Below are 288,358 nucleotides of genomic sequence, written 5' to 3'. Positions count from 1 at the left end.
AACATGAAACTTTGAAAAATGCACAAAAGTGCTTTTTTCAAAGTTTTAGCAAATTAGCATGAAGTCCAACTTCATGGTAACTTGCTCCCCCTATTAGCGAATTCGCTTTTTTTTTTTACTTTCATGCATTGCATTTAAGGAATCTCAATTTGGGATTCCTTAAATGCAATCGCAATTTAAGGAATCTCAATTTAGAGATTCCTTAAATTGCGATTTTTGCATTTGGGATGATGCATCCCAAATGCAAAAATACCGGGAGCAAAGGGACAGATTCTGAGAATCTGCCCCTTTGCTCCCGGTATTTACTTTGATGCATCTGCCAGAATGGGTAAAACTCTTTGATACATCAGGACATTTGTTCTGAAAATGAGTAGCTAAAACATGTCAATGATCCAATGTGAGAAACAAATGTCACTGCGGCTTTGGTCTTTCAAGAGATTTAAATGCGCTAACTAGTCCCTGATCACAATCCTGCGCTCTAGTGATCTTAACCCACCAGTGTTTCTGTTTGTGATTGATGGTAGCACAATTATACCATTTAATATGTAGTCTATTTGTGTAAAGGCCTTTTGCCAGATATTTCTTTTTTTCCCAAATTGGTTTATTCAGTTTTCTGTCAAAAGAAATACAGATAAAAATGCAGGAGAAAACATTTAGGTACAGACATTCTCATTTAGCAATGTGTGGCAGGTGTGAAACCGAGGCGGGCAGGACCCATGGTGCACTCCAGAGACGATGAGGAAATATATTGCTCATACATATATACCACAAATATACAGGGTACATGTGTGCATTCAGTGGGTAGAACCATCCACAGACATGAGTCCGAATTAACGTCTACTCAGAGGCCAAATTGCCAGATATTACTTAGAGCAACTTGTTCAAGTTGCTAGTTTCCGTGTTTCAATTTTTTCCAAATTCCAGAAAAACAGATAATATTTTCTTCTTTTGAAAAGCTAATGAGCGTATTGGATTTTTGTGGATGGTAGAAAACAAATCCATCTTAGCTACACAATTTTAGCCAACAATTGAAGCGTTGAACTCTAGCATGAGAAATTCTTAAACTGCATTCTTTCAATCTTAGTTTTCCCTAAAGTCTGGGGTTTGCTTGTTGACGATGACCGAAAGGGGGTGTCGCATGTAAATATTTGCCTGATGGTTATACTTAAATAGGGGCCAGCATCAGAATTTGATGTTTTTTGCAACCGCGTCATCCAAGATTTTAAGTTTTTTCAAATGGATTATATCCTATGACCTCCACCATTCACTGCACAGAGGTGGAAAGGTAACTTTGCCCAAACTAGTAGCAGATAAACCACCAGATTTTGAGGTTCCAATCAGATGAAATGATTGTCAGTCATTCCTTTGTGAAAGATTGTTATAAAAAGGGTGGCAGGCTTTGATGTAAACCCCAGTATAGTGACCTTAATGCTCTTGGTACCCCTGCCAGATATGAGGGCAAAAAGAAAGTGCCCCCACGGAGTCGCGCGAGTGCGTCGACCAAGATGGCCGCTTCCACCGGAGCTCCGTAAGTTCCCCGGCCCAATTAGCCGGTTAACGACGAATTTTATGTCAGGAATCTCCTAATTTTTGCGGCGCTTGCATTTCCTGCTCATTTCCTACCTTATGCTTCATTTTTCGTCAAATTCTCTGTGTGGAAGTGCTTCTACTGGCTCCTTGGTTCCTCCCCCTGACTTTGCCTCAGCTTCTGCCGGCTTGCTCTGCAAAGGGGGCAGAGTGTTCACGAAGAGAGGGCCTGGCTTGGGCCTGGCCACTCCCATGACCTAGTGTAGCTGCTGCACCAGTCCTTTTGAAGAGTTCTTGGGGACTTTTACGCCCTTTTTCCCTCATATTTATTAAATTTTGAGGTGTTTCTTCATATTTACATTTCTTTGAAGTAAAAGGTTATTTTTTCACCTCAAAATGGATAATAAAAATGTGGCTGCTAATAAAAAAAAAAGCAGATATCGCCTCCTCCTTCAACGTCTAAGGTTGTTCAATCTTCTGAACCTTCACTTGCTTTAATTTTGGAGGAAATTCAGGCGTTGCGCCTGAATACAGATACTATTGCGACTGAAGTTACAAATGTTCGCAAAGATATGGCTTCTATGTCCATGAAAGTGTCTGATAATACTTTCAAAATTCAGGACAATAAGACTAAGTTAGACGCTTTTACACCTTTGGTGAATCAAATAGCACCAATGCATACTCAATTGCTGGAATTGGAAAACCGTAATAGACAATACAATCTCCGTATTTTCAATCTGCCTGAAGAGGTTGAGGGATCTGATTGTCACTTATATCTAGAGTCATTGCTACCTGGCCTCCTAAATATCAAATTTCCTGAAAAATTTGAAGTGGATAAGGCTCACAAAATTCCCTCGCGCAGGAATCTCCGCCACACTAAGCCCAGACAAATGATTTTTAAGGTTTTGCGACACCATCATTTGGTCCTTATCAGGAGAGCAGCAAGAGACATTCCCTCACTCTTAGTGAATGGCTGTAAAATCTTATCCATCAAGATTTTGCTAAGGAAACGGTTGCTATTCGCAAGGAATTTTCCTCTTATCGTCCACAACTGAGAAGCCTTGGTTTTAAATGTGGTCTATTTGATCCTTCTACGATGAGAGTTTTGAAAGACACCTTCTCTAAATCTTTTCATCGTCCCGAAGATTTAAGGCTTTTTCTGGAACAACAAGCTTCACCGTCAATGGACACTCATGCTCCTGTTACTTGAATGCTTATAGTCTGATTTATCCTCGCATTTAATTATCTCTATCTTCTTGGGCTCCAGCGGTTTTATGGACATGCTTGAGGAACAGGTGTGTGTCTCTATGTTCTTATTTATGTGTCTGTTACTTGTTTGTCCTTTTCCCCTCCCTTTGTGTTTCTTCCTATTGTGTTTTTCCTTTTCTTGCTCTCTACATAGAGTTGCTCTTTTTCCATGGCTGTTTCTCATTTGTTCTTCGTTTCAATCTTTTTCCATCCTCCTCCTTCTAATTCCTAATGGCTAATACTCATAATGTTAAAGTTGTTTCACTTAATGTTAAGGGTCTACGACATCCAGTAGAACGCACTAAAATCCTGGACTACTTGGGTGCATGCAAAGCTGACATTTGTTTTCTCCAAGAGACGCATGTTGGCGACAAAATCTTACAATATATGAGTAAAAAGTGGGTTGATACCATTGTTTCCTCTCCTGCGCTGGGAAAAAAAATGGTTTTGCCATTTTCTTTGCAAAAAGGTTACATTGTTAGATTCTTAGTAAGTTCACTGACACAGAAGGCAGATATGTAGTGGTTAAGGTTAAAATTCATGACTCAACCTTCTTCCTGCTTAATGTCTATGGACCTACGGCTGTTGACCCTGCGTTTTGGTCTACTATAACAACTGAAGTTCTGAAGTTAGGGCAAGCTCCTTTGATTGTTGGGGGGATTTTAATGTGATTATTGATCCATTGTTAGATAGACTTTCCACTACAAAATTCCGGCCTCCTAAAGTTTTTCATGCATTTAAATCTTTCCTTCGTACAACCAAATTGGCTGATATTTGGAGGCTTCACTTTCCTTCTGAGAAATGGTTTTCCTTTTTCTCTAATCCCCATAATTCTCACTCAAGAATTGATTATTTTTTGCTTTCGCCTTCACTACTGCAATCAGCCACTAATCCTGTTATAGGTAATATTGATGTTTCGGACCATGCATTAATTTCCTTTGTTTTAAACATTTCCTCTACTTTTGCCAAACAAAACAGGTGGCGTATGAACTCGAACATTGTACCTAATGATAAGCATAAACCTAAACTTTTGCAAGCTATTCAAGACTACTTTTTGTTTAATCCTGAAGGTTCAACTTCGATAGGCAATAGATGGGATGCATTTAAGGCCTACATTAGAGGTTCCACAATTTCTATTATGGCCCATGAGAATAAAAAATTTAATTCTAATGTTAAACTCTTGGAAACACAAATTGCTAAATATGAACGTTTATTTATATCTTCTAATGACCCTCAAGATAAATTTAAACTACAAAAGCTTTATTATGAATTTAATGCTATACTTAGTACTAGAGCAGGAATCCAACTCGCAAAATCCAATGCTAAATTTCGCTTTAACACCAATAGGTCTGGGAAACTCCTTGCAAACTACTTGCGGATCAAAAGGGATAAGACTCAAATAACTTCAATACGTGGTTCTCGTGGCCAAGTTGCTATTTCCCATAATGATATTGTCCAAGAATTTTAAAATTTTTACTCTACCCTATATAGTAAGCCATCTAAGATCCCTGTGATGATTCTTTAATTGATTCCTTTTTAAATAAGTGTAATTTGCCTCACATCTCTCCCTCATATAGAATAGGTTTAGATTCTCCAATTACATGTGATGAAATTTTACTTGCTATTAAATCACTTCCTAAGATTAAATCCCCAGGTCCGGATGGGATTCCAGCTGAGTTTTATAAAGAGTTTCATTATCACCTTTTGCCCCATTTAAGTGCGCTTTTTTCACATTTTGGTTTCTCTGGTACTATTTCGGGCTCTTTTACAGATGCTCTAATCATTGTTCTGCCCAAGGCTGATAAGGATCCTACGCTGGTTTCTAATTATCGTCCCATTTCCCTAATAAACCAGGACTGTAAGCTTTATGCTAAAATACCTGCCACTAGATTAGCTCCTGTCCTTCATTCCATCATTCATCCAGATCAATCTGGTTTTATGAAAAATAGATACTCTGCTAATAATACTAGAACACTTTTACACGTTATTGAACAGAGCTCTCATCTTACTTCCCCTGCAGGAGTGATGGCTTTGGATGCAGAAAAAGCTTTTGATAAAATTAATTGGCAATTTTTATTTAAAACTTTATTATCTTTTAACTTGGTGCCCATTTTATTCATATGATTTCTGCTTTATATTTTTCCCCTTCTGCTCGTTTGTTTATTAATGGTCAACTTTCTACTCAATTTCCTCTCTTTAGAGGTACCAGGCAGGGTTGCCCCCTTTCCCCATTATAATTTTTATTAGGAATTGAGCCTTTTCTTAATTATATCCGCTGCTGTGACAATATTCAGGGTATTGCGATAAATGATGTCACTGTCAAAACTTTAGCTTATGCAGATGATGTTTTATTGTTTATTAGTAATCCTCTTTCCTCTGTTCCCTCCCTATTAGATATTATTGCAAAGTACTCTATAGTTTCAGGTTACAAATTAAATGTAAATAAGACTGAATTTTTTCCTTTAAATGCTTTTTGTACATCGGACATGCTGCCTAACACAGATATTCTTTGGCAAAACATTAAGCTTAAGTACTTAGGTATCCTATTTGCCTCCTCGTTGCCTGCTACATTAAAATTAAATAGTGATTTTATACTTGATTATGTTAAAAGCAAAACATCCAAGTGGTCTCACCTTCATCTCACCTGGTGGGGGAGAATGGAAGCTGTAAAAATGAATATTGCACCAAAAATCTTTTACTCCTTGGCTATGATTCCCACTCAATTTCCTCTCAAATTCTATAAAGATGTTGATAAACTGTTATCTAAATTCCTTTGGTCCAACAAAGCCCCTCGTATTGCTTACAAGAAATTAAAACTCCCTAAGTCCCAGGCGGGATTTGCTATTCCAGACTTTCACCTTTACCATAAAGCTTTTATCCTAAAACAAAGCTCTTTATGGTTTACAAATGCACATGTGGTCAAACCTCCAATTTGGTTTGATATAGAATCCTCAATTATACGTCAATTTTCATTACTCTCCTTGATGTCAATGTCTTCTGCATCCAAGGTTGTTCATCTGTCATCTATAATTAAATCCTCTAGATTAATAATTAACGATTTGGACTCTAATTTTGATTTACCTTTACTCTCTACAGTCCACCTGTCTTTATGGCATAGTGCTTTACTCAAACTAAACAGAAACATTAACTTCTGGTCCTCGTGGATCTCAAAAGGAATTTTATATCTTAAAGATGTATTTTGTGGAAATGCCTTTATTCCTTTTGAGCAACTACAATTAAAATTTGATATCCCGGCTTCTGATTTCTTAAAATATCAATCTTTATGTAATTCAATTTTGGACTCTTTTCCCAATGGTATTCCCTCTTCCACCACTAATGACTCATTAATTTACCTTACGGCTGTTACGTCATCCTCCAAAGCTGTCTCTGTTTTTTATAAAAAACTTATCATCTCCCAAGGCTCTAATGTTGGTGCAATCGCATCTTTTTAGAATAATGAGATTTCCATTTCCCTATCAGATGACTTATGGTCCTCAATATGGCTCCACAGTATCTCTGGTTGGCTTTCGGTGTCCCTTTATCAGACTAATGCTTATATTTTATTTAATGCTCTTTGGACCCCATTACGATTGAGTCGTGCGAAATTGTTACCATCTGATGTTTGTTGGCGCTGCAATTCAAGCTCTGGGTCACTTCGTCATATGTTATTTGATTGCCCAGTTATTATGAAATTTTGGTTGGATGTTTGGAATGTCATTTTGAAAATTTTACCTTTACATGATGATATCTCTTATGCTATGTTAATATGCAAATCGGTTGTCCTTTCTCACCCTCTTTGTGAGTCAGAGGCAAAGTTATTTAATTTTTTAATTACAGCTGCTTTAAAGTCTTTTACATTTTGTTGGAAAGACGCTTCCTCTCTTTCAGTTCATGCTTGGTGGTCGTGGATTACCTTTACAAGAAGAGGTGCTCAGCTGTCTCTTAAAGGGGTTATTCACAATTCACAGTCATTTCAATCTTTTTGGTCTCCTATTGATTTGTATGTTATGAAATTATATGAATATGTATTTTCTTAGGTATCTTAGTGCTTCATTTATCCTTATGTACCATCTTTTTTGTATTCAATTTAATTGTAACTCTATATTATATGATTTTCTGTTTATATGATATATTGTACTCTCCTGCCCCTCCCTCCCTTTTCTACCCCTTCCCTTCCTATTCATTTTTGGCTTACTACATTTCGTATTCTGCAATTAATCTTTTACGCATGTAATATTTATTCTTTTTGTGATGTACTTGTTTATTTCTTTTGTCTGAACAAATTTCAATAAAATCATTTTGAACTTAAAAAGAAAGTGCCTCCACAATCGGGGTTCCGATACAGTTCCCGCTTATACTTGCCAGTTGGGATTGGCTTTGACAGATTTACTGCCAGAGTTTTCGCAGCCCTTGGGCTTCTCCGACAATTAATTTAATAACTTTCATGAAGAAGCCACTACAGCCATGACAGAGCAGTCTGTGCATCACAAATTTTTCTGTATGTTTCAGGCAGAGGATGCAAATACATCAGCGTAGCCAACACAAATTCTAAATAATGCCCTTGGTCAACAATGAGGCTTTTCCAAACGTACCATAAAACGTTTTAACATTTATTTTGGTGGCTTACAAAGAGACACCTTTCACCAGCAGACAGTGTTCCACAACCACAGAGTGAAATACAGAAGAAACTAGAGTGATTGAGATAATTGTAGCAGCAGATTGTTATCAATAAGCCAAAGCTGTCTGGAACTGCCCAAATGTAGCCCTCTGGAGGCTCAAGTACTGCTAAGTGCTAACCCCACTGTTAGAAATGGGGGTCTCTAGTTGGCAGTGGCTAGCCACAGTCCAAGTCAGGAGCTACACCCTTTAATAACCCCTGCTCAACCCTGTGGTAATGTAGCGCGAGCAGCTAGGCTTATCTCAGAGGCAGTGTGTAAAGCATTTATGATCATACACAGTAACACAGTGAAGGCTACTACAAAGGGACTCCACACAAGTAGTTATAAAGAATAAGTATCTTTATATATAGACTTAACACAAGACCAATAACGGTAAAAAGCCACAATACTGAAAGAGAGGGGTACTCTTGAAAAGCTGGAAAAAGAGTTCAAAGTGTTCAAATAGGGGTTCAGTTCAAAGCAGGGGTCTCTGCGACCCTTTTACTTACAAAGTACCTGGATTTCGTAGCAAAACAAGCAAAATGTCGCCAACGAGCTGTAGTGATGAGTTTCCTCACGCTAGGCCAGCGATGCTTTGAAACCTTGCTGCAAGGGAGGATGATGCGTCGGTCTGCGGGACAAAGCAACAGACTTCTTCACGCTAGGTCAGCGATGAGTTAAATCCTTGCCGCAGGGGAGGATGATGTGCTGATCCTGTTGCGTGTGCGATCTTGTTGTGATGAGAGAAAATGGCGCCCCGCGAGGGAGCGAGGATCCGGGTGCGATGTGAGGAAAATGGCGGTCGCACGGCGCCTGCTCTGCGATGTCGTGATGCGATGATCTCGATGCGATGATCCGGGATTCGCGAGCCTTCAAAAATCCCGCAAACATGCGATGCGATGATCTCTGGGGTTAGCAAGCACTTTGTGGCCCGCAAGCGTGCGATGCAATGATCTTTGCTTTTGCGAGCGCTCGGCGGCAGCAGCGCAATGATTTTTCTTAAGTTCTTCAGCTGCGGCAGCTCGCAAACGGGCGCTAGCGACGATTTCAGCACTCTTTTCTCTGTAGTAAACAGAGCCCTTGGAACTCCCAGGGGCCTCACCTGCAGATAGAAATCCTCGCTGGGTGGAATCAGGAGGCTGGTGCCTGTGACTCCAGCAGGAGGCTAGCTCTCTTCTAGTCCTTGGGTGATTGCTTAGCAAGATAAGTCTCTCAAAAGTCCTTTTCCCTCTTCTTCCAAGTCCAAGGGGAACTACTGCAGGCCAATCCAAGAAATAGAACACAAGCACAAGGACAGTCCTCTCCTGCAGATTCCTTCAGTGAAACGGACAGAGGTTCTTCTTGACATCCAGGAGCAATACAAAAATTAGGGGTTTGGGCACAGATATTTATACCTCAAAAGTCTTTGTTCTCAAAAGTCTCTAGTCACTGAACCCAGCCAGAACCAGTTCTGCTCAGGCCTGGAGCACTTTGTTTACCAGGCTGCATCCTTCCTTTCAGAAAGAGGGGGTCTGCCATCAGAAGCACAGTAGGAGATGGAGCCAGCATTCACCTTGCCAGACACAGCCCTATTCAGGTCAAGGAGCTACCCCTCCCCAGTACTCAATGCAGATCTCTCCATTCAAACCAGGTCTGACTCAGCCTGCCTTGCCCCTCTAAACCGAGACAGCCAATACACATAACAGCAGAGCACACTGGAAGGCTTAGAAAAGAAAATACCTACTTTCTAAAAGTGGTATTTTCAAACACAGAATGTTAAAACCAACTTCACTAAAAGATGTATTTTATCATTCTGAGTTCAGGTATACTAAACTCGAATTTCTACCATGTTCCCTGAGTCAGATAGGACTATAAGATGTAATAGCCAGTCTGCCCATTCTAGCCTATGGAGAACAGGTAGCCTTGCAGCAGTGAAACCCAAAATGGAGGATGATTCACTACCAGGACATGCTACACATATCAAGCCATGTCCTACCTTACACACACAATGCATCTACCATAGGGGTACTGACATGATGATAAGGGAAGGTTCAGGGGCTGGCAAATGTGGGCATTTGACAGCCAAGATGGCAGTTCTGGACTGCACGTAGACACTGCAGTGGCAGGTCTGAGGATCACTTTACAAGCTGCTTCTGTGAGTGGCGCAAACCAGCGCTGCAGGCCCACCAGCAGCATTTGGGTTACCAGTCCCGGGCACACACAGGCCAAACTACTAGGGACTAACAGGTAAATCAAATAAGCCAATCAGGAAGATACCAATTCACAGTCATATTTACACAGGGAACATTCGCAGTGTGGCGCTGAATGGCAGCGGTACAGCACCCAGAGCATCTAATACCAGCAAAAAACAGCCAACAGCGAAAAATGGAAGGGAGACCCACGCCAATGGTGCCAGGTCTAACACTTGTCTCCCCCAGCTGAAATGTGGGGAGAACTACCCATCCCCTTGCGGGCTCTCTTCACTAAGGCGGAAAAATCTGGACAGACCATCAGCCTTGGCGTGTTCAGTACCAGGGTGGTGTTCCACCGTGAAATCCATACCCTGTAGGGAAATGGACCACCTCAACAAATTGGGAGTCTCACCCCTCATCTGCATAATCCATCTGAGGGCCCTGTGGTCTGTCTGAACCCGAAAGTGAGTCCCAAACAGGTATGGTCTCAGATTCTTCAGGGCCCAGACCACAGCAAATGCCTCACGCTCAATTGCACTCCACCTCTGTTCCTAGGGAAGCAACCTCCTACTGATGAAGGCTACAGGTTGGTCTACTCCCTCCTCACTGATCATTGATCTGTGACAGAACAGCCCCTACCCAATGCTCTGAAGCGTCTGTCTGGACAAGAAAATCCTTAGCAAATTTGGGCGCCTGGAGCGCTGTACACATGGCAGTCTTGAGGGCATCAAAAGCTTTCTGACAGGTGTCAGTCCAATTCACAATCTTTGGCTGCTTCTTGGAAGTCAGCTCAGTCAAGGGGGCAACAATGTTGCAATATCCCTTGACAAACCTCCTGTAATAAACCGTGAGACCTAGGAAGGCTCTTACCTGGGTCTGGGTCCTGGAGGGCTCCCATGCCAGGATGGTTTCAATCTTAGGCTGTAGGGGTGCCACCTGGCCACTCCCAATCTGGTGTCCCAAATACACCACAGAACCCTGCCCAATCTGGCACTTACTGGCCTTAATTGAGAGGCCTGCTCTATGCAGCGCCATCAACACTTCCCAGAGGTGGCGCAAGTGGTCCTCCCAGGAGGAACTAAACACTGCAATGTCATCCAGGTAGGCGGCACTGAAATCCTCCAGCCCAGCCAACACCTGGCTGACCAACTTCTGAAAGGTGGCATGGCCATTCTTCATTCCAAAGGGCATCCCACGGAACTGGTAGTGCCCATCTGGTGTGGAGAATGCTGACCTCCCCTTGGCCCCATCAGTTAAGGCGATCTGCCAGTTCCCAAACGTTAAATCAAGCGTGCTGAGGTACCAGACAGCCCCCAACTGATCTATCAGCTCATCAGCTCTGGGGATGGGGTGCGCGTCGGTCTTCGTGACTGAATTGAGACCTCGTAGTCCACACAGAACCTGAATTCAAAGTTGGCACCAGGAGCTGCAGCTTTTGGTACCAAGACCACGGGGCTGGACCATGGGCTGCTAGACGACTTAATCACCCCTAGGGCAAACATTTTGTAGACCACCTCCTTAATGTAGGCCCTTACCCAGTCAGTCACTCTGTAAGCCTTGTACTTGACAGGAGGACTGTCTCCGGTGTCTACATCATGGACGCACCACTCAGTGACACCAGGCACCAGGGAAAACAAGTCAGAAAATTGCCCCAACAGCTTGTGACAATCTCTCTGCTGCTCAGGGGTTAGTGTGGTGGAGAGGACCACACCCTCCACTGACCCATCCTTCTCTCCGGCACAAAGGAGGTCAGGAAGAGGCTCACTCTCCTCTTCCATTCCAGCATCTGTGGCAAGAAGCATGCCCACTTCAGACCTCGCAAAGTGGGGCTTCAGGCTGTTCACATGCAGGACCCGCAAGGGGTTCCTGGAAGACGGAAAGTCCACTAAGTAGGTAACTGGACTTTTGCGCTCCACCACCTCAAAGGGACCATTCCACTTATCTTGGAGCGCACCAGGCTCCACTGGTGCCAGTATCCAAACCTTCTGACCAGGTTGAAACTAGACCAGAGTGGTGTTCTGGTCGTGCCAGCGTTTCATTTCCTCCTGGCCGGCTTCCAGATTTGCCTCAGCAATCTTTCTAAAATGCTGAGTCTGGTTCCTGGAGGCCAAGATGTAGTTGAATACATCTTGAGGAGGTTTCCTGGGAGATTGCTCCCAGTCTTCTTTGACCAGACTCAGAGGCCCTCTTACCGGATGGCCAGAGAGCAGTTCAAAGGGACTGAACCCTAAAGACTTCTGTGGCACCTTACGGTAGGCAAACAACAAGCATGGCAAGAGGACGTCCCACTTACACCTCAGGGGCTCCTCTAGGCCCATAATCATGCCCTTCAAGGCCTGGTGGAACCTTTCAACCAGACAATTTCCTTGGGGGTGGTAAGGAGTGTTGAACTTATAAGTTACGACACACTCCTTCCACAGAGACTTCATGTACTGGGAGATGAAATTGGTCCCCCTGTTAGACACCACCTCTCTGGGGAACCCAAGCGGGAGAAAATCCCCATCATTGCACGTCCCACCACGGGGGCCGTCACCGCCCTGAGTGGGATGGCTTCAGGGTACTGGGTGGTATGGTCCACCAGGACCAGGATAAACCTGTTGCCCATGGCTGTCCTGGGATCCAGAGGCCCCACAATGTCAATGCCTACTCGCTCGAATGGGGTGCTAACAACTGGAAAGGGCTGGAGTGGGGCCTTGATCTCTCCCCCCCACTCTTTCCACTTGCCTGGCAAGTCTCACATGTCCTGCAATGAGTGTCTGAACTCTTGCGCATCTGGGGCCAATAAAAGTGGGTGACCAGCCTTTCAAACGTCTTGGTCTGCCCCAGATGTACTGCCAATGGAATATCACGAGCCAACCCCTGTAGGAAGGCTCTGAAGCATGTGGGCACCACCAGCACACGGGCTGACCCCAGCTCAGCAGCCTTAGGCTCGCTATACAGGAGACCGTTCTCCCAATAAATCAGATGTGAACCAGACTGGTCACCTGCTGCCCCCTGCCCCTTCTCTCTAAGGCAGGGATCTGGGCCATACTCTCAGGTCCCAGATCCTTCTCAACACCCTCCTAGTGGGAGCTTTCCTCTCCACCGTAGCCCACGGGGAGTTCTCTAAATCATTGCCCAACAGACAGTCTACAGGCATGGCGGGCCTCACAGCTACCTGAAGAGTTCCTAAGACTACCCCCCCCCCCCCACTCAAAGGGAACCTGAGCCACCTCACTTTGGCTCTCTGTGTTGTGTGCTGACACTACAGGGTAGAATGCATGAGGGACAACCTGCTCTTTGGACACCAACCGGGAGCTGACAGCAGTTACACTGGCAAAACACACAAGATGATAGATGGAATGTTGCACAATGGCAAAACATTCATCCCCAGTCACAGATCTGGGTTTAATCCATCGATATTTTGCTCACCAAGCCACTCCAGTTCAGGCATGGCAATATGCAAATCAGTCTTGACCCTGTGCCTCATGGGAACAGTCCAGCCCGAACTGCCAAGCCATGTCTTTCCTGGACCGGAATCAAGCATCCTAGCATTGGTTTCTGGCTATCATCCGTCTACAGCCAGGATAGCTTGACTCCAGTGGCTTAGTGAGCAAGGGACCCACGTCTGGGCATACCCTACCCACATAGGGTGAACAGCAAAATACACAAGATGATGGACGGAATGTTGCACAATGGCAAAACATTCCCCCCCAGTCACAGATCTGGGTTTAATCCATCGTTATTTTGCTCACCAAGCCACCCCAGTTCAGACATGGCCATATGCAAATCTGTCTTGACCCTGTACCTCATGGGAACAGTCCAGCCTGAACTGCCAGCCCATGTCTTTCCTGGACCGAAATCATGCATCCTAGGACCTGTTTCTGGCCAGGATAGCTTGACTCCAACGGCTTAGTGAGCAAGGGACCCACGTCTGGGCATACCCTTCCCACATAGGGTGAACAGCAAAACACACAAGATGATGGACGGAATGTTGCACAATGGCAAAACATTCACCCCCAGTCACAGATCTGGGTTTAATCCATCGTTATTTTGCTCACCAAGCCACCCCAGTTCAGGCATGCCATATGCAAATCAGTCTTGACCCTGTGCCTCATGGGAACAGTCCAGCCCGAACTGCAAAGCCATGTCTTTCCTGGACCGGAATCTGGCTATCAGCCATCTTCAGCAACATTAGCTTGACTCCAGTGGCTTAGTGAGCAAGGGACTCACTTCTGGGCATACCCTTCCCACATAGGGTGAACAGCAAAACACACAAGATTATGGACCGCTCCTGTGTCCCTCAGAGCCTCCACTCTATGGCCATTAATTTTCACCCACTGCCTGTACTTTTTAGTGTTTTCAGACAGTGGAGGTTTAGGGACCATATCAAAGTCTCCTAATGAAACAAGGGTTAATTATACGGGATCCCACCCTTCTGGGGCGTCCATCTGTTACTCTTCCAGGGCTACACTAGCAAGCTGGCGGGGTGGTGCACTGGTTTGTGCAGGGTGGTTCCTCAGGGGATACTGGGGATCAAAATACCGGTGGCCCACTTGACCACACTTTAAACAAGTAAGGGGCCCTCTCTGAACAGGCCTACCTGTCGGGGGCACTGACCTCTGCTCTTGGGGAGGCTGGGATACCACTGCTTGGTTTCCTTGGGAATTACTTTGGGGCCCTCTTGGAACCTCCCTTGGTGTACCCCTGTCCCCCCCACTTCTCTGCTGTAGACCCTGCCCACCTCTGACGAAGTCTCCCATCGGACCCTTGCGAACCCGGGTGCTCACCCAGCCGTCCGCCTCCTCAGGAAGCTTTCTAGGGTTAGTTAGATTGCAATCTATCAGGTGCGAATATATGATCAATTCCCGCATTATTTTTCTCTGCTGGGAATCACAACGCGTCGTTATCACGACCGCGTTGTGATTCCGCATACCAATACTCCGTAAGTCGTAAGAACGACTTGCGGAGGGGGGGCGCTGGAAGTTGGAATAGTATAATTTACTATTCCAACTCCAGTCTGTGTGGACACTAGGGAAGGTGTTGGATTTTAAATCCAACACCCCCCCTCCGCAAGTCGTTGTTCCGACTTGCGGAGTAATGGTATGCGGAATCACAACGCGGTCCTGATAACGACCACGTTGTGATTCCCCGCGGAGATAACGTTTCGTTGTAAACGTTGTTTACCATCAGGTGCTGGCGCAGCTCAGGAAAACAGTTACTAGATAAATGCTTCTAGTCAATCAAATCATACAGTTGCTCAAAAGTTTCTACTTTGGTACCTTTTACCCAGCACTTCATTGCTCTGCAAAAAAAAAAGACACATATTCAACCCACGTGGTACCCTTTAACTTCTTGCAGGTCCTAAACCTCTGCCTATACATCTCAGAGGTCAAACCATAGCTGGTCATCAAAGCTTCCTTCATGTGGGCATAAACCATTCTACTTTCCTGGGGCAGGTCCAACAAGGTATCCCTCCCCTCACAAACAAAGAACCCCCACAACCCTGCTCCCCAATCCTTCTCAGGGACCCAGTGGGACACCATGGCTAATTTGTATGCTTCAAACCACTGTCCAATATCTTCACCTTTGTGGAAATCCTTAATAACTTCTTTGGGTATATACACTCTACTCTCAGTATGCACTACAGGTATGCTGCCACCAGAGGGGGAGATCTCTACACTCTTTGCCTTAAACTTCAACTCCCTCAATACTCTCTCATGTTAAAATTTCATTTTCATTATTTCAACCTCTAACTTCTCTCTAGGTCCCTCTGACCCTCCATCTTGAGTTTAGCCATCTACATATTATGCCGCCTATCTCTCTCCCTGTTCTCCATCTCTTCTGGAGACAGGCCCCTTGAGGACACACTAGTGCCTAGGCTGGAAAGTGCTTTACTACCTACCAAATCTACTACTTCCACCTGCTGCTCTCATGTATTCTCTCCCTCCTCCCCAGGCTCTCCCACATTCTTAAGGGCACCCCTGGCTTCTAGCCGGGCCTTCAGTGTTTTGTAAAACTTCTCCCTCTTAGTGAGGCCTGTGATAGGGACTGTGAATTTTTTGCAAAAATACTTGAGCTGCTTGGCATTGTAGGTATCTAATTTCTCTTCTTCCCAGGAGAGGTCCCTGAGGCATTGGATCTGGGCATGCCCATTGTAGAAATAACTAGCAATATCAATCAAAAATAGAATCAAAAACCTCCAAGATATCTGTGGTTGCGTTATGGTCTGCACTCACTAGTAGTGTACACTATAATTACTGTATGCGATCACAAATGCAAGTCCAGAACCTCACCACTGACCGCCAATGTTAGAAATGGGGATCTCTAGTTGGCAGTGGCTGGCCACAGTCCAAGTAGGGACCCTTCTTCCTTAGTCAGAGTAAGGGGGCTACACCCTTTGATAACCCCTGCTCAACCCTGTGGTAACGTAGCACGAGTAGCTAGGCTTATCTCAGAGGCAGTGTGTAAAGCATTTATGATCATACACAGTAACACAGTGAAGGATAGTACAAAGGGACTCCACACAAGTAGTTATAAAAAATAGGTATCTTTATATATAGACTTAACACAAGACCAATAACCGTTAAAAGCCACAATACTGAAAAAGGGGGGTACTCTTGAAAAGCTGGAAAAAGAGTTCAAAGTGTTCAAATAGGGGTTCAGTTCAAAGCTGGGGTCTCTGCGACCCTTTTACTTACAAGGTACCTGGATTTCGTAGCAAAACAAGCAAAATGTCACAAACGAGCTGTAGAGATGATTTTCCCCACGCTAGGTCAGCGATGCGTTGAATCCTTGCCGCAAGTGAGGATGATGTGCTGATCCTGTTGCGTGTGCGATCTTGTTGCGATGAAAGAAAATGGTGCCCTACGAGGGAGCGATGATCTGGGTGCGATGCGAGGAAAATGGCGGTTGCACGGCGCCCGCTCTGCGATGTCGTGATGCGATGATCTCGATGCGATGATCCGGAGTTAGCGAGCCTTCTAAAAGCCCACAAATGTGTGATGAGATGATCTGTGGGGTTAGCGAGCACTATGTGGCCCGGAAGCGTGCGATGCGATGATCTTTGGTTTGCGAGCGCTCGGCGGCAGCAGCGCAATGATTTTTCTTAAACTCTTCAGCTGCGGTGGCTCACAAACGGGCATTAGCGACGATTTCAGCACTCTTTTCTCTGTAGTAGAACTAGAGGCCCTGGAACTCACAGGGGCCTCACCTGCAAATAGAAATCCTCGCCGGGAGGAATCAGAATGCTGGTGGGGGAGTCAGATGTGCCTGTGAATCCAGCAGGAGGCTAGCTCTCTTCTAGTCCTTGGGTGATTGCTTAGCAAAATAACATTCTCTCAAAAGTCCTTTTCCCTCTTCTTCCAAGTCCAAGGGGAACTACTGCAGGCCAATCCAAGAAATAGCACACAAGCACAAGGACAGTCCTCTCCTACAGATTAATTCAGTGAAACGGACAGAGGTTCTTCTTAACATCCAGGAGCAATACAAAAATTAGGGGTTTGGGCACAGATATTTATACCCCAAATGTCTTTGTTCTCACAAGTCTCTAGTCACTGAACCCAGCCAGAACCAGTTCTGCTCAGGCCTGGATCACTTTGTTTACCAGGCTGCATCCTTCCTTTCAGAAAGAGGGGGTCTGCCATCAGACACACAGTAGGAGGTGGAGCCAGCATTCACCTTGCCAGGCACAGCCCTATTCAGGCCAAGGAGCTAGCCCTCCCCAGTACTCAATGCAGATCTCTATTCAACCCAGGTCTGACTCAGCCTGCCTTGCCCCTCTAAACCCGGACAGCCAATACACATAACTGCAGAGCACACTGGAAGGCATAGGCAAGAAAATACCTACTTTCTAAAAGTGGTATTTTCAAACACAAAATGTTAAAACGAACTTCACTAAAAGATGTATTTTATCATTCTGAGTTCAGGCATACTAAACTCGAATTTCTACCATGTTCCCTGAGTCAGATAGGACTATAAGATGTAATAGCCAGTCCACCCATTCTAGCCTATGGAGAACAGGTAGCCTTGCAGCAGTGAAAAACAAAATGGAGGGTGATTCACTACCAGGACATGCTACACATATAAAGCCATGTCCTACCTTACACGCACAATGTACCTACCGTAGGGGTGACTGACATGATGCAAAGAGAAGGTTCAGGGGCTGGGAAGTTTGGGCACTTCACAGCCAAGATGGCAGTTCTGGACTGTACGCAGACACTGCAGTGGCAGGTATGAGGAACACTTTACAAGCTGCTTCTGTGGGTGGCACAAATCAGCTCTGCAGGCCCATCAGCATTTGGGTTACCAGCCCTGGACACACACAGGCCACACTACTAGGGACTAACAGGTAAACCAAAGAAGCCAATCAGGGAGATACCAATTCATAGTCATATTTACACAGGGAGCATTTGCGCTGTGCCACTGAATGGCAGTGGCACAGTGCCCAGAGCATATAATACCAGAAATAAAAGAGGAGACAACAGTGATAAATGGAAGGGAGACCCACGCCAATGGTGCCAGGTCTAACACCCACATATCCCACTCACACTCTATTTACTGTGGGAGACATGGACACACGATTTAGGACACTTAGATGACCAATACTGGCGGGAAGTCTTGAGTTACCCTAGATACTCCCAGATTGCTGCCTAATAGAAACTCATACAACTTATGTACCGTCATAGCACTTACCTTACTGGAGAAGCTGTGTCTAATGGGAGTGATCACTTCCCCACATTGCCTTCATTGTTCCAAACAACATGGGGGCTTCATACACACGCCTTGGAATTGCCCAGTCTTTGAGCCATACTGGAAGGCAGTGCTGGCCTGACTTAGGCGGGTCTTCGAGTGGCCCCTTTCCCAGGATCCCAAACTCATCCTTCTGCACATCATAGACAACACAGAGGTTAAATAATATAAAAGATCCCTCCTGTGGCTGGGGATAGTGATAGCACAATGCAACATTACCAGACATTTGATGGTCACAAATGTTTCATCCCTGGTAGAATGAAAGGAGGGATTTGATTAATGCATTGCCCTAGAACAACTGGTCTACGCAGGTTGTCTAAAAAATACAAAAAGATATCTGGAGATTCGGCCAGTTATAGGGGGTTACCACTCACTTTGTCTACCACCAAGCCTCAACATTTGACACACAATGCGCAGACTTACGATACCTAAAGGAGAAGCCCAAAATTAAGGATCCGGGAGATGCAGAGTCTTGGGGGGGGGGGGCGATATACACACCCAAGGGATGGAGATATGGGTAGAGGGCTCTGCAAAGATCTTTTCAACCTTCTTTTGTAACTAATATGATGCCTGGGAATGGGAAGTGATGTTACAGTGTCGGCTTCTCCATATAGTGTGTTATTTATGTATGGAAAATCAATAAAACATTTTTTAAAAGAAGAAGCCAAAGCTCCTCCAATATATCACTATTTGTTGGATTAGGTAAGAGCTTGATGTGTTAAAGGCAATATTGCAGAGCATTCTCTGTACACAAACAGCAACTGCTTTGTGTTCCAACCTGAAAGAGTGTTTTTCCCACTGTAAGTTAATCCCTCATGCATGCTACTGGAGGAAGAAACCTTCCTAAGAGCCGATAATACTAGATGAGGCTTGAATGCTCCTGTGGGCTGGTGTGGCTGACAGTGGCTCAAGCCAGTGCCTGAAGTTGTCTGTTCCAAAGAAGCCCATGTTGAAGGAGGTTGAACCAAAGCTCCAGGGAGTATATGTATAGAATACGTTTGTCATGAATGGCACAGGAGCCCTTATATCCTGAAGCATGTGGGCTTACAGTGTGTGGTTCAGGCGCATGGAAGGAAAATTTCATATCTGTTCTTTCTAGGTTCCTTTCGGTGAAGGAAAGACTGGAGTTTATCTTGTAGTGCCATCACTTTCTGGACTGAAAGTGCGCCCATCCAGGTGATACACTGGCTATGTGCTGGCAATGAGCCATGACTCCCAGCAGGCCATGACCTTTAGTGTGTTCTAGAGAGACAGCAGCCATATTGGATTATGAGGTATAACTTCCCTTTGTAGTTCTCAATGTCCTGTACTAGGCTTTTGTGATAGTGTTGCTACAACCAAGGACTCGCTACATGGATCTTAGATTTTACTTGCCAAGGCCTTTACTTCCTAAAGCATTGTTTTGATAGACATTGGGAATACAGAGAGGTATCTTGAAAATTGTGCTGTTGGTTGAAATAAACATCTGAAAGAAACACGTTAGTATTAGATTCCTTACCTTAGAATATCCCCAGGCGTCAGACTGGATCCGGAAATTTTTGCGTAGCAATACCCCTGCGCGTCGTTAGGCGTTGTCTCTGGCTCCGCATCCGTCGTCGGCGTCGTCTGCTCTGGAATGACGTCGTCGGAGTACTTAGACGCCGCCCATGCGCGCTGACGTCAGTTCTTCTTTTTTCCGCGCCAGCTAGCGCAGATCCGGAGAAGCTCTACCCCTTAGTCACTTTTTGACTAAAACTTTTTTGATCATTTTTGATCTTCTTCAAGTCGTTTTCGACTCTTCAGGTGCCGGTAGGGATGCCCGGGTTCAAACCCTGCTCGAAGTGTAGTCGACGGATGTCAAATACCTACCCCCATCGCCGGTGTCTGCAATGCCTAGGCCTCGACCACGACGACCGTTCCTGTTCCGACTGTCGAGCTCTGACGTCGAAGGCTAGGCGGGAGCGGTCCCGCAAGCGGCTCGAGCTCCGGCAGTCGGCCCCGCGCCATTCGAGGTCCCGGTCCCATGGGAGGTCGAGGGATCGGTCGCGGGGACGGAGCCCTCGCAGCTCCGGAAGTCGGCATCGGTCTTCTGGTTCCTCCTCAGGTAAGAGGCATGAGAGGTCGGAGCGGCGTCATCGCTCCTCCGACCGCCCCCGACGCTCGCCCGACGCGGCCGGGGTTTTGGGTGGCACCACCCACGCGGCTCTGCAGAAGTCGCTAGCGCCGCATCCTTCCCCACACCTTCGGGTCCCTGAGCAGGATGCGACGCCGGAGGAGATCGAGCGGTACCTCATGGCCATGAGGTCGCTCTCTTCTCCACTGGACCAGACGGCACCTTCGGGCCCAGTGGGTCCGGCTCCGGGGCCTAGCGGGTCGCGTTCTTCGGCACCGACGCCGCAGGCGGCTTCAGCCCCGGCGCCGCCGGCAACTTCGGTCCCGGCGCCGCAGGCCCCGGACGGATCCGGCTCCGGATCCGGGTCGACGCCGGTCGACCTTACGACCTCACCGGCGCCGCCCCCAAGGGTGTCACCACCGGCGCCGACTTCGGTTAACGCCGGCCCCAGCCCTTCTATCGATCCCGTTCAGCCGTCGACACGGCCCTGTTGGGCGCCGTACGAGACAGCTTTGGGTACATTCTACTTTAACGAACGGGCCCCGATTGTTGATCCTGGCTACCAGGCATTGGGTGACGATGAGAACTGGGAGGGGTCTGAGGACCCTCTGACACGGGAGTGTCAGGACCAAGCGGACTGGACAGAGGAGCTTGGGGAGGCCAGCGGCCTGTATCTCTCTCCAGACACTGGTTTTGTCTCCCCTCCAACCGTGGCTACGGAGGAGGGGGCAGCCTATAGCGTAGTACTGATGCGGGCGGCTAAGGCCTTAAACCTTACGCTCCACTCAGCGGCCGTGAGAACTAATCTCCTCACCGAGGTCCTCAAACCGCAGTCAAGCTCGGTCGAGCCTCTGCTGCAGTTCAATGAGGCCTTATGTGGCGTTCTGCTGGGCACCTGGTCCAAGCCCGCCTCAGGACAGCTTGTAGACAGGAACGTGGCCAGACGCTACCGCCCGGCTCCGGGTGACCCAAGCTTCCTGTCGACCCACCCAACCCCCGAGAGCCTGGTTATCCAGGCCTCTAACTCCCAGACCGCGTTCCCGTCGGCCCCCCCCCCGACATGGAATCCTAGAGGTTTGAACAATTTGGCAAGAAGGTGTTCTCGTCCCTCAGTCTGGGACTGCGGTCAGTCAACACTGCATGCCCCTTGGGCCGCTACACCCACACCCTGTGGGACACGGTTGCGGACGTGCTGCCACAATGTCCGGAGGAGGTCAGGACTAAACTCGCCCAAGCCCTAGTGGAGGATCGAGATGCGACACAGTACAAAATCCGGTGCAGACTGGATACCACCGATACGCTAGGCAGAGCGATGGCCACGACAGTGGCGGTCAGACGCCACGCCTGGCTACGGTGCGCCAATTTTTCGGCCGATGTCCAGGCTACTCTTCTGGACATGCCGTTTGATGGCCGTCGCCAGTTTGGCGACCAGGCAGACCACGTGCTTGAGCGCTTTAAGGACTCCAGGGCTACGGCCAAGTCCTTGGGCCTCTCGTCCCCGCGCCAGCAAATGGGTGCCTTTCGCTCCTTTCGTGGCCAAGGAAGGGGCGCCCCCACATGGACCGTCAGCCACACACCGCAACAGAATCTTCAGCGCGGTGGCGGTCGTGGGAACCGCCGGGGAGGCGGTCGGGGTCCAAGGCGAGGCCAGTCCGCACCCGCTCCTGCAGCATCCGCCTCAAAACCTTCCTAGTCCGAGTTTTCAGGCCCATGTGATGCCAGTGGGGGGCAGGGTCAGCCATCACCTCTTCCACTGGCGCACAGTCACATCGGACAGGTGGGTGCTGCAAAATCGTCCGAAGGGGCTACTCCCTCCCCTTCGAGGCGACCCCTCCAGCCATGCCACCGCAGTACCACCGCGTGTCGGGGGACCACTTGCAACTTCTGCAGGAGGAAGTTACGGCCCTCTTGGCCAAGGGGGCCATCGAGCACGTTCCTGGGCCAGAAGTAGGGTGTGGTTGATACTCCCACTACTTTCTGGTACCCAAGAAGGGCAAAGGGGGCCTACGCCCTATCTTGGACCTACGGAGCGTCAACGGCTTCCTCCGGAAGGAGAAGTTCAAGATGTTGACTTTAGCTCAAGTCTTGGCTGCCCTAGACCCGCAAGACTGGATGGTGGCATTGGACTTGCAGGACGCCTACTTTCACACCCCGTCCTGCCGGCCCACCGACGTTACCTGCGGTTCACAGTAGGCCTCGAGCACTTTCAATTCACTGTGCTCCCCTTTGGCCTTACCAGCGCCCCACGGGTGTTCACGAAAGTGATGACGGTGGTCGCAGATCATCTGCGCAGGTTAGGGGTTTCAGTCTTCCCCTACCTCGACGACTTGTTGTTGAAGGCGGGCTCACCCCAAACAGTCGTCAACCACCTCCAGATTACGGCGGATCTCCTGCACCTGCTGGGGTTTTCCATCAATGTCCCGAAATCACACCTGTGCCCCTCCCAAAAGCTCCTCTTCATCGGAGCTGTTCTGGACTCGGCGCAGTTTCGGGTTTATCCTCCCGAGCAGCAAGTGCGAAATATTCAGGCTTTGATTCCGATCTTTCAGCCGTTATCCCGGGTTTCGGTCAGGTTGACGCTGCGGCTCCTGGGGCTGATGGCTTCCTGCATCCTTCTGGTGCATCACGCCCGGTGGCGGATGCGGGCTCTGCAGTGGGACCTGAAGTTTCAGTGGGCCCAGCATCAGGGCAACCTGTCCGACCATGTCCTGATCTCGGAGGGCGCTGCGAGACAGCTGCAGTGGTGGCTCACGGACCGCGATTGGGTCAACGGCAGATGCCTCTCCCTTCCCCAACCGGAGCATGTGGTAGTGACGGACGCGTCCCTCCAGACCTGTCCAGTCTCCACCTCCATGCTTGGAGATTGAGCGGCGGCAGTTGAGGCCATTTGACTTGCCTCCTGAAGTCTGTAATGTTATTCTGGCAGCCAGGTGTCCCTCCACAAAGTCGGTATACGCCTGCCGGTGGAACAAATTTGTGGCATGGTGCACAGCAAAGGCTGTGGATCCCCTTTCTGCCCCTCTTTCTGAAGTTCTTCTCTCTTCCTTCTTTCTCTTGCCCAGCAGGGCTCTGCTCTGGGCACTATCAAGGGCTACCTTTCTGCCCTTTCGGCCTTCCTAAGGCTGCCTGATCAACCTTCTTTGTTCAAGTCCCCTATAGTAACTCGTTTTCTGAAGGGCATCACGCACATGTTTCCACCTGTTCCTTTTGTGATGCCTCTGGGACTTGAACCTGGTTCTTACTTTCCTGATGTGCGCTCCCTTTGAGCCACTTCACTCTTGTCCTCTCCGTCTTCTCACCTTGAAGACTGCTTTCCTGGTTGCCATCACCTCTGCCAGGAGAGTGAGTGAGCTCCAGGCTCTATCTTGCAAACCCCCTTTCCTGTCTGCATCCGGACAAAGTGGTGCTGCGTACAAAACCATCTTTCCTGCCCAAGGTAGTCTCTGCTTTCCACATCGGGCAGTCCATCACCTTGCCCTCCTTCTTCCCGCCTCCGCATCCCTCAAAGGATGAAGAGCGGCTCCATCGTCTGGACCCAAAACATGCGCTTTCATTCTATGTGGATCGCACATGCCAGTTCCGGGTGGATGACCAACTCTTTGTTGGTTACGTGGGTGCGAAGAAGGGACGGGCGGTGCATAAACGGACCATCTCTCGGTGGGTCGTCTTATGCATCAAGGCGTGCTACTCCTTGGCTAGAAAGGAGCCTCCAGTTGGGCTGAGGGCCCATTCCACTCGGGCCACGGCGGCTACTACTGCCCTGGGTCGGGGAGTCCCCCTGCAGGACATTTGCCAGGGGCTACGTGGGCCTCGCTGCACACCTTTGCGAGGCACTACTGCCTGGACAGTCAGGCCCGGAGGGATGGCTTCTTTGGCCGTTCCGTCCTCCAGGACCTCCTGGTGTGAGTATTGGTTCGCAGACTCACCACCGGGGTTGGTATTGCTGGGGTATCTATTCTAAGGTAAGGAATCTAATACTAAGGTGTTTCTTTCAGATGAACAAGTTACTTACCTTCGGTAACGATATATCTGTAAGAAACAGTAGTTAGTATTAGATTCCTTACCGCCCCACCCATCCTCCCCGTTCTGCGAACTGATACCTAGGGTTAAGGTTATCCCCCTTTCAGGGCCCTAGTTTCTTGGCACCAGTGGTGGTTCTAGCATATCTCTGCGTATCTGGCACGGAAAAGCTGTGGCTAAGAACTGACGTCAGCGCGCATGGGTGGCGTCTAAGTACTCTGACGACGTCATTCCGGCGCAGACAACGCCGACGACGGACGCGGAGCCAGAGACGACGCCTAACAACGCGCAGGGGTATTGCTACGCAAAAATTTCCGGATCCAGTCTGACGCCGGCGGATATTCTAAGGTAAGGAATCTAATACTAACTACTGTTTCTTACAGATATATCGTTACCGAAGGTAAGTAACTTGTTCATTTAACTGTTTTCTTGAACATTTACCTGAACTCTTAAGACTGGATTGTATATTCTACTAAGGTTATCCTGTGAAAAAACAAGAAGGGTTATTAGAGTGGACTATTTTGTGTATGTATAAATGGATGTCATCTACGTGTAAGGCATGCACATACAACTCCTAAGAGTGGAGAACAACAGGATGGTAACAGTGTTGGTTATTTTGCAGCTCTCCAGATGTCACTCATGTTCCACAGGAGAGTGTGTAGTGATGAAGCTTGAGGTTGTTACTTAATAAACACCTGCTATTCAGTGCCAAGGTGGTCCCAGGGACTTACAACTACAAGTGTTATGTTATTATTCAAACCATATGGAGAAGGGCTAATCTGCATTCAGTGGCGGCTGCCGCAAAATTGAAGTGGGGAATACGGGGGGAGGGGGAGGGGGGGGGGGGGGGGAGGACGGGACCTTAGTAGCAAAAGTCGAACAAAATACATTTCTTTTTTCTTTTTTAATTTCTTTTTATTAAACAAAATCAACAAAGAAACACATGAGGTGACTTATTCATAGATTTTCCGAGTTTCTCAATGACATTCCATACAGTCAATATATAATACAGTTATGATAGTTGGTGGATCAAGGGGACTTGTGCGCCTCCGCTTCCTCCTGACATGCCAGTGCGGCACAGACATCTCCCCTGTAGTGATTCCAAGCCTCCCAGAACTTACCCCACTTCCCTGGACATCCCCTGGCAGAATAGACTGACCGCTCCCAAAAAAATACACCAGTCTAAATCCTCCCTCCATTTCTCAATCCGGGGCGGCTGGATAGCTCCCCACAGATGGGCGATATTACGCTTCGCTATCATGAATGCAAATGTTGCCCTTTGCTTTTTGTATGGGTTCAGGTCCGTGGGTTCCCAGATATTCATAATAAATCTGCCGGCCTCTGGCTGCAGTTCTATCCCCAGGACCACCCGCAACATGCAGTGTACCTCTCCCCAAAACGCTTGTATACTACGACAGTGCCACAGTATATGTGTGAACGTCCCCAGTTCCCCACATGCACTCTTGCATTCTCCGCTCTCCAAGCGGCCCATACGGACTAGGCAGTGCCCCGTGACATTTGACCTGTGTAGTATCTTGAGTTGCACCAGTCTAAGCCTCATATGGATTGCCACTACCCGCGGGGAGGAAATTGCCTCCTGCCAGTCCTCGTCATCTAGCTCCAAACCATCTTCATTCCAGTGGCGTCTTATTATAACTAACGGGTCTTCCATATTATGTTTGAGTTTCGTATGTATCAGAGACAGGTTTTTCTCGGGAAGATGCCCATACAACCCTCTGTCTTCAAGTGGGGAAGCATCCTGGAATGTCGTGCCCCTGGGAATGTGTGTGAGCAACGCATATTGGATCTGGAGGTAACGGAAGTACTCCCAGTCGTTCAATTGATACTGCATTTTGAGGGAATCGAATGTGTGTTCAGGTTGATAGTTTAACGGAGCTTCGGGTCTAGTGTGACATAAATGCTGAGGTACCTGAATCCCACGGGGTAATTTGTATTGGGCAAGTGTCCGGAATGACTGGCGGGTCGCCCCTAAGAACATAGAGCACCGATTTGGACCAATTCATTGCGAAGCCTAATTACCTCCCAAAAATCGCCAACACATCCGAACAACAAATTAGGGATCCTCACGGGTTTGTAAGGTAAAGCAGAACATCATCTGCGTGTAATGAGATCTTTTCCTCCCACTCCCTTGTCCATCGCATTCCATGTATTGAGCGGTCCTGTCGGACCCAAGCCGCCTACGGCTCCAAGGCCAGGGCAAAAAGGAGTGGGGACAGGGGACATCCCTGTCTGGTGCCCCTGCCCAGATGGAAGTCAGGGGATCTGCGGTTGTTCACTACAACCTGGGGCATCAGAGCAGAATATAGTAGGCGTACCCAACTCGTGAATTCCGGGCCGAGACCCAGTTTGTCCAGCACTGCAAAAAGATAGGGCCACTCGACTCTGTCAAATGCCATAGTGGCGTCCAGTGACATTAACGCCGCCGGCTCCTGAATTGTCTGGGTCATACCAAGAACCCCGTGCAGCCGAAGTAGATTGAAGGCCGTATTTTGATGTGGCAAAAAGCCAGACTGATCCAAGTGTATCAAGGTAGTAATGACTTTGGCCAACCTCGTTGCCAGCAGCTTTGCCAGGACCTTGGGCACCGCGTTTAGCAATGAGATGGGCCTATAGGACGAGCAACAAGTCTTAGGCTTGCCTTCTTTGTGGATGACTACAATATTGGCCACTCGCTGGTCACATGGAAGTTGTTCCTTGTCCTTGCTTTTTTCAAACATTGTGTGAATAAACTGAGTAATTCTATTGGATCTCAATTTGTAAAGCTCTATGGGAATGCCGTTCAGCCCCGAGGCCTTCCCGGAATGCACTCCTCTGATGGCTTGTGCAACCTCATCATCCGTGAGCGGGGATTCCAGATAGTCACGGTTGTCCCCCGATAGCATGGGCAATTGAATATCCTTAATCATCTCCGTGTCCGCTTCAGTATCCACGCCTATCGAATTATACACCCGACGATAGTCTGCAAGCGCGTCGGCGATGGCTTGCAGGTCTACAATAGTACTGGAGTCGTCCCCCTGTAACTCTGGCACCAGCCTCGACCCCACTCCCTCCTTTCGAGCTATGTAATCAGCTTTCCCACCTTGTAGCCATGCTCATATATTCTGCTCTGAACCTCTCTGTTCTGCTCTCTTGCTCTATCTCTGCCGAGGCCACCGAACTCATCTTGCCGTAGTTTTAGACGGTGAAGACCCTCAGGGGATACCGCTTGAGATACCTCCCTTTCTAGTTTTATCACTTCCTCTACTGCTTTTTCCAAGTCAGCCTGTCGTTCCTTCTTTTTATCTGCAATCAGAGATACCGCCTCCCCTCGAATGACAGTTTTATATGCTTCCTACAAGGTCTGCACCGAGTCTTCCGTTCCCTGATTTTCTTGAAAGTACCTGTCCGTGGGCTTCACAATATTTTTCTTCGTGGTAGGGTTGATAGGGGCTATCCTGCCTCCACTGACTTGATCAAATTCCATTCAGAGCCAAACTGGAGAGTGATACGAGATGCCCCTACCCAGATGTCGTACTTCCCGGAGGGCGTCCGCCTGCGTGGCCGGGACCAGTACATAATCTATCCTGAACAGGCTATGGTGTGCGCAGGATACGTGTGTATACTGCACGCTGCCTGGGTTACACGCCCGCCAGCCATCTACTAACCCCGTAGTCTCCAAATAGTCAGGGGACACCTCTGCCCCTGTCGCAGCATCTGGGCCGGATGTCGTACTCATTCTCCCTCCTCTGCTGTGTTAAAGTCGCCTCCCAACACCAGGAGTCCCAAGGGCAAGGTCAGGAAAATAGACCCCAGATCGTGAAAGGTATTTGACTATAAGCCAGGTGGGACATAAATGGAAGCAAAGGTAGCTGTCTTCCCTTCCCAATGACCCAACATACCAATATATCTACCCCTCTGGTCGGACCATGTGGCCTGAATGGTCAGGGGAAATGTGTTTTTTACCAATATGCCGACCCCCCCTCGACCCTGTAGTGAACCCTGCATGCGCCACCAGCTTGTAACCCCCTTCATGACGGGCCATGCATCTATTTCCAATGAGATGTCTCTCCTGCAAGAGCACAACATCTGGTGAGTGTCTTCTAATAAACTGGTTAAACACCCCCCTCTTTATTCTGTCACCTAATCCGTTCACGTTCCAGCTAAGCACACTTATCCCGATCCCCGTCTATAGTTCGACATTAAGCTGGTATAGAAGTGTTGCTAGCACACCACTGTCTCCTGATGTTGTAAAAAAACAAACAAATAATCTCACAAACAATGTGACCATAGAAACGATGATCGCAGCCAACTCCAACCCTCCCCCCGCTCCCCTGCTCATGGCGTTTGCCCATCCTCAACTGGCAGAGTGCCTATCGCCCCACACACCTAATCTACTGCTTAACTAAAGATAGAAAAAGGAGGAGGGCCAGTGCTCCATCTCCCCCCTCAACCCGAATCAAAATGGTCACTCAGAAGCCAACTTCGCCCAGTCAGTCGTGGCTTTCACCGTGGCTGGACGGGCCCTCGATCGAGGGTCAAGTCCCCAATACCTGACAATGCACATTAGTCCCGCTCACGTTTCTGCTCCTGCAATGCGTCCCTGTCATGATCTCTGTATGTGCGATTCTTAACCATTCCAAGGAAGTTCACCGTTCATAGGGTCTGAAGGAACAAACGACTGAGCTGACCAGATGGCAACCCGAAAATTGAGCCGCCGGGTACATGTATTTCGTATACATAGGTCGCAGTTCTGAGGTATAAGCTCTGACAATGTACATCAGTCCCAAGTGCTGCGCTACCGCTCTCATTCCTGTTCCTGTGATGCTCCGCCCCTCTCACGTTCTCCCGTGCCACCAGGGAGACGAGTGTCAATCCAGTCCGAAGCCAACTCCGGATTATCGAAAAACCAGGTTTTCCCTTCGACCTCCACCCTCAAATGTGCCAGAAACATCATAGCATCTGTCACTCCATTGTCTCTAAGTTTTTTCTTAACTGCAAGGAAATTCCGGCGCTGTTTCTGGACCATCTGCGTAAAGTCAGGGAAGAAAGAGATTGTATTCTCATACCGCAGCTGGGGACCTAGGGGCGGGCCGCCTGCAAGATGGCGTCCCTATCTCAGAATTTCAACACCCTGGCGATCATTGGACGGGGGGGCGCACCCGGCCTGGGGTGCCCTCCCGGGACCCTATGGGCCCGCTCGATGGTGGAGAAGTTACTCAGTCCCTTGGGCTTGAGGTGTGTGAGGATAAGGTCCTCAACAAACAAGTCTCGTGCAGGGCCTTCAGATCTCTCAGGCCCCCCCAAGATACGTACATTGTTGCGCCGGCTGTGTCCTTCGTATTCATCCAGTTTGTGCTCGGTCAGGTCGCGAGAGGTTTTGAGCTCCTGCATTTCCTGCTGGAGCAGCGCCACATAATCGGTCAGGCTGACGGTCTTGATGCCCAGTGATTTAATCTTCTCATTAACTTTGGTGAGGTCTGCACGGATGAGATTGACCTCAATGGTGACCGTGTTCAGCTTATTCTCAAGAGACTCCATTTTCTGTCCCAGTGACTACTTGACCTCGTCTATCGCTGGTCTGTAGCGGACGAGCTAGTGGAGATGCACCTGTGCGCCTGTGAGAGGTGCGGAGACCTGTAAGAATTGTGGCAGCCTGCTCAGCAAACCACAGAAGAAAATCGTTTTTGATCTCTACTGATGCAGTATAAAATCCAGAAACACATGTGTCTAGAGATGACAGCATTAATCTGCACCAACTTTAGTTGAACACTCCAGCAAAATTACAAGTAAGCACGCACTGCAAACTGCATTTACCATAATGCTAAGGGGCGAACTGTGCTGGGAGGTCAGCAGTGTGCTCCCACCCCTTCCTGTTTCAATAGGTTGGACAGGTAGACAATACCCAAGGGATCCCCTTCAGATTCAAGACTTACTCAGTTGCATGAGGGTGACTCCTTGGGCTCTTCGCCTGAACTGACGCTGCATGACGTCATCTCTAGAAACACATGTGTCTAGAGATTAACAGCACTAACCTGCACCAACTTTGGTGAAACACTCTGCAAAACTTCAAGTAAGCATGTAAATTGAACTGCATTTACCAGAATGCAAAGGGGTGAACTGTGCTGGGAGGTGAAGCAGTGTGCTCCCATTCCCCTTCTGTCCAACTTATTGGTCTATACCTGTCTCACCCCTTTAGATGTCCTCAACTGGTACTTGTGTACCTCCGGCTTGGTCGCCATCTGAAAGTCCCCAGCTGGGTCACACCCGCAACGCCTCCAAGGGGAGATGTACTGTACTGGCTCTTAGCTGGGTTGTTCGTGGCGGGACCTCCGTGCCGCCACCGCCACTCAGCCAGAGGCTTATGGGGCAGGTCTAGGATGAAGGCGTTCTGGGCTCCCCACGGCGCTGCAGGTGCTTGGATTACTCCCGATACCACCCGATCTCCCAAGTAAGATGTTCCTGGGCTGGGGCCCCTGCCACTGTCACTGATTCACCTCCTCTCTGCACTTCAAGTCAGCTCTGCCGAACGCCCGATTCCAGGGGAAGCCCCCAGGGGAGTTGCACTCAATCCATGACTCCCTGGTCCTCCAATCTCACAGGGGGCCAAGCAGCTACTCACATTCAAGCGGCCGGTCTCTCGGGCATCAAAGCCTGCCCTCCAGGGCGCACAGCGAACCCTCTTTCCAATGTCACAGGAGGAAGGGTGGGCCCACAGTTATAACAGGCAACCCTCTCACACCCCACCACCCCTATCAGGATATCGTCGTGGAGCCTCTGCAGACCCGCCTCTTCACCAGCCGCTTCGAGGGTCACCCGCAAGGGGAGGGCCCCTCCTCGATGCTCCACCGTTGTCCCCTCCGCCGCCGATGCAAATACAGAAGCGCCCCGAGAGCCCCTGGTATGGGCGGGACCGGCCATAGGCTGCCGATGTATGGACCGTATCTCCGGCCCCCTGTGCCACAGAGGGGTCGGAGCTGTTGTCAGGGAGACTGCTGTTTTTTTTTGCCTTCAAGCGGTGTGTCCCAGTGCCCCACCTCCGCCGAGGTCTTCTGCAGCCGCCCTCGGAGAGTTCCGGAGGACGGGGCGGGCCCGTGACTTCCGGTCCGCGACCCCGGTGTTGTGGACTTGCGTCTTGGCCGCCGCACGCACTCAGGTCCCAGGCCTCAATCATCCCACCCAAGGCCGCAGGATGTTGTGCCGTATCTCCGGCCCCCAGTGTCACAGAGGGGCCGGAGACGCCGTTGAGGGCACTGCTGTCATTCCTCCATCGAGTGGTGTGCTTAAGTGCCAGAATATTTCACAGGATCATAGGGCTGGGAAACGGCCACCCCGGAGCCGAGGACTTACACGGCCATCTTGGACAAGGCGTGTGAATAAAATCCATGTAGTATAAAGTTATGAACTAATAGGATTTTAGAGAATAATTTTTTCATATAATTTTGCAGATTCAAAGCTATATTAGTCAGTTGCAGGATGCATCATGTTCATGGCACTGATTCCAGAAGAGAGCCCATGTAGAAATAAACTCACACTGTATTTTAACTGGCAGAATGAACTTTTAGTTAAGACTGTTCTGTATGTAACTGTACTACATGTTTTCTTTTATGTTATTAAAGTGCCCAGAAAACCAGTGAAGCATAATATTTTTCACTTGTCTGGGGATGAGACACGTTTACACGTATCCTGAAAAGTCCTGGCTCCGGTGACAGTGCGCTGTATATGTTTTAGCTATCCTGTTAATTAGACACATCTCTGTATGGGTCACTTTCTGGCTGCCACTGAGATTGTTGCTCTCTCATGCCTTGCCTGTATAGCAAAATTCAAGTGGGGAGTGGGGGAGGACAGGATGAGGGAAATAAGTATGATAAAAAGAAAAAACTTACTTGTCCGACACTGCTGGCTGCCTCGGTGCTCCTCTTCTCTCCTGATGGTGTCCAAGGAGTCCCTGAGACATCAGCACAGACTCCCTAGCCAATCCTAGTGCGGCTCTCAGTAGCATGAGAGCAATGCCGGGATTGGTCTGAGCGGCTTGGTTTGCCCCTCAGACAGTGCCTGGGGGTTTGTGCTGGTTGTGCAACACAGCTGGGTTGGAGAAACCTAAGTGTGCATGACAGTTTGTACGCTATAGGAAGGTGCACCAAGAATAAGTCCACATCCAATGTAATTCTCAAATTGTCTTCTTTATTATCATCATTCAAAATAAACATTACAATCCAGTCTTTGTATATTACATTTGTTGTTTGTTGAATTGAAGTTTTTTTCTTGTGCCAGTCTATGTAATTGAAATTGGAATTAAATTTCCCCTTTTATTCATGTTTCAACTGGTGGATCATTCCATGAGTTAATTGTCTATATCTTATTTGCTTGCTATATGTTGCGTTGTGTGGTGTTTTATGTCATTTTTGTTTTTTTATTTTATTGATTTCAGCCCTGATGAAGTTCCAAGAGTGTAAGGAACGAAACGCTTTGGCTGGATTTTAATGTTTAAATTAAATGATAATGAAGGAGACAATTTGAAAATTACATTGAATGTGGACTTATTCCTGAGGCACTTTTATATAGCGTACAAGTTTGGGATCTGGATCACAGTGGCATGAAACGGCTGCAAGTGCAGGAATAATTGTGCACGGGCACCTTTTACCTTTGTGATTGGAGGTTGAGGTGCAGACAACATGGTCTGTCTCTAAGGCTTTCCTCTTGTTTTTGCGCATGGCGGTTTGGCTGTCTTAAGACGGCCAGGCCAAACCGTCATGCACACTTAGGTTGTGCACACCGTCTCCCCTGCTGGCTGTGCCTGTGATGACAGCCCAGCCCAGCCCAGAGCAGGCTGGCTCCAGAGGGAAACAGGAAAAATAAAATAGTAATAAAACAAAGTTATTATTATCTTATGTTTCCCCTTTCCTTCAGCTGGCTCTCACCAGGTGGGGCGACGCTCCTCCGCCATAGCGGAGCAGCCGCCACTGTGCAAATGTATTTTTGAGATACTGGTTCTTGCATGTTTAGTTTTCATGAATTGCCAGTTTCATATTGAAGTACAAAGAGTTCGTTATACAGAGATATTGATAAGGTGTATCCATTCACAATGAGTTATGCTTAGCACTCTTAATGACAAGTTACTTACGATGTCACATTGTCCTTTAGAGATCCACTACATCCGCAGACCTACCTGACTAATAGAAGTGACAAGGCTGGGTGGTGGATTGTTGTGTTTTCTCGCATATCCCATTACCCTTTCCAGGCTTCTACCATTTGTCCTTATATCTCTGTTCATGCGCTCAGTGGTTGGGATGGTAAGAGAAGGAAAAGTGCATTTCTTTCACTCTGTCCTGCACACAAGGTCAGTGTAACTTGACACATTACAAACCAAAATGAAACTTTTTTATTGCAATTTCCCTTTTCATTGCACCTGGTACTCCGTTGCCCCCGATGACTAGGGTAAAAAGTGGGCACAAAGGAGTGAGAATGGACACCAAGGTAGCAAATTTAAAGCCACGCCAAACACTATTTGAGATTAATTCATTGTGATTTTACTGTTTTTCTGTTTGCAAGCTCGGCATCTGTTATGATTTTTCTTTTTTACTACCAAGTTATCTAATGCCAGTGGTAAGGATATGGTGTACCCTTGGCATCAAATTTGCGAACAAGCTCTGAAGAAGATGCCATGGCTCTCTACAAAAATGAGCCTTGTAAAATATGTTTTAAAAAAATGTAAACATTTCTCTATTGGTATTTTAGGGTGAGTGAGTAGTTTCTTTGCTATAAAATGAGAAGGGCCTCACTCGTACGGTATGCACTTTACCTCTCATGTCCCCTTGCTGTGCTAGGACTATTACTAACATTCAACACATAACTGGATTCCGCTGTATTTGATGGCACCCTTTAATCCGAGATTCATGAACACCTCTTTTCCCGGTTATTTCAATGGCATTTACATTATGTGATTGACTGACTAGAGGTCATGGTATCTTGCTGATGGGATTGGTGATATTGCTGAGGATAATGTTTCCCCTGCATCCCTTGAGAGGCATCACATCATAGAGGCAGAAATTGTTGGAGAACAGGATGTTCCCGCAGGGCCAGTTACAGTTGAGAGAGGGCAAGAGATTATGGATGAGGTTCTCACATTGCTACACTTGAGTCCTGAGAGTATCTCAGTACTCTGGCTGTGAGACCTAGTACCATGCTATACTGAAGCAAGTATGCTGGACTGGCCGCCTGAAGCTGTGCAGTAACAGAGCGGACGTCAGAGGGATGGATGTAGCTTCACAGGCCTAGGTATGATGACCGGTCAGTAAATGCTCCTCTTAAAGAGATATTTATGTTACAATTTAGCGACTTTCAGACCCCCACATGATAAATATGGCCACTACAAACTTGCAGCAGGGGAGGGACACGTTAGGCGGCAGGGAAAACTAAATTATGCAGTAAGATAAGGCAAAGTATGTGGCCTGTTGCAGCACATTTTGTGACTTTATTGCTGCATTGTTTTTCACTTTTTTCATAAGTTAATAAGTTAACACTGGGCAAAAGTACCTCTGATTAGTATGAGTTTAACACCTTATTGCAGTTCTGGATTACCAAATAGGCAAAGTAGGCACTGGCCTATGGGCCCATCTTCTTTTAGGTTTCCCGTGACAATGGATCAAAATAATATTGATTTGATCTTGAAAAGCTTTCTTAAATATTGTTTCCAAAAGATAGAAAAAAAAATGATTCTAGGACATAAATATATCTATGCAGTACTCAATGGAGTACCCGTAGCTATTTGAAGAGCATAGAACTGTGCTGAAATTATTTTACATTACTCTAACCAATGTCAAATAACTTTTACACTGAATAAACCTTGAATGCATTTGAAATGTACATTTGATTTAATGAATTATGAACATTCATAGACACTAACAAAAACTTCTCAATGAAGCTACAATGATAAATAACAATTACACTTAGATGAAAGTGTAAATAGTACTGAAATATATTTAAACATGCATTGCCAAAGGCAATAGGGCTTGTTTTAGGGAGCTATTGGTGGGGCCAGTGCTTTCTGGTGATGCATTAGAGCATCAGTTAAAAGTATAAACAGAAACAAAAGTGTCATGACGCTTGCATAGTACATACGCCTCATGACGGCCACATAATTTAGTAAGAACACACGTGTAATTAGGAAATCAACACATGCTTCACCAAGCTAACCGCTAATGACGCAGGTTCCCTGAAGGATTGGAGCACTTTACATCAGCGCAACTACATTACACCAGGTCAGACTTTATTTATTTCGTTATAGGCAGGGGGAGATTAAATGATATGCCCAGGATCACAGGATGTTGAGCAGGCACTGCTGCATCTATGTATGTGGTTTAAATGTAGTGTGGGCTGTGATGTAATAAAGAAGGGTTGGAATGTGGGCTCCTGTTCATGTGAACGGGGTCTGTTGGTGGCTGCCGGTTTCTGGTCTGATTTCCTACATCTTATCAAATAAAGCTCTTCCATCAATCAACATCTTGGTGCTTTGTCTTCTTGAGGGAGGACTTTTTTGTGGCGACGATCAATGGGGTGTAAAAAATCTCCTGCTGCCAGCCCGATTCACATGACGTGCTGATCGAGGGGGTTTACAGCGTCGAAGGGCACAGGGCGTGTTCTTGTTGGCGGTCACAGTACTCTCTTGGGTGACCCTGCATCAATAGATCCGGCGAGGTGTAGACATTTTGGTAGTGAGTAGCAGACCATTACATTTTAATGGAGGCTCTGTCGCTGCCAATGCTTGTCTGCTATTGATAAGTGGGTGTTATGTTGGAGCGTTAATGCAGCTGCTACTTGTTTGTTCCCAACTTCAACTGTGGGCGGTCGAGTGTGTGTCATTACCGGATCGTATTTATTGATCTGCACCCCGTGGCTTGCGCTATCAGCAGCGCTGACGTGGGTCGCGGCTTCCTCAAGCGGTACGGTGTTAAGCGGAACGCAGCCTCCCAGTTGGTTGCGCAAAGCGCTTAGGGAAGCAAGCTGCAAAGCGGCGAATGTTCAGCAGGTTGTGATGAAACGTTTATGTGGGGCAACGCACCGAATGTTTAATTAGCACCCTAACCTGCTATAGTGGAAGGTGAGAAGAAGTCTGTGGGGAGCACAAGCTGTCTTCAGTCTGTTGTTTGTGTTGGTTTAACAATAAAGAGGCAACAAGCGTGCGCCTCTCGCTTAATAAGGAAGAGAGAGGAAATCGAGATGGTGCATGTTGCGCGCCTCACGCTTAATGAGGAAGAGAGTGAAAAGCCAGATGGCGCCTGTACCTGTAACCGTGCGCATAACCGCACGCTTTAAGCCACACAAAAAGCGTGTGGTCGGATTTATGAAGCCCACTTACTAAAAGTCTCGCCAGTGCAGCGCATGCGCTGGCTCAGGCGAGACCTAATGATGAGTCACCTTTACAAAGGGCAGATCACTGCTTGGCAACACGTGTGGCAGCAGTTCTAATAACTTTTGATCCGTTTAGGCTAGAAACAAATTTTTTGTTACTAAAATCAACACATTTACACAGCAGATGATAGATAGTGTCGCAAATATGGCAATTCCATAATTATGTAGAAAACTCCCCGCCACAGAATCACATCATTCCAGTGGCCATGATCATAATGAAGTCCTTACTCCTATCTGGTTTATTTCCATCTATTAGACTCAACGACCTGTCTTTAAGAACTGGATCATTGTTTCCTGCTGTTTCCTTCCCAAAATAAAATGTACCATTGTACATCTCCTATACTTTACCTGCCTCCTGCGGGACCAGTAACTTTTGTACCAAGAACCGTCCTTTCTTTTCTGAAAAACCATGACTCGATCCCTTTAACTTTCTCCCTAATATTCTGTCAGCTGCAGTTACCAAATTTCTTGCATCCCATGTTGAAAATCAACTTTGCTTTTTCCTGGAATTCAACAATATTTCAGAGGATGCACAATTTTTAGTTTTCAACTTAGTAGAAGCACAGAAACTGCTATTCTTGAAGCACTAACTGATATGGGCATGGCTGGGGATGACGACACAGTCAATGACTGATCTCGACAGAACTTTCAGCAGCATTGGTCCTGTCCACCATACTTTTTCATTAACTTCAGAAAGCTGGAATTGGAGGAATTGTGACCAAATGCTTCCCTTCCGTTCTTTTGGGTAGAGCCCAAAAGATAACCAGAGACAATTTCTTGTCCATGCTTAAATATTTAGGATGCTGTGTGCAGCAGGGTGCGGCACTATCTCCATATTTAGATAATATAAATGTGCCAGATTCCTGCCCCCTATCATTCAGTCCCACTGGCACGGACTATAGATTTATTCTGATGATGTTCAGATATCATTCAGGCCCCATGACCAGCATGAAAAGGATGGATTTCTTTTGTGTTAGCTTCTAGGAAGTCAGGGAGTAGATGCGGCATCCCTAGCTGAAGTTAACCAAAGACCAAACAGAAATTATTCAAAGACCCTTCACCTTGAAACTCCTCATTATGGTCTATGCCTTAAGGCAGTTAATCTGGTCCCAGATTTACAAACCTTTTGCTTTGGGGTGCCTCACTTTTTTGAAGCAGACCTGACTCCAAATCCTTTTTGGTATTTACAAAGCCAAGTGATTATTAATTTGTGCGGCTTTGTAAGGAAAAGAAATGCAAGGCAGTGCATTACGCTGCCTTGCATGACTTTTTGAGTCCGGTAGGCATTCAACGGGTGGTGCATTGGCGTTCCCTTGCATCCAAGCATGGATTTTGATGCAAGTCTATATTTGCAAAGACATATAGACATAGATTGCACCAGAATGGTGCGCCTACCTGACAGTGGCGTAACGAGGAGAAATATTTGTATTTCTTCTCTGTATTTCCTATGTGCATGGATGCAGCAGCCTGCAGCACAGGTACAAACAAGAAAAAGCCTCAAAGGATAGATTTTGTGGTGGTACATACTCCTTCCTGCTCAAAAACTATTCCCACCATAACTCACTAGGCAACAGAAAGTGTGCCAGTGCAAGCAAAGCGCAGAACTGCGCCATTTATGTGAAGACGTTACCTATTTCTGCTCTCTTCCTTTCACACAGTGCAGCACAGCAACTTTATTTTCTGCTCTACATTGTATGAATTCTTTGTAAATATGCTCCACGCTGAAAAGCCTGACATTATATTTCGATGCCTCCTTACAGTTGGACCACAAAATAGCTGCTGTGATCTCCAGCTGTTCCTTCATTTTTTTTAAAATATGTTTTATTGAAACATTTAACATGCAGTTACTGTATCGTGAGCATAATACAAGCAGGAAACAGAAGGATGATCAGTTCATACTTAATTTGTGAGAGCTGTTACATCAGCCGAAGTCCGGTAAAGTCAATCATCAGCAAGTGGTGTGATCGGCTGTGATGGGGGTAATCCCAGTGTTGCCATCAAATAACAGTCTCTCATCACACACCATCATATGCTGCGTCATCTATCTCGCCAGAGCGTCTGGCACGCCCATTCGTGCAGGGGGCGCCCCCGAGCGGAGCTCCCCGAGGTGCCCCCAGCCCTCCATTCGGTGCTACAATGCGCCATTTTTCCAAGGAGCCTACCTCACCGGTTAGAGATGTCAGTGTGTTCTGTGCCATCGTGTTGGCGCCTTTGTAAGCTTCCCGGTCGTGAACTCGGTGTGATGGAGGGCTGCGGCCCGGGACGCTGCATGGCGTGTGTTCTTGTACGTGTTCAGCTGTTGCTAGTGTGCTGCACAGTCAACTGGGGGGGCGACTATCTGCAGAACTGACTTCCGGATCAAGGGGGGAAATAACATTGAAATTAGGGGATAAAGGGAACCTGAGTTCCAAAGGGGGAAGGGGGTGCTGCGTTGCGGTTCCTATTGTCTAAGCCCCATGTCCAGGTGTCGTGTGTACGTGAAGTGAAGATGCGGTACACATGTGAGTCGGTGTGTGCGGATGAGTCGCGGGGGCCGCTGGCTGCGAGATGGTGTTGTTTGGAGTGTGTCGGCCGCCCGGTCAGCTCCAGCTGTTCCTTCATGATGCAAAAAGTTCATCCCACTCTCCATCTCCTAAAGATAAATTGGTGCTCTTTGGCGTATTGACACAGAGAAGTTCCAGATTAGATTACTTCAATGCATCATATTTTGGGATTATTTGATGACTCCAGGCTATCCAAAATGAGGTGGCTGACTTCATTCCCTTGGCTATTTAACTTTGCCATGTCATCCCTCTTCTGAGGTTCGTTGGATTCTGTTGTATCTTGAGTCTTCCTGCTGCTCAGCTGGTTGTGAATGTCAGTTGGGTGAGGGCTGAGCAGCAGGACAGCTGCTCCTGATGGGGTTATCATTTCTATCTTTTAACTTAACAACTTAACTTAATAAAGTAACCTGAATAATCTAACATGAAGTATCCATCTTCTTTCTGATTACATCAGATTCCTATTCAAGCTTGCCATACCTTTAAGATACTGCTCCGAATGGTATTTGTCAAGGTCTTAGACCTCAGATTCCTCGTAGATAAATGTGATCTTCCCCTTACAATCTATTAACCATAGCTCATCCTCTCGCTGTCAGAAGACCCCTCCACCACCAGAGCCAACTTCCACATATGTATAATGAACAACACTGACTGGATGAAGGGCAACTGTCTCAAGTTCAAAACGGACATCTTTAGGAACAACACCTCGCCATGGAAGGACAAATGGTGGCCTTCTGAACTCAGCCCATCCTCTGCCCCACTGACCACATTGCAACCTTAGCAACGTCTTAGACAGCAAACTATCCATGAACAATAAGGTAAATGCAGTCTCATCCATTTGCTTCCACACCCGACGCATGATCCACATTATATTCAGATGGCTCCCTGTTCACACCATATAGACTGTCATGCAGGCCCATGCTACCAGCAATCTGGACTATGGGAACACACTCTACGTAGGAATCACTGCACTCTACAGACAATACAAAACTCAGTGGCAAGACTCATCCTTGTCCTAAACAGAAAGACCCACAGCACACCCCACCTCAAGAAGCTAAAATGGCTCCCGATCTAGAAGAGATGCCAGTTCAGTATGTTGACCCAAACATGCAAAACCCTGCACAATGAAGGACCTGCATAGATCAACAAATGTATGACCTTCCACCAACCGACCAGACACCTACAATCAGACTCCCTCTTCCTTTGCAGACACTCTCCGATCTGCAGAGCCAACAGCAGAGGACGAGTTTTCTTATACTCTGTGGCTAAAGCTTGGAACAACCTTCCCCTGCACCTCAGGACTGCCTCATTGGTCCCGACAATTTAGGAAAGGACTCAAGGCCTGGCTGTCCCCATGAACAGATCATCATGCATCAGTTAGCACACCGGTGCCTTGAGACCCTCATGGGTAATTTGCCACACTTTATAAGTGATAGGATTGATCCTCAGATGTAGAAAAGCTCATCAAGGTGCCTGAGGATTTACTATTCTAGCATGAAAGTTACGGAACGAAATTCCCGCTCATCTCAGAACCACTCGACCACAAATATATGTTTAATTTAAAAACCTTAATTTTCAACTAATTTTTTGTCTAATTTGTATATCTTTCCTTCATTTCCTATTTGGTTGAAGTAAGTGCCGATAGGCCCTTGGATTATAGCGCACTCTACAAATTCTGCAAATATCTTTGGAGTATAAATAAAGTCAGAGCATGGATGGGAGTTATGGTTGTGTAGTTCAAAATAATTTATGAATGTCAGTACATTTTGAATCGCAATCAGTTGTTTTAAAAAGGTTTAAAGTTTATTGTGTTCCAAAATACTAGACTAACGATAAATTAATGGTGTGCAAGCTGAGTCCAAACATGTTCTCTTATGGATTGCAATCGTAAATTGTCTTAGACTGAAGTCTTTTTAGGGGAATTTTTGTTTCAAAATGTTACTTTTTTAATCTGAGTAAAGAATCATAACATTCCTCTAACAAAGTTTTTCAGTGAAATTTATTTGTTGTTGTTATGCTACACTTTTAATTTTAGTTGAAGTAAAAGAATGCTACACATTGCCTTCTGCTGTACAGAACAGACTTTGGTTACGGGGCTTGGCCTTAATTTGGCCATGTATGTCACGCAGCTGTGCACAGCCTTTGACCAGTACCGCTATCCAAAATTCCAAATATGTTTGCTATTTTTTTTTAACTATCTGATTTTCACAAAGTCATTGTAACATCAAATTCCTAAAACTTTATTAATATGCACTTATTTGTGGAGCACATAAATGTGAGTACACAGAACATACTTGTAATGTTCTCAATGTTTAAGATACAGTAATTGACAATCAAGGAACACCACTTATAGAAGCGCCTTGTCTAGAAAATGTTGTGTTGGTGGTGTCCATGGGCTTGCATGAGGTGTGTGGGTATAAAGGAGTTTGAGGTTTCCCCTGAAATAATGTCGTGGTTGGATGTGCTGGAAGGGACAAGATCATCATCCACACTTTGTAGGGGGAGATGTAGCTTCACACCCTACTACAGTAATTGAGCTGAAAGCAGTAGAGGTGGATGAGCCAGGCTAAGTCTAAATACATTCAGGGTGTGTGATTTACAATCATCTCATGTATTTGACTTATTCTAATATTGCTCCATCTCTAAATAGAAAGTAGCACACATATAGGGTACAGATGACAACTGACCTGCCTCTTAATTCCTTAATGACATTCTCTAAGGGCCTATCACTCAATCAATCTGGACACTTATAAAGGGCGCTACATACCTGTGAAGGTCTCAAGGCGCTCGGAGGGGGGGGGGGGTGGGGTGGTAAGGGGGGTGCTACTACTGATCGATTAGCCAGGTCTTGAGGAGTCTTCTGAAGGCCAGTAGGTCTTGGGTCTGCCGTAGGTTGGTGGGGAGGGTGTTCCAGGTCTTGGCGGCAAGGTGGGAGAAGGATCTGCCGCCGGTGGTCATTCTTCGGATGCGAGGAACTGTGGCGAGGGCGATTTCGGCAGAGCGGAGATGGTGAGTTGGGGTGTAAAAGCTGAACCGTCTGTTGAGGTATGCTGGGTCGTGTTGTGGAGAGATGTGCGTGCGTGGATGAGGAGCTTGAAGGTTATCCTCTTGTTGACGGGGAGCCAGTGCAGGTTTCTCAGGTGGGGTGTGATGTGGCTGTGGCGGAGGATGTTGAGGATCAGACCTGCCGATGCGTTCTGGATGCGTTGCTGTCGTCTCAGGAGTTTGGCCGATGTTCCTGCGTAGAGGGTTTTTCCGTAGTCCAATCTGCTGGTGACGAGGGCATGGGTGACTGTTCTTCTAGTTTCAATGGGGATCCATTTGAAGATCCTGCGGAGCATTCGGAGAGTGTTGAAGCAGGATGAAGAGACAGCGTTGACCTGCTTAGTAATGGAGACGGTGGAGTAGAGGATGACCCCTAGGTTGCATGCGTAGTTGGTGGGTGTCGGGGCTGTTCCCAGTGTGGTCGGCCACCAGGAGTCGTCGCAGGCCGAAGGGGTTGGGCCGAAGAAGCGGACTTCCGTTTTGTCCGAGTTCAACTTCAGTCAGCTGTTCCACATCCATTCGGCGACGGCCTTCATTCCTTCATGGAGGTTGGTTTTGACGGTGTGAGGGTCTTTGGTGAGGGAGAGGATCAGCTGGGTGTCGTCGGCGTAGGACATGATGTTGAGGTCGTGCTGTCGGGCGACGTGGGCGAGGGGTGCCATGTAGATGTTGAACAACGTCGGGCTGAGGGATGAGCCCTGGGTTATGCCGTAGATGATCTCTGTGGCATTGGAGCAGAAGGGGAGGCGGATGCTCTGAGTTCTGCCGGAGAGGAAGGATGTGGTCTAGTCTAGACCCTTCTCTTGGATCCTGGCGTTGTGTAGGCGTGTTTGCAGTGTGAGCTGGCAAACTGTGTAGAAGGCGGCTGACAGGTCCAGGAGGATGAGGGCCGCTGTTTCTCCGTTGTCAAGCAGGGTCCTGATGTCATCGGTGGTGGCAATGAGGGCGGTTTCTGTGCTGTGATTGCTGCGGAACCCGGACTGGGACGGGTCCAGGATGCTGTTCTCCTCGAGGTAGCGGGTCATTTGTTCGTTGATGATTTTCTCGGTGACCTTCACCGGGAATGGAAGCATGGAGATGGGTCGGAAGTTCTTGAGGTCCTTGGGGTCCACCTTGGGTTTCTTGAGTAAGGCGTTGATCTCGGCATGCTTCCAGCTGTCCGGGAAGGTTGCTGTCTCGAAGGAGATGTTGATTATTTTCCGGAGATGAGGTGCGATGGCTGTGCAGGTTTTGTTGCATTTGTGGCACGAGCATGGGTCTAATGGTGATCCGGAGAGGATGGTGTTCATGATCTCGCTGGTGTATTCGTCATTGGTGTTGATCCGGGAGAGCAGGCAGTTGGTGCGGGTGGTGGTCGTGGGAGCGGTAGGTGTCGTGGGTCGCGGCGTTGAAGCTGTCGTGGATGTCAGCGATCTTGCAGTGGAAAAAGGTTGCCAGTGAGTTGCATAGGTCTTGCGAAGGCGGGATGTCGTTGTTGTTGGAGCTGGGGTTGGCCTAGGAGCAAGAATGCTTCCAAGTTCATGTTTAAAAACGATCCCTTTGTTTCAATAATCTGATGTGCTAAGGACAACACTTCCTTCTGCATATTAACCCCTTAACTGCTGCCGACGGCCAACGGTCGTCACAAGCACTACCTCCCCAGTGCTGCGCACGACCGTTGGCCGTCGAGCCAGCATTCGTTCTTCGAACGTTCAGCACTGGGCGCTGAACGTTCGAAGCTCTGATGAGGTTAAAGAAATAGACGTATTTTTAATTTTAAAAAGACTTTACATATATTTACATGATGTTTGTTGCACGATTTACATGCCAACTATTTTCATGGCTTGGATCGTGCACGGGCTCTTAGAGCCAGAGCTGACCCTTACTTCCACTCTGGCTCGATGCTCTCTACTAATTTATTGACTTGCCCAACACTATAAGGCAGCAGCATGAATTTCTATTAGAACACCACAAACATATGATCAGTGTGTGGAAAGTTACAACATCTACCAGGGAGACCTCATCTGCTGGTACTGACGAAATGCGTGTGAGTTGGGAGACCTACCCATCCACTTCTAGGTACAAAATGGCCTGTATCATGTATCCCACAATGCTTTGCCATTTGGGGATTTGATCATGAACTATAATGCATTCAGATCATCAAAATATTGTGCATTGCGAGAGGATCACCATTTTTCACACACAAGTACTCAGAGCTCTTTTAAAAGGGAGACACATCATAGGCTGGATCATCAAAGGTTCTTCTAGGACAGAGGTCTTCAGTCTGTGGGGCACAACCCCCAAGGGGGCGTGGAGTACTGGGAAGGGGGTTGCACATTTCCAGGCCTCACATCTGTCTGGAATCTAAAACATGGAAATAGGAAAAATACAACAGTCCAGGACGCCTCAATGCTTCAGGCAAAGTTAATTGAGTCTCTTGTGCTGTGAAAGGAAAAGGCTGGGCAGACTGGTAAAACAAACCTTCCTGCCAGGGTGCCTGCTTGCCTGAATGAAATGCAAATATGTGAGGTAATCTGCAAATGTAAAGGGTGCTTGAGAACGGTTCTGGCTTTAATTGATCGAATCACTCCAAGCATTTTGATGGCAAAGATTTGTTTGTTTTTTAGTGGTAGGGGGAAGTGTTAACAACTGGGCTGTGAAGTGCATGATTTTAATCATAGTTGCATTTACATAGCGCTTAGCACCCCTGAGGAGGTGTTGAAGGGACAGTTATGCAAAAAAAACATTCCATTACTTATGGTCTGGTATTAAAAATATCTCCATTTTCACCCAGGTATCTGGATCCACATATGTCATTCACTGTTTGGATGACTTCCTGTTCGAGGGTCCGGCTGATTCTGACCACTGTGCCAAGTCCCTGGTGACATTTGAGGGAATGATGTCTGAGTTTGGAGTGCCCTGGATCAGGAGAAAACTGCTGGGCCAGCATCGCCATTGACTTTTTATTAGGGATTGAGATTGATTCCCTGAAGGGGGAATGTAGAGTGCCAGCAGAGAAGGTTCAGGCTTGCAGGGCCTCTCTTGAATTTTATGTCAGACCTGGGAGAGAAGCACCAGAGGACGCGCCTGTCAGCAGACTAAAAGCAGGACTTGAGGATCTGGTTGTCTTTCCTCTCAGGTTTCAATGGTTCCAGGGCTTGACCTGCTCCTCTGTGATCCAGTCATGATTTTGGTTTGTTCACAGACGCAGCAGGCAGCATCGGTTGTGGGTCTATTTTGGGCAACAGATGGTGTGCGCAGGCCTGGCCGCAGGCTTGGTATTGAGTCTGGTTTGGTAAAAAAACATCACTTTTTTAGAGCTGTTCCCAATTTTAGTAGCGTTGCATATTTGGGCTGACCAGTTTCACAATCAATCAGTCACATTTTGGTCCGAAAACATGGCTGTTGTGGAAAGTATTAATTGTCAGCATGCAAAGTGCAAGAGGGTGCTCATGTTGTTAAAGGAACTAATCTTGATTTGTTTAAGGAATAACATTTTGTTTAAAGCAAGGCATGTCCCGGCAGTTTTGAATAAATCTGCTGATGCATTATCTCGTCTTAAGCTGCAGGAATTCCGCGAAAGCATCAACAGGCAGAGGCGGAACCCACACACTTCCCAGCACACCTCTGGAGCCTTGGAACTCAACTATCCCTGAGCTAATTGCAGCCAGCCTGGACCCTAAGACTTTGGGAGCTTACAAAAGGGCTATGTGTCTTTATATGGCTTACAGCACGTGCAATCCTTAGAGGCCCTTCTTTTGTTTAGATAACTGGTTGGGTTTTGGAGAACACATGAGAGTTCAGGGGGGCTCTGCATCCTCGGCTAGGCGCCATTTAGAAGGGGTTGCTTTCTTTGCCAAATGGGGGGGGGGGGGAGACATGGATCCTTCACTATCCTTCATGGTTAGTCAAGCATTGAGGGGATGGTAAAGGTTGGACAAGACAAGACAAGAGGTACCCTATAGATGATGACAAATTGGAGAGGATCTTGGGGGTCTAGGACAGGGCGTGTGAGAAGGGGTATGAGGTAACCTTGTTTACAGTTTGCTCAGCCTTTTTATGGGGCCTTCAGGGTTTCAGAAATTGTGGCAAGGTCCAAACAGGACATCCACAGAGGCATTTTACTCGGGAAACATCCTAAACAACAAAGTACAAACAACGGTTTACCTTAACAAACGAAGTTTTAACAACGAAGATTTACATTCCACGAAGTCCTGAACCACGAAGTCCTGAACCACGACTTTTCAATGAAGTCCTTTACAACGAAGAATCCTACTTCCGAGAAGTATGTGAAGTCCGTCACTTCTCTCCGCCCCCCTACCCCTCATCTACACTTTGATTGGGCAATGTTGGAGTGTTACGTCACTCATCTCCGCCCAAAGCTACTCACGCCCGACTTTTAGTCAAAAGGAAGTAATCTCTGTGTTTAAAGACCCTGACATGAAAAGGAAGAATGGACACTGTAGTAACACACAGACAGTTGCGTTTAAGAGTTAACAGCCCTCCAGCAATGTGCAATTACTACTCGTATAAGACTGACTCATTCGCTCTTTGCAGCTGGCCTGTTTACCCGAAAAGACAGCAAAGGCAAGTAACCTTTATTGCTCCCTGAAGTGTGAGAAATCCACAGTAAAGGGACAGAAATGTTTACTTCAAACGAACTCCCGTCTTCACTTTTAAACCTTGCAAAAACTTGCTCTAAAACCATCAGGCAGAGGTGATTAAAAGACTCTGCATGAGGAAATCCGTCTTGAAGAATTTTGGGCTGTCACCTTTGAAGTTTTCGGACTGAAGGGCAGAAGCAGTGACCCCTGACTTTGCGGTTTAAATCAACAGCCGGCTCAGCTTTAACACGTTGTCAACAAGGATGAAATAAGCAGAGGTGTCACAAATCCCATGTTCAGGCCTGCAGCTGAGAATGATTTGGAGTTCGTGAGGTTTAAAAAAATATGACTACATATTAAAATTTACGAAGAATAAATTATCAAAGAAATGGGTAATGAGCAATTAAAAAATATTTTGTGAAAGTATCGTGTCATATTTAGCCTGTCTCTTTTCTATCTGTGGGTTTTCATTGTCACCCACATGATGTCACCACTAGAACCTTTGGTGACATCATGGAGTGTTGATGGCTTAGCCTGGTCTCAACTGGCAGTTGGCACCAGGCAGGCTGAGTGACAAGGAGGTCACTCCTGGTGGGTCTCTCTTTTATCTTATCATCTTAAAGACTTGACCTGAAATCTATCTTGAATAAAACAACCTAAGTTATACCCGGCTCCAGACTTCTATTTACAACATTTTGTTATTACAATACTGCCATCTATTGGCCAGTCACAAGGTGATTCTTTTTGTGGTTTAGAAAGTCGTTGAAAAAAAAAGTTGTGGTTTAGGATAGCTCGTTGAAAAGCTTCCGTGGTTCAGGAAGACGTGGTTTAGGTAGTAGTTGTTTAGACATATAACCATTTTACTCAGTAGTATTTCTTGATTGGGAGACGCCCTGGTGGTCACCATTCCACGCTTAAAAACAGACCAATGTGGAAGAGGGGAATCAGGTAATTTTGAGGGGAGCTGGCAGTTTCTTGGGGTGTCAAGTTAAGGCGACATATTCATATGTGCAGAAGCGTCCAAAGGTGGCGTCCGCTTCCTTATTAGTACATGCTTTCGGTGTTCCTTTGACAATATACAAGTTTGCCCATATTATGCAGAAAGCCCTCTCGGCAGCAAGCATTCTGGGTACCTTCAGCATACATTCCTTTAGAATAGGGGCAGCAACATCTGCAGTGGGAGCAGGGTTTAGCATAGAAGTGGTGAAGAGGATTGACAGGTGGAAATCCGATTGCTATAAGGGCTAAGTGCGGCTAACTATGTTATAAGACACAGGGGTTATTATTAGACCATTTCAGTGACGTCAATCTTTTCTCATGTCCAATATTCCCATAGGGCACATGACTAACGCCAGTGTGTGGATCGTCGGTCATTCCTTCGTTCGCCATGCAAGTTTGACTTTCAGTCAGGGTCTTTTGTGCAAACGGGCAGAGGACGCTGGTCTTCAATTCCATTGGGTTGGTGGGAGCGGTCTTCGTCTAGAGGGCCTACGCAGACTTATCAAAGAGGTTTCAACACGCGGGCTTCTGCCACCGGCATTCTTCATCCTTTTCATCAGCGGCAACAAATTGGCGATGGGGGGGAGAAGGACCCTGTTTGAGGCCCTACTGGTCGAGATTGCATGGTTGGCTAGGAGATTCTCAAATGCTATCATAGCATGCTTCCATATAATTCCAAGGAGGGTCCGCAAAGGGCTTGAATGATTCAGTTAGACATTTGAACAGTAGACTGAAACGATTACTGAACACAGCACGGCTAAATACAATTTCACATGGTTGCCTTCAGGGGGAGGTGTGTTTTCACAAAGACGGGGCCCATTTATCTGCCCATGATAACAAACTTTTTTATTGAAAATACAGCATTTCTCACACCAGTAGGGGGGCGTCATAGTTGGTCGGGAAACCAACTGCTCCTGTGGCAGTTAAGTAGTCATGTTTTGACCACAAAATGGGTTGTCAACGTGCAACGGACTGGGAACCAAAACCGGCCCTAGCAAAGTGCTCGGCCGGCCCCCCTCCCGAAGAGGGGGGGGGTGGAGGGGGGTGTGGCTGAACTCGTTGCCAGGGCCGGTTTTTAGCCGATTTAGTTACAGGGCCGATTTTGCAGCTATGCTGCAATTACGGCCCTGTAACTAAAACGGCCCCATGGGCCCCAAACCGGCCCTCACCCATGCGGCGCACCGGGGGATTGCCCGGTGCCCGCAACGGCCAGTCCAGGGCACCACAAATCCGAGCGGATTCAAGATATGGCTGATTTTGAATTACCCGGGGCAAGGGTTACACAGTCATTGATAAAGGGCGGGAGGCATCTGCTACCTTGGCCCTAGAGGGTACTTTGTGATACACCCTGTGGGAGTGGGGGGGTACGGGGGGGTTGGTGATGATGGCAGCACCAGGGAACCAAGGTATAGCCCGGTTTCCCAGCCTCATCCCCCTGATTCGGTGCCAGGGGGTGTGCCTTTATTGGGTTGCTCTGGCATGGATGGTTCTTTTAGGGGTCAGATGTTGAGTTGGTCCTGACTCTCTCACCTTGGGTGAGTGGAAGATGCGCCTTGTAAACAATTCCCTGAGGAGCCGTCAGGTGGTGAAACATGACTCCTAATGGAGTGTGAGAATATTATATTCTTTTTGCTGTATATGTATATCGAAATGTTATGCAATATCAAGACAACTGTTGAATTTCTGTTTAACCTTGTGTTTATGAAGTATAATAAATACGGCCAGAGAATGCTGACATTTCTCTAACACAAGTACTGTTGTCTGGCTGGTTTTCAATGGAAGGATAGGTGTATGCTGGGGGGGTGGCAGTGTCTGTTTCCTTTACACTACACTGGTCTCATCACGGTCCCTCACCTGTGATGCTGCTCTAGATTTACAAAACCATGCAAACTTGGGGCAGTGCTAAAACCATACGCCTCCCGACAGCAGGCGTAATGAGGAGAAATGTTTTCATTTCTCCTTGTTTTTTCCTCTATCCATGTGTGCTGCATTCTGCAGCTAACATAGAAAGAGGAAACCCCCTCTCTGGATTGTTTTTGTGCTGGAAGGTGCCAATCTCCTGCACACAAAAAATCCTGCCTACATTGGCGCTAGGTAGCAATTTGTGTGCCAACTCAGTGGGAAAGGACAGAAATGCACCATATTTCTTAAATAAGGTGCATTCCTGCCCTTTAAAATCAGCGTAAGACAGCGCAGCAAGAAGACTTGCGGTGCTGCCCTACTACAATTCCTCATAAATGAGGCCTTTTGTTTTTACAGAGAGTAGTGTGCGCATGGGACATGCGGGTACATCCCAAGGAGGCACACCTGGGTGGTTCAAAAACAATGATTCCACTGTAGGATTGATTATTTTATTTTCATTCAAATTCTAACAGAACGTCAGCACCGCCAACCGCGAGACGCATGTTTTTCCGCATGAACGCTCCTTGAAAAAGGGCGTTTCAGCCCGAAATGCATCGGACCTACATGCTTGAAATGAATTTTGGATTACAAATCTAATGTCATTGATATGAATACAATATCATCAACTACTAAAAATATAATTTGAATGAAAATAAAATAATCAATCCTACAGTGGAATCATTGTTTTTGAACCACCCAGGTGTGCCTCCTTGGGATGTACCCGCATGTCCCATGCGCACACTACTCTCTGTGATTTTGATTGGCGTTTCGACGGAAACGCATCCAAGAAGTGCACCCCACTGAGAAAATTCCTTTCTTGAACAATTTTCTAATCTACAGCTGTGCACCCTCCACATCTTACTTTCGCCTTTTGTTTTTAACTACACCTTTGACCATGCCCGCTGACCTTTGGTTTGATGAACACTGTTTAATTTTATTTCTCCACTCTAAAAATGTTTTGCTATGGGAATTGGGGGTGTTTATGATTGTCGTTAGTTGTCAATAATGATGAGTACCAAGTTCTAGAAATGGTTGTCAGGAGGGGGGGTCCTTGCACCTAAAACGTTTTGACAGGGGGGTTTCGGCATCAAAAAGTTTGAAGACCTCTGTTGTAGTAGATCAATGGCGCCTCTGTTTCCAGACTGTGCTCTTGTTTGCGGGTTCCTCATTAGGATTCCAAGCAGAGCCGTGTGTTCAAGGAACAGGATTGCTGATCTGTTGAGAAGTAAACATCTGATGACTAGAAGCAGATGAAAGTGATCTCCACTGTACTTGTGAAAAAGTGTTGACTGCCTTAGTTGACATTATAGGCTAGTATAGCAACGAAGCAGTGACACCGCCTTTGAGGCGCAAACGACGGTGCACCAGCCTTGTGACTTGACCAGTTGCATGACTTGACTGTCACATATCTGTTAATTAGTGAATCTTTAATCACATGACTCACCTGTTCCCTATACGCTTCTATTGGTACATCATTTACCTACTCTGTACAGTCAACGTGACTGCCACATATCAATTTACAATAGTATCGGATGAACCCTATTTGACAATCTGCATGACTTATCACACATCCTTATCGATGATTGGATCTCCTTGACTGTTACCATTCATTACTCATTTGTAACAAATCCATTTTTGATCAAACCTGTATTTGACCTATCACAGGACTAAACTCTGAAGTATCCATTTATAGCTGGTGCTTCTGTAAGATATGATCTAATTGGATCACTAGGCTTTGGTTCATATGGCACAATACTCTCTGTTCCTATGTAGAGGAGGAGTTTGCAATCTGCCGGTTTGTCAAGGAAGGGTGGAATGCTTACTCTCTTCACTACTATGGAAAATGAGGGATTTTAAGAAGCAAAGTAGGTGAGGTATAGGACACAAGGTGAGAAAAATGATCTGCTTTAAAATCCGAAACTTGTGGCTGACACCTTTCATCTTTCTGAAGGAGATGAAATGAAGCAAACACAAGGAGATGATGGACGGAGCGCTGAAACTTTTCAGACACTCACTCCCAGTCACAGATCTGGGTTGAATCCACCATCATTCTTTAGCTCACTTCGCCACCCCAGTTCAGACACAGCTATATGCAAACCAGTCTTGACCCTTGATGAGATGAAATGAAGACCAGTTACAAGCAAGTTTTTGATTGATTCCTTACTGGATTTGCGTGCCGGGGTCTTATAGAGATAGCATGACCCTTGCAATAATGATGTCATCTCTCATCTCATAATTATTAACCCCTTGCATGCTGATGACGGAGCGGTTCCGTCATCAGCTACGGGTGAGCTGTGCTGATGACGGAACCGTTCTGTCATGACTCCGCCCGCGCAAGGCGGAGTCAGCATGGGCGGGGAATTCCCGCCGCACGCAAGGGGTTAATAGACTGTACGGATACTCACATCACCTTGTGTGCCAAAGGACAATTCACCACACAAAAAAACACACAACTATACAAGTATTCATCCTCGCCCCAAGCACATGCATCTATCTGCCACCATGAACAAGCACGCACCAATGAATCCGTTATTGACAATTATGGAATTTCGCTTTTCAATGGACGGGTTAAAGGAAAAATTCGCCAATTTGTTTTTAATTTTCATGAAAAAAATCATTTTATGTAAACAGAAGTATTAGAAAATATGCACACACTTATTATTGAAAACGTAGGGGTCCATGGGCATCACTGGTATGCTGCAGACATCCATCTTTTACTGGGTATGGTGGAGATGAAGAACTGGAATTTTAGGGACAAGGAAGAGCAGTGGTGGCCTTACATTATGACCTTATAAGGATCTGTTCGTGGAAATGATTAATTATTAAAAATGGGTGTTTGTCGATTAATATTTGCCTACCCACATATTCTGCTTTTGTCTTGCTTCTGTTGTAAAATTCATTGAGAGATGCCTGCTGAGCTACAGCATTTGATGATGGCGAGAATGATGAGCGCCCTTTAGGGTGGTAGCTGATTCAGTGGTGAGGCGGCACTTTTATCATGGAAGCAGGTGTGAGATCGATTTTTCGTTAGTCCCTGCCTCAGTGAGCGGTGTGAGAGTGGGCACCATGACACAGAACGTCTGAGGAATCTGTACACTCGTGGCTTCCCGGCCTGGTGTCTGAAGACAGCTTCTCTGCTAAGGCGGAGGAGCATCGCCCCACTGCTCTAGGTGCAAAAACGAAAAATAAAATGATAATAACACAATGTTATTATCATAATTTTTTTTCGCACTGGCTCAGTTCAGTCGCATTTTAGGGGTGGTGTGGGGTGGGGCTGGGCTGTCTTTAAAGCCAGCCGGGGGAGGAGTGGTGGGCACTTTTTAAGTGCACGTTGTTTTGGTCGGCCGAACAGTCATGCACATTTAGCATTTTTCCACCCTGCTGTATTGCACAGCCTGGGTGGAGAATATAAACAGACTCCCACTCCGAACCAGGGTGCTCAGACCAATCACGACGCTGCTTTCATGCTGGTGACAGCAGTGTTATGATTGGCTAGGGTAGTCTTCGAGCCTGTGTGCTTCCTGCTTAGTCAACAGAAAAAGAACGGAGGAGGGGTCAAATAAAAAAAATTCTATTCGCCCCCCGCAACCGGGCCACTGTCCCCCCAATACTATTCATTAGCCACCCTTTTCTGAAGGTTCTGTCTCTGGCGCCTTGAGACCCTCGCGGGTGAGTAGTGCGCTCTACAAATGTTTGATTGGGTCCAACTGCTCCTGGTCACACAGGGACTCTCAGCAAGGAATTGTGTCTGTTCTCCGTAGACATGCTAACAATGGATGGGCGGAGGCCACGCAGGGTTGCCCCATGAGGCCCTCTTGTCTCTCTTCAGGTGACCAGGTCTCCACTCCTTCACAGTCTAGAAAATTCTAGTCAGTCATATGTTGTGGTGCACAGGAAGCAAATTAGACAATAGCAGCTGATGCCAATCATATCTGTATGTCTGTTACATTCCCACTGCTTCCATCATCCTTCTGCCTGGAGGGTGATACAATGTCCACTTCCTACAAGGCTTCTAAACCGTGGCTTGCCTCATGCTCGGCTGAACAGTGCACCTGCTGCAGTGACGCAGCAATCTATAAGCACGCACATGCATATATACCTATAGAGAAGGAGGGCCTTCACTCTCTCCTCTCGAATCATGGCCAGGCCCTCTAGCAGAGTCCTGTGGATCAATCACTAAAGGAATGAGACACAGGACATGAAAGCATTAGCTGTTGGTGCATGGATGGATAGAAAGCGTGGCCTACTGCTCAAACCGTGTCACAGCACGCGTAACTGTGCATGAGTGACCGTGCATTCCTATACATAACATCTTTGGACCGGGCTTTATCATGGAGTTTAAACTAAAGTAGAGTGTCTAGAGGTGCAGGGTTCTGCACTTGGGATGTAAACCCTCCCATCAACTAAAGCTCAAGTTCTGGAGTCCACACAAAACAGCTGATGTGCAACCTTCACTAGTGATACTATACAGCCAGCCACAGTTTATGCCCTGAGAGATGGAGTGAGAAAGAAGCGACTATTATATGACTAGCAAGAGTACATGCAATAGATTTCCATCCAGGTACGAGAGGAAGCAACGAGTAAGAATGAGCTTTATGCAGCCAACCATGGTGCTTGCACTGAGGAATCTATCTCGGAGCAGCGGAGAGCTATCCATAGAAATGGGTAATTATACAACTAGCCATGGTACGTACCCCGGGGAGTCCATCCAGCAATGGGCGACCACCCAGGAGTAGCAGAGAGCTATTTATGGAAATAGGTATATATACCTAAAGCCATGGTCCTTGCTCTGGGAAGTCCACCCAGGAGTGGCAGAGAGCTATACACAGAAATGGGTAAATATTCAGCCAGCCATGGTACATGCCCTGGTGAGTCCTTCCAAGAGTGGGAGCAAGCACCCAATAGGGATAGCCACTGTACAACCAGCCATGGTGCATGCTCTGTTTCTTTTTGGATGATCACCCCCAAAGTTTTTGACTGATGCTAATTGTTTTTTGACTCTGCGAGTGCACTGAGTCCGGCTAACCAGAACTCAGCGCCGGTGTTCTAACCTTTTACAAAGTGTATATTGAATTGGCTACCCGTAATTGGCATAAACTGATTTACTTATAAGTCCTTAGTATATGGTACCAAGGATTCCCAGGGCATGTAAGACTGAGGGGCATATTATCTAGGAAGTGGAGGTGAGAGGCGTTATCCTCCTTGGCTTCACTCCTCCCATCGCCACTTCAGAAGCACCAGGCTGCACCATATTACCAAGGGTATGGTGCAGCCTGGCGTTTCCCCATGCAATGGTGCTAAGTCTCATGACTTAACGCCAACGCAGGCACCCTTTCAGCAGAGTGGAAGGGTGTCTGCAAGCAGGGAGGTTTGTTTATGTACAGGAAGGTGTCCCTTCCTGTACATTAACACACCTAAAATGCCATTTTGCAGCACACATGTAAGTTACAAAATGGCATTTTAAATGTGTGCTGCACAAGGCAGCACACATGGAAAAATCAAAAAAGACCACCTTAAGACCAGGATTTTCCTGGTCTTAAGTTTGGCACTGCCACCTATTATCACCTCTCTTGATATTAGGTGGCAGCGTCAAAGTGAATGGGTGCTGCGACGGAACGCCCACCGCAACACCCACTACACGCCCCTTTCACGCTAATTTTAGAGTGAAAGGGGCCCTATTACCAAGGCAGCGTTAAGCCACTTTACATGGCTTTTAGCCACGTTATGTGGTTTAATGCTGCCTTGGTAATAGGGCGCTTAGCCTATCGCCACCACAACGTCACAAAAAGTGATGTTTTGGTGGCGATAGGGGCTTGGTAATATGCCCCTGAATGTTCCCCGAGGGCTGCAGCACTGGATGTGCCACCCTGCGTTACAAAGTACACAATGTCTCCTAGCTTTCCACTGCATCCTGGAGGAGCAATTTTAAACTGCTAGTTCGACTTTGTCATTTAAACAAATGGTAAAGCCCCTACTTCCCTTAAAAATATATGTACATCTCCCCTAAGTAAGGCCTAGGGAGCCCTAAAGCAGGGAACTATATATTATTATGTGGCACATATGCTTTTAATTTGTCCTGACAGCAACAGTTCCAAATTGTCGTTTTGCTGTGGAAAATTTAGTACTCTTATTGGCTAACACAGAGTTACCGGCTGATACCTCTGCCTGACTAACATTTGAATGGATCAAAGAAATTGAGGAAGATAAGAGGAATTTCCCATAGGTGGGCTCGTCCCCTAGTTACATATTGTATTTAAAAAAAACTCCTACTCCTTGGTGTGTGTTAAACCTACAGTCAAAAAAAGTGCAAGACATATTTTTGTATAACCACCCCCCCACCAGGGTTACCCCTTGGTGGCATGCTTAATCATAGGGTTCTTCCCGTTCTGCAGGAACAGGCATGCTGCTACGAGTGAGATACATAGGTAACATGAAAGTAATTAGGAATTGGAGGGTTTTTATTGTGAATTAAAAAAGATATGCTGGGTAGGAAAGCTATGCGTTATTCCGTCCCGGAAGAATCTCTTCCATGTATGTGTGTATGTATATATATATATATATATATATATATGTCAATAATTTATAATACAATCAAATTCTCACAGGGGTTAAGCCAAGAGCAGGGTTGGAGTAGTTTATAGAAATGGGCATTATACAAACAGCCACTGTATATGCTCAGGAAGGTCCATCAATGAGCTGGAGAGGCTCAAACCTGAGGAATGGACATCATACAGTATGTCCACAGATGTCTCAAGTATATAACAAGCCAACGTATAAGCTACGAGGACTGTCAGAGGAGCAACCTTTGGAAATTACCATTATAGACCGAGGCCTTAGGAGTCAGCATTGTACAACTATCCAGGGCGGAGGCTCTCAGAGGTCTTTCGGGAATGGAAGATGAACAGCAATTATTCAACCAGACTCAATGTGCACATGAGAAACCTCCCAGGAGTTGCAAGTGACACGCAACATGCAATGCAAATGTCATGGTTATGCTACATAGCAATTATGATGCCTCTGTGTTATACTGTGCATTGTACTATTGTTTTTTTGTTGGCACCATGATGTGTGTCTGCAGGGAGTCATTTTGTGTCACTTTATACAATGCAGTAGATCATAGATGATGAATATACATCAAAGAGAGTGTTATGATGGCGTTTGCTGGTGCTCTTTATATTTATCTGCTCAATGCCAGGTAAAGCAGTTCTCACTTGCAAGAGGCAAGAATTTGATGAGCTAATTTCTGTAGCACCACTGAAGTACATGCTGCATCAGAAGACCTGCTGCTGGAGGTCTTATTTGCTGTCCAACTACGCTATGTGTGTACGTTTGCCCTAGTCAGCTGAACTAGCGACAACAATAATAGTAAGCATAAACATCTCAGTAAACTTGATGTGAACAGCCCCCAATCTCTCAGATTCTAGACCTGGATTTAGAAACTTTAGGTGTCCAGTTCCAGAATAATACAAACAGAGGTATTTTCTATTTGCTGCGTGCTGAGTGTGCATTGTTTTTCATTTCTCCTGTTTCTAGATGTTTGTTTCCCTCTATATTCCCTGTAGCTCCAGTAGCCAGCATTCATTGGAGCACAGAGAACAACCAAAGCACAGGGAGAAAGAGTGAAATATGTCCTACTATAAAACCTTACGTTTTGACGCTTTGGCCGCCCCGTTGCACCAGTGATGGCAAATGTCTGAAGAACCCTAACATTTCGATGCTTACTCCAAAGATTTGCTGCCCATAAGCCTAACGCTGGTAACAAACTTACAACAAACTTTCCTAGCACTGATATATGCAGCAACCGATGCTAAAACTTCCAATCTTGTGAAAAGTTCTGCAACCTCAAAAGTCTGCCAGCTCAACCTCGGCTGTCCCCTCCTATACGGCCAGAAGGTCCCAGGAACTCATCCAGGGTTGGAGGTTGCCGCAAAATTTGAGACACTGCCTCTGCCTGTTCCATTGAACAATACAGTTTAGAGTTCTTGCAAGGCCCATTGTGCTTGGGTATCGCTTTGTGTTTGGGATTGTGGCCTGGAATGGTTTCAGAGCCCAAAGAATTGTTGGGTCTTGCAAAAACAAAACTCCTTAGCTGTGTGGCTCACCATTTCTTGGCTATTTCTGCCTCGTATAGATCTTCTGTACTCTTCATATGATTGAACCCATGCATTGTGTTCTCGTTGTAGAGTAGACTGACACCATGCACTTGTGTCTCTGAGCAGAACTGGGAAGCTCGTAGTCATGCTGTGTGATGATTCTGGTGATTTGCCTACTGGCAGCATTCCCCTATGACTAGAGAGCACATAGGCATTTACGTCTCTCATTTCCAAAACCCCATGTTCTCTGCTCCAGAAGGACTTCGATTAGCTTAGTCGCTTGCCCCACTGCCTTCGGTCATCGTGAGCCACCAGAACTGTGGAACTGGTTCCCCTTAATAAAGCAGTGTGTGTTACATACCGACTTGCATTCTTCACTGCACTGCTCTCCCTTGACAAAGATGGGGCTGACCACGCCCGCAATTCTTGCAGTGACCGGCTGTTCTTTAGGGTTCCCACCAGCATGGAGTGGATCCTGAGTGGCAGCTTCAAGTGCTTTTTCTAATCTGACACTTATTGTGTGAGTAAAACTTTATGTGAAATAGTTCAGAATAGTTAGGAAGGGGCTTGTGTCTGCCTATCTTGTCATTTAGGGGTCTGCAATAAATCCAGGTGCGCCCAATCTGGATTCTGAGTCCAGTGCAAATTGCACATTGACCTAGATTTTTTCCCCCATGCACATACATCCCTGTAGATCTTGTCTGGAGGGATTGATGTGGAAAAAGAAGGATGGAATGTTGGAAAAGCTTGGCTATTTGCCATTCTGGGCCAGTCTGGGGACTGGATCAACAGTTTTGCATTTGCTGAGATTCATTTTTGTTCTAGCGCTGAACATTTAACTGGTCATCAAGCATACTCACAACGTTGTGTCTCTCACTGGTGGAACTTACCATCAGATCTTTTGACTCAGTCATGGCTTTTTCGGCTGAATGATCCATCCTGAATGGCAGGCATTTGCACAGTGTATTAATCGATTATGGATTCATGCACCAATACGGCTCTAACCCAGTGTAGTATCACCATGCTGCGTAAAGACCATGCCCATGTATCTGTTGTTCATGTGGATGTGAGGTGCAGAAGAGGGGCAGTGGTATGTAATATGGATTCCAGTTTCTATTTTGAACATGGACACACACAGGACTTCTACACCCAAAGACTGCATCAGATGTGATGGTGAATTGCAGCAGGCAGGCTGTCGAGGGGCTGAGAAGGGACATAGCTAGGATACGTCTTTCATCAGCATCTATGGCATCTTCTAAAAAACGAGAATATAAAGCACATTTTATTTGCAAAGTGGCAACTGAGCATGTTCTGCAGTCCCTGGGCCTTAATCATTGATAGAAAGATGGCCGTGAAGTACATGGTGAACTGGAATTCTAGTTCCATATGTTGCCCCTTCACACATATCCAAGGTCAATGGGCACACCAACGAAGGTCACAAACAGATACACCCACACACAAGACGTCTACAGATGTGGTCGAACAAGAGGCTCGAGCTGCCCAAATACATGAGCAGAAAATGGCGAGAAAAACAGTGGAGGTCACATCGTCCCTCCTCAACTCCCTTACAGGGACATGGAGTCTCATGAAAGAGGGTGGCTTCAGCCTCTGCAGCCTGTCTTCCTCTTGCCCCATACCCCCAAAACCGTTCACCTCATTCCATCTTCTTTTCTAGGCAGCAGTGGGGCCCCCTGGTCGAGAGGGCTGGGATCAGTTTTTAGGGGATGACTTTTTTTCCCATCGCCTAGGTGGAGGAAAGAAGACAAAAGAAAGAGTTGGAGACAATTCTTCGAAGAGGTTTATACTGCCGTCACACGTCAAGGCGTACAATTCAACGGTCTTGTTCGCATCAATATCCATTCAGACAGGGGTTATGTACACGTAAGAATGCCTTCAGTCCCTCAGGGTGGGCGAGGGTATTCTCGGATAGGGGCAAATCAAGAGCTCAGGGCTACTCTACATGTAAATCAAGTTCACAGATGCACACAGTGGTTGGTTCAAATCAGTGAGGCTGTTGAATATTCCAATCCAATCACCGCAGACCTCCCTCAGGTCCTTTATCCCAAAGAGAAGCAGGGCACTGGGAGGCAGGTGGGGGTAGAAATAGGGTGAAGGAGGAGATGCTTCAAAAGCATCTATAGCATGACTTTCATAGGCATCCGTAGCATGACTCCTGAATGTCCTGTGCCTGGTCTCCCCACTTTGTAACTATGGTGCTAAGAACCCTGTTTGAGAACCCTGATGGAGAAGCTGAAAGCACATGAATGAACAAACCTGACCTACACATGAAACCCAAGTGGAGATGTCTGGAAAGGTTATAAGGATAGAAGAGCCACCACCAGTGTTACCCCGGTTTTTAAGTTATTTAGTTGGTAGTAGCCAATGTGCTAGGGAAACATGGGGAAAGGACTAGCAATGGTCTAAGTTTAAGGTGTGTCTTCTTTAGTTTATGGTTTTCAAACATGTACTTGAGTTCACCCAGTAGGATTTGGAGTTATCATATGTTTCTTTGACATTATGGGCAATGTCTATCTGAAGTTAAATCTAAAACATCTATAGGGTTTGGAACACTGGGACTGACACTAGGACATTTTTTTACAGTCATGAAGTCCTTGTCTACGGATGCACCCGGTCTACGTATGCTATATGTACACAGGTTTCCAGCTTGGGCCCTGCCCTTTCTCTATGTGATCAACTAGAAGTGTTCATGGAAAGATCCATTTGGCCCAGTTGTAACAAGGGTGTTGCAAAGGTATGCATTTAGCATACATCAATACAGGCATGCTAAGATATTCCCTCCTGTCCTCTTCCACGTGCCCACTGGGAAAGACAAACAAGTCTCTGATGTACAGGACGAGGGCTGCAACCAACCATATTAAACCAACAGTAACACATAAGAAGCAGTCGCCTAGGGCATTTAAAATTTATCGTCCCACACCCATTCTCCTCCCAGCCTACAGGGACAAACCCTGGGACCGAAGGCACTTGGAGAGGAGGCAAAGGAAAGTAGACTGAGCAACAAAAGAAATCACCTAGGGAATATCTCTGAACAAAGACATCACATAGAAAGTCACATGGAGGAGCTGTTGAGCAAGAAACGTGTCTCCAGGGCATATAAAAAGAGTTCATTTGGCAGTACAGTGAAATGTATAGAAAAGAAGGCGTATGAGAATTAACACACTCCCTCCCCACCCCCACCCCACCCACTAAACATCTGTACACTGCGCGTTGACATCGTGTGGCAACAATCTGTTCATTGTTCCCTCTTAGTCTACCCTTCCTATCCCGTCCCACCACTGTCCCCAGGCTTCTCTTCTCCGTTTCGAGGACGCTTCTGTCCTAATGACTTCAGTCAGATGATCTGTGTTATCGGGGAAGGCAGTGGGAGAACCGACTGTTGTGCTTTGCTACACTGCAGTTTGCACTTTTAGGAATGACTTGAATTCTCTTGGCACCTTTACACCCACAGAAAACACAGCAGGATAGTAGGCAAGCAATGGATGGACGCCTGCAGTGCTGCCTCTGTTGGGGAGGAGGAACCAGAAGTGTTGTGATGTTTTCCCTCCCAAGTCACAAAATCTTACAACCACACCTCTCCCTATCCCCAAATGTCTTCATCTTCGTAAGCAACAATGAATCATGTCTTTGAAAGATTATCTCAGTTGAATATTGGCACTATACCAACTGCATTCGCCTATCGCAAATGTCTTGAGAGCATTGGTGGAAAGGGCTTGTTACCTCGTTCTAGCCATGTAGTGGAAGATGAGCAGTTTGTCTGGTTTGTTGAGCTGTGCTTAGATGGCAACGGTGACTTGACTTCAGTCTCAAGGCCCTTGGGGTAAAGTGGTATTTTTCAAGCCATTGTCTCCTCCCAGGTGATTTCTCCAGAAGGTGTGTTCAGTTAGTTTTCTAGCTGTAAATAAGAAGTACCTTCTGCCTTACAACAATGCCCAGCTTTTCAAGACACACTCAATCGAGAACTTTCCCCCGCTTAGCAGCAAGTCTGTAGTGTGCCATTAACTTGCAGCTAAAAATGGCTACAATATGGTTTCTGTCTTCTTGTTGGCATTGATGGTGTCTCTAGCCTGGGGCGTAGAATGGACCATTATCATTGTCTCTGCTCTACTACTACACTTGTATTTGATTGCATGTGTATTTGGGTGCGTACTGCACCGATAAGCCAGACAGACCTCACATTCTGTGTCTCGTGCCCTCTTTGGAACGTGTAACCATCCACTTTTCATTGAAGTTACACACGCAATGTCCAGCTCAATAGGTTTAAGGTCAGAGGCTGGCCATGAGAAGGCTATAGGGATAAAAAACCTGATCCTTATTAGTAAAAAGACAACATACTACTGATCCAGGCTCTGAAAGGAAATGGACTGTTCGGCTGCACTGGAGGACAGACCATGGACATCTGATCTGGCCTCATGTGGAATTAGTAAGCCGAAGACAAACAAAAATGGTAGACTGACTGCGTGGATGCTCCTCCAGGAATGCAATGTCATTGCTCCTTTCATTGAACATTTGCAGATCGATCTAAGGGAGAAAAGAGGGAATGCGAAGGATACAAGCATATGAATGACAGACCATTACCATCCTCTATAAGGAGCAATGGCAGCAGGGAGTGCTTTTTGCATGCAAAGGGGCTGCTAGTCTCTTCACAAAGTCTCTGTTTTGAGCACACATAGCCAAGCTGATATATTCTACTCACTGTGTCACTATGATACATCTATATCTCTTTACATAAATCAAGTGTGTGTGAATGTTTGCATAAGCAAACCTTCTCAAAACAGTGGGACCCAGTTCAGATTTCAGGACTCAACTTCTGGTCAATTGCAGGAGAACCTCTGGCTGATCTAACATTTAGTTTCACATTCAGGACCAGATATCTCAATCTCCTCTTGGTCCACATCTGTGACTTTAGTTTGCCTATCACGGATTAGTCTTTAAGGCAAGTTCTGTTATTATTGAAAATTGCTACAAATGTCAAAGGTATAATGCTGCCCTGGATACTGCTTAGAAGGGGGGAACACAGGTCACATGGTATTAAGAAGGAAGTAAGAGAGCAGTGAGAATGAGGAGAGTGGAAAACTGACAGTGTCTTCCATATGGATAGTAAATAGGAAAAGGTGTGGATTTTCTTAAGGCCTAACAGATCACAGACAACATCACTTTTGGCATGTAAGAGGGCCACAGAGACTCCGGCAAACAAATCCTGGAGGTCCTTGCGGCGTAAGAGTTAGACATGTTGAGGCAGTACCAGAGTACTTGTTTACTTTCCTTTATCAAAAAAACTGAATTACATATTTATTGGAAACATGTGCCACTCCCTTCATGCCATAATTGCTTGTCCTTTCTTTCTGGCCCAGAAAGGAGGCTGTTTTTCCTCTATGGGGGATATGACCCTATTTAGTGACACTGAGCACAGCTCTTGTCAATAGTGGAAGGGAGATGCACGAAGAGGCTATTTTGTGTTGAAGACCATCAAGGGTCGCTCTTCACGCTTCTGCCATGGGCTCTTCCTGTCCCCACTCTGGTCATCGCCCCCCTCCGACTGGTCGTTCATATCCTCATCTGGGCTGGTCATGGAGTCTCGACGGAGTTCACTGTTGCTGCTCCGAGAGCTGTCCCCTCTGCTCCGACCTCTTCTGGGGATGGTGGCCCGATGATCTGGATTCTCATCCAGCAGAGGCGTCAGGGAGTTGTCCTCGGGAGAACAGATGGCTGTCCTGCTTTCACTGCTGCTCTGCTCTGTGTCGTCAGTGAAGACCAGCTTGGAGTAGGCCATGTTCTGTGCAGTTGGCCTCTCACGCTCTTCCTTGATCCTCTTCACTGGTTTGGCCTCGTTGACGTCCACTCCAGAATCCTGACTGGTATCAGTTCGGCGGTTCCTAGCGCTGGTTTGAAGGTCAATGTAGGAGTGCCTGACTTGAGAGTTGGAGCGTCCATCCAAGGATACAAACCATGCTCTTGACTGAGGTTTCACCCCAAGTTCCAGCAGTTTCTTTTCAGTCAAAGCCTGAATTTCCCCATTCAGCTGTGCCATTGTTGACTCATTCAACATAACTGGGATAGTGACAGAACCACTGACGGAGGAGGGGTGAGTGCTCCACCCTTTGCCCTCTGGATCATCTGAAGACTGATTGGACTGCTGCATTTGCTGATAATGGTGATGTTGCTGCTGAAGTAACTGCTGACGTTGCTGCTGGTCTTGAGGCCCAAACTGATGCTGCATAGGCATCCCAGGCTGGAGAGGCATGCCTTCATGTTCCTGCTGATTTTCTGCCATGGACTGCTCAGAAGCCATTCGCATGTAATGTGCAGGTATAACTAATGTCGGCATTACATTTCTGTACATGTTTTCCTTCATATGGTCAATAGAGCCACAGAAAATCAGCTGACCCGCTTGGTTTAAGGAGGTAGGGCGTGCCAGGTGGTCAACGGACTGAGACATCATGTAGTCAGGTGGCTTGCCATCCACTTTGTGCCCCATGTAGTGCTCAAACGGAGGTGGCAGAGGTGGTGGCGAGGGTGTGTCGCGGGCATACCCTTTGTTCTCATTCCTGCCATTCCTCCTTTGTGTCTCCGTGCTCTTGTCCTCCATGCGTCCATGGGACACCATGGAGCTGTAGCTGCGCTTGTAGTCCTCCAACTCGGGCGGCTCAAGAGCACCTGGGACATCCATTGACCGTGCTGCCTTCAAGGCAAAGCTCTCCACTTGCCTTGGGTACTCATCGTTGGATCCAGTCCGGTGGCTCATGGTGTCGTTGGAGGCTTTGCTGGTGTGCCTGAGCTTCTGGCATGGCGTCTGCTTGAAGAACTCCTCACGGGAGCTCTCAAACTCTCGTGATGTGGAGAAGGCTGATTTCATGATGGGAGTGTGCATGTCCGTGTCACAATTCGACGATGTCTCGATGTGGCTGTTGCTGATGAGGTTTATCTGGGACATCGACGTTGCTTGGTCTCTCTTGGAGCCATCTAAGTTGGATGTCATCTGAAGCTTTCTGTGTTGCTGCCGGGGCTTTAGGCACCGCCTCCTGAAAAGGAAACAAAGATCTTGTTTAACTTTCAGAGCCATATGTCCTGTCTTGTTTTTCAGACATTCTTGCTTCCTCACTTTCATCTTTCCCCTCCAGAATTGCATATTCATCTTTGCTGACCAACATTTACAGGCAATGAAGTGCTGAAACAGTGCTTGAAAAGGCAGGCCTCCAAGCCTTTATTTACTAAACTTGAGGTTGTTAAGATGACCTCTTAAAGATGGGTGCGGTTTGAGCCAAAGATGGGGTGGGTAAGACTTTTAGGAATCTTCCTCTGTGTTATAATCATTTGGGTCTGCATAGGCAGAGGCAGTAAGTATTCTGGGATCTCATGTACCTCGTGGGTTGATAGTGGGGACCGATCTTTGCAGACAAAGGGGGTCTTTTTATGAAAACACCTTATGCCTTGAATCGCATAATTTGTACCGGAAATCAGTGAAGGCTCTTCGAAGAAAAGGAAAACAGCTAGTTTTTTTCTAGATTCAAGCACAATCGAGTGGTTGGATTCTAGATTCTTTGTAATCTAACCTATCGTTTGCTAGGCTAGGTAATGCAATAGCCCCTCACTAAAGGACTGAAGGCCTCCCTTCATTGTTTGCGGGGACACCTGCCACCTGCCAATTCTGCAGAAAACTACTTACAATTTTTAGAGATTCCTGTCTACCTGTTGTGGTTCTCTATGCCTTGATTGCATCCTCTAAACCAGGAGTTTGTTTCAGAAAAGTAAGAAAGCAATGGCTCAGATGTGCAAGGGAGTTTTAACCCTATCCGCGAGTGCCACTGCTTGTTTTCCTTACCTTAGAGTGCTATCCAGTGGTCGGGCTGACCATCAGTATGAGCTAGCAGTTCAAGACTTTGAGCCGACTATGAATGCACTAGTGAAAACACAGTGGTTTCCCTAACTCTAAATGAGGTGGTGGATTGGTAACCTTGGCAGGATGGCAGCTCCAATAAACTCTAAATAGTCTAGTTTTAGTTTAGTGTTAAGAGTTTGTTGTCTGGTCAATTAAAACATTTACAATTTCTCATAAAAGAAAAGTTATAGCAGCAAAGTCAGTGATTTAAGACCAATTAAAAAATAAGATTTCATACAAAACATCTGTGCATTATGCTAACATCAATAATGGAATTATCAAAGATTGTTGTCCAATACAGTACATTGATAAGAGGTTTCAGCATATTGACGGACTTTCAAATGATTTGCTAATACTGTTCTTTTTCGGTTGCTGGGAATTTTTAGGAAGGAAAAGAAAATCAAGAAGACTTAAAATTTGATGAAACGAGTACTCAGTTCTCACTGGAGGGATAAGTGTGCAATTGGCAGTTGCTTTATGGACAGCTGCAGCAGTAAATTGCTGTTGACTGTTTGCTGGAGCTTATGTCATCCGGGTGAGGGGTAACCTAAGTATATGTTGCTTGCTGTGAGGTGTCACTGGAATGTCTTTTTATTGCAATGATGAAGTGTTCAACAACAGAATTTCTCCCCTACCACTTCTCCAAATTGCACAAAGCGGCACGCTAGCAGAATGTCTCCAACTCCGAGGCACGCCATCACAGCTTGCCAGCAGGTTCTTATCCCAATCCTTACAAAGATTGGCTTCAGTACTAATTGACGTCGTTCTTCTTGTAGTTCTCCGCCGATGCATACAAGGTGAAACACACTTTCATTGGTTCCCTCACATAAATGGCAAGTTGACTGGCCCTTGAATAAACTCTAAATAGGGCGCAATGACTCTTGTCGGTTTGATGAGATGGTGACTTTGCAGAACAGGTTGAACTTTTCTTTACATGGACAATTGGTGGTTTGTGTTTTTGGCCACTGAATTAATCTTTGAAATGAAGAACATTTTAGTACCAAAAGTAAGTCCTATGATTTTTCTTTTTTAGTTTTCTTTTTGGGCTTGCACTGGTATGGAAAGCAATTTCACAGGAGTGATTGAGTTGCTATTTAGTTCACTCCCTATGATAAGAACCTCTTTCTCTCTCTATAAATTCAAATATGAATTATTTTGAAAACGTAATATTTTGTATCCTCTCTACCTGACACTTTTCTGGTTCTAACACCCCCTGTACTTCCATCTCTCTCCTTCCTTGCTTCCCACCAGAACGGTGTCTTGTTCATTAATGGTGGTGAAGCATCGTCCCACCACCCCTCTTGCCAACTAGGTCTATGTGTATGCATGTGTATTCTGGAAGGAGCGCCAATTGTTGGTTGGGCAGGAGTCTTCATTTAGCCAAGTTTCCGTCATGAGAAGAACATCTAATGGATCCTCCTTGATCAGGTTGTAGATGTCTAAGGCATTCTTAAAGAGCGGATATATTATTGACTTGCCTTATGTGTCCTTTGGGTGTTCAGCTGCTCCCTCTTATCTTTGACTTTAAGGTTTAAAGGGTGGATCTGCATGTTACAGGGGCATCAGCAGACTAGATCTTTGACATCTATGAGCCCAGGGCTGTTGCACAGCTTATCTAAGGCTCTCAGCTTGAGTAAATCTGTCTGGGTGAATGTGATAAGGGAACTAACCTCTGTATTGCTACCAGCATAGTGGCTGGCGCTGGCTGCGGATGGGCACAGACTGGCTTGCCTTAGGTTTTACTTTAGCACGCCAATAGCGCACCCGCTGCACGCATCTGCTGAGCATCCGTGCTATAGCCATCTTTTTGTCGTAGTTTATTGAACATCTGAACAACTAGAGTGCTGTCGTATAGGATGGCGCCTCCGTGAGCAGTGCCCCACTTCTAAGTCCGACTTCACCACGCTGCAGAGCGCATGTTTTGGTGCAGGTCGGGGTGCTTGGAGAGCATAGGATGCGCTTGCAATGAATTTGCTTTAGGTGGTGGATCCTGCTACAACGCTTCAGTACTTAAATTATGAGCAGAACTGTAATAACTAAAAACAAAGAGACGCAGTGATTGGTTGTATATTCTAAAAACAAAGCAATGCAGTATTTGGCATATTCTAAAAATAAAGCGATGTATTGATTTGGCATATTCTAAAAATATAGCAACGGAGTGATTTGCCATACAAATCCAAATCCAATTCTACAGTTTCACAGTTTTAAGTTTGACAAATTAAATTCAATTCAGTTTCACAGTTTTTTTAAATTTGAGTCAGTACTTTAAGAAAAGCTTTTATTTTTCTAATGTGCTTGTTGTGCATCTGTGTGTGTTTTATAGTGGGTTCTTAAGTAGGTGAATGCAAGAATGAGTCACTTGGTTGATGAATGAATGCATGAGTGTAAAGATGAATGCTACATGCTTTTTATGATGAACCTGTTGAGTGCCTAAACTCACCATTGACTGAAGAGGTACTTTCAGGTATAAGTCAAGCATAGTGGCATTGCAAATGCTTGTTTTTATGACTTTTTATGCCCTGATCACATCATGTTTGCCTCACCGCGGGATTCCAAATTAGTCCAAACGCTTTTAACTGTGATTAGAACTGTAAAAAACCTATACTTTGTGCTTATATAAATAAATGAATTCACTAAAACTAAACCATAAAGGCATTCAGGAGACGAAATCCATGATGGGTGAAATAGGCAGCTGCAGACTTTACCACTATGTTATGTAAAATCAAACTGTACGGAATTACTGAAGTATTTCAGGGCAAATGCACTCAAAACGTGAGCACACAGGGCAGGTTACTGAAAGGGAAAGCACATGGGAAAATAAAGATGAGGCATAGAGTTCGAGATCCTAGGGTACAGAAACTGAGGACACAGAAGGGTGGCTCTTGAAAATGGATTAGGGGCAAGAGGTCACTTAGAGGGAAGGCATACACTGCAGAGGTCATTGTAAGTGAAGGTACAGAGGAAAGAGGTCACTGAGAGGGAGATGACAGTGCAGAGGTCACAGACTGTAAATTAAGAGGTCACCAAAAGTATATAGGGCAAAGTGAGCATTGAAAGCAGGAAAGTGGACACTGAAAGTGTATACAGGAAAGGAGTTACTGAGTACAGAAGTCCCTAAAAGGATAATGGAAAGCGGTCACTGAAAGGGAGGGAATAGAGTGCTGAGATAATTGAGAGAATGCAGATAGACACCTGGGTCACTAAAAGGGATTGCAAAGAGGTCATAGGCAAAATAAACCAATCAATCAATCATTTGTAAAATGCACTTCATACTCGCGAGGGTCTCAAGGCGCCGGGGGTTGGGGCGCTACTGATCGAACAGCCAGGTCTTGAGTACCCTCCTGAAGGTCAGCAGGTCTTGGGGCTGTCGTAGGCTCAATGTTAGGGTGTTACATGTCTTGGCGGCGAGGTGGGAGAAGGATCTCCCACTGGTGGTTGTTTTTCGGATGCGCGGGACAGTGGCGAGTGAGAGGTCGGCGGAGCGTAGCGGGCGGTTGGGGATGTAGCCGTCTGTTGAGGTAGGCTGGGCCTGTATTGTGGAGTGCCTTGTGTGTGTGGGTGAGGAGCTTGAAGGATATCCTCTTGTTGACGGGGAGCCAGTGCAGGTTTCTCAGGTGGGGGGTGATGTGGCCGTGGCGTGGTACGTTGAGGATCAGTTCTGCAGAGGCGTTTTGGATGCGTTGTAATCATTTGATGGGCTTGGTCGGGGCTCCTGCATAGAGGGCGTTTCCATAGTCGAGTCTGCTGCTAATGAGGGCCTGGGTGACTGTCTTTCTTGTATCTGTCGGGATCCATCTGTATATCTAGCGGAGCATGCAGAGGGTGTTGAAGCAGGAGGAGGAGACGGCGTTGACTTGCTTGGTCATTGAGAGCGTTGAGTCGAGGATGATTCCCAGGTTGCGTGCGTGGTCGGTGGGTGTTGGGGCTGCCCCCAGTGCCGTCAGCCACCAGGAGTCGTCCCAGCCTGAAGGGTTGGAGCCGAGGATGAGGACCTCCACATTGTCTGAGTTCAGCTTCAGATGGGTGGTCTTCATCCAGTCGGCGACGGCCTTCATTCCTTCATGGAGGTTGGCTTTGGCGGTGATGGGATCCTTGATGAGGGAGAGGATCAGTTGAGTGTCATCCGTGTAGGAGATTATGTTGAGGTCGTGCTGTCGGGCTTCGTGTTCGAGCGGGCCATGTAAATGTTGAACAGCGGCGGACTGAGGGAGGATCCCTGGGGTACGCCGCAGATGATCTCAGAGGCTTTGGAACGGAAACGGGGGAGGCGGACGCTCTGGGTTCTGCCAGAGAGGAAGGAGGTGGTCCAATCCAGAGCCTTGTCTCAGATCCCTGTGGCGTGGAGGCGTGCACGTAGTGAGCGGTGGCAGACGGTGTCGAAGGCGGCAGAGAGGTCTAGGAGGATGAGTGCTGCGGTCTGGCCGTTGTCCAGCAGGGTCCTGATGTAATCGGTGGCGGCGATGAGGGCAGTCTCGGTGCTGTGGTTGCTGCGGAACCCTGACTGGGAAGGATCCAGGATTCTGTTTTCTTCGAGGTATCGGGTTAGCTGTCTGTTGACGGTTTTCTCGATGACCTTGGCCGGGAAGGGGAGCAGAGAGATGGGCCGGAAGTTCATGAGGTCTCTTGGGTCTGCCTTAGGTTTTTTGAGTAGGGCGTTGATCTCAACGTGTTTCCAGATCTCTGGGAAGGTCGCGGTCTCGAGGGAGAGATTGATGACGTTGCGCAGGTGGGGTGCGATGGAGCTGCTTGCTTTGCTGAAGACGTGGTGCGGGAATGGGTCTGACGGAGAGCCGGAGTGGATTGTGCGCATGGTCTTGATGGTGTCATTGATGCTCACGCTGGCCCAGGCTAGCAAGGGGTCGTGGTCGATGGTTTGCGGAGGGTCTGTTGTGTTGCTGTCTGTTGGGGCTGTCTGGGTATTAAAGCTGTTGTGGATGTCTGCTATCTTGCGGTGGAAGAAGGTGGGGAGGGAGTCGCACAGGGCTTGCGACGGCGGGATGTCGTTGGTGCTGGAGCTGGGGTTGGAGAGTTGCTTCACGATGTTGAAGAGCTCCTTGCTATTGTGTGCGTTGTTGTCGAGGCGGACTTTGAAGGAGGTCCTCTTAGCCGCCCTGATGAGGTGGTGGTGGTTACGGATGGCGTCCTTGTGTGCTGCGTGGCTGTCTGGAGTTTGCTCACTGTGCCATTTCTTCTCTAGTTTCCAGCAGGCTTGCTTGGAGGCTAGGAGTTCTGGGGTGACCTAGCTGGCCCTCCTGCTGGTGTCTTTGTGGGGGGTTTCTTCAGCGGGGCGAGGGTGTTTGCGCAGTACTCGATCCCGCGTCTGAAGCTGTGGGCAGCATCGTCGGTGTTGGAGGGTTCGGTGGGGGGGCTGAGAGCGAGGTTTGCGTGTAGTTGGTGTTCGGTGATTTTCCTCCAGCAGCGGCAGGGTATCTGTTGGGTGCGGTGGTGTGTGGTGGGCTTTCGGAAGGCGAAGTGGATGCAGCGGTGGTCGGTCCAAAGGAGTTCGGTGGTGCGGCTGACAGAGGCGTGCGGGCTTGAGGAGAAGATGGGGTCGAGCGTGTTGCCGGCGGAGTGGGTGGGCGTTGTGACGAGTTGCTTCAGTCCGTGTTTGGCGAGGTTATCGATCATAGTTGTGGAGTTGTTGTTCTCAAGGTAAAAGTTCAGGTCTCCGAGGAGGATGTAGTCGGTGGAGGTTAGGGCGTGCATGCTGATCAAGTCGGCGATCGATCCGGGGGTCGGTAAACGAGGGTGCCTCTGAGGGTGGAGTTAGGGTCTGTGTGGATCTGGAAATGCATGTGTTCGGTGGTGCTGAGCGCGTCATCGGTGCTAGTCGAGACCCTGATGCTGTTCTTGTGGACAATGGTGATTCCTTCTCAAACTCCGTTGGTGCAGTCTCTGCGGGTGATCTTGTAGCAGTCTGGGATGGCTATGGCGATGTCTGGTACGGAGGAGTCGTTAAACCAGGTCTCTGTCAGGAAGGCGACATCCGGGGATGTTGTGTCGAGCAGGTCCCAGAGCTTGACAACATGCTTGCGTGCAGAGTGGGTGTTCAGTAGTATGCATCGGAGGTGGTTGGGGTCTTTCTTGGCAGGTGGCTCGTCGGCTCTGAGGCTGGTGTAGCTGTAGTTCCGGCAGGTGAAGGTGCTGTGTGTGCGTTTCGGGGTGGCCTTGAAGCAGGTGTGGCTCCGTCCCGAGTTAAGAGCGTGCAGAGTGCTGGCGTCGTAGTGGCGGCGGTCGTCGTGGCGGGTGCGGGGGCCAGGGTTCTGGTGCTGGGCGCGGTCCAGGGGTGGACGGGTGCAGACGGGCTTGCCTTAGGCGCGCTTCGGCGTGGCCACACAGCGGCCGGCATATATGGGGAGGTGGGAGGGAGGAGCAGCTGGGAGGCGGGGGCAGCGAATGGGCATTGGGCCATCGGGGGGGGGGGGTGGGCCGCAGGGGATGCAGCGGTGAGGGACAACGAAGGTAACAGAAGGAAAAAGGGGCACAAAATCGAGGGAAAAACGAGTAGCACAGAAGGCAAAAGGGCACAAAAGCAAGTGAAACAGAAGGTAAAAGGGGCACAGAAACGAGGGAAAAACGAGTGGCACAGAGGACAGAAGGGCGCAGAAAAACCAGCGGAACAGAGGGCACAAAAAACGAGTGGAACAGAAGGCAAAAGGGGCACAGAAACTAGGGAAAAACGAGTGGCACAGAGGGCAGAAGGGCGCAGAAAAACAAATGGAATAGAGGGCAGAAGGGCACAAAAAACTAGTGGAACAGAAGGCAAAAGGGGCACAAAAACAAGGGCACAACGAGGGGCACAGAGGGAAGAAGGGCACAAAAAAACAAGTGGAACAGAGGGCAGAAAGGCACAAAAAACGAGTGGAACAGAAGGCAAAAGTATCACAAAAACAAGGGGAAAACGAGTGGCACTGAAGGCAAAAGGGCAAAAAAACGAGTGGAACAGAAGACAAAAGGGGCATAAAAACGAGGGAAAAAATGAGTGACACAGAAGGCAGACGGGCACAAAAAACGAGTGGAACAGAGAGCAGAAGAGCACAAAAAACGAGTGGAACAGAAGGCAAAAGGGGCACAAAAACAAGGGAAATACGAGTGGCGCAGACAGGCACAAAAACGAGTGGAACAGAAGACAAAGGGGCACAAAAACGAGGGAAAAACGAGTGGCACAGAAGGCAAAAGGGCACAGAAATACCGGAAAATGAGCGTCACAGAGGCAAAATACAGAACACAGAAATACAGGGGCAGCTAAGAACAGAAGGCGGAACAGGCAGAAAGCACAGGGACAGCGAGGGGAACAGAGGGAAGAAAAAGGGGCACGGACCATGTACAGGCAGCGGGGGAAGACAGACAACAGCACTCACAGACACAACAATGAAAATACAGGCAATACAATAAAAGCAATAAAGCGGAGAATGAACAAACCTACCTACGGCCTACCACTGGCCACCAGGGATGAGGTGCAGGTGGTAGCCTGCGGGTGGTGGATGGCCTCGAACTTCCTCAGCAGCGGCAGTTGGGGAAAGGACGCACAGCCGGTGCTGTGCAGAGGGCGAGCGACATACCCAGTGGGGTCATGCCATGTATGACACCAGTAGCAGTCCAGGCTTTATAGTCAAGAGTACATTGCATCTGGGAGGTGTAGTTTCTTTTTGTAATACTTTATGAGCTCAAAAATGTCAGCATATAAAACTCTGTTGGCTGAAAGCCAGGACTGAATCAAGGTGTTAAACATGCCCACAGGCCTTTATGCATCTACTAAGAAGAGGTTCAAATCGGTTGGGGCGGGGAGGGGGGATAGAAGGTAGTGGTGACTGACAGGGACGGCGTAGTGGCAGAGGTCATGGAAAGTGAGGGTGTAGAGTGACAATATTACACAAAGTCAAGAGGCACATTTATTTGCATCACATGCCGGAGCTGGGGAGACTCACCTGCAGTAGTAGATGAGGAGGCAGAGCAGGATGAGCACCAGCATCGCCAGAGCCCCCAAGATGGTGAGGAGGAAGATGGTGTGGTAGGCTGTGAAGTCCTTCATCCCCGGTCCAATGCCCAGGAACCCTGGAAAGGATTGCAAGAGCAACACTCAGTGACTGGTGCATATATATATATATATATATATATAGACACACACATATATATATATAATATAATACCGAGGTACTTAGATGTGAAGAGAATAGTAAATCCTTACCATATTTTGTCCCTCAATATTTTGGTAATGATATTGTGCTCGTCGGTATGTGGGATTTGATATTCCCTACTACAATCAGCAAGAAGCGCTTAAGGTACTCCTTTAGTGACTGGACTGAAGGCAGATGGAAAATGTTACTTACCCTTTAAGCATCAGTTCGTAGCATGTAGGGCTGTAGGTTCACATGCTCTGGATCCTCTTGCCGGATAGGATAGGATAGGATAGGATATGTACTTGTAGAACGCTCGATTGCCATGGCGTCTTGGAGCTAGTGTATGTGAAAGGGAGTACAGCCTGCATTACCAGGGGGACTAGGTGGAGGTAAACAGCCATGTTTTCAAATCCTTCCTAAAGAGCTGTCGATTGGATTGAAATCTCATGGCCACTTGCATTTTGTTCCACAGCTTTGCTGCACAGTTTGATAAAGTCCTGCCACCCCATCTTAACCGCCTAATTTTAGGAGTCTGGATAAGGCCCAAATTTGCAGACCTAAGAGCTCGAGAAGGGGTGTTAGTTAGGAACATTTTTTGGATGTCCGAGGCCAACCTAGTGTTGGCCACGGATGTTTTCAAGTTTTTTTTTCTCAAAGAAATCTTTCAAGTCACAAGATATAATGACTCCATCCTTAGCTGGAAGCACATGGGAAACAACTTCATTTTAGATTTTTTTTTGCACAGTGGAGTGAATCCGAGTTGGTGTTGCCGGGACAACACCAACTCGCATTCACTACACTCCGTTGTCTCGCTACCTCGAGATTTACTCTTGCACCGCGCCGATCTTCATTTAGATCGCCGCCCCGCCCGCCCTTCGCGCCGGATCCTTGTATCGGCCCGCATTGAAGCTCCCGAGCATCTTCGAGATCTGGTTCCCGGGCTGACAGAATCGCTCGCTCCCGGACCCGCTACTCCCTGCTAGCAGATCTGGCACTGCAACCTACCCAAGTCCTGATGATGATCCTGAATTCAAAAGGGGATCGAAACGCCGTCGACTGCCCAGTACGAACATAGGCGCTTCTGACAGAATGGTTCCTGAAATAACACCTGCATAATTGTACCAAAGTCACCATTTCAAATAAGAACGGAACCACATTTTGTCATCTAGTCACTGTATATATTATTCACCCTTCACTTTGCGCCGCCGCCGCTGATTATTGTCACTTGTTGCTACCGTGCCTTCAATCACCTGCAATGAGCACCAAGTACAATTTGGGTTTTTTCTAATTTGATTTTAAGTTTGTTCCTTGCAGTGCTATAATAACTGCATAATTATCCCACCCTTTTTCCTTTTTGTATTCCTATAATAAATATGATGCCACAAGCACATATGAAAAAACTGAATTGAGTCTCCTTCTCTCCCCTTGATCATGTTTTATACATATCTTGACCAATTGTCCTTTTAAATTATACCAGTAGGGATACCATATGTTTCTTTCTCTACTTTAGACCAGGCATGTTTTACCAGCTGAAGTTCCCAAATGCAAGTTGGTTTGAAGAATTCAAACTGCCTGTTTGCGGATGTGACAATATTTCAATTTGTGATACTTTGCACGTTATTTTAGTTTGACCCAGATGTAATACTCTCCGCTGCAATTACGCAAGGCCCCTCTGGCTGTCTATGAATTTCAGACAGGGGAGACCTGCACACTTATTCTTACAGCTTTTATCAACCCCTAAAATATTTTTTTATGTGGCCTGGTTTTTATCAGGAGTGTTGAGTTTGTGTTAAGTAGACTCCTGTTTATTGGTGGTCCATTGGCACACTGCATATAACCACATCTGCTATACCGTACTCTCTGGTGAAGCTCCTTTATTAACACGTGTATTCAGACATTTTGCTAGGGGATGCCTTTTTGCATATGTACTCAATGCATTTTGTTCCTGAAAGAGGTTTCTTTCTTATGAAATGCACCTTGTGTATATATACCCGACAAGCTGCTAATAATTATGCTGTACCTCTTAATGAAGAGATTTTATTCTTTGTATTTTGAACTGTTTACTGGCTGCATATGTGTATGATTTCTATTCAAAAATCGAATAAAGTGTATATGATGGTGAGGAGGGCGTACCCACTCCGGATTTCATCCAGAGCTCTCCGGCTGCAGTTAGTAATGTGCTGAGGGGGCCCTCGGAGCTCAGGGCCCCCCCCGCAGCTCGCCCCCCCCCCTCACCGCGGGGGCCTGTGTTACGCCCCTGGACTAGTTGCCGGATTTACTGGAGTAGGTGGGAGCAGAGGAAGTGAATATGAGAAAGGTACGGAAGGACGAGCAGCTGGCAGATGACTTGATCTCTTAGGGAGCTATGATACAGGCTCCACCCTCCGAGTACCAGATCCCCATGAGGGACTCGCCAGACAATAATAGAACACTTGAGGAAAGCAGAAGTTAGTGTGCTTATGTGGTTTGTAGACCTAATACCTGATATAAGTGGGAGCTTGATGGAGTGTGTCTGCTCTAGGAAGAAATGAAAGATAACGTAGGTAGATCTTGGACTACACTGACTAGACTGGCGGAAGGAAGCAGAGAGGGTGAGAGGCTTTAGGTTCAAGGAATTGTTGTTTTGTTTCTAACTCAGTCTGCACTAAGCGGTCACTGTTTATCTAAATTGGTGTGTTATACTGCACTGAACTTCATGTTACTATAAATGTAATCCTAAGACTGCACTACTGTATGAAAGGTGACCTGCATGTCTGCAGGAATCAGCGACAGTCTCTGCAGTCACTATATATTCCGATATGCCATACTTGATATTGTATTGGAAGAGATGCCAATAAAAACAAATTTAAAACATTGAAAAACAGTATGAAACCCATGGGTGATCCAGGAAAGCTATATATGTCTGAAAAGTACACAAAATTCCAAATTCAGCAGTGGGTCATTTGTGTAGATCCCTTATGGTTGAAATAAAAAAATATTGAAAATGAGTCGAGAAAAACAGCCATTTGTGATATTGTTTTTTTCTGTAACTTTTTGTCACAATATCAGATTTTAAAAGCAAAGTCCCATTAGTTTGCTAGATCCTTTTGGTTGTGGAGAGATATAGGGTTTGCAGGGTCTCCAAAAACCCAAAGTACCTAGAGTGAACAACTGAGCTGCACCGTACAGTGGTTTTTTATTGTGTACTGAGAATAGACAAATTTATATGGTGAAATATGTAGAGTGAAAATTAGGTATAAGTGAACGTATGTATTTATGAAATGGGCCCAAGGCATGGCGTTTAGGAGCAGTGGTTATTTGTACATCTCTGAAATTGTGGGTACCCGTACAAGTATATGATTTAGAGGGTATCTTTCTTACACACAGGTTTACATTTGGAAGGCACCCATGCAGTGAAATCCAATTGGTAATACCAAATATTCTACTATTCCATGCTACCACATTTCTTCTGATAAAAATGGTACCTCACTTGTGTGGGTAAGCTTAGTGTATGCAACAGGAAATAGCCCAAAACGCAACATGGATACATCACAGTTTTCACTCAAAACTGACACTTTTCTGCACATGTGGGTAGCTGTGGATTTTGGGCCCCAACTCATGCAACACCTAGGGAAACCTAGCTAACCTGCACATGTTTTACATTTAGACAACTAGGGGATTCTAGGGTGGTGTGCCTTGCGTGGATCCCATGAGGTATTTTACCCACAATGCAATGCAACGCAAACCTCATACTCTGCCTGAAATCACTAATTTTCCTTACATTTCTGTTATGGAAAGTTCAGAAATCCACAAGAATCCACAAAATTTCTACTACCCGGCATTGCCCCATTTGTGCTTATAAAAATGCTGTGCCACTTTTGTGGCTGGGCTTAGTGCAAGCGACAAAACGGATCAATGGGAACCCTTGTGTGGGGACTCCCACTGTCCTTGGTTTGATCCTTTGCCCTATTACTGATCTCTCCATGTAGCACTTTAGGCCTCTTGTGTCAAGGCCTCTCAGCCAACCCACAAAGGTGAGGTGCCAATTTTATTAGGAGACTTGGGGTAATCCTGTGCGGTAGGAAATTGGTGGCTCCCTGTACATTCCAGAAGTTTTCCTCACAGTGAGGAAAATGTGTGTTTTAGTCAAAGTTTCAGGTTTGCGGGCATTGTGGGTAAGAAATGGTATGGGATGCTTGTGAAATACACCATCCTGGACTCGCCTGGATGTCTAGTTTTTAGAGCTGGTTGGGTCTGGTATCTTTTTCCAGATGGCAGTCTCCCCAAGCCCAAAAAGTGTTCTGTTCACCATTGCAACTGGGGCGATATTAGGAGTTAACCACACTTTCCTAGCCCATATGAAGCAAATTTCCTCTCACTTGCTATTGGGATAAGATGCTTTAGTCTGCAGTGGAGCAGAAAGACTGTTGAGGTTTTAAGGTGGAGCCTGATGTTAGCATGGGCAAGACCCACCCCATTATTTTATTAATAGTATATATTCCTGCCATGTAGTGGGCTTTAATTACCCCATCAGCCCCCGGGGTGGTAGAAAGATTGTTGTCCCATTTACTTGGGGGGTGGGCATGGCCATGCCCAAGCTTGGCAGCCCCCATCCCTATATTTTTAAAACCTTCCTGGCGTTGAGTGGGCTTTTTGAACCCCTGGGAGGCAGTAATTACCACTATCTGCCCCCTCCTCCCCCAAGGAGGGTAGAAAGACTAAAATATACAAATTGCCACAGGTAAGCACAAGCCTTTGCCCAAGGGGCCGCTCCCTCTGTCCCCGGTGTCTAGTGTATGGATCCCTGCTTGGGGATCACTCTCCTGTGGCGATGCTCAAGCAGGTATCCACTGCGTAGAGGTACCATTGGAAAAGGGATATTCCCCACTTTCCTACAATAACCTCCCCCATGATGATCAGTGCTCAGGGGAAGAGATATGGCCCCAAGCACTGATTCAGTGAAAGTAAAATGAGCCCAACGATTAGTTTTACTTTCGCGTTTATTGCAATGACATCTGCTCGCCCTGCCCGCTGATCCTCATTGCAGTAAAAAATAAAAATGAGTCTGCTCGGGAAGCACTTCCCGGCAGTCTGAGGTAAATTTCAATTTTAACATTAATCGCACAGCTTATGTCCTTCAACACCTTAATTAATTTGGGTTCCTTAAAACCATCTCAGATATACACGAGGCGGATACTATTCTTACTAGGCTGCCAAGCTCTGGAACACCATTCCCTAAAAGCTCAGAGGTATATCAAACCATCTGTGCTTCTGGAAAAATCTGAAAACCTGGCTAGTTCCCTAATTTACTTATTTGTTTCCTATGCATTAGGATTCCCTCTTTTAGGGACTCCTTTAGTTTTACAAATATAAGTCTCTCATTTAAAATACTACTGCAGACATTCAATACATTCTTCAAGGGCCAATTGAGCACCATGTCCTTTTCGATGGCCACACACAAAGGAAAATAACATAGTAGCTTGGTGGTGCGTACATCTGACAAAGTGCAACCACAACCATATTTACTAAGGTCTAGCTCCTGAGGAGCAAAAATCGATGACATGCAGTTACACTTTGACATTTTTAAACCGAGAGCGAATTGGCAAACATGGAAACACAAAATGACTGAGAATAAATGCATTGGTTAGAATCTGGCTACAGATAGCTTTAGCTACCTTTTGGCAAGCTAATGAAATTCATTCTCGCGACCCACAGCATATCGCGGATGTGTACGTTGTTCACTTGACCGTATAATGTCATAAGAAAAATGGCTAAAATTTGGGATACACAGAATAATGGAGCCACAAGAGTGTTGCAGACATTTTATGCTGCTGCCCTGTCTTTGCAACAAAACAGGTGGCTCCAGGTATAACCATTATTATACAGATTAGGCCTCAATGCTTGCAGGCATACTGTTTAATGAAGAATTCTATTTTCTGTGTTCTTGCTAGAAAGCATGTTGAATATATTGACAGGTCTATCGCAGTGATCGTGAAGGGAGTAGGGTGCATGGGATTTGTAGCACTACAGGGTGCAAAACAACTGTTATGGGTAAGTAACGTTTTCCACTCGCAGCTTGTGTACCTGCAGCTCACATTTAATGCATAGATTGAAAAGCAGTAACCAAATCCCTAAGCTTGTGAGCAGCTGTGGAAGACCATTGTACAAAGTTTTGTGTACTGTTTGCCCAAAAATTGCTTCTGGACGGTTGTGAATGTTCACACAGTAGTGCTTTAAATGTAATGGAAAATGTCTGCTGCGGAATCTTGCTTTGAACACCACTCTGCATGTGAATGTGGTATTGGTATGGTATGCAATCTGTATTTGGCTTCGGCACAATGAAGATGAATGCGTTTAACAATCCATCTTGCTAGATCTGCTTTTGAGGTGGGGTTGCAATAAGTGGCTGAGCAAAACTAACAAATAGCTGTTTGATTTTCTTAATGGACAGAGTCCAGTCAACATAGTACATGATGGGCCGCCAGACACACAGGCCCAGGTTTATCGTAGGATTGCATCTCCCTTGCGTCATGTAGGTTGTCGCGAGGGCCACATAATCCTTATGGTAGATTTAACAAGCCATGCAAGGCCTCGTTCTGTGGCACTGTGTTACTTAGTAAATCTCGAGAAACGCAAGGCACCGCATGCCACTGCCTTGCGTTACTCTGCGCCGGGAAGGTGTTACATGGGCAGAGAGTTCATTTTACAAAGCATCCACCCATTCTTTCTAGCACATTCCCCGATTTACCCAGACTGGTAAACCTGGGAATGCGTCAAACTGGTACGCCTTCCCAACAAAGGCGCAACAAGGAGAAATATTGTTTTGAGGCTATGGGGGCACCAATGGTGCCCCCCTGTTGTTTCCTGCACCCCGTGGCAGGCACCTTGAGGTGTCTGCCACGGGGTGCAGGGATGAACTGCACCTCTTCTCTTTACAATGAGAGCATGCATTCTGGTCGGAATGCATGCTCCCATTGTAAAGAACAGGAGTGCGACCGAACAGTGTTTGGTCGCATCCTAATTGCTGGGGTGGGACTGCAGATAGGAGGTCGGCCGGTCCCAGTACCGAATCGATGTCGGACGGACTCAAGTCCGTCCCACATCGAAATCAACCCCTTAGAAAGAGAAACAAGCTTTTGCAAAGTAATAGGACTCACATTTACGCCCAACCTATTGCATGATAAATGGTAGGCATCACGGACAATGGGAGGGAGGGCGGGGGAAGAAGGCACGGACAACGGGAGGGAGGGCGGACGGGGGAGAATGCACGGACAACGGGAGGGAGGTCTGGGGGGGGGGGAGAAGGCACGACAATTGGAGGGAGAGGGAGTAAAGAAGGCACCAAAGCATGGTGTGCCTCATTAAAGAAAATAGTGCTCACAGTCTAAATAGCACGTACCATGTAACAACTGAAGTTAAGGGGCCAGTCGCCATGGGAGGTGACAAATGAAGAGGAGGCTGGTCTTAAGGAGGGACTAACAAGATTATCGATGAATCAGAAGCCAGCATTTAGGAAGGACAATGGCGCTTGCTAATGTTAAGTATCGGTGGAGAGTGGGTGGGGCTTCTATTCCCTACTCCTCTACAATAAGTCTTGCAGAGCAGCGCATGTGCACTGGCTCTAGGCTCGACCTAAAAAGCCTATGAGGATTATTTTGTGCAGGAAAAAGTGCTGTACTGCACAAAAATAATCTGTCCTGTAACAAGGGCACCCTTGGACCATAGCGCAAGGGTGCCTGCGTTGGCATTAAGCAGCACATAGTGTACGAGAGCAGTGAGAGAGCAGGAACACGCCATATCTTTGTATATATGACGCATTCGAGCCCTCTTCATTTGACCCAGTGCAGCACAGCAAGTTGTCTTGCTGCGTTGCAATGCGTCAAATAATGATAAATCAGAGTTTTGTGCTAGTGATTGAGGGTGTGGGGAAAAGGAAGATAGTGAAACTATTTTCGGCAGATAATGAGGGTGAGTGCATGGCACTGTGCTGTCCTTGTATACCTGTATAGAGGGTTCATCAACTGACAAAGCTTGAAGTCCAGTAACTTCTTTTAGAGGCTACAAGAAAATCTAGCTTCAGAAAGTGCCGCATACATGAATGTAGAAGCTCGAAGGGTGTCCAAAGAGCTTAGTGAGTACAAAGTTGAGGTCTCAAAAAGGAACAGGGGGTGGTCATGGAAAGATGCCCATTTTAAAACTATCTGCGATGGACTGAATGAACGAAATTCTAACAATAGACTGGTGTCTCTATTTTGATGGTAGAAAGCACTTATTGCTAAATGAACCTGTGTAGATGTGTGGGCTAATTCTTCTTTTTGCAGGTATACCAGATAACTTACAATGTCCAAGAGCTAAACTGAACTGTTGTAATGTAATGGGCATTTCTAAAGCGCTATGTTTCTCCAAGGAGTGTCCTGGAGCTCTGCACCTCCAGTGAAACATAGATGAGAGAAGTAAAACTGTTAGGGGATCATTATAAAGACTGGAATACTACATGGCAAAACATTTCCATTTTGCTTCATAACCTGTGAGTGGTGGGCTTTCCAGCTTCTTTCAGAAACTAGAGAGAATCTTCAGGAAGATGTAAATAACTAAATTCCAAGACCTCCATTGCTAGATTGAGTGTCTTGAGGATGGGAATGCCGGAACTTCCCTTCGTGTTGACCGAGTAAGTCTGGACAAAATTGCAGGTTTTCGTGGAAGGGTACAAAAATCTCTAACAGTAGGGTGTATCAAGGTTGACATGCCCACATCGGAGCAATGAGAATTAGCTTCATTAATGCCTGATTCCTTTCCCCCACTTCAAAATAAATCAGTGGTGGTGCGAGAAAAGAATAAGCAAAGTTGGAAGTATATGTTTAGAATGTTAGATAAGATCTCCCATTCATGGGTTTCCTGGTGTGTATTGCTCAGCATGTCAGCTAAGTTCTTGTCCATCCCTGGAACATGTTCTGCCAATAAGTGCACCCAATGCCAAATTGTTTGCACTAGCTTGGAAAGTTGTGGACAAAATGTCCCTACTTCTTTGTAGATAGTACATAATGGTCATGTTCATACAAATCAGGACCACACTGTTGTAATGTGTCATTGAAGTCACAAAGTGATACCTGCACTGCCTTCAGCTCCAGCTCATTGATGTGGTGGAATGGTTCCTGTACCGTGAGGGTACGCATAAGGGCACCTCAACCTGTTATGGATGCATCTGTGGTCATGGTCACTTTTGGCTGTGGATACAGAAATGATCTAGTGCATAATAAGTTTCCTTTGTTCAACCATCTTATTGTGTCCTGAACACTGGACTCCATCAACACAAAGAGCATTTGCTTGTGCCACTGTCTGGCTAGGCACTCTAGACACTCTTGCAGAGGACGCATGTATAACCTTACCTTCCAAACTAATGCTATGTTATGTTATATTGATTTGTATAGCACACTAATCACGTAAGAGAGTATCCAGGTGCTTGGGCAGGTGTGGAGGTGTGTGGTCCCCAAGGTGCCTATACTAAGAGCCAGGAGACTCTGATGTGTTGAGGGAGGCCATTCCATGTCTTGGGTGCAAAGTAGGAGAATGAGAGACCTACAGTTTTGCTTTTCTAGATTAAGGTAATGTGTGCGAGTGAGAGTAAGGCACAGCATAGGTGTCTGGAGGGTTGGTGAAAGTGTTTGCAGCTGTTAAGGTATTCTGGTCCTGTGTTTTGTAGAGCTTTGTATGTGTGCGTGAGAAGTATGAATTGACTGCAATTGTGAATGGGGAACAAGTAAAGCTTCTTGAGGTGCTGTGTGATGTGGGTGGAGCATGGGAGGTCGAGTATGAGTATTGCAGTGGTGTTCTGGACGGTCTGGAGCCTGTGTAGGAGATGCCTAAAGATTCTGGTGTAGAGAGTGTTGCCGTAGTCCAGCCTGCTGATGATGAGTGCTTATGTGATGGTCCGTCTGGTGTTCTGTGGCAATAATTTGATAAAAGCAATGCGTGTTGCCATCATTCTAGATAGTTTCATTAAATTTTCACTGTCAGAAGATATGACTAGCAATGGGAAAGAAGTCTCAGAATTACCCCCTCTCTTAGCTGTAGTTGGCTTTCCATATGATATCCCCCAAAAAACGGTGGTTTTTGTGACTCAAATGCAATTTGGTTTGCCAGTTATTGTGAATCCTAAATATTGCAGAAGGAGAATAACCTGTTGACTGTGGGCAAGGCGCTGTGCCTTACTTGTCCCCTTCTACAGCCAATTGAACAGCCAGGGAAAAACATGAATGTGGATGTGACGTAAGTGTCCTGCTACTACTGGAAGACATTTTGGGAATATTTGTGGGATTGTAGTTAACCCAGACCGTAGAACTTTGACCTGGTAAAATGTTCCAGTTTACATTAACCTAAAGTTCTGGTGATATGCTTAATGTACTGGGATGTGAGGGTAAACGTCAGAAGTTGAGTGTCTTCATATAGTCTCTCTGAGTTAGTGGGATGACTTCTTTAAGCGGTTCAAGGTGATGTAGCTGTTTGGCACACTGCAGTCCAATTTTGAGCTGGTCCTTTTTGGGCTGCTGTTCTGGCTCTATCTCTTTAGCGGATTTTTGTAGAAGTGCCTGAACCTCTTCCAGCAAGACTTAGGGACTCATTATGATGTCGGTCGGAGAGGCTCCGAATGGCATTCGGATTTTCCTAATCCAAGTCGGACTCGGAAACATTTCCAACTGACCAATTATGATAGGCGGTAACTGTTCGGCCTTGCCGACTCGGTTCCGACCAGCATTCGGAGAAACCGAGTCGGACGGAGCCGAATCGTACAGGTCTATGGACCACGTTTTCGACCGACGTATTACCATGTCGGATTCCGACAGCCTTTTGGAATCGGATTGTCCGAAACAAACAGCTGTCAGAAACTGACTTTGGAGGCCGTAGCAGTCCCCCCCTTCTCATGGAGGCCTCCAGTTGGGGCTGGGGGTACTCATGGGACCCCTCTTCACAACCATGCACAGTGTGGCAGATACCATGGGGTGCCCGCCACAGGGTGCATGGTTTTCCGCAACCACCCCTTTCTTCATTTGGAGCCTCTGTTGTTGGTCGGTACACAGGCTCCCATTGAAGTCAATTGAAGTCTGTCCGAACACTGTTCGAAACCATCGTAATCAGTCGGTTGGACTCACCGAATCTGAGTCGGTCGGAAATTATTCTGGCAGGGAGTCAATCGGAATGCTTTCTGACCAACATCGTAATGAGGCCCTTAGTGTTCATTATTGATCTCCTGAGGCAAAGGCAGAAGATTTGGAGGGATGGTATGCAACTCCAAGCAATAGCTGTGGATGATTGTGAATAACACCCACTGGCCTGATGTTATTCCCTCCCACATTGAGAGGTATAAACCCAGCCTCCCCCCAACAGATGTTGGGTGGTCAGTAAAATACAAGGGTGAACAGCCATGACAACGCGGGGATTACCCCGCACTGCCATTACAACGCAGGAATTACAACGAAAGTCTTGGATAGGGAATAGTTTAATTTTCTATCCAACTCCTTCCCTACTGTCAACGTGGGTTGGAGTTGGAATAGGAAATTAAACTATTCCACTATCCAGCGCCCTCCAGCGAAAGTCGCTGTAACGACTTTCGTTGTAATTCCTGCGTTGTAATGGCACGCGTGGTAATACCACGCGTTGTCATGACATACAACCCATTACAAGGAACATTATTGTTTAGTGGGTGAGAAGCCTCTTCCTCGTAAACTTCTGGTTCTGGTCTGAAGCAGTTGTTTCCATGAAACACTCATCATGCATACTGTCTTTGTTTGGCTTGATCCTGGGTTTATTGAAAGAAATGTGCTTGGTAATGTGGTCTAGGTCCACTGGTGCCTACTATGGATGTAGATGAGTTTGTACTTTGCAGAACCCTTCTCTTTGTGGCTGGTGATTTAAAACACCCATCTGTGTGGCCGTATCTGTGTATTTTTGTCTCTATCATCAAACTGAGAGCTGAAAGATTTTGTCCAGCAAATGGTAGACCAATCAATTTTTTCTTGACTTCATGGCGTAAATCAGAAATGCTCTGTCATCTCAACAGAACACATTTGATAGCCTGTCTTGAGCCATGTCTGCTGTACCCAACATGCACTAAGGGGCTGATTACAATGTTGGGCGGAAAGCAACCTCCAGACAGTCGGTATCTCCTCAACCATGTCGGAACCCCTCCAACCAACTCGGTCAGTTTACAATCTGACCAACAGATTACGATGGTCGCAGTCTGAAGGGAAACCGCACGGTCATTCGCGGTTCCAATTGGCTTTCGCAGAATTCGTGTCGGTCAGAACTGCATCGTACACCTCTGTGAACAGATTTTCTGACCACGTGATTATGATGCCAATTTCCAACAGCCTTTCCGAGGCAGCCTGTCCGACACGGAAAGGCTGTCGGAAAGTGACTTCATCCTGAGGCCTCCGGTTGGGGGCCGAGGGGGCACCTAAGGGACCTAACCTGCCTGCGACAGGGTGCAGGTTTTTCCGCGCCCCCCCTTTTCCCCATAGAGTGGAACACAGGCTCCCATAGGTGACAGTGGGAATCAGGCCGAACGGTGTTCGGTCGCATCGTAATCGGCCAGGCGGAACCACCGACTGTGAGTCGGTCCCGAATCCGAGACGGTGCCCAGCATCGTAGTCGGTCCCTACATGTTAACAATGGAAATAAGTCTTCCTCTCTTCTGTTACTTCTTTGGCCCTTTGCCTAAATGCATCATAGTTGTGGTCAAGCTCTTACCCCTGGCTTCTGTTATACCTGGCAAGCAGTCCCATGGAGTTGGCAATAAGGCCACTTTGTTGCTGTCCCAATGCCACTTGCTTCACTGCTGCACCAATCCTTTTACTTTCTTTGTCAGGGGATGGGGTCCCCATACCCTGCATCATTTTGGAGGAGCATGTCCCCATATGTCTTCTGATGCTAGTTTGAACTTCTTTTCAATCCATAGTGTCAAGAGTTAAAGCTTGAGCCAGGTCTTTGGAGTTTTCTATGGAGCATTTTAAGATACTTTTAACAATGGTAAATACTGAGTGCTCCTCTCAGTTTTAAATTAGGACTCCGTGAGTTAGGCTTTCTTTTTAACATGTAGCGGACCCTTGTGAGGTGCCATTGCCCTTATGATGATTGCATGTTAGGTTTAAGTTTCGTTCAGTGCCTTTACTAGCTAGGACTCTAGCACTCTGTCTTATATATCATAGGACTTATAATCATGCCACACATCATCCTGTTGTTCAGTGTGTTCTAGCAATTGCTATATATGAGGCTGGCCTACATAAAGATCCTAATCTGATTGTGAGTGTACTGAATATGGTTGTGACTGCTGTAGTAATGGGCTGGTGTGGCGTCAGATATTTACCTTTTAGGGAGTGAAAAAAAATTAAATTCTTCAAAAAATGCTTCCTTTTTTGGAGAAGCTTGTGTGTCTTAAGGCGGTCAAAAAACAACTTAGTCCATTTTTAGATCAGCATTTACTGTGCTTTGCCTCTTGTGGAATGGGACTCTAGACATGCTTGACCTCGAAGTCCATTTCAGTTATGAAGCGCGGTTGGCATCTTCTTGGCCTAGTATAGCTAACCTTGACCTCAAACATCCTCCCAGCATCAAAGGTGTTTATCAGGACTCAGTGACTTTCGAGAACAGAAGATGAAGCTGACTGTTGAGTTATTTCACTGCACTTCAGGCAAGGCATGGCACTCTCAGGGATTATCTCTCTGTGGATTCAAGACGTCCTTCAAGGTGGATCCCCAAAGGGATTTCCTTGGGTTTGTGCTGTTATATCCTATTAAGGCCGGAGGTGTTGTGACCATTACGCCAGGTCAATCTCTGAGACTCAAAGTGTGACCTTTGTTTTGGTTGAGAGCTTCGATGGGGTCCCAGGAGAATCAGCTTCACAGGAGTTGGAGTCCCCGGGTGATATACAAATAGGACTCCTCTCCCTTTGTTCCTCTGAAGTACCGGATGTATCCTTTCCCTACAGTTGTTGGACTCAAAGCCCTTGACATCCATGCCTACTGCTCCAGATTGAGGACTAGGTAACATAGGTAGAATCCTGGTGCTGCATTTCGGATTGTAGTGCACCCATCCCCTGCTGGTCCTGATTAGTTTTCTTTAACAAAAACATGTTAAATGCCAGCATATTATATATATGTTATGTTAACTGAGTTCGCAAAACTGCACGTTCACCAATAGCTTTGGTGCTAAAGGACTGTGGGTAAATAGCCCAGAACCGCCTAAAGACCGGGCCAAGCAAGCGGCCTCTGCCAGGAGCAGTCCGTGACTTCACGGGGTTTGCTGTCATTGAACGAGCATTCCGGGGCCCCGCTGAGTCTCGCGATTAGGGCCGGACGTAGGGGCCTCGAGGAGATCCAGGACACCCCCCGAACCAGGTTCACCACTCAAACAACGAAAGCACCCCTTTTGCACAGCATTATAGCTCATATTAAAGAACATTGTTCCCCACAGTGGTACTCACCCGGAGTGGTATGCTGAGAGCTGTAGTCCAGGACTCAAGACTACTGCAGAGACGTTCAATACCTAAGTGGGGACAGCTGAACTCCCACCAATGAGAGGGCTGCAGGAGTCTCAAAGGAGGTGTGGGTGTTGGTGTTACCTTTTGTGTCATCAGCGGCATCTGATGAAGGCTAATGAGCCGAAATACATTATGCCGGAGGTGTTTGAGGCGCTGGAGATGTTCAATAAAAGGATTTCCTTTCCCCGCTGTGTCCTCTGCTTGCTTTGATGGAGCGATCAATAGTGTAATATATTATATATATATATATATATACATATATATATATATATATATATATATATATATATATATATATATATATATATATATATATGGAAAAACCTCCGTTCTCCTGCCACAATCACCTCTGACCTGATCGCGCTGGAAACAGACACGGACCACACTTGGATGCTGGTTAGTTTCGTTTATTCAGCTGTCGCCATAACGTTTCGGCTGAAAAGCCTTGATCACATGACAGCGTAACCTTTTTTTTTGGCATATTTAAAGTGCACAGTGCTCATTAGTGATTGGTTCATTTGAAATTTTACATACATTGGGTAAACACAATTGATGGACTTACACATCACCTTAGTACGATATATACACGTATTTACAATGAATGTTTATAGTTATTTACTGTCCATTCTCTTTTAATATTGGGATGAATCCCTGAATATTTTTGAACAATTTCGGGTTAAATCCCATTATGTAAATAAAAGAATATTTACCACATTCATAAGATGTTGCCACACTTTTTGCAATTGTGGGTTAAATCCCCATGTCGGTATTTTTTCCATTACTGTGTTAAGAATTATTTTCAACACTACATTTGATATTTTATTTTTCCTTGCATTATCTGTGTTCTTTCCCATACCCATTAAAAAGTGATCCTGTGCAAAAAAGTGTTTAAAAACTATGTAGACTAGGGCTATACCATTTGACTTTAACTAATTGTTTCATTATTATCATTTGTAGAGCCAACCTTATTTCCTCCTATATTGTACATCCCACTACAATTATATTTGAGTTTATCTTTTTGTCATTAATGTTCCCAGTTACATCACTCTTAGTAATCATTTGCTTCAGGTTGCTAACTTCAATACTATGTATCAGTAAATATGGTCCATCCACTTCTTACTCAAGTATCACATGTGCTTAGTTACATTAGTGACTATGATAGTTGCCCAACTGATTCTGTGTAAAATTCATTATTTACAATTGATATCCTAATCACCTATATACAACTATATATACATACATACAGGTATACACAATTATTCAAAAATATACATCTATATATTGCTCATTTCTAATTCATATATATACATCCTATTTACACAATTATGTTGTTGACACTCATTTATTTCTCTCGCTTGGGCATTTTCATCATTCATAGTCCCTAATTATGCAAACATGTGTACAGATCCTCAGTCAAATTCAGACCTACAGGCTGTTTACTATTGAGCTTGAGTATGTAGTTGGTTTCCATTTTACGTAATTTGTTTTCCCTATTGCCTCCCCTCCTGCTCGCACTTACAGCATCCACTACCCAGTATTTTAGATCCTTGTTGTTGCTTTGGTGTTGACTTTTAAAATGCCTCGCCACGGGATAGGTGTTATCTTGCGTGGTTATCGCCCTTAAATGCTGCAATATCCTTTTATGCACGGGAAGCTTCGTGCTTCCCACATATTGCCGTTTGCAGGGGCATTCAAGGACGTAAACGGCATAGTCCGTTTTACAAGTCAGGACTTTAGTGATGCGATGCTCTTGGTCACTAAATCCGTCCTTGTACATTTTTTTGTTCACACCATGAACACATGCTTTGCAGGTTTTACACCTGAAAAAGCCTTGATTGTTCTGATACCAGGAACTACTGTCAATAATTTCTGGGCACGTTACCACCAATCTTTGTCTCATGTTGGGAGCTTTACTGAAGGTTAGGGAGGCTTTCTTAGGGAGATCTTGACCTATTAGAGGATCACTGCTGACTATTGGCCAATTTTTGTTGATAATTTTTCGTACTTCTTGATGTTGATTGCAGTACCCCACTATTATGCGGAATGGTTCTGCCTGTTTGTCGTGGTCAGGGTTGGTTACGGGTTCATTGTTTGATGCCTCAGCTGAGGTCTCTCTAATACCTAATAAATCCTTGCGGTCCTTGACCAAGGATTTTCTAATTGCCTGTTGTATGACCCCTTTGCTGTACCCTCGCTCCATGAACCGCTTGGCACATTCATCTTGTGCTTTTAGCAATTCATTGGGTTCACTACACAGCCTGCGTATCCTTAGCATCTCACCATACGGAATGCTCCGTATTAGATGGGCCGGGTGAGTGCTGCTGGCGTGTAGAATCGTATTCCCTGCTGTTGTTTTGCGGAATAACCTGCTTGCTAGTTTATTCTCACAGGTATAAATTTCTATATCCAAGAAAGGGATCTTGGTCTGGCTCATTGTGAAGGTAAAGTTAATGTTTAACTCATTCTCATTTAGTTTTTCAATGAATCTTTCCGCATCCCCCTGTGGCCCTCTCCACACTACAAACAGATCGTCTATAAAACGATACCATGATACAATGTTTTCCTTCATTTCTTTTTCAAAGTTGTTTTTGAGGACCAGTTCTTCCCAAGCCCCCATGTGTAAACATGCCACGCTCGGTGAAAAACTGGCCCCCATTGCCACCCCCTGGCATTGTCGGTACAATAGATTGTTGAATATGAAGACATTGTGTTCTAGGCAATAAGTCAACATAATTAACAACATTTCAGTGTGTTCTTTACAATCTTCAGGTCTTCTAGATAGATAGTATTTGACCGCATTTATACAGTCTAGATGTTTAATACTTGTATACAAGGAACTTACGTCTAGTGCCAACAGCCAGTCTCCCGGTTGCCAGTCAATATTGCACATTTTGCCAAGAAAATCACTTGAGTCCCGGATATATGAATCCAAGCTTTTCACAAAGGTTTGTAGAAACTGATCTATATATACCGATGTATTTTCAAGCAGACCCCCCATTGCATTGATAATGGGTCTCCCCGGGGGTTCTTCTCGGTCTTTGTGCACTTTTGGAATGAAGTAAATACATGGCATCACTGGATGGTCCACCTTTAAATACATGTATTCAGCTTCGGATATGAGTTTCCTCCTTTTCCATTTTGACAACCAGCCATGGTACTCAATCTGCCATCCTTTAATTGTTGCCATGTTCACTCTCTCATAATGTTCTCGATTATTGAGTTGCATAAGTGCTTCTTTTTCATACATTTCCTTGGTGAGCAGGACTACGTTGCCTCCCTTGTCACTTGGCCGAACTACTATGTTTTTGTCCTTGCTTAGTTTTGTTATTAGCTTTTCATAGTCCTTGGTTTGTTCGTTATTTTTGTAGCGTTCCTTGCTTATGCGCTTCTGCAATTCCTTGAGGTCATTAGTCACATTTTCATGGAAGATATCTATTCCATCTCGTGGTAGTATCGGGCAAAACGTAGATGGGGGTTTCAGCTTAGTTAACCCCATTTCCCCCTCTTTCTGCTTGCTTCTTGTTCCACCAAAGATATCTGGCATAGGCGGTTGCATTTCTTCGCCCTCATTATTCCATAATTCCTCCATCTCCTGTGTGAGGGTGCCTTGTTCATCATCCTGGATGTTCTCTCCTTTCCTTTGCCTTTGCTTATGGTATTTTTTGAGTTTTAGTTTTCTCACCGCCTTATATATGTCTGTTCGTGTTTTGGCATAATCAAGGTTAGATCTGGGGGCAAACGACAGTCCAAGCTGTAGGATTTTTTCCTCCTTTTGTGTTAAATCCATTTTAGTTAGATTAATTACCGTGTTATTTTGTGGGATTATTGTTTCTTGTCCCATTTCCCCCGGCCTCTCCACGTGGTTTGATTTGATTTGCCTCCGCTGCCTTGCCCTCCTCCTCTTCCTCGAGATGTAGTTCTTCCTCCTTCGCTGTAATTTTTTCGCGTCCCAGGTCTTAATGATTGCAGTCTGTTTTGGCATAAAAAAACAATTTCTTCACCAGGGGAGGGTCTTTTTTGTTGTGTTTCCCCATTTGCCTCTCTTTGTTCTGACTCCGATCCGCTCCCACCCTCAGAGCTGAAATCTGACATTGTTGAGTCAGTCTGGTCTTTTCGTGTTTTTGCTTGAGGTGCCCTGGGTTGTTTGTTTGCCTGACTTTTGCCTGCTGACGCATTGCGTAAAGAGTCATATCGTTTCGAAAATGTGAAAATTTGTCCTAGTTCGTAGTCCCTACGATCTCTTTGGAACTTGTAGGTTTTGCGGTCTATTATTTTCTCCTCCTCTTTTTTCAACCTGGTTTTCATTTCTTTTAGTAATTTCTCTTTTTCATCTTCCGGACCCATTCCCTCCAATTCCTCGTAAATGCTTGATATTTCCTCTAATAATCGAGCTCTGTCGATATCAGCATACTTTATTAGGACTAGGACCTGCTGTCTTGATGCTTCTAGGTTTATCTCGGCCCACTCCTTCATTAGGTCCGGGTTCGGATTTTCGTAACTGGGAGCTGTTAGGATGCGTAAGCCACGCGGTATCCTCCTAACTTCAATGTAGCTTTGTAGGGATTTTGACTCCCACCATTTGCTCTGTTCCTGACGGGATTTCTTTTCAAGTGTTTTTATTTTATCAGTCAGGGATATATTTTTGGAGCTGCTGGCCGCCTGTTCTTGTGTCTCGGTAGCCGGTTTTGCCAATTGCTTGTCCGAGAACATTGTACTTGCCCTTGCTTCCCGCTCTCTTACGCTGTCGGCAGACATTTTATTGCGCTGATAATACTATATGCGGGCGTCACGTTACTCTGTGGCTATTTGAATTTCCCACCACAGGTAACCCCGCGCATCCGTACCTTCCTCCCACCGGTACCTTGATTGTTTTTGTCGCGTAGTCCTCTGTCCTTGCTCCTGAACTCGTGCACTTTCTCCCTGTGCCGCTTCCGGGAGGACTGGACTTGCGTCTCCAATCTTCGTACTCCAGGGGGGTCCGACGCTAATCTCCTTTACCAGAAGCCACAAACAGAGTCCGAGAGAAACCTCAGACCGGATATCACTTCGCGTCGACCAGTCAGCTTTTCCCTCTCAAGCCGACTTTCTGAAGGGGTCCGTGTTGAGCCGTGCGATATCGTAACGGCTGCACATATGGAAAAACCTCCGTTCTCCTGCCACAATCACCTCTGACCTGATCGCGCTGGAAACAGACACGGACCACACTTGGATGCTGGTTAGTTTCGTTTATTCAGCTGTCGCCATAACGTTTCGGCTGAAAAGCCTTGATCACATGACAGCGTAACCTTGTTTTTTTGGCATATTTAAAGTGCACAGTGCTCATTAGTGATTGGTTCATTTGAAATTTTACATACATTGGGTAAACACAATTGATGGACTTACACATCACCTTAGTACGATATATACACGTATTTACAATGAATGTTTATAGTTATTTACTGTCCATTCTGTTTTCATATATATATGTAAATATATATATTTATATTTATGTATATGTATATATATTTATATATATATATATATATATATATACATTTATTTTTCAATGAATATATGTATCTATTCACTGAAATAAACTAAGATTAAAAGGACGTTATACTTAAGTGAAAATGTCAGTTAAAAGATGCCCTATTAAAAGAACAAAACCACTGAAATTCATGAGTTATAGTTATCTCAAGTAACTTTAACTCATACACTAAACTAAATATAACTTGCGGCCTCGCCATTCACAGTGTTGTCATCAATGGTGTCAATGCAGTGACGTTATCAATAATGTCATTTGACGTGTCTTGCGGGATGTAATATGAGGGGTAATTAACAGTGCATGGTGAGTCACCCAACTATATAACATCCCTTTAACCTTTCTAACCCTTGTTTTTTTCAGGGAATTTCTACATTTTTTTTAATACAAAGTAAGATATTATTACCATACCTAACTATAACATCACATTAACCTTTGTTTTTTCCCAGTGAATTTTTAGCATTCCTTTAAAGTAAATTACCATACGGAATGACAACCCCACAACGCGAGTAGTCAAAGGTCGTGCACGATGTAGTGTAAGCTGCAGGGCCTGCATCCAATCCCAGGTGGGCAAGCAGCTACACACAATGAATGGCCTTTGCCTTTGCCTGTGCTTGACATAGTGTTGGCATCAGTGCCTGGTCTGTGCTCAGGCCGTGGGCCCAACTCCCTGCTGGTGCCCATACCCCGTGTTGCACACAAGCTATGCACAGCAAGGGTTTTGGAGTAGGGTGGGTTTCAGCACAGCTTTCTTTTGCTCCAATTCTGTGTTTTCCTGCCCGCAAGAAAACACAGAGTGGGAGTACATAACAATTCCCCGCCTGCCATCTGACGGGCAGGGAAACAACGGTGTCCTGGGGTTGGGGTTCCCAGGACCCTACAACGGAGCCCGCCCTGGAGGGTAGAGTTTGCGGGTCCATAGAATGGCTCAGGGATGAGGGGGATTACGTTGCGCCCCGGTGTGTCCCCAGTGCCTGATTAAGGTACCCTGAAACTTTCCAGAAAGGAGCAGATGTGGTTAAGACTTTTTATTGTAAAGCTTTGTAAAGATTTGTCAGACTGTGCCAAAGTAATTAGCAAAACTAAAAAATGTTTTACCTATGGAAACGTGGGCCTAACTAGACGTCTGCCAGTGGGTAAAACACACACACACAGATACATATATATAATATATAATATATATATCATATATATATATAATATATATATATATATATATATATATATATATACACATACAAATATATATATATAGAGAGATAGATGTGTGTGCATGTGTGTAATATAATTGTAGATACAGGCATTTATTTACAAAGATCAAGTACTTTTATCTTCACATCACATCTTCTCTTCTCTGAGACTCTGCTTTTCTGTCCATCTAATTTCCTTGCTGTCTTTGACAGGTTAGGTGAGCTGCTGAGCTGTTGATTTCATATTCTAATCGCAGAGTGATGAGGGCCCGAGGGAGCTTTCTGCTCAGACATTCAGGCTCCTCGTTCTCTGGGGCTCTCTCTGCACAGCTGCAGCCCAGTGGGAGCTTTGCAAGCAGACAATGAGACTGCTCTGTCTGGAGGGAGCTTCGTATGCAGAGACAGTGTTGCATCAAGAGGGAGCCATGTATGCAGAGACTGAGATTGGGCAGTATGTGAAGAGGGCCTTTTGATAGGGCACTTAAATGGAGTGCCACCTTTAGGGGGGTGCGAACTGTGTCACTGCACTGGGCACCAAACTTTTGGGTGAGGCATTTGTGCTCTTTCAGAAATGGCGGGTGTTATCCGTCTTTTTTTTCGATCACGTCGAATATCCCTGAAAGGGAAGATGGACAACAGCATGCACAACGGTCGAAGATGGCTACAAAAAGGGGGGTTTGGGGGGCAGCCGAGCCGCGAGGTCTGCCCCCCGGGCAGATTTGGGAGAGGGAAGGGGGGAGAACAAGCGAGCGGCCATTTTGCCGCATTGGGCTGGCTGGGGATAGCCCAAAACCAGCCCAAAAGGAGCCCGGCAGCAAAAAGTATAAATAGTGTTCCCGAGGGGTCCCAGCCACCATTTTAGATACTGAGACCTGGTGGCTGGGAACGTGTTAGTCAGGAGCTTTTTGTCGTTCTCGTTAAGTTTATTGCTGGCTGTTAATTTTTCGGCAGCTTGCGCTAGTTTTAAGGCGAGTTTTCGATGCACTACCCGGCTGGGCGAGGGGTCCGGCGCGGCGTGCCTTCGCGGTGTGGCGGCGGCGGTCATCGCCTGCGCGCCGCCACGGGAGTTTGCCGTTTGCCAGGTGGGTGTCACAGGGCTGCGCGGATGTCACGAGCGCAGCCCTGTTTGTGACAGGCGGTGCGGGGAACACAATGATGCAGGGAGGGCGGACGAGGCGCGCTGCCAGCGGCGCCTCGCAGTATTTAGGAGGGAAATTGGCGGGGAGGGCGGCGTATGGGTTAAGATACAAAGGACATGTGGGAATTATTGTTTTGATAGACTTGAAATGACCACGCATGGCGTCATGCATAGTACTTCACAGACGCTGCCGGCTGAGGCGCGTGTGTCCAGGATTAAAGCAGGAATAGTCGATCTGTGAGGAGAGAGATAACGTTTTTGGGTGAGAAACAATTATGTTTACTCTGCGCCACTTCTAGCTGGAGTGCTCAGGTGCATTTTGTATTTCTCGTTAGAGACACCACATCACTGTATGAAACCATTAAACAGGCGATTGTTCCCCCTGTCGCCATTAACTAATGAAGGTGAATATAGATACGCGTGACTCAGACATTCATTACAGTCACTTCATTGGATTTGTACATGCATCTCTTTTACAAATAAAACGTCAGCATTTGTTTTCCTTGAATTAAACAAAATGAGTAACCATGAAGATATTTTCTTGAAGCGTTGTAATATGTGACTTTCCTATATTTTATGCCAGAAATGGAAAGTCTAGAGGAAAGCATGCATGGTGTGCCTGCATTTTCCGCGTTTGTGCCGTTTACTACGTATTTATCAATCACTGTAAGGAAAAGGAGGTGTTGCGACTAGAGGGAGGGGGAGGGGCGTCTCCTTTAATGACAGTCCCATCTCAGTTTATAGCAGCAGAAGCACTCTTTCCTTTACCTGCCTCCTGGGGGACCGGGGGTAAAGGGGGTTAATAGGGAGGGGGTACGAGGGGGTTGGGGAGAAAAAGGCGGGCGGTGAGGGGGGGCACGCGGTTCAGGGTCCCAGTACACCAGCAGTACCTTTTCTTTGGCAGGGGTGCGGCCGGCGTGGGGCTCCAGACTTGGTATGGCTTGGGGCGGCCCAGCGGCACCAAGGAGAAGGGAGGGCTGTGCTTCCTGCAGCAGGCCCGGAGTGCGCGAGGGTCTCGACGCGGCTGGTTACGAAGGCCCCAGGCGGGCTCGCCAGTCCCCCCACCCACAGGGCCCCCAGCGGCTTGGGGAGTAGGAAGGCCCCAGGCGGGCTCGGCAGTCCTTCACACCCACAGGGCCCTCTGCGGCTTGGGGATCGTCAGCAGCCATGGAGCAACAGCAAATTGCGTTTACCAATCAAATCAGCGGGGGACATGGTGAAGGCTTCGCCTCTTTTATAAGACAATGCAGGTGACATCTACAATGGTGCAATGCTCGCGTGCAAGCGTTACATGCCGTGGGGGCCAAGGATATTCAATTCTTTGCCATGTGCTTTTCCTTACACATGATTACAATGCAGATGACATTGGGGGCTACAATTGTGAAATGCTCGCGTGCCAGCTTTACATGCCTTGAGGCCAAGGATATTCATTTCATTGTCACGTGCTTTTCCTTATACACGCTCTAGCACACTTGTACTGTATATAGCATAGGAGTTTGTCGTTGCCACATCAGGCTTTCTGGGAACCTCAACGTATTCGGCCAGTAGGGTAAGATGGATGGGCAACCTGCGACAATCAGTCTACCGGAAGGTTTGGGGGGGTCCTTACGCGGGCATCAAGGGTAAGCCTAAGCGCTCTTAGATAGAACGAGGTGGTGGTGTTAGCTGAGACAATATTTTGTATAGTTGTGGGAATACTGGAGGAGGCCTGTGGTCATGCAAAGCTATGGGCGGATGTTGACTTACATTGGACAGGAGGTTGTGGTATATTTCTTTTCCGACCAATTAGTTCCAATATATACGAGAATAAGCTATAGCGAGATTTACAAATGAAGGACGCGGCGTTATGGTTAAGTGTTCCTTTTTCGACAGGCGGCATGTTGTATCTGTTCCTTTAATTACTTTCCTATTCTTTCATGACATGTATAATGCTCATTCCGTTCCGTTATACGACAGCATCGCTCTTTCTAGCCTCTTCTTGTGGGTTTTCTTATCCTGATTTAATACTGAAATAAATCCTTTTAATACAACTCCTGCCTTTATGTTGTCTTGTTTACAACACGGCATTAAGGGACAGAAAAGGGGCTTTTTGGGGATCATGAGTACCCCTGAGTGGGTAGCAGTGGGTAGGTTTGTATACCGAGGTTGTGGCTCGCAAGGTCGGGCAGGAGTGTGTTTAATCGCCGGTGCGAGGTTTGGTCATGCAGCCACATACGAGATCTCCTTTGCGGGGGGGGGGATAGAGACATTAGAAGGGGTAAAAGGCAACACTAATTCTATGCCTTTAAGGTGGTCCAAAGTTGTCGCAGAGAAGTTGAGGATATTGGGGCTATTAGCCACGTGTCCGTTTTGTTAGAGGCAAAGTCAGACATGGGACTCCATAACATTATGGCCAACACGTTTGCCGGTCAGTTGGGTCACGTGATCGCAGGAGCGACCATAGCGTAGCTGCACCGCACTAGCGAAGCACTCGACTGTTGTAGTGAGTTTCGTGTGAGGAGGCTGATTTAGGCAACTATGCGTTGGTAAGTTTCTACCGTGGCTTGGGGTTTTGGTTGGGTTGTACAGCGCTATGTGCGGAACTCGGTCATTACTTAAGTTTGTCGCGTTATGTTCCCTTTCGGGGTTGCCCGGGCAAAGTACAGGGGATGTAAGTACAGTTGGATTCGTTCATGGGGGCGCTAAGGTCTCATAACACGATAGATTATCAGTACTGTTGAGACATTTGTTCAATTTTAGTTTCTGCTCAAAGAGAGGCAGAAGGTAAGATATACAGAATGGAGCATGGTTACACAGCAGTAGGAGGTGACGTAACTGGCATGTGGTTGCGGTGACGGACTTTGGTTCCTTTTTAGGAGCAGACGTTTAGGTCTTAGTTGCCGGTCGTGTTGGTGAGTAATGAAGAGCAAACATGGATGTTAGAGGAGTGTGCATTTCGCCTAGTAGTATGGTGCGGCACCACGGATTGGACAGCCGTATGGGACCTGGGTTACGTTTCACTCCACGAATCTGTGATGGTGTAGTGGTGTTCGGACACGGGGACTATTGGGGAGTGGCAGAGGTGCAGGGACATTATGAATCTGCGCTTGGGGGCATTCCGTGTGGGGTGGGCAGACAATACATATACATGTTCTTAGGAGATGGGTCGTAAGTATGTTGTTTTTGGGACATGTGTGATTTTAGAGTCTTGGTGCAACACTTGTCCTGGTGAAGGTATCGGGGATAAGGGTGTGTGAGATCAAACGTCGACGCTATGACACTCTTCCAGGTATAAGACTACTGAGCATGGTATTGGGATTAGGTATATAAGGGAGGAATAAGGTTATATGGCGAATGTGCACATATTGACCGTATAGTGTGGAGAAAAGGGTCAAACAGCACCGCACATGGCAACCTGAGTAGCTTGGATATTTGAGTCGCCAGACATGCATGAAATATGGCGCAACATTGGTGATGTACGTAAGGTATGCTCTTAGGTAGCTTATGGACACTGCAGCATTTTGATTTGATAATAATCCCTGGAGCGTTATGGAATGTTGTTCACTATGGTGACACAGTTGAAGGTAAAAAAAAAAAAAAAAAAAATATATAACTTTAAAATAATTCCCTAAGGACCACTTTGTATTATGGTCTTTGACTAGGCCCAGTTCCTGGGGAATATTGTTTTGCCAAATGTAGGTTCCTTAGGTAGGTGGACACAGCATTGCCGATGGGCTGCGCGAGGTCCTGCGCGGGGTTGAAGGTTCGTAGGTTCCAGCAATGGTTTTATGGAACGAACGGGTCACTGGGGAGTTTCAGCCCTACCTGGATGACTCTTTTTCGTGGCGGGGCCCCGGACTCCACGAACTGCCAGGTGGGCTGGACAGGTTTCAGGAGATCACGGAGGTCCTTGGGGTGCCATGGGCACCGGATAAGGCAGTGGGGCCACGCACGGCGCTGTCACCTTGTGTAAGGAGCTGGTCTCGTGGTTGCTGGAGGCACGGTTGCCGGCAAGCGAGCAGCGACGGATGTTGAGGCGGCTCGAGGAGATGGAGCCAAACCACAAAGTGCCAGTGTGGGGAAATTCAGAAAGACAAGTGGGGCCAGGCACGGCGCTGTCAATTTTGGGACTGAGCTGGGCTTGGTGTTGCTGGACACACGTTTGCCGGCGGACAAGCAGCAGCGGATGTGGAGGCTGTTAGGGGTGAGGGAAGCAAGGAACAAGGTGCCAGTGTGGGAATTTCAAATGACAAGTGGGGCCAGGCACGGCGCTGTCAAATTTAGATTTGAGTGGTCTCGGTGCTTACTGGAGGTGATGGAGGCAAGGCTCAAAGTGCCAGTGTGGAATGTAAAAAGACAGTGGGGGCGGCATGGCACTGTCAAATTTGGGTATGGAGCTGGGTTGGTGTTGCTGGAGACACGGTTGCTGGCAGACAAGCGGCGGCGGATGTTGAGGCGTCTCGAAGGGATGGAGGCAAGGCACGAGGTGCCAATGTTGGAACGTCAAAAGACAGTGGGGCCAGGCACGGCGCTGTCAATTCTGGGTATTGAGCTGGTATTGGTGTTTACGGGAAGCACGGTTTCCGGCAGGCAAGCAGCGGCAGGTGTTGAGGCGGCTCGAGGTGATTGAGGCATGGCACAAAGTGCCAGTGTTGGAAATCCAAAGACAGTGGGGCCGGCATGGCGCGGTCAAGATTTGGGTTGGTTGGACAGGGGTTTTGATGGAGGCAGGGTTGCCGGCAGACAAGCAGCAGCGGATATCGGGGCTTCTAGAGTTTCTAGTGGCATAGCACATGGGGGTAGTGTCGGAAATTCATGTGCTGGGGGGACACCGCGGTTTTTGCGGGCAGGTTGGTACGTGTCGGGGAGGTTAGCGAGGTGGAAGCATTAGGCAAGGGAGGGGGGCTGATAGCAGTGGTAGGGCACGTGCCGGTTTCGGAGTTGTGCGGCGTCTGAAGCGTATGGACGGTGGTGCGGCCGGGGGGACTTTACGCGTCGGTGGCGAGGATCCGCAGGGGTATCGGCGTTATGGGCGCAGCGGAGTTCTTTTGAACGCGCAAGGGGACGTTGAAGGGGCATAGTTGTTGACAATGGTTGCTCGTGCAGGTCGGGAATGGTTTCTTAGCCCGGGATGTGTTGATTTGGTTGGAGGAGCTTTCGTTTGTAAAGAAGGCCAAGTGGCAAACACGGGATAGCTTATTTGGTGGTCAGCTGAGTCCCAATAATGAATGGTTTCGGGTTGCATGGGTCAGGGAGGCCCGCTTATTGGGGGGTGCGCTTTGAGTTGGGGGGCAAGCGGTTGGCGTCTCAATTTCTGCGGCAAAAATGGGGGGGGGGGGGGGTGGGGGGCAGGAAAAGGGGGAGGCGGTGTAAGCACCTAACCTCCGCCTTTCCCTGGGTGGCGGAGTTGTTTTTGATGTTGGCCAAGTTGGGCTGGATTTCGGTACTTTCTCGTGAAGTTTGGGGAGTTGGGAAACGGGAGCGGGGAAAGCGTAACCAGTTTGGGAGTTGACATTAGAGGGTAGTTAGTTACAGTTGCAAGAAGGCAAATAGGACTGTAGGTCTTGGGAGGTTTTGGAGTTAGGAGGTAGGGGATAAAACTGGATAGTATTATGATGTAATTGAGTTATATGTTTGTATATTGCAGGGTGGGGGATTTTATCATGTGGGGATCGTAGGGGTGGGGGGAGTAAAACAAAAAGGGGTCAGGTAACTCGATGTTTAGAGAGGTTTCAGTTTTGTAAGGCAGTTTGCCAGTTTAATAAATGTGATGTGCACCTGTTTCAATAAAGCGGCCTTTTACACACACAAAATGGTAGTCGGTGTGCTTGCCCCCCTTCTTCCCTCCCAAGGGGGGTTTGGGGGGCAGCCGAGCCGCGAGGTCTGCCCCCCGGGCAGATTTGGGAGAGGGAAGGGGGGAGAACAAGCGAGCGGCCATTTTGCCGCATTGGGCTGGCTGGGGATAGCCCAAAACCAGCCCAAAAGGAGCATGGCAGCAAAAAGTATAAATAGTGTTCCCGAGGGGTCCCAGCCACCATTTTAGATACTGAGACCTGGTGGCTGGGAACGTGTTAGTCAGGAGCTTTTTGTCCCCGCCCACCCTCCCTAAGTTTTTGGCTTGGGCTTTTGGTTGTCCTGGGAGGGTTTTAGGACAGGAAGGGTTTTTGTGTCAGGTGGCTGGGTTGGGACAGGTGCACAGGGGGTGGTTATATGTAAGCTGTCGCTTGGAACAGGTGCTGGCGGAGTTGTTTTTGATGTTGGCCAAGTTGGGCTGGATTTCGGTACTTTCTCGTGAAGTTTGGGGAGTTGGGAAACGGGAGCGGGGAAAGCGTAACCAGTTTGGGAGTTGACATTAGAGGGTAGTTAGTTACAGTTGCAAGAAGGCAAATAGGACTGTAGGTCTTGGGAGGTTTTGGAGTTAGGAGGTAGGGGATAAAACTGGATAGTATTATGATGTAATTGAGTTATATGTTTGTATATTGCAGGGTGGGGGATTTTATCATGTGGGGATCGTAGGGGTGGGGGGAGTAAAACAAAAAGGGGTCAGGTAACTCGATGTTTAGAGAGGTTTCAGTTTTGTAAGGCAGTTTGCCAGTTTAATAAATGTGATGTGCACCTGTTTCAATAAAGCGGCCTTTTACACACACAAAATGGTAGTCGGTGTGCTTGCCCCCCTTCTTCCCTCCCAATAGATGGTGATATGACAGCAGTGGTGTAGCTGGGGGGAGGGGCGGGCGGGCTGGCCCTGGCGGCACAAGTTTTGGGGGCGGAGGCCAGCCTCCCGCCCCTTCTCCCCTCGCTCTTACCCACGGCCGATGCGGCCGCAAGAATTGGCAGCACCCCCTCAACCCACCCCACCCTGCAAAAATATCCAGCACCATCCCACCCCACTCTTCCATCAGGACGCCACGGGCGGGCGGCAAACGCAGGGGCCGCCATGGGCAGCCTAAGACCTAGCTACAACACTGTATGACAGAGATCGTTTTAGGTTAGCAGGTGGCCAGCAAGCCATATCTTATGTGAGTATGCATTGCCAGGAGGGTCTTGTGCTGCTTTTACATCGTTCACGCTCCTTCCTTCCTGCACAGACCTCCTTCAAGCCGAGGAAGCCAGCTCCATGCTCGATACAGTTTCCGTTCCGTGCCACTGGGCTTTGGACCACAGGTGAGTAATCTAAAAAAGGAATAGCATGGAGCCAACAGTGGCTGAGGCGCAACACTCACTGTTACGGATAAATCATGGCCTAACCACAGGGGGACCAGATTTTGAGAACGAAAAACAAGGACACGCCAGAAATAAAAGTTAGGACTAAAGCCTTGTAAATATTTGTGTGTGTGTATAATGTGTGTTTGAGTTTGTGCATATATATATATATTTACAAGGCTACATGTACTTGCAGGCAAGTGCGGCCGCCATAAACAAAGAGGGGTGGTGTCACTCTGGGGGTGGGGGTGTTAGAAATACATTATTTCAAACAAATTAAAAATAACGTACCTTTTACCGCCGGCCGCCTACAGTGTTGCGTCACGTTTGTCGCCTCTCTTCTTCCTGGGTCTCAGCAGCCCCTGGGACCCAGACTCCCATCCAATTCCTGTGCTGCAAAGCAGCGCAGGGATTGGTCTGAGCAGGCAGAAAAGATGCCCTTCTCACACCAGGGTGTCTGTGGGGTTTCTCCAGCCTGGCCAATGCAGCTGGGCTGGAGAAAAATAAAGTGCACATATGTGTTTTGGTCGGCCTGAGCCTGCTGGCCAAAATACGTATGCACACTTAGGGAGTGAAGTGCACATAGCACTCCTCCTCCTCCTCCCTCCTCCCGGGCCTAGGCCCAACCGCTCCACACACCACTGGCTAAGAGCCAGCAAATGCAAAATAAAACGATGCAAGAACATTGTTTTATTTTACATTTTGCTGGCTCTGAGCCAGGCAGTGGGGCAGCGCTCCTCCGCCATTGCGGAGGAGCCTCCATGGCAGGGCCTCACCCTATGCCCCCCGCCCTTCTCCCCGGCCCACCCTGTCTCCCCTCTGCGGGGAGCATGCAGCCGAACTCCTCTTGTGCAGCCCGACGGAAGCCTAATATATTGCTTCATTTTTTCAGTCTTCTGAAGCACATGTAGGGTGCGCATACCTTCCAATTTGCCTTCAAATTGCAATTATCTCACCTTTGTCCCAAAACCCGGGGCACTTATTCAAAATGAAGAAGTGTCGGGACTCCGGGACAGTCTACCGAAACCCGGGACTGTCTGGGGAAAACCAGGACGTCTGGTCACCCTACCTAACCTGCACCGGGCACACTGCTGCTCTGACAAATTTTCAGCCCCTGTATTTTCACCTGGTAGCACTGCAGGCACAAGTGAAATGCCTGCGTGTGTTTGTAGTGTGCAGCACTGATCACAGCTCTTGCAAAATTGAACCATCGAAAGCACCCCCACCCCAGTGCAAGGCCCATTCACGTACAGGCTCAGGCGCCATGTACATTAGAAAACGGTTGGCCTTTTACCATCCCTCGAGATCGCTCAGGTCATCGTCGCTGGCCTTGGCCACTGTTCCCAGGGTTAGGCGTGCCCGCATTGGAGGCCGCTCCTTTGGATGTCTGGCGCCTCAGTTGTGGAATTCACTGCCGGTCTCTCTGAGAAAGATTGGCAATCTGTTGGCCTTTAGAAAGGACCTTAAGTCCTGGCTTTTTGTCCAATAGGTGTGTGGCATCCCTAGCTTGCTCTCGCTCTGTAGTCGGGTTTGAAGCGCTGGGACACTCCTCGGAGTAGCTGAGCGCTATATCTAAGACACGATATAACATAACATAACATAACAGGGAGCACTACGGGCAAAGCCTAGTTTTACTTTTTGGGGCCTGCAATTTACTGTGCATAGCACCGAGCATGGTGGCAGCTGAAAAACAGGTGTCCCGACTTGCTCCGTGCACTGGTCTGCTGGAATGTTATAATTGTGTAATGATGAGCATTAAGGGAATGGGGAGGTTGACTGTCATTTGTACCTTCTTTTTTTAACTCTGCCCTAACACATCTGAAAACCGCTCTGTTTCCCTACAAGGCAGCAATATGCGCAGGTAGCGCCTGCATGTTTTTGCAGTGATCATGGTGCAAAAGCTGTTGTTATCTTCCTGAATTCTGGTTTATTGAGAGGAAGGTAAGTTCAGTTAAAATAAAATAAATCCCCACTGTGGCACCCTGGTGGAAGAGTCACTCACTTTAAGGCCTAGCTGCAGCTCTTGCAATATCTGTGCATTTGTGTTATATCGGTGTGTAAGTAATTACACGAGGGGAATCCTTTATACACATCTACATCTTAATCTGTGAAGTATGCACGTTTGACGTTGTGTTGCTGAATGTGTTACCATGTGCCTGCATGTTCCTGTATTCCATCGTATGTGTAAGTTTGACTCTGTGTTCATGTAAATCAGTGTTTGTGTATCTTTTGTGAGACATGCGTCTGTATGTAGAGACTATTTCTGTGAGTGTTCTGTATGTCTGTAAATCAGTGTGAACCTGTACCTTTGTTCCGAAGCTTAGAAAGCTCAACATTAGTTGATGGTGTTTACGAAATTCCTAAAAACAACTCTCTACTGATTGGCTTTTACAGACTACTTTCATCTACAGTGCTAGGATGCTTTCCTTGCAATAAATGTTTACTGCTGAGGGTGATATATATATGAGGCACAAGTGAAATGTAAATTATGCCAGAGAAATCTGAATAATTTCGGTAATTCAGCGTTACTCTTTGACCCAGAATAACGGATAAGTACTCTGTGTAAAAAACTATTTTTTTCTCACGCAAAGAAATTGTGACACCCAATAGAAAAAATTGTAGTCTTAATATTATATACCCAAGTTTTGAGGGACACAGGGTAACCCCATTATTTTTGATGACTTGTAATTATGAGCACATTTAGCGAGTGTGAGCAGGCGCTCACTGTTCGTGTTCTACTGCATTCAGCGATATTTCTTAGTGCAAATTGCATCCTTGCGTCCATTTTGGACACAAGGGTGCATTTTGTGCTAAGTAAATAGCACTAAATGCTAGGACTACTTTGGGGGAATTCCTACCCTAAGAGCACATTTAGCGAGTGTGTGCAGCTGCTTGATGACCACCATGTGTGTTCTGCTGAATTTAGCACAATTTCTTAGCGCAAAACGCATTGTCACACCCATTTTAGAAGTGAGGAGACATTTTTGCTCTAAAAAATTGCGCTAAATGCAATGATGTAATTAAACATAATCTCACAGAATTCTCAGGTAATTCCACATAGTTATGCTACACTGAATTATGAGAGTTACGCCCAACCCTAATGTATACTACGATTAGTTGTTTTGAAGACTGCACCAGTGCATGCGGACAAGTCTGCATGTATGACTGTACACTTGTATGTGAGTGCATGCCTCTGGGCGAGATTGCGGGTGTGAATGCTTGCATGGGCCATTGACTTCCACGGCAGCGTAGTGTGTGTACATGTGTACTTAACCTGTTTGCTGGAAACACATTGTGAGTACAGAACTTTCCCAGACTACCCTCTTGACATCTGTTAATGCAAATAGAATGAGGACAGAGACAGTGCATTCCCTCTGCTATGCCATTCGTTGTCTATGTATAACATGTGTGAGTGATGTAAGATGCTGTGACACCCTGGTCGGTAACACTAGAAAATACATTAAAGCCGGCCCTGCTAAAATGTGTCACAGCAGGTGCTACTCCAGCATGGTCTTGCCTAGTTCATTAAAGCTGCGGCAACCAGAAGGAATGAATAGTCAAGTTTTCACAGCACAGCTTATCACAAAACTCAGGAACATGAAGATACCTATCAAACGTAAGTACATCCTTACCTCCTACCCCAAATCATATTACTGACTTTGGATACAAAACCCATCCCCTGAAGCCAAAAACTACTACCAATGGCAAAATCTCCTATTGACACCAACATATCCCATCAATGTCAAAATCACTTTTTGCCACCAATAGCTCCATTTGGAGCAAAAACATTCTAATAATTACCGAAACTCTTAACGACATATAAAGCCTCCTGCCAACTGAAGGCCCTCTTTCCTCAGAGAAACAAAACTTAATCCAAACACTTCGGATACTCACCCTCCTCCCACCCCCCAAAAAATCCTAAAATGTCTCCCGAGGCATAAAACTCCTACCAACACCTTAACTCCCAATCAATGCAAAACCTCCCAGACATAAGCATTCTCTAATGATGCTTCAACCCTACTGTCACACAAAAACATCCTACTAATTCGAAAATCACCCACTGATGGCAATATCTTCTCTACCATTAACACACCAGATAGAGATTCGTCGGCATCCCAAAGTCAATCCTTGTGCCATAAACTGCTACTGATACCTAGCTGGGTCTGGTGGCTTAGTGGACTAATGCATCCAGTAAAGGGGCCTGTGTTCGGCCTCATGGTCACAGGTTCAAATCCCAGTGGGTCCACTCAGCCTTTCATCCTTCTGAGGTTGATAACAATAAACATCTCTTATTCACCGCCAAGATACCTTTGGGTGAATGTGCACCTTACAATACACATGTTATGATACGTTAAACATGACAACCCCTTTTCTGAAAACCAAACCTTCCCAATCACAAATCCTCCTCCCAGTTATAACATCTGTTGTTGATATCAACCCTCCTAATGATATCTGAGAGAAAAGAGAAGAGAAAACCAGACATCACAACCAGACACTTGGGAGATACATATCCCATCCACTCTCAGCACTATTTTCTTGCCACATTAACTCCATCCATGCTGCTGACGAGCTCAGCTCGTCATGGAGTACAGTGGAGCTGCACTCATGATGAGCTGAGTTCGTCACGGCCGTTGGAACGTTTGCACGCGGGGCTAATTTCCCCGCTGTGCTGAACGTTTCAAAAACGGGTGCGGCCGTGACGAGCTCAGGTCGTCATGAGGACAGCTCCGCTGTACTCTATGACGAGCTGAGCTCGTCGCCAGCATGGGGGCGCTGCGCGCGGCCCCCCTCCCCCTGCACAGGAAGTGAAAAACCCCGCAGCGAAGGGGTTAAAGCCCGACATGAGGAACGTGTGGAACATGTCTTTGATACTCTAAGCCTTGAAGAAGTCCCAGGTGGGACAAAATGCGTCGCTTCGGCTGTTAATTGTGTGCTGTGTTTTAACGAAACAGCAACTGAATAAAAGAATAAAAAGAAAATATTTTTCCAGAAAACGGCTGGACACGTGATTCATTTGGGAGACACCATTTCATCGTTATCTGTGATGAATTAAGGACATTAATATTGATATCCACTGGTTAACCTTCTGCTCATTTGTGATGAATTTGTTGACATTAACTTCCATTAACTATCCATCTACTTACATAGTTGAGTGCTGAGCTACTTGTGTATAACTTTGTCTTGGGGATTTCTTTTCCCATCATTAGGGACGTAGGATGTCACATCTCTGGCTCGCTGCACCATGCCTAAACTCATCCACACAGCCACTATACGAGATTGACTGGTGCAGATCTTTAGTGCCTTGACCTTTCTCTGTTCTTCTGTGAATCCTCCTTCTAATGGGAAAACTTCCACAGCTCGCCCCTCTCAGTGCAAGTGTTCAACTTCCTCTGAGGCCTAACCCTCCTCTTGCAGCCATCACCAGCATCAATACCTTATGCATGATCCTTTCCTTGATGCAGTGTCCTCTACCAAGTACAGAACGTTCCCCCAAGACCAAAAAATACACCTCATTCCTAAACGTCCTTCTGGCATCTAAAATTTCTCTTGACAATTAACACTCTTCCCAACGCCTGGGTCACTCCAAAGAGGCAAACTCCACTGGCAGCAATAGGACACCACAAACAACAGAAGAAATACAAAGAACACAGACGAAATACAAAGGACATACCACTGATACTTCTGAAAAACAAACTGACCAATCCGAATAGCTCTCTGAACACCCTCCGTAATCTAATGTCTCTTCAGTTCCAATTCCAGAACATTTTTTGTTTTTCTTTAGTGCTGGTGCTTCAGAAAGAACAGCAAAACAATCTGGAGGTGTTGAGTATTGTGATGATTAGAATAATCTACACCGCCTTCAGTATCGTAATGGCCACAATACTTCTTTTTTTTTTTTTTTTAAGTCCGACACATTTGTAAATATATAAGGTGATACACATTTACCTGTTCGTGCATTTCCAAGTGCATCACACTCAAGTGCAGAGCATGGATCACAGCCATTGACTTGGCTCTGAATCTGTCAAATCTGTGTAAAGGGATCGGGGGTCCTGCCTTAAAAATGCTGAGCAGACTTGAACTTCCACTAGGGTCCTGCCTTAAAAATGCTGAGCAGACTTGAGCTTCCACTAGCGCCCACTGCACTGCAGTTACTACATAAATATTTTGAAGGGTTGTTTTGGAAACTGAAATGTTTTAATAAAAAAATTTGAATCAGCCCCGGACCTTGCCAATGAGCATTACCTGATAGCTACATTTAGGTAAGTACTAAGATCTCCCAAACAACCCTTTCTGAATTCTCCCCTCATGTAGCCCTCCTTAGACTCCTCCATCACCTCGTTTTACTATGATATCCCTAATCCATTTCTAAAGACTCTTTCCTCCTCATCTCTCTTTTACTCATCCAAAAACGTCTCCTACTACTATGATCTCCCAATAAACACTTTATAGACTCTTCCATCTTCTATCCCTCTTTTCAATCCAACTAACAGGCTCACATATCAACCGCTCACATTAATTACTATTTCCCTATATTAATTCACCACTAATTCTTTTTGGGTCCTGGAGTAGCGTGCTACTAGCCGAAAAGCACTTCGATCCCTCGTCAGGGGTAGTAAGCGCTATATAAATACAATTACAATAATAAAAGACCACTGTTGTTTCCAGTTTTAAAGATTCTACATGCAATTTGACAATTCAGCCACTAGATGGCAGGATAATAAAGATCAAGTCAGTCTATATCAAAGTCGCTCTGTAGAACGATAACAAACATTGACAAAGCCAATCATGTAGTCGAATGCGTGGAGATAAGAGTTTAACAAGCTTCAATTTCGTACAGCAAGGGTAAATGAAGGGCAGCTTCAACGCAAGTTTCCCACTCATGCAGCACATCAGAAGCATTACAGACTGCCCACGCAAACACGGGCAAGTGCAACATGTGCAGTGCAAGCTTCCTTTCCACGTCAATCACACAGACCGTCACATACGAACATGTATAATGTGGGTTTCTGGTTTGAGACTATTGCATGTCCATCAGTCACATTGAGCCCCCAGATTCCCGTTACGGGGAGGCCATGACCTATGATGGACACCGCGCGACTAGTTCCGACAGAAGAAGCCATGTAGGCAGCCGAGGCTCTCACAGGTAAATGCTGTGGGGTGGTGAGGCGGGGCAGGGGTGGAGCGGGGTGGAGGGTAGTGGAGTCTGACAGCAATATGAAAACTAACTAACTAAAAAGATAAAAGCACTTTCCTTGCGCTCTCCGGATAGCAGAAGTCTGCGATTCGGCAACACTTCCATCAAGCCTTTTTTGCGGACGAATGCCCACCCTGCATATATTATACCTGATGCAGGTATAATGTAGCGCAGGGGTTTACAAAGTGATGGATTTGCTTAGATGTGTCACTCTGTAAATATGGTGCAGCGTAGCCCATACTTTACGCCGCCGGTGTGTCACAAAAAGTGACGCACCGGCGGCTGAAGGGGCTCATAAATAAGCCCCTTAGATGCTGCTAGGAATGCTGTACGTTTCTCCCTTGATTTTGCTGCTCATTTGGGACTTAAAATATTTTAGATTTGGCATTTCTCTGTAATGCTCTTTCTGCTGAGAGCCTTCATGTCAATTGATCTGTACCGCATGCTTTGATTTTTGTAATAATCCTTTAAACTAACCACTGATCTAGAACTCAGTTATTGAGTAGGCCCTTTCACTTAATTATTAATGATTTTTTTTATACAATTGGAGCTGCCTTACTTCGTAGACATATGAAATTGAGGTTTAACACTGTTTCCAATTCATTCAATTGTGGGCATTCTGTTGAAGTAAGGTTTTGGCGTGTCACAATTGCAGGGTTAGCCACGAGTGTGTGAGGGTGCCAAATAGCTGGTCAGGCTTGTCACTTGTTTTTTTAAATACCACTTTGAGTACAGCAGGTGGTAAATGCATGTGGGAGCCATTAGGGGGCCCATTTCTGCGGAGGGGGGCTAGGAAGAGCATGTGCCCACAGTCAGTGGTGTAAAGTAATATGATGTCTACCTTGCAGAATGTGAAGCAGCCCCTGATTCTCCCATATCTAGAGGAGATTCAATGGCCTGTGGGAGGAATGGGGTCCCAGGGAAGGGTTGGGTGGACCCTGCAGAATTGGTGGCTCCGCTACGTCGCAAGGGCTGCAAGGGACTGTGGACCTGCCCACTACCCCTACTGCTCCACTCTAAACTGCGGGTCCGGTGCACCTGGGCCCAGAATTATAGGGTCGGGAGGTTGTGGACACAGTAAGTTCAGGCTCAGGGAAGCGGGGAAATTAAGAGTGATCCAGACCAGTTTACCCTATGAGATACTGCTCCAGGTAATACGTAATCAGGGCATAAGAGCCCGTGTCAATACATCAACACACATGTGGGAGAATGGTAACACTGCATAGGGAAGTGGAAAGCAGAGAAGAGCTTGGAGACAGGTGAACTTGGACACAATGATAGTCTGTGAGAGGAGTCGTCCTGAGATGACATATGAAGGCCAGATACTAGATGGGACTTTAGCAGTCACACTGCTGCCGGTATTACCCGCCCACCTGATAGCAGGTCCCAAACTTGCATTGGCTGTGTTCCCCAGACAATCATACCCTTCCGCCCCACCACTAAGGGGGTCCCTATGAGGCATGTCTTGGGGTTCCTTGGTAGGAAATTGTTACTTGATAGCGTTGGAGAGTTGTAGTGCAGGTAGGCTTTTGGGATATCTGGGTCTTGCACTAGTGTTCCAGCAGTCAGGGCAGGCCCTCTCCTGGCAGGGCAGTGCAACTCCTCGGTGTAATAAAAATCTCTATGAAGTTGGGCCTGGTCCCAGCCTGAGAAAGATCAACCACCAGCAAAACCCCAGCTCCAGGAAAGGAGTCTGCTCTAGTCTGATGCACAGAGTCTTCTGGAAGTCACAAGGATGGACAAGTTAATGGATGAAGAGGGTTCAGTATTTAGCCTTGTATGGTGGCAGAGTCTCAGCCAACATGTCGGCTTTGTTCAAAACTCGAAGTCTTCTTCCACTCAGGAATCAGCTTCACCTTCATATTTTCGACCACTTTTCACGAGCATCTGGAGCAGGTAGGTATTCCAAGGACAGTTCAGTTTGGACTTTTCGAGGCCCTTTGTTCATCCGGGTCAGAGCCCTAGTGGACGGACAAAGCTGCTATTCAAGTGCCAGTCATAGATGAAGAGGGCGGGTTTCAGCAAGATAATCCTATGCCGAGCTAAGGACGCGATGGGAAGCCTCCCTACAGTTGTAAGACTGATTTTGGGGGCTGGTCCGGAACACAGGGGAGTACAGGCTGCCACTCACACCATGGGCAAAAGCATCTTGCAGGGAGACCTGTACCCAGTGTTCTAATGGACAACACCTTTGTCTCTGGTACCCTGCAACACTCATACACATTACCACACACGAGGCCAAGGAAGGACCTCAGTTATGGATGACCTTTACCAGGGTGAGGCAGCAGGAAGTCTCCTAGACATTGAGTGGGAGGAGGCAGTCACCATCCTCCCTCAGGATGGGGGTTCACTTGCGTGCCAGCCTATGCTCTGCTCATAAACATCACAGTTAAAACCAGGAGTGCGTCCAGTGTGCTAAAAGATTGCCAATTTCCTGACCAGACAAACATCAGCATGTCAGCTAGAGAGTACAGGGCAGGGTGGCACAGTGTGTGCATGAGATACAGAGGAATTCCATCCTAGCCACTGCCACGCGTGGCCCTGCTAGAGCATCCTGAGCTCGAATCACCATGGCTGGGGAGATGGATTCATAGTACGGACACAGCACTCTGGGCAAGAGAGACAAAATAGAAGACGGACAAGGAGGCTGGAGCAATACTTTATTAGTGATGAGTCCTTCTTGCTGATGTTTATAAGGATAATGATCAGCACTACGAGAAATCTATTTGCAATGGTCCTTTGTTTAATGTTTGAATTTATTTTCGTTACAGTAATTCAGCTGGCTCAACAATTAATTATACTATTTTATCTCATGCTAATTTAATTTAAGTTAATGAATTCTCAACCAAGATAGCTACCACAATTTTTAATGTTCTAAGTTAAATCCAATGAACCAACTTGCTGTTCTAGTTCTTCTGTTTCCTCTATTCATGCTGCCTTTCGCTGCTTGAACTTTAAATGCCATCAGTCCATGTCTTGACTACATTAAAAATGATTAGAAGCACATGGAAATAGTAATAAGGAGTCTAGAGGCAGAACATGGCAACGCACCATGCAGAGAGTGAAAAGAAGGCTCTCCGAGGAGGAGGAGGGTGTTCCCAGGGGAAAGCACGAAGACAGGAGGGGAAAGAGAATGCCTGCCCAGATAAAGGCAAGCATTCGGGATACACCAACTTCCTAATGTTAGTCCTGAAGGATTAAATGTAGACATAGATTGTGTTTGGTTGTTTTCATGAACATTTTGGTGTCTGTCAGCTAACAAACATGATGATCAGCTGTGCTACTTGTAGATGAAATTATTTCTGAAACTGTTATTAGCTTGTTACAGCCAGACTGGCTTAAGTATGAGAAAGATGTGGGGTCACAAACATCTGTGTTTATTAAGGCTTTTGCATTCATCACCGAAAGTGACAGGACAGATAATTCCTCTATACTCGGGTAATGTTGAAAAGGTGGATGTCACTGAAACCAAAGGTTGCAAAACTCGTTGGAGATCTGGTGACTTAGCATTGCATGTTTTATAACAAGGTTTACAGCATATGGAGTTTTAAACATGAGAACTAAGTACCCCTTGGAGCACTGGATTTTGGAGGTTGGGGGATACTGTAATGCAGTGGCATAAGACAAAATGTTGGGGTCCGCAGCAGAATGTGAAGAGGGGCCTGAGTCTACAATGCTTCACAGGTATTCATTGACTTTGGCTGAATGGGGCCTTGAAGGGTTGGGGCCTCCCTGAAGGGCTGTCCCCCATCCCTTTTGCCGCAGAGGCTGCAGGCCTCTGTGTTACCTGCCGGCTGTAATGGTGCGTAGCCCAGTACCTGGTGGCAACCAAAATCACCACCCTGTGAGGTGCTATACCTTTTCTGTAATAAGGAGCTCTGTTTTCTCATCATTAAGGAGTTTACCCAAGCTCTTTGGTCAGCCTCTGCCATATTATTTAACATTAACTCTAATACTATAAAAATGCAAATGATGCTGCCTCTCTGTTGAACGTATGTACAAGGAAGTACCACTAAACTGAGAGTCTAACACAGGGACACAATGACAGTACAGACATAGTACATAACTGGGGAGGCTGATTCAGCCTGCAATGTTCTCGTAAAAGGCATTTTATAAGTCTTCACTCCTTCAGTCCTTTCACACCTCTCATCTTGGGGTCCCTAGTCCCCATGCATTGCCTCACTGAATTGTTGGGTCTGCTATTGTGCTGTTTATTCCCTGACACACCTCAGCGGCTGGTTCTTCATTCATCATCCTCTGCCACGCCTCACCTGCTGAGGGCTTCATATATTCTACCCAACACACCTCACCTGCTGGTGTGAAGACCTCTTCTATCCTATCACACCTCACATGTTGGGGTCTTCATTCCTTCTAGATTGTCACACTATACCTCCTGTGGGCTCATTCCACATCATCTGCCACCCTCACACCTGTGCAAGTCTTCATGTCTTCATGCCTTCTACCTTATTACACTTCACCTGCTGAGGGATTTATTTATTCTACCCACCACACTTCACATGCTGTAGTGATGACTCCTATCTTGTCACAAAACAAGCCGGGGTCTTCATTCCTTTTACTGTCCCACCCCTCACCTGCTGAGGGCTTCATTGCTTCTAGTCTGTCACACATTTTTCCACCCGGTCACATCTCAGCGGCTGGGGGCTTTCTTCCTTATACTCTTCTGTGCCTTAACTTCTGAGAGCTTCATTTGTTATACTCTGGCACAGTTCACCTGCTGGAGTCTTAATTCCTTTCAGGGGCGGCTCTAGGCTCATGGCGGCCTTGGGCAGGGAGCGTAGGTAGGTGGCCCCGGAAGAGAGGCTCCGGGCGGGGCGGAGCAGGGAGGCCAGTGAAGAGGGGCGGGTCAGGGTGTTTGTAAGTGGAACAGAGCCGGAGGCCGCCAAATCCCTGCCAGGGGCCGCCACGCAAATATGTATCCATCCTCAGAGGATTAATATATTAAGGATACATATTGGCGTGGTGGCCTCTGGGGTTTGGTGGCCTTGTGCAGGTGCATAGCGTGCACATGCTTAAGGCTGCCCCTGTTCCTTTTATCCTGTCACACCTCACCTGCTGGTTCATCATTCCCTCCACCACATCATCTACTGCGGACTTCATTCCTCCTACTCCATTACCACTCATCTTCTGGATGACACCCAGTAATATCTTTCCTGTTCAGTGGGATTCATTCATCCTGTCCTTTAACATCTTTCAGCCGGATGAGTTCCTATCTTCACACACCTCACCTATTGTGGAGTGTGTTCACTCGCCTGCCATGTCACCCCTTACCCTTGTGTCATATGTAGTTTTCACGTCCTGCCACACCTTGCTTTCTGGGGTGCAGGTTCACTCTCCTGGCACATATCACCTATTGGGGGTGCAGGTCGAGTGTACTGATGTACCACTTCAAACCTGAAGGGGTACAAGTTCCATCGCCTGCTCTGCCATACCACACATCACCTACTGAGGGTTTCACTCTTGATCTGAAATGCATCACTCGTCGGGGTACAGGTTCAGTCTCCTGCTCTGCCACATCTTAAATGTTGGGGGTGCATGTTCCGTCGCCTGATCGGCCCTCCCACACATCTGTTGGGGTATTGGTTCCGTCTCCTGCCCTGCCACACCTCGTAGAGTACAAGTTCAGTCTTCTGACACACTTCACCGGTTGGGTGCAGGTTCAGTCTCCTGACACACCTCACCGGTTGGCTGCAGGTTGTCTCCTGACACTCCTCACCGGTTGGCTGCAGTTTGTCTCCTGACACACCTCACCGGTTGTCTGCAGGTGCAGTTTCCTGACACACTTCACCGGTTGGCTGCAGGTTGTTTCCTGACACACCTCACCGATTGGCTACAGGTTCAGTCTACTGACACACCTCACTGGTTGGCTCCAGGCTCACTTTCCTGACACACCTCACCGGTTGGCTGCAGGTTGTCTCCTGACACACCTCACCGGTTGGCTGCAGGCACAGTTTCCTGACACACCATACCGGTTGGCTGCAGGTTCAGTCTCCTGACACACCACACCGGTTGTCTGCAGGTTCAGTGTTGTCTACAGGTTCCGTTTCCTGCTCTACCAAACCTCACCTGTTGTCGGGGATGGCACTGCTGCTGCCCAGTATCCCAGTTGTGGCGACACCAGAGTCCAGTACAGCTGACGCCCTTCTCTCCTGATGAGACCGGTCCCATTCCGGACCCACAGCCCTAGAGAAGGAAGCAGATAAAGAAGGTGAGTGTCTAGGTAAGCAAGCAGGAGCAAGGAGAGAATAGAAAGAGGTGGAAGAAGGTGAGAGGGTATAAGGAAAAAGCAACAAGCATTAGAAAAGGCAATCGTTTTGGCCTTTGCAAGAATCTTCGATGGTTACATTTTCTTTGCAAGCATGTCATAAAAACTAAAAAAAGAAAAATCACTACCTAAAACGACAACCTTTTACTTGCTACATAAATGTTATATTTTTTAAAAGTAGTCATAGCATATCATTTTAATACACCAGTACAGGTGCTTCCTAGCAGGTGGGTATACTTAAACCAGGTATAGAAGCCAGTTTCACTTTAATGCATTTCACAGAATGATTTTGAAGACGGCACAAATAAGTGGCATGAGTGGCTTTGGATGCCTGTAACCTGAAGACATAGAGTAAACATACATGGATGACTAAACAAAAGGGTAAAAAGCAAAAAAAAATGGGTGGAAGTGCACATGAGACCAGGCACAGAACAAGACGGCCAGTGGCTGTAGTCTGGTCATACTGTATGCTATGGTTGGTCGAAGCCAAATATGAATAATGGAGAGGGCCAACCCAAAGCCCCTCAATGGGTATTTATATGTATGCATTTTTATTTATTTATGATGTTTTTTTATTACATGAGATTGCAAAAGAACAAAAGTTGTCTCTAGGCCAGGGCTAAAAGCAAAATAATTAAAGGAGATGGGAGTGACAACGAAAGGAAAAGCAAACAAAGGAAGGCGAATAATAACTAAAGTGTAAAAAAGAGAAGAGGGCTGAAGAGAGGTGGGGAAGTGACGAACGGACGGAGACCAACAAAGATATCGGCTGAGCGGGGGAAGACTCGGGAGTGCAGATCCCCACGGCATGGAAAGGGTTAACCCTGAACCTGGCTTGGCTCAGGAGATGCTCCCGTATCGAGCTGGTGGTGGAGGGTCCGCGGGGACACATTAATCGTGTGCACGCGCCACTGCAGAGCAGCCATTACTGCCGCCATCCACAGCTTTTAATGCCTATTACTGCCCGGAATCCCCCGCCCCCACCTGCTCGGTTTACGATCTCAGTCAGCACGACTCCCGCTTCTACCCAGAAAGGGGCCCCAGCTGCTCGACACAACCCTGGCCGACCCCGCCAAACACACACACTGCAGCCAGCCAGCCCCAGGGGAAACCCTCGGTACAAGTCCCACTGTTCCGTGGAGAGATGCTGTGCCCTCCATGTAAGGAAAGCATGGGTACAAATAAACCCCGCGGGGGCCTCCGAGAAGGGGTCACCGAAAACACGTGCACGAATGACCGGGGTGAGGGCTCGCTCGTGACAACTATACCTAACAGGTTCCAATGCTCCTAGACATTACTTGAAATCTAACCCTACGCTGCACCGACCTTTGAACTTGTCTCACATAGTAAACTTGGCTCAAACATTAATCCCACTTGACCCAAACAGTATCAGCAATTGTTAGCCTCGAACATAACCACAATCCTGAACCTTCACCTTGACCTTTACCCTGACACCCCTTTCCCTAACTCTAGCAAGACTCCAACCCTGACACTTACCTCTGTCCCTCACGCTTACCCTGGCCGAAGCCTAACTCCCACCCTAACCCAAACTTCTCACACATACCCTGGCCCTAACCATGGGCCTACAGTAACTTTACCCTCATTCCCACCTTATTATGCCTGCTAAAAAGTGTAGTTTTGTGATGTTCTTTGGTGATACAAATGCTTTTTCATTAAATATTTACACTAAAAAGTGTTTTAATATACATTTGAGAAACAATTGCAATGAATAGCCCCACAGAAGGCGAGGGACCGCGAAGCCTAAGTGAACCCGCCTTTTGTTCAATAGTTACAATCCCCGTTACGTTATGCTAATTTGCACTATTCGTATGATTAGTTCTGACAACTGCTTCCCTCCTTCAATCATATTGAACGCGCATAATATAAAAACATTGATTCGGCATGGTTCAATAGGAGCTCGTCAATTATTTGCTGTAGTATGAAGCTCTATTAAGAACTATCCGAATCAATAACACAAGATACTATCAACCAGGTATGTAACAGATTCTGGATGCTACTTCTAGTTATTATAGCCGAAAGCACTGCAGCTAATTTTACCAACCTCCAATTTCGTGATGCCATTTGTTTCGACACTGTCATTGGTCAAAGGGCGTGTGATGCAATGACGCTGTGCCTACGGCAATGCTGAAATGAAACCTCTGGATGATGGATAACGATCTACGTTAGAACACCACCAAGGCACCGCTTTCATAAGCTTACATCTTAATACATGAGTGATGCTAGTCCTTATGCTAGCAGAAAACCCTGTAAACAAAACCTAGGATTTCCATTACTTTGACCATTCTCGCTGGGGAAAAACAGACAAACAAAGATGCCTGCACCAGCTGCTAGTGAAGCAACCTCTACTTCACCACACTGGGAGCAATCATCTGAGTCAAGAACGAACTCTGAAATGACTTCTATACCAGCAAACTACCTGTGTCTCCTAAATTTTCCAAACATGGCTACCACAATATTAGCCACGGCTAACAGAACATCTCAAACTACTGCCACACTGATGCTACAGAAAATACACTAGCTTGATGAACCAGAGAAAGCATAGATCAAAACTCTAACCACCTTCCATTAGACACTGGGAGGCCAACAGTACATTGCACAAGAAAAACAGAAAATCCTGATTCAGACCACAGAGAATAGTCACTTCGCAGAAGACGTTCCTGCTGCCACTTCGGACCAACAATTGTAATTCAACCAACTAACAGAGATTGATCTGCCTTGAGAAAGCCCTGGCCTGCTGGCCCCTGGGCGAAACACGTGTCGGCTGTTCTTTGTCCCTGCACATGTCTTCAAATAAAGAAGAAAAGACTACCGCAAACGAGTGCTCAACTTTTTCTGCATATGTGACGTTCAGAACAAAGTTTGGGGATTCATTCACCCTATAAGTCTTTATGAACAAATAGAGCACAAAATCAATGACACATGTCAATACATTCCATTAGACACAGGAAGGCCAACAGTACATTGCACATGAAAAACAGAGAAAAACTGAAAATCCCGATTCAGACCACAGAGAACATTCACTTTGCAGAAGACGTTCCTGCTGCCATTTCGGACCAACAATTGTAATTCAACCAACTAACAGAGATTGATCTGCCTTGAGAAAGCCCTGGCCTGCTGGCCCCTGGGCGAAACACGTGTCGGCTGTTCTTTGTCCCTGCACATGTCTTCAAATAAAGAAGAAAAGACTACCGCAAACGAGTGCTCAACTTTTTCTGCGTATGTGACGACTAGAACAAAATTTGGGGATTAATTCACCCTATAAGTCTTTACGAACAAATAGAGCACAAAACAAATGACATATGTCAGTACCTTCAGGACACAGTAAGGCCAACAGTACATTGCACATGAAAAATAGAGAAACCACCACGAGGGAGAACTTTTTCTCCACCAGAGGCCCATCAAACATAACATCCCCCCCCACTACACCCCGCAATGAGAGAAAACTCCTCAACTTAAAGAACTGAAGACACTCCTATCCTGTCAATGTCTCTCTGGGACACACCCTGATTCTGCACACCTTGAGATCCAATGTCACAACGGAAAAGTGTGTGCAAAACATTTGCTGAGAGCACTACGCATACACTTAAGGACTGCCTGGTCACTAACTTAAACCAACACTAACATGTGTCACCCTCTGGCGTTACCACTATTTGAACTGGTACTAAAAACAATAAAATGGGTTGTACGTTGTGTGTTATCCATTTCCTGACGTTCTTGAAATTTATGCTTCCCCTTGCCCACATTATATTCATCTTGGGTGCCCTCTTTCTCATGCCGACTCAGCTTTTCGTTAGGTTGAAGGAAACACACAAGACCCTGGCAAGACGTCAGCATATTTTTGTTAAAGCGATCCCAGTGACGCTGAGCATCAGCTGCCCAACGTTAGCTCGCCCTTATCACTGTTCACCACTGGCGGAAGTCTAGGGGCATTACCCATAACCAGGCAAGGAAGTGATAAACACTGGCATAAGGATTGATGCCAACCTAATGCCCAGATAAGGACATTCTCTTGTGGTTGCTCCTACCACCTAAAATGATGTCATGGATCTTGGCTTGCTTGCTCCACTCTCACCGATTGACCCTTGTCAACAAGCTTGGACAATTGAGGAGGGACTACATACAGCAAGTGTGTCTAAGTAGGCGCGGCTGTAGAATCAATCTCCACATTTATTCATTCGTTTATGTAAGATGTCGTAAAGCATGGGTGATTCTCGGCTTTTAGAGCACTTTACAGTGCATATTAAAGCAGAAGGTTAATCCTATATTGACGTTGGCAGGTGTTCACACATTTTCTATTGCGTTTAAAGGGATAAAAATGCAGCAGTGAGGTTAGTATGTCACTCAAGGTATAGAGGAGGGCAGATTCAGAACAACAAATGGTAAAGCGGCTGAAGGAGGCAAGGGTATATTAATGGATACTTGCAGGAAAGGCTGATGAGGAACCAGGTTGAGGATTAACCACCAGAGTTCAAAACGACTGCGCTTTACATGATGAGACCGAGAGTAACACACTGCGTGTCAACACATCCAGATAAAAGAAAGAATTAACATGTGTAGCTCTTTGAATCGGATCAAAGCGCTGCACAATGCCTGTTTTTATGAATCTGCAAAAAAGAATAAATGAGTCCAGTGGCTGGCAGCCCATTAAAGGATCCAGCACAAATATATGTGCTTTTGGATCTATTTACATGGGATAAAGCCCCACGTCCTATTGGCGGAACCCTTTCAAATACAACCTAGTCAGCCACTAACTCCTTGTAAGGGCCTGAAAGTCTCAACACCCAACTTTGGACAGAGGGTTCTGGGTACCAGCAGAAAAGTAATGCAGCTCCCTTCCTTTCGCATTACGCAGAGAGGCAAACCACATATCCTACAATCCCCTAAAAGCATGGCTGTTCACCCTTTACCTTCAGTGTCGTATCTCATTCCCTGGTCTTCTACAGCGCAGTGAAATGACAACATGGTGTAAGCAACCTTAACGCAAACCCAAGGAATCTTCAATATGGCCGCGGGTCCCTGATCAGGCATCAATACCTACCTTCTGCTGTTCACTTTAAATTTGCATTAAAAGGATAACACACATAGCACAGTGGCAGGTGATCCCCTTGGCTTAGCACAAGAGCCCACCCCATTGGTCACCTGAATGCATTAACTTTAGCTCAGTGACGTGCGTCCTAAATTGACCCAGCGATCAGCAGGGACAGTTTCTCTTACCAGATGTGGAACAGCATAAATCCAGACCACATGTTCAGAGGCCAGAAAGAGAAGCTCATACAAGGGCCGCAAGCCTGCCCAGCAGTGAGAGACTACAACTGGTTTTAGTTAAACATGCACCTTTTACTAGCCACTAAGGAGTCCTGCAGCGTGGAATGTGTTGTGGGGCCAGCAGCCCACCTGTTGCATGTCATGGCGAATTGGTGATAAATTACCTTTTTCTACTTTGAAAATGTGCTGGAGCTGTTGCTGTGAGTGCAACCCACACCCCCTTTTTAGGTTTCTGAGCCCTTTTATGCTCTTGTTGAGTTCAAAGGATTGTGCAGACATTGTTTAACATTGTTTAACTCTCTTTGTCCTTTGTACTGGGGACAGGTACTCATCAAGGAAGCAGTCCCAGCAAAGCCCCATGCTCCAAGGAGCTCTTCGGTGAGTCCAAGTTCAAACCCTTTCCAGGACCATCCTGAGAGCCCAGAAGGGCAGTGCTAGAGGTGGCAGTCTGCCGACTGCTTTCCAAAGTACTCCCGTTGCTTAGTACTCTGCGACGCTGCTTATTCAGTGTCGCCACGGTCGGATTGGTAAGGAGGGCACTCGGGCAATGGGCTGCTATCTGAGTTGCAGCTGTGGGCCGCTTTTTTGGGCAGCGTGTTGGCTGATTTGGGCTGTGTCTGTGCTGCTCAGATGCCGCCAGCGGTCCAGTGGGGGCCTGAGTGGCCTTTCTAGAGGCAGATGGTCCTCCATTACCTCCCTTTTACCGAGGGGACAGAGGTGTCATTCCCGTCTCTCGCTGGGCCGACCCATTAATGTATGCAGATTGAGCAGGGGCAGTGGGACCCGAGCAGAAGTGGCCCCACGTATATTCAGGTGTGCTTCACCTTTGTGAACTAATCCATGCACAAGGAGTCCTGGCTACATTTGCATTCTTTAAAATTCAGTGAACTTAAGAAATCATGCCTCTCTTAGAGCACCCCCTCTTCCTTCCATTCATAATACTTAAAACACTATAGCAGTGTTTCGCGAAAATGCGCAGTCTGCAAATGCCTATTTTGGATCCCAGTCTAACCCTGAGTGTCACCACAGACTCATGCGAGTGAGTCTCCAGTTTCAGTACCCGCCATTAATAGTGCGAGTCTCTTGATGTCTCCATCACCAATGTTCTCCTCATGCTCACCGCCTGTCATCCCTATTTCTGCCTCAGCTCGGTGCATGCGTTGGGCTGTGCATCACCACGATGCAAATGCGTTTCAGCGTGATCTAATTTTCAGGGGGCGGCGAGTGCACTCCTTGATGTGTAGGCCAATTAACAAAAGCTTTCTCCTCCTACAACTATGCTAGCCAGGATAGATTTAAGCATAAATCCTTAAATGAGCGAACATGTTAAGCTTCCGCTAGAATTATAAATAGATGGTTCACACCATTTATGTTATCTTATGTTGTTGGTACTTGTACAGTACACAAGCTGTCACTGGTAGGCGACCAGTGCTTTTGGCAGTGACTTTCCGGACAACTCTGAGGGTTCCATCACAGACTCCGGTGTCTGAGTTGGCTTGTGAAGAGGTACAACGCTGGACCAGCCTACTTGAACAGCAGACTCAGCCACCCACCAGCTCCGCTCCGCCAGCCTCGCCCTCGCGGCTGTCCCCCGCATCCAACGAATGACCTCCGGCGGCAGATCCTTCTCCTACCTCGCTGCCAAGACCTGGAACACCCTCCCTAACCACATACGGCAGACCCAAGACCTACTCGCCTTCAGAAGACTCCTCAAGACCTGGATCGTCGAGCAGTAGCAGCACCCCCCCCCCTCCCCTCAGCGCCTTGGGACCCTCACGGGTAAGTAGCGTGCTTTACAAGTACCCTGATTGATTGATTGATTGATTACTATCGGTAGTAAGAAAGAGTAGCTTCCTATGTGAATTAAATGTCAGCTTTAACGAGCTGTGGGTGAATGTTCTTGTATTTTTACAGGAGGCCTGTACCGGAGCGTGGATGCATCTTCCAGGATGCCTAGTAAAGGTATGTAACAATTGGTGGTACCGGGTGATGAGGAGTGTGCTACAAGGTCTGAGGGACAATGGTTTCCTGCCACACCCCAAACCTCCTATCCTGTCACATTATATGAAGACTACGTTGATGAACAAATGAAGTACACTCACCCACTAATGTCCTAATTGAAGAGTTTGCAGGACTGAGTAATGTTCATCAGAGAGATGGAGTAAATTTCTTTGCCGCTCTGACAGATATCCTGTCTCCTAGATTTTGAGATGGCCAAAGAGGACATCTCTTAACATTGGCAGGTGCTGCCATCACAGCAGTTCCTGTCAATTTTGTAAACGTTTGATGGATGGTTCTGTTAAAGATGGTGGGCAGCCTTCAAACTTTTGCAAAGTTTTACTTTTTCAAAAACAAACTCCCAAAGCCGGAGTTTGTTTTTGAAAAAAGCAAAACTAATGATATCCACATAAAAAGAGATTTATCCAAAGCGGTGGAGGTCAATTTTGATGTTTTATGCCGCTCACTATTAGGTTTTAGTTGGCAGTAATTGAAAATAAAAGAAAATCCATCCGACCGGATACTCTAAATTGGGCTGTTGTCCTGTACTCTTTCAGGCCACCATAGCGGTATGTAGTTGGTACAGCCATAGTAGGCTCCATTGTCAACATACTGTTGGTCCGCCCACCTTTAAATCGGGGCCGATACCCCTGAGTTTGGTGTAGAGGGTATTCTGTCGCCATTGTGACATAGTACCCTCTTTGCCAAGTTCGACGTCAGGCCCCTTGTCATTTCATTGGGTGGATATTCGTGACACAAAACTCACCGAAGGCCCCAGCTCTTGCGATGCCCTGCTATTGGTCTCAGGAAGCCCACCCCTTGCTGGGGGTAACTTTCCCCAGAGGGTGTTGGACAGCACTCTCCTGGTTAGCATCCTGATGGCAGAAGATGCATAGCCACCTACTACATTCACAAAAATCTCCTGAGATTCCTACAATTACCAAGCAGATCTCCGAAACAGGTGAACACACGTGGGGTGAGAAAGGTACAGTATATTCAACTCATTATGTGCTAAATGTGAAACGACTTCTCTGGAAGGGTCCCAGCAAAGATCTTTTTCCCCATAACTATGAAATGACTGAAGGCTGGATCTGGGGAGCCTATGGCTGGGGTGATTCATGTTTTACACTGCACCCCCAGCAGCTGGCATCAAAGTGAATACATACAAGTTAGAGAGTATGCTTTTCTGAGAGTGCCCGGTGTGAGCTGAATCGACTCCTGGCACTTGGCCTGCAGGGCCAGAGCCATTCATTGAGGAGACTGTTGCTCCTGGTCTGCAGGGAGTGCTGAGAACCCCACAAGGTAGGAAACCGGCTCTGCTCAAGTGGTATGAAGACCACATGCTGTGAAGGCAGACCTCATAGTCTGTCCTCCATGTTGTCTCTCCGGGCAGGCTTGGCCTGGTACTGATGGGAGGCTCCCTGCACAATGACAGGCAGGGGGGCTCCCACTTCGTGGCCTCTCTCACCAGCGACACACTGTAGGATTTCCTCATGAGTGACAAGATGGATAGCTCACGGATCAGATTGCTTTTAGTGAGTATTAAATAGCTTCAAGTTTATGTTCTCCCTACGGGGCCAGGACACCGGATACTACGAATGGGATCTAAACAGGACCGCAAAGCTCCCTCAATCTCCAGCGGAAGCTGTGGTTCAGCATCCAAGTCCAAGCCGAAGGGAGGCAGCACAAAACACTAAATATAGTACAGATACCAGCAATGTAAATTAATGTGATTGTGCAGTGAAAGTTACAGATTTCAAAAAGAAAAATCACTTAAAATGCACATTAGTTATCAATCAATCAATAATTCTTTATTCCGCCAAACAGGTCGTAAAAGACATTGCGCAACAGACTAAAACAACCTCAATAAGAGAGAAAAGACCACAGTTCAGACATCGGTATAATAAAAAAATTGGTGGTGCAGCAGGATAATTCGCCAATAAATATCGGCAAACAGAGATAAATACATAGTGTATTCATGTAAGTAATTAAGCGTACAAATGATCAATGCTAAAACCACTAAAAACAACACTAAAAACAATGGGCCCGATTCACAGAGTGAACTTAAGACTCAATCCTAAACTTACTACTATTTTGGTATTCACAGAATGCACTTACTACTTTTGGCATTCACAGAATGAACTTACTACTTTTGGTATTCACAGAAATTAGGATTTTGTCTTAAGTTTGTCTTAAGACAGACTTAAGACAGACTTAAGACAAAATCCTAACTTCTGTGAATACCAAAAGTAGTAAGTTCATTCTGTGAATGCCAAAAGTAATAAGTTTAGGATTGAGTCTTAAATTCATTCTGTCAATCGGGCCCAATATGCAGATAAAAAAAGAATCAGGGCGTGCCAAACATGATAAAAGAATTCATCACAACCTTGAATAATAAATTAGCCTTCCATCGTTCTCCTGGCTCTGATAGCAGCTTTTAAAAAAAAGCATATTCTAAAACAGATGATCAAGATGTTTAGCAATTGAAAGTGCTGTAACACTTCATTGCACCTGCGATAACTACGATTTTTTAACAGAGGCCCAAGAAGGTGCGTGTGTGCATTTTTATAATAGGCACAAAAAAGCATATAATGTAACAAGGATTGTTCAGAGAGGTTATCACATGGGCAAAATGTTGCAGAACTCCCCAAATTAAAACAAGGGCCAGCAAAACACAAAAGACGCCATCTAGTGCGAGACCTGAACCCAAAAGGCATAGATTGCTCCCAATGAGTTAGTTCAAGGCCAAGATACAAAACCGGCTCAGGAGAAGTGAGCATCCTGTATTAATGTAACACTGTCCTTCTTGTACTTTCTGAAGTAAATGTTCTTTTCTCACAAAACTGAAGATATGAACGCTTAACCAGTAATTTAACCTCTTCTTTACGGCTGTGGGCAACAAAAAGAGGGAAGACAACCTCAAGGCCTCCGAAGTATCAGAAACGTAACTCAGCCAGGGAATGGCACATCCTTTGTCCAAGGCAAGACAGTGCAAGATAATGTCCCTGCTTAATTTGGCATGGGGGTCTACCCAGGTACCAATTCAAGGCAATAGAGATGTCAAACGGATTGTGTTCTCGATGCATTGCTGATCACGCTCTGCATGATTAATATAACTAGAAGATGTTGGGGAATGGCATAACGTCCTGTGATAAATACGATTTCCCTCAGTCTCAAGGAAAAAAGCTTTGGGGTATCCCCAGACCCCTGCCCCGTATACTGCTCCAGGGATATATTGGGCATTGTACATTTTTAACAAGGGAGACTTGTTACCATTAGTTAAATCGTAACAGCTCAAGCGAACACAATGGCTCACTGTTGTCCTAAGGACTCTTTGAGCACCACGGATAGCTTTGTCCTGTCCATGGTGCTGAAAGTCTTTATAATAGGAATCTATGGTTAGGGAGGGGGGTTATGAAAAGATGTGGACATAAGGGACACAGTCCTGCCCTTTCTAATGTTTCATGGTTCTATTGGGCTTCCGTGCTGTGTAACCTTGAGACAGTCCAAAGACTGTGCAAACACCTTATTTCTGTATATTACTTTGATTTTGCTACATCAAGATCAAGTATTTCTGATTCATCCTGGGCTTCTAGACATGTGCCTGTGGGGTCACTGGCCATCGCGCTGTGATGGTCGGGGGAGATCACACAGCAAATGGTCTATTATCTTAGATCCTTACAGTCGCAGTCAGGATTGTCCTGTGTCTCTGGGGTCTCTGCGGGCTCAGGAACCTGGTAGTTGTGGTTATAAACAGCAAACAGTTCCCATGTCTCGATTCCTGATGGTCAGTCTTTGTCCAGTACTCTGGTAGTCACTGATGGATCAGTGACTTTGTTGTAAGAGTCAAGGACCACCAAAGAGTCAAACCGGACCATCTCTTGGCCTAGGATGCTTGTAATTCGATTATGGTCCCTACTGAAGTCTCTCCGCCCTCTGCAACTTCATGCTTTAGGCCATGGCATGCAGAGGGTCTGCAGATGAAGGGGGCTTGGAAATTCAGATACTGTACAGGTTTTGGACCTCAATGTTGCATGAGGCCGGCCATATTCCATAGCGCACACTCACAGTCGTTCTTGTTTAACATTTCCCCGGCATCAAACCTGTTTGGGGCATGTGACCCTGGAGGCATCTTTGTTTGGAGGGGTTGCTGAGCCGAGACTCTTGCTGGGTCTCCAGAGCTTCTTTGCGAGATGAGGCTTCACAGCTTTAGGAAGGCTGGTTAGGTTGGTCATAGGACTCTGGTGTTTCTTTTCAATGGGGCTTGCTGGTAGGTGGGCAGGCAGCAAGTCCAAACTCTGTGGGGCTTGTTAAGTCCTCTTATGTCCCTAAGATGAATCAAATTCTTGGGTCAAGAGGGTCAGCACTTATAGAGTTGGGGGGCTCTGGGGCAGCCACAGCTCCCAGTCAAGAACGAACATCGCCAAAACTACCTACACTCCTCATAGCTGCAAACTAACTGCGATTCTTCTGTTCAGATCAGCTGGCAGAGGCTATACTACCGTGACTATCTTCACCAATGGCACAGTCCTCATACAAGCCAACAATGATAACCTGGAAGCTTTTGACTCCTTATTTCCCTCTCTCAAGTCAGCCCTCCCTACCCCTCCGCACCTCGCCTCAACACCCTCACCGACCACTCCCTCAGTTGACAGAGAAGACCTCGACACGCCCCTTATCGATTCACATACAGCCCGCCAGGCTCCCCCTTCCCCCCACCATATCTCATCCCCCTCGCCCACCCATCCACCACCAACAGGAATCCCAACTCTCACCCCCTACCCCGCCCTCTAACCACCTCACCCCCCCAGCCACAGCCACCGACCACCGCCTAGGACAATTACCTCCCTGCCAACAGGCAGTCCCCAGCCAACGAGCCTCCCCTCTAGTCTCCCCCCAACTCTCAAACCTCCCCTGTCTAATCCTCCTCCTGTCCCTCTCCCTATCTCTCTCATGTCTAAACCCCCCCCTAGCCCTCTCCCCACACCTCCCCCTCCCTCTATCCTGATCCCTATCTCGCAACCCATTCTCTGAAACTATAACACGCTCGGCCCCACCACAGCTGCTCACAACCCCCCCATTGACTCCATAACAAAGCGGCTCACAGCCCTTGAAAACCAGGTCGACACTATCACCCAAGGCTTAATAGAAATCCATTTTAACCTCAGTATAGCCTGCAAACCCCACAAACCCCCTCTCCGAACCCCCCTCCTCGCCAACGCCAACATCACCCAGGGGCCCACAGTAGCCCTCAATGCCCACCCGATCGATCCCTATCCCAAGGACCTTGTTTCCAGTCCCAAAAAATCCGAACCCTCCAGAGCCCCATGCACCAGGCCCCCGACCACTATCTCTTCTCACTCCCTAGCAGGCTCAAAACACCTGACCACCAGACCGCGCAGATCAGAAGCTCCTATGTCAGACAGAGAAGCAGCCTTACTAGCCACTACCTACGACCCTCCCATCTCAGTTTCACCTAAATCTACAATCCAAGTAATCACGAGCTACCGGAAAGACCTACCCACCCTCAAACGACAGAGATTACCAGTCCTCACCGCTATACCTAGAGAGGCTAAAGACAAAACCACCAGCAATCAGGAGAAAATCACCAACTGCCTCCTAATCAACTGCAGATCGGCCTCACTACATGCAACAGACTTAGCCGAAGCTATCCTCACACACGACATTGACGTTGCGTTCCTCATGGAGACCTGGCTAAACAAGGCATCTCCTCCCTGCCTAGACATGCTGGTACCACCTGGTTTCTCCCTCATCTCCAAAGACAGGATAGAACAACGAGGATGTGGGGTTGCTATCATCCACAAGGACAGCTGGAGCATCACAGAAACCTCGTCCTTCGAGTACAACTCATTCGAATGTCTATCCGCTGTCATCAACATCAAAACCAAAGACAACGACTCTCTACTGTGTCATCTACTCTATCACCCCCCGGGCAGAAACAACGAGTTTGGAGATCAACTATCCAACCTGATTGCACAAGACGCTCTCGGTGATTCCAACAACATAATTCTTGGTGATCTGAATCGCCGATGGAACGAAATCCATAACCCTCTAATGAGATCTCTATCCAGCCTCCTCGCCGACAACAACCTTACTCAACATTGCACTGAGGAGACACACTACAAAGGAGCCATACTGGACGCCATCATCGCACAAAAGAACTCAATCACGGTCAAGCACATACTACCTGTTGACTGGTCAGATCATCATTTGATCTTATTTCACATCAATCACCCCATCATCCCGCTTAAACCTCCCCAAGACCCCCCCCCAATGGTCAAGAAACCTCTCCCAAGTACCCCAAGACATTCTAGAAGGTCAACTAAGTTCACTTCTTCCAGACAACTCTCTGCACCTCTCGACCAATGACCTCATCGACCACTACAACTCCAAGCTAGTCCCCATTCTCGATAATTTAGCTCCACTAAAGCTCAAAAGAAGCCGTGCCACCCCTTCTAGAACCTGGTTCAATGCGGACCTCAACGCAGAAAGAAGATCCTTGAGAGCCAAAGAAAGAAGGTGGAGAAACAACCCAACAGCCATCCTTCGCTTACAACTAAAAACAGCACGCAGGAAATACAAAACCATATCAAAAACAAGAAATCCAGCTTCTTCCGAGAGGTACTAGCCAATTCCAAAAACAGACCTAAGGAGCTCTACAACATAATCAGACATCAAACATCCAAGCCTCTGCCCTCACCCCTGCAGGCGTCCAAAGAACTATGCGATAACTTCGCCACCTTCTTCAACGATAAAGTCTTAAAAATCGAATTATCTCTAGACATCAACAACTTACACCTCCTGAAGAACAACGCGGCCATCCCACAGGCCCTACCATCCGGCTCCTCCCCCTCTGTTGGCTAAGCTTTCACCACGTGCAGGAAACTGAGATAATCTCGTTGATCTCGACCTCCAAACCATCAGCTCACATCTCAGACCCCATTCCTCCCTCACTAATCAAAAAAATGAAGCTCACCTTAGCACCTATCTGGGGCAAAATCATAAACAGCTCCCTACAAAGCGGAGTGGTCCCCGACTGTCTAAAAATGGGACAAGTCACCCCTTTGCTGAAAAAACCCGGTCTTGACTCTACTGACTTGAACAATTTCAGACCAATATCTAACCTCCCTCTACTAGGCATGGGCGGATTTTGCGGATTGGCAATCCGCGAATTTGCGGATTTGCGAATTTGCGGATTGCGAAAATCCGCAAAATCCACGAATCCTCGCGGATTTTTTTGTTTTTGTGTTCGCACGGGTTTCTGCAAGTTCGCGAGGGTTTTGTACAATTTCGCAAATTGCGAACTTGCAGAAACCCGTGCGAACACAATGTGCCTGCTCATGTATGTACCTCTTGTGTGTATAAAAGGTCAGAGAAAGATCAGTTCAGCAGATGAAGAGAAAGAAGCTCCTGGTCACAGGAACAGCACGGGTATTGCGCTCGTGAAAGTCAAGGATGTAAAGTCTATCCAGCATCACAGCTGATTTTCCACGGTAGATTTGGGAAGAAGGCACACCTGTCCAGCCTCGACGACGCTCACGATTGTTTTTGGGCTAATGAATGAGTCACTGAATTTGAGCATCAACTAGTTTGAGCGACCATGTGTGTGTTACTATGCAATCGCCCCGAAGGGCGCAGGGGTCCCTTGAGTGAGCTGTAACTATTTTACAATGGCGCCAGCAAGCTGCCAGCGCAGTTGTAAAATAGTTACGAAGTTAGCTTGCACAGGAAGCACTTAGATCAAATAAAGCAGCACCTGCTTCGTTTTATCTAGTGGTTCCTGTGCAAGCTAACTTTGTAACTATTTTACAACGGCGCTGGCAGCTTGCTGGTGCCATTGTAAAATAGTTACATGAGTGGGGGTTCAACTTTTGAACCCGTTACGTCCGTGGATTTTTTTTTGCGGATTTTGCTGGAAATCCGCAAAATTCGCGGATTGCGGATTTCCCAAAAATCCGCAAAATCCGCAGGCGTAACGGATTTCCCGCTCACATCTACCCTCTACTCGCCAAAACACTGGAACGATGCGTTCTCCTGCAATTGACTCATCATCTGGATAACATCAATCTCCTATACCCCCTCCAATCCGGCTTCAGACAAGGCCGCAGCACAGAAACCGCGATGCTGAACATCATAGACGACATTCACGGTTCCCTTGACGCTGACAAGTGCTGCCTCCTCATACTCCTTGATTTATCTGCAGCTTTCGACACGGTGGACCATAAGCTCCTCATCAAGACTATGCAAGTAAGAGCTGGCCTCGGCGAGGTAGTTCTCGAGTGGTTTTCCTCCTTTCCACACAACCGCTCGCAAATAATAAAAATGAAGAACTTCACCTCCGAATCCCAGCAAGTCAACAAGGGTGTCCCCTAAGGATCAGTACTTTCTCCTCAGCTCTTCAACATCTATATGGAACCACTCGCCAAACTACTCAGGAATGCCAATATCCACTTCCACCTCTACGCGGATGACACACAGATCTACCTGGAAACCTCTTCACTTAACGACATCCACAGACTAAATGCTGTCTTAAATGATGTTCAAGATTGGCTGACAAAGAATCACCTGAGACTCAATCCCGACAAGACCGAAACTCTTCTAATCTCAAACAAAGAAGACAACCCTCAAATCATCAAGTGGCTGAAGTCGATCGATGCTCTTAAAGGTTCTCTCATGCTAGCTGATTCAGTAAAATCTCTAGGTTTCACCCTAGACCCCAAACTAACCTTGACAAACCACATTAAGAACTCGGCAAAAAGTGCATTCTTTAACTAGCCACGCAATCTCTAGTTCTATCTAGACTGGACTATGGGAACTCAATCCTAACAGGCATCCCCAAATCACACTTGGCTCCATTAAAAACAACATTGCATGCGGCAGCAAGAATGATCACAGGATGCAAAAAATCTGACCACATTTCCCCTGCACTCAGAGAACTTGAATGGCTCCCGGTGGATATGCGTAGCACCTTCAGAACGGCCTGCCTAACCCACAAGGCCCTCCACACCGGAAAACCAGAATACTTGGCAAACAAACTCACAAAAGCTGGCCAAAGTAGAATCTTGAGAAGCTCTAACTCCCTGCTGCTCATCATACCAAAAACCAGAAAGAAGAAAACTGCGGACTGCTCCTTCACAGGAAATGCCCCCAAAATATGGAACTCTATCCCCCCGCATATCAGAACCATACCGTCCTATGCGGAATTCAAGAGCCAACTCAAATCCTTGTTCCTCATCCATTCCCTAGGTCCTGGGTAACTAGGATCAACATCCATCCCCAGAACTATGTGATATCTCTGTATCCTATTACCAAGAAGTCCTACTGTACGAACTTCTCCTCCCCCCTAATTGTCATTCGATGATCGCCTTTATTTGTTATGTGTCTTTTTGTTCACCTTTTCATTCCTTTTACTGTAAAGCGCTCTGCTACCTTCGGGTCTTGTTAGCGCTATAGAAAACTTCTAAATAAAATAAATAATAAATAATTATTTGATTTCCTCACTACGAGAAACACAGATTAGGCAATTTTCCACTGCTTCCTCGGGGGCAAGGGGAATGATCTGCATTAGAGGACGCTTTGTGTGTTCCAGCCAGCCCTTACAGAAGGAGAAGAACACTCCTTTTGTGGGTGCTGCCACTTACAGCAGTGGTGGCTCAGGACAACTGGGCCAGTACACTATGGTCTTGGGTTCCTGAAAATGAGCCACTGACGCCGAAGCAATACAGTGATCTAAAAGGTATTTCACTCCTGTGTTAGGGCTGATACTCAGCCACCGCCTTTGCACAGGCTTGAAATCTGCAGGGCACAATGCATCACCAGAAGAACTTTAGCCATAAGCTATGACATATGTTGTGCTATATCTAGTTAATAAGACATTTAACACATATGTTTGATTGGAAAATGCTTCCAAAATCAAATTTACAGCATATAGGCAACCTGGAATGAAAAGCCCATGAATCTTGCGCAGGCACGCTTTTCTATGTTTGACAATGTTAGAATGCACTCTAAGCCTTAAAGGAGGATACTAAGTAAGGGGCTCACTTCCTATAAGTGAGCTCGGCCTGAATCTCCTGGCTCAGAATTATGGTGAGTTTTCTTGCTTCGTTTTGTGCAAAGCTAGCGGGATGTATGTGTTCAAAAATGCCACATATATTTTTCTCACATTGCTTCAGCAAGAAAGAGCTTTCCATTCTATGCTGAATGTGTGTGGTGTCTGTTGCTTTGAAGAAGAAGAGCGGTGGGATTAGGAGCCAATCTTTAAGCAGTTCCTGCACCCGTGGCTCCAGGGGGAACGTAAAGAAGGCTGAGACTGCAGTTCCTATGGAACTGCACTCTCAGCCTTCTTTACGGTGTCTGTTGCTCCCATGTTTTCTAATATTTCTAACAGAAGCATTGTTTTCAACTTTGTGTTGCAAACCTAGGTTCCAAGAGGATTAGCCCCCACCTGCTCTGATGACGTCTTTAGGACAAAAAGGCAAAAAAGCGCTATGCAGTTGGGTGCTGGGTAGAGAGAAGGACTAGTTAATGGGCAAGATGCTGTCAAACAGGACACTGAATTGAATATTTTCTAGCATAGAGGTATGCACTTGGTAACGGCACAGCAATAATACATGCACAAATTATATGTACAGAACCTATCACACCAACAGAAATTATTCAGCAGAAAAATTATTGCAATATTTCAATTCACAAAATTAATACAAGTCAAGTAGAAATTGTGATTCATTTAATCTTTGAGGCTTTCCCCAAGACCAGCCAACACGTGTTTCGTCGATTGGGCAGGAACCCACGACTTCATCAGGGCTGGGAAAAGATACAATACAGAGAATATTGGAATTGCGAGATACATTATCTCATGATCATCAAATATACATCAAGTAATTGTATTTACATAAAAGCAAGTGAGAGACAACATTTTACATCTTCATCTCTAGTCACCCCACACACCCCACAGTTCGATTAAGCAGACCCGGCACTGGCACTCACTGAATGAAGCACAATACGGGTTAGAAAATGCTGGGGTGAGCACAACACCATTGAATTTCTGTAATTTAGCACCACAAACATAATTGAGACTTTCACGAACTGTGGGGTATTCTACCATCTCTCTGAAATGAGAGATTTTCACCCTTTTTTCTACGGGAGATTACTGATATTCTCCCACCTCCTTTTTCTCTCCAAACGCACGGATCATATGACTAGAGATGAAGATGTAAAATGTTGTCTCTCACTTGCTTTTATGTAAATACAATTCCTTGATGTATATTTGATGATCATGAGATAATGTATCTCGCAATTCCAATATTCTCTGTATTGTATCTTTTCCCAGCCCTGATGAAGTCGTGGGTTCCTGCCCAATCGACGAAACACGTGTTGGCTGGACTTGGGGAAAGCCTCAAAGATTAAATGAATCACAATTTCTACTTGACTTGTATTAATTTTGTGAATTGAAATATTGCAATAATTTTTCTGCTGAATAATTTCTGTTGGTGTGATAGGTTCTGTACATATATACTGAAATCTGTGGATTACTGGTGGGTAAGGATGACAACCCATGCCTAGGCACCCAACAACACATAAAACTACTAGTGTAGGTGATAAAATCAGCCTATATACTGTTAAGCGCCATAACCGCCAAGATCAGTCATCCTTCTAATCCTCATAACATGCACAAATTAAATGAATGGAGCCACAAGGCGACTGGGGGGGTTTCAGACTAACAGGGTGAAATGTGTGATGAACAATGTTTGGGGCGTATCTTGTATTCCCTCTTAAATACTAATTGTAAAATATCAGCATTTGTATGTGTATTGATTTTCTTAGTGCATTGTAAGGTTCTTTTATTTTTCACCTATAGAGTAAAAGATTCTCTGACAGGTTTGTTGTGTTCCAAGCACCCCTAACTGTTGGCACTGTGGGCGAGACATATTGGTTTTGTCAATGCTTGTTGTACTTAAGAGATAGCAAAGAATGCCTTTGCCCAATTGTGTTATATGGGTCAGTATGGGGTTCTTTTTAACTTTAAAGCTTAAATCTGGGGGGAGGAGCCAAGATGGCGGCCGGGACGGACGTTTGAGCTCCCGGCTCCGTGGACCGTCCGGCTTCCTTCGATAATCCTGAACAATCCTCCTGTCCTGCGCCGCTCTACCGCCGCGGATTTCCGGCACTGAAGCGATTGGCGTTCTCCTGACACCTTTGTCGGCTGGTTTGGTAGCAGACTCGGTGATTACTTCGACCTCCGACGCTTCCCCCGGTCCCTGCGTAGATGGCCGCCACCGGACGCCGAGGGATGTAGACGGCGAGCTGGGCTGCAATACTGTGGGTGATCGCGGGGGTGAAAACGCTGGCTGTGCGACTGGAGTCGGACCCTTCCATCCGGGTCGGACTCCCCCTCGCGCTGACGGTGGCGTAGACGACGCTGGAGCCCTCTAACAGTAGCTCTCCTCCGCCACCCTGAAGAGAAGCGAGCGGACTCCATTTTGAGGTGTCTTCCCGCGGTGAACGGCTGGCTTTCATGTAACCGTGGGGCGCTCTCGCCCTGTGCAGTTCCCGAGTGGTGCACGGAGCTTTTCTGGGGACTGCATTCTTGTATCTCCGGTCTACATGGTTTCTTGACTCGCCATTAATTGCCCGCATTGGAGATGACAATGGCGCCTGCTCATCGTGCTGAGACGCGGACTGTCCCTGGGTTCGCAGTGCCTGCGCGCCCTTGTGCCCCGGAGCTGATTGCCGCATCGAAGGAGCAGAGGGAACGTGCGGATCGCTGCTTGATACTGAGAGACCCGACCTGTGGGGATGTATTGGCCGCCCTCGTGGCGTTAAAAGTGGAGATGCAGAGTACTGGCCGGGCGCTGACCCGGAGACTCGATGAGGCACTGTCTGCAACGGGACGTTCCCGGCTGGAGGATCCCCCGCCGCCCATGTATTCTTCTGGAGGTGAAACACTGTTGCAGAGCGAAGGGACGGTGGCGCGGAGTCCTCTTGGCTACATTGTATCGCGTCAACCCATCGACACGGATACAGTTGCGGAGACACCCTTCGTTTTGAACGCTGTGACTTTGCCTCTGAGCTACCTGTCGAGACCTAACTTTACACTTCACTTGCCAGATGTTACCCAGGCTGCACCTATCGTTGGTACTTCTGTGGCATGTTGCTGCTGGGTTTGGGACCCCGCGGTACGATACGTCTTCATTGTCCCCTTTCCTCGAGAGCGGCCATCTTGCCTCTTTGTCCTGGCTGAAGGTGACTCGCAGCAATGGACGGGCCTGAACCACATCTGCCGGTCCAGACAGGGGTGATGGCATGCTCGTTGCCGCTTTGATTGGACTGGCTGGCGGGGACTTGGACTGACACACGTTTTGCAATATTGGCTGAGTAGTTTTTTTTTTTGTTTTTTTTTTTGATATCCTGTGTTTTTGCTACATGTCGCTGTGATTTCACCTCCTGTTTCCCTTTTCTGCCGGGTCGAGGACTTGTGAAGTGCTGAGGTGCTGGGTGGTATTGATTCGGGACCACCGGGTTTACGGGGGTCCTTTGATACTGTATTGTACTTGGCGCAGGATATATGGGCGGCGCGGGAGTCCGGGAGTTCGATTGTTGGGTGGGCTCCTCCCCCCCTTTTCTTTTTCCTGGGAGTAGTAGGGTAGTGCACTCTTCCTTTTCTCCCTGGGTTCAATCGTGATCTTATGGTCCTTTTTCCTCTCTTCTTTTCTTACTTCTACATTTCGGGTTCTTCTGGGGCGACAGACACGTAGCTAGGGGGGGGGTAGGCCATAGCCTCGGCATGCGTGTAGGGTGGGGGGTCTTCTTTGGTAAGTTTTTATTTCTATGGGCCTTCTTTTTCTTTCTCCGTCCTTTTTCTTATGTCTTTTCTAGGGTCAGTGGTGGGGACTGGTGTTAGGAGGGTAGCGGCTGGGAGGCACATCTCGCTGCATATCTATATCCTGGTATTACAGTTTCGTGCCGCCATTTTAGATGTGTTTACTGTTAGTGGACTCTCCTGTTGGCTGTTACCCATTTATTATATGATCGTCTGTACTGTACACTGATCCGTACTAGCTTCTGTATCTCCTTACATATAAAATTATTTTAAAATTAACCTTACTGTCTCCTGCCACTCGGTGCACGTAGATTTATTGTAACATGGGTCGTATGCTTTTATGTGCTGCCGTGTCACCGAGTGGACGTATACTTTGCAATCAAGCTTCAGAAGTGTTGTGGCCGGCCGGATGGTTGTGGGCCCGTATTTGTACTGTACAAAGTGCTTAATAAAGGTTTTCAAAAATTAAAAAAAAAAAAAAAAAAAAAAAAGCTTAAATCTGATTTTCTTCATTTATGTGACTTTTTTTAATGAACCTGGGCCCGATTCACAGAATGAACTTAAGACTCAATCCTAAACTTACTACTATTTTGGTATTCACAGAATGCATTTACTACTTTTGGCATTCACAGAATGTACCTACTACTTTTGGTATTCACAGAATGAATTTAATACTTTCGGTATTCACAGAAGGTAGGATTTTGTCTTAAGTTTGTCTTAAGACAAACTTAAGACAGACTTAAGACAGACTTAAGTTAGGATTTTGTCTTAAGTGTGTCTTAAGTTTGTCATAAGTCTGTCTTAAGTCTGTCTTAAGTCTGTCTTAAATCTGTCTTAAGTCTGTCTTAAATCTTAAGTTGACTGACTAGTTGTTGCACACATGCATTTTCTCAGGTGACGCCCTGGTTGCTTGAGCCACGCTAGAGAGAGGGAGTCAGGGATTTTGGGTAGAGCATCATGCTCCTGCGTTTAAGCGGAAGAGCTTTGGCGCACTGAAGTGCCCCCAGAGAGAAGAAGAAAATGGTACTGAAGGTAAGCGCCATGACTGGGCCACGGCTGCTGCTGACTGGTAGCAGCAGAGAGAGTAGGGTACTTTCAATTTAAAAGTGCACACGTCTTTTTGGACAGCTGTCTTGCAACGGCCAGCCACACAAGCGTATTTTAAACCTCTCTAACCCACATGTCCAAAGACAGCTAGGTCAGGGAAAGGCAAAGCCTCCAGAGCAATGTGGAGCGCCGAGTGAGGCCACTTCCACCAATCCTAGCACTGCTCTCATGATCTTGAGAGCAGCACTAGGATTGGTTTGGGAGTTTGGAGCCTGCCTGCTTCAGGAGACGTCAGGCGCGCAAGCAGGTAAGTGCGTTTAATGTAAAAAAAAATCGGAGGGATCCCACCAATCACCACAGCGTCCCTTGTAAACACATGCCTGAGTACCACACAGCTTTGTTAATGAATGATAGACTCCACATGAAATCCCTCCTGTGACAGCACTCTGATCCTTAAATCACTCTAGTTCATTTGCTTGAACCCACTGCAACCCCTTTCCTCAGTGCAGAACTCACCGCTTTTGGCATCGAACCTCCATGCTGGTGTAGTGCCCGGTGTCACTGGGCCCATGTCACTGGCCAGCGGGATGGACAGGTGCACTGGGCCGGAAAGCTGGACCTCGGTTCCGTTCCCAGTGAAGAGATGGACGCTAGCGGCTGCTATGGGGGCCAGCTCCACCCAGCTGCTGTTTGCTGCAAAGAAGAACAGCCACTGTCATGTGAGTGGGATGATGATGAATGCCCAGGAACTCACTTCCTCAATACCGAAACATCTCTACAGACAGATTATACTTTCATCCCCATCTAACTTCTCGTTCTTGTAGGCCGCATCAAGTGTACGTAACTTTAGAGCGCTCCTTGGCAAAGACCTCTCCTTGGTCTGCAGGTAAATGCAGTGAAGGAAAATGCATTCTACCAATGCAATGGCATTTATAACAGTCTCCCAAAAAAGATATCGCCCAAGTTTCAAAGAGCCAATAATCATAAGCCTGTAGAATAGTTGATCTCTGATGCGATAATTGCACTATGCCTGCCCTGACATCCATCCGCAGGCTCCTAACCAAAGAGAGTTTGGAAGTCAAGACATTATCCATTGCACAAGCCGCAGCACTGCTGAGCCTCAGGTGATATGTCTATGATCGTCCAGCCTTACCAAGCTCCTAGAAGCCTTAAGAGGCTTCCTTTACATTAAGCATCTATACGATCCATGGTACAAAATATTCAGTTTGAGCACCACCCTATAGAACACCCTCAACATCACCCTAACACCTCCTGCACAAAGCTTGTGGGTAGTACACACACAATTAAGGTTACTGTCAAACTCGGATACACCAGTGCCAACACCTACCTCCTACCATTAGGTAGTTACGGGTTTCCACACCACCTAGTAGGACCCAAGGTGCTCGCCCAACCCAAGGCAGTCCCATTCCTGATGATGTAGCTGTATAGTCTGCAAGGCAGACATATGAGGAAACCCCTGACTTCTACTTAAAAATGGCTGACTTCTTCATGCCACTGCTGTCCAGCAAGCCAAGGTGCGAACAAGGTTGATATGCAGACGTCGTGCATTTTGCAATTGAAAAAATACTACTCCTCTTTTTTTCCCCCTTTCTGTCATAGGTACCTACCTCACCTGCCCTTCGCCCTGAGATATGATGTTTCCTTCCACATGGTTTCATATATACTAGCTTGATTTCTTGTTGTAAATGTACCTCAATGTCTCTCGCATGTTGGATATCTATCTGATGCCGTGTACCGCGGTCTGGGGCTAAGTCTGCACTTAATAAATTCCCTGAATAAAATAAAAAACAGTTTCTCTCTAGTTCAGTGTAGTTCATAAATCTCTAGTTTCTATTCTGCCTATGAATCTTTCTGTTTATGGCCTATCTCTCTGCCACCCCCCCTTCATCATCTCCTTTCTGCCACTTTCTTGTTGCCATTTTGTTTGCCTCTTCCTCCACTAGAAATGTCCTCTCTCTTTCTCTTTCTTTGTGCTAGGTTGACATGCTTACCTGTGCCTCTCTCTACGTGTGTCCATCGTTTTCTGTCTCTTGGCTGCTGCCTCGCTCTTTTATCCACCCTGTTTTCATCCTTTACAAACTGTACCCCTTCTTTTCTGGCTGTCTGCAAACTTCTACCTCTGCCTCTTTTCCTTTGCTTCGCACTGTTTTCCTCGCATTTCAAATATCTCTCTCTCAGTATGCCTTTCTTTTTTCCTTTTTTTTGTCTTTCTTTCTTCCTTTCTTTTCTTCTTTGCTCCTCACCCTGAAAGTAGCCCGAGGCAGCAACATGATGGGCCCTATACATGAACATAGTAGTAAATCTTCAACTGTATGTCTATGTACTGGTGCAGGTTTACTACTATTGGGAATTCTGAAACATTCCCAGTAGTACGCTTGGAAAGCTAGGGTAGTGTAGGTGTTTTACTAGGAATGCTGTGTGACCTCTTCGAGAGGCTCCTACTCCCACGGTAGGTAATTCTACATAGCCTAAGAATTATGCACAGAGCGAATGGAGGCCACTGTCTAAACATACATTTCTTCACTTTTTTTCTCTCTTCCTTGGGGAAAGAGTTTTTACGTATGGACTAGAACTAGCACTTTTTCTATAACCACTGCAAATATGTTAGTGATCTGTACCCCCTGCCCATCCTCAAGGGAAGTTACTTCAGCCATTGGCTTGAATCAGCTTTCAGACCATTTCCAGGGTGGCAAGAGGACTGATTTCAGTTTGTGAATGAGCACACACATTTACGATAGAGGGCTTGACCCAGCTTACAAGACAAACCACACCTTGTACAGCCTTCTTCCACCTCTTGAGTGGGATATACTGCTTCAGATTTCTCTGTACTTTGGGAGAGAAATGCACAGCTTTAAAAGCATCTACGCCTACCTGGAACACTTTTGTGAAATTATAGCAGGCGTAAATGAGGCCAAAAATATGTCTGTGAACAGGACCTATTATTTTCTAATAATACATAAAATACCCCCATTCTGAGCCAGACCCTCCTCTTGTGTGTTACTTTATGAATTTCTCTGTAAAATAAATACAGTGTTGTAAAATGAAAAGTTTGGCCCCATTAAAAAAAGATCTTGGGGAAAGAACCTACCGAGCACCCCAGCGGAGGCTCAGTATTGGTTGCTGAGTTTGCGCACTGTAATGTTGGGTTGGTTTACAAACATTTGCCTGGGCTGCTTTTAGCTTTCGGTCCATCCATCAGGATGCACTATCGTGTGATTAGTACGATATACAAATCAATATAATATAACATAACATCCCAGTTGACATAAACAGCTTCCCTCTTGTCCTATACCTTGATATTTCCTTATGCACTTGGTTGTCTGATCCTCCTTTCAGTGTGATCCAGTCCCTATTCCATGTGAGTTTTCATTTGAGCATCCCTACATTCCTCCCTCCTCCTGCCCTCTGGCCTTACCGCCACCGGTGGTGTTGCTTTCGCTCCCTATGAAGGCCGGGAACCCCTTCAGATCCTGTTCATTGTTTCCAGTGGTCAGTGAGGCTGATAGTTGGCTATAGGTAGAGCTCCTGGGAAGGCGGGCAGCTTTCCTCTGGAACTGGACCCAAGGTTGGTTCCTGGCACCTGAAAATGTTAAGAAGTTAAGATTAGGTCACTACAAAAGGCACAATACTAACCACTAGCGAGCGCCAGACCAAGAGTTGGTACCAAGCACAACTAAGTCTGGCAGTGATCTAAGAGTAGCGCCTTATTTACCTTGACGTCCCAGACCTGGATCTGATAATATGTGCTGCCACAGAGAGAATGGCCCACCGCATGTATAATATATATTTATATATGTATACACACACACTCTATTTAAAATGTACCTCTGAAGTTACGAAGTAATGGTACTATGTGAGTAGGGACTCCCAATGCAGTGGCCATGATGTAGTGGCTTCCGATATCATGACCTACAACTGCGGCTGTACACTACTGTAGGCACTTAGAACCCACCTACGAATAAACGAAGACCAGAGTTTTTCTCTATCGCTATCTCCGTCATTTTTCATTTCACACATTGTTTTTTCCCCCTCACTTTTTCCATACTTCACATCTTAAATCTTTCATTTTTCAGTCCTCTGTCTCTTACCTCTTAGCTAGTATTTTCTTACTGAGTGATCCATGCCTTCTAATTTCACATCTCAAAATCAAAATGTGAAATGACTGAACTAATACAGAGAAAGTAAATCTAGTTAAGAAAATATGAGAAGTGAGGAGAAGATGGAGGCAAATGAAGATTTCAAGATGTGAAATCAATGAATATAGTGTTATTTACTTATTTAATTCGTATGTGTCTTTATGTGCTGACGGTGTGTTTTTTTATGCATTATTAATTATTGGTTTTATTTTTGTGAGGTCCAATGTTTTGCATTTGGTGTGTGAGTTATGGGTTGCCTATAAAATCATGTAAGCAATATATAATCATATTACACATTATGACATTTTTGATATTCCATGTGTGCTTTGGGGTAGTTAAATCAAAAAAGCTGCTTACTGCAAAGAGTAGCTGACAATGGGCACAGCCCAGAATTAAAATGTTTAGGTTTGTTAAATTTTCCTGAATAAATTGTTAATAATATAATGGGTCAAGATGGGGACAAGTGGAATTATGGGAATCTGTGGCCACAGCATTTATCACTCCCGCAGGAGTGAGACGGCAACGAAAAAAAGCCTCCTTGGTCAATCGAATTGTTTTGTTGTTTACAGTTGTGTACACATGGGACTCTCACAAACACAAATGTTCATTTGAATTTACTTCAAATAACAAAAAACACACTTTCTAGGTAAAGATCTAGCTTTCTGCCAAATTTGGTGTAATTCTTTTTAGCTGTTTGGGCGTTAGCACTGTTCAGAAATTGCATTTCGGGACCCGTCTTTTTACTCAGCCCCGGCTTGATGGCTCACCCTGAAACTTTCAAGGAAAGAGCTTAGGTGGTTGAACTTTTAGTTAGATTTTTAGCACACCAAAAAACGCTCTTCTTATGGTAACTAGGTTTGATGAGGTTTTCCCCTTAAAAGAAAAAATATTTAAACATTTATATTATTATATTTATAATATAGATCACACTGGCGACAATAGCACTGGGGCAGTTATGGTTAAGCCAGAGTTTCCATAGAAAAGGCATTTTTTGTTTCTTAATATTTTAATACCTTTAATAACTTCGGTGCCATTCAATGGATCTCACAAAAAAATACATCCACTTTGGGACCTTTATGGCAAGTTTTGTGCCGTTCCATAAGGCAGGAGCTAAGAAAACGTAATGCTCATAGGAACAATTAGTTCCCATAGAATTATTTGTTCTTTGATACAGAAAAAAACCCTGACAAGAATTAAATCACACTTGAGTTACAGCTAGAACTTTATTTAAGGATTGTGCTTTTCTTGGTTTGGTCTAAAGACATTCAGGCATTTTGTGAGAAATTTGCATTTCAAAAGGTGGTCGAGTTGGGCACGAAGAGGTTACTTTTTAGAGATATCTGGACTTTTAATTTAAGGAGGATCTTTGGCTCCAGAACTTTAAACCTCCATTACTCCAACATTTATGTAATACTCGGATATGATTGGCAGAGGGGGCTTTTTCTGGTTTGCATGGCTGTTTTGTGAATTAGGGATTGTGCTGTTAACTATAACTTGTACATTTCAGTGTTTTTTCTCTTTTCAGCCATGCATCCCCACCAATATTTTTTGACCCACTTAATGATTTTCCTCCAGTGGACTCTATCATCTGTGAGCCCACAGGAGGTTCTCTGTTTTCAACTAGCGATGCACTTCAGCAGAGTAACTCTACAGAGAGGAGCTACACTGAAATTGTACCCCCCAGTGTCGGCGGAAAATATCCTCTTTTACCAGGCATTGAAATGCAGTGGTGGGCGTAAATTATTGGTTTACGATGCAGGCCCACCACTGTTCTGGTGTGCCTGTCTACCTGCATGTGTGAGTACCTGAGACTTCCATTACTCCATTAGACTTCCGAGATTGGGGACAAGAGAAGGAGTGTAAGGAAACATCAGGGTAAGAGGCTCCCAGCAATGAAGTTACAAAGGGCAAACAACACTGCAGCACGAAGCCCCCTTTTTTGCTTCTTTTAAAAAGAAAATTAAAAAATACCAACTCCATATTTGGAGAACCTGGCTAACTGTTCTTAGAAAACTGTGGTTTTGTAACTTCACACAGCTATTCAAATTCACTTCTTCATAATTTAGGAATTTTCCAAACTTTAAATAAAGCCAGGCTTTCTAGCTGTGCCTCCAAAGTTGGATATCATTGGCATCCTAATTTGCCTTAGTTGGAACAGTATCCCAAGCTGACACTGGCTTCGGGGTCTACGAGTGGCTCTACCGAACTGAACAAAGAGACTCCTAAGACCATAAACTCAACATACTTATTTTCCTTTGGTGGAACCATTACTATCTGAGGGTGGACATCTAAGATAATAGATTTTGGGGTTGTTTTAGTCAGTCTTTTGGTCTCAAACCCAATGGCTTCTACAGTCTGATATCAGAGATAATGACCCAGGGGCCCAGAAATATCATAACAACGTTACGATGCTGTATCCTGCTGTCTGGAACCGCTGACTGATTGACATGCTTTGTTTACAAACAGTGAATTAAAGCCCTAGTCCTTGAGCACCCTAAAACTGTACCTTGAGATATCATTGGCCTTCTGGCTCACTATTATTATTTTTTTTAAACGATGAGCCAGGTGCTTAGATATTATAAGTGGCCTTGGCCCTGGAAGATGCTAGTCCTGCGTGTCATAATGTTAGTTCCACTTTTTACTCGTAAATAAACATTCTAATCTAAACTGAAGAGTAATACTGATTAACCATTGCCTGTAATTGGTGTTCCAATCTCTAACATCTCTGAGGGTGAGTCTTCACTGCACAGCTGCACTGCCATTCATGACACAAGTGGCCAAATGAGTAGCTTGGTTGATCAATTAGAGCACAATGTTATTAATGGCATTGGGACACCAGTAAATAATAGAACCCAAACATGGTAACTGCTCAGTAAGCACTGACTGCCCTACAAAAAGTGGAAACGATTAGGGAAAAGATGTGGAAAGCAGGAAAGAAAAACAAGAGGTAAACAAGAGGTAAAATTATGAAATAAGGTCTGAAATGAAAAAGGTGGACACAGAGATAGAGAAATTGGTTTGAAAAAGAGACGACATAGAACATAAGAAAATCAGGGGAACGTGAGAAAGAATACATGAAATTATATAAGGTGTAAGAGTAAAATATATCAAAATGAGAAGTGAAATGGCAAAGAGGATAAACAAAGTCAGAGTAAAAAATGGTGTGTGGAAAATGAGGGAATATGGAACAAGTGAAAGAAGACAAAACAATACATGAAACGTTAGAAATTATGGAAAAACAGAGAGGGAAATAAGGTATGAAATGAGACATAAGGTGAGAAAAGTGAGAGCGAAAATAGGAGCAGGAAAAAAAGATAAAGTTTGAGATAGCAACAAAGATACCAAAAGAATGCAATAAAATGAGCGTAACGAGAAAAAATTGAATATTGGAGGCAGAATAGATGTGACTCATAAGTAACACAACAGAATAGATGCTCTTCATAAGTAAGACAACAGAAAAAGTGACAGAGAGAAGAAGATATGAACAGAATGAAAGAAGATGGAGAAAACAAGAGATGCTTGAAAAGTGTAAAATAGAAGTGAAGAAGGTAACAGAAAGTCAGAGTGTTAAAAATAAAAGCTGCAAAGATTGTACTCAAAAGGGCACGACGGACGCACCAGTGTGTAAATTGCACCCAGCACACTGCAGCACAAAATCCTGTAAGAAGGTATCCAGAAAATGATAAAAACAAAATGAGAGACAAGACAGAGAGATACACAAACAAAGAGTTAAATGGCACGCAAAAAATGGAGAAAGTGAGAGAAAATAGAAGCAAGCTATGACAGAAGATGGAGAAAACAAAAGAGAATACATATGATGGAAAATGTGAGAAAAGATGGAAAGTGAAAATCAAAAGTTACAATGTGAAATGAGAGACAAGGGAGAAAGTAGAAGCGAGAACAAAGTTGTTAGAACAAAAGGGAGGCTGAAATAAGTGAGAGGAAAATTAAGGTGTCAAAATACAACATGATACAAAATGTCAGACAAAAACGTTTTAAACGGGAGAGATCAAATGAAAAAGGATTAGGAAATACAGTGTGTACCAAAAGGGAGAAGAAGAAGTTAGCTTGACAGAAACATAAGCTGCAGGAGGTGGAGCTAGGAACCGACCAAGATGGCTGCTTCCTACTAAAGACGCAGTGGTGCCAGATCTCTGTACTAGTATCCTGAGCGCCCCTTTCAGACAGGAGGTCGGTGCGATCACCTTGGGAAGATGACTGCACAGCACTAGCTCACAATGCACAAACACAAATGTTCATTTGAATTTACTTCAAATAACAAAAAACACACTTTCTAGGTAAAGATCTAGCTTTCTGCCAAATTTGGTGTAATTCTTTTTAGCTGTTTGGGCGTTAGCACTGTTCAGAAATTGCATTTCGGGACCCGTCTTTTTACTCAGCCCCGGCTTGATGGCTCACCCTGAAACTTTCAAGGAAAGAGCTTAGGTGGTTGAACTTTTAGTTAGATTTTTAGCACACCAAAAAACGCTCTTCTTATGGTAACTAGGTTTGATGAGGTTTTCCCCTTAAAAGAAAAAATATTTAAACATTTATATTATTATATTTATAATATAGATCACACTGGCGACAATAGCACTGGGGCAGTTATGGTTAAGCCAGAGTTTCCATAGAAAAGGCATTTTTTGTTTCTTAATATTTTAATACCTTTAATAACTTCGGTGCCATTCAATGGATCTCACAAAAAAATACATCCACTTTGGGACCTTTATGGCAAGTTTTGTGCCGTTCCATAAGGCAGGAGCTAAGAAAACGTAATGCTCATAGGAACAATTAGTTCCCATAGAATTATTTGTTCTTTGATACAGAAAAAAACCCTGACAAGAATTAAATCACACTTGAGTTACAGCTAGAACTTTATTTAAGGATTGTGCTTTTCTTGGTTTGGTCTAAAGACATTCAGGCATTTTGTGAGAAATTTGCATTTCAAAAGGTGGTCGAGTTGGGCACGAAGAGGTTACTTTTTAGAGATATCTGGACTTTTAATTTAAGGAGGATCTTTGGCTCCAGAACTTTAAACCTCCATTACTCCAACATTTATGTAATACTCGGATATGATTGGCAGAGGGGGCTTTTTCTGGTTTGCATGGCTGTTTTGTGAATTAGGGATTGTGCTGTTAACTATAACTTGTACATTTCAGTGTTTTTTCTCTTTTCAGCCATGCATCCCCACCAATATTTTTTGACCCACTTAATGATTTTCCTCCAGTGGACTCTATCATCTGTGAGCCCACAGGAGGTTCTCTGTTTTCAACTAGCGATGCACTTCAGCAGAGTAACTCTACAGAGAGGAGCTACACTGAAATTGTACCCCCCAGTGTCGGCGGAAAATATCCTCTTTTACCAGGCATTGAAATGCAGTGGTGGGCGTAAATTATTGGTTTACGATGCAGGCCCACCACTGTTCTGGTGTGCCTGTCTACCTGCATGTGTGAGTACCTGAGACTTCCATTACTCCATTAGACTTCCGAGATTGGGGACAAGAGAAGGAGTGTAAGGAAACATCAGGGTAAGAGGCTCCCAGCAATGAAGTTACAAAGGGCAAACACCACTGCAGCACGAAGCCCCCTTTTTTGCTTCTTTTAAAAAGAAAATTAAAAAATACCAACTCCATATTTGGAGAACCTGGCTAACTGTTCTTAGAAAACTGTGGTTTTGTAACTTCACACAGCTATTCAAATTCACTTCTTCATAATTTAGGAATTTTCCAAACTTTAAATAAAGCCAGGCTTTCTAGCTGTGCCTCCAAAGTTGGATATCATTGGCATCCTAATTTGCCTTAGTTGGAACAGTATCCCAAGCTGACACTGGCTTCGGGGTCTACGAGTGGCTCTACCGAACTGAACAAAGAGACTCCTAAGACCATAAACTCAACATACTTATTTTCCTTTGGTGGAACCATTACTATCTGAGGGTGGACATCTAAGATAATAGATTTTGGGGTTGTTTTAGTCAGTCTTTTGGTCTCAAACCCAATGGCTTCTACAGTCTGATATCAGAGATAATGACCCAGGGGCCCAGAAATATCATAACAACGTTACGATGCTGTATCCTGCTGTCTGGAACCGCTGACTGATTGACATGCTTTGTTTACAAACAGTGAATTAAAGCCCTAGTCCTTGAGCACCCTAAAACTGTACCTTGAGATATCATTGGCCTTCTGGCTCACTATTATTATTTTTTTTAAACGATGAGCCAGGTGCTTAGATATTATAAGTGGCCTTGGCCCTGGAAGATGCTAGTCCTGCGTGTCATAATGTTAGTTCCACCTTTTACTCGTAAATAAACATTCTAATCTAAACTGAAGAGTAATACTGATTAACCATTGCCTGTAATTGGTGTTCCAATCTCTAACATCTCTGAGGGTGAGTCTTCACTGCACAGCTGCACTGCCATTCATGACACAAGTGGCCAAATGAGTAGCTTGGTTGATCAATTAGAGCACAATGTTATTAATGGCATTGGGACACCAGTAAATAATAGAACCCAAACATGGTAACTGCTCAGTAAGCACTGACTGCCCTACAAAAAGTGGAAACGATTAGGGAAAAGATGTGGAAAGCAGGAAAGAAAAACAAGAGGTAAACAAGAGGTAAAATTATGAAATAAGGTCTGAAATGAAAAAGGTGGACACAGAGATAGAGAAATTGGTTTGAAAAAGAGACGACATAGAACATAAGAAAATCAGGGGAACGTGAGAAAGAATACATGAAATGATATAAGGTGTAAGAGTAAAATATATCAAAATGAGAAGTGAAATGGCAAAGAGGATAAACAAAGTCAGAGTAAAAAATGGTGTGTGGAAAATGAGGGAATATGGAACAAGTGAAAGAAGACAAAACAATACATGAAACGTTAGAAATTATGGAAAAACAGAGAGGGAAATAAGGTATGAAATGAGACATAAGGTGAGAAAAGTGAGAGCGAAAATAGGAGCAGGAAAAAAAGATAAAGTTTGAGATAGCAACAAAGATACCAAAAGAATGCAATAAAATGAGCGTAACGAGAAAAAATTGAATATTGGAGGCAGAATAGATGTGACTCATAAGTAACACAACAGAATAGATGCTCTTCATAAGTAAGACAACAGAAAAAGTGACAGAGAGAAGAAGATATGAACAGAATGAAAGAAGATGGAGAAAACAAGAGATGCTTGAAAAGTGTAAAATAGAAGTGAAGAAGGTAACAGAAAGTCAGAGTGTTAAAAATAAAAGCTGCAAAGATTGTACTCAAAAGGGCACGACGGACGCACCAGTGTGTAAATTGCACCCAGCACACTGCAGCACAAAATCCTGTAAGAAGGTATCCAGAAAATGATAAAAACAAAATGAGAGACAAGACAGAGAGATACACAAACAAAGAGTTAAATGGCACGCAAAAAATGGAGAAAGTGAGAGAAAATAGAAGCAAGCTATGACAGAAGATGGAGAAAACAAAAGAGAATACATATGATGGAAAATGTGAGAAAAGATGGAAAGTGAAAATCAAAAGTTACAATGTGAAATGAGAGACAAGGGAGAAAGTAGAAGCGAGAACAAAGTTGTTAGAACAAAAGGGAGGCTGAAATAAGTGAGAGGAAAATTAAGGTGTCAAAATACAACATGATACAAAATGTCAGACAAAAACGTTTTAAACGGGAGAGATCAAATGAAAAAGGATTAGGAAATACAGTGTGTACCAAAAGGGAGAAGAAGAAGTTAGCTTGACAGAAACATAAGCTGCAGGAGGTGGAGCTAGGAACCGACCAAGATGGCTGCTTCCTACTAAAGACGCAGTGGTGCCAGATCTCTGTACTAGTATCCTGAGCGCCCCTTTCAGACAGGAGGTCGGTGCGATCACCTTGGGAAGATGACTGCACAGCACTAGCTCACAATGCAGGTAGGAGAGCTTCATTGATCTTTCAGTGCCAGCATGGCATGGAGTTGACCAGTGTGACGGCCGCCCAGCGGAGATATGCTGATGCTGCCTGACCTTGATCCCAAGCCGAGATTTGCTCACCACGAGAACAAGGTGCCTGGATTCATATAGGCAGAAGATTACTACAATGACTTTTCTTGGGACGCTCTCTGCTCTCCAAGTTACCTCTGGAGTACGGGCCTGACACGAATGATATAACTTTGTTCCAGGCACAAGACTGCACTGGGGCCCCTGGGCAGTTCCTATGGTGCATTTAAGACCTGATGGTCAGAGACTGGTAGATGTATCAGGACTTTTTGAAGTGACACTGGAACGTATGTCCTCATTGGGTCGTCATCAACCATGTGTAAATGAATATCTGTGTCATCAGAGTCATTGACCGCTGTTCGTGGTTCTCTTGCAGGGTGCTGGCTCCCACGACTGCCCAGGATTGCGCTTGCACAGAGGTGAGCTCTGACACTCACACAGTGCTGGTGGACCAGTCCCACTAATTTCAGCTGATCCATTATAGTTTGATTTGTCTTTGGAACTACATGACACCATCTTCCATATCTTCGCCGTACCAGCTTCAGTTCTCAGAAGCATTTTACACTCCATGTCTACTTTAAACCTGATACCCCAAAGTTATCGGATCTCGCAAAGGATGCCATATTGAAAGGAATATCTGCCCTCAACACTAGGCCGTCTACCATGGACTCCAAGATGACTGATATGGCGATGAAAGTGAGATCAGTATGTCAGGATATCTCAGCATTTCAGGCCAGAATGGACACAACTGACAAAAGGTGCAATGTAATTAAGAGAAACTTCTGGACTGGAGTAAAAAATGTAATACCTTAGACACAAGGTCACTGAACTTAATGACAGAGCAAGGTGAGACAACTTCCATATTTACGGTATACCAGAAAACAGCAAGAAGGACAGCATGGTAGGCTTTTTAATGAACACAGCTCCTCAACCTCCAACTCAATGAAATGCTTGAATGTCAGAGCATGAATTGGATTAAAACACATACAAAGACTAGAAGTTAGAAACCACAACCAATTACAGCGTATAACCTGTCATCAATATTAGGTCCTTATTTTTAGGGTCATTCTTTTACAAAGGTCATCCAATTTTCTTTTCAGTGGACTACTCAGCGAAAACCAACATCAAAGCACAGATGTTTCTTGCTCTATGGCTCAGGCTGTGACAGTGGGACCTGAAGTATGGGCTATTGGACCCTCCCTCCCTGATCGTGACTCTGGACCGCAAGACAAAGAAATGTATTGATCTGAATGACCTGAAACCTTTCCTTGTAACCATGAATGACTTTGCAACAGACAGTGCTGCCTACGAAATTTGCACACCAAAACCAGCGAACAGTGGTGCACCTTGGAATCATCACAGGAATTCTACGAAATATTTAAAAACTGGATTAGCTAGAAGTGAGTCTAAGTGAGCTTGCCTACACCACATTGGAGGTGCACTCCACAGGGACACAGACAATTCCCAGCTCACCACTGAAGCACAATACAGAAGACAGGAAGGTCAGTGGTGAAGCCTGATACATTTTCATTGAGATGGACTTCCTTGTTGGAAGACTGTCAATGCTGGTTATATGCCCGCAACTCTATTATGTCATCGCTAGGGAAATCTAGGCCCATAGGACCACTAACTATTAATGCACCTGATGTTAATATCGGTGGGCCCGATTCTCAGAACTAACTTAAGACAAAATCCTAAACTTGCTACCATTTTGGTATTCACATAAGACACTTACTCATTTTGGTATTCACAGAAGGCACTTACTCATTTCGGTATTCACAGAAGTCATTTAGGTGTCCTAAAGTTAGGACTCCTAACTTTACTACTCCTAAACTGAGAGAAATCCTAACTTTAAGACTTTCTGTATTCACAGAAGGCATTTAGGAGTCCTAAAGTTAGGACTCCTAACTTTACTCCTCCTAAACTGAGAAAAATCCTAACTTTAAAACTTTCGGTATTTACAGAAGGCATTTAGAAGTCCTAAAGTTAGTACTCCTAAATGCCTTCTGTGAATACCGAAAGTCTTAAAGTTAGGATTTTTCTCAGTTCTCAGTCCATCCCATCTGTTGGGATGGACGAATTTGTCATTACGTGTCTTTTTCGTCACTGCCAGTCACACTGTGGTGAGGATCACATTTTGGCAGCAACCACAACTGCGTGGTGACTGGTCCATAACGGTATCGGGGTAGCCTCTTCTCCAAAAACAGCACCAATCTGACATGATGTTACAGTTCAGATCACAGGAAAACCAACCTTTTGAGCTTCCTGGCACGAGTATGGTCTGATACAAATTGATCCTTTATATGGACAAGGACATATTAAGTCACTTCACACTTTGCAAACTAAGTTTGTCCTGGGAGACACTGATCATTTGAGGTGTTGACAATTGGCAGTTGTCTCTGTGCTATGTTGGGAGTCCAAACAGTCGAATTAATGGTCTCATCTGTGTGGCAATATTTGCAGGTGTAGGGTCAGACAGAGGAGAAGTCTCTGGGTTATATGGGATTATCATCAAAACTATGCTTGGCAAGGGATTACACAACTGAATATTGGGCAACTCTATTACATGGTCATGATAGGATGCTTAGAGACTCTATATTAAAGTTCCTGTACTTCAAGGTCCAAAGCAATTGATACTTCAAATACACACTACTTCACTCACTCATTATTCTTTATTCAGATTCCAAACGGAAAAACATAAAAGTGCACAGCCAATACATAATGCAGAATCAATAAAAACAATATAGGCACCTTCAGATAGAAATAGTCATGGCATACTTATTATCCTACCAAAATCCTATACTAGAGTATCAATACTTGTACCTGTGATGTACTATGGTAGTCATGTACAACTGGCTCATTACTGAGACACAGCCTGTTATTTATTATTCTTGGAGATGCAAACCCCAGATATGCAGTTGAGTATTGAGCATTGAACCGGCCCAATATGTTACGTTAGTCACCTAGGTCATTATCTTAAGTACAATGTACTACTACACATGCAAACAGCGGAGCGATGTGTTCATTACAGGTGTTTTCACCTGTAAATGTTTGGTGTTCTTTTTTTTAGCTCATTATGCCTCTCAGGCACCACCCCCCCCCTCCTGTTTTGTTTCAAACTTTTATAAATCTGAGTGTTATGGAAGCCTACAATTACTTGCTGAGACCCGGGTGATCTGTGAGCAGGCCAATTTGTAAAAATAAATAAGTACCAGGGCCTCATCTGGCGGTCACCGTAGTTTGCACCACACATTCCCACTGTGCTTACACAACTACTAACCATCACACTGCTACAAGTGTGACAATTCAGACTGTTCGAGGCTACTAAAGCTTTAAGAATGGCTTGAGTGTCAGGTATTAGTTGTTTTTAATATATATGGAATTAACAAACAACAGTTTTTCTGCTCACCTTTAAATTACACAAACAGTGCCACCATGTGGCTGCTTTCCAAAGTGCCGGTGCTGAGCACCGAAACTACCGGCTCAAATTAAGCACTGTAGCAGACCCACTCTTCTGATCAGGTTGAGCCATTTGCTACCAGCACTTGGCTCTTTCTCTGGCCCTCATATTCCCACTCTACCTAAACAAACGCCTTCTTTTCATCCAACAAAGATGATACTTGGATCCAGCACTTGCATCTTGCTCTGTAGCCTCTGTACGCTGGGACTCAGATATGCGTGTACTTAAAATTCACAATAAATAAATGCTGAAGAATTCTAACTTGTTCACACATTTCCCACCAATATACAGTTTTTTTGCCTGCACAAATTTCGCCAGGTTAAACTTGGTAAAAGCTGTGTAGGGAAATCTAATATTAAAAGTTTTACGTCCCTAATTCTGGTATGTGGAACTCAGAATAAGGAGCTAATACCGCACTATGAAAAAAACAAGCACAGCGCTATCAGTGTTTAATAGGTTTTATTAGCTCCTGGTATTAACCAGGCTCTTGCAATGGGGCCCAAAGTGTGAAGCAATGCCTGAAATGGAAGCGGGAAACTAGTGGTGAGATGAGAGAAACAATTGAAAAAGTAAAGTTAGAGAAAAACGCAGAGGTGAAAACAAGAAATTCGGAGAGTGTAACAAGATGGAAAAGTGAGAAAGTAAAACATGGTGTGAAATTAGACAGCGGACCAGTGCTGGAAATGGAAAATAAAACTCTGGGATCTCGTAATTTGGGCGGGGCAAAGGGTAGAAGCAGAAAGGGGTGGAGTCGCAGGAGGCAGAGACATGAGGAGCTACAACTCATCCAACCCGGTCAATAATCACCCTACATATTTATTTGTTTTTTTAATTCTGCCTCAAAGAAGTTGACAAGGAGGAGAAAGGTGACAGTAAATCTGTTCTGGCTTAATAAAGACAGAGTGCATTTCAAAATGCCTTACACATTAAGGCACCTACTGAAGAGATCTTTGTATACCCAGCAATTCCCTGGATATAATTAATCAATCAATCATAGCATTTGTAAAGCGCACTACATACCCGTGAGGGTCTCAAGGTCTGGGGGGGGGGGGGGACGGGGGGTGGGGAAGCTGCTACTGTTAGAAGAGCAAGGTCTTGGGGAGGGTGTTCCATGTCTTGGAGGCGAGGTGGGAGAATGATCTGCCGCCGACGGTCACTCCTCGGATGCGGGGGACGGTTGCGAGTGCGCCAGTCCGCGGAGCGGAGCTGACGGGTGGGGGTGTAGAGGCTGCTGAGTCGGCTGTTGAGGTACGCTGGTCCGGTGTTGTGGAGTGCCTTGTGTGCGTGGGTGAGGAGTTTGAAGGTTATCCTCTTGTTGACAGGGAGCCAGTGCAGGTCCCTCAGGTAGGGTGTCATGTGGCTGCGGCGAGGAATGTCGAGGATCAGGTGTGCAGAGGCGTTCTGGATGCTTTGGAGTCATTTCAAGAGTTTTGCAGGGGCTCCTGCGTAGAGTGTGTTTCCGTAGTCTAGTCTACTGCTGACGAGGCCCTGGGAGACCTTCCTTCTCGTTTCCGTGGGGATCCACTTGAAGATTCTGTGAAGCATGCGGAGGGTGTTGAAGCAGGAGGAAGAGACAGCGTTGACCTGCTTCGTCATGGAGAGGTTAGAGTTGAGGATGACCCCTAGGTTGCGTGCGTGGTCGGTGGGTGTTGGGGATGTTCCTAGTTCAGTTGGCCACCAGGAGTCGTCCCAGGCCGAGGGGGTGGATCCGAGGATGAGGACCTGCGTCTTGTCCGAGTTCAGCTTCAGTCGGCTGTTCCTCATCCAGTTGGCGACGGCCTTCATTCCTTCGTGGAGGTTGGTTTTGGCGGTGTGGGGTTCCTTAGTGAGGGAGAGGATCAGCTGGGTGTCGTCGGCGTAGGAGATGATGTTGAGGTCGTGCGACGTGAGCGAGCGGTGCCATGTAGATGTTGAACAACGTTGGAACGAGCCTTGGGGTACACCGCAGATGATCCCTGTGGCTTCGGAGTAAGGGGGGGAGGCAGACGCTCTGTGTTCTGCCGGAGAGTAAGGAGGAGGTCCAGTCCAGGTTCTACTCTTGGATTCTGGCATCATAGAGGCGTGTTCGTAGTGTGCGGTGGCAGATCGTATCGAAGGCGGCTGACAGGTCCAGGAGGATGATGGCCGGGGTTTCTCAGTTATCTAGCAGGGTCCTGATGTCATCAGTGGCGGAGATGATGGCAATTTCGGTGCTGTGGTTGCTGCGGAACCCGGACTGGGACGGGTCCAGGATGCTGTTCTCTTCGAGGAAGCTGGTCAGTTGTTTGTTAATGGCCTTATTCGATGACCTTCGCCGGGAACGGGAGCAGGGAGATGTGTCAGAAGTTCTTGAGGTCCTTGGGGTCCGCCTTGGGTTTCTTGAATAAGGCGTTGATCTCTGCATGCTTCCAGCTCTCCGGGAAGGTCACTGTCTTGAAGGATGGTATCATCGTCGTTGATGTTGGTCCAGGAGAGCAGGTGGTTGGTGCAGGTGGTGGTCGTTGCGCGGGGTCTCAGTGGTTGCCGGGGTGGTGACAGCGTGGAAGCTTTTGTGGATGTCTGCGATCTTGCGATGGAAGGTGGCCAGCGAGTCGCACAGGTCTTGTGAAGGTGAGGTGTCATTGGTGTTGGAGCTGGGGTTGGAGAGTTCCTTCATGATGTTGAAGAGCTCTTTGCTGTTGTGTGCATTGTTGTCTAGGCGGTCTTTGTAGAAGGTCCTTTTGGCGGATCTGATGAGGTGGTGGTGTCTGCGGGTGGCGTTCTTGTGGGCTGTGCAGCTTTCTGGTGTTTGATCATGGATCCAGTTTTTTTCGCGTTTTCAGCAGGTTCGCTGAGAGGCCTGGAGGTCTTCGGTGAACTAGCTGGCTTTCTTGCTGAGACCGCTGAGCCTTCTTCCAGGGGTGGTCGCCCCCACTCACCGCTGCTCCTGCTGACTCCTGCCTCGCTCTTTTTTCTGCTTGCCGCTCCTGCCTCGCTGCTGCCTGGATCGCCCCAGCCGCCGCAGAACCGCTATTTCCCACTGCTGACTCCCGGCGGCCCCGCCTCCCTCCTGCCCATTCGCCGCCCCGCTCCTGCCACCCAGTTGCTCCTCCCTCCCGGCTTCTTACTTATGCCGCCCACACGCATGCGCAGCGGGCGCGCTGATTGTGCGCCGAAGGTGCGCCAAAGGCAAGCCCGTCTGCGCCTGTCCGTGCCTGGACCGCGCCTAGTGCCAGGACCCCTGGCCCCTACCGATGCAAGATGCCCCGACAGACCTACGACGCCGCCGCCCTCAACGCACTCAATGCCGGCCGGAACCCCACCTGCTGCTAGGCCGCCCCGAAACGCATTCACGGACCCTTCACCTGCAGAACCTGCAAGTTCACCTGCCTCCGAACCTGCACCGCACCCGCCAAGCCAAGCACCAGCAGCAGCCTCAAGTGCATCCTGCTCAACACCCGCTCCGTCCACAGACACGCCGTGGAACTCTGGAACCTGCTCGACACAACATCACCAGACGTCGCCTTCCTCACGGAAACCTGGATGAACGCCTCCTCAGCCCCCGACATCGCCATCACGGACGGGTACAAGATCATCAGGAGGGACCGCGTCAACCAGACCGGAGGAGGCATCGCCATCGTCCACAAGAACACCATCCGCATCACGACCAACTCCAACGACACCTTCACTGCCGCCGAGCACCTCCACTTCCAGATTCACACCGACCCAAAGACGACCCTCAGAGGCACCCTCATCTACAGACCCCCGGGACCACGCACACAATTCAGCGATGACATCACGGACTTCATCAGCCCACACGCCCTCCCCTCCGCCGACTACATCCTCCTAGGGGACCTCAATTTCCACCTGGAGAACAACAAGGACCGCAACACCTCCGCCCTGCTGGACAACTTCGCCAACCTCGGACTCAAGCAACTGGTCAACACCCCCACCCACTACGCCGGCCACACGCTTGATCCCGTCTTCTCATCCAGCAAGCACATCACCTTCAGCCACTCCACTGGACTCCACCGGACTCCACTGGACCGACCACAGCTGCGTCAACTTCTGCTTCAGAAGAACCACAACCCACCACCACCCGCAACAGGTTCCTCACAGAAGCTGGAGCAAGATCACCGCCGACCAGCTCACCACCTCACTCAGCCAGAACCCACCCGCCAGCACAACGGACCCCAACGAAGCAGCCCTCAACTTCACCCAGTGGCTGACCGCCTGCGCCGATGAACTCGCACCACTGAAGAACCCTCCCAGCAGACCCAGAAGCAAGAAGGCCTCCTGGTTCACCGACGAACTCAAGGACTCCAAGAAGACCTGCCGCACCCTCGAGAAAGCCTGGCTCCTCGACCAGACCACTGACAACATGACCGCCCTCAAACACGCCACCCGCAAGCACCACCAGCTCATCCGCACCACCAAGAAGAAATCACTGAAGGAACGACTGGACAACAACGCCCACGACAGCAAGGAACTCTTCACCATCGTCAAGGAGTTCTCCAACCCCAGCACCGGCAACAACGACATCACTCCCTCACAAGATCTCTGCAACTCTCTCGCCTCGTTCTTCCACCGCAAGATTGCCGACATCCACAACAGTTTCGGCGCACCATCCACGCACCCAACCGTCGAACCAACGCCCCCCACCGCCACCCTCCACACCTGGACCACGGTGACCACCAAAGACACAGCCCACACGATGAACACCATCCACTCCGGATCTCCGACTGACCCCTGCCCCCACCACGCCTTCAACAAGGCCAACTCCATCATCGCACCCCAACTCCGAGACGTCATCAACACCTCCTTCGACAACACCACCTTCCCGGAGAGTTGGAAACACGCCGAGCTCAGCGCCCTACTGAAGAAACCAACAGCGGACCCCACCGACCTCAAAAACTTCCGCCCCATCTCGCTCCTTCCTTTTCCTGCCAAAGTCATCAAGAAGATCGGCAACAGACAGCTTGCCGCCTTCCTCGAGACGAACGGATCTCTCGACCCCTCGCAGTCCGGTTTCAGAGCCAACCACAGCACCAAGACCGCCCTCATCGCAGCCACCGACAACATCCGAGCCCTGCTCGACAACGGGGAAACAGCGGCACTCATCCTCCTGGACCTCTCCGCAGCGTTCGACACTGTCTGCCACCGCACCCTAATACAGCGCCTCAGCAACATCGGCATCCAAGAGAAGGCACTGGAGTGGATCGTCTCGTTCCTCGCCGGAAGAACACAGAGAGTCCGCCTCCCCCCGTTTCGATCCGAGGCCACCGAAGTCATCTGCGGCGTTCCGCAAGGATCATCACTCAGCCCCACCCTCTTCAACGTCTACATGAGACCTCTTGCCGCCATCGCACGCCAACACAACCTCAACATCGTCTCCTACGCCGACGACACCCAGCTGATCCTCTCCCTCACCAGAGACCCCAACACTGCCAGAACCAGCCTACACGAAGGGATGAAAGACGTTGCCGAGTGGATGAAGAACAGCTGCCTGAAACTGAACTCAGACAAGACGGAAGTCCTCATCCTGGGACCATCGCTCTCCGCCTGGGGGGACGACTGGTGGCCCCCAGCCCTGGGCACCGCTCCCAAGCCAACAGACCACGCACGCAACCTGGGCTTCATCCTGTTCTCCTCCCTCTCGATGACCAGACAAGTCAACGCCGTCTCCTCATCATGCTTTCACACCCTATGCATGCTTCGCAAGATCTTGTGAATCTGGAAGTGCAAGTGTTCGGCTGTGCTGAGGGTGTTGTCGGTGTTGGTTGAGACTTTGAGAGTGCTCCTGTGGACGATGGCAATTCCTCCTCCTACTCCAATGGTGCGGTCCCTGCGGGTGACCTTATAGCCTTCCGGGATGGCTATGGCGATGTTGGGTGCAGAGGAGGGATTCAGCCAGGTCTCCATCAGGAAGGCGACGTCTGGGGTGTTGGAGTCCAATAGGTCCCAGAGTTCCACTGCGTATTTGCGTGCGGGGCGGGTGTTTAAGAAGGATGCATCTGAAATAGTTGGGTTCTTTGGTAGGTGGGTTGGCGGGCCGGATGCTGGTGAAGCTGCAGTTCCGGCATGCGAAGGGTCCTTGGGTGCACTTCAGGGAGGGCGAGGCAGCAGGTGCGTGATTGTACGCCGATGAGTGCGTGGAGGGTGCTGGAGTCGAAGCGGAAGTGGGTGTTGTGCGTCTCTGAACAGTGTTACATATGATCTAATGTGTATAATCTACTGTTGACACTGTTGGATGTACTTTGCGAAACTATCTATTTTAATCGCAAGCCATCCTTTGGCTCTAAAAATCTTTTCTTCTTGCCTGAAAACCCTCTTTCCTTCCTTCTACCTTGCTTGACTCTATTGGTTTTCCAACCTTGCGGGATAGGTACAGGACTGTACCCTATCTTGTTGTTCATATTTTGACCCTCTCTAGGTCAATGTAATTCTATGTTATTCTTAATAAATTACTCTACGCCCGGCTGGGCGATAAAAAATATAGTACTGATTGTGGTCTATATTAGCATCTCCTGTTACATCGTAACTCCCTAGGACCCCTGTTTCCTATAATAACTGAATTAACCCATGGTCCGAAGGCCCCTCTACGGGTTTCCTTGTGTTCCAAAATGACGGAGGGTAAGGAGGGCACAACGGGAACGGTCAAGGGCAGGTGCAAATACAAGTAACCGACAGGACAGCAGTGGAAATACAAGCAATTGGCAGAGCAGAATGCAATTACTGAAGGCAGAGAAGACAATGTGGGACACGAACCAGGCTAGCGGCAGCAGTCAAGCTCAAAGGGCAGCGTCACACAGGTGCTGCTGTGCGGTGGCGAGAAGAGCAACCTACCAGGGATATAATAACAGTAAGATACCTCAGGTGGTTTATGCACTTGCTGGAAAAATGTGTGTGCCTATTCATAAAATATCATAGAGGGTTAATGTTCCTGCTGCATAGCACAATGTATAATAAACAGGTTGCACATTTGTAGTTTATGTACACAGCTTAGTAGTTTACTGGTTTTGCTTCAGAGCTCCTTTTGTTACTTGCAGATCACGTTATAATCCTCGTAATGTAACTCAGTGAACTACGAACTGCAGGCAAGGAGCTTGTTGCACACTGACAGACATATGTGTAGAACCTGTTTCTCCCCAATATTTCGTTATTCTAAGGCTGCTGAAAGGGTTCCTTTAATATAAATGGGGTGACCCAGAAAAAGTCGAAGGACCTGGGTATCAATTGATACAGACAACAAAGTGGTCCTAGACGTTGATACTAAATAATAAATATTACAATACATGACAAAAGCATTTTTATTAATGCGATTAAATCCTGCAATGGAAAAAACAGAAAAACAGTAGCCAAATACATTTACAATAGAAAACAGTACCCACAGATATGGTTAGTGCCGAAAAAACATTTAATTTCTGTTTCAGCAAAGTAATCTCATTGATTTAAGAACACAATTGGACATATATTGAGGGGGTTACTACCAAGCAGTGTGAAAAAGAGGTGATGAGATTAGTGCTCGTGTGAAAAGAGGACCAAGAGGGTCTGAGAAAATAATGGGAACACAATGATTCTTCCGTATAATATCAATCTAAGGGCAAAGTCCTTAGTTTATGTTTTGGGCCTGCTCCTGTCTGTCTTTCAAACCATAGCCATTTATCCTTGTTTAACCGTGACACAACGAGAGTTCATCTGTGACCATAGTTGAGGGGAGGGGGATACATAGGGTACAGGCCCCAAAGGGGGATTATCGTCCACGTTTCGACCCAAGCACATAAGGGGTGAGTAAAATCCTCAGCTACGGGTCTTCATCAGGACGGGGAGAGGACCTAATTCTTAGAAATAAACAACCCCAGCAATACGGTGGGCAAGCCGTTAGTGGTGTGCCATTACTTCAATTAAAAAAACTCCAAAAGACCGTAATGAATACGTCCGTACACAGGTAAGAATTCCTTTCCAATTCCACTGAATGCGTGGCGGCTAGAGACTCCGACAAAATTAATAATATTCCCACATGGTGTCCACGTAACTAATCTGTAGACCTTCTTTCTGTACAGCGTGTGCAACCTTTTGGCCCATAGGAATGAATGGGGAGTTTTTCGCAAATGTGTAATGCCTGGAAAAATTATCAGCCTGATTCATCATTGGGCCGTTTTGCGAGTCTGAAATAGCGATTCATAAGGAATCGCTATTCCAGACTCGCAAAACGGTATTCATGTAGGAATCGCAAAAAAATATGCGATTCGTACACATTCCTTATTTGTGATTAGCAAATTGCTAATCTCAAATAAGGAAAAACTCCCCATTCATTCCTATGGGCCAAAAGGCCCATAGGAATGAATGGGGAGTATTCCTTATTTGCGATTAGCAATTTGCTAATCGCAAATAAGGATGCGATTTGAAGGGTGCCAGGGGTGTCCAAAGGACACCCTGTAGCACCCCTTAAATGCACATTTGAACAGGTGTTGCGCACACACATGTCCAAAGGACATGTGTGTGTGTAACATGCAAAAGAAAAAAATGCACTAAAGTGCTTTTTACTCTTTTTTCGCAATTTACCACCAAGTCAGATTTGGTGGTAAATTGCGACCAAATATTGCGATTTCGCAATTTCTAAATGGTTGATGAATTGCATTTAAGGAATCTCTATTAGAGATTCCTTAAATCCAATTCCTCGCAAATATGCGATTTCGGTAATAGCGATTTTGGCATTTGGGATGATGAATCCCAAATGCAAAAATCGCACTCGCAAAGGGCCAGATTCTCAGAATCTGGCCCTTTGCAATCGCAATTACCTTTGATGAATCAGGCTGTAAGTAATGTAATTCATCGTGACGATGCATTGTTTGTGCTTGTTTACACTGGCATACGTCGTGATCCTCTGTGTCACTTTCGTTTACGTGGTTCTGTGAGGAATCCTAGGGGTCATTTTTGCTGTTCTCGCCTCATGAAGCTTCGTCCATGGATTATGGTGGTTTTCGGTGCAATAAAACAGTGTTTAGTAAGACGGTCACTATGGGATCATGAAAATGAAGACTTGATTAAAAAGTTTGAAGTGGAAGAAAACAAATGAAGATAATGTGAGAAAGAGGGAATCTAGACTGAACCTAGGCAAGGTAAAAAATAAACAAAAGGTATATGGAGAAAAAATGAATGGAGGGAGAAATGGGAAAACAGGTAGGAAGTGAAATGGGCAAGTCAGAGGGTGGAAATAAAATTAGAGTTGACGAGTGAGAAATGGAGAGACAAGTGAGCTGGGGAACAGAGGGACAAAATGGGAGATCAACTGAAAGAGGAAAAGGGTATGTCGGGGACAGGGTTGGAGAAGAATTTATTTTCTAATTTTATTGCTAATCCCTCTGTGATTTACTTTTATCCCTGTGAGCAGAAACATCTGCTGGGGGTCCATGCAGAGGGCTGTGGCCAACAGTTGCACTTTCGCTGGATCTAAATAGCACATTCCAGGCCTTTCATCTAGTGGGGGTGCAGCTGTCAGAGGCCAGCCACAGCCCATGTCCCCTGCCACTCACCCTGGGAAGGAGGGAGCAAGGAAGGGAAGAAGAGGAAGGGAACTCGAAGGCAAGAACGAATCAAGAAAAGCAGGAAATATAACAGAAGAAAGAAGAAAGGACAGGAGAGAAGGGGGAGGAAAGAAAGTAAACGGGAAAGTTCTGAAAAGAGGGAGGGAGGAAGGAATAGAGAAAGAAGGAGTGTGGAAATGAAGGGCAAATGGAAAGAACAAAGGAAAGTGATAGAATGGAAAAAGAATTGAAGAATAACAAGGAGGTGGAGAGAGTAAGGAAAAACTGAAGGAATGAAAAGTGAGGAAAGAAGAGGGAAAGGGCAGGAGCGAGGAGGTAGGAAGAAAAAGTGAATAAAGATCAAAATTGGGCAGGAATTCACGAGGTAGGGAGGGCAAGAAGGTGGAGTGGAATGAAGGAGCGTGGACGAGAGGAAACAAAGAAGAAACAAAACAAGGAAGGAAAGAAAAAAGTGTGGAACACAGGAAGAAATTAAGTAGGGCAGGAAGGAGGGAAATAAAGATGAAGCAGGAATGAATGACAGAAGATGGGGAAGAAGAAGTGTGGAGATGTGGCTGCAAGGAAGCAGTATGAGGGAGAAGAAAGGGTGAAAAGAATATAGGAAGTAGGTGGGGACAGCAGGAAGTCGGAAATGAAGACATTTGGGGAAGGAAAACATGAAGAAAGGAAAGAATGGCTGAAATGGCTTATGTGTAAATAGGATAAAAAAAGAAGGTCGGAAAGCACTATGAATAAAGAGACAGAAAAAAGAAAGAGAAGGGGATGGAGGCACGACATAAAATTGTAAGTAAATAAAAAAAGTAACCCTTGATAAATGTATAGTAGCAAGAAATAGATGCAAATAATGAGAGAATAAAGCTAAAAATGAAGAAAGAAAGGCAGCAAGGAAGGCATGACGCAGGGAAAGGAGAGTAATGGATGAAAGGGAAGGGAGAAACAGAGTGGAAGGAAGGGGTGTTAGTAAAGGAAATGATGTTGGAATGATGATGATTTAAAAAAGAAGGAAGGATTAAAAGAAGAAGGCAAGGAATTGAAGAAAAGAAGAAATGAAAGGGGCCAAGAATTACACGGGGAAGTAGAATATTAGAATAGATAAAGAGTATGGCAAAAGAAAGGAGTAAGAAAGACTGGAAGGAAGGAGGAGGGTAAGATAGGAAGGATCAGAGAATTGAAGAAGAGAGCAGGAATAAAAATACAGAATGAAGAAAGATAGGAAGTGCAGTAATATTATATGTAATTATTAAAAAACTAGGGCAGGAATTAGACAAGGATGAAAAGAGGGAAGGGGAGGAAAGGAAAGAAGCAATGGAGGATGTAGTAGCAATAGGGGCTGGAAAAAGAAGGAAGAATGAAAATGAAGATAAGGAAGGGAATGAAAGTGGGAGGAATGACAGAGAACATAGAAGTAAGATGAAATGCATACTGGCAGAAGAAAAGAATAATAGAAAATCAAGTCAAAAATACACACAAGGAAAGAAACAAACGACAGAAATACAGTGAGAACAGCGGTGCTTAATTTAAGCCAGTGTATGCTGGTGGGGGGCACCGGCACTTATAGGAACGGTACTTATTTTCCCGGATCAGATATTTGCCAGTGCAAGAGAGAAAACACAGATCGGAAAAACGGAAAAAGAGAAAGACGGCGAAATCATCACAAAGGGAGAAAGCAGGAATCCGCGAGAGGGAGGGAAGGGAGCAGGGAGGTTCTGATAGGGATCATCGCACCGGCTGCCGGGCTCCGAGCAGAGCTCTGGGCACTGGCACTATTTCTTTCACAAATGAAGCACTGGAGAAAAGTGAAGGACAAGGACAGAAACAAGGAAAGAGAAAATTGAAAGGGTCCCAAAGCATAAAGGTGAGCATGAAGTGGCAAACGCAGAGCGAGAAAATGAATACAATAAACAGAACAAGCGTAAAACCAGGTATAGAAGCGTTTTTAAATTAGTCAGGTGGTGATACCTCATAAGAGAAAGAGTGGGATGGGCAGGGTGTTTTCGTCAGACTACTAAAGCAGAGGTCGATAATGCAGGATTAAGGGAGAAATAATGGAAGAATCGATGATTCCGTCAGTGCAGCAGAGCGAGAGGTTAATCTCTCCGAGAGGTGGAGGATTGAGGTGCGTGAATCTGAAGTATTTTAGGGCGAAGCTTCTCTCCTCCACGCCCTGCAACATCTCTTGAGTTTTGTGGCCAGCTCTCCTCCCCAAGTATGTTTGTACACTCCTCTCCTGACCTTTGACCCCGGGCCCTAGAAATAGCGCTCCCCGTCCTCTCTAGGCCTGTCCCCCAGCGAGTCACTCTCACAGTGCGCAGCCACTTACTTCTGACCCACTGTGCAGGCTTCTCGCCTTTCTGACCTCGGTTCGATCCATTCTGGCCCAATGTATTGCCTCTCACCCTTCTAACCTCGTCACCCTCTTCGGACCCGTCGGTCGCATCTCTTCTGGCAAAGCGTGCAGCCTCGAACGCCCTTCCAATCCCACCTGCTGCCATTGTACACCTTAGGCCCCTCGTAGTGTACCCTGAATGCAGTCCGACTAACTTAAGACACCCTGCTACCCCCTCCCTCCTCCTGCCCCACATGCTGCCATGAGCCACCCCCGACGGGCACACACTCGACTCCTGTCAGCTTCAGCCTCCAAGGCCTGCACCTGTGACGCAGTTAGCGCGCGCTGCCGTCTTACCTGGGGAGCCCAGCAGGATCTGCACCACGTCTTCGTAGAGGATGAGGGTGGCCGGCCGCTCCGGGACCAGGTACAGGCTGACGGAGGCGTACACTGCGAAGGAAGCAGAGAAGAGTCAGCTCAGCGCTGCACACGGGCCGACTGACAGGCCCAGCCAGGCTCACAGGCGGCCTGCACCTTCCGCCACCCTCTCCCTGGCAGCTGTCACCCCGCGCCATCACCCTGTCAGGGGCACTGCAGGCTGGAATGCGGGGGGGGGAGGGGGTCACACATCACTTGCACTACAACGAGAGGTCAGGGGCTTGGAATGCGGCCCGCTCACAGACAGGATGGAGCAGGTGTGAGGGATATGAGAGGCCCAGCACCTTAGCAGGAAGGCAGCCTGTCTGAGGAGGTGCGCCGGGATCCTGCCCACCTGCTGCAACCAAAACACGAAACAAGCGACACTGGCTGCTGGCAAAGCACAAACAGAGCTCGGGCTCCCCCTACAGGAACACATCTGTAGTCTTGCAAGCTTGAGGCATCTCTTTTAGGTCTTCAGTTAGCCAAGACATTTTTATTTGAATAAAAAAATATATACTGTAAATCCTTACCCAGAGGAGCTCTCAGCCTGTATTGGTCTGATGTAGTGTCATTCATATTTTGCTTGCGCCTTACACAGCGTACAATATGGGGCACAGGATCAGCCCTGTTCAGCCATTGACTTAACTGAATATGAGTGAGGGCATTCTGCTCTTTCACAATGTGCCTATCCGCACCATACGTACCCTCTTCAGTGCCATGACCTACTGCTGCCATCCATCCATCCATCCATCCATCCTTCCTTCCTTCCTTTTCTATAATGCGTACTAAAAGCCAAGGCACAATCACTAATTTACGCTTACAGATTATTACGCAAAAAAATGGACTGCCCGAACTACTCCCATTTGCTAAAAGTAATGGCCGCCCAAATCCACCCAGTTTATCCTATGGCTTGGCCACTTGGTGCGGCAAAGAAGCGCACTTATTGAACGAGCTGCAGACAAAGATCTACAAAGCAGTCTTTGACCTGCCAAAATGTGTCTCGCCCTCCCAGGTTAGATTGGAATTCGGCCTCCAGCATCAGAAGTTCCGGGGAATTGGCAGATTTATCAAACTTTGTCACACATTTCGCTCCTCAGACCCGTGCACTCTGAAAGGCTTATGCTGGGATTTAATTAAGCTCCAAGGGGAGCTGGATACTCCTAACTCCTGGGGAAACATTTTGAGTGACTCGCTGGCCGAGATGGATCTACAAACAGCATGGGACAAAGGAAGCTTTGGCAAAATAGTAAACATTGCAGCCAAAAGAAATCCTTGTGGGAGGACAAAAAGGCGCTCAACAAGAGGCGGCATGGGTAGACAGTCATTTACATGTACGGTCTGAAGCACCACCAATTCTGCTAATGTGTATGATATTTTTTCATACAAAGACCATTAGCGAACAAAAAACGAGGTGGTGGCAGAGCCATAAGGTGGCCAGCATCAGACCTACTGGCTTTGCAAGTGATTGTGTTTTCTAGCATGTTGCTGCGGCTCTCTGTGTAGAGGTGGGCTTCGGGTGGTAAGATGGGCTCAGTGGATTGAGAAGGCTCCTGCTCTAGTGGGCTATGTGCGACCAGCAGGCGTAACTTGAGAATTCCACAGGGACAGACTCGGCGCTTCCTCCTTCTCTGGTCAAGAAAATAAGTACCAGCGAATTTGTTTATGTACATTGTTATGATGCTACCAGACCATGAAAGTAAACACTACCTCATGAAAGTATACACTACACAGGTTTGATCTTGTGTAGTAAATCCTGAAATGTACCCCACCTTGGTTTGAAGTATCAGGTTTTATTGGAATGCATAGACTGGTGTACAGACAAAATATCGAGTTTTTAATATCGAGTAGCAATAATATTGAGTAAAAAATATAGAATAGACATAATATCGAATAGACAGAATATAGACTACCAAAATATCGAATAGAATAGCATTAATATCGAATAGAATAGCATTAATATCGAATCAAAAATATAGAATGGACAAAATATCGAATGGACATAATATAGAATACAAAAATATCGAATGGACAGAATATAGACAACAAAAATATCTATTTTGAGGTAAGTAAGTTAATATTATTTTTAATATTTGCGTAATATAATTCTGTAGCGGGTTGTGGGTTTATAGGGGAATAGGGTGGGAAGTAATTTAATTATAATTAAATATGTTATTTTATTTATTGGTATTTATTTTGAATTATTTGTTCATTAATTATTAATTAGTAATTAATTAAAATATGATTGGTAATTATTTTTAATTGATTAATTGATAAATATGTTAATTTTAGTAATTTATTTTCTGTAGTGGGTTGTGGGTTTATAGGGGAATAGGGTGGGAAGTGATTTAATTATAATTAATTAAATATGTTAATTTATTTATTGGTATTTATTTTGAAATAATTGTTAATTGGTAATTAATTCGTAATTAATTAAAATATAATTGGTAATTAATTTTAATTGATTATTTGATAAATATGTTAATTGTAGTCATTTATTTTCTGTAGCGGGTTGTGGGTTTAGAGGGGAATAGGGTGGGAAGTAATTTAATTATAATTAGTTAAATATTTTAATTTATCTATTGGTATTTATTTTGATCTAATTGTTAATTAATTATTAATTGGTAATTAATTAAAATGTAATAGTTAATACATTTTAAATAATTGATTAATTGATAATTATGTTACTTTTATTAATGTATTTTCTGTAGTGGGTTGTGGGTTTATAGGGGAATCGGTGGGAAGTAATATAATTGGAAGCAATTACATTTTTAAATTTTTTATTTTTTTATTCTAATTTTTTATTAAATTTAAATTGTTAATTAATTTATTGTTAATTAGTAAATCATTTGTATTAGTAGGTAATTATTAATACTAATTAATTTGTATTTGTTTTTTTAATTGATTAATTAATATATTATATAAAATTGTTAGTTATTTACATTAATTTGTAATTGGTATTAATATTTATGTTATTTTTATTTATATATTAAGTATTCAGTTTCCCTACTGTTGCACTCACTTGAGTGGGAATAGTAATTTTTACCCTCCCACTATCCAATGCTTTCCCTTGTGTTGCACTCTCTGGAGTGGGAATAGTAATTTTTACCCCTACGCTATCCAAGACTTTCCCTACTGTTGCACTCTCTGGAGTGGGAATAGTAATTTTTACCCCTACGCTATCCAACGCTTTCCCTACTGTTGCACTAACTGGAGAGGGAATAGTAATCCTTACACTCCCGCTATCCAACGTTTTCCCTACTGTTGCACTCTCTGGAGTGGGAATAGTAATTTTTACCCCTACGCTATCCAACGCTTTCCCTACTGTTGCACTAACTGGAGAGGGAATAGTAATCCTTACACTCCCGCTATCCAACGTTTTCCCTACTGTTGCACTCACTGGAGTGGGAATAGTAATGTTTACTGCTACGCTAGCCAATGCTTTCCCTACTGTTGTACTCTATGGAGTGGAAATGGTCATTTCTACCCTCCCGCTGTCCTACGCTTTCCCTACTGTTGCACTCACTGGAGTGGGAATAGTAATTTTTACCCCTACGCTATCCAACGCTTTCCCTACTGTTGCACTCTCTGGAGTGGGAATAGTAATTTTTACCCCTACGCTATCCAACGTTTTTCCTACTGTTGCACTCACTGGAGTGGGAATAGTAATTTACACTCCTACGCTATCCAACACTTTCCCTACTATTGCACTCACTGGAGTGGAAATAGTAATTTTTACCCCTACGCTATCCAACACTTTCCCTACTGTTGCACTCTCTGGAGTGGGAATAGTAATTTTTACCCTCCCGCTATCCAACGTTTTCCCTACTGTTGCACTCACTGGAGTGGGAATAGTAATTTTTACTGCTACGCTATCCAATGTTTTTTCTACTGTTGCACTCACTGGAGTGGTAATAGTAAATGTAACCATCTCGCTATCCTGTGGTAAATATATTGTATTTTTTAAATTAATACTATGTTATATATATATATATATATATATATATATATATATATATATATATATATATATATATATATATTTCTCCAAACATTCTCCCATCAGGAAAATACGTAAACGACACACCAGGAGTTTGCTGTGCAAGAAGATTTAATTGGCAGCAAAAACAAACAACGCGTTTCACCTCACGGCTTGTTCACGTTTGCTGTGAACTCCAAAACCTAGTCCTTTTACATTGTCAATTACTATCCCTGAAATTGTGTAATTTAGTTTCAAACAAACCTTTGGTTTCTCTGAAATCAGCGAATGAGCTTGATTCATAACAGTTTGCATCTTTTAACTGTCTATGCCCCTCTGCCAGATAATTGTTTCTGTCTAGCACAATCACATTGCCACCCTTGTCCGCGTGGCGGATAACAATATTAACATCCTCTTTGAGGCTTTCGATTGCTTTGTGCTGTTCAAATGACAGGTATTTCTTTTTATTAGGCATACAATCAAGTCTCAATTTTTTAAGGTCTTGTAAAACTCCCTTTTCAAACACTTCGACTGCCTCACACACAATCTGAGGAATAAACTTAGATTTTACTTTAAAGTTACTTCCTGGATTGTAACGATGTAACGATGTCCGTGGTTGGAAACTATTATGTTTTGCATTATTATACTTTACGTTAAGCAATGACACATTGCATATGGATGTGAATCAGTTGCCACTTTTGATTTTAAAATTGTAATTTCTATAAGAACCTGACATACAACAATGTATTTTCTGTTCCAATATGTCCGCTATACTTTCACGTATGGGTGTACACGAATAGTCCTATTTCCATGACAAGTAATTGACAATGTAAAAGGACTAGGTTTTGGAGTTCACAGCAAACGTGAACAAGCCGTGAGGTGAAACGCGTTGTTTGTTTTTGCTGCCAATTAAATCTTCTTGCACAGCAAACTCCTGGTGTGTCGTTTACGTATTTTCCTGATGGGAGAATGTTTGGAGAAAGGTATTGGGCTTCTGGAACCCTAGAAACGACCCACTCGTGAGCGGGTACTGGCTTTCACCGGGAATCTGTGTTTGATATATATATATATATATATATATATATATATATATATATATATATATATATGTTTAAAAACATTTTTTTAAATGTATTAATTATCTATTAGTTTTGATGTTATTTAAGTATTTTTAAGTTAGTTATATTTATTATTTTATTAATTTTAAATTAACTATTTTAAAAAGTCGATATTTTGACTGTCTATATTTTTAACATCGATATTTTTGATTCAATATTTTTGTACTTACCTGTTTGGAGATGGGAAGTCGATATTTTGGCATTCTATATTTTTTACTCAATATTTTGGTATCTCGATATTTTTGACATCGATATTGTTTCAGTGATCCACATAGACTGATGACTGTGGCGAAACGTGGCTGTGCATTAAACCTACGTGTTTAGTTTTTATAAGATACATTTCTTGTTGTGTGTGCCCGTTCAACCTCTTTAAGGGGGAGGTTTGTGACGAAGATGAAGATGACACTGTTGACACTGGAAAGCATTTTTTTTGGTTTGCTTTCCTGACCTTGTGTGTTTGGTTTTGCGGTGTACATTAAATGCAATAAGGTGGTGGATTTAAATGAGCGATGTTCACAGGATAGGAAATCTGTGAGAATGGAAAGCAGGTGCATAAACCACGCCAGGTATAGGCTGCCCAGCTGGGGGTGCATAATGATCCTGTGCTGTGCGCTGCACCGACGAAGAAGGGGGTCTGTGACTGTCTTTTTCCTGTTTATAGCACATACATTAACTCGAAAAATGTCTGAATTAGTGCATGACAGCAGAAATCTGTAAGACAGGGTTGTAACTGCCTCTCCGCTAAGGCTGAGGAGAGTCACCCCACTGCTTTGTAGCAGTGTAAATAAAGGAAAAATAAAATAATAGTAACTTGTTGTTATTATGATTTTATTTTTTCCTGCTGCTGCAGCTTTGTGGGGCAGGGCGGGGCTTGGCTGTCGTCACATCCAGCAGGGGGAGGAGTGGTATGTGCACTTAAGTGCGCATGAATGTTTGACTAGCCGTCTTGGGACGGCCAAACAGTCATGTGTACTTTTCCCGAACCCTAACAGCATAAATAACGAAGGCTAAAACTAAGAGTTATTACTGAGTTCTTAACAGCGATTCCGAATTATGAAACTATAAGACTTAATCACAACTTATAATCAAATTACTGTGATTAATAATGAAACAGAGCATGGGGATATAGTACAATCCTTACCTCCATAAATGAAAAGTATTGATCAACAATGTCACCAAGTTATCTCCCATGTTACCTCAATTTTTAGCAAAACATGACGGTCTTCATATGAACTGTTCTCATGAATCCTTACCTTATGCAAAAATTATGCATTTTTTGTCTTGGTATACCTCAGATAGAGAGTTACCGATGAGTGCTGAATTTGTACCCTCAAACTTTTTCGGTGTTTCTTTTGGTTACAGGTACATCATACCTACTTAGAAACAGAGTGGCAACAAAAAACCACTATACTGCACAAATTGTGAAAAAAACATTTTTAATTCTGTTTTGTTTGTCCTGACGAATGCCCCTTAGACCCGGCTGGGCGAGGTGGGGCAGAAACATGTTGACTTTGTCTAAAGTGATATAAAAAGATCCAGTAACACGATCTGTGATTACACCCTTTGTTTTAAATAACAAAATGTCATCCTTGGCAATTAAAGTTCAAACCAGGTGAAAGTTTGTCTTTTGTAAATATAACCTTTTCCTCTCTGGGGTATGTACATATCTCTGGACACTACTACGCTACATCAGAGGTTGCCTCACGCTTGAGGCTGGCATACAGCACGAATTTGGGACACCCAATGATAATGCCATAACGCATATGTGGGGCGGAAAAACGATATAAACCGCAAAGTAAACATAGCGTTTATGAGGGTGATCCAATTAATCTATTTGGAGGATAGTCAGGTGGGAATTCTTTTTCTTACCGAGACATGGCTCGACGAGGAGTCAGGGCCAGAGATTCTAGAGGCACTTCCTGGTGGCTACTCGATCTGCCGAGCTGATAGGCCGAAGGGAAGGTAAGGAGGGATTGCTTTGATTCACCAGCGGAATATCCAATGCAATTTGGAACCAGTTGAGATCACTAACTGTGAAGCAGGCTTCTTTTCTATATTAGCAGCCAACAACTGTGTGATTAAAGGCTCTTTAGTATATAGACCCCCAGGAGGAGCAACAGAATTTGTGGCTAGCCTCGTGCAAAATTTAACTCAGCCTGCCCTTAGATTTGAGAAGCTGCCCTTGCTGGGTGAATTGAACTTGCATCTGGATGACCCTTCTGATAGGGTAGCCCAGGAGCTTCGCCAGGAGCTGACAATTTTACAATTAGCGATTAAATCAGAGCTTCCAACACATCAATTGGGACACCGCCTGGACCCTATTTTCTGTAACTGGGATACTGTTGATATTGAACTCCCGGTACCAGTTATATGGTCAGACCATTTCCTTATCCCCTTTCAAGTTACTGATACAGTAGATAAAATATCAGAGGAGACGGGAAGTAAGAGGAGACAAAGAAAGGGGGCGAGGTTCCCATATGAGAAGTTTGGAAGGGCCATGGTGCAAGGTGGTCCTTCTAGGGAAACCGAGATGGACACAGCATGCGAGGAATTGGACAAGCGTATTCTGGAGGCTCTTGACAGTATTGCCCCTTGGTCAAGCAAAAAGCCTGAGAGACGTACTAAATCCGTTCTGTGGTTTTGTGCAGAGTTAAGGGAGATGAAAGCAGCTTGCAAACGCCTCGAGAGACGTTGGAGGAAGGATTATTCGCCTATGGCGAGAATGGAATATAAATCTAGCCTTAGAGGCTACCATGCTTTGAGTAGGAAAACTCATACCTCATACTACACAACGAGAATAGAGAAGGCGGACAACTCAATGAAGGAGATGTTCTTGATCTACAAAGAGATATCCTCACTCTCCACTATTGAAGTACCAGTAGTAGGCTCAGTGGCTTCTTGTAATCAAATAGCAAATTTTTTTGCTAATAAAGTGGAAAAAATCTACGCCACCTTTCCGGCGGACGCCAGGGAAGGGCTTAGTGGTGAAGGGACGCCTAACAGTGACCTAACTGAGATGGAGTACCTGACTAGGTTCAAGGTGCCAGCAGGTGATATGCTGAACGAGATAGCATCCAGCATTAAGTCTGGTTCACCCAAAGACCCTGCCCCTGCTAAAATTTTGCGAGGGACCAGTGAGATTTTAGAACCTTTTATTGGCCATTTGTTCGAACTTTCGGTTGGTTCAGGCAAGGTACCTAAAACCTGGAAGGAGGCAGTGGTGCTCCCTTTGGAAAAAAAAATTAATGTTGGCATAGAACACTTAAACAATCTGCGTCCCATTTCCCTTCTGCCCTACTTTGCCAAGATTGCGAAGAAGGTGGTCAATTTACAACTGACCGCACATATTGAAATGCAAAAACTGCTCCATCCTACGCAATCGGGCTTTAGGGCTTCTCATTCCACGGAGTCTGCCTTACTCTTTTCTACAGAAAGCCTCCGCAGACATGTGGATGGAGGGCAGACAGCGGGCTAATCCTTCTTAACTTGAGTGCCGCTTGTGACACTGTGGCACATCACACCTTGCTGCAGTGTCTTAGCAGAGGAGGAGTGGTAGGCACAGCGTCGAAATGGCTGGAGTCTTTTCTCCAGGATCGCAAGCTTCAAGTGGCACAGAGGCCCTTTCGTTCCGATGCCTTTGCTCTGAAGCAGGGGGTCCCTCAGGGGTCTAGCCTCAGCCCAACTCTTTTTAATCTTTATGTGGCTCCGGTGGCTGTGATCACCGTAAATATGGGGTGGAAGTTGTGACATATGCCGACGACACTCAGTTGATTGTGGCCCTTACACAGCCAACAGAGAGTGCCACCGGCAACTTCTCCTACTGCCTTCAAGATCTGGCGGTCTGGATGGCTAACAACTGCCTCAGACTTAACGGTGATAAAACCGAAGTACTGATTGTGGGAAAGGCTCCCTCTGTCTGGAAGTCGGCTTGGTGGCCTCAGACACTTGGGCCTCTTCCTGTGCCTAGTGATCAAGTGAGGAACCTGGGGGTTTGGATCGATTCCAAGATCACATTTGATTATCACACCAGACGTGTAGCGGGCATCTGTTTTGGCATCTTGCGGGGCCTAAGAAGATTCTGGATTTACTTCCCATAACAGCTAGGAAAACATTGGTCCATGCTTTGGTAACTTCCAGACTGGATTATAGCAATGCCCTTTATTTAGGGGCCAACATGAAATGCCTACAAAGATTACAGCGGATTCAAAACGCTGCCGGCCGGCTGGTCCTGAGGCTACCCAGGAGAGCTTCCTCACTGAATGCTTTGGAGACATTACACTGGCTTCCTGTCACGAAACGGGTACAGTTTAAAGCCTTATGTGTCAGCCACCGGATTATTCAGGGGAAAGGCCCTCGCTTTCTTCTTAATCTTTTAACGCCCCATATCCCGACTCGGCAATTAAGATCCAGCAGGTCGGGTCTTGTTCAGGTGCCCAAAGTTAAAAGAGCCAGAATGGGAGGGGCGCTCATTCCGGTTTTTGGCTGCCCGATTGTGGAATGGACTGCCCCTAAAGTTGCTGTTGGAAACCTCAGAAATGATATTCCGTAGAGTTAAAAACCTATCTTTTCCATAGAGGATGCCTTTAAAGGTAGAGGATGCGTGGTGGGTTGCCTGGGGACGTATGTGAGTCGACACACTAGCGCGGGGACACACTGTCAGTGTAACCAGGCGCTTTAGAAGTTCAGTTTACTTATTCACTTACTTACTTACTCTTTGTCACTGTTTTTACACTATATTTCTCTTACCTTTTCTTCCCCATTTTGGCCTTCTTTTCCTTTCTTTCTCTTGATCTGGATCAAAGTCTGATGATGAAAAAAAGACTTGATGTCCAAAAACGAGTGCCAGGGGGCAATACCTGAAACCACTACATTAAGCACTGACTACTTCTATGTGGCGCCCAATCAATGTGCCTCCTGACAACCCCTTTGCAACTGCTTCTATAATATATCACAGGCACAAAGACAAAGGATTCCCAAATTTTCCTGGGGTCCACAACCAGGGAAAGGAGGGACTGACCCTTAAGTGTCTGCGGCCCCTTCTGTAATACCAAACTTTCCCAGGGGACACTAAAAGCACACACTCACACCCATTGCACCCAGTGGGCACACAGGGGGCTTGCAATCACTTTGCCTCTGGAGTCACTGCCAGCATCTTGTTATGAGTTGCTTTATGGCATCTGGCTTAAAACGGCTCTTATAAAAATGCCACCTTCACTGAAAACTCAAAGCCTCTAGTTAAAAGGGAGCTGGAATCCTGCTCCGCTCCCCTGAATCAGCACATTACTGGAGTTCTAAAGACAGTAATTTAAGCAGTGATTCCTCATAGACCTGTGTGAAACAGAGGAGTTCTTACTGGTAAATTGAGCCATAGACTGACCATTCTCCAAACTAAGACCACGCTGGAAGAGTTTGTGCCTGAAGCCTTAATTGAAATGGATGCCTATCCGTAGAGCTTATCCATGCAGCAGAAGCACGAGGACCTCATAGCCACGCAGGAACAGCCTGTCATCCTCCCGAGATAGTGAAGATAGCCCAAGGAATGGAACCCAGGTGTACCACGTTGGTGATCTGTTCAGGCATAATAAGACAACAAGTGATCACTCCAGAGAAGGGGACCTCCCTAGTGGATGGACATATTCAGGCAGGACCAAGGATTTTTTATAGCCCAGTGCCAGCCGTATCACAGCACAACCCCTCCACTATGTGCGATGTAGAGGTGAACCTGTGGTGAAAGAGTTCAGAGGACCCTTGGAGGCACCGCCTGTCGCTTACCCACAGGGTGTTTAGCTCCACCGCTTGCAGTGATCGCAATATGCGATTGGCACTTAGCAGGAATAAGCTTCTCATTGTTTCTTGGAACTTCATTTACTCCCTATTGCCCCCACCCAAAATAATACCTGTTTTAAATGAGCCCCATTCTCTACCACGACTAGTAATTGTGTAGGCAATGCCCTGTGTGCTTCTGGTGGAACCTACTATACCAGCAGGTCAAAGGGAAATCTGGACAACACTGTAAAACCTTAACTGCGGACAACTATATACAATACCTATAGACTACCTTAACGTTCAATGAGTATCCTAGAACCATAACAAGCACTGACAAAGCCAACAGGTCACGCCTTTTAATTTTGCTTTTGCCACTGCAGACCTATTGACTCAGCCAATGCGTTTTGCCAATGCTGGTCAGCATTGTCAAAAAAACAAAAATGCACCATGATGTGACGGCGGCCGGGCGTGGCCGAATATGTACATATGTATCATATTGCGCCATTTTGTTTTCTTGTTAATTTGCCATTTCAATATGTAACCTAAACGACAACATAATATTACATCAACTTGATTGTGATTCATAATTGCAACCACAGCAGTAGAGCTCCTTCTGCTGCCTGTGAAATCACTGCAAACTTCCCAGGATCGTGGTCCAGGCAGTGTTACATTAAGTGAGGTAGTCCCTCTTTTCTGGCTGCTTTGTGCCTTCTAACAGAATTACTAGACCTTTGACTATCTCACTGTAAGTAAATAGTGGTGATACCTCAGCCGAAGACGCGAGGTTAAGGTTTCACAGCCTTTGTGACCCTGGGTCTTCTGAGAGTTCACCAACCCTGCCTCATAGGATGGGAAAATACCATTCATTAAATTGGTGCTAGTACTGTGTTTATCTTAAGCTATGTTAAGTCTCTTTGGGTCCATCCCTTGAAAACCCTTAACGCTTGCTTCAAGGGTTTAACACTGATTCATCTACATGCAATTGAAAGACTTATGTTTGTTAAAAGCAATCTCTCTGGGTGCACATTGATGTTCAATGATCATAATCACCCTCAGTGCACTCCATTTGATCCAAACCACCACACTGCATCCTATGAGCAAGCTCTCAGTACTTGACCACAAGTACCACGAGAGAGACAAGGAAGGAGAGGAGGGCTTAATTTGAACTGGTGGTTTCCAGTGCTTGGCACCAGCACTTCATTGTCAAAACCAGCACTTGTGACAGTCTGCCACATGGTGGCACTGTTTGTCTAATTTAAAAATGAGCACAACAGGCATTTATTAACTCAATATATACATTACAAATAACTAATACCTGTCGTCCTTGCCATTCTTATAGCTTTTGGGGCCTGGAAGGATCTGAATTGTCATACTTGTAGGAATGTGATGGTCTGTTGTTGTGTTAGTGCTGTCAGTGGCAGGCTGGCATGGGCAATGGGTAGTGCAAGCTGCAGTGGCCTCCTGACGAGGGTCCGGGCACTTGTTTCTTTTACAAATTAAGCACTGATCAGTCTTACCTAACCATCTCAACATCCAGAATCCTGGCCTAGAGAGAACGGGAACTTTTAGCTCTGACACTGATGGGTGTGTCTGATAGCCCACCGGATCTGGACAAATAAAGCAGAAGGCTTATGTTCTCATTACGAGAGGACTGTCATTCCTGGGCCTGTAACACCATGGGCAGCAGCAGGGGCATTGTGGCCAATGGAGTTCTTGCAGAACTCCAAAAGCAGCTGAAATCTCTGGGGAAACTAAAGGGGAGCAGGACAAATTACCAGGGCAATTGGAGCAAAAAATACCAACTCCTCCAGTAATTTCTCATTCAACCCAGATTGCTCAATAATTTCATTCCAGATATTCGCATGCTGGAGAATATGATGGTCTTTTTTGTGGCGTGAAGGTAAGGGACATATACAGAGTCCATGCCTTGCTAAGAAGGAGTTGGTGCAAGACAGCCAGCTCCAAATGAGCACACAGAATCCCTGGGGATTCTTTTAGCAGCAATTGGTGCAAGAGCAGCGTTACCAGATGACTCTTCGTCACCGGGACACCCCTATTCCTGTCCTGGAGTTTTCTTTTGCAAATCTTTGTTTTCAGATGTTTCTTTTAAATTACTTCAATTGAACTGACACAAGCCCTTGACTCCCGGAATGCAATGGTGTGTTAAATAAAAATACAGGTGCTGGACAAAAGATTTCAATGGCACAGAGTTATCTGAGAACCCTGGACAAGGCAGCCAGTTCTAAGGAAGCAGAAACTACCAGTCTCTCCGAACAGCATTCGGTGTTTGAGAGACGGCTGCATTTGAGCCCATAAGAGTTCCAGATTCTGGCTGCAGAAATTGGAGCAAGAGATCCGATTCTCTAGGAGTGCATAGAGCGCCACCATCATTTCTTGTTGAAATACTGAATAGCAGGACACCTGGTGTAGGTAAAAGCAGACACTACTGGGCCTATTCACAAACTGCATTTTGTACTACTTTAGTAGTACGACAATAGCACTACTAAAGTACTACAAAATGCTCCTCACAAACCTACGAGTGTAAATTTCCACCTCTCCTACCTTTTCTATGGGGAGATCCTCTCACATGTAAGTTTACTACTTAGTAGTCTTAGTCTGACCAGGGTGTGTGGGTAGAAAAAGGGGTTTGCATAATACAAAATGGGAGAGGTTTAATGAACGTAAGGAGGGGTTGAGTGAAGGCTGCGTAGGGTTTAAGTGAGGGACATGCATGCACTCACAAAAGAGTAGGTCGATTGCTATTCACAAACTGCACTTCTAAAGTTAAAACAGCCAAAAAGGGACCCAAAACAGTAGTAAATTGCTACAGCTCAGAGCTGGAGTAAATCCATCACCACACATGGCCAATCACTGATACTGCAACACCGTTCCCTAGAATAAAATGGGGATAGAGACTTAAAATAAAAACCCATAGGAAATAATGTATAATTAAACTACATTGTTTAAAATAGTAAAAAAAAAATATATAATGTAATATAAACAAAAAATTTAAAATAAAAGACCCCACAATTTAGGTGGAGCTCTTAATGTGGCATAGGGAACATTTAACAAGTATATTCAGCTTTATAATAAAATAGTAAAAATATGTATTTTATGTTAAATATTAAAACAAGTTAATTTGATATATTTGTTTTACATGAAGAACAAAATAGAAAATCTCAACTAAAGTAAAAAATATATTATGGATTAATAATTATTAAAAGTAATGTATACAATTAATTGATAGTAGTTTAATTGTATTTTAATAAAAATAAAAGTTACATTAATTTATATATTTTTAATTATGCAAACAAGTTGGTAAATTATTTTATAATTAAACAATAATTTTTGTCTATTTTTAGATATTTTTTTTAAATTAAGTTATATGTATTTATATTTTAACTATTTTCAATTATTACATTTACCATTATTTCCTATGGTGTTTTATTTTAAGTCCCCAACTCTATTATTTTCTATGGGAGGGGCTTTTAGTATAAAAAGTTGTCCTTGTGTGGTGCTGGACGTACTACTGTTTTTTTTGGGCAGTAGTAACTTACTCTTGTAAGTTTGGTTCCATTCTTCTTTTTGGGGTGTCAATACGTGCAAAACTACACTTTTGAATAACTACACTTGAAGAGTGAATTATACACAAGTGCACGTTACTTTTGTGAAAAGTGACTTACATTTATCTATTTGAGTCTAGGACTGGGGTTTTCTAGGGACTCTTTACCTGTTTCTTCTTCTGTGGCAAGCAGCCCCTCATCCCTCTGCAATAGGGGAGAGTGGGGTTCTGGAAAAAAATTCGCTTGTGGCTGTAGCGTCCAGCTACCAATAACCACAGACACCTTGGTTTAACTTCAGGAGCTTTATTCAGTACATCCAGCTTACTCAATGTCCCTACTCTAACTGACCAGTTCCTTTCCCCGGCTCCTCCTGTTCCTGCGCCTCCTACGACTTCGCCCCCCAACCACTAGACTACCTCACACAGCTCTACATCTCCCCCTTTCTTAACAAAGTGAGCTTAATGTCCTCAGTGTTCGCAGTTCTTCAATCCACCACACGGGTTGGCGGACGGTCTGTTCTTCAAGCCTCAGTAGCGTCGAGTCAGTGGTGGGTTTGGCTTTGGTCACTCTTTCCGGTGTCTTGATCAGGGCGTTCTTTACCACAATGCGTGTGAGCTGTTCACTCTCACGGTCTGCAGTCATCATGTTTCCTTCTAGTGGTGTGACAGTTGGTTCGGGTGCTCGGTCCCTTTCATGAGTGGACAATGTTCTGGTCCTTTTATGGGCACCTGCGTCTACCCTTGCCCCCTCTTGTCTTGTCCGGTCGAGGGCGACACTGTCGTCCACCTCTGGGTCATGCACATCAGACAGTACGGTATTATCTGACGAGACTGTCTTGGTTCCGTTCGGTAGCTCATGCACAACCTCGGATTGTCTGACGAACTCGTTGTCTATCTGTGCATGGGCATGTTTTTCACTCATCCGATGATCTCTCTCTACTGACATGTCTGGCTTTCTCTGCGGAATGGCTGGCAGGTCCCTTCCCGTCCGGTGACTAAGGTCCACTGTCTCTGTTTTCCTTTTATAGGTCCTTTGAGTCAGCCTTTCGGACCCCTTCAGGGGTGACGGTGTCTGGTCCATGTCCGGATATGTTTGTGATTGACATGACAGATTGTCTTGTGGCGTGGCTGAGTAATTAGAGACCTTAGTGTGTGTTACGTTGCTCTTGACAGGAAGGGTGCCCTTTGGTTCTATGGCGCGTTCGGGTGGTTGACGCCATGGCTGTTGGCGGGACCATGACTTGGTCAACTCACGGGATCAAACAGCTGTGCTCTCTGGGTCAGAGAAGTCTCTTGTTGACCTCCAGGATCGGACGGATGCGCTCTCTGAGTCAGAGGAGTTCCTGGCCATGGACGTGCTTTCTCGGTCAGAGAAGTCTTTTGTCGATCTCCAGGATCGGATAGATGTGCACTCAGTGTCAGAGAGATCCTTCTCCCCTTTCCTTCTCCAACGTTTCTCTGAAACTGTCTTTGGTAATGGATTTTTGAAGTCCGTAATCCATGGCAAATTGTTCTTCCCCTTTGAGTTGTCGTTGAGATGTTTCTCTGTGTGCCTTTGTTGGAATGTCTTCAATGCCGTCTCATTTGGGAGGTTGTTTGATGATCCTGTGCTTGTTCCTTGTGCTTGATCCCAAGCTTTTGCCTCATTGTCTTCTTGTTTGGTTCGTTGTAATGGAGGATCAGTCCGTCTTGTGCGACCTGTTTCTCCTTCTCTCTTGTTGGATGCTCCAACACTTCTGATTTGAGTTGTATGTGTTCTTCGGCCAGATGTTTCCTTGGACTCGTCTTCACTGCTTGTCGACTGATGTTCCTGCGCCGACTTCCGGTGTTGACCAGTGCGACCCCTTCTTCTATGGTTATTCTTTCTCTCCCACTTGCTGTGCCGGATGCCCTCTTGTCCAGGGGTGCGATCTGTCCCACTTGATGCTCTTTCCCCATCAGAGCATTGTGTGTCATACCTTGAGTGACTCCTTGAGGAACTCCTGGGAGGTGAACAACTTCTTGGAACGGTCTTTTGGATGGTCGACTCTGGGTCATCTGACTCCGGGTACTCCTTGGTTGACTTCGAGTGGTCGGATGTTGAGGAGTCTGACCCTGAATAATCTGTGTCACTTTCTTTGTCACTGTATCTTTCCCGTTGTCTTTTTGCTGGTCTGCCTTCCCTCTCTCTCCTTTCAGTTCTGTTTGTTTGCTGAGTTCTATCTTCCTCGGTATCTTGATGGTTTGCGCTTAGGTGCACGTCCTTCAATCTTTCTCTTGCTTTGATTTGCATTCCAATTTCGGCCTTCTTGATGATCTCCTTTAACGACCAATGCCCTTGCAGAATCTTACGCTTTGTGTCAGGGTTTGTGCAACCTTCAACGATCCGAAGTCGAACCGCATCCTCATTTGTGAAGGTGTTGAAGTGGCAACCTCGTACCATACTTTGCAAACGAGTGATGAAATTTGGCAGCGGTTCGCCTGGCTCCTGCCGTGCTGTATTGAAAGCTATGCGATTATGATCCACATCTGTCTGTGCGTTGAGATGAGCACAGAGCTCCCTTTGGGGTCTTTTGTAGATTTCTGTGTCCTCCTTGGAGAATGTCCTGATTGGGCATCGGCCCTCCGGACCCACCAAATGGAGGAGTAGTAGCAGACACTTCCTCTCTCTTTGCTCACCATTGGCCTTTAAGAAATCTTCTAGTGCTTCGAGCCACCGGTGTCGTTTGAGATCCGAGATCCAATCATCAGTCTGCATCGCCGGGGGCGGTACTTCACTGTATGGAGTGACCCGCCGTGCTATGTCTCCACCCGCCATGAGAGAGGGAGATTCTGGTCAAGGTCTTTGGTTTGGTCGTTTGCTTAGAGATTGATGGTCTTTGTAACCAACGAGGTATGCGTCGGCGAATGAGCTTGGATGGTTCTGCTCTCTCCGGGGCCCTCCTCTGGGTCTTCTGCAGTACTGTCCAGCAGCTCTTCCCTCTTCGGCGCTCTTCAGTTTGCGCTCAGTGTCGTTATCTGTCTCTTGCATTTGCTAATGCGTGTTCCATTGTGCTGTTGTCGTTGCTTGGTTCTTGTGTTCGCTTGTGCCTCTTATTGTACAGACACGTGTTGCTTTAGTGCATTCACTACTGCGCATTCGTTTGCGTTTCTCAATGTCCACGTTGCCACCCGTGCTGACATGTATGGTAAGTAACTCTTGTGGTTGCCCGTGCTTGTTAGTTGATTTACTCTTGTGTGTGCACGTGCTTGTTCTGTTTCAGTTGCCACGCCGTGTTTATTGTTGCTCATGCGTTGTTATCCACGCTTGTGTGTTTGCCTTGCCACTGCTTGTTTGACCTTCGCCAATGCTTGTTCGGCCTTTGCCAGTGTTTGTTTGGTCTTTGCCAATGCTTGTTGATTTGCATGTATCAATGTTTGTCTAATTGCATGAATCACTGCTTGTTTATTTGCATGTACCAATGCTTGTTTAATCTTGGCCAATACTTGTCCTTGCATGCACCAATGCTTGTTGTTTTGCATGTACCAATGTTTGTTGCTTTGTTCTTGCCAATGTTTGTTCACCTTCTGGCTGTTGCCTGACTCCAAGATGGCCGCCTATAAATCACACAGGGTACGTCCCAGAAATCCGCCTGACTCAAAGATGGCCGCCGCTATGGGAATCTCGTTTCCCACGAGATCTCAGTCTCATTCAAGCCTCCAGACACACGTCTCTTCACTCGGCACTCACCGGCAGCCGATTTCCAGGCGGAGAGCATTTCCAGACGCGCATCTGGGCATCCACGTGGCAGGTAGGATCGGGGTGAGCTCCCGACCTCCGTTTCTTCAGCTGCCTCGCCACTCCTCACGCATCGGCGGGTGAGACCCGATGCCGGCCGACTCGGCACTTGTCCTCCGCTGCCTCTGCAGGGGTCACTTGGCTTCTGGGACCCCTTCCACTTTACGGGTCACTTCACGAGGGCTGGGGTGGGCTCCCAGTACCTTCTTTGTTGTCGGCGTCACTGGGGGCAAGTCCGACGCTTTCCTTTGGCGCGAAAGCGTCTTTCAAACGCCGGCCATACAGCGCTTGTCACCGGGCTCTCGGGGCAGCGTCCTCGACGTCGGGGGACTCCGGTCTCGATCTGGGGTGCTGGACAGGGTCGGAGTGGGCTCCCGACTCCTGTTTTCCTAGGATGCCAAGTTGTACGCATCCAGCGTGACTCGCGCTTTCGGCGCGAAATGTCTTCATATATCGAGCGTTGCAGCGCTCGCTGTCAGGACTCTCTTGGGGCTCCTCAGCGTCTCTGGGGCAGAGGTCACTTACTGCCGACTTCCTCTTTTCGGCGCCCACTTGATTCAGCAGCGGAGCTCGCTCCTCGACGCTGCGGGGACAGGGTGGCTTTACGAGGTGCTGTGGCTTGTGGGGTTTTGCTCATCCCACCCTCGTCGCCAGCTGTAGCGTCCAGCTACCAATAACCACAGACACCTTGGTTTAACTTCAGGAGCTTTATTCAGTACATCCAGCTTACTCAATGTCCCTACTCTAACTGACCAGTTCCTTTCCCCGGCTCCTCCTGTTCCTGCGCCTCCTACAACTCCGCCCCCCAACCACTAGACTACCTCACACAGCTCTACAGTGGCCTTTTTGAATAAAGAGAAATGCCAGCATGACATCTCGATGAGAGGTCAGAGGATAATGCTCACCCTCCTTCCCATGCATTCAAACACAATGGCAGAGGCGGGGAGAGAGCCCCTGACACCCCACGGCCCGCCAAGCGTTGACAGCTCTGTGGCTGATGGAAGAGGCCTGGCCGACCTCAGTGGAGATGCTGCCTGGCGCTGGGACAGGCAGCCCGTGAGTGCGTTCCAAAACCCAAGGAGAAACAGATGTTCCCAAACACCAGCAGTGCAGGAGGGGGGTCTTGGGGAGGGAGGGCGGCATCCTCTGAGCTGAGGTGGGGTTTTTGCAAAGAAATGAAAACTTCCTGGTAAAATCGGAAGCGGAGACACTCATGTGGGAGAACTAGAAACAGAGCAAAAATGTGTCTCTGTGTATCACTAAAATAAAATGGTGAGTGAGGGGTAGTGTGCACTGTATGGGACCTTAAGGTTGAAATTCAAAAAGATGTGTGTGAGATAAGTGGGGGAGAGACAGGAGCGGAGGCTGAAATTCACTGGAGGGCTCATACGCGCTGAGGGTGCCGGGTATAACATTTAATAATAGGGGCGTCTTTCTCTGGGGGATCAACCATCCACTAAGGAGGGCTGACAGTGACACACACTGGGGTGGGAGAGCTGATTCCGGTGAGGGGCTGGCAGCCACTGAAAGAGTCTTAACTTCCACTGATAAGTGAGAGCTGACACAGAGTGAACTGATCGAAATACAGTGAGGGCAGAGCGGGACTGGCAACGCTGCCCATGACAGTCAATTTCTAGGAGGGCTGTAGGGTTAGGGGACTGTTTTCACAGCAGGATGGCCTGCCGCCACCCGCCCATCCCCTAATGCCCCATTCTAGTTTTGGAATCCTGCAGTGTGGGACAGGGTTGCAACATTTTTGCCAAAGCTGATTTCGATTTCCAGTCCAGTCATGAACGTGGCGGTGAAATCCACAGGGTGTGGGGATTGGAGGGGGGGGCAAAATCAACTAAGCCATGGGTCCAACATCCCCCTCTTTAATGTAAAAATATGATACAGTCTACTAAATATCCAGAAAAGTGTATTTCTTTATCCTGCGGAAAAGTGCATCTTAGTACACTTCAGTTATATCACTGCAGTGAGACGTATTCATTAAAAGTGATAACTTATAAAGATCAACTTAAAAATGTCGCACATAATTCCCTGAGCCCTCAAGGCAATAATATGAGTGAACTAAGTAGCAAGTTAGTTGCCATATGTACCCTATATTTGACCTAGGATCTTATTATAGATGGAGCAAAAATAAAGTGGATTATATAAAACAGAAGAGGTTTTTGTACAGCGTACATCCTGAACTGACATATTTGAAGGTGCTGCTATCGTAAGTTATATTGAAGAAAAAGGCAGCTTGATGAAATAAAATATATGCCTAGGCTCACACTGGTTGGTGAAGTGAGGAAGCCGGGATTGATATCAGTTTTTCTAGTTTCACACTAAGCAATTCTGCCACTAGATGGGTATCTCTTTTTCTCTCACCTTTTTAACAAAAAAAGTTAATGCTTTATCTTTAATTTTTGGTGCATGAGGTTGGAGCATGGGTGGCAGGAAGAAGCCACATGAAAGTTCAGCTGTTTTTTGCTCGAGAGTAAAAGAGGACTGCAAGCCGAGCCAGAGTCAGGCATCCAGGCCAAGCCTAACTTACGCTTTCAGTGGCTTGGCAAGCTCTAGTCGCATTACATAGTGGAACTTCAGAACCCATGCATCGATAAGAGCTTGAGGATGGGAGCTGGGGATGGGGAAAGATGGTTTCCCTTAGGGCAGAGATACTCAAAGTACGGCCCGGGGCGATTGCGGCCCTCTTCACCTTTAAATGGGGTCCCCTTGGTGAACAACAGCACCAGCTCTTGTTCAGTTGCTGAGCACTAATATTCATATTTCTTTTTAAATAAATGGTGGTGCATTTATTAACCTGCAAATAAATGCTTGCCCGTTTATTTACCATGTCTTTGAACCTCCTTAAACAATCCCTGACTCACCCAGACCCCCTACCGCCGCCCTGCTGGCATCGATGCGGCCCTCGGTCATAACACAAACTGTACTTTGAGGCCCCTGAGCAAATGTTTGTGAGTACCTATGCCTTAGGGTTTGTGTGTAAGTTTGCATCCTCGTGAGGGATTGTATGTGAGGATAAGTTCCCTTACCTTGCGGAATGCAAAGACATAGGATCCGCTCAATTATCCATGGAGGTGGGCCAGTGTAGAGTAGGAGAGTCTCTCAATTTCTTTTTCTCCCAACTCACACTGTTGGTAAAATTCCGCCCCCTTCTTATTTGTGTGGTGATCTGTATCTTTATTTCTAGTCAGTGGCGCTGAGTTTGTATTTGGTAAGTGTTTGCTTGTGCTTTTGGTTTTCTGTAGCGTTCAAGCTTGTTTTAATATCCATTGATGGACTACAGTGCTTAACCCCTTCGATGCTGATGACGAGCTCAGCTCGTCATGAAGTACACCTCTCGTGCGCTCATGACGAGCTGAGCTCGTCATGAACCGCGGGATTTTCAAAACTTCAGCGCACCGCGGAAATCTGCACCACAGCGATGCGGTTAATTGTAAGAAAAAAAAGTGCCAGGGCTCTCTCATCAGGAGGCCACTGCAGCTTGCACCACACATTGCCCCTGCCACTGCCAGTGCTGCCAATGACAGTACAAATACAACTATTAACTATCACACTTACAAGTGTGACAATTCAGACTATTTCTGGCTTGGGCGGCAGGTTATAGTTACAGATGCCTGGTTCGGGCTGTGCTCAGGGTTATCTGTGGACCTCCACCCCAAAAACAAGCCAAATTCTGATGAGACGTGATGTGGCATAGTGGCATAGTGCCAACATTTGCCAACCATGTATCATCCGGAACCGGATTCAAATCCTGGCCTCGACTCAGCATTCTGTGAATCCTAGCAAATCTCCACGTGCCTAAAAAACCTTAGTAACTGTTCTATGTCTGTTGTGAATCGCTTTCATGTCCTTCTGCTGGGTTTGCACAATGTAAAACTGCCCAAAATAAAACGTAGAATCTGCATGTCACCCACACTATAAATCTTATCTACCAAGAATTAAAGACAAAGAATTAATATTGGGTGAGAGAAAGAGATACCCATTACAAGAAATACCACACAATCTGGAATGGCAGACCTGAGACACGGTTTACAGTATTACTTTAATGGGGGGCACAATAAATACTGCAGCCCGCTAGTTGCATTTAATATACTAGCTCTGGGTTTATGTAGTTCCATATACTAGGGCCATATCAGTAAATTAAATGTATCAATCAGGTGTATACCAATCTTACCACGTTTGGAAGGGAGAGCACATGCACTTTCCCACTGGTGGAAATAGAAGGTTGATGCAGTATATATATATATATATATATATATATATATATATATATATATATATATATATATATATATATATACACACACACACACACACACACACACATGCATAGAGGTCATAGTGGGCGGGATTTGAAGGGGCATGATATGCTCCTACTTTTTTGTTTTATGAGAAACTGTTCTCCTACGTTTTGTAAAGAGACAACCATTCCGCGATGTTTAAATCTGATAGTTTAAATGCTTTAACTAAAGTGTCTTTCAGTGAAACTCTTGTGTTGTGAAACCAAGGCCTGGCAGACAGCTAAACAAGCCTTCCAGCCTCCCTGAAAGATTTGCAATTGTGTGCAGCAAGTTAAAATGCAAATGTAAAGGGTAACCTGTAAATGTAAAGAGTGCCTGGGAGCAGGTACAGGCTTTAATTGATTCACTTGCAGTTGTGTGATGACAAAGATTTGTTCTTTCAGTGGTAGTGCAACAAGTTAACAACTGAGCTGTGAAGGGGGTGTTTTTCATAGTGATTGATTTTATATCGCACTTTCTGCCCCTGAGGAAGTGGGGTGTTGAAGGGACAGTTATTTTAAAAATTGCATTACATACAGTCAGGGTGTTACTTAAATCTATATTTTGGAGGCACCATTTTATCTTAAACTGTTTTGCTTTTTTTGTAGCAGTTTATCTTATAATGTGTGTAATGCAAGTTTAAAATAATGACTTAAATCTTCACAGTGCGCTCTGTCACTGTGACTTCGTAAAACTACAAGTCACCATTCACCACTGCACCAACCAAGATTTAATTCACTGGCTCTCTGGTTACACTCAGACCTCTGCAATGCATTAACTAATGAAGTTTTCATAATTTACTTTAGAGTAACAACGTTTTAAAATGTAATTTACATTTAAGCTGCACACGTTAGTTTATATGATGCTAACTGACGGTGAAAAATTACAGAATATTTTGTTTTTTATCCACACCGTTGACCCCACCCCCACACTACCTGGCCCCGCCCCATTGCATAAAGCATCACAGTGCCCATACTTCTTCTAATGCACTCCGACGGTCGTACATTCAGCTTCCTTTAGTGTGACACTGTGAACCAAGAGATGGAATGGGGTTGGAGTGGACGGGGTGGGTCTGGCCGTGTTTAGTGCGGGCGCGGCCCCTCTGCGGCATGCAAGGGAAATCCCTGAGTTTACAGCTCCGCGGAGCACTTGGCTTGGAATGCCTCTGGGCGCTGGCCAGTGCATGCTGACCTCTGGGTTCACGTCCAGCTGCTGTCTCTGAAAACAAACCGTTCCAGGCCGTGGCCAGGAAGACATCTGTAGTGCTGCTCTGTATAAATAAAATAGTGAATTCGGCACAGCAGGCAGTGCTGAGGCCCTGCCGAGGTGGGGCAGACAGGTGGGGCTAAAAACAGGACTGGCCCCTTGGAAAGGCTCAAATCAGTGCACTCGTGTTGACCTAAAGTAAGTACATTTGGGGTCCAGGCCGCCACGGGCACCAACCACTATGAACTCGAAAAGAAGAACTCCCAATTGACAGAGGGTGGTATTGTGCAGCATGACCACTAGAGGGAGGTGCAGGGCCAGTTAGTTAGTGTAAGTGGTGTGTGTGAGTGAGATTCCATGTTTTGTGTGTACGTTAAGTCACGCGTGATAGCAAAATTGTGTGAATGAGAGAAAGATGTGAAGAAGCCGGCGGAACAGAGGGAACAAAAGAGTCTGAGCTGAAGGAATGATGTTGAATATTTTTTTGTAGTGCATTGGTAGTTTCCGCACTCCAAAAAAATCTACACAGCAAAAGCTGCGTTGGAAACGTAACGCTAGACGTCTCCTAGCTCAGGACATGGCAGAAGCCAGGCCTGACTGTATGCTAGGAGTAAAGGGAGCGCACCGCACAGGGGGCAGTTCCAATCCAGACACTGGCCGCAGCCTCACACCCAGAACTGCAGAGCTCAGCTCTCCCTTCAGCGGTTCCATCATCTCCATCCTTCATCAACATCATACCTGAACATTCATCATCTTCTTCCTCACACATTCACCTCCTTTTTGATATAATACCACAATCCTGAAATTACACCTTTCCCCTCCTTCCACAACTACAAACAACTTGCCAACTTTAACAATGCAAAAAGGACCCCCGAATTTTGAAATTCCCCCTTTCACCGTACCAGATTTTACCTTAAACCCAGTCACCATTTCAAACTTGAAATCCCCTTCTTCCGTAGGCCTTACTGCTCTCATGCCACCCGATACAACCCATTCCTTCAACCAAGCAGGAACCAACTTGGTAACTGGTAAATGCATCTGCTGAAAACGACATTTCTGTGTGATGCTATGAATGGTAGCGCGATACACCCATAGCATATTAGCCATCATTTTTTTTTACTTTACATCGATTAACTAAAGCCTTTGACTAACCTGCTGGCGCGTTCTGCCTTACCATTGGCCTGTGGATTATACAAAGAGGTGGAAGAATGTTTTATCCCACATTGCTCCAGAAAATTAACCATTTCCTAAGAAGTTAACTGTGTGCCATTATCAGTTATGAGAACGGAAGGTACACCTACTTCCTCAAAACTTTCCTCCAAAATCGCTATAGTTGTCCTATTTGTAACATCTTTCATACATTTTACTATCAACCATTTGGAACATACATCCACAACCACTACAGCAAACCTGAGCTCACATGGCAATTCCGACATGGAGCTTATAAAGTCTAAACACACTGAGCACCATGGCCTACCAGGATCGTCAGTATGGCCTCCCCCACTCTTGCTAGCCCCTCTCAATCTTTTCTCACTTTCCTTACAAATGCTAAACTTTTCTACCCACCTCTTGACCTGATCATCCACACCAGGCCACTAAAACTCACTCTTGAGCCTTTTGTCAAACCCTGACCCAAATGGCCCTCATGCACCAAGTTGAACAACTCACATCTCCCTCCAGGAGGTCCAAACCGATCACCCCTCATGACAACATTTTGAACACACACTGATAACTCATCCAATACCTTAAAATATGGCCTCGCTGATAAGGATAAAGTACTTTCTCTCACAGCACCCCTGTGAATCATTTTGACAATGTCCTTCAGAACCACATCAGATTTCATTTCCTCTTCTGATCGAAATATTGTGAAAGCTCCTACCTCACTATGCACAATATCTTGCACAGATGCTACCGCTCCCTCTGCATCAAAATTCCTCACTGCAGCGCCATCCACCATTTCCAATCCAAAGACAATCTCAACAGACAATCTGCCTGCACATTCCTCCAACCCTGAACAAATTCCACTGTATAGAAATATTCCTGTGGCCTGGCAGCTAACCTGTCCAGCCTAGATGACCCTTAACCTGCCCCACCAGGTGATTACATCTTAATATGGTGCTTATGATCAGTTTACACATCAAAACACAAACCCCACAAATACACACGAAAATATTCAGCACTCCAAGCAGCAGCTAAAGCCTCACATTCTATTAAAGAACAGTACATTCATACAAGCGTAAGGGCTCGTGATGCAAACACAGCAGACGTTCATAGGAAGCTGTAACCGAGGGGACGCACACCCTCAGAGCTGACGCTGCCTGCATGTCAGCTGAAAGCTCAGATTCCACGTGAGACGCACATTGATTTAAGGAAAGAATGCGAGAACATGTGCAGTGTCATTAGTATAAGTAACAGCTTTATTCGATTTAAGTTTCAAATCATAAAAGCATAACGTTCATAAAACATACATTGCAAAAACACAAAATATCTACAAATTAAGATTGAAATATGATCCTCATCCTTTAGGTGCAAATTCCTGTCTAATTATGTTCATTTCATTGGATTTAGCATTTGGAACTATACCGTTACAGCTGAATTGTCCCTAAATTAAAACAATTAATCACAAACAGGGTGAATCTATTGAGACTTTTCCATATGTAAATCAAGGGTAGCTGTTATACAATGGTTCAAAACTGTTAAAAGTGGAGATATTACAGCCACTCAATGTGCGGACACTTCCGTCCATCCGGTGGTTATGCTTAGCAGTTGGTCTTGTTAAGTGAAAGCATGGTATGGTAGGATAAAAGTGATATAGATCCCAGGTGGATATAGGGCCATCTCCTTTTTGGGGCTGCCAAGTCTGAAGATATGGGACAACGTTTTTGTTCCTGAATTTTACTAGAACCAGGTCACAGGGGATATCTTTTGGGAGGGATCCTAGCCAGCCCACCCTTCTAACTCTCATGATTCTCCCATCTATAGTGGGGGGCAGGGGTCTATTATTTGTTAGCCAAAAAGTAACCTTATTTAATAGGTCCTGATGCCTTTCGGTTTTTCCACTTATGAGTGCTGGCACACCCGAGAGAACGCAGACAAATGGAGCGGCCTCCGGTGGTAGGTGAATGTGATTAAGTGATCTTAACATATTGCCGTGGTTAGGAACTGTCCCCTTATGGAATGTTGGATCTTTGCTCCATCCTACTCTGTCGGAAGTGCACTGTGCTGGTGTAGCGTTAATGGATACTCTAGAAGAATTTGGCACTGGCGTGAGTGAGGCTACTGGTTGTATTTGGACCTTAGTAATTTGTGCAGATGGTTTGGATACTTCAGTGGTAGCGAGAGACAGGGGAGGGTTAGATTTTATAAAGCTTTTTATGAGTGTCGAACTGGCCTTGATTGTTTCCTCTAATCCCGTGAGCCTATCCCCTAGAATGTTCATTTTTTCAATCACTGGGGATATTATAGATTTGACCAGATGTTCAATCTGGGCCAGTAATTTTTCATCGATGGAAGGTGCCAAAAAATTTGAATTGTTTAGGTTCCAATTTAAGTTTGAGTTAGAGGCGACCACTGGGGCTGGCGGGGAAGTGGTAATGGCCAAGAGGGGGCTTGAGCACAATCTCAGTTGTTTCGCCTGGGTTCCCTGATTTGTAATCACATTTTGCTTTCTTTTAGCCGGGGGATCCTGAGGGGGCACTATATTTGGGGTGATATCTTTTGCAGGTAGCAAATGGGGGGTGCATAACAGGCTATCATTTTGGTGGAAAGATGTACTGATCTGGGGATTAGTGCTTGCTGTGTGGTAGTTAAATGCGCCAATTTGCTTTGTTCTTGGTTCCAGCGAGGCATAGTTTGTTTTACATATATTATTTAGTTCCTCCAGTAGAGATAGGTTTTGTGCTGTGTCGACTACCTGTAAGGGAGATTGCTTGTTGGGTGTGCTGTCTATGAACGGGGATAGTTCTCTCTATTTCATGGGATATGGGCAATATTATCCTGCTTAGATAATGGTCAAGTGTCCCATTCACCGAATCCCTCTTGGGGGTGGCATTTTTGGTAGCCCCCTTGCGAATCATAATGTAGCTCAATTGAAAAACAGTGAGTACCGAAAACTGCAGCAGGATCTGGTAAGAACAGAGGTCACAAAGTCAAAATACCCATTTAGGAAAGTCTGTAAATAAGATAGTCCGAGTCTTTACCTCCTCATGTTCCGATGCCAAGGGGGGTGGCTCGTCCCGTCCTCCTCAGGCCTCTGATGGCCACAGATGGTCCCGCCCTTGTCCTGGGCTTCTCCCGCGCGCGTCCCGCGATGCGGGAGGCGTTCTGATCCTTTCAAGCGCCTCCGGGCGTTGCGGTGTCTTCACAGGTGCGCCCTGACCCCCGGGGCACCTGGGAGTAGTAGTGCCGGGGTGGGGAGCACAGAGAATGCAGGAGCCGTTGCCCTCACTGCTAGTACTGCTGCAAGGTGGGGAGCACGATGAGTGTAGAAGCCGTTGCCCTCACGGCTGAAACTGCGGCCAGGTAAGTCCTGCCCTGACGTTTTCCCCCGCAGCTCCCGGCGCTCCAATCCTTTCAAGCACCTCCGGGCGCTGCGGTGTCGTCACAGGTGCTCCCTGACCCCCGGGGCACCTGGGAGTAGTAGTGCCGGGGTGGGGAGCACAGAGAATGCAGGAACCGTTGCCCTCACGGCTAGTACTGCTGCAAGGTGGAGAGCATGATGAGTGTAGAAGCTGTTGCCCTCACGGCTGAAACTGCGGCCAGGTAAGTCCTGCCCTGACGTTTCCCCCCCCCCCCCCCCCCCCCCCCAAGCCTAGATGACCCTTTACCTGCCCCACCAGGTGATTACATCTTAATATGGTGCTTATGATCAGTTTACACATCAAAACACAAACCCCACAAATACACACGAAAATATTCAGCACTCCAAGCAGCAGCTAAAGCCTCACATTCTATTAAAGAACAGTACATTCATACAAGCGTAAGGGCTCGTGATGCAAACACAGCAGACGTTCATAGGAAGCGGTAACGGGGGTGGGGGGGAGCACACCCTCAGAGCTGACGCTGCCTGCATGTCATTGCCCCAGGAGCACGTGACACAGCACTGAAAGCTCAGATTCCACGTGAGACGCACATTGATTTAAGGAAAGAATGCGAGAACCATGTGCAGTGTCGATTGGATCGTTGTGAGTGGTTACAATGCTGCTGGGATGACATTTACACCAAACAGAACAGAGCAGGAGCTTCTCGTGCTTGGGCCTTCTAAAGACCTTCACCCAGTAACAGGACACTCCCCTCCAGCACCTGGCGACACAGGCCTTTTGTGAGGCGAGAGCTGAACTCATAACACCTGTGGAAAGAAGGTGGCGGATGAAGTCAGGAGTAAGCAGGGTGGGGAGAATTGACATCCCCCCCTTCCCAGCGACGAATCGTAGTCCGTCCGTTCTCTGTTCTATGGTCAGTGGAGGGCCACACTCTTGCATGTGAAGAGGCTGACACACCAATTACTTATTTAATCTATACTGAATTTGCTCTGCAGTTATCTGCTCCTGCGGGTTCTTCTGAGTACTCTTTCCCCTGCATCTGTTGCAGGCGTGCTTCTGATTAACAAAACAGGGTTTTATCAGCGCTATACCATGCCCAGCAACTACTCACGTTACCAGGGATGTAGACTTCTCCAGCAAAATGAGCCACCCCTTGCCGCTCTAGATCACATCATCAATTGGAAGACTGGATATTTTTCTTAATAATAATTCGTTTTTTACTAGATAGCTATTCATAACTAGCCACATGTTTTCATTTTTTCTGTTCTATGGATTGTACACTATGATAATATTGTTTATCACATTCTTCATTCTTGTTTCAGATTCACACAAAATACTATGGCTTTACTTAATGGTTTTTTTGCTGTTATTTTATGTATGTCTTCCTGTTCTTATACTACACAACTGAATAAGAGTTTTGGGGAGAGAATGTGGCCTAACGGCTAGAGCCGTCAACCTCAAAGCTGGAGAAGTGGGTTTGAGTCTCGGCAAGGACGCTCAACATCATGTGATTCTGGGCAAATCACTTAATCTACACATGGCTAACAAAATGAATGTGTCCGTCTGTAACACAACTGATGCTCATGTAAAGCACTCTGATACCTTCGGTTCGAGTTCGTGCTAAATAAATTTCCACCCCCAAAATTTTCTTTTAAAATAAAAAAATAAAAAATAGCCACCTCCTGTTTTTTAGAGGGTTCCTAGAACGGTTGGGCTAAAATAGGCGTTTGCCAAGATTGCAGTTACGTCACCAGAGCATATACTACACAGGTTTTCATCATCTGTTCTGTCAGAATTAGCACATGCCCCGGTTTTCAGGGAAGGTCGACAGAACACAGAGGGAGGCAACTTTTCATGTGTTCCAGTGTAGGTTTAGATGGTTGCCTTCAATACGGTGTGCAAAACCTGTTACGAACTATTTAGTGTTGAAGAAGTCGTTGGCCATGTTGAGGTTAAAAACCAGAGTTTTAGATGGGAAAAGAGAATCTCTGCGCCGATTCGCAAAGCAAGGCAGCAGGTTCTTTCTTATAATTTGTACTCAAGTTCCTTGAGTACAAATGATAGGCTCCAGTACAAATTCCTACGAGATTGATAAGTGCCTAAAGGTGAAATGTGCAATTTCGTGGAAATTCTATATTACACACAGGATATCAAGTGATATGACGCTTGTCCATTGTTGGGGCTTGGTTTCATTTTGTGCTTGAACTTAATGCAATTTCAGGTCATTCTACTTCGATCTGGCTGTGAGCCAAATGCTGGGTGTTTGTGCTGCTCTTGTCATGTCAGACCCTTGTTCAGGGTCAGACTGGGACAGAAAATAGGCCTGGCCAGAAAAATAAAAGTGGCCCCAATTAATGAAATAAAAAGCTAAAACAAATGGCCCATGTTTGCAAACTGGGGCAGTTTTGAACTTGTAAAGATATTCTTTATAAGTGTTTTGCAAGGAATGAAAGACTGCGTGAATATGTGCTTGCTGCAAGCAATGTTTGTGGTAATATCAGGGAAATCAACAGTAAAAACCAACCCAACAGATCATAAAACAGACCCACAAACAGCCAAAAACAGACCCACATACTGACATGTCAGACCTGTCCACCAGGCACAGCCCGATTGCCCTACAGGTCAGTCTGACCTGTCCTCCTTTGCATTCTTTATTGAGAGTAAGGGGCTATGCGTCACCAATCCCGACACACACACACGAACATACACACACAATCTCCTATGCAGCCCCATGGGCAGCTGATACACGTTACCCTCCCTCTACGCACATATAAACACTTTCTTCCACCCTCATGTGCAGCTGACATGCAGGCTACTCTCCTCCATACACACTCCCATCTACCCTCGAGTGCAGCTAGCATGCAAGCTACTCTCCCCCACACACACTCCCTCCCACCCTCATGTGCAGCTGACATGCAAGCTACCCCCCCCCCACACACGCTCTCACTCACCCTCATGTGCAGCATACTTGTAAGCTACCCTCCCCCACACACACTCTCACACCCTCATGTGCAGCTGACCTGTAAGCTACCCTCCCCTTGCACACACTGTCCCCACCCCAAACAACATTTTTACACATACAAAAGAGGGATGTGGACTTACGGAACTGACAGCAACAGACTCCAGGGCATATATACAAGCCCCTTCTGCCACTGAAGTGTCATTGTATTGATGCTCCGTTGGTGTTGCGCCATTCCCCATATTTACACGGTGGCGCTAAGCCACTTAATGTGGCTTAATGCCACCTTGTAAATATGACTTGATCTGCAGCAGTCCTCTGCGGCAAAGGGGCATGCAATGGTTGTTGCTGTGGGAATTCCACTGCAACACCCATTACTTTCTTATGCTGCCCGAGATTTACAAGGATGGGCAGCGCCAAAAACTAAAACCAGGTAATACATGCTATTAGAATGGCGATAAGAGGATAAATTGTTAATTTATCCTCGTTTTTTTGCTCTTTCTATGTTTACTGCAATCTGCTGCACACATAGTAAGAGTAAATTGCCATGAATGATTGTTTATGTGCAGGGAGGTGTCCCTTCCTGCATATAAACAATTGCCCTGCAGTGCAGCCCCCCTTGCAACATGGAGGCAGGGTGCCTGCGCTGGCGCTATGCAGCTTTTTTTTTGCGCTAGGGGAAACACAGATTGCTCCATATTTTTGCCAAATCCGGCGCATCCCTGTGTTTTAAAAAATTTAGGAGCGCGGCGATAGCGGGCACCGGGCAATCCCCCGGTGCGACGCACGGGTGGGGGCCGGTTTTGGGCCCCTGGTGGCCGGTTTTGTTACTGGGCCGTTTTTGCAGGCCCTGTACCAAAATCGGGCAAAAACCGGTCCGCAAAGACCTCGCGGCACCTCCAAACCCCCCAAGTGGGGAGGGAGGGCCGAGCGAGCACTTTGCCAGGCCCGGTTGTGGTTCCCAGTCAGGCCCTGTATTTGGCGTAGCTCCACTCTCAGACATTTGTTTGTAAATATGCCCCTCCGTATGCACACAAAGTCAGTGGTAATGTTGTTAACGTTCCAACCTCGGAAGCTTGGGTTAGACTTGGCAAGATTCAAACATGTGAAGTGCAGTGAAACAAACTTCACAGCTGCGAGTGCTGAAAACACCGAGCGAGTTTACTGGCTAGCTGAGGCTCCTGGGCACATTCCTCTGTTGCATGATGACTTGATATAAAGTCACCATAACATATTTTAAAAAAAACAATATTTCATCAGTAGTCTCAGGGTGAATAAAGCGGGTTTCTACTGTTTACTTTAATGTTACGTTACTATTGTTTTTATCTGATATAAATATTGTTTTATGAGGATTATATATTAGTCAATTATTTTTTATACTATTTAATATTTTTGTAAACATATTTGTGAGGGCGACCCTCCTAGCGCCAGACCTTTGGGGGAGGCCCTCAGTGCTCTTTTATATACAATTACCCTTCCCTTTTGTTTTAACCTTTACCTTCCCCACCTACCAGCTTTTTACTGTCTGTGAATATTTGAAGGTTTTGTGACCCATTGTTGTCTTCCATGTTATTTTCCCGATGTGATCAGATGATCCCTGGGAGCCTGTCCTGGTCTGCATCCTCTGCTTGGGAGCAGGGGCAGGCACGTGCCTGACTGGCCCTGGGTGACCTGGATTCTAATCCCTGCTCCCATTTTAACCATTGTCCGTGACCCCTAATCCCTTTATCGTCTGGCATCTCTGATCCTTTTGTCTGCCACAATTGGGAGCACTTACCAGCGCACCCAATTTGGAGAAATAGACACATAAACAAATTAAACCTAATTAAACAGAGGCCAATGGAGTGGATGCGTCCTCTGATGAGGTGTACATTTACTGAATGATTATAGCCCTGCTACTTCATGCTGTATAACAAAGACAGCAGGGCTGGGGCAGAGTCACGTGTCAGCCAGGTACATTTACTGAATGATTATAGACCTGCTACATCATGCTGTATAAGAAAGACAGCAGGGCTGGGGCAGATTCACGTGTCAGCCAGGCGCTTATGACTGATCGTGCCCCATTCCTAACCTCCTACCTGCCTTTCAGATGTGTAGTTATAGGCCTTTGACTGTGAGACATCTTCTGTTGCCTCTGTTGGCCAGACAGCCTATACCTGGGAGCTGTGGTCTTAGCGAGTGTGGCCTAACCCTTCTTCTAATCCTGACACCTCCACTTCACAACCCTTTGTTATCTGGGGCAGAACAAAGTACCGCAGTTCCCTTACCTGCAAAAATGCAGAGCGCTTAGAATATCTCAGAATCGCATGATATACAAACAAACTGAACATTTACATTTCGTCCAGATGTGGACTCTAATATCAAGAGATCAGCCCCCTACTGGCCACAAAAATGACGCGAGATGGAGAACGGAGCATGCGCAGTAATAAAAACGCCTCACACAGGACCGTTTCGAATCTAAATGCTGCACCTTGAAGCATCCACAGGATAACCGTCTTGTTTCAACTGCAACAAATATGTTGGTGGAAGGTGAAAGGAACATATAGAGCAAAAATCGTATTGAATGTTCAAAATTTTCTCTTTACTGAAAACAGAAGTAGGGAGACAAATACAAATAAAGTGAAGCAAAAAAGGTCATGAAAAGAGATCAATCAAATTTACACTACAATTCATAACTGAGAACATCAACTCCAGGTATTTGAAGACACAACCAAAATTAATTAATAAAGAAGGGTTGCGAATTGGTGACAAGGCAACCAAACAGGAGATGATGGAGTGTCGACGTTTCGGTCTAGGTAGCATTCGTCAGATAGACCATCATCAGGACGGTGTTTTTTATGCAGGAAAAAACTCCCTTGAATCCTACAGTGGATTATTTATGAGCACGGAAACAGCAGTGGCATATGGCAAAGATGTCGCATATGGGTGCATGAACAACAATGACGTGTGGCCAGAATGTCCGACACGGAGCTTCAGCTTAAATTTGAAAGAATACGCGTTGAAGCTGGTTGCCAGATTTCACGTAAGGATCTACTTTCCAAAGTTCTTGAAACAGACTTGAGAGCCGTTTACTAAACAACTGACGACGACGCGTCTTTTTGCCGGCTCTCAAGTCTGTTTCAAGATGATGGTCTATTTTTGAACATTCAATACGATTTTTGCTCTATATGTTCCTTTCACCTTCCACCAACATATTTGTTGCAGTTGAAACAAGACGGTTATCCTGTGGATACATAAGAGTTTGTTACGTATGTACAACTCATTAATGATTTTAAATCTGTTTGAAATAAGTCCCTTGTAGCACCCCCTGACCTCAACTACTCTGTGCCCAAGCCTACAAGGGTTTATTGGGTTTCCCCTGCCTTTAACAGCACCTTGAAGCATGCCAATAAAACATCAACGGGGAAACAGAGTGCCTGATTTCCATTTACATTGAAAAGAGCTTCTTCCTCCAGGCTGGATCACACGCGGCTTTATGTTAAAGAAGCAGCATTTTAGATGCCGTTAAGGAAAACCATTCGTCTCGTCTCCCTGCTCCGGTTTTACTGTCTTTGTCCTTCAGGCGCTGGCACTCTGACAGAGATATATTCACTCTCCCTCCGTTCAGTCCCTTCTTTGACCCCGGTGCCTTAGATGATGAAGCGTAGAGAGTTCTTTCTGCATTACTTTTTTTTGTGTGTATTTCTAATTTTCCATTCAAAACTGCAGTTTGTATGTTTGGAGAGAACGGTCCACACGCAGTAACCCATATCTTGAAGGTGTTTTTAACGCAACATGAAAACCAGAAGGAAGGTTTTTATTTCTCGTTAAGCAAGGATTTTTATTAAGCATCTGGTGCTTTCGATAGGGAAGTGCTTTGTAACTTCCTGCTCAAAGCTAATCTCTTGTAGTACAAATGAAACAAGCTCCCTCCTAAACTAGACATCAGAATTACTAGGGACAGGACAAACAGCGTGCTCTCCCAGGGTAGACTTCTATTTTAAGATTGGTTTTGCCAATGCTTGAATTGCCTGCCATTTTGTAATGTGTCCTGGTGCATCTGAGCAGATCCTTTCTTATGCGTGGCGGACATTTTTGTTTACCGTTCTAATTATATTATGACACAAGGCTGGCAATTTCATAATGAGTTTTATGTTAATGAAAACCTGTTTCAAGATGGCCCTGGCCGGCACACCTGCCAACTGAGCCGAATCAGGCGGGAGACTCCAATCAATCAATCAATCAATCAAAGCATTTATATAGCGCACTACTCACCCGGAGGGTCCCAAGGCGCTAGGGGAGGGGGGGTCCGCTACTGCTCGAACAGCCAGGTCTTGAGCTGTTTCCTGAAGGCAAGGTGGTCCTGGGTCAGGCGGAGGTGGGTCGGGAGGGAGTTCCTAGTCTTGGCGGCCAGGTAGGAGAAGGATCTTCCTCCTGTGGTGGCTCTTCGGATGCGGGGGACGGCGGCGAGGGCGTGGCCGGTCGATCGAAGTTGGCTTGTGGGAGCGTAGAAGTTGAGGCGGCTGTTGAGGTATCCGGAGCCTTGGTTGTGTAGGGCTTTGTGTGCGTGGGTGAGGAGACGGAAGGTGATTCTCTTGTTGACCGGGAGCCAGTGATTCTCAGGTGTCCGGAGATGTGGGTGCGACGGGGGATGTCCAGGATGAGTCGTGCTGAGGCGTTCTGAATCCGCTAGAGTCTCTTCTGGAGTTTGGCTGTGGTTCCGGCGTAGAGGGAGTTGCCGTAGTCCAAACGGCTGGTGACGAGGGCCTGGGTGACCGTCTTCCTGGTCTCGGTGGGGATCCACCGGAAGATCTTACGTAGCATGCGCAGGATGTTGAAGCACGACGAGGAGACGGCGTTGACTTGTCTGGTCATGGAGAGGGAGGAGTCCAGGATGAAGCCCAGGTTGCGTGCATGGTCTGTTGGTTTGGGTGCGCTGCCCAGGGCGGGGGGCCACCAGGAGTCGTCCCAGGCGGAGGGTGAAGATCCCAGGATGAGGACTTCCGTCTTGTCTGAGTTCAGTTTCAGGCAGCTGTTCATCATCCACTTGGCTACGTCTGTCATCCCTTCGTGTAGGTTGGCTCTGGCGGTGGCGGGTCGTTGGTGAGGGAGAGGATCAGCTGGGTGTCGTCGGCGTAGGAGATGATGTTGAGGTTGTGTTGGCGTGCGATGGCTGCGAGGGGGCTCATGTAGACGTTGAAGAGGGTTGGGCTGAGCGAGGAGCCTTGAGGAACGCCGCAGATGACTTCGGTGGCTTCTGATCTGAACGGGGGGAAGCGGACTCTCTGTGTCCTTCCGGCGAGGAACGAGGTGATCCATTCCAGTGCTTTCTCCTGGATTCCGACGTTGCTTAGGCGCTGCACTAGGGTGCTGTGGCAGACAGTGTCGAAGGCCGCGGAGAGGTCTAGGAGGATGAGGGCCGCTGTTTCTCCGTTGTCGAGCAGGGCTCGGATGTCATCGGTGGCTGCGATCAGGGCGGTCTCGGTGCTGTGGTTGGCCCGGAAGCCAGACTGCGAGAGGTCGAGGGATCCGTTTGTCTCGAGGAAGGCGGCCAGCTGCTTGTTGACGGTCTTCTCGATGACTTTTGCAGGAAACGGGAGCAGCGAGATGGGGCGGTAGTTCTTGAGGTCGGTGGGGTCGGCTGATGGCTTCTTTAGTAGAGCGCTGAGTTCGGCGTGCTTCCAGCTCTCCGGGAAGGTAGCGGTGTCGAAGGAGGTGTTGATGATGTCCCGCAGGTGGGGTGCGATGACAGCGTCGGCTTTGTTGAAGACGTGGTGTGGGCAGGGGTCGGTCGGAGATCCGGAGTGGATGGAGTTCATCGTGCGGATGGTGTCTTCGGTGCTGATCGGGGTCCAGGCGCGGAGGGTGGTGGTGGGGGGCGGTGGTTCAGTCGTGGCGTGCGTCGGTTGAGTGCTGAAGCTGTTGTGTATGTCAGCGATCTTGTTGTGGAAGTAGGAGGCGAGGGAGTTGCAGAGGTCTTGTGAAGGGGTGATGTCGTTGTTTCTGGCGTTGGGGTTGGAGAGCTCTTTAACGATGTTGAAGAGTTTCTTGCTGTTGTGGGCGTTGTTGTCCAGTCGATCCTTTGAATGCAGTTTTCTTGGTGGCGTGGATCAGTTGGTGGTGTTTTCGGGTGGCGAGCTTGAGGGCAGTCATGTTGTTCGGTGTTGGGTCTCTGCGCCAGGCTTTCTCGAGGCCTCGGCAGTTCTTCTTGGAGCTCTTGAGTTCGTCGGTGAACCATGGGGCTTTCTTGCTGCCGAGTCTGCTAGGTGGGGTCTTCAGAGGGGCGAGGTCGTCTGCGCAGTTGCTGATCCACTTCGCGAGGTTGGTGGCCGCCTGGCTTGGGTTCGTTGCGCTGGTGGGAGGGTTCATGCTCTGGGAAGTCGCGAGCTGGTCGGCTGTGATCCTGTTCCAGCTTCTGCGTGCAACCTGTTGCTGGTGGTGGTGGATTGTGGTCCTTCTGAAGCTGAAGTGGACGCAGCTGTGGTCCGTCCAGTGGAGTCCGGTGGCGTGGCTGAAGGCGATGTCCTTGCTGGATGAGAAGACGGGGTCGAGTGTGTGTCCGGCGTAGTGAGTGGGGGTGGTCACTAGCTGCTTGAGTCCGAGGTTGGCGAGGTTGTCCAGCAGGGTGGTGGTGTTGGGGTCGTTGTTGTTCTCCAGGTGGAAGTTGAGGTCCCCGAGGAGGATGTAGTCAGCGGAGTGGAGGGCGTGCGGGCTGATGAAGTCGGCGATGCCTTCGCTGAATTGTGTGCGTGGTCCCGGGGGTCTGTAGATGAGGGTGCCTCTGAGGGTGGTCTTGGGGTTGATGTGAATCTGGAAGTGCAGGTGTTCGGTGGGTGCGAGGGTGTCGTCAGTGTTGGTCGTGATGCGGATGGAGTTCCTGTGGATGATGGCGATGCCTCCTCCTGTCTGGTTGACGCGGTCCCTCCGGATGATCTTGTAGCCGTCCGGGATGGCGATGGCGATGTCGGGCCCTGAGGAGGCGTTCATCCAGGTTTCCGTGAGGAAGGCGACGTCTGGGGCTGTGGTGTCGAGCAGGTTCCAGAGCTCGACGGCGTGTCTGTGGATGGAGCGGTGTTGAGCAGGATGCACTTGAGGTGGTTGTTGCTGGTGCTCGGCTTGGTCGGTGCTGGTGTAGTGCAGGTCCGGTTGCAGGTGAACTTGCAGGAGTGGCAGCAGAAGGGTCCGTGGGTGCGTCTCGGGTGGCTCGATAGCAGCCCGGGATTCTACCGGCGTTGAGTGCGTAGAGGTCGGTGGAGTCGTAGGTCCGGCGGGCTGGTGTCGACGGAGGCCAGGGGTCCTGGCACTGGGCGCGGTCCAAGCGCGGACGCTCCCGATTTTTGATGCTAAAGATGGTTTGTTTTAGCTGTCTGTCGCCTAAAATCACCTTTGCTTCAATAGCAGTCAATGTGGAAAATTCATTACACCGATTTTTCCCCCAAAACCTCCCACTTTCCTGTTCTGAAATATTGACATGTATACCCTGGATATGAATATATGCGTCGTGATGCATGTACCCTAATGCACCATAATGCAAGGCAGCCATTGTAATTTACAGTTCTGACATGCAGATGGCAATGTTAGAACAGTAAATAAATAAAAAGGAAGAAAAATAAAATAAAATGCACAGCAGACCTTAACAAGTATTGGCAAAACGAACAGAACTGGCGTGGGCTGCTGACCACTTGGCTTTACCAATACTTATTTTATGAATTATTTTTTGATTTTTTGTATCAAGACACGCATTGCATAAAAACAAGCATTCCCAAAAACATATACCGGTCGAGGGTGCAACACGGAAGGCCTCGCTCAATCAGTGTCCCGGAGTCTACTCGGCGCTTGGCTGCTTGCAGCGTTTTTTGATCGTGGTAACGATAACTCCGGTGACCGCCAGCCAATTTCAGGCTTGTAAGGATGGACTGAGGTATTTGACCTCGCAGGGTAGTGATGCTTCCACAGGGCAGCCCCCACCTTACAGTGGACCGGGAACGACTGGCCAAGCGGCACGAGGGGACCCAAGGTCACAGACGCGGACTTCTTAAGGGATTTGAGCATTCCTGCACCTTTTTCCTGCTTGTCAACACGGACCTACCGTCTGTCCCACTCGCCTTTGCAACCAACCCAGCAGCGCCGGCACAGTGCACTCTGGGATTGGTAGTTCCTTGCCACTTCCTGAACTACCAAAGGTGTGCCTATCGCTTCAAGGGGAGGGGCACCAGTGCTGACAGGTACTTACGAGCAGGAAACAACACTCTGGTGATGGACTCGTTACAGCGCAGGGCGCTGAGGAAGGCACCACTGCCGAAATGCATTCGCCGCCACTGTAACCTGAGGGAATAAAGCTGTTTGTTTGACCCTGGACACCCCTCTGGCCTCTGATTTCTTCCTACGAGGGAATGTTTTTGCCATATATATATATATATATATATATATATATATATATATATATATATATATATATATATATATGTGTGTGGGTGTGTGTGTGTATGTGCGCATGCGTGCACACACTCCCCCATATACATGTAAGAGCATACATTGCACCAGTAGTCCCTGACACTGAAGGGTTCTGTTCACTGAGGGACTGTGCATTTTGTGCTAGTGCAGAGTGTCGTCACTCACAGTCAGGTATGGCAATACCTGACCCTGTGCCCCATGCTATAATACTGTGGTCTGTAGAGGCAAACTTTGAATGACACCACAGCAGACTAATGGATAAAGAGGGCTTACTGAAGCTATAGCATATATATTTTTATTTAAAAGAAAAGCTCACGGCTAACACCGGAGCTAAAAAGGAAGCGAGCTACCTGGAAGGACTTTGAGTTGCTATATTATTTTATTGGAAACAATACGCCTGTCTATAGACCGCTACATTTGTCTGAAGTAGAGATCTACAAACATGGCAGCCATCTTTGAACAGCAGTTGATCCCTTACTGACAACTGGATGAGATCCAGTCTGAAGTGCCTATGCTTCCCTTTAGCATTCTTCTCTTTTTGATCAGTAAAACAAATATTTCCTCCTATTGCTATGATTATGACTTCACTTGCTGAATAATTAAACTGTTCTTGATTTCCTTGCTGATTCAATTAAAGTGTTGCATTTTTTCCCTGTGGTCCCAGTGGAATTCCTACTGCACTGAATTGCCAAACCTTTATTTCAATATGGCCAGCACATGGCGCCATTCCATGTGTTTCCTTCTACTCCTGTGACCACAACTCTCTATTAAATTAGAAAATTACTTATGGTGCACATTTGACAGTTAGCCAAGATGCTAATGCATATTTTAGCAGTTCTTCCTCATTCTAAAGGGAAGCACTCATGTTACCAGCAGAGCCTATGTGGTTGCCTGCATCTTGCGCAGCGCGACCCCTCGGTGAGCAGCGGCTTGGTTCCATATTCCCTAGGCTAATCACATACCCCTCCCCGTACAACATTGTATGGTGTGGGAGTCATAAGCGCAGCAGTATAGACCAGAAGGCCCACCGGTGAGGTCACTTCTAGGGTGAGAAGGGCAGTGATGGGCTTAAATACCAACCGCCACCAGGCCTCCTCCTCCTTGGCGGGTTAGTCCCAAGGGCAGTTGTAAATCTGAGCAATTGGAGGCTTGCCTGGTAATATCCCATCTTGCATGTGAGTTCTTATACCTGATTTTTGGGTTCAGAGGTGGGGTGAACCCCCAAAAAGTATAGCACCAAATTAAGTCTAGTGCAGGTGCTTGTTGACGTATCACGGGGGCTGCCACAATAGATTCTGTATTTGCCGGCTGCCCTGGGATTGTCTGTAAGTTAACCAATTACCTTGTCTATTTATAATAAACCTGCAACAAAGTTTTTCCCCAACATATAGTGGTCTGGTCTCTTCATTGACTTATGGCTTTTACTCTGTTTGCACGTGTTCATCTAACTTTCGCTGTGTGTGTGTGTCTGGATTTTTTTACATCAGTGCTATGTTTCACACTAGAGCGAAACCAAAGTAAAAAAAATAAACATTATGACGTGTTGGCCACAAGAACTTATTCCACTCCCCACGAAAGTTAGGTGGCTTCCGACCCTGGTGTTACAATAATATGAGCTTTGAGGTGACACAAGATGTACATGGAACAGACAAGTTGTTTTTGATGTCTTTCTTCTAGGTCTATTTTTAAAAGTAAAAAGATACAATATGGCTTCACTTAAGGACTTTTTTTATCTAGATCATTATATTAATCACATTAATATCTTTGATTTTCGGCAAAGCATTTGAGTCCCTCACTCCCTTAAACACATGCAGAGAGGAAGGAGAACAAGTGGTTCCTTACGTGGGAGCTTGTCCACCCGCCAGGGTATGGAGTTGGTGACGAAACCTCTCTTTGCAGCGGTAACAAGAATCCACGTGCCCAGGCGGTACCCAATGGTCAGCATGGCCATGCCCTCATGGTCCGTGAGCCCCGAGGCCAACGACGTCTGACTTCCATAGATTTCCACAGTAGAGTGGGCCAGCGGAGAAAGGTCATTGTTTTCGTACACCTGCACCTTGATAAGGATTTCTGAAAAAAAAATAAAGATTGATCAATTAAGAGGCTAAGGAACACCCAGCGGGAGAGTTAGTCATCCAATTAGGACTAAGAGAAACATCCAATAAAGGCACAGGAATAATCCAATCAGAGTCCAAAGACTCCCTACAACGAGAGAGGGTGTGCTCAATGACGGGCTACAGAACATCTAAAAATGAAAACTTTGGAAAGGCCCGCTAATGGTGGAATGACATGCACTGGAAGCGTAGGGCTCATTTAATTAAGAGACAGGAAATCTCAAGGGTACTCGTTTTATTGACTTCAGAAGGATGAAAAGTAGCGGGGACCCGCTGGGATCCAAAACTGTTAATAAATGGACGCGTTAATCCACTGAGCCGCCAGAATCTGCTTATATTGGAGACTCCCGACACCTAAGATCCTTTATTGACCTCTGAGAGAGAGAGAAATAGAGAGAGAGAGAGAGAGAGAGAGAGAGAGAGAGAGAGAGAGAGAGAGAGAGAGAGAGAGAGAGAGAGAGAGAGAGTATAAAAAGAGCACATTTTACATTCGCAGGTCTATAAGCTTGGGCACTGCCAGTTACAAGACACTTCCTCTAGTATACTGGGACACTGTTACAAACCACTTCCCCGAGTACTCTTGGGCACCGCTGGTTACAAACCAATACCACACAGGCTCTTGGGCACTGTCAGTTACAAACCACTTACATAAGTACTCTTGGGTAATGTCGGTTGCAAGCCACTTCCCGAGTACTCTAGGGCACTGCTGGTTAAGAACCACTTCCTTAAGTACTCTTGGGCAGTGTCGGTTACAAACCACTTACCTGAGTACTCTTGGGTAACATCCATGACAACGCGCGGTCAAAACACTGTGCTGCCATTACCACGCGTCTTTTACAACGCAAGTCGTTACCACGACTTGCGCTGGAGGGCGCTCTAGACGAAGGAATAGTAGATTTACTATTCCAACACCTTCCCTACTGTACGTAGGCTGGTGTTGGAATAGTAAATCTAACTATTCCTAAGTCGAGCACCCTACAGCGCAAGTCGTGGTAACGACTTGCGTTGCAAAACCTGCGTTGTGATGTACCGCGATCTAAAAGATCGCGTTGTAACATCATACAACCAGTACTCTTGGGCAACTTGGTTACAAACCACTTCCCCAAGTATTCTTTGGCACTGTTGTTACAAGCCACTGTCCTGAGTACTCTTGGGTACTGGCGGTAACAAACCACTTCCACCATTACTCTTGGGTACTGTCGCTTACAAACCACTTCCCTGAGTACTCTTGGGCACTGCTGGTTACAAAGCACTTCCCCTAGTATCCTTGGATACTACCATTACAAGCTACTTCCTCAAGTACTCTTGGGCACTGCTGGTTACTAACCACTTCTCCGAGTACTCTTGGGCACCGCTGGTTACAAACCACTACCACATGTACTCTTGGGCACTGCCAGTTACAAACCACTTACATAGGTACTCTTGGGTACTATCGCTTGCAAGCCACTTCCCCGAGTACTCTAAGGCACTGCTGGCTAAGAACCACTTCCATGAGTACTCTTGGGCAGTGTTGGTTACATTCCTCTTCCGGGAGTACTCTTGGGCAATGCTGGTTACAAACCACTTCCTAGAATACTCTTGGGCACTGTTGGTTACAAGCCTCTTCCCTGAGTACACCTGTTCTTAAGTAGTCTCTTAAATCGCTTGAGTCCATACCCCCATAACTTTGACCCCTCCATTAGTAGTCTTAAATCACTTGAGTACATACTCTATAATTTTGACCGGTCCTTGAGTAGCCTTAAATCTCTTGGGCCCATACCCCATAACTTTGAGCCCTCCTTGAGCAGTCTTAAATCGCTTGGGTCCCTACCCAATAGCTTTGACCCCCTCCTTGAGTAGTCTTAAATCGCTTGAGTCCTACATAGCATGCCTCACCAATGAGGTTCCCTTCTGCATTGCTTCGCTCTTTCTCTAGGGATGTGATTAAAGCTTTCCTGTCTCCGTGATCAATATCTGTCCGGCACCACCTCGTGTCGCAAGGTACACGTGCTTGACGCAAGGCAATGCATTATTTATATCAAACCTAATACAGAGACAGCTATGCATAACTTAAGCCCCTCCTTGAGTACTCTTAAATCGCTTGAATATATACCCGATAGCTTTGGCCCCTCCTTGAGTAGTCTTAAATCGCTTGAGTCCATACTCCATAACTTTGACCTCTCATTAAGTAGCCTTAAATTGCTTGAGTCCATACCCCATAACTTTAGCCCCTCCTTCAATAGTCTTAAATTGCTTGAGTTCATGCCCTATAACTTTAGCCCCTTCTTGAGTAGTCATAAATTGCTTTAGTCCATACCCCATAACTTTGACCCCTCCTTGAGGAGCCTTAAATCGCTTGCGTCCCTACCCGATAGCTTTGACCCCTCCTTGAGTAGCCTTAAATCGCTTGAGTACATACCTGATAGCTTTGACCACTCCTTGAGTAGTGTTAAATCGCTTGTGTCCATACCCCATAACTTTAGCCCCTCCTTGAGTAGTCTTAAATCACTTGTGGACATACCCGATAGCTATAACCCCTCCTTAAGAAGTCTTAAATCACTTGAGTGCATACTCCATAACTTTGACCAATCCTTGAGTAGTCTGAAATTGCCTGAATCCATACCCTATAACTTTAACCACTCCTTGAGTAGACTTAAATCGCTTGAGTCCATACCCAATAGCTTTGATCCCTGCTTTGACCCCTGTTTGAGTATTCTTAAATCGCTTGAGTCCATACCCAATAGCTTTGATCCCTGCTTTGACGCCTGTTTGAGTAGTCTTAAATCGCTTGAGTCCATACCCCATAGCTTTAGCCCCTCCTTGAGTACTCTTAAATCATTTCCCTACCCGATAACTTTGACCCCTCCTGGAGTGGTCTTAAATCGCTCGAATAGGAAGCCTGACCGATGAGGTTCCCTCCTGCATTGCTTCGCTCATTCTCTAGGGATGTGATTAAAGCTTTCCTGTCTTTGTGATCAATATCTGTCCGGCACCACCTCGTGTCGCAAGGTACACGTGCTTGACGCAAGGCAATGCATTATTTATATCAAACCTAATACAGAGACGGCTAGGCATGCACAACGACGCCTGGTGCGAGGTTATTACCATAAAAGGCTGGAGTCTCAGAGACCTTATCAGGAGCATGGAACTTGTCTAGAGGGGAACGGATACAGAGAAGACGCAAGATCCCAGAGGTAACCAACCCAGAGCCGGCTTAAAATGCCCATAAGTAGCGTTCTTGGTATGAATAGTATCGCATCCTACCATACAGAGCAGGTTTCTATTAGCAAAAGCCTTTGTTTTTAGTCAACCTGTCGAGGACTTACAGACATGTTCTCAGTTCAGAATAACGACCTTGAACCAGACGCTGAGACTGATGTGCACTAAATTTGCATAGAGACGTATTTCAAAGAGTCGCTCACTGAAGATGTCACCAGCAACGCTTGGACTAAAAATGCCATTTTAGTGCACGGCTAAGCATTGTGCTGTGGTTTAAATTAAATGTGTACTTGAGGCACACTGTCCACTTCAAATGTCTGTATGAAAACAAGCGCAACCTTAAGGTGCTTAAAATCTGTAATTTTGCAGAAATCACACATTTCTCTTGGAAGTATCATGCATTATTCCGCTTCCGTATTCTTTGCTCCTGTTTCATTTGATACTCGGATCTCCCCTAAAGCCAGGTCATGTTGCTTTGGTAGATCGGGCTTGCTGTATAGTCCTAGGGTTGTGTTGCAGGGTGAGTGGAAGAGTCCAGGAGTCAGATTCACAATGCTCACCACGATCCATGTCACCAATAGATACACCTGCTGCTGGGGGAGGCGGGGTGCAGGTGCTGCAAGAGGCAGGTGAGTCAGTGTTGCCCACACGGTCAATCCAGTATATGGAAAGAGTAGAAAGGGGTCTGACCACAGCAAACAGGTGAAGAAGGCACTGGAGAGAAACCACTGCGTGTCAGAGAGCCTATGGTTGGCCGATCAATGGCCATCACCATTGCGGGAGCACGAAGGAAGAAGGAGGCAGAGATGAACTTTGAAGAGGCGGAACCAATAGGAGACCTGCAGGACGAAGAGGGGCGAGTGCTTATGTTTCCAGTGGCCTGTAGTGATTGCGCACAAACCCAAGAGAGACGGCGCTACTCTCCCCAAGACCTATATGCAGCCCACCTTCAGGTTTCACAGGTAGAGACTGCTTGGTGGGGGGACAGAATACCGAATATCCTGCCTTTGTGCTTCACAGGACCTTTCGGCCTCCTGATGATAATCCTACAAGGTGTCTGCACAGTTCCCACCCCATTATGCCCTTTTTGCATAATTTTGCATGGGTTTGGAGCGAAGTAAGGCTATACACACCCACGAAATGCTAAAGCTGGAATGACACAGAAAAGTAAAAAGAACAAGCATTTGCAATGCAATAGGTCTCGCATTAGGAAAGTTTGAGCTATTGGTATTGTAAATGACAAATTTTGTATTTATGTGTTGGTTTTGAAAATAGCAAAATTAATAGCTTTGTCATTTACAATGCCAATAGTTTTAACTTTCGCAAACGTGACACCTTTAGCATTTGTAATGCAATATGTGTTGTATTTACGTGGCTTAAATGTATTGATATTACAAATAAAAATGTCTTTTAATTTTTTTAAATAATTAATACTTAAATAAAAGTTATTTTAATTTATAATGACGATAGCTTAAACTTTTGTAAATAACTTTTGTGAAGATTATGTTAAATGTATTTTATTGTGATGAAAATCCAAGACCAGAAGTGAAATATTAGCATCTTTTTGTGACATTTGTAATAAAGCTTGAAACATTGAGAGAACATATTTGAACCAGTTGTTGTTGAATGGTTGCACAGAGTGATGCTGTTGCGTTCAGTTGTGCTGAATGATGCTGTGGTATTCAGTGGTGCTGAGTGATGCTGTGGCGTTCAGTGGTGCTGAGTGATGCTGTGGTGTTCAGTGATGCAGTGGCGTTGAGTGATGCTGTGGCGTTGAGTGTTGCTTTGGCAATGTAAAATGTAGCAAGGCGAGAGCTGGAGGGGTCTTCTGAGGAACTAGAAACATTTGAAGCTAGCGAGGATGGCAGAGAGCTGATGAAAGGGGGATTTCATCAACCTTGTTCTCTTAGCCCCTCTCACAATTCTCCTACCAGTGCAAGCAGCAACAGTGTGCGACTCTCCTCCGCTTACCTCAAGAGATTCGCTTTTTCTGGAGTTTTCAAAATTATGGTTCAAGTTCTGCCTATGCTTCCGGCCATTTTAATAACTTTTAACTTGCTCAGGGCAATATTGTTGTTCCTGTTCTAGTAGCATTCTGTCCTCTTTATGTGTCCCTTTGTTCTCACTTGCAGTTAAATAGCTCAAAGCCATTCCATGCTAAAGTTTTAGAAATGCCAAATATAGAAATGAAAGTTCTGCAGAAGTGATCTTAGAGAGTTTTAGAAATGCCAAATATATATAATTAAAAGTAATGCATAAGTGACTTTGTTGTAGTTTGTAATCCTGAGGGATCGTGCGTCTGTGAGCACCTTATGGCTATCCTGATGTCAAGGGCGTAACTATCAGTAGCCAGTCAGCAAATCACTAATAGTAGCCTGAAGAAGACAAATAGACTCTGCTGGGAGGGTAAATACGGAACTCTAATTGTAAGTACTCAGATTGGTCCATGTGGACAGACGTGGGTGCAACTTGAGCCTGCAATGTTTCTTTCATCTCGACAGTAATGTTTTAGAGGTCAGACATAGAGCTTGTTCATGGTGTATGTGCTCTTCATAGCTCTGCAAACAGGTATTCTTCGATTCAAAGTCCTTCACCAGCAATGTCTGGGAGGATGAAGACAAGTGCAAAAGCAGTATGGCTGATTCTGCACACTACTCACTTAGCCTGCAAATGTCAGATCTGAAGACTGCCTTGGACAGTGTATGGGGGCCTATGGCCGCTTTTAGGAGATGGCAGGATGGAACAGGTGGAATTTTTCAATCTTCACTACCATCTAACCTGGGTGACTATCTTCATGCAAGGTCTCTGCAATAGACATGTAGCCGCAGGGCCGCCAAGAAATAAAATATGATTCTTCACTGGGATTTCAATTCCACGCTCAAGTTTCTGTAAAGGGGAGGCCACAGGTCTCTGTACTTAGCAAATTACAAACTTTCAAAAAAGTGCATTTTGCAAGGAAAAGTGACGGACCTTGGATGAGCACAATGGGTGCAATGATTGCCTTGCTCAAGGTGACAGTCGAGGAGTTTGTTGTTGTGTCTGTGTCGTGACACGTGGTACGTGTGGAATCATTGTTTGATGTGTAGGTTTAGGTGCTGAGGGGAGGTGAGGCATGATCTAAACATGAGCATATAGAAGGTACTACATATATTCTGATGACTCTAAAGCAAATAAAATCTACATTCTGAAGACAGTACCCCTTAATCAATGCAAGCCATCCAAAAGGCACAAAGCGCAACGATTCTTAGGTGTCCAGACATGCACCGATATCTCCAACATTAGCAGATACTGTGACAATCGAGGCCACAGATTCGCAAACGCATCACGCAGATGCAGAAGTAGTTTGACCAACGGGAGCCAAGAGTCACAAAAAAAACACAATTAAAAGGGAAACAGAGACAAAGCACCATACCAGTAGAAAACAAGGTAGCACTTAATTTGCCATCTCTTGGCGTATAATTTAGTCAACCCTACTGCAGTGTTTGTCCGTTCCTTGCCGCATTATCCCAGTGGCTCTGCCTACAATGACACCCAGATGGGCCCTGGAAGGGGGTGATTATCCACAGGTATGTCTTACCATGAATGCGCCGTCGCCATTCTTGCAGCACAGTCAGGCCAAAATGAGGAAGATATCGGATAGGGCGCTCGACTTCGTATCTGGGGATCTGGGTTCGAGTCTCGGTAACGATGCCAAACATTCTGTGATTCTGGGCAAATCACCTTTTCTCCCGTGCCTAACAAAACAAGAAGGCGTGCGTATGTTACGAGCGAGGCCTGGAACGCAGGCGAGAGAGGCGGGCTCTGCTTTGATAGGCAGGAAAGTTCCTTGGAGCCTGCGAGGTTCCGGGAGATGCCCTGCCTTTTTGCCAGGCTTGCGGTGATGTACCTCGTCCAGAGCGCGGCACTTTGGAGGCAGAGGGGTGTGGGTAGTGGAGAGCCCAGAAGAAAGCAAGGATTCCGGGAGTGCTGGGGTTCCCGAGAGAGAGCAGGCAGGGCATAACGGTGCAAGCGAGGAAGGTCCTCCAACTCCCAGAACATCCCGTGGACAGGGTCGCGACGTAAGAGCCCGGTGAGTGGGGGGAGTGGGGGGTGTGTGCGCTTGTGTGGGTGTAGCTGTGAGTGTGTGTGTGCGTGTGCGTGTGTGTAGCTGTGCGTGTGTATGTGTGTGGCTGTGTGTGTGTGTGGCTGTGTGTGTGTGTCTCTGTGTGCATGCGCGCACGATTTCGAGAGGCTGACTTGCTGTGAGACTGGGACAGGAGATGTGCACGGCGCGTGGCTGCACCTGCGCGTACACGCGATGAAATCGCTGACGGCCCTGCGCATGCCCATCCCCTGTCCCACATTCCCAGCAAGTGGATAACAATAGGTCTTTTGCTGGTCAGCAGTGCTTCGCGCTGCTTACACCAGCTAGACCTAAAAAGTGTTCAGTGGCATCGGCAGTGGAACAATACATTTAAGCAATCAAAAAAGCAGGATGAACCTTAAAGTCTCTAGGGGGTGGGACAAACACACGAATGCAGTGGAAAGCCAATGAATCAGGAACAAGGTATTGAATCAGACAAGCAAGCCATTCAGTAATGAGCGAGCTGAAGTCCAAAAGCCCACTCAAAGCATCTGTTACAATGTTGTCTGCAATTCCATCTGTTACAATGCTGTCTGTATTGAGACCGCAAAAATACAGGGTGGGACAGCTGTGAGACACAGCTGAAGCCTTTAATCCCAACAATTCCCACTGTACAGATAAAGTAATGGTGACTACCAGAAGAGGCTATTTGTCAAAGTACCGAGGAGGCTGTTGGCTGATGGAAAATCTTTTCAGATAGCTTAGCCGGGCACATAAGTCAAAGGAAGAGGAGATCCGACATCACTTCCTGTCCTAAAACACCTAGGGTCACTCCTATTCCAAACATAAATCCCCTTCAAGTGCCCCAATACCACACGCAAGGCCTCATATGAATGGCATATACTACAGTGCTTCATTTGTAAAAAAAAATAAGTGCCAGGACTCTCGTCAGGAGCCCACTGCAGCGTGCACCATACATTGCCCCGGCCACCTGCCAATGACAGTACAAACACAGCTACTAACCATCACACTCCTACAAGTGTAACAATTCATACAATTCCAGGTCCCCAAAGCTATCAGAATGGCTTGGGAGGCAGGTATTAGTCACTGTAAATGTAAATTGAACTAATAAACAGATGTTGTTGTGCTCATACCTAAATTAGCCAGACAGCGTTACCATGTGGCAGACTGTCATAAGCCCCAGTGCTGGCAATTAGGTGCCAGTGTCTAGCATGGGAAATCACTGGTTCAAATTAAACACTAATACCACCGGGTCTCTAAAATCACACTGACCTTCCACTAGACACCTAGATTCTCCAAGTCGTCTTCAGGAAACCAGTCCAAAGATTCCTAGTTCCAGACACACGAATTAGACTTCACAACAGGTGTCAGTAACAATCTAGGTTACTAGTCTTCAGGTAACAATGTTGCCTAACACCTCAACATTTAAAGCCACCAGGCCTTCACTCAAGCATATCAATGGTCCAAGTTATATGCACATAGCATACAAAACAAAGCGCTGACTGATTTCGAAGGGTGGGCAAGAATTGAGCAATTTGCTTTCACACAATTACATGAAATTGCAAATCTGTTATTTTGCACTATGTTTTAGCACCAAATCCACTCTTGTCTTAATTTATTAGATGTGAGGACTCATTTCGTGCTTTAAAAAATTGTGGGGCATTTGTGGTAAATTCTTACTGTGAATGGTGTAAAGTTATGTAATATGGCATAATTATGAAAGTTCAGGAACAAGCGTAAAGTGAAATGCCCACAATTACACTGAGGAAATGTATCATTTGCCCAGGCCTACTGAATTCAGACTGAAAGAATGAATGAAGGAATGAATGTATGAAAGAGTGAATGAATGGTATCATTTCTAAAAGTCATCCACTCTGTTAAATCGTTTTGATTGTAATAGAATCATCGGCCATCCCACTCTGTTATGTGTAAAACACCCAGACACCCCCTGGATATGAGTGACGCTGCATAAATGCCATTTCGAACCTATCCGTCCTTCTGCAGAGTCAGAGATATGGAGTAGGCACCAAAAACCCACAGCGCAGATTTGGGGGGGGTTTCTTCTGGGCATCTTGCCAGCCCCCCCGGAAGTAGTCCATGCCTAGATCTCAAATCAGGACTGCACGTGGGATGCGCACCCACTGTCCAATGAGCTGCTGACCTACACAGTTGGCAGAGTGAAATCATCTGGCGAGAGATGTGAGTCAGCAGATGCAACAAGCGAGCCAAGAAAGCAGCCTCCCTGTGACCTACTTCATGAGAGGGATGAACACAAGGCACAATGCTAATGCTGATCTAATCAGGGTGGCGCTGATCAGCTCCCTGCACACACCACAGGCACAAAACAACAGATCTGTGTCACAGAAATCAGCACAGTCCGACACACTACATTCCAAACACAAAGCAAAACCCAATATGATAGTTTATCGAAGCTCTAAATCTACTTCTAACAGTACGAACAGTATTTTTTTATTTTTGCAGTTTTATATAGCACAGACTGCCCAAAGGGCAGTGAAACCTTTACATAACCCCCAGTTAAATTACTCGGGATTAGATTCATTTTTTAGGCATAGAGAGATTAAGTGATTTTCCCAGAATCACAGGATGTTGAGAGGGCACCGGGACTCGAGCCTGTCTGACCCCTAGTTCCAAAGTTGTCGACCACAGCTATACCACCACATCCTCACCTCTAAAATAAGGAAACGTATTACAGTAAAAACAAACAAACGGTACAAAATGGAAACGGAAAAATAGACTGCAATTTTTTTTTTAATGAAGACCAAAATAATCAACTGGATCTACAAACATTTACACACGTGTGGTTAACACATGATCAGTGCTAGCAGCAGGGGTAACACTACTCCCATCAGTAGAAAAAGAAACCAAATCAGACCACTATGAGCCCTTACATCTCTAATCCCATGGAGGGGAACAAGACCATTAATACACAAGAAAACAAACCCAACAATGGATCTTCACACATCAAATAATGAAGCCAGAAGCACCAATAGCTGTGTACAAAGAAAGCAAAACTTAGACATTCGCAGGGCAGTTACCATAAATAGCAACACTGCCATCCACATATCTTACAAGAAAGCAAAAGCCCACAATTGGGTATTCAAATGGAATTATGATAGACGGAAGAAACTGCTGTCTTATACAAAGCAAGCAAAACACAACATTGAGGTTTTGTCGGGCAAACAATGTACACAGGAGCACGGCCAATTAGACAGAAACAAAGCACACCTCCTTGGAGGTAGCTGTGTGCTTTGCAAATGCATTGTGTTAGGCCCCACCGCTAAAGTCCTAAAAGAATAAACACTGAATATTGGAACATCCCCTTACATACAAAACAATGGTCCTGATTTCAAGAACGTGGGAAATCATTGGTTGGAGGATTGGCCACCAGTGGAGAGTCCTTCAGCAGAATTAATTGCACCACAGAAAAAGCGCGGTGGAGATACTGAAGATGGATCAGTCTGCACCAGCTTGCAGGAAGTCATCGGGAGACTGCCTAGAAAAGAATGGGAGAATAACGAATAACTAGTGGTTACGAGTCTTGCGTGAGCTGTCCTTACTAAGACCTGCCTCTGTTCTTCCGTGATGCCCTGGACTGATAGAAAGGATGCAGGCCACGTCAACAAATGCATTGCTACCATAGGGAGGCAGGAGTCCCTAATGCTAGAACGCCCCAGTAGAGGTCATGCTCACCAGTGTTGGTAATGATATGTTATGTTACGGCATGTCATGTTATGTTCCAGGCATTTGTAAAGCACACCTTCTTCCATGGGGTTAACTCACAGCACCATGGAAGATTTGTGTACCTTCCAGACATGTTTCTGAGGATTCCATTGTAGACAAAAATCTGACACAGCTAGTGAGGCTCATGTCAGTATTATGTATAAGGTGTAGAAGTGTGGCTCACTGGTTAGAGCAGGCAGACCCTCAAGCAGAGGTCAGACCCGGGACCAGGGTTCAATTCCCGACGCGGCAGGGTCTTGAGCTCAAATGTCCACGGACTCGATAATTCTCGCTTCGGTGCCTGACCTAATCATGGGTTCACACTCTGCAACTCTGGGCATTAAGCTTGCTTAATCTCCACAACGGCCCCCTGTGGCGGGATCACTGGCTTTCACCTTGGGGAGTAGGGGCTATCTCACAGGGAAAAGCCAGGACGGGTTCCCAAGGCAAGCGCTTAGAGACCCCTGGGTGATAAGCGCTATATAAATCCAATATACAATACAATACAATACGTCAGTGCCTCCGTAAGATGGGCGTGGCATCTCTCGGAATGGGAACGGATCTACCTAGTTCCTTACACCTCTTCTAGGGCAGGAGACATGCCCATTCTCTGACAGATGGATAGGTGTGAAAGCCATGTGTTGATCTTGGTAGGCGTTGGATGCCAAGATAACCAGCTGCTGGCTTATCTGGTGTTCTTTGATGGAAGCTATGTAGTTTTTCAAATATATTCAGTGTGCCTTGTGGAAGTATTGCTGTGAGCATGGTGATACTATGCACTATAGTGTTATGTGCACTATGGCCTATCAGCACTGTGTTGGACGTGTGTCAAGTGTTTTCCCAGTTATTAGTATTTCCTGCATTAGTGAGAGCACTTTTCACATGTTCAGATGTGCTATAGTAAGTACAATGACGCTCACCTATGAGACATACCCGTGCTTTTCTGGATGTGCGCAAAGCGTGTCATATGAAATCCACTGATACTACGTAAAGAACAAAGTGGACCCCAGCTTGGGGACTAGAGAACTAGAACTCAGTACCATGGCCTTGCTGAGCAAGACATGAAGACAGACCCACTACTGAATATTGACGCAAGAAGTCAGTTCACACGTACACGCAGCAGGCGATTTTAAGAAGAAAGACTATGGCATTCAGTTTGTAGACAAAAGACTAAGGAAGTGAGCTCAGCACTGTACAGGAACCGCAGACTGAGCAATCAGGAAAAAGCCAAGCTATCACTTCCCGCTCTCCTATGGTGGACATGCTCTTCTCAGTCCAGGCTATGAAACAGAGGATTGCCGCACCGTGGCAGAAAGGGGAACGTGTATGACGCCTTCCTAAAACCAGGGGTCTGACAGGGACACATTTGAAACTGCTGCAGAAAACAATTGCCAAGAAAGAATGGGCGTCTTAAATGTACACATAGAAGCCCAGTGTTGCCTGCACAGCATGGACTCGCTGCGTAATTGATCATCACCTTTGGCCCCGCTCCCACACAATACACCTAGGGCCATGTGTATGACCATTGTGATTTGCGACTCGCAAATTGCGACAAATAACGAGTCGCAATTTGCGAGTCGCAAATCACAATGTACAAAAGTGTTAGAGACACTGTATTCGATTCCCAATGGGGTCGCATATTGCAGGACCATGAATATTAATGAGGCACTCGCAATTTGCAACCCCTTTGGGAATGGCTGGCTCCCCCAGGTATGGTGGCCTGCTGGGCTCAGCAGACCTCCATGCCTGGGACTGCTTTTAAATAAAGCAGTTGTTTTTAAATGCAGCCCTTTCTCCTTAAAAGAATATGAGATGTATTTAAAAAAAAGAAAAAAGAAACGTTTTCGTTCCATTTTTTAAGGGAAGGTAGTGGTCCCTGGCACCACTGCCTGCCCCTAAAAATTATTTTCCCCTGCATTCACAAAGGGGAAAGGGTCTGAGAAGGTTGGTAAACTGCGACTGATTTCCGACTGCAATTGTTTTACATAGGGTTCAGAATCGCTGTTAGGAAGGGGCGCCCTTGGAACGACCCTTACTAATAGCAAGTCGCTAATCCTATTTAGCGAGTCACAAATCATTTACGAGTCGCTAAATAGGGTTAGTACATGGGCCATTTGTTTTTTGCATGCGCAAACGGGCTGCAAACCAGTTTGCGCATACAAAAAAACGGTTGTACATCTGGCCCCAAGTGCTATAAATTAACATCCCTAGCAGTCAAAGAACACTGATGTTTAATTTGTGGTGGTGTCTGCGGGTGGTGGACACCAGCATTTTAATCTTAATATCAGACTTTGAAACAAAGCAGGACAGAGTAAGGCAGAATATGTAGAAAGGACGAAGAGAAAGGTATGATGCAGCAGCCTTACACAAAATATCCCATGAGCAAGGCACCCAGGCTAGGAAGGACCTCTGACCTAGGCTACACATGTTTCCCAGCCCCAAAGGTGCAGGCTTGATAAGGCAGCTCGGGCCTCACACTCCAAGAGGCACAGACCTGAAGATGAGGAGCAGCCTGACATGGCCCCAGAGCCCCCAGAGGTCTCATTTTACCAAGCCTCAGACTCTGAGAGGCCCAGACCCGGGGAGGCAGCACAGCCTGACATGTCCCCAGAGCCCCCAGAGGTCTCATTTTACCAGGCCTCAGACTCTGAGAGGCCCAGACCCGGGGAGGCAGCACAGCCTGACATCTGTCTAGAGTTGCAGAAGTCTCCTGTTAGCCACCCTCGGGGAACCAAAGGCCCGGGGTGGCACCGCACCTGAGCTTGACAGGTCTCCACAGTCCCAGAGGCCGAATCTTACCAGGCCTCAGACTCCAAGAGGCTCTGACCTGAGCCGGAAGCCCAGCTGGACTGGTCTTCAGAGCCCCAGAGGTTTCATCCTCTCCAGCTTCAGACTCCGGTCTGAGGAGGCAGCTCGGACGGACATATCTCCACAAGCCCCAGCCGCACAGGCCTGAGGAGGGAACCAGCGTGATAGGTCCCCGGGGTACGGCCCCAAAGAGCAACAGCTCTTAATCCTTTTTCCAGCCTCTCAAGGGTGTCAGATGGCAGTCAAGTGAATTCCCTCAAAGTATGTCAGGAATCAGTGACCGCTCCCAATATTGGGCTGGCCAAGAGGCAGAGGAACCAGTTCCGGGGGGGGGGGGGGGGGGGGGCTGTACTCTGCACGACACGTGTTTGTCTCGCAAGGCTATTGGATGATGATAAGGGACCCGACTGCGTGAGGAGGGGTGACAGCAGAGCTACCGCCCCGCGTGCCGCAGCTGTCCTCAGCACACCCCTCGAAGTCATGTGAAGGGTGGGTGCTGCCACCGGGGTACAGCGGTGCCCTCGTGAATTCATGCTCGCGGCTCGCCTCAGACGTGGCCTGGGCTAGGCGCGCGCAGAGGGAGGGAAGGCGCAGACTCGGAGGAGCGCGAGGCAGGGGCGCGGGCTCCATGGCAACACCGCAGCTGAGCTGCCACGAGAGCTGCACCTGCCTGCAGCTGCTCCAAAGATCTGCCATGGACTTTGCGCTGGAAAGATGGCTCAGAGGGTCGAGTGCTCGCGGCTGTGCAGGTTTAAATCCCATCACATCCATTCGAACTATATATAATCCTTCTGCGATAACAGGGACACCTTATTTGCTTGTAATTCTAGCAGTAAGCGCTCTAGTCTACGCATACGATATTATCGCGATGTAAACCACCTAGTGTGAGGGGCGAGTTCAGAAAGTGAGAGAGGTTTCGGGGGGCGGTAGGTAGCGAGTAAGGTCCATTGAAGCAAGGCCGAACTCAAAACCAAAATCAACCCTGGAAAAAATGTTGAAAGCAGCCACCACGCTGCAGAAGGCCACGAGTACAGTGGGGCATGGGGGCTTTCATGGTCGTGTCAATGGCCAGCCCTGCAAGGAAGCACGCGCATGGTGAAGTGTGTATATATATATATATAGGAGAAAAGTGCTGTTCTTCCTCTTCACACTTCACGCGAACAGATGCACGTCTAAGTGCGGACAAGGTGTTTACAACCTACAGCACCACTACCAAACTCAAGCATTACACTAACTTATTTCTGCATTACCACCCTGCACCACCCAGACATGCTTCTAACCGCGCATACACCACCTGCCTGGCAACAGAACAGACAGGTTTAAGCGCAACGGGGCCACACGAGCAGCAGTCGTGCCCTATGCAGACGCCAAGTGTATTACAATTATCCGTCTGTACTGTGATACATACAGAGAAAACACCTTATGTTGGCTGGGCAACGGACACATCATCATCCAATGATAAAAAAAAATCTCACCACCCAGACTTATAAGCTTGAGCAAACACTCTATTAAACTTACACAAGCAAACCTAACAAAATCAGAAACAATGAGCCGCCCTGTTTCATACAAAGGTGCGCCTAGTTTGAGAAGGCACTGCAATGCCATGGATATGGTAAAACATAAGAAAACATACCACAGCATTGGTAACAATAACAATGTATGCACATTTAGAGTCCTTTAATCAATAGTGCTTAACAGAGTATCAAAGCGCTAGATGTGGCTGCACAGATATGAGATCATTATGTGCATTGCGAGACACTGTGCAGGTGGTGTCATATCTATGTAATCACTCACCAGCCACTTATTTTCAGGCTAAACAGGGTGATGCAGCACATTTACAACACAGTTACATGAGGTACAGGCCCTGCCCAGTCACACTGGTGGGGAGGGGGGTGATTTGGACAGACGGCAGCGAAGGGAATTTGCTCAGCCGAATAATTCTAGGAATTATTCGGCTGAGCCACTCCCAGGAGAAACAGGACAGCGCAGTGCAGGAGAAGGGTGCGAGCCCTTGATGGTCGTCAGACTGGAGAATTGCCCTAACTCTTCTAGTGATATCAATTTCAGAACATCTTTTTCAGCTAGCTCGCTCGTGTACTTCTACACCATCTTTTTTCGGCTAGCTCGCTCGTGTACTTCAATCCCATCTTTTTCAGCTAGCTCGCTCGTGTACTTCAATCCCATATTTTTCAGCTAGCTCGCTCGTGTACTTCAATCCCATCTTTTTCGGCTAGCTCGCTCGTGTACTTCAATCCCATCTTTTTCGGCTAGCTCGCTCGTGTACTTCAATCCCATCTTTTTCAGCTAGCTCGCTCGTGTACTTCAATCCCATATTTTTCAGCTAGCTCGCTCGTGTACTTCAATCCCATCTTTTTCGGCTAGCTCGCTCGTGTACTTCAATGCCATCTTTTTCGGCTAGCTCGCTCGTGTACTTCAATCCCATCTTTTTCGGCTAGCTCGCTCGTGTACTTCTACACCATCTTTTTCAACTAGCTCGCTCGTGTACTTCAATCCCATCTTTTTCAGCTAGCTTGCTCGTATACTTCAATCCCTTCTCCTCTCCGACTTCTTGCCCCACCCTCCCTTTGTTGTCTGTGTTGCTTGCCCACACATGCCCTCCCTCCTTCCATTGTTCTGTGTTGCTTCCCCCAACCACCATCCCTACCCGTTGTTATCCGTTTTACTTGCCCCCAGTATTTCTTTCTCTTTTTGTCTGTGTTGCTAACCGACACTCACCACCTCCTACCTCTTCCTCTGTTATCCGTATTGACCCCACCTGACCTTATGAGAAAAAAAGCTCTATGACATGCATACTGCTGGCCACGTCTTAGCGCTTTAAAAAAAAACCATTAAAAAAAACCTATGATATGGTCAGTTGCATCATAGCAGTTTTTAAAAACTTTTCAGCCATGTGGTAGAGCAGGCACACTGCTGTATAGCATGGCTGAAACATTGACAAAGCCAACCTTGTGTAGGGGAGACCTATTGGTTTTGCCAATGCTCATTGGTGAATGGGACTTATTTTTAGGTCGAGCCTCGCTAACAGCACAAGCTGTCTGGTTGCGAAAATTCTATTGTGAACTTGCAGTGAGTGGGAATAGAGACCAATAATTGCTCACTGTTGGTTAGATTTATTGTCACTCTCATTTGCTTGTTTCCTAATTGCGGGCTTCCCTTCCTCTTCTGGTATTTTCTGTTCCCTGGATGAGAGCCTCTTCACGATCCTTTTGATTGGCTGACTTGTATCCTTCCGCTGAGCACATTAAGTAACTACTTTTTTCTTTTCATTCAGCACACCATGAGAGTGTCTGTGTTTGCTTACTCTCTCCCTCGTTTGCTGCTTCATCTGTAAGATATCCCCTAGCTCTGTATCGCACCCGACAACTCCCAGCTTGCTGTTAAAGTACAGCAGCAGGGATATTTTTGCTGAGTTATGGTTGAAAAGCAACGTTTAAGGGTGTGTTTTTGTTTTATCTCCTGCTTTTCACATATTGAGTAAAAGCCACAAGCTTGACAAACAAAGGCTTTCATGGCATTGGGGCAAGGACCCGCTGCTGCACTCAGCTGGTGCCATGGAGGCCAATAACTGTGTCCCCTGGGGTAGTACAGAGCAAATGGCTAATTCCTGTGGGAAGTAAATTTGGCCTTGAGGAGTGTTTTTCTTTACATTCTGACACTTTCTCTTTCTTTTTAAATTGTGTTCAGAGGTTCCTGAGTGAAAAGCTTTAGAGATATCATAACATATGTTCTTGCTTTTCACCAGTATTTAGAATTTTTTTTGTTGCTTTTTTAAAATAATGCTTTACAGGCAAACATAGTCAAAGCCAACAGTTCAGCAATCGCGCTACAAAAGGAACATATATCGGCTTTGCCAGTGCTTGCTCATCACTGGGACTTTGGTCTAGAATAAGAGAGAGAAATACAGAAAAGGGGAACCAATGAGGAAAAGCAAGTTCTGGAGACCATGATAAAGGGAGAAGGTGAAGATAAAAAGAGCATAGAAGAGTGAGATAAAAGAGACAGGAACTGCAGGGTAGTGGACAAGAGGCACGAGGTGAAATAAAGACCTGGCAGTCTTGGTTGTTGACAACCCCAGCATTCAGCATGGCTCCCAGGAAGAGCTTTGGCTGGAGACTTTATTATTTTTATGTTTTTTTACACATTAAGCTTTGCTGTCATCTCTATATCAGGGCTAAGTCTGGGTCAAGAGATGCCTCGGCAGGGAATGGGCAGAGGGAAGATGAGCCTGGTCCCAACCCTTGCTAGATTGGTGGTTTCCTGGGGTCCCGGCCCTTCGCTGATTTACAGTGACAGGGTCTGCCCCAGGGCTGCTCAGCCGAGACCCTTCCTGGCCGACTTCCCGTTACCTTAGTAACGACCTCGATCAAACCCCTCCCTAGCTCAAAATGAAAACCTGAGTGGAGAGATGAGGCAGTGAGGAAGCGAGAGAGGGGTATGAGAGGCATTGACTGGTTGAAGGAAGAGAGAGAAGTCGGAGGAGCAGCAAGTAGGGGAGAGGTGGAAGAGCAGAGAGATAGGGAGGAAGAAAGAGTGAGCCAAGAGGGGTGTAAGTGTGGGAGGAAGAACGCGTGTGAGGAGTGCTTAAAATGAGTGGACGCGCAGGGGGCCAGGAGTTAATCAGAATCGATCCTCCCCCAGTCCCTGTCACCCGGATTAATGGGCTCTAAGTCCCGCTTGAGAGGGCCCGGCCTTCAGAACTGCTGCTCAGAGGCTTGCGGATGAGACATAAGTTATATGTATCGTTCTACGTCATCACCTGCGCCTTCTGGAAAATGGCGAAACAACGAGCCCGCTAGTCCTTCCCTACTCGAAAAATATAATTTCGCCCAGACCACCAAAAGTAGACACAAGCATTCCTCTCAGCCTGGTGCTGGACATTTCGATTTCCGGCTTGTTTTTTGAAGCCCACGTTCATGCATAATGTCAATTTTTGTTTGAGGTGCTCTGATATATTTTTCTCTTTCGCTCCAGTTTCAGGCGTCCCAGACGTCTTTATAGGTAAGGCTCTGTAGTGCATGAGCAATCTCATAGGCAGTCTCTACTTCTCCCACAAGGCACTGTTGGGGAATTCTGCCATCTATTGGTTTGTGGGTTAGTATGTTGGTCAGTCTCCATTTCTTGTCGGTGGTTGCTCAGTCTGCATATGCGGGTTGGTGACCCAGACAAGCCTGTATACGGCTCCTAGCATATCCTCTTTTGGCCCAATGACAGGAACTCTATTAAGCTGTCTCCTCAGGGTTTAGGGTCGTTTAAGGTGTAACCCAAGAGGGCCTCCCCACTCCAAGAAGCCAACTAGCAAGACTATACATTACAGAAAATACATGTCTACTTGCGTGAACTGCTTATGCTTGAGTACATCATGTTATTACGCCATCATATAATGCCATCAGTAGTCTGTGGGGTGACCACTGGTAGGCCAAGGTGTTCCGAAAGTTCTGTGGACGGTGACGACGAGCCACTGATCACCAGCATGGAATGGAATGGAAAGAGGATTTATATAGCGTGATGGCTACCCAGGGGCATGTCTTGCATGGAACAGTCTGATCGTTCATGGAGGTGTGGAGATCCAAGAGTTGTGACCGCCTCCAATGCGTCCTGCCTCTCCTTTCTCATGTGCTCAGGCATTGGGGCCGCAGTCCCCTGGTTCCCGGTCTTCTGCTGCCCCCGTCGCCGCCGTCGCCTAGGTTTCCTGCTCCACATGGTGTCTTCGTCTGGACCGAAGGGCAGCACTCCCGTCCACAGACCCGACTCTTCGAGCCAGTCCCATGCCTCCTCCGCGGAATCAAAGAAGCGGGTTCCAGTTTCCGTGACCACCCGCAGTCGGGCCGGGAACAGCAACGAGTATGGCAGCTCCAGAGACCTAAGTTGGCGCTTCACAGCTGTGTCATTATTCCTATGCTTCTGCACGAGTGTGGTGTAGTCCGGGAAAAGCATAACTTGGCTGCCGCTCACTTTAAGGTAGTCCATCTTGCGTGATTCACGGAGTACCGCATCTCTGTCTTTATAGTTGAGTAATTTGAAAATGAATGGTTGTGGCCTGGCACCCGGCTGCGGCTTCTGTGTCAGTATGCGGTGAGCCCATTCAACCACAAATTGCATTCACAGTGTCCCATTGGGCAGGAGGCTGCACAGCCAGTTCTCTGTGAATTGTTCCGGGTTTTTGCCTTCTTCGCCTTCCGGCAGACCCATCACGCGGACATTGTTATGGCGTGAGCGCCCTTCCGCATCTTCCGCTCGGTCCTCTAGCATATGAACACGGTCTATGAGATCCTGAAAGGCGGCTGCATGATTGTGCGTCACAGTTTGGAGCTCCCGCAGAGGTTGGTCGGCGTGCTGTTACTTTATCGGATAACTTGCTATGATCAGCGTGGAGCAAAGTGAAGTCCGGGGTGACTTTGTCAATCCTGGCCTCCAGGGAGGTTCTGGTGTGATCCAGTGCGGTCCCAATCCGCTCCACTGCCACGAGGACGGAGCCCATTTTGGCTGCCAGGGCCATGGACGTCGGTTCCTGCATCTATCCCGCAGCTCCCTGCAGTGGGTCAAGGCTGGCGGACCTCAGATCTCGTTCTGTGGACACCTGGTAACCTCAGTTCCCAGCAGTTTACTAGGCCCAGGGTCTCAGGAAGGTGTTCTTCAGCTTCCCCTCTGGTCGCACCACTACAATGGCGAGAGTGTTTCTGGGGCTCCCACCGGAGGCTAGCTTCGGCATCTGCCAGATCCTTTCGCGCTTCTGTTCACCTCAAGGGCCCCAGCTCCCAGCCACCGATCACGCCTTTCACCTTGCTGCCTCACCTTGCTGCCTGTAGGTGCTTCCCAGTTATGCTCCCACACTATGCAGCCTCCATGCCTCAGGCTTCCGTGCAGGTGTACTGCCCGCTCTGCTGCTCTGCGTCGTGGGGGGCCTCGGGGGGACTCCCAGCTTCTCCCCCTAGAACTGTGCAGTCCCGCGCCTCTCCGCCACCAGCCCCCTACTGCTCACAGTACCTGGGTCCTTGTGTGTTCGTTTGCTTCCTTGGGCTGCAGGCTAGTGCAGTTGGAGGTATTTCGCCGTCACCGCAGCGCCCGCATGTTCGAACGCTCGCAGTGGGCTTTGTCACTTCTCCCGCCCGCTGTCACCTCGTTTGGCAACTCCCTTGACTCGCTGAGCGCTAATCCCACAACTCATCCCGAGTTTCACGGAGGATGCCGCAGCGGGGCACCAGTGCCCCGGTCATGTTGGGGCACTTCCACGACACGGTCCGGTTACTGCCAGGGGTTCCGCCAGGACTGCAGGGCGGCCATTACACCGCGGGCGGCAATCTCCTTTCACAAAATGTCTGCGCGCGACCCAACCGACAGCAGGGCCGCGCGCTTGCTGCTCTCACCGCTGCTCTTCCAGCAGGGTAACTCTCCCGGCACAGCTCTTCACCGGTGCAGCGCGCCGTCCGACTTCCGGTCCTGGGCTTTGGTGACTCAGATGGCGCTTTCAGGAGAACTATTCAGGATAATAGGGGATCGATGGACGGAGCACTAACAAGTTGCGTCCGCCATGTTGGCTGGCTAGCCACGCCCCCAGAAATAATCACACTCCTTGACAAACCTCAACTTCTCATGATGATTATTCTAAGAAAATTTCAAATGTTTCTATAAGCTTCCCAAATACATTCTTTGTTAATACCATAAGTACCATAAAAATCACAACACAGGCATAAAGATGGAAGAAGAACCATTTCATTGTAGGTCTATGCATACAGGCCAACACTGGGAAAGCATTCTGAGATTAAAACGAATAATTGGTGAGATGTATTCTCCCCATTGACTTGCATTGAAAAGGGTTCTGAAATCAGTGCTACACTATTTGTTAAAAGAAAACTATAAAATATTTAACAAGAGGATAATTAATACCCCTGGGTATAGATTAAAAACTATGTCAACAGGCTCGTAAAAACAAAGCATGGAGACAGCCTTTTAAGAATAATTTAATTAGAAGATTGGATTACAGAGGATATATCCTTGAGCCACTGCAATTGTCACTTCTTTTTAAAGGAATTAGATTTGAATGGTGATGTCTTTACCAACCACACAATAATTTAAGCCATATTTAAAACTTACTTGCCCAACGCAACTACAAAGTCATCTGACAAAAACAATGACTGACATTTTGCTAGGCACATAGCATTTATTTGTTTTAAACAATATCGTTTTTCTTCATTGTGACATGACATTGGAATGAAGCATTTCAATTATACTGTATTGGTGACTTGCTTCAGGGGCCCTATGTAATTTATTTTGAAAGCTTCTCCCTAAATATCAGATTGCATCATGTCATTAGTATACAACTTTTACAGTACTAGCCATTGCCTTTTCAATTAATTGTTTTCAGGTTTTTTTTTCAGATTTGTTTAATTGAATTGAACCAGAATTTGTAATTCTAGAATGCACTGAATTGCTGCACAGAAAGAGGTGTTCCAAAACATGGAGACTTTTGGTAATCCTATAACTGGCCCTGCTACATTCCCACTTTGGGAGTAAGAGTGAGTACATAGGTGTAGAAGAGTATATAGTTTTACCTTGAGTAAATAGTCTTGCCCAGTCTTACAAAGGTTCTAATTATCTTTATCAAAAAAACTTTTCAAGTAGCCGTGTCATGGTCCGGGAAGTAATGGAGTAGCATTCTGTGGCAGGTCTGTCAAAATAACTTGGAAACATTCAAACTTTTGGGACCTTTAGACGTATGAGTTAGTGCTTATGGTGCAAATTGCCTTTAAGCCAGTTTTAGCACTAAGGGCCTAATGCCATAACACCACAGGGTTTGGTGACCAGAAAAGTGCATATCATTGTAAAAAGAAAAATCCCTTTTATTTGTTGGAAAAATCTTTATACTTGTAAAAGGATTTTTGCGACCCTTTCCAAAATGCAAATTAGAGTGCTGAATAAAGGGGTGTCCCCACTGCCATTTCTGATTCGGAAAGGAATTTATCAATAGTTTACAGCTGCAACTGCGGTCACAAACCATTGCTGAGCTTCTGACACCTGAGCTGGGATGGTAATTGATTCGCAGAGGGGTAGGGGTTCCTTTGGACACCTTTCCCTTTTGTAATCATGTTAGCAGCCTGAAGGAGAGAGGACCAGTGCCTTCTAACCCTGATATTTTCCAAAACTCTATTTTTAAAAGCAGCACTGGTCCCTTTAAGGAACATGGGCCATTTTGGAATGCAGTCATACGGATAGTGGGTTCCAAATTGCCATCTGCATAATTTATATAAATTAGACAGGTTGTTCTGTTTTTTGTGAACTTACCTAATAGAATAAAGGTCTGTTTGCAAAATACTGTTCCATCTACCAAAAGTCAGTGTGCCTTTTGCGACAACTATTTGCGAATTGACCAACACTATCTCATGAGCCTAAATTGCTTACGAAGATGGATGCTGATTGTGTACACTCCTTGTGTGGAGGTCTACCTAGTGGTAAAAGCCTGTTGATATCTGCATAAGGCATAATAATACAAACTTTAGCCTGCTTAGGCAGCAGCCAGTAACTTAGTGAACTATGTTAGTTACATATTACTAGCCAAGTTGTGCATACTGAATAAAGAACTTTCTTTTCTACATTGGCAGGGTATGCCCAGACGTGGGTCCCTTGCTCACTTTGCCACTGGATTCAAGCTAGCCTGGCTGATGAGGGCTGTTAGCCTAAAACTGGTCCCATAATGCTTGTTTCCGGTCGAGGGAAAACATGGCTTGGCAGTTCGGGCTGGACTGCTCCCATGAGGCACAGGGTCAAGACTGATTTGCATATAGCTGTGTTTGAACTGGGTTGGCAAAGTGAGCAAAAGAACGAAGATGGATTCAACCCAGATCTGTGACTGGGGGTGAGTGTCTGATAAGTTTCAACGCTCCGTTCATCATCTCCTTGTGTTTGCTTTGTTTGCCCTAAGTTGGCGGGGTATGTCCAGATGTGGGTACCTTGCTCACTTTGTCACTGTGATTTTCATATAGCTGTGTTTGAACTGGGGTGGCAAAGTGATCTAAAGAACAATGATGGATTCAACCCAGATCTGTGACTGGGGGTGAGTGTCTGAAAAGTTTCAGCACTCAGTCCATCATCTGCTTGTGTTTGCTTTGTTCGGCAGGGTATGCCCAGACGTGGGTCCCTTACTCACTTCGCCACTGGATTCAAGCTAGCCTGGCTGATGAGGGCTGTTAGCCTGAAACTGGACCCAGGATGCTTGTTTCTGGTCCAGGGAAGACATGGCTTGGCAGTTCGGGCTGGACTGTTCCCATGAGGCACTGGGTCAAGAAGGTTTGCATATAGCTGTGTCTGAGCTGGGGTGGCAAAGTGAGCTAAAGAACGATGATGTATTCAACAGAAATCTGTGACTGGGGGTGAGTGTCTGAACGGTTTCAGCGCTCCGTCCATCATCTCCTTGAGTTTGCATAATGTTTAAACACATTATATGACAAGCAGGGTGCATGAGAGGGGAAACGGGGCAGTGGAAAGGAAGAAGGCAGATTGGTAAGAGTACTAAGAGAGAAAAAATAATATTGAGAGAGGGAGAGTGTGTGTGTGTTTTTCCGCTTTCAGTATTCTGAAGGCGGAAGGGGTGAATTTGCCAACTTCATTAAGTTTTACATGAATCTTCTTGTGTTCGATGGGTAAGTAGTGCTTCTGCTTCTTCTAGTATGGTTGGCATGCCGATGTCAACTTAGGTACCCTAATAAAAGCACCCAAGTACTTGCCACACTCACTGAGCAGTAGCGTAACAATAGGCCCTAGTGCAAGCAAGGAAAATGGGCTCTTTGACTGGTGGTAGGTTAGTAAAATACAGCATTTCAATGCCTCTCCTCCACAGGACTCTTGGCCCCAGTGCCACTGCACCTGCTGCACCAACGGTAGTCATGTTCCAAAGCAAACTTAGCTTGATGGGTTCCCTGTATACACTGCCTAGAAATTGAGGCAGAGATCAAAAAAATCTATAACATTTACATTTCAACAATCGACTAAAATTTAAACAATCAACAAAAATTTAAACAATCAACTAAAATTTCAAAAATCTTATGGGAATTAAGAAATTTGTGGTTTCCGCTGTAAAATGTGTGCAACAGATTTAGACTGTGTATACATTCAAAAGCATCCTGTGAAAGCACAGAAACTCCAGGCACAATGTCTTCAAAACACCTTCTCTTCCACCACGTCATCTACTTCCTATTCAGACGGGAAATACACAAAATAGCAGGCAACTCTCTTTTGCTCTGGTATTCTCCCTCCTCCGAAGAGCAGAAACAGCCCCATCTGACCCAGGATGTCCTGCTCCTGTACAACAATAGAACTGCAACCTCGCTGGGGGTGGGAGCCTGGCGTGGGCGGGCTGGCAGGGCTGGGGAGCGGAAAGGCCTTGTCTGATGATAACACAGACTGACACCATCTCTTCCTGGCCCCAACTCTCTGAGATCCACTCTACTTGTTTGACTGGGCAGCATGATAAGCTCACACTCCTGACAGTGCATGACTCTCACACTGGAAGGGAGTAGAATAAGCTCACACTCCTGGCCGTGTATGAATCTTACCCTGGTGGACAGTAGGATAAGCTCAAACTCATGGCCACCTTTCCAGGGCATGACACTGATGCCACGGGCAAACCTCCACACAGGAACTGGATGCCACCTTGAGCTTTGCGTACCGAGGTTAACGGTGTCATTAGCATCACCTGACAATACGGGGAGCATGCTGACCAGTACAAACATCGCCTGAGTGGTCCCCACTCCAACTACTGGTTGTATACTTTCTCTACTTACTTAATTTGGTATGAGTGGATAGTTCACTTTGCACATATTGGTCCTGAAGAGAGCTGCTACATCTCTATGGAGAGTGATAAGCTGAAACATGTTGACATTGCAAGTTCTTTGACAGATTGAATCTTCCTCTGTCTTAGCCTAACTTTTTAAACCCTGACCTCTGGAAGCCCCATTAAAAATTGTCAGGCATACCATAGGGTTAGCTTTAATTCACTTACACTTTTTTCTTTACCTCTCACCACACCCTACTCAACTAGAGGTTTTAGGATACCTCTGTTTTTCACAAATAAAACATCCACAAGCTCCTCCCTCTCAGTGAGGGTGTTGTAGCCCACACTAAGCGCTGGGACACTCTGAGTAGCCGTGCGCTTTAGAAATGCAGTATAACATATAACATAACATAAGAAGGTTTGTAGTGCGAGGAGTTTTGCCCGATTAGGAAGCATGCCATCTACGGGTGGGTGCGGGGAACCGTCCTAAGAGAGGGACATTCCAACACTCTTTCAGACATTCAGACCCATTGTCTAACTTTTGTGTTTTCTAGTTGTGATAGTGGGGAGTCGGTCCCTGCTGGTCTTTAAACCTCCTCGGGCCCTTCATTTGTGTAGTAACAGTATGAGAAGCTCACACTCCAGGCCATGTATGAATCTCACAATGGTGGGCCGTAAGATAAGCTCCAGGCTGTGTATTGATCTCACACTTATCTCACACTTATGTGCCCTTTCTGATGTCCAACTTGATGCTTCTGTGAAGTATGTACTATGTGTGTGTTCATAAATCCGGAGTATATAAGATCGTTCTGCTGTAGTTAACTCCTTCGGTGCTCATGACGAGCCCAGCTGACGCGCAGTTGATTCTCCGCCTGTGCGGGCAAATTAATCAGTGGGCGGAGTCGTGATGAGCACAGCTCCACTGTGACTCATGACGAGCTGGGCTCGTCAGGAGCACCGCTGTGCCGTGCTCAACCCCCGCACCGTGGGTGAATTACCCCCGCAGCAAAGGGGTTAATCGTGTGCAACCACTTGTTAACAATGACAGGTACAGGATGCCAACGGTGGACTCTAGGTGCCGCACCAACCCCTGATTATTTCCACAAGTGTCAGAAAAGTACTTTTAAACTGTTAGTGTGCAAACATAACTCCTGCACCCACCGTTGCGGGGTACAACCCAAGAGAATGGGAAGAAAGTCACTGACCATAATGGAGTTGTGCACTACCAGGATATCCAAGCGATAATAATGAAGCTCAATCAGTTTCTTCGTTGCAAAAGTCTTTCTTTGATATAATTCCAAAATGTAAAAGCAACAGCCAACGCGTTTTGTTCTTAGAACTTCGTCAGGGCAGTCAGTAAATTGCGTAATGATCGTCTCGATCTATCATGCCTGAAGCATCGTGGAGTATGGCAATCTTTCAGGAACGTGCGCCGCCTTGATAAGGGCCACGTTATGGAACTGTTGGTCAATCGTCTCCACGAGGTGCCGGGATTGGGCTTCATTATTATCGCTTGGATATCCTGGTAGTGCACAACTCCATTATCGTCAGTCACTTGTTGACAATGCTCATCTATTATTTTTGGTAAAATAATAAATAATGGGGCATATTATCAAGGGGGTTTATCTCCACTTATTTGGCTTTAAAAGCCAAGAAAGCGGAGATAAAATGATCTCCTTATTTAGCTGTCGCTAACACCAGTTTGCGACAACTAGTAGGAGTTAGCGACCATCTTGGGCCCCGCTTTGCATGTCAGTGATAATTATCACTAATGACATGCAAAGTGGGCGTGCCAAGATGTTAGCGACTGGAAACAGTCGCTAACATCGCTATTGCTATCTCCTATTACCAACTTTTGGAGATATTCGCGCTAAGCGCGAATATCTCCAAAAGCTAACACCTGCCCTGAGCAGTTCTTAGCCATGTTATCCAATGGGAGGTGGGTAACATGGCTAAGAGCATTAGCTCGGTAATGTATGAATATCGCTGACTTTTCAGCGATATTCATGCATTGCGGCCGATTTTTATCGCATTTGCGATAAACCTGGGTAATACCAAGGTTTATCTGCGATAAAAATCGCAGCAGGTCAGCGATAAATCTTTGTCTCTAACCAAGCAATAGCGATAATTATCGCTATTGCTTGGTATCGCTATTGCTTGGTAATATGCCCCTATGTTTTTAAAAAAGAAATTTAACTTATATATATATATATATATATTTTTTTTATTATTTTACTTTTATAATTTATTTTGTTTTTAAAGACTATTAAACTTTAATATTTCTCCTAATACTTTCCAATAGTGAGATCTCCACGACAGTGGTTGACTTCTTTACCTACATGTGAAAAGTTACTAGTTTACATTTGTAAATTCGGTCTAAAACGCCTCCATCCCCTGAACCGAGGGGATGGAGATATGTAAGTTTACACTTAGGTGTGAATCTATACTTGTAAATAGTGAATAGCAAAAAAGTATAGTTTTAGACCTTAGTGTAAGAGTACATTTACAAGTGATTAAATCAACATGGGCAATTTACCTTTGTGAACCAGGCTCAAACTAAACTGAGCACCCCGCAAGCTCTTTTATATGCAACTTTAACCAGCACAGTATCCTTTCAAGCGCCTAAAGGCGTTCACTGCTCAGTGTCTGCCGTACAAGCAAAACACACACCATCAGCAAGGCTTTTTTCATTGAGACTCAGGCCCTCTGGCGAGAGCCACCAAATCGTCGGTCAAAAGTACTTGCCTGACAGCTCAGAATCAGAAAGTTAAAAAAAAGTTAAACAATAAGCCCTAGTAGTTGTAAGGCCATATATCTGAACCAGAAGCACGCCATAACTGAAGCAAGACACTACTGGCAAAACAGAAAGAGAAAGTAAAAGTGGCCGCATGGTTTACATATGAAAGACGCATGGAAACTATAGTGTTTCCACGCGACTCTCCGGTCCATTGAGCCGCGTCCCGATAGCGCCTGGCTCCCGGCTGGTTTCCGTCCGACCCGTGCACGTCACGAGGCAGCGCCAGAGGAAGCTGAGACAACAAAGGATGCTGGGGGTCAGTGCGGGCGGCCGGGCATCTTCCTGCCACACACAATGCACACAAACGGAGCGACCGGACATGTGTTCATGCGATGAATACAGACCGTACGAGAGGGGTGAAGGGCGGAGAGCACGACCACTGCCAAGGGCACACTGTGTCCTCAGGGCTGTGCACACCGCTGCACAGGACAGTAAATCCGCGTGTCTTCACGGAACATTCACAACGTTTGGAGCACCATTGACCAAAAAGTGCACGACAGAACGTGGCCTACGTTGTACTACAGAGCATGCTCATCACTACACCATAAAATACAACTGACTGCACTACAGAACGTGTCCATCACTGCACTACAGAACATGCCCATCACTGCACTACAGAACATGCCCATCACTGCACTACAGAACGTGTCCATCACTGCACTACAGAACATGCCCATCACTGCACTACAGAACATGCCCATCACTGCACTACAGAACGTGTCCATGACTGCACTACAGAACATGCCCAACACTGCACTACAAAACATGGGCATCACTGCACTACAGAACGTGTCCATCACTGCACTACAGAACGTGTTCATCACTGCACTACAGAACGTGTCCATCCCTGCACTACAGAACATGCCCATCACTGCACTACAGAACGTGTCCATGACTGCACTACAGAACATGCCCAACACTGCACTACAAAACATGGGCATCACTGCACTACAGAACATGGGCATCACTGCATTACAGAACATGCACATCACTGCATTACAGAACATGCCCATCACTGCACTACAGAACGTGTCCATGACTGCACTACAGAACATGCCCAACACTGCACTACAAAACATGGGCATCACTGCACTACAGAACATGGGCATCACTGCATTACAGAACATGCACATCACTGCATTACAGAACATGCCCATCACTGCACTACAGAACGTGTCCATCACTGCACTACAGAACGTGTCCATCACTGCACTACAGAACATGGCCATCACTGCACAACAGAACATGTCCATCACTGCACAACAGAACATGGCCATCACCGCATTACAGAACATTCCCATCACCGCACTACAGAACATGCCCAACACTGCACTAGAGAACGTGCCCAACACTGCACTAGAGAACGTGCCCAACAATGCACTAGAGAACGTGCCCAACACTGCACTGCAGAGCATGTCCATCACTGCATTACAGAAAATGACCATCACTGCACTGCAGAACATGTCCATCACTGCACTACAGAAAATGACCATCACTGCACTGCAGAACATGTCCATCACTGCACTACAGAAAATGACCATCACTGCACTGCAGAACATGTCCATCACTGCATTGCAGAACATGTCCATCACTGCATTACAGAACATGCCCATCACTGCACTACAGAACATGCCCATCACTGCACAACAGAACATGCCCATCACTGCATTACAGAACATGGCCATCACTGCATTACAGAACATGCCCATCACTGCACTACAGAACATGCCCATCAGGACAGAACATATCCATCACTGCACTGCACTATAGGAAATGACCGCTGTACTACAAAACATATCCATCGCTGTGGTACACAAAGTGGTCCTCATTGTACTACAGAAGTGTCCATCCTTGCACTATAGACAATAGCCACCGCTGTACTAAAGAAAATGTCTAGTCTTGCAATACACAATGCGCCCATCGTTGTACCACAAACTATGCCCGTCATTGCATTAAAGCGTTCACCCCACATCTCACCACAGAACATGTCCATCAATGCCCTACAGGATATGTCCACCTTTGTACTGGCTGGAGTGTGAAACTTGTGTCCATCACTGCACTACACAACAAAACAAAAACATCACACAGGTGAATTGGTGAAAACATTGTCAGATGTGATGGCTGAGCTTCAAATCTATTTATTTACTTGTTTATTTTTGAGTCTTGTAGTGTGATGCGTGTATCCTTTTGGTTGCTTCAGAACAGAAGGAATAACAATGCTCAATCAGAAGACAAAGGATGAATGGGAGAATGCGTCCAGTTAGGTGCGGCGAGTGTCCATCGGTGATGTTCGGCGATCATGGCCTCTTCTGGCACAGTAAGCCCGTTAGTGAGGCTGAATATTTTACTTTTGAGGGGTTCCCTGAAAAGCATGTGATTGGGTTCTGATCCCAAATAGAGTGTGCAGGTATTCCAGTCTTGGACACTGTACCTCCGGGACCTCCCAGCATGCTTTACTCTGTGCTCCACTGGATCAAGTTAACAGCTGGATGGGTGGTTCGAGCTGGGGTGCAAGCAGGGATCTAATGTAGGCAGGTTTTTGGGTCCTTTCTCCCTGAAAGCTTTGTGTATCCTGGCTAGACACTCACCCTAGCTTTGAATGGTAGCCAGTGGGGAGCTTTCAGAGCAGGTTTGATGTGGTACCATTTACCTAGGTTTCAGAACATTCTGTCTGCCTGCTTTTGTAGCTTTCATAACCTGGCAAAGTGCGTTTCCACGAGGCCTGTGTTGATGAGATTACAGTTATCCAGGTGGGGCATGAAAGTGCGCTATTCAATGCCATTCGATGGTGAGTGTGGATTGATTGAGGTGTGAGGAGTTTACAGAGTAAGAAGAGGCGTTTGCTTGAACCACTTCACTACAGAATTGACTAGTGGTGCGAAGACCAGTTCTAACTTTTGAAGTGGTTGACAGAGTGGGCCCTAGGATCTGGGGTGCAGCTGAAAGGTACTGGGATGGGAATACATTCTCCCATTACAGTGACCTCAGTCTTGGTTCAGTTCATGCAGCAACACTTCAATTGTAAAATAGAAAATGTGGTCCAAGCACAAGACGCTGTTGGTAGTGTTGTCTAGGTTGTTATCAGGCTGGAAGTGCATTTGCATGCCATCTGCCTGCTTTTAGAAGTTTGGTGGGCACAGGCCGGAGAGCTATGTCGGGGGGTGTACTTTAATGGTGAATAAGAAACAGGACCGAAAAATGTTGGGGGAAACTGTAGGGTACCTGACGTGCGGCAGAATCAGCTGTTCAGAGACTGATTTTTTTTTCTGCAAATGGAGAGAAAAGATTATACTATGGGTCCTGGGTAATGACTGTCAAACAATATAGCGTGATGATGACTGATTCCTCAACAGCCTACATACCAGTGGGGCTGATTCACAAAGGTAACTGACACGTGTTAGTAAGTTAAACGTGTAAGTCTACTCTTACACTATTGAGTTACTTTACTACTTGTGTGTATATCACAATTTCACCTTATCTCCCTATAGTGCAACATAGGGAAAATTAAAAAGGTTTATTCAATTTTAAAATACTATACCAAACATTTTTACAGTAACTATGAATATCAATTATGGTTATATATTTATTTGAAATGTAGAACAAAATAAAAAAGCTACGGCACTAGTAAAGTAATTTTGAATTAAAATATATTTTGAATGTATGAAAAACAAAACCAGAAATTTAAATTAAATCAAAATTCCACCTAAAGTAACCAAAATGTTTTTTACTATGTATTAAAAATTATTAAAAGTGATGGAGATATTAAAAAGTTAAGTAATTATATTTTACTAAAACGTAATATTACATTAATTTTTATATTAAGAAATGTTATTAAAATATTTAAAAATAAAATTATTATATTTTAGTTTTAGATTTTTTAATATTAAATTACATTTAGTTATATTTTTAACTAGTTTAAATAATTAATATAACTTTATTTCCTATGGATTTTCTTCTTAATGTATCAACCGCTACTATTTTTTATGGAAGACAGTTGTGGTACCAGTGGTGTGCCTTGTGTCGAGCTCAACTTACTCCAGCTCTGAGCCGGAGTATATTTACTACTGTTTTTGGTTCTTTTTAGCTGCACTAACTTTAGATGTTCAGTTTGTGAATAGCAATGACTTTACTCTTTTGTGGGTGAGTGACTGCCCTTCCTCAATCCCCTCCTTATTCTACGAGAAACCCCTCCTACTTTGTAGTATGTATGCTCTTTTTTTCATTCACTTCCACGTTTACTACTAATCAGTAAACTTACATGTTTGAGGATCTCCACATTGAAAAGTTAGGAGGCGTGGAGGTGTTGACTGACACTTGTGAGTTTGTGAATAGCATTTTTAAGCAAGTAGTACTACTTTACGTGCTACAAAATGCACTTTAAGGATCATGCCCAACATGAGAGACAAGGGGTCAATAAACCACCTTTGCATCTACTTCAAGCGCGCTTTTTTGTGGTCTGTGCCTGTGTTGAAGTCGGAATCCAGGTCAGATAGGCAGGAGTTTGGATCGTATATATATATATATATAAATATATACCATAATATTCTGAGATGCTGACTGATCTCTCAGCATATCCTAAGTATTACATTGTGGAACACTCTGCCTAGTGCTTAATTTGAGCCAGTGGTTTCCGGTGCTCAGCACCGGCACCTAATATGACAGTCTGCCACATGGTGGCATTGTCTTGCTAATTTAGGTAAGAGCACAACAACAGCTGTTTATCAGTTCAATTTACATTGACAATGACCAATGCCTGCCTCCCAAGACAATATTATAGCTTTGGGGGGGCTAGAAAAGTATGAATTGTCACACTTGCAAGAGTGTGATGGTTAGTAGCTGTGTTTGTACAGTTATTGGCAGCTGGCAGGGAAAATATGTGGTGCAAGCTGCAGTGGACTCCCTATGAGAGCCCCGGCACTTAGGGGCATATTTTCAATAACTAGCGCATCCCTGCAAATCAGCAGGGATGCACCAGTTATTGTGCGCCACAGCTCCACCATCATGGATGCACCGCATTTACAATGTGGCGCACCATGGGGCAAAAACGGCACAGATGCGTGACACATCTGTGCCGTAAAAGTGACGCATTGCTGGAGTTGCGTCGCAAGCGTGACGCAGCTCCAGCAATGCTCTGGGGGCCCTATCTAGTTAATGCTGCGCCAATCCTTACGCCTGCTTCAGGCAGGCACAGGGTTTTGAGGCAGCATGGGCCTAAAGTGACTGAGTGAAATCTTGTAGGAGGCGTTCCTAGCCGGAACGCCCCCCCCCCACTCCCCCCCTGCACAGGAACGCCTACATGTGGCGCAGGGCATTACAATGTGACGCATCTCTCAGATGCGTCACATTGTAAGTACCCCTGCACCATGGAGCAGGATTTGCGCCGCCGCTATGTCACAAAAGTGATGCAACGGCGGCGTAAATGAGGCGCAAGCGGCTTGTAAATCTGCCCCTTATTCTTTTATAAATTTAGCACTGGCCCGGCCTTATGCCAGGGAGCGAAAGACATCAATGGACTATCCTGAAACTTCTGTGTACCACCTTCGCTGGAATCCATCTTACTTTCTTATCTGCTGGACTTGCACTCGTGCTCCCTCAAAAAGCACGTCTACCTTCAGGGTTAGTCATACATCAGGTCAGTGCTTGTGACATAGATCTATGTCTCATGTTTTTGATGGTCCGGTGATGCTGAGCTCTGGACTGTCATCCTGTGCCTTGAGATCTCTATGGATACTGTGATAATGACAGATGATCACAGACCTTCATGAAAATGTGAGAGCAAAGACTGAAGTGGAGACCAAGGAAGACTAATGCTGATGCAGTACGCAAGATCATTAGCAGGCTAGAAGGGCTTGTTAATGTTCTTTCGGGATCTCACTGGACACATAGTTATCGACATGTGTACGGAACAGGTGCTCCATGCGGAGAAGAAATTACTTTAAACATCAATAAATGATCACAATATATAAAGATAACGATAATGAAGAAACAAAACAGTCAAACAAATGCTAATACAATTAATTTACTGCTCCAAAGAGTGCTCAGTGCTGAAGTGATCACAAAATGAAAGGGTAAAAGAAATGGTGTAGTGTGTAAGCTAAAAGAGGCATGGAACAATAGTGGTTCATTGGTCACCAGCACTGTATTTTAAATCAAAGGACAATGGACGGAATAATCCCAGAGAGTTCCAATTGGTCTAGTCGTTAGCAGCGTTTCGACACTTCAGGACTATTGGATCATCATCGGGACTATTAGACTTTGATGATGAAGGGAGCCAAGTACATCCTCACATCCTCAGAGAAATCTTTCTAGTTTGCCCTACCCCGCCCCTCACACTCCTCAATGATTCACTTAGCAATGGTGTTGTTCCTAGTCTCCACAAATCGGCGGTTGTCATCCCAATCCTAAAAAAGGTTGGCGCCGATCCCTCATCCCCTTCTAACTATCGCCCCATTTCTCTCCTGCCTTATTTGGGAAAGGTTTTAGAAACCCATGTCACCAGCACCCTGAGCACCCACGTGGAGACAAATCACTGCCTCTTTCCTTGTCAGGCGGGCTTTCGGCCCCTCCACTCCACGGAGAAGATGGTGATCTCAGTGATGGATGGGCTACGTGAAGGCATCAACACCAACCTCCCGCAAGCCCTCATCCTTTTAGATCTGTCCGCCGCTTTTGACACGGTGGACCACTCCATCCTCCTCACCCGTGTCAGGGCGGCGGGCATAGAGGGCCTAGCCTTCTCATGGCTCGAGTCCTTCCTGAGCGAGAGGGCTCAGGCGGTCCACCTTGCCGGCTTCACTGCTGCCTCCCGTAAGGTGGAGTGTGGTGTTCCCCATGGCTCTTCACTTTCCCCTCTTTTGTTTAATTTAAACATCTACCCCCTCATTTTTATGTTGCAGCAGCTCGAGGTCACGGTGTTCAATTACGCCGATGACCTCCAGCTAATTTTCAACCGCTCCCATTCCCCCTCATCCGCCCAGAATGTCCAAACAGTTATGTTGTTCATTCAGGACTGGATGAACTGCAGCCACCTCAAACTCAATCCGGACAAGACAGAGTTAGTCTTGACCGGAGGTGGTTGCAGTCCCTGGTCTCCCTCCTATTGGCCCCCATCACTTGGTGCTCCCCCACTCCCGGTCCCCAAAGTTAAAACCCTTGGGATTCTCCTCAACCCACAACTTTCTGTTCACTCCCAAGTTGGTTCAGTGGTGTCCTCTTGTTTCTTTTCCCTTAGGACAATCAGAAAGATCTCCCGCTTCTTCTCCCTCCCGGCATTAAAAATCATCGTGATGGCAATGGTGCTCTCGCGCCTCGATTATGGTAACATAATCTACAATGGTGCGCCGGCCTACGCCATCCATCGCTTGCAACTAGTGCAGAATCAGGCTGCTCGCCTGATCTATGGCCTGCCCAAATACCACCATGCTACCCCTTTGCTACAGGCATTACACTGGTTGCCTGTGAGAGAGCAAGCTTTATTCAAACTTGGCTGCCTCACCTATCAGGCCAGGATGGGCACCGCACCTGAGTTTATATGCTCAGCCATCAAGCCCTACCTGCCGGGTAGAGAACTTCGTTCCACCCATATGACACTCCTGGTCACCCGCCGTTTCAAAAAGAAGAAAGCTGGTGGAGCAAAATTTGCGGCCCTTGCCCCAGCTTTCTGGAACTCTTTCCCTGTGCGTCTCCGCACTTTACCCTCCTATATAGAGTTCCAAAAAAACCTCAAAACCTTTCTTTTTTCCTGAGCTTTCGCTGCCTAGCCTCCTCCTCCTGCTGCTGTTGCTGGTCGTAACCTGAAAAGCGCCATGAAACCGCTCGGTAAAAGTGCGCTCAATAAATGTTTTTAAATTCAAATTCAAATTCCAAGTATGATTTAGTACCAGGATACCAATTGGTGACAGAGCGCTCCATAAACCCTATAAATAAATACTTTTGAAGTGGGCAGAATGAATTTGTATGGAGACAAGAATTGGACTCAGAGTATGGTAGCAATAAGAAGTCTGATGATGACTGGTGAGATTATTTTGATTTGTTATGATCTTTTCCCTGGCTACGTTATGAGGTTCACAATTGTTAATACTGAGATTCATTGTATCACAAGTCTATTTTTAATGTGAAAAAAATTCAGGCACCTCGCTTACAAATTTCTTGTGGTGAGGGGGGTTGGGGAGGGCAGGACACCCTTCATACCACAGGGAAGTCCAATGCAATGTGACTAAAACTGAAGTCATGTTGTTTGGAGGGGCCACCCTGCTTTGGTCCCCGGACTGGTGGCCACTTGAGCTAGGACCTGTCCCCGTGCCTAAACAGACCATTAAAAATCTGGGAGTGCGCCTAGACCAAACATTGATACTAAAAGACCATGTCAATCAAGTTACGGGAACCTGTTTCCGAGTAATTGGGCTTCTACGACGCATCTTCCCCTTCCTGCCCGACATCCACAGGAAAACTCTGGTACAAGCACTGGTCATCGGACGAGTAGACTATTGTAATGGTCTACTCATCTCTGCCAATCAAGAACAACTGTGCAGACTGCAAGTGGTGCAGAACACTGCAGCAAGACTCATCTTGAATGCCCCCCCCCGAACCCCATCACGGCCACTCCTCTCTCACCTTCACTGGCTCCCGGTGAGACAACGCGTCAACTTCAAACTATGCTGCATAATGCATAAGTGTATTTACGGGTCCGGTCCCAAATACCTAAGAGACATCTTTGTCCCCTACTCTCCTGGACGTGCTCTGCGCTCCAGTAACACCATGTTGATGCAGGTGCCCAGAGTGACCAGAGCAAGACAGGGAGGCCGGGCCCCCTCACTCAAAGGCCCCTTGCTTTGGAACTCCCTGCCTCCAGAGATGAGACAAATCCCCAATCTCCTATCTTTTAGGAAAAAATTAAAAACATACCTTTTTACCCTAGATTAATTCCCTCCTGCTCCCCTACACTGTCATCCCTAAATATGTTTCTCAACCCTTACAGAAGCTACGCGCGGAGATACCCCTTCGGGGCTGATTCAGGCGCATTATAAGAATATAAATAAATAAAGTCAGTAGCTTGGGAGGATATTTGAGGCACTAGCCAGTAGCCAGGCTAAGACATTAAGGCCTAGATGTATCAAGCCTTTTGCGATTCGCAAAGGCCGAAATTCGCCGAATTTCGGCCTTTGCGAATCGTAAACGGTATTTTTGCATGTTTTGAGATGCATTAAAAAATCGCAAAATAAAGAATTGCAAAAAATTGCGATTCCTTATTTTGCTATAGCATTTAAGGAATCGCAATTTTGCGATTCCTTAAATGCTATGTATGAAACTTTTAAAATTTGCGTTTTTGAGTTAAGAAATCGCAAATTACCACCAACTTGAAGTTGGTGGTAATTTGCAAAATCTTAAAATAATCCCAAATGTTGCAGTTTAAAAGGTGGCATATGACGCACATACATGCATAGGGCATGTATGTGCACCATATGCACACAAATGCTGATTTCAGGGGCACAGCAGGGTGTCCTTGAGACACCCCTGCACCCTTGAAATCATTCACATTTTGCGATTAGCAAAATGCGAATCGCAAAATTAGATGTATTTCACAATAATTCCTATGGGCCTCCTGGCCCATAGGAATGAATGGGAAATTATTCCTTATTTGCGAATTTGCAACTTGCGAATTCGCAAATAAAGAATATTAAGAAATCGCAAAAAAATTGCGATTTTAAACATATATCCCATTTTGCGATTTCTAAATAGCGATTCGCTAAAAATCGCTATTAAGAAATCACAAATAGGAACGATGATACATCTAGGTCTAAATCAATACTTCTCATGTGCAGTATCATGTTACTAGAATGAGGTGCTTCATACTTTACGTTTTAATCCATTACTACTACCAATTTCTAAATAGCTCAGAACGTGCAATGATGCGGTCATTTGCACAGCTCACTTTTCTATTCATTTCATGCTGGCATTATATATTTCATTTCTCTTTATTTATATGTGTGTTGTTTTATATTTTACCACATTCTGGTCCCCATCTGGATAACTCTGTATATTATAACTAAGGCTCCCAGTTTTATTTTTTTTTACTGCTTTTTACAGATAAATAAATTGGAAAAATACAGAAAATTGTGCTTCTTGTGGGTGACTCTACATGCTGTCTTTCGTGATTTCCAGGACAACAGTTGAGCAGATAGACCGCATGGAAAGTTAAAAAACAGGTTGAAATATTCCTAAATACTTGCCTATGTTAATATATTATAATGCTAACATTTATCAGTGGGTGAAATGTTTCAGTCTATTTAGCTGCTAAATCTGCTAAAATGCGACAGCCAGCAAAGTATGGTTGCAAGTTTTTCGGTTAAATAAATGTGGAAATATACCATTTTATGACTTCTTTATTCTCAAAACACAAAATAAATATGGATAAATACCAAAAAGATGGCCAAATAGATGGAAATGTAAAAAAAGTAAATACCATAAAACTGACAGCCCTTATTATAATCCAATTTAATCAAATTAAATATATCTGTGTATAGGCATTATATGCATCTGTGCAGCCAGATAACCCCAAACCCTATGCCCAGACTGACACATACGACTCAGCAAACACCAGGCTTATTGGCTTCGCCAATGCTTGTTCAAACTAGAAGGGACACACAATAACTTCTCCTAGTTCTACGAGTGTGATGCAGTTAACTGGCACTATAGTACTACAATTGCACAGAGTGATAGCATTAAAAGCCAGTGGTAATTACCTATCACGAAATTTTAAAACAACCGCGCTACATCCATACTTTGACATACTTATCTGGCCTCCGAGAGGTAGGTCTCTTCAGCCAGCAAAGCGCTGTGGACGGGGGGAGCTAGGAGCTACACGGCAGGGTGGGCATGATTGTGAGACGGTGCAGGCTTGGGTGGTGCATGGGCGAAGAGAAAATGGGTACTGGGTGGGCATGATAGGGAGGCATTGAACAATGCAGGTGAGATCAGAAGAGGTGGGCCTGGGTGGGAGGTGATCAAAAAAGGGAGGGGAGGTGGGGGATTCAGCAGAGAGGGGCAGGCACCAGGACAGGTGACAATGGGTGGGAGGGGAGAATGGGAGAGGTGGTGGAGACTAGATTGGGAAGACTGGGAGAGGTTTATCTGAGAGAGGGTGGTAGGAAACTGGTAATTGGAAGATGGGTTACATAGTGGGGGTGGTCAGAATAGGCAGTGCATTGTGGGAAGATCAGGAGAGGTGGGTGCAGAGTGTGGGGATGGAGACAAGTGCTGGGGGACTGTGGTCACTGCGAGTCGTGATGCAGGTTGGGGAAGGAGGAAAGTGATGAATTGGAAGCGGTGTGCAGCTTACCACAAGAGAGAGGTTAGTAAAGCAATCTAATGCTAGGGGAGCAGATACACGGGAGGTTTCAGATAAAAACCTACCTTGAACCATCAAAGAGACCCCTTGAAGTGCGCGAGCCTCCCTGCAAGTTGCCTGTGGTGCTGCAAACGTCCATTGCTCTTGTCTGCTGAGAAGCGAAATCTGCCATGTCGCTAAGCAACAGCCACATGGAGACAGCAGCACGAGCACACTGTGGTCCAAGGAATCCAGCTTACGTCATGGGCCAGAGAGGGGATGTGTTCATGGCGCTCTAGTCACACCGGGACATCCAAATGCGTTCACCGGGAGAGAGGCGGCCACAGCTTCGAAAGACGGCCTGGAAGGGGCGACTGTGGGCTGGAAGAAGACAGCATGGGCTGGGAAGGCGAGCGGAGGCGGGGGGCTGGGGTGGGGTGGGGGTGAGGTGGGGAGAGGCAGACCGAAAGAGGATAACACAGCCCGTGAGTAGCAAATATATGCCAGGGGAGAAAACACACAGGCTGGGAAAGGCAGAGCCGTTTTAAGGCATGGATGGACAGTGGCCAGCCAAGGTGCCACAACATGCCAAGTAATACGGACAGTGAGAGTGCGTGCATTGAGACCCAGGCCCCTGCATAAGAGAGGCTGGGGGCCTCTGAGCCCTCTGTGCTCGTATAGTGCGTGCATTGAGACCCAGACTCCTGCATAACAGAGACGAGGGGGCCTCTGAACCTACTGTACTCGTACAGTGGGTGCACTGAGACTCGGGTTGCTGCATAGCACAGACTGGAGGGCCTCTGAATCCACTGTACCCGTGCAGTGTGTGTACTGAGAGACCCAGGCCCCTGCATAACAGAGGCTGGGGGTCTCTGAATCCATTGCACCCATACAGTGTGCATTCTGAGACCCACGCTCCTGCATAGCACAGACAGGAGGGCCTCTGAGGCCACTGCATGCATAGTATATGCATTGAGCCCCAGGCTCTCCTGCATAGCACAGACTGGGAGAGCCTCTGAGGCCACTGTACCCGTAGAGTGCATGTATTGAGACCCAGACTCCTGCATAACAGAGACTAGGGGGCCTCTGAACCCACTGTACTCGTACAGTGGGTGCACCGAGACTCAGGTTGCTGCATAGCACAGACTGGAGGGCCTCTGAATCCAATGTACCCGTGCAGTGTGTGTACTGAGAAACCCAGGCTCCTGCATAACGCAGGCTGGAGGACCTCTGAGGCCACTGTACTTATAGAGTGTGTGTACTGAGACCCAGGCCCCTGCATAGCACAGACTGGAGGGCCTCTGAGGCCTCTGTACCCATAGAGTGTGTGCAATGAGACCCAAGCTCCTGCATAACACCGACTGGAGGGCCTCTGAATCCACTGTACTCGTACAGTGTGCACGCTGAGGCCCAGGCTCTCCTGCATAGGTCAGAGTGGAGGGCCTCTGAATGCACTGTACTCGTACAGTCTGTGTACTGAGACCCAGGCACCTGCATAACACAGGCTGGAGGACCTCTGAGGCCACTGTACCTATAGTGTGTGCAATGAGATCCAGGCTCCTGCATAGCACAGACAAGACGGCCTCGGAGGCCACTGTACCCATAGAGTGCGTGCAGTAAGGCGCATGCCCCTGCATAGCACAGACTGGAGTGCCTCTGAGCCCACTGTGCATAGTGTGTGCACTGAGACCCAGACTCCTGCATAGCACAGACAGGAGTGCCTCTGGGGGCACTGTACGCATAGTGTGTGCACTGAGACCCAGACTCCTGCATAACAGAGACGAGGGGGCCTCTGAACCTACTGTACTCGTACAGTGGGTGCACTGAGACTCGGGTTGCTGCATAGCACAGACTGGAGGGCCTCTGAATCCACTGTACCCGTGCAGTGTGTGTACTGAGAGACCCAGGCCCCTGCATAACAGAGGCTGGGGGTCTCTGAATCCATTGCACCCATACAGTGTGCATTCTGAGACCCACGCTCCTGCATAGCACAGACAGGAGGGCCTCTGAGGCCACTGCATGCATAGTATATGCATTGAGCCCCAGGCTCTCCTGCATAGCACAGACTGGGAGAGCCTCTGAGGCCACTGTACCCGTAGAGTGCATGTATTGAGACCCAGGCCCCTTGCATAACAGAGACGAGGGGGCCTCTGAACCCACTGTACTCGTACAGTGGGTGCACTGAGACTCGGGTTGCTGCATAGCACAGACTGGAGGGCCTCTGAATCCAATGTACCCGTGCAGTGTGTGTACTGAGAAACCCAGGCTCCTGCATAACGCAGGCTGGAGGACCTCTGAGGCCACTGTACTTATAGAGTGTGTGTACTGAGACCCAGGCCCCTGCATAGCACAGACTGGAGGGCCTCTGAGGCCTCTGTACCCATAGAGTGTGTGCAATGAGACCCAAGCTCCTGCATAACACCGACTGGAGGGCCTCTGAATCCACTGTACTCGTACAGTGTGCACGCTGAGGCCCAGGCTCTCCTGCATAGCACAGACTGGAGGGCCTCTGAGGCCTCTGTACCCATAGAGTGTGTGCAATGAGATCCAGGCTCCTGCATAGCACAGACAAGAGGGCCTCTGAGGCCACTCTACCCATAGAGTGCGTGCAGTAAGGCGCATGCCCCTGCATAGCACAGACTGGAGTGCCTCTGAGCCCACTGTGCATAGTGTGTGCACTGAGACCCAGACTCCTGCATAGCACAGACAGGAGTGCCTCTGGGGGCACTGTACGCATAGTGTGTGCACTGAGACCCAGACTCCTGCATAGCACAGACAGGAGTGCCTCTGGGGGCACTGTACGCATAGTGTGTGCACTGAGACCCAGACTCCTGCATAGCACAGACAGGAGTGCCTCTGGGGGCACTGTACGCATAGTGTGTGCACTGAGACCCAGACTCCTGCATAGCACAGACAGGAGTGCCTCTGAGGGCACTGTACGCATAGTGTGTGCACTGATCCCCAGGCTCTCCTAAATAGCAGACAGGAGGGCCTCTGAGGCCACTGTACCCGTGGAGTACGTGCATTGAGACCCAGGTTCCTGCATAGCACAGACAGGAGGGCCTCTGAGGCCACTGCATGCATAGTATGTGCATTGAGACCCAGGCTCCTGCATAGCACAGGCAGGAGGGCCTCTGAGGCCACTGTATCCGTGGAGTGCGTGCATTGAGACCCAGGTTCCTGCATAGCACAGACAGGAGGGCCTCTGAGGCCACTGTATCCGTGTAGTGCGTGCATTGAGACCCAGGTTCCTGCATAGCACAGACAGGAGGGCCTCTGAGGCCACTGTATCCGTGGAGTGCGTGCATTGAGACCCAGGTTCCTGCATAGCACAGACAGGAGGGCCTCTGAGGCCACTGCATGCATAGTATATGCATTGAAACCCAGGTTCCTGCATAGCATAGGCAGGAGGACCTCTGAGGCCTCTGTGCCTATAGAGTGCGTGCATTGAGACCCAGGCTCCTGCATAGCACAGACCGGAGGACCTCTGAGGTCACTGTACCCGGGTCTTATCTGTTATTGCTTTTATCTGTTCTGGTATAGTGTATTTGCAGCGTTGCAATATATCGGTCCTCCTGTGTACTCCTGTATCTGGCACACTCTTGTTGTTGTTCTGACCTACTTGTCTCCCTCACTTCTGTCCCTGAACATTTGTAAAGCGCTCAGATACCCTCTTGGGTCATGTTCGCGCTGTATAAAACTCTATAAAAAACAGGACCACTGGAGATATCAAGGTAATATTAATACACCTTGTGATTGATACTTTTTCGGCTTGAGTAGCGGCTTAACCTGTGGATCGGGAACCCCTGGGGGTCCACGATGCCTACTCAGGGGGTCCACGACTGATCGAAAAAAATATATATTAACAAATTAATAAAGTGCATATAAATAATGAAGCAAAATGTACCCCTGAACAAAAATGACCTGTAAAAGTGAAGGAATTCGAAATTTGAGGCAAAAAATGTAATTGGTGTACTCAGATTGATCAGTGGGATCATTACAAGTGTATCAAACAGAGTACATACTATGGATGAAGGGGTCTCAATTGAAAGCCAGCGCCTTCAGACCCTCATGAGTTGCGCTTTACCAACCCTGATTGATTGATTGAAATTAGAAAATCTCCAACCTTCCCATTAAAGTGAAAATTGAGATTTATTTTGTATTTGTTCATGAATTAAATAAAATATTTCCTCATTTGTGTTTTAGTGGGATGAATGCTTATTTCTGTAATTTTGCCTATTCTCTTGCGGTTTAAATCATCAAAATTGGTTAGGCCGGTGGCCACGGATTCCAATAATGTCACTATGGGGTCCCCTGATTCCAATAATCATTCAGTGGGGGTCCCCGGATTCCAATAACCATTCAGTGGGGGTCCCCGGATTCCAGGACTGACGGAGGCACAAAGAAGTCCAAAGATTTAAGATCCATGGTCTATAGGATCGCTGAGGTAACCCAGGAGGTGACCAGATTAATGAGATGGATTCGTTGCAAGTAAGAAGTGAGGCCTTCCATCAGTCCCATCTTTCCGCTAAGGCACCCTACGGCAGGGCGAGACGCAGGGGTGCCGCTACCACAAGTAAGAAGTGAGGCCTTCCATCAGCCCCATCTTTCCGCTAAGGCACCCTGCAGCAGGGCGAGACGCAGGGGTGCCGCTACCACAAGTAAGAAGTGAGGCCTTCCATCAGTCCCATCTTTCCGCTAAGGCACACTACTGCAGGGCGAGACGCAGGGGTGCCGCTACCACAAGTAAGAAGTGAGGCCTTCCATCAGCCCCATCTTTCCGCTAAGGCACCCTGCAGCAGGGCGAGACGCAGGGGTGCCGCTACCACAAGTAAGAAGTGAGGCCTTCCATCAGTCCCATCTTTCCGCTAAGGCACCCTACGGCAGGGCGAGACGCAGGGGTGCCGCTACCACAAGTAAGAAGTGAGGCCTTCCATCAGTTCCATCTCTCCGCTAAGGCACCCTACGGCAGGGCGAGACGCAGGGGTGCCGCTACCACAAGTAAGAAGTGAGGCCTTCCATCACTCCCATCTCTCCGCTAAGGCACCCTACGGCAGGGTGAGACGCAGGGGTGCCGCTACCACAAGTAAGAAGTGAGGCCTTCCATCAGTCCCATCTTTCCGCTAAGGCACCCTACGGCAGGGCGAGACGCAGGGGAGCCGCTACCACAAGTAAGAAGTGAGGCCTTCCATCAGTCCCATCTCTCCGCTAAGGCACCCTACGGCAGGGCGAGACGCAGGGGTGCCGCTACTACAAGTAAGAAGTGAGGCCTTCCATCAGTTCCATCTTTCCGCTAAGGCACCCTACGGCAGGGCGAGACGCAGGGGTGCCGCTACCACAAGTAAGAAGTGAGGCCTTCCATCAGTTCCATCTCTCCGCTAAGGCACCCTACGGCAGGGCGAGACGCAGGGGTGCCGCTACCACAAGTAAGAAGTGAGGCCTTCCATCAGTTCCATCTTTCCGCTAAGGCACCCTACGGCAGGGCGAGACGCAGGGGTGCCGCTACCACAAGTAAGAAGTGAGGCCTTCCATCAGTCCCATCTCTCCGCTAAGGCACCCTACGGCAGGGCGAGAGGCAGGGGTGCCGCTACCACAAGTAAGAAGTGAGGCCTTCCATCAGTTCCATCTTTCCGCTAAGGCACCCTACGGCAGGGCGAGACGCAGGGGTGCCGCTACCACAAGTAAGAAGTGAGGCCTTCCATCAGTCCCATCTTTCCGCTAAGGCACCCTGCGGCAGGGCGAGACGCAGGGGTGCCGCTACCAGACGCCTCCCTGTCACCGGGACACATTGCCTCTGGGTTTTCCTTTTTCACTTCATGTGGCCTCATTAGGGGTTGCACGTAGTGGTAATTCTGCAGGAGAGACCACACGCATGATTCCTAGTTGTTATTTTCCATTCTGGGCCCTACAGCTCGTGATGGCAAGTAACTGGGCTAGTGAAACTGCCAGTAATCAGTAACTCCAGCCCCAGTGTCTCCTCCTCCAATAGCCAGCCATTTTGAAACGAAAGCCATTGTCTGCACGGTTTGACCAATTGACACAACTGAAATGAACGAAGCGTGTAACTCCCAGAATGCAGTGGTTTAAGTGAAAGTCCAGGACTGGGGTCAAGGTGCCTGCAGTTCTCTGGTCACCCTATGTTGATGAGCCATTTCATTCGGTTGTAGCCATAAAAAAGAGAACTCACACCATTACCAATGAAAACCAAAGATACATTTGAAGTACAACACCATATTAAAATATATATAAAAATACGATTGAAAAAAATGTTGATGAGCCATTTATGGTAACTCGTGGTCGGGGATGCCATTTCCCTCTGCTGAAATAAACTTGCAATCTCTCTGAGCTGGTTTGCAAATTCTGTGATTAAACAAAAATGACTGGTAATCTTTTAAAAGTTCGAATGTCTCTCTCGTTTTTGTAAGGTCCAATCAATGGACGTTTTATGCTTGTGTTTAAGGCTGCTAATAATGTGTCGCAGCTTCGAGATTTCAAAGCAGATCGTTTAGAAGAAAAAAAACCCAGAAAAAACAAGAGACCATTGTTGGGGTCAGTGGCCATGTGATGGTGCTTCCTGCTAGTCGTTGGTTCATGAAAGAGCGTCTGATCTCATAGTTGCTTCTCTTATGGTTTTGATGTCCCTGGTGAGCTGGCACGAACCTGTTATACAAACGCTTTGGTCTACAAGCAGTATTGTATGCTAGTTCCGGGATGCCAATGATTGGAGAACCCAGCTCTGGGCCCATGTGGAGGCGTGGTCCAGGAAAGGTTTGCTGCCTGGACTGCCAGATCCTGAGGCCAAGCAGGAGATGATTGGCTGCAAAAGATAGTGATGTTGACACAGAAGAAGTAATTAGAGGACCAGGAAATGATTCGTGTAGAATTCAGTGGCGGCAGCTAGGAAACAGTAGTAGTGGAGTGGGGGAGGGGATTAGAAAAAAAAAGAAAAGACGACTTACCTGCGAGCCTGCCGCCTCTCCCCCGTCCTCCCTCTGTTCCTGGCTCCCGGCGACACACAGGCTTCCAGACTCCTCTGAGCCAACCACGACGCTGCTGTCACCAGCATGACAGCAGCGCCATGATTGGTCTGAGCAGCCTGGTTTGCTGCTCAGACAGTGCCTAGGAGTATGGGACTAATCTCCACAACACAGTGCAACACAGCCAGGTGGAGAAATGCCAAGTGCGCATGTCTGTTTTTCCGGCCCAAGACAACCGGCCAAACCGCCATGCGCACTTATGGTGCATCAACCACTCCTTCTCCCTCTGACGACTGTCAAGCCCCGCCCGCCCTATTTCGGCTCCGTTCTAAAAATACAATGATAATAACGTTGTGTTATTATCATTTTAGTTTTCCTTTTGCACAGCTCAGGTAAAATGAACTCCTGCCTGAGACAATGATCCCAAAAAATGAGAGGGGTAATGTAAAAGTGACCCGCCACCCATGATAGGCCGAACCCTGCCTCTGCTATTGACGACCATTTGATATTTGAAGCAACCTAGACACTGGGGGCCAGATCTAACAAGGTTTTGCATCACCCTTAACCACATCCGTGCGGTGCAGATTTACCGCCGGTGCTGGGCCCTAATGAAAACGGGCGTGGTCATGACGGAACGGTTCCGTCATGAGCATCGAAGGGGTTAAGCCACGCAAGGGCGACGCAAAACCTAAGTGAGATTTATCCAGCTGCGCAAGCCCACCTTGCATGGCCCTGCTTGGCTGATAAATCTACAGTAACGCGAGGCAGTGCAAATCGCTGCCTTGCCTTATTCTGCGGTAGTTGGGCATTCCATGGGTGCAGTGTGGGTGCACCCACGCATCCACTCATGGATTTTGGTGCATTCCCAGATGTACCATTAGTGATAGATCTGTGAATGCATCAAAATGGTGCACCTCCCAGGTGAGGCGTAACGAGGGCCACCTCCCAGGTGAGGCGTAACGAGGGCCAATGCAGTTTATTTCTCCTCGTTTTTTCCCTCTTTCTACGTGTGCTGCTTTCTTCAGCACACATAGAAAAAGGAAAATGCCTCTCGGGATTGTTTGTGTGCGGGAAGGTGCCAATTCCAGCACAAAACAATCCTGCCTACAATGCAGGCACTATGGTGCAAGGGTGCTTGCGTTGGCGCTAGACAGCCCAAAGTGCGCCAGCGCTAGGAAAGAACAGGAGTGTGCCGTATAATGGTAAATAATGTACATTCCTGCCCTTTCCCTTTCACGCAGCGCAGCAAAGTGTCTTGCTGCGTTGAGCTGCGTGGAAGAATGATCAATCTGACCCACAGTGTGTCTGGACTAGAACCTAAGCAAAGGGAAGGATGAATATTTGGGGGGCGAGCTGTTGATCTCAGTGAACGAAAGAGTATCACCGGTGCACGAGTGGGGACCTTAGGACTGCATCCCATCGTCCGCGAGCGAGGACATGGGTATCATCGAGTGCTTCCGTCCAGCTCTTCGATTCGAAGAGGGTTCGACTGCCAAGCAGGCACAAAGGGAGCTCCTTCACAGGGAAATCCTGGGCAGGGAGAATTCAGATCAATATAGAAGGAAGCCACAGAACAGATCCATGACAACTACAGGAAATGCCAAGAGATGTGAAAAGGGAACTGCTGAACAAATGTTGAATACATGAAAAAGAGAGTCCTCGCCAGAAACAGGGCCCTGAAAGACCCAACCATTGAAACATGAAAACAGTGCTGAGGGAACTAATAAAAAGCTGCGGTAAGGCCACATGACAGAAAGCTCAGGGCGCCTGTGCCCTCCCACTGCATGTGGGAAACATCCACTGCCCACATCAAGTCCTATTTCACAGCTGGGAGCCAGTAAAAGCAGCTCCTAGGAATGTCCTTCTTCAAGGCATCCAAGGAGACAAACGCAGCATAAAGAAAACTCACAACTTCAGGTACTGTCCACAGCAAACCCATGTCCGACCTCTGGATGCCGGTAACAGCCGCTCACTCAAGTAAGAGTGTCTTCTGGACATGGTCCTGAGAAAGTCGTCCAGGGAAACACTATGGAGAAGACGCCCATGTGCACCAAGATGGCCGCCCTGCTCTTAGCTCCATGGACTGCTACCAGTAACTGCATTAGCCTCAGCTCAGGGACTGCAGGCGAAGGGCGTCAAGAGAGTAGAGCTGGCAACTGACACCAGCCGACAGAGCGAGGACATGTAAACAAAGGCTGGGAGGAGGGAGAGTCCGGACTGTCTGCTCTAGAGAAGGAGGATTCCAGCAAGAGACAGAAGTGCCCAATCCAAAAGAAGAGGCAAACCCCATGTGTAGTCTAAACGGAGGGAACCGTATAGACTAACACCTCTATAGCCCCAGGGCACGCCCTGTACGACAAAAGCAGGAGAATGTGAACTCTAAAGCCGGAGAAGCGCGTGCAGGATCTATACCTGTCAATTCTAATACACCTGGGAGAGGCGGGGGTCTGCCTTTCAGCTCTAAAGGGGAGTGGGGTCTACCTATCACTTCTAAAAGGAAGGGGGTTATCTATCACTTCTTAAGAGAAGGGGGCCTACCTATCACTTCTATAGGGGAGTGGGGTCTACCTGTCACTTCTATAGGGTAGTGGGGTCTACCTATCACTTCTATAGGGAAGGGGAGTCTACCTATCACGTCTATAGGGTAGTGGGGTCCACCTATCACTTCTAAAAGGAAGGGGTTTATCTATCACTTCTTAAGAGAAGGGGGCCTACCTATCACTTCTATAGGGTAGTGGGAACTACCTATCACTTCTATAGGGTAGTGGGAACTACCTATCACTTCTATATGGGAGTGGGGTCCACCTGTCACTTCTATAGGGTAGTGGGAGCTACCTATCACTTCTATAGGGTAGTGGGAACTACCTATCACTTCTATATGGGAGTGGGTCCATCTGTCACTTCTGTAGGGTAGTGGGATCTACCTATCACTTCTATAGGGGAGTGGGCTCCACCTGTCACTTCTATATGGTAGTGGGATCTACCTATCACTTATATAGGGGAGTGGGGTCTACCTGTCACTTCTATAGGGTAGTGGGGTCTACCTATCACTTCTATAGGGAAGGGGAGTCTACCGATCACTTCTATAGGGTAGTGGGGTCCACCTAACACTTCCAAAGTGAAGGGGGGTCTACCTATCACTTCTAAAGAGAAGGGGGGCCTACCTATCACTTCTAAAGGGAATGGCAGTGGGCACACTTGTATACTCTACATCTGGAGGGGGGGTCTACCTGTCACTTCTAAAGGGAATGGTGAGGGCACACAGGTGTACTCTACATCAGGAAGTAGGGTCTACCTGTCACTTCTATAGGGAATGGCGAGAGGAAGCCACACTTGTCTATTCTTCATCTGAAGTGGCACCCACCTGTCAATTCTAAAGGGAGTAGCGGGACAGAGCCGTGCATGTCTGCTCGTCATTTGAAAGAGGAGTGGGGGCCGTGGGGGTTACCTGTGAATTATAAGGGAATGGCAGGAGGGAGACACTGTTATTTACTCCACTTCAGGAAAAGGGGTCGACCTGTGAGCTCTAAACAAAGGGAATGCCAGACATGATTGTACCAGGTTTACATCCCTACAATGAGGTCCCTGAGCTGGCAGTGGTGTATTACCTGCGCTGGCAGTGGTGTATTATCTGCGCTGGCAGTGGTGTATTACATGAGCTGGCAGTGGTGTATTCCATGAGCTGGCAGTGGTGTATTGCCTGAGATGGCAGTGGTGTATTGCCTGAGCTGGCAGTGGTGTATTACCTGCGCTGCAAGTGGTGTATTACTTGAGCTGGCAGTGGTGTATTGCCTGAGCTGGCAGTGGTGTATTGCCAGAGCTGGCAGCGGTGTATTGCCTGAGCTGGCAGCGGTGTATTGCCTGAGCTGGCAGTGGTTTATTGCCTGAGCTGGCAATGGTGTATTGCCTGAGCTGGCAATGGTGTATTACCAGCTGGGGCAGAGGGAGGCCTGCCGTGGCGCTGTGTGCTACTCATAGTGGAGCGATGCAGACCCAGTCGTCCTGCAAAACACACAAGATGATGGACAGAATGTTGCACATTGGCATAACATTCACCTCCAGTCACAGGTCTGGGTTTAATCCATCGTTATTTTGCTCACCACGCCACCCTAGTTCAGACATGGCCATATGCAAATTAGTCTTGACTCTCTGCCTCGTGGGAACAGTCCAGCCCAAACTGCCAAGCCATGTCTTCCCTGGACCGGAATCAAGCATCCTAGGACCGGTTTCTGGCTATCAGCCGTCATCAGCCAGGATAGCTTGACTCCATTGGCGTAGTGAGCACGGGACCCACGTCTGGGCATACCCTTCCCACATAGGGCGAACAGAAAAACACACAAGATGATGGACGGAATGTTGCACATTGGCAAAACATTCTCCCCCAGTCACAGATCTGGGTTTAATCCATCGTTATTTTGCGCACCACGCCACCCCAGTTCAGACTTGACTTGCAAATCAGTCTTGACCCTGTGCCTCGTGGGAACAGTCCAGCCCGAACTGCCAAGCCAGGTCTTCCCTCGACCGGAATCTAGCATCCTAGGACCGTTTTCTGGCTCTCAGCCATCATCAGCCAGGATAGCTTGACTCCAGTGGCGTGGTGAGCACGGGACCCACGTCTGCGCATACCCTTCCCATGTAGGGCAAACAGCAAAACACCCAGGATGATGGACGGAATGTTGCACATTGGCAAAACATTCACCCCCAGTCACAGATCTGGGTTTAATCCATCGTTATTTTGCTCACCACGCCACCCCAGTTCAGACATGGCCATATGCAAATCAGTCTTGACCCTGTGCCTCGTGGGAACAGTCCATCCCGAACTGCCAAGCCATGTCTTCCCTGGACCGGAATAAAGGATCGGTTTCTGGCTATCAGCAGTCATCAGCCAGGATAGTTTGACTCCAGTGGAGTAGTGAGCAGGGGACCCATATCTGGGCATACCCTTCCCACATAGGGCGAACAGCAAAACACACAAGGTGATGGACGGAATGTTGCACATTGGCAAAACATTCACCCCCAGTCACAGATCTGGATTTAATCCATCATTATTCGCCACCCCAGTTCAGACATGGCCATATGCAAATCAGTCTTGTCCCTGGGCCTCATGGGAACAGTCCAGCCAGAACTGCCAAGCAATGTCTTCTCTGGACCGGATTCAAGCATCCTAGGACAGGTTTCTGGCTATCAGCTGTCTTCAGCCAGGATAGCTTGACTCCAGCGGGGTAGTGAGCACAGGACCCACGTCTGGGCATACCCTTCCCACATAGGGCAAACAGCAAAACACACAAGGTGATGGACGGAATGCTGCACATTGGCAAAACATTCACCCCCAGTGACAGATCTGGGTTTAATCCATCGTTATTTTGCTCACCACACCAGCCCATTTCAGACATGGCCATATGCAAATCTGCTTTGACCCTGTGCCTCATGGGAACAGTCCAGCCCGAACTGCCAAGCCATGTCTTCTCTGGACCGGAATCAAGCATCCTAGGACCAGTTTGTGGCTATCAGCCGTCTCAGCCAGGATAGCTTGACTCCAGTGCCGTAGTGAGCACGGCACCCACATCTGGGCATACCCTTCCCACATAGGGCGAACAGCAAAACACACAAGATGATGGACGGAATGTTGCACATTGGCAAAACATTCACTCCCAGCAGGGCCTGCAGTCTATCTCATAAGGTGAATGTCCATGGCCTAAGCATGCTTATGGGATCAGGACCAGTCCTGGCACCCAGGGTGGCCTGGCACCCTCAGCATCCTGCTAGCACAGTGAGCTATCCCCCATCACTGCTCTGACCTTGTTAAACAGCACCGATCATCCTTGAGCGGCTGGCACACACCATCAGCAGCCAGGCAGCACCATGATGGGCACTTTCTTGGCACAGGAACAGCGATGGGCATTATGTTCTAATACAGAGTTTAAAACCGGCATAGGATGTCTTATCTGCATTTATTCATTGTGACACACAGCATTAGATAACCAGAACTTCCTCTGCTGTGGCACAGTTGCTGTAACTGGCATATAATATATTTAAAAGCACTTGCATGATTTTGTTCTGGCAACAGTTTTGCTCTCGAGTAGTGTGGTGGACCCTGAAACACGGTCACATTTTATGAGTTGACCTTCAGAACTACCTGTAACGTTTGTGGCGTTTTGGCTCAAGTTTGAAATTGTGTGCAGTGAAATGCACTGTATAAGTGCAATATAACTTTTTGGGAGGTAACTCCCCTAACCACACACGCCCCTGGAAGGTCGGGTTCACTCACACACTGCGAGGTGGGTGGGGCTGGTTAGTGTTAGTTCCAGGCCCTGCCATGGTATTGAGTGCACGGCGGGTGGAACTAACAGCAGGAGGCGCTATACTTGTCTACGTCATACCAAGAGAGTATGGAGGGGGCAGAAGCCCCGCCTACCTATTCAACAGTGGGGAGAGCGGAGGTAAAGTTAGTGAGACAGGTCTGCCTATGCAATAACAAGGTTGGGGAGGGTATAAATCCCCACCTACAACCTCCAGCACTAAAAAAGACGTGGGGAGGGACAGTCGTGGCTACTTCTACAACAAGAGGTGAATGGGGGCGGGGCAATACTTTCTCCACTGCCGGTAAGGAGAGGGTGGGGCATGGAAGGCAGCCAGACCCATGCACAGAACAGAGTGTTGGGGGTGATGGGGTCAGTTACACCTATTTGTAGAAGAACGGGGAAGGGGATGCAGAATAGTGCATCCTGAGGATGGAGAGGGGGAGATAGACATACACAAAGGACAAGAGGAGGGCGGGGGCGTGAGCCAGACCCAACTACACGATGGGCAGCCAACTGTGCATATCCAATAACAAGTGATAGAGGAGGATAGCCAGACACGCCGAGCTATAGAATAAGAATTGATGGTTGGGAGGTACCACACATATACACATTCAGTAAGAAGACAATGGGTGTGACTTATGAAGTCCATAGGTACCCTCTCATCTAAAGGCAACGAGATAATGGGAGAATGGGGCTGGGGAAGAGCTGAGCAGAATGAGGGTGATCTCCAAATGTACACATGTTTCAATGGGAAAAGTACAAGGGACCCCCACCTAGATGGTCTATTCCAGATTCTTTCACCTGTTGGCCTGGTGTCTTGGGAGTGTGAAAGAATGTGCAGAGGAGCGAGGCCTGCCAAGAGTGGAGATATGGGATATGTCACAGATTCATTGTGCATTTAAGTAATGTAGGTGCCTTCGACCAATTCCAGGGCCAGACTGAGAACCCAAATCAGCCCAGGAATTTTTTTTTGAAACTGGGCCAAGGTCTCCTGCAGGCGAGTGCGGCAAGGTATCCAGTATCTGTAGGTGTGTCTGTGTGTGTACGGGGTGTTATCTCCCAAAGATTTATTTTTAAGAAAAAATAGGAGAAACCAGTAGAAACGAAAGAAGAGTTTTCAAATACATTAGTTAAGCACTTTCGGAGCTAGATCATCGCAGCCCATCCAACCTTGCTGGGGGAATGCCAGGGTGACCAAAAGGCCAGTCCGGCCTGGCTGGTTCAATGACAAGTGGGTGAAATCCTTTCAATGTAACCGCAATATCCCTTGCTTCAGCCCCCAGCGCCATCATACCACTCTAAGATTCCATTCGCTCACACCACTTTGGTCCTAAGTTCCCCTCACCTCCATACCCCTCACTCTACCTCACAATCCTCCCACCCCTCACTCCAGCACCTTCACATCACTTGCTCACAATTCTTGTCACTCACTTCAGCTCATAACTTTTCACTTCACTCGTTCTATTTGCCACTTCTTAACACCTCTCGCTCCACCAGCTCTCACGCATTCACATCCCTCACTCTAGCTCGCGATCCGACCTATCCCTCAATCCAAGTCGCATTGCATGATGTCCTGTATTGCAGCTCCCATTACTTTACACCCCTCACTCTAGCGCACAGTCCCTCATAACCCTCGCTCGATCATACACCCCTTCACATCGGCCTGAACAGTTCCCGCTCCTTCACGTTTCATTCCAGCTCCCTCACATCCCTCACTCTACCTCTCAGTCATCCCTCTCCCTCAGTCTAGCTCACACCCCGTCATATCACTCACTCCAGCTCTCCCTCCTTCACACTCCTCATTCTGAATCTGACGCTTCACATCCCTCACCGAAGCTCAGAGTCTTCCCTACCTCTCACTACAGCTCCCTCCCCTTCACATCTGTCCCTTCAGCTGTCACTCCAGCTTTGCCAGTTCATATCCCTCACTTCACCTCTCCCATTCATTCCCATCACTCCTGCTCAAACTCCTCTGCATCCCACTCTTTAGCTCCCACTCCTTTGTGGTCCATACTCCAACTCACATCCACAGCACACTTTCCAACCCCTGTATCTCTTCTTCGGCTCTAGTCTGGCGCACGCTGCAGGCTCAGTATGCTTTAACACTGGAGATTCCTTCTCTCAATTTATAGTGCCTTTGAGGCACAAGAGGATGTCCCATTCCAGGCCCTTACAATAATACAACATTCATATTGCTTGGTAAATTCTCTTCTCTATCTCTAGTTCGCTGTGAAATTATTCTATGCATTTAATGATCTGTAGAACAGACGTCAACCTCCCAATCTCTCCTTCCTTCCCATTGCGACCTGGGAGGGACCCATCTGCATCATATGGTGCCAATGCCTAAATGATGCATTGCTCTCTGTCTCCAACCAGATGCCGCCTCCTCCACTCAGGACCACACAATTAGACAAACGCTGCCAAGGACCTGCCTAGAGCCCACGAGGGCCTGTTGAAGGCCACTGAGGAGAGACCACAGTGATCGAAACACTGTGCCAAGAACCCAGCTGGACTCCATGTGGGATGAGTGAGCGGCTCAGGGCCACAGCGACAGACACAGAAAGCCAAGAGCCCTCATGGACTCCATTTGGGGACATAAATCTAGTGGACCACCAAGGCAGACTACTAATATCTGATGTCAATTCTGTCACTTCTGGTATTTCCCAGTATGCGGACATGCAAATGCAACCCTATGTAATGGACATGCAGTTGCAACCCTCTGTAATGCATCTCCCTTTTATCAGTGACACCAAGGATGTGTCAACAAAACTAAAGCACCATAGCAATCGTAGGTTTTAATGGTTACTTTGATTGTAGTGAACATTTATACAGTCATACGACACCAAGATGGTTTAAAAGTGGATATCTCCTTCCCAAAATCTATATCTTCACAATTTCTAGCAGTCTACTCAGTGATACTAGAAATGACCATGGTCTGTTTAGAAAATGAATATTTCATATTCAGCATCACAATCTATCTCCAGAAACAAGGACCTGTGATGGGGCCGAAACGTGCCCACCTAAGCAAACGTATTCATGGCATTTGTAGAACATCAGTAAACTACATTCAGCATATCGTTTTTGGAAGAGGCACATAAATGGGATCCTAATGACTCGGCAGGGAGATATGCCCAAATGAAATGAATCGCTGCACAAACTTAACCGTTGCATTAAATCATACAACTCACGAGCCACGTTAGCTCAACTAAAGCAAGATTATAACATATTGAGTCCTATATTAAGTATTGTGTCTCACAGTCTCAACAGAAAATTGACAGCCAACAATTTGGTTCTACACACACGCAGCCCATTCAACACATCAGATAACAAACAGTAAAAAAGAAGAACTACTTTGAATCAGAAGGAATTGTCCAGGGGATAAGGTGTTTGAAGACGGAGCACAGGAAGCCATGACCGGATTTGCTGACAGGGGATCCAAGCATAATACAGTAAACAAAATATATCAATGTGGTTTGATAACAGAAAGGAAGTCATTACTTGGAAAGAAACCCCCCAAATCATCGGAGCAAAACTTGCATTTACACACATCCATTACAACAGTAAGAAAGTAGTTCAATGAAAATGTACCTATGACCGTCAGAATGTATGCCTCTTTACATGCTTAAGTTATAATGTGTGATTAGACAGAAACAAAGGAAGTACCATTTTAGGAAAACTATACTTCTTGGAATTAATACTCAGATAAACTTTAACAGTGCCTACGAAATGTATAGATGATACTGTCTATGAAAAGTGATGTATATGGGTAGCACAGAAAAACAATGACAGTATGAATGGAAGGGCATCAGAGGAACATGAAGAAATTAGGGGGCATATTATCAAGGGGGTTTATCTCTGCTTTTTTGGCTTTAAAAGCCTAGAAAGCGGAGATAAAATTATCTCCCTATTACCAAGCTGTCGCTAACACCAGTTAGCGACAGCTAGTAGGAGATAGCAACCATCTTGGACCCCACTTTGCATGTCAGTGATATTTATCACTAATGAGATGCAAAGTGGGCGTGCTAAGATGTTAGAGACTGAAAACAGTCGCTAACATCGCTATCTCCTATTACCAACTTTTGGAGATATTCGCGCTAAGCGGGAATATCTCCAAAAGCTAACACCTGCCCTGAGCAGTTCTTAGCCATGTTATCCCATGGGAGGTGGATAACATGGCTAAGAGCATTAGCTCGCTAATGCATGAATATCGCTGACTTTTCAGCGATATTCATGCTTTGCGGCGATTTTTACCGCATTTGCATTAAACCTTGGTAATACCAAGGTTTATTTGCGGTACAAATCGCCGCAGCGCTACGGTAAATTTTTGTCTCTAACCAAGCAATAGCGATAATTATCGCTATTGCTTGGTAATATGCCCCTGGATCCCATACACCCATGAACACAACTGATACACAACAACAAAAGGCACTTTTATCTCCTTGGACTGGGACTAATCCTTCTACACTCAAGGTTCAGAATAGTGACTGACACCTCCACAAGGAAGAAAGCATTTGGATTTTTACAAATCTGGACAGTAAAGACAGCTCAACCAAGATGCCCAGCTGTATACACTCATGGGCTGATGTGAATTAAGACGACAATAACCATGTTGCGGTGGTAGAGGGTCCACTCAGATACAACAAATGAAATAATACCATTATTTGTTCTGTAAGAAGAAGAAACAATTGTTTTACAATATTATCATGAAAAGACTGGATTTTCAGATTCAATGGAACATTAAAGAGCTGAATATAAATGAATATGAATGATAACGAATAGATTTTTTGTGATATCAAGACTTGTCATTTTATCGAATACTGTATAACGATCCGTAGGAATGTTCCATCAGTTGATTCAATTATACCGGAGTTACCAACAGCAGTTCATAATAATGAACTAGGATACTGGGTAAACAGTACATCTAAGCGAAACGTTTATAAATCATTGCCAGTCACATAGAAGCCATTTGTACAATATGAGACCATTGTATTCATGATATTGTAATGTGTTCATTGTATTGGGAGCATCACCAGGGACAGCTTCTCACAGGATGCCAGGCATATGTCGTAAGGGTCATCTGTCTATAGGACCTGCCCATCACAGGGGTGGTACCCAACACACAGCCTGTCCCTCACTGGGGTGGACCTTAAAAGGGTAAAAGGGCTGTCCCTTAAGAGGATGCCCGCCACAGGGAGGCGTCAATTACAGATTCTGCCCAGCAAATAGATTGTCAGTCACAGGGGCTGTCTGTCTCTGGGACTGTCAATCACAGAGGATGTTAATGAAACCCTCACAGCCATGATCACGCTGCTTCCAGTTTCTTCAAAATATCGTTTTCTCTTGATGAGCCGGTTGAGTTGAAATTGAACATTATAAATACGTCTGTGTTTTACCAGCCTTGAATCATGATGTCTATAGATTCGCTTGTGATCGGCAACCACTTCTTGACACAGGATTACGTGTTCTTCCCTTGGCCTCTGTGCAGCAAGGACAGGTCACCTCTTTCTACGTTGCCGCTGCCTTTTCTACCTAGCGCTCCGACTCCCTTGAGGCGCGGCCTGCGCTATAGAAAGCCATATGAATAAAGTAACATAAAAAGGGCGCTGCATTATAGAAGGGGCTTCTTCTGAACGGTGTCTTTCAAAGGGACGGTAACACCACCCACCCACTCGGGCGTCGTGCTGAGGAGCCCGGCAGAGCGTATCTTTTGGGAATCGGATTACATTGTCAATTACAGGGCATAATTAACAGCCGTACAACTGATCAGGATTACCGATTTAAGCGCAAATCAGCAAAATTAGATTTGCGCCGACGTTGCACAATTATCAAAGGCCTAAGGGACCTTGCACATTATGAAGCACAAACCCTCCATTGTGCTGCCCCTCCCCCCATATCGTGACAGCCCCGCGATAACCTTCAAAAGTGTGGCCGTCTGTCCATGGCTGCACTGAAAACTGGCAAAAGTTACAAGATTGTTGCAATCCAACTGTGAAATCCGTAGCTGCTATAAATAAATGTAGGCTGCTGTGACAACGGACTGTCCGAGGCACACCGTTTACTGTCCTGGCTAATATCTTCTAGGCTGGAGATAATTGGGCAACACATGATTTCTTTTTTTTTTTTAAACATTTTCTAGGAATATTCAGGGAGGTGGCACAACCTTATGCTGGAGACGTGAATTTGTAAATCTGTATTTTAAGTACAAATTTGTATTTAAAATCTGTATTTTAAACACAAATGAATAAAAATCGTTTTTTAAAATGCATATGCATATTCAGTTCCATTCTAACTGAGATACCAAAATCAAATCCTATATTTGCAACTAATTCTGCAAACTGTGATTTTATAATTAGTAGGGATTACAATTATCACTAAATTCTGACGGCGACTTGCACTAAACCTCAATCTGATTTTTCATTTGCTTATAAGAATTTCAATAGCCATGTAACAATAATTTGAACATTTTAGCCAAAACCTTCATTTTAAGATTAACCAGTTATGTTGGCATTAAGGCACACAGTTTAAAAATGTGAAAAAGTATGGAACGCTGAATTCCAAAAAGGATGCTGAATGTGTTTCAAAGGTTTCCATGGCCATGTCCCAGCGCCATCAACTAACAAGCAATCCTAGAGGTATGTCTACCTCTCTGGGCACATTTTAGATTTTATGTGGAACCTTTAGTGGTAAGCAAGAACTGACATGGGCCTCTGTCCTCACTTTTCTTTTGGGATTCAACATACACCTTACAGAAGAAGCTCACCTGACGTGGCTTGTTGAAGTTGTTGGTCCCTGCAGAGAGCACATGGTCTAATTTGATGGTTGCTTTAGGTCTCATTTGTCAGTTTCCTTCCACCCTCACTCCCGCGGTCCATATTGCTCACCCACCATAAGAAGAAAAAACATCTATGACGAAGCCAGCACTGGCGTCATCATCGCACTTTTCTTCTAACTTTTAGCCATGCGGCACAGCAGCCATACTGCTCTCCAGCATGGCTAAAATTAATGGCTCTGCATCGGTGAGACCTATTGGCTTTGCCAGCGCTTATTTTTTCTGGAGGCTTGAGCCTGACCGCTGCTTTTGTTCTTGAAGTTAGGGCCTGACTGCAGCTTTTGTTCTTGAAGTTCGGGCCGGACTGCTCCTTTTGTTCCTGAAGTAAGGGCCTGGTGGCTGCTTTTGTTCCTGAAGTAAGGGCCTGGTGGCTGCTTTTATTCCTGAAGCTAGGGCCTGATTGCTGCTTTTGCTCCTGAAGTTAGGGCTTGGCGGCTGCCTTTGTTCCTGAAGTCATGGCCTGACACCTGCTTTTGTTCCTGAAGGTAGGGCCTGGCGGCTGTTTCTTGTTCCTGAAGTTAGGGCCTGACCACTACTTTTGTTCTTGAAGTTAGGGCCTGATGGCTCCTTTTGTTCCTGAAGTTAGGGCCTGGTCGCTGCTTTTATTCCTGAAGCTAGGGCCTGATTGCTGCTTTTGCTCCTGAAGTTAGGGCTTGGCGGCTGCCTTTGTTCCTGAAGTCATGGCCTGACACCTGCTTTTGTTCCTGAAGTCATGGCCTGGCGGCTGTTTCTTGTTCCTGAAGTTAGGGCCTGACCACTACTTTTGTTCTTGAAGTTAGGGCCTGATGGCTCCTTTTGTTCCTGAAGTTAGGGCCTGGTGGCTGCTTTTATTCCTGAAGCTAGGGCCTGATTGCTGCTTTTGCTCCTGAAGTTAGGGCTTGGCGGCTGCCTTTGTTCCTGAAGTCATGGCCTGACACCTGCTTTTGTTCCTGAAGTCATGGCCTGGCGGCTGTTTCTTGTTCCTGAAGTTAGGGCCTGACCACTACTTTTGTTCTTGAAGTTAGGGCCTGATGGCTCCTTTTGTTCCTGAAGTTAGGGCCTGGTGGCTGCTTTTGTTCCTGAAGTTAGGGCCTGGTGGCTGTTTTTGTTCCTGAAGTTAGGGCCTGGCGGCTGTTTTTGTTCCTGAAGTTAGGGCCTGATGGCTACTTTTGTTCTTTAAGTTAGGGCCTGATGGCTGCTTTTGTTCTTGAAGTTAGGGCCTGTCGGTTGCTTTTGTTCCTGAAGTTAGAGCCTGGCGGCTGCTTTTGTTCCTGAAGTTAGGGCCTGGCGGCTGCTTTTGTTCCTGAAGTTAGGGCCTGGCGGCTGCCTTTGTTCCTGAAGTTAGGGCCTGGCGGCTGCTTTTGGGTCAAGATGTTTTGGCGTGGATGCTGTGTTTGGGCATAGCTGCTGGTTTCATTCTAGAAGTCTTGGGCCTGGCTGCTGCCTTTGCTTTAGAAATGTAGGCCTGAGCACTGGGTAACTGGTAAGGGCTAGACGCACTTGACCCTTTCCCATTTCACCGGCCTTCGCGGCTGGACTGAGGATAGTCTCTGTGGGACAGCACACAAGCCAAAGGTGATATATGTCATTCACCCCTTGATGTTACAGTAAGAACACACCTCCCTGCTCTCTGAGGGTGCCCGCTCCTTCCCCCGGATGCAGAGGCCACGAGGTGGTCTCACTGCACCTCTCCGTCTTTCCACTCTGAGGCGCAGGTGTCATGAGACCAATTCGTGCATTTTTAGCGTCTTCTCCATTTTTTTTGCATCACAGACGAAGCAGCATAAAAAGGCAATGTCCGCTTCTCAACTAAAGGTGAAGTTGTATGAAAGTGTGGAGATTATCAAATCAATCAAAATAATATAGTTAAAATTACATTTTTAAAATTACTACACTTAACAAGAAATGACTCGCTCCGAAGTCTGTTTGCATCACTGAGCATTTTATTACGTTGAAAACGTTCATCTGCTCAATCACTAGAAAAATGTGATTTAAACTGAATAATATCAGCATATATCATGGAAAAGTGCGTCACATTCAGCAAAGTAACTTCAGCTAATGCCACGCGGAAGCTGAAAGTTCCCAACAAGTGTCGCTATGCAACCAGGTACTCTTGATAATACTCAAAACATCTCAAATGGCACTGACTGATGAAGTCCCCACTGACCCCAATCTGTGACGTCACCAGAGACGACAAACAGCAAACGCAATGATACAACGTTAAAGCATAATACGTCTGATACAATATAAGGGTAGGTGACTGTAGGAGGATATCAAGGTGGGCAAGCTATGCCTCTTATGTGACCCATTACAACCACAGAGTTAATGTCTGCGGCATGGAATACATCACACATCACCTTGACCCCAACAAGATTTGCAAATAGCCAGCGAGACACCCTCACGATCACACAGCCAGAAACACCAGGCCTAGATTGTCTCCCAAATCTCCAGACAAAGACCATGTAACCCACATAAGAGATGTATATGCAACTTGTAAATGCCTCTGGCAGCTCTCCCAGACACGAAATCACACGCTCAGCTCACCCAACATGATATTGCAAACCAACCACAGAAGGACAGACGACAACAACCAGAACACATCATCACAAGACCACTCAGGCGACAGTCTGCGAAGGAAACGCAGGACGCCAAGCAGCCAAGAGGTTAGACCAGTGGTTCTTAATTAGGCTGGGCAGAATTCAGAGTGAGTTTAGTAATTCTGCGCTACTCCTGCTTGCATAATTAAGAGCAATTTTAGGGGGGAAAATACTACTGAAAGAGCACTTTTAGCGAGCGCAAGCACCCGGTTGCGCTCACAATTCGTGTTCTGCTGCTAATTGGAAAATGGATCCATGGGTCCATTTTGGACGCAATGGTGCATTATGCACTAAGAAAATAGCACTAAATGCTTGGCGTAAATTGAGGAAAAATCATACCCAAGAGCACATTTAGCGAGCCTTCCATTTTGCGTTCTTTTGCATTTAGCAATATTTTTTAGCCGAAAATGTATCCTTGCGTCCATTTTGGACGCGTGCGGGTGGGAGCAATTTGCACAATGAATTTGCGCTAAACACAGAATTACTCTTGTTGAGTAATTCCAGTGTAATCTCGTGGCATTCTTGGGTTATTCTGCATGATTATGCTACACAGAATTGCGCGAGCTATGCCCACCCCTATTCTTAATCGGTGGTCCGAAGACCTCTGCGGGTCCACGAGGCCTACTCAAGGGGTCCGTCCGCAACTGTTTTACAAAGTAAAATAATGTTAAATGTAATAAATTACATTTTAGAGTGTACCCTAATAAAGAATCAAAATTGAAATTTGTTTAAAAAATTCTAATTTTGATTGTGATTTAAAAAAAAAATCAATATTGGAGCATATATTTAGCGCTTGTTTCTATATTTTTGTGTATCAATTTGAGGCTTAAATCAGAGGATTTCCTGAGACCGGGGGCCCCAGCATCCAAAAATGACTCAATGGGCATCCCTATATAGCAGTAATGATTCAGTGGGGATTCACATAATTCAGAAAGTTAAGAACCGCTGTGCTAGACTAACGACATTCAAATGCCAACAACATCACATTACAGGAGTATAGTATGAGTATAGTATGAGTATACCTTTCGCACTATCGTTTTCTCTATTTTGTTATTCCACATGACTTTGGGAAGGTGTTTCAAAGGTATAGTTGTGACTCCAAGTACATTCACTATTTTGCTATATCACCCAACACAATGTAATTTCCTACTGAAAACGTAGAGGCAGACCTACAAGAAAGTGCAGCAACGTGACAACCCAAGCAGTTTGGCTGCACCAGGTTGCGGTAAATCCGAAGCACAGGAATGCGCCATATTTACAATAATATGTTGCATTCCTGTGCTCTACCCAGCGCTGGCGCACAAACTGCTGTTGTGCGCCGGTGTTGGCACCCTTGCACCATGGTGCAAGGATGCCTGCGTCATGGGGAGATTGTTTTTGTGCAGGAAGGGGAACTTTCCTGCAAAAAACTGTCACTACAGGCATTTTCCTCTTTCAATGCATGCTGTAGAAGGCAGCACGCTTTGAAAGAGGAAATAACGAGGAGAAATTAAAACATTTCTCCTCGTTGCGCCTTGCGACTCCCCCCCCTCGGGAGGCGTAGCATTGACACGCATTTCCAGATTTACAATTCCTCGTAAATCTGGAAATGTGTCTCCTTCCATGGGTGTTGCGTGCGACCACCCACAGCAACACCCATGAAACACCCCTTCTACGCAAAGTGCTGCATGTGAAGGGGCCATATTTACAAGGAGAGGAAAAGTCACGCAGGGTGGTGTTTCCGCTCCTTGTAAATATGGAGAAGTTAAATGCGCCTCCAGTACGTCACAAAAAGTGACATACTGGTTGTGCAGGGGGCTTGTAAATCCGCCCCTTAGTGTATTATTCCTCCCTCAGCCCTTGTAAATAAAGTTGTTAGCGAAATGGTACCTTGTATAAAGCAGCTTTCTGAACAATAGCTTACATAGAATAGATTCATATCAACAAGATAACTGCAAAACAGCATATTCAGTCCGTAGTACACACAGGAGTCAGGCAGCCATCACCTAAAACAAGCGGCAATGGCGATAGGTCTGCCCTTGGTAAGTGGTGCAATGGTTAAATTTTTTTTTAAATTTACAATTGCAAACATCAGCTATAAAAAGAAGAAGAAAAAGGTAAAAATGGTGTCACCTTAATTTGGTGAATCCATAAAGAGAGGGACAGAGGGCGAATAAAGGTCCAGCATATACGTCACAAATTATCAGTACTATCAAGGGTATGCAGTTCCTATAGAAAGGGTTAACAGGTTGGAAGCCCATGAGAATCAGGTCAGGGGTCTGGTCCATCAGAAGCAAGAGCCCTCACACACCCCCAGGGGTATCACTCTTCATCAGCGGACAACTCCTCGTTGGGCCGGCGCTGCAATGTCCAACGGGCTTCGCAGGTTCCCGGATTACTTTTCATTGCCGACGTGAAGAGTGAGGTTCTGTGTGAGTGTGATAAAGTGAGTAGGTTGGTGTGGAGTAAGTTAAAAATAACTAAGGCTAATCCAAAAGAACATTTTAATATCTGGATCGCTTTGTTATATTAACCCCTTCGAGGCTATTGACGAGCTGGGCTCGTCATCGCGCTTACCTGTCCTGCGCGGATGACAAGGCCAGCTCGTCACGTAACGCGGTAATTTTGAATTTGCCGCGCACAGCGGGAAAAGCCGCCGCAGCGATGCGGTTAAAAACAAGCGATGGCCAAAGATGGATACAATGGTCCATGTTGGCTCTCAAAATGACATACAGGTCAACATGTTTCTTGCCTTTCTAATGTCAATAATAATCACTGCAGGGGTGGGTCAGTCAGTGTGTGCGTTTTTTTAAGAGCCGTACCCTACACCGCTCACACATAGTATATGTTATATCTAGGAGCATTCAGTCAATGAGCGGACTGTCGAGGGGAGGCTAGAGTCCCATTGTCAGCAGCAGGGTTCGGCTAAATGCCGTCCGACCACAGTTGGTCACATACGACCTACCTGTGACTCTTCTACCCCGGGGTGTGTGAGGGCTCTTCCTCCTGATGGATCGGAGCCTCATATCTGAATTCTTGGGGGCTTCCAACCTCTCCCCCCTTTCTATAGGAACTGCATATCGTTGATGGTACATCTACATTTGGTGCACATATGTTTTTAATAAAATGTTACTACATTAAAAAAAATAACCATAGCCGGTGCTTCCTAGCAGGCAGATGTGCTTAGAACAGAGGTAGAACCTTTTAAGTTGCGTCTTTAGAAATACCATTCCAAATTCCAAATTCCAAAGTTTTAATGGATATCACAGGAAACTATGTTTTGTAATGGTTGAAGGAAAAGGTTCTGTTAGCTTTGAGTTATTCTAACCTGAATGCATATTTTAAATACACTGGATTGACTAAAAAACAGAGGATAAAGAATGAAAAGAAAAAACAATGGCAAAGTAAAGCATTGGCCAACCAGCCCTAGCACTGAAGTGCACTTCGTGTTGGGCAGCAGGGCACTGGTGAGCCGGCAAAATGCTGCCACTCCCAGTGGAAGTACTAATGGCTGAAGTGGGATGGCCCACTTCCTCGAGCTGTGGGCTCTGGTGCTGTGTGCTGTGGCGCTGTGTGCTGTGGCGGGCAGAAGCAACATAATGAGGCCTGACCAAAAGCTCCTCTATGTATGTATTTTTATTATTGATGATATATAGATATTTTTCGAAGTGAGGCTGTCAGAACAGAGAAAGCTGTCTCCCTCCTGCGTCTACCCCTTTAGATATGTGTTCTGATGTTTAGAGAGGCCTGATGCACAGCTTGATAATGTTAATGGGTTAATGTTAATGGGTGTCTTATATAGCGCACGGCTACTCCAAGGAGTGTCCCGGCGCTTTCTGACCCGTAGCTGAAAAGAGAGATAAGGAAACAGGGGACATACCAATTATTGATTGTAAAGCCGCGTTTTCAAGGCCTTTCAAGGCTTGATTATGGGTTCCTGTTCTATCTATAGTCGGATTCTCACCTTGCATGGTGACCTGACTCTGTACTTTTGGTATTCTACTCTGGTTACAGTTTTGGAAAAACTCAACATAGAATTGAAATACAGAGAAAGCTGTTTCTAGGCCAGACTTAAAAATGTATTGCAGGAGAACAGGAGATGACAGCTTGCTAACCTACCCTGCTGCAGGTCACTGGGTGTGGACTAGGTGGACAGAACTCAGGTGAGCTCACTCTTACTCCGTCAGGTACACCAATTCAAGTGCATTTGGGTGGAAATTAAGTGCAAAACAAAAACAAATTTTTCAGAATTTGTTGTACCTTAGAACAGGGGAAAATATGTTATTTTCTATTCTCGGGTGAGAAACTTGGAATGATGTCTTTATATAGAATTTCAAAATTCCAGTCCTCACTGACTCTATTTTATGCTGTGTTCATTTTTACGCTATGTCTGTTGCAATCTGAAGCTATTTCCTGTTCATTATTAATCACTAGTCTATATTTCCATATTTTGTTCTCTCATTGGTGTATGCCATGCTGTGTCTGAAAGCTTGGATGTACTGGCCCGATTACTTATGAGTAATCTCAATTACTCGCAGTCCCAGTTTTCTTTATCACACTTCTTTTTATGTGACAGCCATGGTTCACTTGAACCTGCTTAGTAGCAAACTCTTAAAGTACCAGTTTCTTTCCCATATTTTGAAACCTAGATCATACCACTTTTAACAAAGTTGACCCACGCCACTCTCCCCCCTAAACACAACAAAGCTCATTGGCTGGCGGGTTCGGCCAGCATTTTGGAGACCAAAGGGCAGGTTTTAAGATTATGAAGACAAGGAATTGGACCTGGAGTAGTGAAGCATGACGGTAAGTAATCGAGCCATTACCTCCTCATCGGCCGTCCTCGTCACAGTCATTACTCTTCGATCGAGTACCCAGCTGCTAGCCCTGCGCTATGCCTCCTCTGCGAAGTACTCCAGATAGCAAATGCCATCATATATCTGCCATATAGAAATAGCTTAGGTGCTGAACTATGCTGGACGCCTCAGTGTATGGCTCACTGAGCTGCAGGCGAACAACCCTGAAAACTTGACGTTCAGTCAACCTTGCGAAAGAGAAACAGGTGCTCTACCTGCCAACGGGCTGCCTCAGGTTGGCAAAAGTTGGAATAACAACATAAACTGATATACCATGGGACTCAAGAGAGGCCATTACCCATGACTCCAGGTCAGTCGAGGTCCAGTGAATGTAGCAAAAAATCAGGAAGTAGAACCTAAAACACAGAAACTTGACCAATGATCTCTGTCGCTCAGTGACTTAGAACACAGAAACATGACCAATGGTCTTTGTCGCTCAGTGACTTATAACACAGAAACTTGACCAATGATCTTTGTCTCTCAATGATCTACAACCAGGAAACTTAACCAATGATCTTTGTCGCTCAGGGACTTAGAACACCGAAACTTGACCAATGATCTTTGTCGTTCAATGCCCTAGGACACAAAAACTTTACCAATGCACTCAATGATCTAGAACTCAGAAACTTTACCAATGCGCTCAATGATCTAGAACACAGAAACTTTACCAATGCGCTCAATGATCTAGAACACAGAAGCTTGACCAACGATCTTTGTCGCTCATGGACTTAGAACACGGAAACTTGACCAATGATCTTTGTCGTTCAATGTCCTAGAACCCAGAAACTTCACCAATGATCTTAGTCGTTCAATGCCCTAGGACACAAAAACTTTACCAATGCACTCAATGATCTAGAACTCAGAAACTTTAGCAATGCGCTCAATGATCTAGAACACAGAAACTTTCCCAATCCGCTCAATGATCTAGAACACAGAAACTTTACCAGTGATCTTTGTCGCTCAGTGATCTAAACACAGAACCTTGACCAATGATCTCAGTCGCTCAATGGCCCTTAGCTTATGATGCCTGACTAACCTGTTGTGCAAAGAAACAGGGTACAATGAGCTTAACAGTTGTATTGGTGTCCTCTAATTGCCCTGATTGAGGCATGAGGGGTCGCACTGCTTGACGGTGGCGGTACTGAAGCGAGGACTGCTAGAGACTTATCGAAGATCCTTCCTGAGGGACCTGCAGTCACTTACAGACAAACCCCAGTGACTGGCATCTACAACACTAAGCCGCCTTCTGCCAGCTCTATCCAATAGTAAACAAGGCATGTGCTGCTTTGGTACCACCGGCGTCATCAAAGTGTAGAAACTTTAGGTTGTCAGATGCTTCCTCATGATGCCTTGGGAAGCCTTCAGTATTAGGGCTTAGAAAGAGGGGGCCAAGAGCCTCATTAATGCTAGCAGGGCCGGCAAAAGTGTATTAAAAATAGGGAAAGTAACTGGTGGCTTCTGGTACTGAGGGAAGAACTTCCTTACCGGGAGTAAGGGGTTGCTTATTTCCTGGGTAAAGATGTCAACCTTAGGCCCTGTTTGGATTTGAATTATTATCCTTGTGGGAGCAAACATGTAAGCAGGCCTCAGCATTCCAAATTCATACTCTTGCTGTTCCAGGACACCTTATGACAGCTCAGACCTAACTAAGGGCCATAAAGATGCAAAACATGCAGAATGCGGCGCTTTACACGCCCATGCCGCAGTGTATGCCTCGTTTCAAGGGCAAACTTGGGATAGGAGGGATTTCCCACACCTAGCCAAAACCTCACACTGTAGTCTGGTCAAGTCATAGTACAGTCTTAGTGTGAAGGGGCAGCACCAGGAGGGAACGGCAGTCACCTCGGTTACTAAAGCGCTGAGGAAACATGGGGCATATTACCAAGCAATAGCGATAATTATCGCTATTGCTTGGTTAGCGTGAAAAATTATCGCTGAGCTGCGGCGATTTTGATCGCAGATAAACCTTGGTGTTACCAAGGTTTATCGCAAATGTGATAAAAATCAGCCGCAATGCATGAATATAGCTGAAAAGTCAGCGATATTCATGCATTACCGAGCTAATGCTCTTAGCCATGTTATCCAACTCCCATTGGATAACATGGCTAAGAACTGCTCAGGGCAGGTGCTAGCTTTTGGAGATATTCGCGCTTAGCGCGAATATCTCCAAACGTTGGTAATAGGAGATAGCGATGTTAGCGACTGTTTCCAGTCGCTAACATCTTGGCACGCCAACTTTGCATGTCATTAGTGATAAATATCACTGACATGCAGAGTGGGGCCCAAGATGGTCGCTATCTCCTACTAGCTGTCGCTAACTGGTGTTAGCGACAGCTAGGTAATAGGGAGATAATTTTATCTGCGCTTTCTTGGCTTTTGAAGCCAAAAAAGCGGAGATAAACCCCCTTGATAATATACCCCCATGTTACCAATGGAGAACAGGGCTTCTTATGGTCTGAGATCACATATCACGGCCTCGTGGTATGTTCACCTTGGACTCAACATCGGGCACTCTTCGCAGGGCTGTTTCTGTACACAAGAACCTCAAAGAGATGGATCCTTTTCTCAAGTACTTCATACAATGTGTTTGGTCATTCTTTCGTACATAAAGGAGTTGGGGAAATCGTGCAATCTCCAAAACGACCCCAGAGAAAAACAATTGACACAACTCACCAAGATGCAATTGCATAGGTGATACACTGATTGTGGAGAAAATCCTAGATATTGTCCTGAGGAAGGAGGCCATAAACATTCAAAGCTTCCGAAACGCGTTGACGCATTTACAAAGGGTTAAATTCGGAGTTGCCAGCAAACATTTTGGGTATAAGAAAGGAAAATCCTTCCCAGTGTTGTCAAACAGAGGGTCCGAATTAACAAGACTAAGACAAATACTATTGTCTTTTCTCATTTTTCTCCATTTCCACATTAGGTGCTTTTTATTGTACATTGTATGTGTTTTTAACTATAACTACAAATGGATTCATATGTTTTTTATTGAAATAAAATGTATATTTTTACATAAATATTGTTTTTTCCTTTTGGTAAGTGTTCCCCAAGTAACATGTTGATATTTGAGTGAGTGATGCAGACTGAGTGAGATAGGTCTCTGAATTCTTTTGAATCTGAGATAACTTGATCTCCCATTGGGAAAACACTTTTCTTTACTTGACAGTATACCGGTGCTCAACTTCCCTTTGGGTAACAACGAGCCTCTCTCTTTGGATTAAAACTTATAGAGAACAGACAGGCCACATCCCTGGCCATACCGCTTTGGGACACACTGGCCACAGAGTGCCTCCCTGGGACCAATGCAGCGTGGTGCGTACGTGGGCATGGGTGCCTCTCAAACAAAGTCCACCTTCTCCGTGTCATTATACCAAAGAAAGAGACACACTTACGAAACGCAGTGTAGTGCGGGTTATTACTGACAATAAGTGCCCAGAATCTAACCCCAAAGCATTTCGGCAGCGAAGCGCTGATCACAGGTGCGGGGTAACTCATCGACAGAGCATTAAACTTTGTATCACATGATGCTGGTCCCAGGTGTATAATGATCTGCAGAGTATGGAAGAAACTCATAAGCCGCAAACACACACCCAACAAAGAGTCCATTCCCCCCATCAGTTCAAATGACACCCACCAATGGCATGTTTGACCAAAGTGGTATCAGAGCAGACAGGCCGCAAATAAACAAACAGGGCAATATAGGTCAGCCAGCCCACTGTATATAGAGTGGACAAACCACAACTCAACAGAACAGGGCAATATAGGACAGCCAGCCGTCTGTATGTAGAACAGACAGGTGGCAACTAAACAGAACAGGGCAATATAGGCCAGTCAGCCCGCTGTATATAGAACAGACAGGCCACCAATAAACAGAACAGGGCAATATAGGCCAGCTAGCTCAATGTATATAGAACAGACAGGCCACAAATAAACAAACAGGGCAATATAGCCCTGCCAGCCCGCTGTATGTAGAACAGACAGGCCACAAATAAACAAACAGGGCAATATAGCCCTGCCAGCCCGCTGTATATAGAACAGAAAGGCCACCAATAAACAGAACAGGGCAATATAGGCCAGCTAGCTCAATGTATATAGAACAGACAGGCCACAAATAAACAAACAGGGCAATATAGCCCTGCCAGCCCGCTGTATGTAGAACAGACAGGCCACAAATAAACAAACAGGGCAATATAGCCCTGCCAGCCCGCTGTATATAGAACAGACAGGCCACCAATAAACAGAACAGGGCAATATAGGCCCGCTAGCTCAATGTATATAGAACAGACAGGCCACAAATAAACAAATAGGGCAATATAGGCCAGCCAGCCCGCTGTATGTAGAATAGACAGGCCACAAATAAACAAACAGGGCAATATAGGCCAGCCAGCCTGCTGTATGTAGAACAGACAGGCCACAAATAAACAAACAGGGCAATATTGCCCTGCCAGCCTGATGTGTATAGAACAGAGAGGCCACAAATAAACAAACATGGCAATATAGGCCAGTTAGCTCGATGTATATAGAACAGACAGGCCACAAATAAACAAACAGGGCAATATAAGCCAGCTAGCCTGATGTATGTAGGACAGGCCACAAATAAACAAACAGGGCAATATAGCCCTGCCAGTCCGCTGTATATAGAACAGAGAGGCCACCAATAAACAGAACAGGGCAATATAGGCCAGCCAGCTCGCTGTATGTAGGACAGGCCACAAATAAACAAACAGGGCAATATAGCCCTGCCAGCCCGCTGTATATAGAACAGACAGGCCACCAATAAACAGAACATGGCAATATAGGCCAGCTAGCTCGATGTATATAGAACAGACAGGCCACAAATAAACAAATAAGGCTATAAAGGCCAGCTAGCCTGATGTATATAGAACAGACAGGCCACAAATAAACAAACAGGGCAATATAGGTCAGCTAGCCTGATGTGTATAGAACAGACAGGCCACAAATAAACAAACAGGGCAATATAGGCCAGCTAACTCGATGTACATAGAACAGGCAGGCCACAAGTAAACAAGCAGGGCAATACAGGCCAGCTAATCCGATGTATGTAGAACAGACAGGCCACAAATAAACAAACAGGGCAATATAGGCCAGCTAGCTCGATGTATATAGAACAGACAGGCCACAAATAAACAAATAGGGCAATATAGGTCAGCTAGCCTGATGTGTATAGAACAGACAGGCCACAAATAAACAAACAGGGCAATATAGGCCAGCTAGTCCGATGTATGTAGAACAGAAAGGCCACAACCAAACGGAACAGGGAGGCCACGGCTATAAAGAACAGACAGCCCGCAGCCAACAGACAGCCCAGGGCTTTAGAGAACAGTCAGCCCACAGCTATGTAGCAGGGATCCCCTGGCTATTTAGAAGAGACCAAATATGAACACAGTGATCCCCTTGGAGACGGGAGAAGGCCTATCCTCCCTAGGCCAATGAGAACCGTATAATAATTATTATCGGTGCAGTGTATACATATAGGTTATTAATCTTGTAACTGTTCAATATATCACAATTTAGGTAGCACATTTCGTGTTGAGGTGCTCCACAAACGGTGCAGTGTAAAGTGACATACGTGAATCAAGGTCACAAGTGCGTATTTACAATATATACAGCCAAGGAACTAATGTTAAGGACAATTGTAAATACAAGACTCAAATGAAAAGTTTATTGAATGAAAAGTCATAAGCAACGGTCCTCTGATAAAAGTTGACGTTTCGGCTCCACACTTCATTTATAACAGGGTCATCGTCATCAGGACATAGGGGGCAGCAGCCAACACAGCACGTGGCTGAAGGCACCAATTGTTTCAGTAGCGGCTGGTAGATGGTAAAAGTGATGAGGCAGAAAGCAACACCTTTCTGCATTACCAGAATCTTTTCTTTATTGCGTGGAAACAACAGAACAATGTGGGCGGAGCCGACCTTTACCCTCAAACACCGTAATCCAACACCCACAGCTCAACAATGAACAAGACGCGCGGCGCCTCCTGATCCAGGAACATGACCAGAACACAGCATGACAAGCTGAACCCGACCTGTGTCTGTCATAGTAACACCGAGACGTGTGGGGAGCTATGGACAGCTAAAAGCGCCGTGAGGCCATACATATGGCAGAATGTGCACTATACCATTCCGGGGACCGAGTCTAACCAATTCCGATTACTTGAACCGCAAAACTATAAACACAATTACAGAAAAAGAGCATTCCTCACCACAGACGGATCAGAGCCCCTTCCGGTTTTGTTTTCCCGCGCTCTGCAGCCCTCCCCCAGACCATGTAACAGACACACTGTACATTGTAAAGAGGAACCGTCGCGTGCGTCTAGTCAAAGTTTATGTGACAGCCACTGCCCTGCGGCTGTCCCTAACAGATGCAGTCGCTGCCCAGCCCACTCATGTCCGCAGACTCCAGCCCGATCCAGACACAGACGCACTGTCCAGACGCGCCAGGCCACGGGGGCCCAACGTAGGCCCAGGAGGGCCTGGTCGCTGCGAGGGCTCCAAGATACTCACATCAAGTCAAATAACTATAGTCCATTGAAAATGCAACAATGTCTTTAGTCCGTGGTTATCATGCGTAGATCAAGCCCTCTTGCGCCTACGCTGGGCAGCCCTGTACTACTAACACACTACCTCCCAGCAATAACAGACACATTGCTAACCCTTGTACCAGCCACACTGCTTTCACCGGCAGCGGGTCCTCTCCGCCATATTACACACACACTGCAGAACTTCCCGCGCCCCCCACCCCCTATTACAGAAACAATGTCCAGGCCCTCCTTATAACCGACAAACACCCTCCCTCCCCACCAGGCGCACGGACCCTCCTTCCCAGATACTGTCCAGGCCCCGCTAAGTAACTGGCAAACTGTCCCTCCCTCCCAAGTAACAGACACACCGCGCAGCCCCCTACACGTGACATACAAACTACCCTCCCTAAACAGCAGGCACACAGTCCCTCCCTCCCATGATATAACAAACACTGCCCAGATTCCCTCTCTTCTCCCAGGTACCGGGCTCACCCCGCCGACCGCTCATAGCACACCCCCTGTCCCTGAATCCCAGGTCACTCACACACTGTCCCTCCCTCCTGGTAACTGACACACTGTCCCACCCGGCAAATGACACACTGTCCCTTCCACCCCGTAACTGACACTGTCCCTCGCTCCCGGCTACTGACACACTGTCCGTCCCACCCGGTACCTGACACTGTCTCTCCCTCCCGGTAACTGACACACACTGTCCCTCGTTTCAAGGTAACAGACACACCGCGCAGCCACCTCCTTGTGACAGACAAACTGTCCTTCCCAAACAGCAGGCACACCTTCCCCACCGTGATAGAACACAAACACTGCCCAGCTTCCTTCTCTTCTCCCAGGTACCGGGCTCACCCCACCGACCGCCCATGGCACACCCCCGTATCAGGCTCAGGCACGCTGACTGTCCCTGAATCCCAGGTCACTCACGCACTGTCCCTTCCTCCTGGTAACTGACACACCGTCCCTTTCACCCGGTAACTGACATGTCCCTCGCTCCCGGGTAACTGACACACTGCACTCCATCCTAAGTATCTGACACACTGTCCACCTTCCCGGGTAAATATCACACTGTCCGTTTCAATATCAGAGACAGCCTGGCCTAGAGAAAAGCTATAACCACACGGTACCACATGGCCATCGCGGCCGTGAAGAAACACATGCCCCCCTCACACGCACGCACGCGCGCACACACACACACACACACACACACACACACACACACACACACGTGTAAGTCATCTGAAAGAGTCACACAACTCCTTTCACCGAACACTGGAAGATCCGGTCCTATCTAACGGTCTCGCTCGAGAGCGCTTTGTGACCTCGATAAAAGATACATTAAGCGCTACATACACGCTACAGGACTGTAAAGCTTCCTGAACAAGCAAGGTTCGGGCCGCTCCCCCTCACGTGATAAACCCACCACCCAGCATGTATCACAGACCCCGATGAATCCCCCCCCCCACGCCCCCCAAACACACACACACGCCCCCCGTACATAGCCGAGTGCTCCCCCAGCACTTTACAGATCTGCTGACCGGGTGAAAATTGTAAGGGGGGCTCCTCCCACCACCATGAAGATCTAATGTACCACTGGCACACACACAAACACGCACGCACACAGACACACGCACTCGGAACCACACGCACAAGCAAAAACAAATCACAGCCCAACTACGATGGGTGAGGGTGTCATTCCCAGTGCCGGTGTGTGTGTGTTGGGGCCTGGGCAGGAGGGGGGGGGGGGGCGAGGGGGGGGGTAGAGGGCTATTCTCATCCATGGTGAAGGAGGCGAGTCCCAGCCACACCCAGCCCTGGGGGAGGCCATGGACCCTCCGCATATCTGCCCGGGTGGGGGGTGAGATGAACGGCCCTCCCCGGTGCCGTCGCCCCAGGCTGCAGTGTGAGGGGCCCTCCTCACCTATCCCCCCCGCCCCCCAGTGGACCAGGTGTGAGGACCCTGGGAGGACCGCCCACCATTCATATCTAGATATGGGTAGAGGTGAAATGCCCTCCGCCCCCCGCAAACCATCACATTAATAATGCACAGCCAGCACCGGCCACAGTGGGGGGCATCCCCTTCCATTGACCCCCGTCCCCTCCCGGTAGGAGCGATGGTGCCCCCATACCCTGTGCATACCCATCACAGAAAGCAGACAATAGCCGCCCCTCCCCCATGCAGCCGCCTTGCTCTCACCTTGGGGGCTCGGAGGATCCGCCAGGGAGCGCCCCCCGCCCTGCCCGACGATGCCCAGCAAGATGAGGAGGAGGGTGAGGAGGGAGGGGGCCAAGCCCCCCCGCACTGGCATCCTCGGAGCCCCGGCGTGCCCCCCTGGAGCCTGCTCAGCCGAGCATGGTGGGGGCGGCCGGACAGCAGGGCTGCGGAAGAGGGAGCGCTGAGCACAGCACCCGGAGCTGCTGCCTGGGAAGCGCTGCTGCGACAGACGGACAGACAGACAGAGGGACAGACAGAGCCGCCTCCCTGCCAGGCTTGGAGCAGATCCGGTTACATAGTGATTGTTCGGCTCCCCCCTTTACATACAGCCATCCGCGAGCGGAGAACCAGCACCATCTCAAGGAGGACACGGGGATAGCTGCGCACAAGCACGCCGCACAGCGCTGTGCACAATCCAACGCGCCTACAGACTTGTGCTCGGCGCTGTACAACGGGGAACAGCTTCTAGACTATGGGCGTCCGCATAGCTACAGACACGGAATGCTCGCACCGCATAATACCATCAAAAAAATGCCACATTATCCCGCATAATTTGGTTTTTTCGTGCCGCATAATTTAGTCAACCCTGCCACATAATTTGGTGCTCTCTCCTATTCCAGTGGCCTAAACTGGAGGGGATACATCAACACAGTCATGGTCTTGGCGCTGTACAGTGAGACCCAGCACAATCACGAGTACACTGGTGTTGACATGTGTTCACCAGCGTAACGTTTCCAGATAGGTTGGCAAACCATCATCCTATCTATGATATATTAAATGGTTAGCTCAGGTTAGCTTTTCTCTCACTGATTATGAGAAGGTAAGTGCATGGTGTAGACCCTTTTCGGAATATAAGGATACCTCACACAGGTTACCGGCAGGACGACTACTGTCACCCCAACCGATGGCCGTCCAGCGTCATCATTGGTATCCTGCTCCTACGGCAGGCTGGCGGTGCAATGCCCGTCGGGCAGCATGGGGGGCTGCACTTTGGCGGAGATCTTTTATTCCGAGCCAACGGGTGTATGCGTGTGAGGGGCCTAAAAAAGTGCAATAGTGAGCGTGAGTGTGTGTGTAATTAAAAAAGTCAGTAGAGTCCATTAAGAATTATTTTAATAGTCAGGCTCACTGCTTTATTAAAAGAAAGTAAAGGGGTATTAAGGAGTGATGGACAATGGGACCAATCCTTATTCAACCCTTAGTGTGAATTCGGTCGACATGTTTCTTGCCATAAGGGCAATTCGTCAGGACCTTAGTGCTCATATGATTGCTGGGATCCTCTCAAGTAAGAGGACTCCGGTATACGACCTGCACAGTGTCGCAAAGTAAATGTATCCTTTGATGGACCTCCTGGAAACTAGGGAGAAAATAATCAAAAATTACTAGCATTGTAGTATTTGTGCCCAGAGTACATCATATGGTGCCTGCATTAACAGTGACAGTGATGTGTGCCCGGAGGATAAAAACTGCATGATTCATGTCAGTGTTTGGAGGTTCTGTGAGAGAAAGGGGGTGAGATACAGAGCGGGAAAGGACTACGTTCTGTAAAAAGCTGGCATGCTTAAGTCGTAGCATGCATCGTGGTGAAATGCTGGGCTCACGGCGGTGAGGCATACTGTTTAGGGTGTGCTATTACCACTAAAACCAGTTGTAATGTTGAACCCTACCGCAGTCAAGTGACGTGAGGAGCCTGTATCTAAATAAGAATAGGCTAAAGAAATAGCAAAAAACCGCACAGAAAGAATGATCATGAACAATTTGACACTCTGCCTTTATACTAGGTTGGAGACCGGCGCCGGCGTGATAAACGTGATCAACAGGGAGATCACAAATAAAGTGCCATGCTCGCCGTGTAAACGTGAGAGTAAACAAGATCAAGGATGGATTTACCCGTTAGTCCCGTCTGAAGGTCTCACGAGCTGTCCAGGTGGGGCCAGCAACGAGTGAGGAGTTCCTACAGAGAGAGTAAGGCACCCCGCGGAACCGCTAAGTTAATCAAGCCGTTCGGTTACCCGCGGATTGAAGTGCAGCTGAGGAGTCAGCTGCAGCGTGTCTAACAGAGCACACGCGGAATTCAGCGGGGGTCAGGGATTGTCTCCACACCTTACCTCAAAAGTCGCTGATGGCAGGCATCTAGGCACCTACCCCTCCCACGTTGACGCCGAAGCCAGGACAGCCAGCAAAGTTGTGGAGCAATGTCCGGTGCAGTTAAGGGCGAGTTGAGCGCGCACCAAGGGGGCGTGTCCCTCCGGTTGCTAGGCAGCGTCACACGGGAGTGGAGAGCAAAGAAGGAATTGCTCAAACAGCGAGGCAAGGTCAGTCCAATGCGGGGGCCATCTTGGAACGGGAGATTGATCTAGTGAGACGTGTTGGTAATCGTCTGGGTCTGGACAATGTAGTCCTGATTAAAGACTATCTGGCTAGAGTTGTCCAGGGCACCCCATCATTAAGCCCCAGTTCATCGCTGTGTAGACGATGTACCCATCTTTGTTCGAGTCTGAAGAGGGCTTGTTGATTGATGGTTGGTAAACATTCAAGGACAGTCCACCGAATGTTTTCTGTGGAATGATTGTTTTCTTTACAGTGTTCATAAAGTTTGGTATGTGTCTTATGACACCGAATGTTACTGTTGTGCTCCATTATCCGATGTTTGACAGGGCGCACGGTCATCCCAATGTACAGCATCTCGCATGGGCAAATCAGAACATAGATGCACCTGGAGCTATTGACTCACTTCTACGACAAGAGGATTGGGTGTCCCCTACCCCGATATCCTTCATAATGGAGCTGGCACACATTGCACTCACTGAGAATTTTTTCAGATATGAATCCAATTTATATCATCAAGTCCGTGGAACTTCGATGGGCTCAACCTTCGCGACACGATTACCTGCGTGACCTCGTTCACGAAACATTCATCATTTATAAAAAAGACCGTCAATTCACATTGGGGCATTCTCAATTCTGCAGGGATGGAGCTACCGCGCCCACGCTTTGCATTTAAGAGGACAGCGAACCTAAAGGACACCCTGATTCACACCCGTCCTAAGAAAACTAGCACCCAATCTGTCAATACTCTCTGGGACCTTCCACCAGTCACCGGGCACTATCGCTGTGGTTCCTGCGTCGTGTGCCCCCAGACCATCCAGGGCAAAACCATTGTACTCCAAAGCGATTTCACATGGACAATTAACAAACACACCAATTGCAATAGCTCCAGGTGCATCTATGTTCTGATTTGCCCATGCGAGATGCTGTACATTGGGATGACCATGCGCCCTGTCAAACATCGGATAATGGAGCACAACAGTAACATTCGGTGTCATAAGACACATACCAAACTTTATGAACACTGTAAAGAAAACAATCATTCCACAGAAAACATTCGGTGGACTGTCCTTGAATGTTTACCAACCATCAATCAACAAGCCCTCTTCAGACTCGAACAAAGATGGGTACATCGTCTACGCAGCGATGAACTGGGGCTTAATGATGGGGTGCCCTGGACAACTCTAGCCAGATAGTCTTTAATCAGGACTACATTGT

General features: G+C 46.5%; 1 protein-coding gene across 1 annotated transcript; it reads right to left on the bottom strand.

Annotated features, from left to right (window-relative positions):
- Nucleotides 1-59,796: 59,796 nt before the first annotated feature.
- On the bottom strand, nt 59,797-285,115 carry FAM171A2 (family with sequence similarity 171 member A2). The gene is made up of 8 exons (XM_086923898.1): nt 284,795-285,115; nt 208,506-208,733; nt 166,994-167,086; nt 142,662-142,826; nt 139,742-139,918; nt 116,856-116,972; nt 73,842-73,968; nt 59,797-65,056 (listed from the first exon to the last, which is right to left on the bottom strand). Exons 1-8 carry the CDS (start codon nt 284,904-284,906, stop codon nt 63,484-63,486), a joined length of 2,592 nt encoding a protein of 863 aa, XP_086780024.1. The 5' UTR covers nt 284,907-285,115; the 3' UTR covers nt 59,797-63,483.
- Nucleotides 285,116-288,358: the final 3,243 nt, after the last annotated feature.

The sequence above is a fragment of the Lissotriton vulgaris genome, chromosome 5, assembly GCF_964263255.1.
Source record: "Lissotriton vulgaris chromosome 5, aLisVul1.2, whole genome shotgun sequence".
NCBI lineage: Eukaryota > Metazoa > Chordata > Amphibia > Caudata > Salamandridae > Lissotriton > Lissotriton vulgaris.
This window is presented reverse-complemented; position numbering and strand designations above follow the sequence as displayed.

Bases quoted from the DNA above. Each gene is read 5' to 3' on its own strand.
- FAM171A2 (XM_086923898.1), bottom strand. From the start codon at position 284,906: ATGCCAGTGCGGGGGGGCTTGGCCCCCTCCCTCCTCACCCTCCTCCTC. The intron at 208,734-284,794 runs GTGAGAGCAAGG...TTTTTTTTTCAG, and splicing joins GGATCCTCCGAGCCCCCAAG to AAATCCTTATCAAGGTGCAG. The intron at 167,087-208,505 runs GTAAGGAACCAC...CTTCCTTCGCAG, and splicing joins GCGGGTGGACAAGCTCCCAC to TGTACGCCTCCGTCAGCCTG.